Source organism: Ochotona princeps, chromosome 17 (genome assembly GCF_030435755.1).
Source record: "Ochotona princeps isolate mOchPri1 chromosome 17, mOchPri1.hap1, whole genome shotgun sequence".
Taxonomy (NCBI): Eukaryota; Metazoa; Chordata; class Mammalia; order Lagomorpha; family Ochotonidae; genus Ochotona; species Ochotona princeps.
Genome location: NC_080848.1, coordinates 48516330 through 48804687, shown reverse-complemented (window position 1 = coordinate 48804687; position 288358 = coordinate 48516330). Strand labels below are relative to the sequence as shown.

General features: G+C 47.9%; 2 protein-coding genes across 4 annotated transcripts; both read left to right on the top strand.

The window, feature by feature from the left end:
* The first annotated feature begins 85677 nt into the window (after positions 1 to 85677).
* On the top strand, positions 85678 to 216346 carry LOC101529893 (protoheme IX farnesyltransferase, mitochondrial). The gene is made up of 7 exons (XM_004594883.2): positions 85678 to 85833; positions 90716 to 90849; positions 92447 to 92765; positions 118563 to 118687; positions 182143 to 182213; positions 202614 to 202846; positions 215705 to 216346. The coding sequence occupies exons 1-7, from the start codon at positions 85791 to 85793 to the stop codon at positions 216139 to 216141; spliced, it is 1362 nt and encodes a 453-aa protein (XP_004594940.2). The 5' UTR covers positions 85678 to 85790; the 3' UTR covers positions 216142 to 216346.
* A 27567-nt stretch (positions 216347 to 243913) lies between these two features.
* On the top strand, positions 243914 to 284842 carry LOC101536534 (heparan sulfate glucosamine 3-O-sulfotransferase 3B1). Of its 3 annotated transcripts, none has more exons than XM_004594725.2 (2): positions 243914 to 244942; positions 283650 to 284842. In XM_004594725.2, exons 1-2 carry the CDS (start codon positions 244416 to 244418, stop codon positions 284266 to 284268), a joined length of 1146 nt encoding a protein of 381 aa, XP_004594782.2. In that variant the 5' UTR covers positions 243914 to 244415; the 3' UTR covers positions 284269 to 284842. The 3 variants fall into 3 exon arrangements, with proteins under 3 accessions (XP_004594782.2, XP_058532575.1, XP_058532576.1); XM_058676592.1 differs by lacking the exon at positions 243914 to 244942 and adding an exon at positions 251618 to 251843; XM_058676593.1 differs by lacking the exon at positions 243914 to 244942 and adding an exon at positions 283365 to 283379.
* Positions 284843 to 288358: the final 3516 nt, after the last annotated feature.

The following is a 288358-nucleotide window of genomic DNA, read 5'->3' as shown; positions in this document are numbered from 1 at the left end:
TCTCTTAACCTGGGTGCTCACTCGAATCTCCTGACCAGTGTTGTCCATTTTTCACATGCATAAATGCTCATGTCGCCACCAAGATCCTCAGACCCCTTCCATCCTGCGGGGGACGTGGGCTTGAGTGTTTCTGAAGAGGTGTTTTTTGATCTATAAGCTATGGTCAGAAACTTCTCACCTGCAGCTAGGTCAGGGATGATTTGCCCAAAGGAATCTAGCTCCCCCCGCCCCCCCAAAATTCAACTGTCATTTAAAAATCCGGTGGAGCTCAGGAGGACTGAGAGACGTGGCCGTAACTAATGATATCAATGCACTTCGGAGCCTGTGCCCTGGCCTTGGCAACCCAGTGCTCTTTCCAACTGGCCACGCTGATTTCTGTGGTCTGAAGGGCAATGGTGCTACAGATATTTGGCTCTTCTGGAACTTTCCTGTGGGACAGGGGATGGGGACTCAGCTACTCAGCCTTTTGCCCTTCAGTTCCATGAGGAAGTGGCTGACATTTATGTCAGAGGAAGACAAGAGGAATTTGCAATCCTTCTCTGCTCCCATCACCAGCAAGCTGTCTTTGAAACATCTTCTCATTTTCTCGAGCTGGCATGCTCACAAATACAGAAATTTTTTAAAAAGAGAGCGAGAGGAGTGATTCAATTTGCTTTTAAGTTACCCAATGCACCATGCAGGTCTGTAATTGACCATGAGAGTGTCGGGAAAATATGATCTATCCTCTGTAAATCAGGAAAGCTTAAGCAGGCACTCGCGTCGTAAATGCCGATCCTGGCAGTGTCCAGAAAGACTCATGTTTATAAATTGTTCCCTGATGTTTTAAGTAAGTGCACAAACACAAATCATACTAAGGACTTCAGAAAAGACTTCGCTGTGTGGCAATTTATTATAAGCAGTGTAATTTTCATCAGTCAGGCAGCGTAGACTGTAATTACCTCTCTACCAAAAGAGTTACAATTGCTTTCATTACATTTTCTTAGTCATGTGTTCCCCTGACTTGCCACCGAGACACTAGATGGAAAATGCATTTATTTATTGTGAGCCCTCCTAATGGCTCATTACTTGGATTCTAAAGATGTTATCAAGTCACTCGCACTCCCTGCTCCTCTCCCCACCCACCAGCCTCCCCCCCAACCCCACCCCATGTCCCTGCCGTGGCGTTTCTAGCAGAAACCCAGAGAGACACAGCTGTGGTACAGCATCCAAGCTCTCAACAAGTCACAGAGAACCCACTCTGCTCAAGGAATCCCCGCTCGGCTGGCTAAAGTTCAAGTGCTGAGGATTAATTAAAACCACACGACGCCAAGCACGACCATCAGCCTCCCCGCTCTTCACAACTGCAGAGAGACCGCATTTTGTTCCCTATAGTTAGAGCTTTGGAAGAACACTTTGAGGACTCGGAGAGTCAGCTGAAATCCTCTCCCCCACATGGGTGGGTGCGCTAATTAGAGGGCATAGTGGCACCTCAGCGCTGGCAGCACGGGAGACGCACCTCCATCCCTTTCGAGTCCCATCACCTCTTGAGGCTGCAACACAGGGTCGATGCATTGGCAGGGTGGGACTGGATGGGCTGAGCAACAGACTGGGTCTGTGTGCAGACAGATGCATTTTGTAAAGCCAAAGCAAGCTGTCAGTCACGGGAGAGGGCTTTGCTTGCCATCTAAGGGAGACACTGCTCTGGGTTGGGGTCTGCAGAAATCTTCCCATGCATTTGCTGTGTGCTTGCAGACCTGGGACTCAGTGACATTGATTTTTTTTAAGAGTTATTTATTTTTATCAGAAAGGCAGATTTACAGAGTGAAGGATAGACCCAGGGCTTTCCTCTGCCGATTCACTCCCCAAGTGGCTGCTGCTGCTCAGCGATTCAAAGTCAGGAGACTTGAGCTTCTTCTGTGTCTCTCAAGAGCTTTCAGGGTCCCAAGCCTTTGGTCTGTCTTCCACTACTTTCCCAGGCTATAAGCAGGGAGCTGGATGGGAAGTGGAGCAGCCAGGATGTAAGCCAGCAACCAAATGGGATCGCACGCGTGCAAGGTGAGGCCTTAAGCCACTAGGCTAGCACCCACTGGCACTGATTTTGAGCAAGACACTTAACCCCCATGAACCTCTGCTTCCTAAAGATCCAACCAAAGAGCTGACTATGGGACACCTAAGCTGAGGCTTTCTTATCGTCAGACGTGATCAAACGTGGATACACAAGAAAGACAATGCTGGGAGAACTCCTCATGTTTTTTTTTCCTTGCTGTCTTTGCTTATTAAAATCCATGTCCCCACAAGACAGAAATAGGAACTCAGCCTGGGAGCTCCTCCCTGATAGTTTTTAGATAAGGGAGGGATGCGCCTAATGGTCTAGAACTATGCACGTCCACAGTTAACATCTCAGAAGGAAGTGAGTGATGTTGTCCACCTAGGAACTAAATAAGAAAAAGTCCGAGGAAGTTCAACCAAGTGTCAGGGTAACAGAACTGTGTCATCACCAGTGCCCCAATGCCAAGTGCACTCCTTGCACCAACCAAATCATCCCTCCCGGATCACCTTGAAGGAGGGACAGGGCTGCCCTGTGGAACACCACGCATCTGACTTTGGCCCTGAGCATCATACTACATTCCTCCTGAGCATGTGTTGGACCTGGCTTAGAACAGGGGCCCTGGTGGATGTGAGCTGAATCTGAAGGACCTGTCTTTCTTCCACAGCCTTCCCTTGCAATTATCCTGAGATTGGGGTGGGGCAATTAAAATGACACACTTCTCACTGTGGGGACAACCTCAGGCATGACACCCGCGGAGCGTGAACAGTGGCTGGGCACGCACATCCACCTATCCATGAGCAGCTGCCTAGAAGCCCGAGGTGATGACTTCACTTCACCTTGAACTGCTTCCCATGAGAGAAGGAGACAGGTGCAATTTCATCCCTCCCACAAAAGAGCCCACAACGGTGGGTACCGCTATGCCACAACAGGTAAAAGCTAAATCCAAAATTCTCCCCCAAACACATTTGGATACAGGCTCATACTTTCTGCGGCTGGGCCACTGAGTATAGAAGTTTCTGCATGGTAGGATTCGCTGAACGGAGGAGCTCAGAGGAGCTCTTGCTGTTGGTGAGCCTGTCGCTTTGGCAGAAATCCTATACCCTCCGTTTCCTCGCATTTGCTTGTATTTCACAAACAGCCACATCATTTTGTCAAATTGTGGAGCCATTTGGAAATTGGGCATGGAGGCTTGCGTAATCACTCATGTCATGCCTGTGACACTCTGTGATTATGGAAAATGGTGTCTGGGGAACCCTTGATGCAAGGGAATGCTACCTGGTCGTCCTTGGAGCCAAGTCTCATTACAGTCTCAGAGAGCAGGACGTTGAGGAAAATTACTCAGAGCTACAGTTCTACAGGGTCCCTGTGTCAACAATCAGGGGAGCGGGAAGCCCAGCTTTGTGACTGCATTCAATTGACGCCTGTGCTTAGACACATAGATTGAATACCACTAGAAGGGGGTGGAAAGAGCTTTTGCTTCAGATCGATTTATCTCTGATGGTAAAGACTTAACCATTCTTGAGAACAGAACTACATCACAACAGAGAACGATCAAGTGGCAGCTACATAGAGGCCCGTCACCATTCTCTTTTCTGCATATTTGACATTTTTCATAAGGAAGACTTATTTCTTATTCCAATGTTTGACCATACATTAAATTTCAGACTCTAGGAAAATAGATGTTCCCTTACACACACACACCTGAAAATACAAAATCTCCAGAAAACTGGTAAGATAAAAGGATAAGGAGATTTTGTGCCTGCTTATCCAGGAAGAGTCCCTTGGAGGCAGTAAGTGCCCAGGGAACAGGAAGCAGCATAGCACATGTGGGGGAGGGGTAAGAATTTTATATGGTCTTGTGTGGTTCCCCAAAACTCAGCTTATAATGGAAATCCAGTTCACATACACCTCAGAGAGACATCAAAGTTGTAGACATGGCTGTGCCAGCTCGAGTCCTGGCTGCTCTGTTTCTGATCCAGCTCCCCGCTGGTGCTCCTGGGAAGGAAGCCGAAGAGGCACCAAGTACTTGGGTTCCTATCACCCAGGGGAGAGATGTAGACTGAGTGCTAGCTCTTGGCTTCAGACTGGCCCAGATAATTTCATTAAGAGGAAATGAAACACCAATAGCGATGCAATTGTGAAGAATTTTAACAATAAACTCAGTATGGCTGAAATAATAGTTTATGGTGGCACAGTATGCTAAGCCCCTACTCGCAATGCCATCATCCTATAATAAACACCAGCTCAATTCCAGGCTGTTCCACTTCTGATCCAGCTTCCTGCTGATGCAAATGGGAAAGCAGCTGAATATGCCCCAAGAGGCTGGGTCTCTGCCACCTACAAGGACGATCCAGAGAGAATCCCTGGTTCTGGCTTCAATCAGCCTCAGCCCTGGCTGTTGCAGCCATTTTTTGAGTGAGCTAGTGGTTGGAAGATCTTTCTGTGTCTCTCTTTCTCTCTCTCTCTCTCAGTAGTTCTGCCTTTCATATAACTACATAAGTAATCTTTTCAAAAATCTTTAAAATGGGTTACTAACTTACATTGAAGATGGACAAATGTTGACCAACTCTTGGAGCTGTAATTTTTGAAGATTTATTTTATTGGAAGTGCAGATCTACAGAAAGAAGGAGAGGCAGATAGATCTTCCAATTGCTAGTTCACTCCTGAAACAGCCACAATGACCGGAACTAAGTCAATCCAAAGCCAGAAGCCATGAGCCTTCTCTGGGTCTTCCACACAGATACAGGGTCCCAAGGCTTTGGGCCATCATCCATTGCTTTCCCAGGCCACAAGCAGGGAGCTGGAAGCGAAGTAGAGCAGCCAGAACACAAACCAGCATCGTATGGGATCCCAGCGCTTAAAGGGGGAGGATTAATCAATTGAGCTGGTCTCTGGAGCCAAAATTTCATGAGCAAAGCTCTGAATTTTTCAAATATGAAAATGAGGCAGGCTCTTCTCTAGTTATAGCATTGTAAAATTCCATATTATTAATTTTTAAAAAGTAGTTTTAAATTATCTGGTAGTTTGAGGGAAGAAAACATCTCCATGAAAAGACTTCTGTCAAGGACAAAAATGCAAGACAGAATTACAGATGCTAGAAAATATCTCAGGCATGAACACTGCATAGCACGCCTTTCTGCAAGTGCTGCTTCTGCTAGCAGAAAAATTCTTCCTGCACCGCCCCCAATAAAGCTACAAAATGCAAATGAAACATGCAGTCACCTGAGGCAATGAGGGAAAAGAAATAATAGAAAAACAAAGAGATGACATGAATCAAAAATAATGAAAGTAGAAACTGTGGAGTTAGAGAAGAGATAGAAAGTAAGCAAACTTATTCCTTAAATCCAGTTGCCGGTTCTCAGAAATGGTAGCCTATGGCAAGGCTGGACAAAGTTGACCTGCAAGGAGCCGGAGAATAAACACTGCAGGCCTAGTGAGCTTTAAGTCTCCACCACACACTCTTATTTGCTTGCAGTTGCTAAAGAATGTAAGGATCCCTATGCAGCCCATTGAAAAATAGTTCTCAACCCAGATTGGCTGTAGTCTGCCATGTCCTAATGTTTCTCAATCCAGACTGAGTACTAAAACTCTGAACACTTAAAAAAAAAAATACCTAGACCACGGGCCAGCCTTGTGGCACAGCACATTAGGCCACCACCTGCAATGCCAATCTCCCCACGTAAGCACTGGTTCTAACCTCAGCTGCTGTTCACAATCCAGCTCCCTGCTAATGTGCCTGGAAAGGCAGAAGACAATGTCTCAAGTCCTTTGGGCCCTGCTATCTCCGTGGGTGACCAGCATAGAGTTCCGAGCTTCTGGCGTCACCCTGACTCACTCTCAGCTGTTGGAGCTATCTGGGGAGTGAACCAGTGGATGGACGATCTGTCCATGTCACTGCCTTTCCAATAAATAAATCTTATTTAAAAGAAAAAAAATCTAGGCCTGAACTCCACATTTATATTGAATTTGAATCTGTGCTTTAAAAACAGATAGTAGTGGTTCTGGAAATCACCAGAGCTAGACAGCCATAGTAGAAAACCATTGCAATAGACCAGGGGTTTTCAATGTGGTCTGAGGCTTGCCGCTCAGCATCACCTGAGAACTTGTTAGAAAAATGAATTCTTGGGCCCCAACTCATGAGTCAGAAACTCTGGAGGCAAAATCCAACAACCTGCTTTAATATTTCCTCTGCACACAAAAGCCTGAAAAGCTATCTGAGTGACAAACCCGTAAGCAAATGTAACCAAGAAAAAGCTTTCCTGGCACAGTAGGTTAAGCCGTGGTTTGTAACAACAGCATCCCACTATCAGTTCTGGTGTCAGTTCCGGTCCTGGCTGCTCTATTTTCAATCCAGCTCCCTGCTGATGCACCTGAGGAGGGCAACAGAAGATGGCCCAAGTGCTTGGGCCTCTGCCACCCACATGGGAGACCTGGATGGAGTTCCTGGCCTCAGCCTAATGCAGTACCAGCTGTTGTGGCCATCAGGAGAAGAATGCCTGGCAAGGACCAAGAGAAAGAGATCAGGCAAGAAGCTACCATCTGATCACCTCCCCAGGCAGAGAAGAAAACATGATTACTTGGTGCTGCCACAGGTGCTAATGTTGACTCAGCAAAATGTATATGAACCAGCGTTCTTTAGCTGCAGTCAAAGCTAACTGTGGACAATTTATGCAAAAAAAAAAAAAAAAAAAAAAAGGAAGAAAAGAAAGAAGAGGAAGGGAGAGGGCAGGAGACCGGAGGGGAAGGGAGGAAAGAAGCGGAGGGAAGAGGAGGAGACGAGGGAAGGGAAGGGAGGGGAGGGAGGGGAGGGGAGGGAAGGAAATGGAAGGGAAGGGAAGGGGAAGGGAGAGTTTAGGATAGCTCATAGAATCAAAGGAAATCTACCTCCAAGAGAACCAAACCAAAGTCAGCCCCAGGCATACTGAGGAAGGACTTGGTTGGTAGGCTCTTCCCAGAGCTTCCAACAGAGTCTGCTGAAGTCACATTCTGTCTTGGGATCATCGGCTAAGCTTCCGACGCTTAGGGGAAAGCATCCAGCTGGCCGAGCTTGGATGCTGTACTAAGCTCGGGCAGGGTGCACAACTGGAACCATAGCCCCATTGAGACCATATGTTGTGGAAGTGTGCAAGTAACCCAAAGGGGAAGTAGGGCACCCTCAGGAGAAAGAATAATCATGGAAGATGGGGGGAAAGGTCCTCAAGCTCAATATGCATGGATAAGTGTACAAAAAGATACCACGTCGAGCAGCATGACACTGTACTAAGACTGAATCCCTGTCTCTCGTGTCTGGACACAAGAAGACTGTGACTCTTTCAGCTCATGTCTTTTTAAAAACATTTCTCGGTTTCCTTATCAAGCACAAAATCTGATTACAGCATTAGCAACAGTATCGTACAGTGATGAGTGCAATGAATTCCTGGAAAGTAAAGGCAGACATTTCCCTGTTAGTGTGCAAAGGCAGATGCGTGCTCTATCGAAGAAAAGCTCCACAGCACGTGCACATCTGGTTTCCTCCTCTTTCTACAATGGGACCTGATCCTAAACTGAGACGGCCCCCTGGGTAGCACTGTGGACCATAAAGGGATGGGTTGACCTTGAAAGGTTTACCACATCTCCAAACTGCAAAACCAGAACTGTGATAGATTCAGGAACAGGTGATTCAAGACTCACTCACCAGCAACATGGCTATTCCAGGATGCTAACACCAACATCCAAAGAGCTGCCGCATAGCCTTATCAGTTGTGCAAAGCTCTTTGTTCAACCATGTAAGATTTTATGGGGCAGGCATTTGTTCTAATAATTAAGATACCATGTAGGGTAGCCACATCCTCCCATAGGGGAGTACACAGGTTTGATACCCAGCTCTGGCTTCTGACTCATGTTTCCAGCTAACACAGATCCCAGGAGGCTCGCGTGATGGGGACCCTTTCACTCATGTTGCAAGTGGACTGCATTTCCTGCTCCAGGCTTCAGCCAGGTCCAGCCAGGGCCAGTGTGGATCTTCAAAAGAATTCGTCAGCACTTGAGAGCTCTCCATCTCTCAAATACATCCATTCAAAATTTGCAGAATAATTAAGAGCTGGAACGTAAGAGCAAAGATGTAGAAATGTTCCCGCTTGATGGGATATCGGTTAGTTTTTGCTATGTGACAAAGCAGCCCACCGAGAAACAAAGGGCTGCAGTGTGCATCTCTGCTTCCCACTAAAAGAAGGCCCCCAACATTTAAATATACTATTAAATATACCTTGACAACAAGATACTAGACTCTCCACCACTGCTTATACCTGCTGTGTCATGACACGGGTAAAGAGAAGAAAGCTGGAGTTGAGAATATCGCTGAAGGGCTATGTTATTGTAAAACACAGGGGACAATGGGGAGGGGAGAAGGGAGAGGGAGGGAAGAGAGGGAAGGATGAAAGCCCTATACCCACAGAACTGTATAATTGAAAACCATCAGGGTCGCTCAGGAGCCACAAAATTAGCTCAGATAGACAAAGAGACACTAATACAGAAAGTTTTGACTAGACAGGAAGAAGTCCGTTGGCCTATAATTGCTCAGCCTGTACCTTACTGGTCAGACTCCCAACTTGGCTTTTCCTAGACCTCACTAGGTAGGATGTAGAGTTCAGTTATTCCTCACTCACTAAGTTAATGGGGATTTCTCTGCACACCCACCTAAAACTGTTCTACTCTTCAATTGTTAATATATGGCTTGTTAGAGTTATAACACTGTTTTGATTGCTCTAGAATGCATGAAGTTCTGTAAAATCTTGCTTGAATACTATAAACCGCTAAGTTTAAATAAATAAAAAAAAAAGAATAAAAGCAAAAAACAGCCCAAACTAATGGCTGAAGACAAAAGCCGTTTGTGTAGCTTACAAGTCTTAAAGTCAGCAGTTGAGGCTGGATTCTGCTAGCCCATGCATGTGTATCCGTAGCTTACAGGGCTTGGTGTGCATACATGGTGGGGACACCAGGGCCGCTTACAGGGCTGAGTGTGCGGGCACTACGGGGACACCAGGGCCAGCTTACAGGGCTGGGTGTGCAGACACAATAGGGACAGTAGAGCTAGTGTTGTCCATCACCCAGTGGACAAGTCGGGGCATCTTTTTTTCTTAAGATTTATTTATTTTTATTGGAAAGTCAGATATACACAGAGGAGGAAAGATAGTGAAGAAGATCTTCTACCCGATGATTCACTAACCAAGTGGCCACAATGGCTGGAGTTGAGCTGATCTGAAGCCAGGAACCAGGAGCTTCTTCCAGGTCTCCCACGCGGGTGCAGGGTCCCAAGGCTTTGGGCCGTCCTTGACTATTTTCCCAGAACACAAGCAGGGAGCTGGATGGGAAGTGGAGCAGCCAGGATATCAACTGGCGTCCATATGGGATCCCGGTGCATGCAAGGTGAGGACTTTAGCCACTAGGTTACCACACTGGGCCCTACCCTATGCATCAATATTCCTTGCCAGAGACAGGGATTGCCCAGCATTGGAGGCACACGTTCCAAAACACAAACACTTTCTAACTCTTGTCTTGTGACTGCTAAAATCAAGTCCCACCAATCAAGGTGAGTCCCATGTCAAATACGGTTTCAGCGAGTACAGCCACGTCTCCAACTCTTGAGGCGGCAGAAGAGGCTACAATGGCACATTGTGAAAGTGTGAAAAACAGGTGCAGCGAGTTTAACTCAGTAGTTCAGAATTTGGACACCCCTGGGCTCAGCTACCCTGGTACACCCATCCATCCTCTGGACTTGCAGTCTACCGAAGTAATTCACAGGGAGTCAGTTCTGCCTAAATCTCTCATTTTCTGCAAGCTGCTAGGTGAATAGGTTAGCAAAACGGACTGTGTTGCCCAACTAAACAGACATTTATCTTGCCTCCCCAGCCTTGGCCATCTGCCCTAACACTGGCTGTTCCTTTAAAACGCAGCATTAGCAGATAGAAGAGCCCTGTGCCATGCACAGACCAGGGAGAGCATGGCTGCCTTTCAGTGCCGCACATCCTGCGGACGGTTGAGCAGTTCAAAGTGAGATCATTTAAAGCTCTTATTCGACTCAAAGAATTCATTTGTCTTTTGATCCACCTTCCATTCTGACAGATGCTCCCTTCCCTATCACATTGAAACACACACCCCCTTCAGAAGCCAGGAAACTCAACCCCTGCCAAGGAATGGATTTTCCCTACATGTCTCCATCTGAGCGATAAAAGGGTTTAATGTCCCCAGTCCGTTTTTCAGTAGCTAACTCAGATAGACCTGACACAGCAAAGCTCCTAAGCTCTTTCTACACTTATTAAACTTATCCCTAATTCCTTTGGAGGCTTGACCTAACAGTCATGATTCTGGGGACACTTCCTATTAAAATCTACATTTTGGACCACGAGATAAAGCAGGCCAGCTCAACACTGTTTCCAAGGACGACAGAGGTGTTCCCACAGGCTGCTGGTGCTGTCAGCAGCTTGGACCGCCCCCAGGAGGCCAGGCGTGATGGTGGCCCAGGCACGCCTGCCAACTTTCCCAACCTTTCCACAGCACAACCACTTCCAAGGCTTAGGAGCTCAGAGCTAACAGGAAGCTCAGCTGGGAAGCTTTGCTGCAGGCAGCAGGAGAGGCACCGCCAACCTGGGAAAGGCGGGGTGGAGGAGTGCGATTCCAAACCCCATGGGGAACCAGACTTGGTCTGGAAACACGTAAAGAGACCATCAAAGTGTGCACATATATCCCAAGGGGGGCACAAGATGGCACCCTGACTTACAGGAAACATCTACAGGCATGCACTGCTTTAAGACATGTGTCATCAGGGAATTCCCTGCGGTGGAAAACATCACATAGCTTGTACTTACACACATACGTAGATGGCACCGCCTACCGTACACCCTGGCTCAGTGATATAATCTATTAATCCTAGGCTATAAACCTGTACAGCTTGTTACCGTACTAAGTTCAGGAAGCAATGGTAACACAATGACAAGTATTCGCATATCTAGACATAACTGAACACAGGAAAAGTCAAGTGAAGTACCAGCTACAAGTGCATGTGGTCACTGCCCAACGTGAGACAGCCCTGTGTGGAAAGGTAGGGGCAGACTGAAGAGAAGTCCTCCTCTGTTTAAATTTTTCTTTAAAGATTTATTTATTTTATTGGAAAGGTGGATGTACAGAGAGGAGGAGAGACAGAGAGGAAGATCTTCTGTCCGATGATTCACGCCCCAAGTGGCTGCAATGGCTGGTGCTGCGCTGATTCAAAGCAGGCAGCCAGGAATTTCCTTCTGGGTCTCCCACATGGGTGCAGGATCCCAAGGCTTTGGGCTGTCCTCAACTGCTTTCCCAGACCACAAGCAGGGAGCTGGATGGGAAGTGGAGCTGCCAGGATTAGAACCGCCGTCCATATGGGATCCTGGCACATTCAAGGCGAGGGCCTTTACGGTATTGCACCCCCAATTTTTCAAATACTTATTTATTTATTTGACACAGAGAAAGATGGCCGCAATGGCCAGAGCTAGCCCAGACCAAAGCCAGGAGCCAGGATTTTCATCCAAATCTCCCATATTGGTGTTAGGAGCACAAGCACTTGGGCCATCATCTCCTGTTTTTTTCCAGGCACATCGGCAGGGAGCCGGATAGGAAGTGGAGCAGCCAGGACTTAGATGCCAACCAGTATCCATACAGGATGCCAGTGTTGCAAGGGGCAGCTTACCTGTTGCACCACAACACTACCCCCTTCCTAATTTTCAGCAGACTTAAGTAACACATTTTACATGCAACCAGCAAAATGAATCAATCTGTTCCAGAATGACACAATCTATTCCAGCTTAAACTGACCCTTACAAAATATAACTGTTACAGGGTGCGAGTGAGAACACACCAGACATGTCTAAGGTTTATTAAGGAGTCTTTATTAACCAAGCTTGGTGATAATAGAGCATACTAGAAATAGCAAATCACAAATCCATATGGCAATTCAACCAATCATAATCCAACCAAACATAAAGGGGAACAAATGGTCATTATCCTTTAGTCCATTCGTTAAGCTGAAGACCTATGCCCCAGTTTCCCCAACAATATAAGTTATCATAAGAGACATGCAATGAATAACCTGGACACACTTACAAAGCTGCAGACAGTCTCCTTTCCCTGGCTTCTCTGCCCACATTCCATCACTGCTAGGCCTCACCTCTCCTGGAACTCCCGATAGCACACAGACCAGAAACAACATTACTATGTCCATTGTCCCATCTAAGCAGTACACAGGGACCATGCTCAGGGGATTACCTGTCCTGGGTCAGCCAAGAGTCCAGGTGCTAGAGTAGTAGAAGCACCTGACCATAAAGAGAGTGAACACCTTCCCCCCTCCAGCTTCACGGGCTTTTTTAAAGGGACTTGTGAGGGGAGTGGTTACACAACAATGCAATACTGTCCCCTCTCAGTTGATAGGTGAGTCACAGGTGGGCAGGAGCAAATACCAAGGTGGTGGGGGGGTGTGGCTGAGGATGGAATTAACATTCCATTGCTGTTAGACCCCACCTTCAGGACAGGGGACGGGGGACCCAGCCACATTTCATTTGCCCACTCTCAGTGGGTGCTGGCTGTCACTGGCTGGACCCTATAACATAACCGTGGTTTAAAAGGATCCTTGAAAAGGTATTCTGGATTGAAGACCATATTATAAATGTAGACAGGAAGCACCAATAGCCAATTTGTCCAACCTTTCATCGCTTTTTAATCTCTCTGCCAGCCACAATATGAGAGTAGGGTGAGGGGGCGGGGACTAAGCTAATTTGAACTGAGAAAAAGTCCAATGCTTCAGATTTGAAATATGAATGCACAACCAGTGTTACTGGTGACAAATCTCATCCATCGTACCTTGAGAAATTAACAATCAGTGATGGCTTGAAAGTTCCAGGAAACCAAAAGGATTGGCATGGCGGAGCAGCATGCGAAAGTCTCCACCTTTGGTGCCAGCATCCCATGTGAGTGCTGGTTTGAGTCCTGGCCACTCCACTTTCCATCCAGCTCTCTGATTATTAGCTGAGAAAGCAGCAGAGGGTGGGCCAAGGGTTTAGGCCCCTGCACCCATGTGGGATACCTGGAAGAAGTTCCAGGTTCCTGGCTTTAGATCAGCTAAAATCTAGCCATTGCAGCCATCTCGGGAGTGAACCAACAGATGGAAGAACCATAGGTTTCTCTCTCTGTGTTTCCTTATCTTTATAATTCTGCCTTTTGGATAAAAATAATCCAAAAACTAAAATATTACTTGTTTCTTATTTGTTATTTCAATTCTATACATATTTTCCAACATAAAGATGGATTACTGGAGTACACTGTGAGGCCTTTTTAACCAATAAGGTGCACAATCACAATTGGTTTAGAGAGGTAAACCTTACGGTACAGCAGGTGAAACAAAAACACTGTGTTGTTCCTATCCCGTGTCAGAATTCCTGACATTGACTCTCGCCTTTGTGTCCCGTCTAACCTCCCAGTAGTGCACGCGGGAGGAAGCTGATGGCTGCCGGAGCGCTTGACTTCTTCCCAACCACCTGGGAGATGTGGCTCAAGTTCTTGGCCCCAGGAATTTAGGGAAAGACCAGAGACAAAAGAATCATATTCTCTTTCTCTCTCTCTCTCTCTGTGTCATATTTTAGTTTTCCAATAAATACATAATTCATATCTTTAAAAAAACAGTTTGGAAACTCCTTAAAAATATGATAGATTCCATCCTCGGGCATGGCATTCACCAAGAAGAGATAAAAAGGATTAGTACAACTATTTTGCCGTTGCACTGTATTTAACTACTGTAAGCATTTATGGACATCCAATCCTATCATCTTAGGTCCCCTAAAGACCATTCAAGAGCAAGTTCAAGTTCAGGTCACATTCTCCTGGCAGTGATGATAATACCATCTACCCTACAGCCAAGCACTACTGGGCTTCCTCAAATGAGGGCTCTCCTCCAAGGGCTTCATGGTTAGTAACCCCTTTTCACAACAGCCCCATGACACACTGGGGTGGACAGACAGACCTTAATGGTGACCCCCAATGCCTGTCTTGGTACAATTGTCCCCTCTCTCTTTCTGAATATGAGCAGGACCTGTGACCTGCTTCTAACCTGCAGGAAACAACAGAGGTGACGTAATTAGATGTGTCTCCACGACTGTATTGCCTGGGAGGGTGGTACAGGTTTGAGAGAGTCCCTTCTTTCCTGACTGAATTTGAGAAAGGAAATGGTTGCACTGGGGGCCTAAGAGGCAAGAAGCAGAGGGTGGCTTTCAGTCAACAGCCAACGAAACACAACCTGCGGTCGCTGCAGTCCCAAAGGAACCCAGCCTGCTGCCAACCCAAGGGAGCTTGCGAGTGGCGCGTACCTTCCCCAGCACAATCTCACATGTAATTCCAGTCCTGGCTGACACCTTGACCTTCACCTGCATGACCCCCTGACCTCAGCCTTCCAGAGGACCCAACTGAGCTTTGTGCCCAAGCTCTCTATCCACAGAAACTTCGAGATAACAAATAGAATCTGTTTCCAGTCTATGTTTATAGTGGTAGATTACTAATCTAAGCAAGTGTATTCCCCTATCTATATTGTAGATGGAAGGTTAAATAAATTGTTCATTTCACATACCGCTGACAAGAAACAGGGCTGGGATATAAACTCAAGTATGTTTCTGCAAGACTTAACCCGCTGTATTTCTCTCTGCTTCTGCACTTTGTTCATTAGCTCACCCTTCATTGCTGTGTCTCCCCCACTCCCTCTCTCTTGCTAGGTTTGCATTAGCTTTGTCCCCCAGGGGTTCACATGCCAGAAGCTTGGTCCACAGTGGTATAGTGCTGGGCAGTGGTAGAACCTGTAACAGGTGGGGTCGAGTACAAGGGCATAAGATCACTGGAGGCATCACCCTCAAAAGAAATTGATGCTATTCTAGCAGGGTGAGTCAATTTCCATGAAAATGGGTCGTCACAAAAAACAGTGAAATTGATCCCAGGATCTCTGGCTTCCAGTCTCGCCCCAGGATCTCGGCCCACTCCGAAGGGCACTCCCACCAAGATGATGCCATCTGCCAAAAAGCCCTCACCAGAGACAAGCACAGGCCGGCTGCGTGCTCTGAAATCTCCAAACCATCACACTAAATGGACTCCTTTGCTTTCTGAAGTGCCCACCCTGAAGAATTTCATTACAGCTATAGAGAATGGACCCATCCAGGATGCAAGCCGAGACCTCAGCGGTGTTGCGTTGCACCCAGGCCCTGGCATGGCATTCGTCCTAGCATACAAGATGGAATGTGGGCCGGGCGGGGCAGGTGGGGAGACCCGCCCTGGCATCTGGGATAGGGCACAGCTTGGGAGCAGACCAAAGGCTCCAGCTGTCTCCAGGGCTGAATAAACTCTGCCAATAACTCAAGCTCCCCACAAATAAAGGAGGAAAAGAAGTCTGTGGGTGTTGTGGAGAGAGTCTTGGCATGGACGTCAGGCGGCTCAGGCGGGGTGACCCCAGAGCTGCCAACTGGGAAGCCGTGGGAACCTGGGGAAGCCACCCGCTCTTCAGTGCCTCTGTTTTCCCATCTCTACAGGGAGGGCTCTGCCCTGGATGAATTTTAAAGCCTCCAAAACATTTACATGACTGAGATACCGTCTCGTCATAGTCGTGGTTGCAATTTACTCACATACCTTCCCCTTTCTGTGCTCCTCAAATATAAAAGGAGCTTCACACTTCAGCTTCCCAAGTTTGAAACCCAAGTGATGCCCAAAGATGCTGCACTCATGGAAAAATGAAAGCATCCAATTCTTTTGGGTGCAAACTATTTTTGGAAATCCCAAGCCAAGTTTTTCATAATCCACACTTTACACAAACATTTTGAGAAGACAATTTTTGCGATGCTGATGGAGAGTGAGCTAGAGAGAGAAAGGGAAGAACCCATGCGGGGGTCAAAGACACAAGGAAAGATGGAATTAGCAGCTGGGAGGAGAAGAAGCTCTCACCCAAAGCTATTTAAAACCAGGGTGCCCAGCCTGTCTACCCATTGCCTGGAACCCAGCCGCCAGGGCTGCTGGATCTCTGCTTCTCGCTGCAGATTGAGTCCCAGGCTGCCTGACAGTCTCATTTTTCACTGAATGCTCGCTGTGAAGGCTCAACCGTAATCTCTTTTTGCATGCTTCAGTTCCAAATTCATAACTGGCGGAGCAGATCCTATGCTATGCAAGCCATGACCATTAGCTGTTCTCCCGCGCAGAACCACGCAGCCCAGCGGCTGGGGGCTTTCTCCTTGCTTCACACTTTGTCAAAACGCATCACAAGGAACACAAAGACACAGACGCTGGGAACTCTCCGTTGTCCAATCCTTTTACGATCCGATTGTTCTTCGACAAGGCTTGGCCATCCTCAGAATGGCCCTGCCTGGGTTGTTTCCATATGGAAGCAGAGCATAGGACAAAAAGAGGGGCCCTTCCCACAGCTAGGAGTTCCACATTGGGATTCAGCTTGCTGTGCCCGGGGCTTGCTTTAAGATGTTACTTTCCTTCATTCCATGTGATTCCAGGGAGCCAGTCCCTTCCAGCACTGTTGAAATCTGAGCCAATGAAGATATAGGGGGAGAAAATCAAGGAAGATTTGCAAAATCTTGAGTTGGCTTCCCTTGGCATTCAAATGGATATGCGCTTCTTGCCATGGACCACACGCCCTGCCTGCCTCTCCCGTCACCCCCTACGCCTATCTTCAGGGTCCTTCAGCAACCCAGCCTTCAAATTCTTTCTCTACTGCCCCACAGGGCTCATGCACATGCTCTTTTCTTCTCCCTGTACCTCTCCCATGCCTGCGTCCTGCTCATTGTCACTCTCAGGTCTATGGAACAGTGTCCACTGTGGCTGCCCATGAGGGGATGAACACATCCTCAGGTGCTCTGAGCCAACTGGCTCAGCACTGCCCACACAGATGTCCCCATTCTGACTGCCCACACGTGGGATGCCAGCTGGCATCTCTCTCTGACCACCTGGGCCCACTCTGCCCAGATGCAGGTCAGGTTGAGCATGCCACAGGACCTTTGGCTCTGGCCCCCAGCCGGGGTCACTCTGAGGCACGCATCCTACATGGATCCCTGAAAAGACTATGCTCCAGCAGCCCAACATCATCTTTTGCAGCGCATCCACTAATGCCCATTTTCCAGTTTCAAATCTTCCTTCCTCAATGTACACTCAAAGCCTTGACTTGAGGGTGCTTCTGTTACTCTTCTTCATCTGGTTCAGAAACATTTATCCCCGTTGCCCTTCTCCGTGTTCTAATTTGTACTGAGTTGCTCATATGTTTTACTTTACTTGAGAGAGAGAGGAATGAGGGTGCAGTGATAGACATAGTTCCCATCTCACAAGTGCCCACTATGACCGGGACAAGGCTAGGCCAGAGTCAGGAGTTGGGCATTCAATCAACGGACCCCACTACCCACTGCTTCCCAGGATACACATTAACAAAGCTGGATTGGGAGCTGGGACTCGACTCAGGCACTGGGATAAGAGTTACAGACACGCCAGCTGGTATCTTAACCGAGGTGCCAGAGGCCTGTTTTCTCCTTAGCTCGTACCCTCTGAATGTGTTCCCCCATTTCTTGACTTACTTCTTTTTTACAAATTGGCTATCTCCTGTATGTAGATTATAAGCTTCATGAGAGAAAATTTCTGTCCCTGTCCCTCAAGTCCCATCTATGCCTTGCACATAGTAGGTGTCCAAAAAATGTTTGCTGAGAAATGAACTCCTCACTTAGCAAACTGCCTGTGATGTTGCCGTGTTCTGTCTTGCCAGGGCATTGCTGGTGTAAGATTCAATTAGACAATCCACAGTGTCCCTACAACTCCATCCCACACAAAGGGAGAAAGAAAAGTTGTTCCCAGTTACCAGGATTCGCATCCCATCACAGACGCACCTGAGGCCTCACAGCCCTGGTCACCCAGGTCGGCAAGGGAGACCTGACAGACGTACCATGAGACAGCTTGGTGGGGATGGAAGAAGTGTTGGGATTCCTAGGATGTGGGGATTGTTGATGCTCTAGAATCTTGCCCCAACTGAACTTTACTTTTGTCAGTTGAAAAGTATGTTTTCCCTAATGGCTGTCCTTTGTCTCTTCTCTAGGCTTAATCAAATCTTAGCTCATTCCTTGATTAAGGAGCAAGTGGGGCTGGTGCTGTGGCATGGCAAGTTAAGCTTCCTCCTCCAAAACTGGCATCCCACTTGAGTGCCAGTTGGAGTCTTGGCTGCTCTGCTTCCAATTCAGCTCTCTGCTAATGCTCCAAGGAGAATGGCAGAAGATGGCCCTTGCATTCATGCTGGAAGTCTGGAACAAGCACTTAGCGTCAGAGCAGTCCAGCTCTGGCCATTGTGGCCATTTGGATTGGTCAAACAGCAGGTGGAAGATATTTCTCTGTCTCCCTTACTTTGTGAACTCTGCCCTTCAAATAAATAAATAAATTCTTTTTTTAAAAAAAAGGGAGCAAGACCACTGTTTAGGTGACTGTCGGTAGGTATTTGAAGGGGTCCAAATGGGGGAATCACACTGTTCTTGCCCGTGTGTGTGTGTGTGTGTGTGTGTGAGAGAGAGAGAGAGAGAGAGAGAGACCTAAGGGGGTAAAATGCACCTGCTGTGAGCAACCCACACTCATTCTTCTCCTGCTGCTGCTATGCCTGATCCATTGGTATAACTTCCCTATACCCAGTGCACAGGACACCACTGCCATTTGCATGTCACACTGTTGTTAGGACTTTCAATACACAAGATGGGATAAATACAACGAGGAGAAAGGGCATAGCAAAAGCATGAGTCTCACTTCTTCCAGAAGAAAAGTCTTCAGAAAAGTCTGGAAGCTCAGGAGAGCCAAGCTGGATCTTCAGGAGCTGACAGTGAAGACAGATGCAATGAGGATGAGCAGCCCCCAGGAAGAAAAACACCATTGTGTCAAAGGGCAGGCCCAGATGACATCTAACGTGAACCAGGGCTTCCTCCTGTGTAATTTCTGCACGGACCATCCTGACAGAGCTGTAAACAGATGGGCTCATTTCAAAATGCCTCCAACAGCAGCATGGCGGTACCAGAGCCACGTTATCCACCCAAGAACTTCTAAGTCGCTTCACGAGCGGGAGAGGCAGCACAGGGGTCTAGAGGAAGTGCAGGATGGCCTGGAAGAGGTGCCTAGCCCCAGGGAGCCCAGAGGTGGCTGAAACTGCCCCAGGAACTGAGTGAGATGAGGTGGAAGGAGTCCTTTTAGAAGCTATAAATCTCTCCACCCCTACAACCATGTTTTCGTGACTATGATAAATACAGCTGCTGAGTGTGCTCAGTGGATAATGAGTCCCAGATAATGTCCCTGCAGGGGAGAAATGAGTAAATCGATGTGGTCAGAAAGTCAGAGTGAAAATCTCATGGAAGCAAAAGGTGCCATCTCACTCAGACTTCAAACCTCTTGCCACGACCTGCAAGACCAACGTGACCCAACTGGCCCCCTCTCTGGCTCTTGCACTGCCACTCTTGCGTATTTGTTTATTTTTGTATTTGAAAGGCAGATTTTGCCCACAGAGAAGGAGAGATACAGGGAGAAGCTCTTCCATCCACTGGTTCACCCCTCAAATGGCCATGAAGGCCAGAGCTGACCTGATTAGAAGCCAGGAGGTTCATCTGGGTTCTCCCATGTGAGTGCAGAGTTTCAGGGATTTGAGTCATCCTCCATTGCCTTCCCAGGCCATAAGCAGAGAGCTGGACTGGAAGTGAAGCAGCAAGGACACGATCTGGTGCTTATATGGGATGCCAGCTCCTTGGCATGAAGGATTAGTGAGCTATGCCACGTTGCTGGCCCCAACCCTGCCGCTCTAAATGCCCTTGACCGCTGTCATGCTGGCCTTCCTGATGAGCTTGGATGGTGTCAGTCTTCCAGCTCCCTCCCGCAGCATCATTCCATGTGGGCCACACAAGAAGAGATGCTTGACTTCACTCACTTTAAGGGAGAGGCAAACCCGGCTTGAGAGACACCCTGCCACAGCCCAACAGGACAGCTATCGTCAAGAAGAAAATAAAACAGAAAATAGAAAGCGTTGGTGAAGACGCAGAGGGACTGGAGGCCTCCTGCACGGTTAATGTGAATGTGTGGTGATGCAGCTGCTATGGGAAACAACAACATGACAGCTCCTAGAAAATTAAACGGGCAGGGACACTGCTGTGTATCAGGCAAAGCCTCTGCCTGCGGTGCCGGCATCCAACAAGTCTGCCGGTTTGAGTCCCAGCTGCTCTATTTCTGATCCAGCTCCCTGGTTATGGTCTGAGAAAGCAACAAAGGATGGCTCAAGTCCTTGGGCACCTGCATGCCACTTGGGAGAACCGGAAGAAATTCCTGGCTCCTGGCTATGGATCAGCACAGCCCTAGCCATTGCAGCCATTTTGGGGGTGAGCCAACGAATGGTTCTCTGTCTCTCTTCACAAAATCTGTCTCTCAGAGAAAAGAAATAAACCTTTAAAAGCAAAAAGAAAGAAAATTAAACATGGAATTAGTACATGAGGTAGCAGTTCCACTTGTGGACGCACGTCCAAACGAACTGAAAGTAGGCAATCCAACAGCTGCTCGAGTAACCACATTCATGACAGGGCATGGCGCACAGAGTCCAAGGTGGAAGTTACCCAGTCATCCACCGACGGATGGACAGACTGCAGCACGTGCACACATCCCATGGGTATCTCTCAGCCTTGAAAAGGAAGGAATATCACACACACCTTGAGGAGATGCTATAGGAAACAAGCCAGGCACAGAAAGGCACACTTTGCTTTTTGTTTTTATTCTTGTTTTTCGGGCATTTTCTTGTTTTCTTTTATTTTTTAAAGATCTTTTTTTTTTTAAATTGGAAAGACAGATCATATTTACAGAGAAAAGGAGACACAGAGAGAAAGATCTTCCATCCTCTAGTTCGGACCCTAAATGGCCACAGTGGCCTGAGCTGAGCCAATCTAAACCCAGGAGCTTCTTCCTCATCTCCCATGTGGGTTCAGGGGCCCATGACTTTGGGCCATCCTTTACTGCTTTCCCAGGCCACAAGCAGGGAGCTGGATGGGAAGTGGAGCAGCCAGGACATGAACCAGCATCCATATAGGATCTTGGCACTTAAAGGCAAGGATTTAGCCACTGAGCCATTGTGTTGGGTCCACAAAGACACACTTTGAATGACTCCACTTACAGCAGGTAATTTCCAAGATGAAGAGTAGAATGGTGCCTGCCAGAGGCCGTGAAACAGCGGGAATGGGAGGTTCATATTTCATGGATGTAAAGTTTCTGCTCTACAAGATGGAAGAGAGTTTCTGGGGCTGCATGTTGGTGACTTGTACAACAACGCGAGTGAATTCAGTCCCACCAGCCTACACACTCAGAAATGGTAAATGTTAAGTCTATCTGACCATAATTTTCCACAACTGCTACTGGGAAATCTCTGGCTTGTTGGCAGTGGAAGAGAGCAGCTTTTCAGAAGCTATGAGTCCCGTGGGGCTACTGTTGGGGTCATGTCAACCGGGTTATCCCCATGGGCTGGCTAACCAGAATACTCTCCAGGAATTGTCAGGGTGTGTGATGGAGTGAACTCTGCCCACAGGTTGTTTGCTGCTGTTTGGACAACAGCTAAGAACTACTAGAAATAACGAGAGTGGCCTGGTGGGGAGTATCAGATCATGAATCATGGTCATCAGCGATGCCTTCTGGCAACCTTGGAGCCTTCCAGTCAGATTAGCTGGAAGCAGCCACTGATTAGCAGCCCCCAAAAAAGAAGTACGAATCTGACAAGCATGTCACCTACAAGCAGTCAGGTCCCAGAGTCCTTGCTCGAGCATCCTTGGAGAAACATGAGAACAGAGGTTGCTGCCAAAGGGGACGAAGGATGTAGGTGAAAACCCAGGAAGGGGCACGAGGAAGCTTCCAGAGATCACAGAAATACTGTGAATAAAGAAATATTGTGAATGATATTCAAGTATGTATACATGAGGCACACACACACAAAGGTGCAGAGTTCCCATCTGGGAGTTCATTCTCCAGATGCCCATGATGACAGGCTGGGCTGGGTGAATGCTGAGACCCCAAGATTCAATCCAGGTTCCCCACATGGATGGATGTCAGGAATCCAGTTAGCTGGGTCCAGGATATGCATTTGCAGGAGGCTGGAGTCAGTAGCAGAAATGAATGCAGATACCTCAAGCTGGGATGCAGGTACAGCAGCCTGACTGATATCACACCTGTTAAGCTAAACAGCATCCCTGCCGTGTTTTGTATCTTGATGAGGATGTGAGCTACATGACTGTATTTTTTAATGTTCATCTGACTGGCTGTTAGATCTGCTCAGTTCACTGTATGTGAATTTCAGCCCTAAAAGAGACATTCAAGGGGCAAGCGCTGTGGCATAGCACACTCATCCTTAGCCTGTGGTTCTGGCAGCCTGTGTGGTGTCAGTTTGAGTTCTGGCTGCTCCATTTCCATTCTAGCTCTCTGCCAAGGACCTGAGAAAACAGTAGAGAATGGCTTAAACACTTGGGTCCCCGCCACCCATGCGAGGAACCCAGATGGAATTCCTGGCTTCTCATTTCAGACTGACTGACTCAGCATTGGCTGTTGTGGGCATTTACTTAGTGAACCAATACATGAAAGACATGTATCTTTCTGTTTCTGTCTCATTTTTAAAATGTACAGACCATGAAATTAAAAGGTAAGTTTACTTTCACGCAAAAATGTTCAGTTCCATGAACTGTTTCATTCATGATACACTTTTCCCACTAACTTTTTGAAGACCACTCAAACGCATGGAATTAAAAATCTGCACCAGGATAAACATATCTTTTTATCCCATCACCTCAAACTTTTTGATGTACCCTCCTCGTTAGTGTTTGGTAGGCATGCTGAAGCCTTAGAAGTGAAATGTTCTGATGTCTATAATTTACTTTGAAATAAATCTAAAATTAAGGTGGGGAGCAGGTGTGGGCAGTTTACCTAATAGCTAAGATGTTGATAGAGAAATCCTTAAAAAAAATCAAGAGTGACTGAGTTTGATATCCACCTCTATCTTCTGACTGCAGCTTCCTGCTAATGCAAGCCCCAGAAGCAGTGATGGTGGCACAAGCAATCGGTTACCTGCCAGCTACAGCCACATGGGAGACCTAAGCTGACTTCTCTCTCTGTGTGTGTCACTCTGCCTTATAAATAAATAAACAGAGTTCTAAATTTGAAACTAGCCAGTCTTTATAACATTGAAAGTTCACAGTATTAAAGTTGCGTGGCCACTTGCTAGCGCCTAGAACAACTGCTCTCCAACAGAGAGGTTTGTGTCCCTAGGTCAGGGACCAGCTCTGTTCCAGACAAAACAACTCTCCTTTAATATGTATTTAATATGTGTTGAGGTTCTGTGTAAGATTTTTGTTTAGGAAAGAGAAAATATTTCTACTACTTAAAAAAAAAAAAGGTGTGTCTCAATGCTGTGATGTACCATGGGGGCTAGCAGAGCTTTCTGAACACGACTGCCCTTCTGAAAGCTATACTATGGCATCTCTGGTCTCCGGCCACTGAAGTCAGCAGCACCTGACATCACTGTAACAGTTTTCAATGCCTCTGCCCCCAGTGACTTACCCATAGTCACCAAGGAATTAGCATCAACTGTAATAACGCAGGTCAACAGGTGCTCCCGCACCTAGAGATAGTTTCCCTGCAATGTTACACCACCTGCAATTCTTCTGATGGGTGAAAATGCTGAAGGGATGGGGCAGGTGTTTGATAAAGGAATTCAGATTCCACCTGGGATGCCCACACATTTTATTGGAGCAACTGGTTTGGTGTCAGAGATCCAGTTCTGACTCCAGCTCCTTGCTAATGTACACTGGCATGAGTAAGCAAATGATGCATCGAGTGGTTGGGTTCTTGTCTCCCATGCAGGAGACTTGGGTTGAATATTCAGTTCCTAACTTTGGCTTGACCAAGTCCTGGCTCTGTGGTGGGAATTTAAGGAGTAAGCCACCAGATTGGAGGTTGTGTGGGGTGTGTGTGTGTGTGTGTGTGTGTACTTTTCTGTCTCTGAGCCTTTCAAGTAAGTAAATGAAGTTGCAAACACTATGGGGAACATCTGGTATACACCATACAGTTCTCCTTAAAATAAATCATTCCTATTTGGGTTCCCCCTAATTTCCAGACCTGAGAGGGTGCTTTCTCCTTGTATATGAATAATTTCCAGATACTTTTTTTTTTTTGGATACCCAAAGATTTTAACCTTGGGGAGAAAAAAAGGATGGCCACTGTCATCATTCCAACTTTTGTACATCTGGCCCAAAGGAAAACTCTATCTACCATCATAAATGAGTAAATCGGCACTCTGGCCTCTTCAAAAGCCCTTTTTCTAAAACCTCAGAGTGTGTTTAAAATCCACGACGGAACCCAAGCATAAGACCAAATGCTAAGGGACATCACTGAGTGACACCCCTGACTCCCGTCCCGTGCGGGAGCGATCTCGCAGGAAGAGGGCAGGGGTCAGGCGGTACCCCCTAACTCTCCCCTGACAAGCTGTTGGCACGCCATTTTCTCCTAAGAATGTGCAAATGGAAAAGGAGCGGAAAGGCAAGCCGGAACAGATGTCTAATATCATTAAAGCTGGCTCCAAAAGAATCCAGATCTCAGTTCGGTATATTAATGCTCTATTTATCTTTAAACGCAGATGGATACTTTTATTGGTATCACTTTGTTTATCTGGTTTCAAGGAAGGTTAGTCCAGGGGGCAGATGCCTCTGTTATGAGAGCGCATTCCTGCGAGGGAGTCAGGAAGAGCGGGAGGCCTTTCGGAGGCTCTTTAATTAGGAAAGCCCACATTATAGATGTTGGCAGCGCCTGCTCATCTAATGAGGCCAGTTGCAACAACAAACAGAAAGACAAATAGGACATTGGCAAGCCTGGGCATCCCCCCCCCCCACCGGCTCTCCTCTTCACCCACCAAAAAGAACGAAACACACCAACACCTCATTCTCGGAAAAAAAGGCTCCACAACAGAGCCCAGAATCTCAACACAGGGACCCTGTGTAGGCAGCTGGTTGCCACCTACAGTCTGTTCCTGGTGTCCCAGTTAGGAACATGGGGACTTTCCAGAAGCTTCTGAGCAGGGCAATTTCCAGGCGGTTAATGGATTTGATGGCTTTTCTTATAGGGACAGACTCTGGCAGCTCGCCCAGTATCTTTACACCATCACTTTCTCCTAAAGTTTGTATTTCACTCCAATCGGCTCTCTAATGAAGGGTCTCGTTTTTGCGGGGAGAAGTTAAATAAGATTATGGAGCCACATGCGCAGGAAATGCCTTCCCGGACTGGATTAGGGGCGTTCATTTGCCTGATGGTTTCGAGAAGGCAGAATAATTGTTAACATGGACTTTCTGCGTGTGTGCGTGTGTGTGTGCTGTATTCATCAGATCTTCATTTCCCGTTACTCATCTTCTATTATCCTCTCTATATTTTCTATACATGCCACTAAATTAGATAAGGAAACTCGCAAAGGGTTGAAGTCCAAAAGATCTGTGTTTGAGAGTCAGTGCTAGCCTTGTGACTAAGAGGGCACCTGTGCCCGCTTCCATCATGGTTTTCCCGTCTGTAATGGGAAAGTCACTGTTGCATTGTGCTCCCCGCTTTGGAGCGTGTGACTCCATCAGGTCCCCTGCAATCACTCGGCCTCGAGGTCACTCTCCACTGCCCTCCTGGCTGCCCATGTTTAGGTCCTGGCTCCTTCCTGCCCTTGTTTCCGGTACCCATCCACTGTCACTTTCATACTCATCACCGTTTCTGTTCTGAACCCCTCCTCCACAGCATCCATGCCTGGACCTTCTGCTATTGTGGAGAGCTCCCCTGACCTTCCTGTTGGCTCCCATCTCCTGCACAGCTGAGCCAGATGCTTCCACCTGATTCAAAAATACACTCTTGCATTTCCGTGGCTTTCGAGGGCTCTGACCGAGTGGTAATCCAGGTGTGGGACAATCTGCTGTATTTATATCCACCTACTGGTCCGGGATGGCCTGCGTACCCATTCTGCCCTCCCCCGTCCAGCAGGACATCACCAAACTCTCTTTCCTACGCATTTGGACTAACAGTTAAGGCATCAGTTAGGATTCTGGAGCCCACATTAGAGCGCCTAGATGTGATCCCAGCCTCACTGACAGACTCCAGCTTTCTACTCATGCATACTGGGGGAGGCATCAGTTGTGGCTCACGTAGTTGGATCCCTGCAGCTCATGTGGGAGAGCTGGACTGAGATCCAGGCTCTTGACCCTGACCCTGAGTTAGTCCTAACTGTGGGGGGCATTTAGGGGAGGAATCAGTGAGTGAGAACTCTGTCTCTTTCTCTCTCTGTCTCCATCTCTCCTTCTACCTCTAATTCTGTCATCTTTCCTTACTTTTCAAATCAAAAAAAAAAAAAAATCATGCACACTTGAGCTGATTCAAAGCCTGGCCTTTCCTCTTTTCTCCTGCCATCCTCCTTCCTGGAATATGTGGTCAATTCATCTCTTCCCCTAGCTCGTTCCCTCTCAAGGCACAGCTTAAACAAGCCTCCGTCAAGCAGTTCCTGTTGAGCTTTGCAGGAAATGGCTCTTCTGTTGCCCCGCTATCTATATTTCATTAGCTCGCCACACAGCGTTTAGCTTTCACTATCGTTTATTTATTTGCTGCATGCTGGCTAGTATAATAAAGTCCTGGGGGGGGGCAAGTCATTATCCCCAAAATCCCTAGCACAGGGAAGCCCCTCGGTAACTAAACCTTTGTTATCGGGCTGGGTTCTTTTGAGGCCGATCAAGTGCCCACCACTGCGAGCCCAGCATGTCTGGACGTGTCCAGTTTGCAGAAGGAATTGAAGAGCTCTTTGGAAAATAACCCATCCTCAGGGAGAGAAGCTGAGGCAGAAAAGGTTGGCCTCGTAACACAGCCTCAGTCATGGTGGCAGGGGCTTGAGTTTGAGAGTAGAGAATAATGCTTGCCTTTCAGCTTTGTCTGCCTGCCCCCAGAGCTGTTTGCTAAAAAGGAAAAAAAAAAAATCCAAAAGGCCCTGGAATACAAACAGCACACAACTTTTTAAAAAATGCCTATGAAAACACTGGGAGCGGAGAGGAAGCCTTCTCCTAACTGCACAGAAAGCGAAGTGCCGTGGACTCTCTCCAAGGGCTCCAGAGGACCCCTCGCTGCTATGCCTTGAAGGACACAAGTTCTCTGCAGCCCTGGGAGGGCTGAGGAAATGAAAAAAAATAATAATAATAATAACGCAGGTGCCGGGAGAGTCCTCCGGAGACCCCCCAGGAGTAATTTTCGCTGCGAGCTCAGAACCTCTAGGTCCCCTCACCAGCAGGTGCAGATAAGAGCAGAGAAAAGGCAGATAACGCACTGTGGAGATAAGGGAATGAAGGGGTGTATACAAAAGAGTTTGTCAAAGCCCATACGGCTCCCAGGTCCAAGCTGTTATGATTAATTGGCTCTGTGGGTTTCTTGCGGTAATATAAACACAGTCTCACAATCTTTGAGTCTTGTCACTGCAGGATTAAACTGTCTCCCAGGACTTCCAGTCCTGCTTACATTAAATTCCCTCCCTCTCTTCTCTCTCATTTTCATCTTCTCCCTATTACATGTTGCATCTGTTTGCATCACCCCCTCCAAGGCTCCTCTAAATATTAGCCTACTGAGCCAGGGAAGGGGCTATTAGGGGCAAAGGGAGGGGAAATTAGGATGTATGCCTCTAGAGTTGGGAACTGGTGGAAATGGTGGTAAGAGAGCAGGAGAGGGGTTCCAAACGCAGCCTGACCAGCTTCACTGCTCCTCATTGATCATGCCTGATGATTATTAATTACCTTCATGCATTGATACAATTTGCTAGTTTTCTGAGTAGGCGAATTGTGCTTAGTCATCTTGGCGTTTTTAAATGTAAATGAAAAATCATCCAGCGCTCTGAGCCAGAAGCGAGAAAGATAAATATCTCCAGGAAGCCGGTGGTCGCCCGTCTGTCATGAAATTTCATTAGTTTTGACAGCCTGTACAACATCAGCAATGAATGAATGCTAACTCTACTTCCTCATCGGTCCGCCTCTCATAAGTCACCCAGGTTGCACAGGCCACTGGGTGTCAGGAGGAAGGGACCATCCAGCCACAGCACACCGTGGTACTTGGCGACGTGCAGATTCCCACAGGGGCTGGAAATGGGAGAGGCTGGGAGAAGGTGGAGGTGGCTTGCCAAAGCCCTGTCTGTCCCCACCCCACCCTGCCTCTCAGCCCTGCATGCCTTGGGGGCCCAGAGCCGCCCTGTCTGCAGGGCACGGCCTCCATCCACCCGTGCTGGCTCCTCTAGCACTCCGCCATGAAGCAAACACTTTGTGGTCTTTACAAAGTGCCAAGGACATCACAAAGCACTGCAGGGCTGGAAGTGTAAGAATCCGGGAAACTTCGTGTGAAGTGATCCCAGACCAGATTCTTGGATGTGTGCTTGCCAGTACGGAGCCCGACACAGACAGTCACCCCTATCAGCCTATGCATATGCTGCTGGTTGCAATTGCTGGGTTACTTCTGCGTCCAGCCCTGTCTTCTACACAAACCAATGGGTGTTGGAGCTCATCCCAATCCTGCCCACTTCATACTCGGCTCTCAGGCAAACCAGTGGGAGCTGAAGCTTAGTTGGGGGTGACTCCCAATAACCCTCACTAGGCGCACCCCCATGCTTGCCAGCATGTGCAGCAGACTGGTCAAGTTTGTCCCACATCTCATTCAGCTCTCCTACATGTCCATGGGCACTGAAGCCTAGTTCATCCCAACCAGCCCCACTATCCAGCCCACACACCTGCCAGTGGGTGCCACTCTCCGTCTAGCCATGCCTGCCCCAGTCTTGGTTCTCATGCTCACCAGACAGAGTGGCAACCCAAGTGGGAGGTGCCCACTATTTCGCTACTGGGCCCACTACTGGATCATGCACTCTCCAAGTGGTTCTGCAGTTTGGCTCAACAGAATCAGCCCCCCATGCCAGCATCTGCCAGCTGATGCTGCGGCAGAACACAACCAACCCACACCCACTCTGGCTTATGCTTGCACCAGTAGAAACAGTCAGCCCAGCCTGGCTTTTCCCTGGTCCAATTCACAAAAAGGAATCCGGGCAACAGACAATCCCCTGCTGGAGGAGTCCCTGGCTCTGCTGGGTACAAGGCAGCAGCAAGGTGACTCATTGTGGAGCCTCCGGGAGCATGGGTCAGCTTTGAAGTCTGGGATATCCTTATGGAGGACAGACCCAAGTGCTGTTTCCACTTCCTCGTCCTTTCCTGAGTGGTTCAGCCCTAAACTGATGGACTGGACCAGGAGGAAGGTAGAGATCATCCTCTCACAAGCAGCAATGTCTAAAATAGGAGGGTAATTGTGAATTCTACGAAAGAAAATCTAAAAAGAACAGCGACTTAAGACAAATACAAACCGGGCCCGGCGGCGTGGCCTAGCGGCTAAAGTCCTCACCTTGAACGCCCCAGGATCCCATATGGGCACCGGTTCTAATCCCGGCAGCTCCACTTCCCATCCAGCTCCCTGCTTGTGGCCTGGAAGTGCAGTCGAGGACGGCCTAAAGCCTTGGGACCCTGCATGCACATGGGAAAACCCAGAAGAGGTTCCTGGTTCCCGGCTTCAGATCGGCGCACAGCAGCCCTTGCGGCTCACTTGGGGAGTGAATCATCGGACGGAAGATCTTCCTCTCTGTCTCTCCTCCTCTCTGTATATCTGACTTCGTAATAAAATAAGTAAATCTTAAAAAAAAAAAAAAAGACAAATACAAACCAATATCTAAAGCCATAAGCAATTCTTCTGGCTAAACCTGTTGATATAGGAATACGCATTGGTGGTTCTTTTTAATTGCATTTGGGTATCTTCTTCTGCAAGTCTCTAGTTCGTGATGACCTTAGTAAGCCTCGATGACATGTGGAAAGGGACCCAGAGCCTCAGCTAATCATTAAAATGCGGTTCTCGTGTTCCGGGGAAGTAATAAAATGAGAGGCTGTTGATGTAAGCAAACACAAAGATGAATCTCCACACTGAAAGGTTTTCATTTGAGAATGAGCATAACTAGGAAGATAGCTCAGGGCACGCGTGCACGGTGTGCCGTAACAGCCTCTGCCTAGGTCCGAAGAACACCAAAATAGGCAGCAGCATGGGAGAGCAGAGAAAAACCAGGTAAGGTGTTCTCAAGGAAAGTGTGCTGGGACGCAAGTCTTCCTGAGAGTGCTGGCAAGCTCTGACTGATGAGTGGCTGGCACCACTAGGTACAAGCAGGTTGGAAGGCACAGCAGGTGGCTCTTTGGGGTCAGCCTTTCAGAGGCAGCATGATGAGCAGTCCTTGTGCTGCTGGGAACCCGTGTGTGACTTTGTGCAGCAAGCCATGGTTTAGGACATTTTCCTTTAGAAGTCTGTGTAGCAGACACATTGCACAGGAGATCCCCTCCCTGCCCGCCCCAGGCTTTGCCCAGCTCCGTTCTCTGGATTTCAACACTGATGTTAAAATTCCACTGCCTGTCAAAATTCATCAGGATGAAACACACACACACACACACCTTCTTGTTCTCAGTCATAAATCTTACAACATAGAGTCTATGTTTCAAGTACAGGGTATCTTAGGCTAAAAAAAAAAATCATCTTAATAGCATACAATGAAAACTCTTGCCATTTTTTAGTGAAATTACAAAAAATCAGAGGGGGGAAAAAGTCCAGGAAAAAGAAAATCCTTCGTGTGTAAGAGACAGACATACAAGGTGATATTAGAATCTGGTAAAAGTCACCATGTGCTACAAAATACAAGACAAGAGTAGGAATTCTGTCTCCAACTCGGCCTTGTGTAACGAGACCAACAAAAAGCTCAGATACAGTACAACCATAAATGCAGGCTTGGAAAAATAGGAAGCCATACCACGCTGCTTCAAAGAGACACAATGTATATCACAGTAGCACACAAAACAAGCCAAAATACAAAGCCCAAAAGAATGGGATTCAGAATCCAAACAATTCAATCCAAGCATTCTAGATTCGCTGGGCACTGCTTGCAGGGCTGCAAGTCAACCGTCTTTCAGATGTGACCTTAGCACTAAGCCTCAGAATATAGCCTTGGGTTTATTATTTTACACATGTTTCCTGTTTGCATGTTCAAAATTTTCCCACATTATTAGAAAAAAAAAGTGGGAAGATTTTTTTTTCCCCCTATGGGGATATTCAATATGGTGATCTAAAAAGATACCTGTTTGGGACCAATGCTGTGGCAGAACGGGCTAAGCTTCAGTCTGTGTCATCAGCATCCCATATAGGCACTGGTTCACTTCCTGGCTGCTCCACTTATGATCCTGCTCCTTGCTTGTGACCTGGGAAAGCAGCAGAGGGTGGCTCAGGGGTCCCCAGGCCCCTGCATCCACATGGGAAATCCAGAAAAATTCCTGGCTACTGGCTTGGGATCAGCTTAGCTCTGATCATTTGCAGGGTGAACCAGCAGGTGGAAGATTTCTCTCTTTCTCTCTTTCTCTCTACCTCTGACTTTTTCTCATTGACTTCAGATAAGATGATGATCTGGGCCTTCTACATTCATCCCAAATATTTCAAACACCCGTGTGGGTTCATCCATCCTCCCCATTCAGAATATTATAACACCACCAAGTAAGTACCAGACAGGTAAATCCCAGCCTGAGCATCCATTTGAACTTATTTTTTTTTCTGTACTTTTGTTTTATTATCATCATACTCTTTGCATCGAGATACATAGCAATGATAGGTTTCTTTTTAAAGCTTAGTATTAAATATTAAATATCTTTCCCCATTTTAATCTTACATTACTCTGCCAAGAAACAAAACATTAAAACTCAAGTTATCTGAAGCCTGGATGCAGCTCCTTGATTAGCCAGGTTGGGTAAAAGTTGGTGGCTTTATTCTTCCTGCTGTGTGAGCAGATCTGGGCCTTAGAAAGACGGACCCAGGTTCTACTTGTTTTTGAAAAGTGTGCTACAAAATGGTGGCCTGTTACAATCCAGATTACAAAGTAAGGACCAGGGGTACTGGACGTTTTCTTCCAGGAAAAAAAAAATATGAAAAGTCCCAGTTTTAAATTTTTTTCCCAAAGTGGTCAGAGGAGGGGATAAAATCTCAACATGAGCTTCAAAGTATGGTCTCTCTGAGGGGCCAGTAGTTGCCAGGCCGGGGAGGGTGGTGGGAAGCTGGGCCCATCCCCACCCTCCCCAGCGGGCAGGAAGGAAGCGGAAGTTTATCTCCAGTAGGTGTGAAGGTGAGGAGGAACTTCCCAAGTGCTTTTGAAAATAACTTCTTTGCTGAAATGAGAACAAGAATCTGAGTTGTCTGTTTCTAGAAGAAACCTCTTAGAGAATTCAGTATCAACCAAGCTTCAGCTCACCTTCACATCTACTGGAGATAAACTTCCATTTGAACTTATTAAAAAAAAAAAACTAACATGAAACAAAATACAAAGGATGGCCCAAAGCCTTGGGACTCTGCACCCATGTACGAAACCTGGAAGAGGCTCCTGGCTCCTGGCTTCAGACAATCTCACCTCCGGCTGTCGTGGCCATTTTGGAAGTGAACCAGTTGATGGAAGATCTTTCTCTCTGCCTCTCCTTCTCTCTAAAAATCTAATCTGCCTTTCCAATAAAAATAATTTAAAAAAAATTTACCAAAGTCCCAGTGACTGCATTTCCTTAACCAAACTAAGCAGGCACTATTGACAGAACTTCTAGTTTCTGCAAACACGATTCATTTCAAAGGCCAACAATTTGGGTCCAGCTAGGTTTATAAACACCGTGACTTTCCAATAAATGAGACCTTGCCGTGGCTTTACGCTAAGCACAGGAGTACTCTGTGTACAGGAAGCTGAGGGGGGAGGAGGGAATGAGAGGTGGGGGACAGATGAAGAGGGAAGACCTGCAGAACAGCCCTAAGGAACCCAACACAGGCTCTGCTCAGCTGCTCAAGACCTTACACACCAAACGGCCCATGCTCCCCCTCGAACTTCATCCATCCTTCCATGGACCGAAGAGATGTCTTTATTCATCTCTCCAGTACCTACGACACATGCCAGTGAAGGAAGCTACAGAAATTCATAAAAACGCAGTGGCCATCTTCACTGACCTTACATGTTCAGCATGGAGATGCCTATGGCAGCACTGGAGAAATGCGGTGTGGGAGGCAGCTGGACAGAGTCAGACTGCAGCCTGTGAGCAGTCAGTCTTGCTTTCCACCCCGCTTTATACATAAACCTTATGTCCGCATCTCACAGTGACAGTAGCGCACTCACTTCTTCACTAACTGCCCTCTGTCGAGTGCCTGGCTCAACTAGGTCCCTGACCTGAAACAGGCACAAAGCATTTTGGGTGTCCGAACACAATTTGTGATCCTCAGCATTTTATAGACACAATTATCTGTAAAGTGACCCTCTTCAGGCAAGAAAACAGAAGCATGGGAATGCTGAAGAAGTTGCTCTTGGGGCCCGGCACTGTAGCCTAGTGACCAAAGTCCTCATCTTGAACGTAATGGGATGGGCACCAGTTCTAATCCCGGCAGCCCAGTTTCCCATCCAGCTCCCTGCCTGTGGCCTGGCAAAGTAGTCAAGGACGGCCCAAAGCCTTGGGACCCTGCACCCACGTGGGAGATCCAAACATGGATCAGTTACACAAAAAAGCAGTGGGAAATAAAGTGAACAAAGGCTGTAATGGGCAGTTCACAAAATATCAGGCATATGACCTCATGAATCATTGAAGGAATGTTAACAAAAATAATTAGCACTTGGGACTGGTGCTGGGGCATAGCCTGTTAAGCAGCCAACTGCCACATTAGCATCCCATATGAATATTTGTTTCAGTGCTCATTGTCCCACTGTCCCACTTCCAATTCAGTTCTTTGATTTTTTATCTGTTCTTTTTTTTTCTTTATTTTTGACAATCAATTCATAGTTGATTAGGGCACAGAGGGTCAGGGGCTACAGGGAAGTGGGCAGTTCAGCTCTTTGTTGATGAGCCTGGAGAACAGCGAGAATGGCACAAGTCCTAGGGGTCCCTGCATCCATGTGGGAACCCTAAAAGTTCCTGGCCCTGCCTCCTGGCTTCAGCCTGACGCCTGGCCCTACCCTGGCCGCTGCAATCATTTAGGATCCGAACCAGCATATAAAAGGTATGTGTGTGTGTTGTGGGGTTCAGAGAGCGGTGTCCCTTTCTCTGTTACCCTTTCAAATAAATTAATCAATCCTTAAAATAAGTAGTACTGAATCTGAAATAAAACTTAACAGAAACAGTGTAAGAGTTTATCTTAAGGACTGGTAAATACCTCTCATATTCATCACTATTTCTAGAATATATGCATGAAGTTCTGGATAATCCATGTATCATTTGATCCAGGCATTCTACATTCAGAATACATCTTGGAAATAATTAGACAAAATTGGATGTCTGAGGCATGAGTCTCGGGGTTATTTATAAAAGTGAAAAATTTAAAACTGCATAAATGTGTCACAATGGGTAATTAGTTTAATGGATTATGGTATAGCCCTGCAACAGAGTACCATACATCCATTAAATAGGTTGTTTTAGGCATGAAAGATGTTTACAGCATATGGCACAGTAGAAAAGTCACTTACAAAACAGTTTAACAAGCCTAATTCAAGTCCAGTTTCACAAAAGCAAAATAATTCAAATTTGTGTCTCCAAAAACAAACTGGATCTCCAAGACCAAGACGGGTAATAGCAACTACCAGCTTATATCTGTTAAATACAGCTCAGTTGGGTTAGGGCTGAAGTAGTGACAGGTATAAGGCTAATTAGGCAAACCATATAAGATGCTTACAAACTCCAGGGAAAACAGAAATTAAGTGCTCTGAGAACAATTTCAAGTGGCCTTGAAAAACCAGCATCAACCCCACAGTGCTTCCAGACTAGGTAAGGCAACTCTACCCACCCGCAGCACCAACTTCAAGGTCAACGCTAGCTATCCAGTGTGGACGCAGTTGAAAACCCAGCCCTTCCCAGGCTACGGTGCAGCATCACCCAGACACACTCAAGGACATCTATCTGTGGTGGGGCTGTCATCGACACAAATCCCACGGTGCCCCTATTCCGCCCAAGCACAGGGCCCGATTTTAAAAGGTCCCCAGGGGCCACTAGAGACAACATAAAATCACTCATTTCGGCTGCTGCCAAGACCCCACCACAATTTCTATTCCACCTTGGAACCTGAAGGGTGTCCTCTAGTTCTGCTCCTGTTTCTTCCACCATACAGAGTAGGCAGAACTGTAACAACCTCCATACTTTTCACCCCTAAAGAGCACACTGAAAATCTAGGAAAAGAGAGAGGTAACCGCCTGGTGACTAACAGATACTCAGGAATGCTCTTAAGCAAGTTCTTCTCCTACTTGAAAATGGCTACCGTGTTGCAAAGGACAGAGGCTACTCCTTGCTCTAGAGGGCAGAGAGTGAAGGAAGGGCCTTGGTCTTTTCCTTTAGATAGGGTTCTAGAGGGAGCACAAAATCTGCCCCCACATAGTAATTTCCTTTAGCAGGGAAGATAGAGGCCTTGTTCAGATCGGGTACAGGGCTATGACCAGCAGAGCAGATATTGGGGTGTGGCACGTCCAGGGAGAAGAACTTGACTTATCCCCAAAGCCCATTTCTCCATTAGGCCAACATACCATGCACTCAGTGGGTGGAGCTTTTGCCTCCCGTGGATGACACAAGTATGAGGCCTTCAGAGGTCATAGAAATAAAAGTGTGCAAAAGTGACCACAATGAAGGGCATGACAGATGCCAACAGAGACTGGCAGTGTTAGAAACATTCCATCTGTCCAGAAACATGTTTCATCTGTCCGTCAGAGCTCAGGGGAGCCCTGGTGGGAGAGTTTGGCTAATGTGATACAGCCATTATGTGGCATAAAATTATATCTTCTTTGATCTCTAGAAGTTGAGGGAAAGAAAATGCTTCTTTAGCCTAACGTGATGGTCTTTCTCCCCACCACTTGCCCACCCTTTTCTGCAACCATGAGAGAAAACATAGAGATCTGGTAACGGTAAGTTCAGGGGGAAAAGTCTGGAGAGAAGATGCAACAAAAGGAGTCTGCATGCAGACAGAAGTCTAAGTTTTTAAAGCGTCAGGGAAGAGAACTGAAATGCCATTTTACCACCATCGTTAAATACCAGCCTCTATTAAACCCTGGCAATTTTTTTTTAATAAAAAAGTCTTAGCAAATTCATGGTTATGAAACACACTTGGAAGGGACATACGACTTAAGAGGAAGAAATACAAACCAGCGTTTTGTGATCAAATATTTTCTTACATGGTGAGAACCGAGCGCCCTTGGAGAGAAAAAGCAAACCATTCACAGCAGTGCTTTCCCTCCTGGATCTGTGTTCCCCAGACCCAGGAGAGAGGGGCACCCCGCTTCCCCCAGCCACACTTGCCACACCCCTCCTGTTGAACTCACAGAAACACAGGTAGGAGAGCAAAGATATACATATAAGTGCTGAAGCCGATTTTGCTGGGGGCGGGGGGCAGCTGTTCTAGAACAACTGCCCAATTCCATTAAGAGCTTGGAAAAGGAAAGGGGAACATGTATTTAAAAAAAAAAAAAAGTGCCCTTTCAACTGATGGAGGCAGCAGGGCTTCCAGTTTTGGAAGATAGCAGGCTCTGCTCCTAGACAGAGCTTCGCAGGAATCACGATAGCAATGCCCACTGTTCTTGTCAAAGCCTTTAACTCACCCATGGCTGTTCTCAAGGAAAGATACTGTGGCCCACAGCCATGTCTGCATCTAGAAACGAGCTCAGGACAACTGAGGACGTGTGAGCAGACAGGCTCTCAGCCACGGGGAGTGACGCCATCCCATCACCAGACATTTGGCCCCAACTGTGTGGCTAACTCAGTGGGAGCTGGCACCAGGAAACTGCCCACTAATGCAGAGAGGCAATAAGGAAGTTGTCTTAGCTGATGACTGTAGCTGGAAATTGAAAGACTAAATTCATAAATAATTCTCCCATAAGAACTCAACAGCCCAGGCCTGTGGGGTTGGAATTTACTTGACTCTAAACAGACCATGTGGGGAATGCCTTGACCTGAACAGCCATGTAAAATTGATCTTGGGCTGGTGATGGTGTCCTGGGTTTGGAGACAAAGCAAACACAAGTATACTGGAAGAGCAGACATTTGGCTTAAAAGCTAAGATGCCTGCACCTCGTATCAGAATGCCTGGGTTCCAGTCCTGGGTGGACTCCCAGTTTTGGCTTCCCGCTGAAGTAGACCCCGAGAGGCAGCAAGTAATAGCTGAAGTTATTCAATTCCTGCCACCCACACTGGAGACTCTAGATTGAATTCCTGGCTGACTGAAGGCTTCCTCCTGGCCCAATCATTGTATGCATCTGGGGAGGGAATGAGCAGGTCTGGCTCAGGAATGGCTCAGGGTCTGGCCATTTCTCTCTCTCTCTGCCTCCTCTTCAATACACACACACACACACACACATTATTTAACAACTTCAACTGTCCAAATTCTCAAAGAAAAATGGAATCTCTCTTACAAACACACATTATAAAATGCATGAGGAAATTATCTTTGTGAACGAAAGTCAACAGAAACAGCAAACATATAGACCAGAGCTCAAAGACATAAGATAGGAGTCCAGTGTGATGGCTTACTGGCTACATCCTCACAGGCCAGGATCCCATACGGGTGCCAGTTCATGTCCTGGCTGCTTCACCTCCCATCCAGTTCCCTGCTTGTGGCCTGGGAAAGCAGTAAAGGATGGCCCAAAGCCTTGGGACCCTGCACCCATATGGAAAATCCAGAAGAAACTCCTGGTTCCTGGCTTCAGCTAAGCTCCGGCCATCATGGCTGTTTGGAAAGTGAAGCAGATCTTTCAGTTTCTGCTTCTATCCACAGATCTGATATGCCTTTCTAATCAAAATAAATAAATCTTTTTTTAAAAAGTCATAAGCTAATTAAAAAATAATCTGCAAGGAACTACCACCTACATATTCAAGATGAGAGTTATTTAAGACACAATAAAGTCAAAAGAAAATTAATTAACTGGAAGCCAAAGTTTAGAACATTCCCCAGAACCACAGAGTGAAAGGTACTAAAATCAGGCGATTTAAAACAGAAGCCAAAAGTAGTTGAACACAAGTGTAGAAGACTCATAGGTACCTAATAGGAATTGCAAAAATAGAATAAAGATGATAGGAAAGAAACAATATTCAACATTATGACAGTTGAGAATTACCCAGACTGGACTGAAAAAAAAAAAAAAAAAAAAGGAATCTTCGGATTAAAGAAGCATGACAATGGGACAAGTGTTCGGACAGCAGTGAACTTGTCGCTTGAGAAACCTCCACCCCACGGCAGAATGTACTCCACTTTCAGTCCAGCTTCCTCCTAACGCGGCCCAAGGAGACAGTAGAGGGAGGCTCAGGTATTTATGTCCCTACTGCCCTTGTGAGAGACCCTGACTGAGTCTGGAACTCCTGGCTTCAGAGTGGCTCCACCCCGGACGATGAAGAACACTGGGAAGTGAACCAGCAGGAGGGGGATCCCATGCAGTGTCTGAATCAGTGTCTATCGTTTGTCTCTCTTTCCCCCTCTTCCTCTCTGTCTTTCAAACAACAACAACAACAAAATGAAGATAAATTCAGACTTCAACTAGGTTCATGGAATTATGTGAAACAAAAAATTAACATATCAAAGAAGAAAAAGCTAGATTATTTGTAATAGAACAGTAACCCAAGTAATGACAGAAAGCTTAGCAGTAGCATCACTTGCTGGCAGACACTTGGAAGTGTATCTTCAAAGTTTTGAGGGAAAATAAAGAGCAGCTTAGAACTCTGCCGTCAACTCAGCTGGAAGTGCAGAGTGAGGGTAAAGACATTTTCAGAGAGACACTGTTAGTTTGCCCTTAATAACAAGTAAAAATCAAATACTCACAATAGGGCTAACATTATAGTTTGCAAACCTAAGGCGAATCTGGGCAAATATTGACTCAAAATGTCAAAAGGAGAAACAATATGTTTGGAGAGTATTATTTAAAAATGAAATGCTAGAAAGTCATCCTGTGCAAAACGAATGGACGATAGAGATTGTAGGAAAGCATTTTAAGGTCCATGTTTAAGGTCAAGTCCACTGATGCATGTTACAAAGCTATTAGCTACCACTAAAATAGACAGGAAAAGAATACATAATTTCCAAAGAGAAATAAAAAATAATCCAATAAACTGTGTTCTGGGTACATGGAGAGCATTTTAATCATACTGTTTGTTCTAATCTGCATGAACAGAACATTTCCTATCAATAAGTGAACCATGAGCCTCATCTCCAAGCAAGTAGAAGGCAGGAAGTTAACGGCAGGAAAACCTGATCAAAAACACTAAGAGTTGGAGGTCATCTTATCAATGAGAAGATGGAAATGCTTATGATCAGAAAAAACTGTGGTCATATGCTGTTTATCAGAAACATTTCCGAAATATAATAGAAAATTAAATGATAAAATATGTACCTGGCGAACACTAAACAAGAAAAGTTACTGGGTTGACAAAAGACCAGGCAGAGGAATAATTAAGACAAAAGGTGTTATTAAGGATAAAGCAAACAGTGCATATTACTTACAGGAAAAACTTACCCTGAAGATGTCACAATCATATACATATCTAACAATTTAGCTTCAAGATACATAAGGCAAGACTTTACAAATCAGTAGAGACTTTACTATTCCTTTCCCAGCATTGATCCACCAGTAATGGATTAAACAGACAAAAAAGTTAGCAATGACATAGGTAATTTTCAAATTATGATGAACAAATTTGACACAGGGAACACATGCAGAACTCTAAGAAGTAAATAATACATATGTTTTCAGATACACATTCGATTTCTAAAATAAATTGGCCACATGCTATGCCACCAATCAATTTCTGATAGATGCCAAGTGATTGATGTTGTATAGATCACCACAGATTACGGGTACAGTGTGTCAGTGCTGTGGAACAGTAAGTTAAGCCCCCACCTGAAGTGGCAGCATCACATATTTAGGCCCGTATGATTCCCAGCTGCTCCACTTCCAATCTACTTCCCTGTTGATGTGCCTGGGAAAGCAGTAAAGATAACCTAAGTCCTCGGGCTCCTGCACCCACATGGCAGACCCAGAAGAAGCTGCTGGACCCGCCCAGCTTCTGGTGTTGCGGCCGTCTGGGGAGTGAACCAGCAGATAGAAGATCTCTCTCTCACACACACCAACACAGACAAATACAGACACTCTCACTCTGTCTTCTTCTCTCTATAAATCTGCCTTTCAGCTAAAATAAATTTCTAAAAAAAAAAAAATTTAATATATTTAGAATTAAAAAAAACTTCTAAGCAATTAATGAATATCAAAGAAAACGAAGACTTTTAGAACCGAACCACAGACACTGAATAACAAACTGAAAAACGGCAGTGAAATAGTAATAAAAGTTTTCTCAACAGGTTCCCAGCAAAATTATGGTGCAGCGCAAGAATGAGAGGTGGTCAAGCAGCTGACGGTAGCATCTGCCCAGACGCACAGGGTAAATACCACTCAGGCTCTTGCCAAAGCTATCAACAGAAAGTGTGACAGTAGGAAGAAGCACATGTCAGAAACTAGCACCAACTCTTATGAGCTACACAGCTATAAACCATAAAACATCTTCAGATGTAAAGATTAGAAAATGGGGCCCAGGACAGCCGCCTAGTGGCTAAAGTCCTCGCCTTCCATAAGCTGGGATCCCATATGGGCACCAGTTCTAATCCTGGCAGCCCCACTTCCCATCCAGCTCCCTGCCTGTGGCCTGGGAAAGCAGCTGAGGACAGCCCAAAGTTTTGGGATGCTGCACCCGCATGGAAGACCCGGAAGAGGTTCCTGGTTCCCGGCTTCGATTCAGGTCAATGCAGCTGTTGCAGCCATCAGGGGAGTAAACCAGTGAAGAGAAGACCTTCCTCTCTGTCTCTCCTTGTCTCTGGAAATTTGCCTTTCCAATGAAAATAAGAGATACATCTTTCCAGAAAAAATGAACAGCAGAATAAACAAAATTGAATTAAAAGGTAGAAAACTATAAACAGCAAAATCAGTAACAATTGAAATGATTCGTTTCTTGCTTTACATCTGTCTCTTTAAGACTAGCCATTCAAACTGAGATGATACGGTAGTGTGGTTTTGATTTGTATTCATTGAGGACTTTTTCGCAGATTTATTGGTCTTCTGTGTTTCTTCTTTTGAGGAATGTATGTGCAAATAGCTTTAAGTAATTGTGGGTTGTTTTGGTTTTTGTTTTGTTTTGTTTTTTTTTGTTTGGTTGGTTTGTTTTGTTTTTTTTTGTTTTGTTTTGTTTTTTTTTGCTCCTTATGTATTCTAGCTATCAATCATTTGCCCAATGAACGGTCTGCAAATATCTTCTTCCATCCCATCCATGCTATGTTGTTTTCCTTTGCCGTGCACGGATATCTCTGAGTTTATTTCTCTCTGCTTTTGTCACCTGGGCTTTGGAAGTCCTACCCTCACATCACTGAAAGCATCAATGCCTGGAAACATCCCCTCTGTTTTCCACTAGCAGGGTCACCATTTCAGAGCTGATATTTGGAGTCTCGGACCCACTGGGAGCTGGGACTTTCTCCGAAGTGCAGATTTCAAAAGGAGTTGAACTGGATGTGTAGCAGTAATGGCTTCAAGTTGAGAAAGTTGAGAATGATGGAGAGAGGCAGAGAGAAGCGGGGAATGAGGGCTAAAGCACAAATGGAACGCATGTTGTCCCTCTGCGCTTCCTCTTGGTCTTATCCGTCCCTGTCTTCTGTGAAGGTGGGTCCTGTTCTCCAAAAATGAAGACAAAAGAACTAGATATTTGAAGCCATGCTTGCCAAAGGCTAACAACTTTCATTTACATTGGAAGAACAAATTAAAGTGATCTATTTTACAAAAATTCCATGGCACGGTATTCTACTATGGAAAACTCACGGGGAGATTAGATATTAAGTGTGTGATACAATTCATATGGAAATTAGCTTGACTTTGTAATCCTATATTATATATGCATTTCCAAACTCCTTCTCTAATGGAAAACAATGTTCAAATTTGCTCATTTGAGATATACGAATATTTTAATACATTAATAATAATGTTAATAATAACAGTGTTATCAAGTCCTAGGGTTCTCTGCATTTTCAGTCGATTCTGACCTGCTACATGGCAGCACCCACGCTACACCCAGGCTCACACACTCACCATCGCCTGGCTTCCATGGAGCCTGAATGTCCTCCCTGCCAGGGTCAAGGGGAGGAAAGACCACAGAGAGCAGAGCTTGAGCCACTCACCACCTTTCTCCACCAGTCTGAGATGCCTGTCTGTAACCATGGCTTCTTCCAGAATGCTAAGGTGGCCAGACTCTGGGGTATTATGACCACACAGCTGCTGACTGGACAGTGTGGCCACGGAACCCTATGATGTCAAAAAGATGCAGCCAATCAGAATTCTCCCTGTCACAAGCCCAGCCCCACGAAGCAGGAGTGGGGCGAGAGGCAGGAGCTCGGGTCCTTGGCCATGGCCCTCCGCACTTGTGGCACTGTTACCTCGCTGTTGGTCCTACTCATCTACCCTTGAACTTGTTATCACATCGTGATCTGCAGCTTGACTGATCCTGTGGTAGCTGAGCTGCCATCCTCTGAGTGTTGATGGATTTCAACACCTTTCTTTTTTTTTTTTTAACTTCTTTTCATATTCTCCATTCATTTGTCACTTTGTCGTCTTAAAGAATGTTTACAGATACTACATACATTCGTCCTCTTTTATTTTGGCCTTTAGATGTTCACTTCCTAGTCTCCCTTTTCTAGTAGCACAGCATCCTGTGATGGTTTTTTGTTTTGGTTTTGGTGTTAATAATAATTCTGGAAATTATATTTATTGCTCTTGGATCTGGTATTTTGTCAATTGGTTGAATTGTGTTTGGATTATATTGGATATTCTTTGCATGGAATAATGTGATATATATAGTTGCTTCAGAGTAGATTCTTAGGCCTTGTGGATTTTTTCCATGAACACACTTCCATTATCAAGCTTCACAGACTGGTCATGAGAACATGAAACCTTGTCTGGCTCCAATCTCAGTGAAAACATTTTTAATAATCCTGTGTTACTTGATGTTGTATGTTACGGACTTATTTAAGACAATCTGTATCAGACTAATGAAGTTATAGTTTAAATTTTTTTTCTATATTCTTCGTTTTATAGCAAGAAGCTGGGATTTATTCAATATGGTTTTTTTTTTATTTTTCATGATACTTTTCTGTAAGCACAAGGATTTCCCCTTCCGCACTCTCAATGCCCCCATTTTTTTACCCCATATTATTGCAACAGTCTAGTTCTTCAACAACAGTCACAAGTCCGTCATTTTTCTGTTTAAGTATATCATTGTGTAGTAGGTACAAAATACGGTAGAAAAATCTAGTCTCTGATTGTCAAGACATATTGAACAGCCTTCTCGGGAGATCTCCTTTTATTTGGGAGTAAAGATATATACTGTAACATATCTTCACTTCTGTTATGCTAATTTCCATTAAGCAGCTCATCTGTAAGAATATATACATATATATATATATGCTTACCTATATATCTGTTTTGTATTTTGCATGAAGATTGCTTCATATTAGAAAGAATATATGATATTTGTCCTTTTAAGATCGGCTTATTTCACTGAGCATAATGACATTTTGTTGCATCTGGAAGAATCATGTTTTAATTGCTAAGTAATATTCCATGGAGTAAATGTACCAGCGTTTCCTTTCTCCTCCTCTTCCAATGGGCATCTGGGTTGTTTCCATGTCCTTATAACCGTAGATTGTGCTTCTGTAAATATAGGGTTGCAGGTCACTCTTTCATATACAGATTTCACTTCCTTTGGCTATATTCCCAGCAGTGGGACAGCTGGGTCATACAGTAGATCAATTTTTACTTGTCTTAGCACTCTCCATACTGACTTTTATAGTTGCTACCCTAGCCTACATTCCCACTAACCACGGAGTAGGGAGCCTTTCTTCCCACACCCATGGGGTCAGGAGTTGTCAGTAGCTTGTCAAAGTTAGTTGATCTTACTGGTGTTAGGTAGAACTTCAGTGCAGTTTTTATGTGTGCTTCCCCAGTAGCTAGGGAGCCTGAGCATTTTTTTTTCGTATGTGCATTTGTCATTTGAAGTTCTTCTTTTGAAAAATGTGTGCTCATTTCCTTGGCCCATTTCTTAACTGGGTGGCTTGTTTCATTGTTGATGAGTTTCTGAAGATTACTGCAAATTCTGGATCTCAGTCAACTATCTGTTGTGTAGTGTGCGAAGATGTTCTCCCATGCTGTCCGTTCTCGCATCACTTTCTTAGTCATTTCCTTGGCTGAGCTGACGCTTTTCATTCGACACAGTCCCACTGGCTCATCCTGGCTTTCATGGCCTGTGCTTCTGGTGGCTGTTCTAAGATGTCTTTAACCAAAGCCCATACGTTGTAGAGTGTTTTCTATGTCTTCCTCTAATAGTTTGCTGGTTTCGAGGTGCAGATTTAAGTTCTTGATTGATTTTGAGGTGGTTTCTTGATAAGGGGAAAGGTGGGGGTCTTGTTTCCTACTTCTGCAAGCTGATATTCAATTGTCCCTGCAGCATTTGCTGGAAAGCCTGAACTTTCACTGGGTTATTTTAAGTTCCCTCATTTAAGATTACTCGGCTGAACATGTGTAGGCTCACCTCTGGGGTTTCTACACTGTTTTACTGGAAACAGTGTCTTCCGGAACCGATATAGACTGCCTGGCCCTCCATCTCTTGTCCTGTCTTCTGTGTTGAAGGTGGAACCTGTTCTAATCAGTCCTCTCTCCAGTCTTATACACCTGCTCTTGTTGAGGCCAATATCTTGCTGTAGACTCTGCTGAGACTCTAGTCAAAAGCCCAAGACATATGAAATGTACATACATACCTGTGTCCGCCACAGTTTACTTTCACTTAACAAACCCTACCTAATAAATGGGGCACCACTGATTCTGTGCAAAAAAAAAAAAAAAAATTCTCTTCAATCCCCATTCCATTTAGGCTAACTTAATTCCATAGCTGGTCCAGTAAGGATCTGTGGCATTTAGCTACAATAATATTCTTCCTAAGATACCATAGAAAGAAACAAATGAAAGTCTAAACTAGTAGACAATACATCTATGGGTAAGATATTAATATCCATAACATAGAAAGGAATATAAGCATTATAAGAGAGATATCAAATTAAAAGCCGACGACTGACCCAATGCATGAAAACAAGGCCACATATTAACAACGCCTCCTAAAACACATGTGAAAATGAAGACAAAAAGACTAGAAGGCTTTGAAGCCACATTTGCCAAAGGCTAACAACTTTCACTTATAAAGGAAAATAAATTAAATGACCTGTTTTACAATTTGTTGACCCTATTTCATGACACTATGCAAAATTCACTGAGAGATTAGATATTAAGTATGCATATGGAATCATAAAAATTAGCTTGACTTTGCCATTCTACATTATATATGTATTTCCAAACTCCTTCTCTAACATAAAGAAATCAGGACATGTAAATGACCATGACTTGATAAATTCATTCTGTGTAAATGTCTTGAAATATCATGCTGTATCCACAAATGTGTACAATTACTACATGTCAGTTAAGAATGTATAAAACTTCTGTGAAATGAAGAAATAATTAAAACTGTTTTTTTAAAGAAAAACAGATTCAGTCAAGAAGATTATGGAAAAAGAAATCGATTCTTTCAGAAGACAAAAATAAACCAGCAGACATCTGGAAAACTTGATGGAGAAAAAAAGAAATGCATCGAAAATTAAACAAAATTTTTAATAGAAAGCACATAATAGAGATATAATGAAAAGACAAGCATTAGAAGCAACTTCATGGCAATAAATCTGAAGATTTAGATTAAAAGGCAATTTTCTGGAAGACCATAAAAATACTGACTCATGAAAATATAGACAATGTGGACAGGCATAACACTATCAAAGAAAATAAATCAGTTCACCTCTTCTTGGTTCGGTCTTCTTCAAATACACACACAAACATGAACTCCAAGCCTGGCTGGTTTTGCAGGTAGGTTCTGCCTTTTAAGAAACAGGCAATTTTAACATTGTAAAACTACTTCAGGGAAAACATAGAAAGTTGTGCAGATCATTTAATGAGGGTATTACATCTTAAAACAAAATGAGAAAGAAAAACCACAAGCCAGTGGTTTTTAAAACATATTTTAAAAATCTACTCATGCTAGTAAAACTTGTGCCACTGTCAATCACTACGATGGTACCCAAGAATCCAGAAAGAACTTTCGAAGCTTTTTTACTGCAGCTCATCATCAAATTAAAGGGGGGAAACAGTCATTTGCTTTTCTCTATAGACACAGAGCAGGTATTTAATGCAATTCAACAACTATTCCCATAAGTTTATTTATTTGAGGCAGTGTGACAGAGAGCAGGAGAGACAAAGAAAGGAGAGACAGAGAAAAGACAGCGCTTCCATCCTCTGGCTCATTCTCTGATCAAGCCAGACCGAAGCCAGGAGCCTAGAACTCCTCCCAGGTCTCCCACCTGGGTGCAGGGGCTAAGCACTCGGACCATCTTCTGTTGTCTTCCTGCATGCTTTACTAGGGAGTTGGACGAGAAACAGAGCAGCTGAGGTATGATCTGGTCCTCCTGTAGAACGCTAGCATTGCAAGTAGCTCAGCTTGCTGTGCCACAGCACCCGCCCTCAACAATCATGCTTGATGAAACGTTACACTTTTCCCGAATGAACACATTCTTTGAAGAAATCAAAAAAAGTATGTGAGAACTCCTTCAACTTAGTAAGGTAAATCTCTCAAAAGCCTATTTCAGAAGTGGTCATTTGGTGGTGCAATCAAGATGGTTGCATTCTGTAACCAAGGGACGGGTTTGCTACATGGCTCCTCACACCAGCCTCTTGCTAAGGCACACCTGGGAGGCAAAGGTGAAGGCTCAGGGGACTGAGTCCCTGCAACCAAATGGGAGATCCATGTGACGTCCTTGACTTCCAGCCCCAGAGCTGTGACATGTGGAGAATGAACCAGTCAAACAAACAAACACACAAAAAATGCTCACTCTCTAACAATTAAAAAAAATTTTTAAAGTCTATTGCAAAAATCAAGTCCCTAATGTCAAAACATGTAAAGGCATATTTTTATCTTATTTTCAATCCTGTAATATGGGTCCTAGCCAAAACAGCAAGAAATTTTTAAGGTTAAATACTATGTTTATAATAGCCTTATCCAGAATAGCCAGCAACTTCAAAACACCTCAAAGTCTGTCAACAAGAGAATGAATAACCCCACTGTGAAATATCCGCACAATGGAGTACTATTTGGTCATAAAAGGATGGATTATGAATATGAGCACCAACATGAGTGAATCTCAAAATGACATTCCAGGTCAAAGCAGTCTGTCCCCCCAAAACAGCAGGACTCTATGTAGATGAAGTTCAAGGACATATAAAACTGACAAGTACAGAAAGAAGACTGTTGGAGACCTGGGATTCGGGAGTGGAAATTAACTGCCAGGTGGGACAAGGTGATACGAACACTCTGTATCTTGACTGGCGTGCTGATTACATGAGTGTATGGAAGTTATCAAAGGTAACAGAATGGAATAATTAACCTATGTTCACTTTATGGTGATTCTATTAATTTTTTTTAAATGCGATAGACAGGTTAAAGGAGGGGATACATAAGTAATAGAATCACAGCTAAGTATTACTCCAAAAAGAAACTCCAGCAAGGTTTTTGGAAATCAATATACAAAAATCAATAGCTATTTTTTAAATGTAGTTTTTAAAGGACATTATCAACCATGGCAATAAAAATTTTAAGATGTCCACAATAAATTTAGCAAATGGTGTGCATGATTTTTATAGGTAAAGCCATAAAACAATTGAATGGAGGAATTTACCATATTCATGGATGGAAGAGCTCAATATTGTAAACGTGGCAATTTTCCCAAATTTACTCACAAACTCCACAATTTCTTTTTTTCTTTTTTAAAGGTTTTATTTATTTACTTGAAAGGCAGAGTTAAAGAGAGGGCAGCGGAGACACACAGAGACAGAAATCTTTCATTCGGTGCTTCCCTCTCCCAATGACTGCAACAGCCAGACCAAAGTCAGGAGCCTGGAACTTCATCCGGGTCTCCCGCATAGGTAACGGGGCTTAACTACCTGGGCCATCCTCTGTTGCTCTCCCGGGCACATCAGCAGGCAATTGGATCAGAAATGGAGTAGCAGGACTCAAACCTGTGCTCAAGTGGGATACCAGTAGACGCTGGCATAACTCACTGCTCCACAATTTCAGCAAAAAAAACTCAGTAGAGCTATTCAGAGAAATTGAATAGATAATTCTAAAATATGTGTATGAAAATCTAGTGTAGGCTGGACAACTGCAGGCAAGAGGGAGGGGGGAGGCAGAGGAAAAGAAAGAGGAGAAATGTGATTCTTCTTCTGAATGTTAATGTAATCCTATGAAGCCACGCTGATTTCACTAGCGCGAGGCTGTTACAGGGAACGGAGCACTTAAAACTAAAACTCCTTAGGTAAGTGAATTTGGAATGTGATTGAGATGACATAAAAACATCACAGGGAAAGAACGGAGGTACTCAACACATGATGCTAACACATTACTGTGTACACTGTGTGGATATTCCAGCTACTCGGATGAAATCTAACAGTAAATTTTAGAGTCAAATTTTAAGAGTCAATCTCAGAGTAAATTAGATACTTTACTTCACTGCAAACACTCCCTAAATGCATAAACAAAAATTTTAAAGACACAGAGGAGAATATATTGATGGCATTTGAGTATTGCCACGTCAGTGATGCCAAAAGCACAAAATATATTAAGAAAAGAAAATACTAAAAATACCATTGCCTTCACCTAAGAACTTCCGTGCGTCCAGACAACTATGGGATGGAGTTGACAACTTGTTGAACTGACTTTTTATCTTCAGAACATAATAGAATTTCTTAAAAAAAAAAAAAAGATCAAGATGGAAATCCAAAATGAAAACAAAAGATAACAAACACATGTAAAGACTCTCTCAGCACTGTGTAAGAAAACAAAAACGCAAATTACAACAATGAAACGTCACCCCTCTGTACTCATCACACAGGCTAAAATGAGGCATCCCATTACATGGGAAATCTGCAAGTATTGACACAACCGCAAACTGGTCCAACGCCTTGGAGGAGCAATTTTGGGAAAACTAAGAGAGCGACCAGTTGCTGATGTTCAGGACCTACACATCAGAGATTGGATTGTGATGTCTGCTTCAGAGAAACATACGCAAGGAGATTCCATCCAAGATTATTTAGCTAATATTTTTCCCAGTGGCAAAAAAAACTAGCAAAAAGCACATTTATTCTCAAATGATATACTTTTTAAAAATAAACCAATCCTATGGCTGTGTTGAGGATGCACACATATCTGATGCGTTGATTATGGGAAACCGTGCCCGGGCATGATTGCTTGGGCTGGATTCCCAACACCCACCAGGTATGCATATGTATATATTTTTTTAAGATTTATATATTTGTTCATTTGAAAGGCAGAGTAACAGAGAACAAGAGAGAGGCAGAGAGAGAGTTGTTGCACGGGCTGGTTCACAGCCCAGCTGCCACACCAGCCCTTTCTGCTCCAGGCCAAGCCAGCAACCAGGAACACGAGCCGAGTCGCTCATGTAAGTGACAGGGCAACAAGTAATTAGACCATCTTCTGTGTCTCCCAAAGCATGTTAACAATAAGCCGGATGGGAAGGAGCTAGGACTTGAAGCCACACGCCCATAAATAGCAGTTTATGCTGCTGTGCCACAGCACTGTCCAATCCCCCCACTTCCATGTGGTTTCTGTTTGCCTTTTAAACCCGAGGCCGACTTCAGTTATTGTTTAAACAGTGAGGTTTAAGTTGTCATCAGTCCTGATAAGCCTGACAGTTGGCACTACCAGGGTTGATTCAGAAGTTCAACAGCAATAACGCAGGACCTGTCTGTCTTTTTGATCTGCCTTCCCCTGAGCTGGGGATGTTTCGCCCAAGGTCAAGAGACAGCCACAGCAACTCTCAGTACCGTGTTTTCCCACTGCCGAGCTCAAAGGCAGAAAGCAAACACACAACACAACAGTCATCTCTCATCTTGTTCTTGTATCGCGGAAATCTTTCCTGGGGGAAGGGCGGCATTGTGGGGCAACAGATTCAGCTGGTTGGAGTCCCAGCTGTTCTGCTGGGGCACCTGGGAAGGTAGAGGAAGATGACTCAAGTATGCCCCCTCCCTTGCCACCCTTGCTGGAAATTGGCATGGAACTCCTAGCTCCTGGCTTCACACTGACCCAGAAGTGCTCTCACAGCCCTTGGGGGATTGAACCAAGGAACGGAAGAGCTCTGTGTCTCACCTCCTTGTCTGCTGCTCTGCGTTTCAATAAATAAATCTTTAAACTGATTGGTCCCATTATTTTAAAGGATGACTCTTAGTCACAAGTGACTCAAGTCACAAGCCCCTCAAGGAGACTTTCTAAGAGACAGTGGACACACGATGCAGGATGTGCATAAGCCTTCATTTCCAGAAGTCTATACCACAATTTGGGAGAAGTTTCAGTTGACAGTAAGAATTCAAAATTGTTACATCTGCTTTGGGGAACTGGCTGCCCCGTTATTTTCAAGGATGACTCCTATTATCAACCTCATTATTCCCCCAGACTACATCAAATATCACAACATCTTCACACACACGCAAATTGCCCAACCCTAACACCTATTAAACAAATCCAGTCGTTCTTGGGAAATGGGTACTGTGAAACAAAAATTAACTTTCCACTCCTGTTTAAGTTGGAAAAGACGTATGGGTGGTTTTGTTTGTTTTGTTTTTTGTTTTTTAGCCAATGCGTTTTCACCAGATCTAAACAATCATCGAGAGACTCAATGGAGTCTAAATTAATGAACCCGCATTGCCTTTGAGTTTGAAGATGGTGATTTCCAATGTGATGTGACCTTTAAATGTACTGAGAAAAATAAGGCGCACATAAGGATGGCAGAGAACATGCTGACCTACTCACAGCGGATGACTACGCGTTGGTATTTGTGGGGAAAGCGCCCGGGGCCAGGAGGATTCTGAGTGGTGCTAAGTGTGCATTTCGCCTTCCCAGGACCCTAGGGGAGAAGAAGAGTGCTAACACTTGGCAGGAAAGCAGCAACCCAGGGAGGAGAAACGGCTCTCCTCAATGTGTCTACCGGAGCATAAATTGATTAAAACTCCATTTCGAGCCATAAAGCAAAAACCTCCATAAAGCGATAACTTCCTCAAGCTAAGTTTTTGTTTTGTTACGTTTGTTCTGTTACAGCATTTTTTAAAATGTGACTTGCTTAGCGGCCTTAGTTTTATTTTTTTAACCATTGATTGATGTGATTCAGGGGACAAAGAGATAGATAGTCAGCAGACAGAACTTGTATATGCTGGTTCACTATCCCAAACGCCTGCAATGGCTGGAGTTGGAGCTGGGAGCCAGGACTTCACCCAGGTCTCCCACATGGATGGCTGGTACTTCACGGCAGTGGCCACTGGCACTCTCTCCCAAGGTCTCTCCAATGAGAAACAGAAGTCAGTAGCCAGAGATGGGTCTCAAATCCTGGTACCCCGGTACAGGCATCTTTAACCAAAGTCCTGATCACAGGACAAACACCTGCTCAATCTTGGCTTTTTTTTTTTACTGTTGTAGTGACAAAACCTATTCATGGTTTACTTCATAATGATTTTACGCTCATTACTCAACTAACACATCCATCCCCTCCCATAGTTATCATTTGTGGGGGGAGCAGTGGGATGGGGAGGGCTTTTAAAATCTGCTTCCTCAATCATATTTCATATACACAATTTCCTTTTAAATTTTAGTCACGGGCCCGGCGGCGTGGCCTAGCGGCTAAAGTCCTCGCCTTGAACGCACCGGAATCCCATTTGGGCGCCGGTTCTGATCCCGGCAGCTCCACTTCCCATCCAGCTCCCTGCTTGTGACCTGGGAAAGCAGCTGAGGACAGCCCAAAGCCTTGGGTTCCTGCACCTGCGTGGGAGACCTGGAGGAGGTTCCAGGTCCCTGGCTTCGGATCAGCGCAGCACTGGCCGTTGCTCTCACTTGGGGAGTGAATCATCGGATGGAAGATCTTCCTCTCTGTCTCTCCTCCTCTCTGTATATCCGCCTTTCCAATAAAAATAAATAAATCTTCAAAAAAAATTTTAGTCACCATGTGTACATTACATCCCCAAAACTCATTCCTAATTGAAAATTCATATCTGCAATCAACGTCATCTATTTCCCGATCTCTCTGGCCCCTGCTAACTAACTACTCTATAATTTCGGCATTTTTGGAGTCTTCGTATAAATGAATTCTTGCAACTTTAAAAAGCCAAAGAACACAACAAAAATGCTGTCACATGCCAGCATTTTCTATAAGTTCATACACAAGCCTTGTTCTGAGAAAGAAATAGAATCTAGGGACTCCAAGAAAGGGGATGATGGGTTTATGACAAAATCATTAGCTATAAGCCTTGAGTTCCCAGTCTTAGGGTCCTTCAGTTAATACTTTCTAGACTGAATCTGTAAAACTTCACTTGATTAAAAAAAAAAAAAAACTCCATTTGTGAGTTTGTCAATGATGGGGTGGGAAAGCGGCTCTCCTATAAATTTTTAAATTTACATCATAGAGAATTTGAAATTTTCACATGAGCAGCACAGAACAAAACAGTGACTTTCAGCATCATCACACATCCTGAACACGCACTGACTCATGGCTGCTCTCTGTTTATCTGCACTGTGATCGCCCTCACCCTCTGCTCCCACAAGATGCTTGTATTGAAAATCACAGACATTACATCATTTTATCTGTAAATATTTTCCTGTGTGTCTCTCAGAGATATTATTTTTTACGAAAAAAAAGGAAGAAAAAACCACAATATCCTTATCACACGTAAAAGGTAAACAACTGTACCCTATCCAGTTTCCAGGCAGTGATACGACGTCCCTGGTGCCTCCCAAGTTACTTTTACTGTACACTTTTTTAGACTTGGATTTGATTTCCATGCCTCTTTCATTGTCTCACCCGAGGAGCATCCCTGCATCCTGGGGCTCCATCCTGCAGCTCTGCACTTCCTGCATCGGGCTGATGATGTCCTGGTGCTGGCGTGTGACACATCAAGCGGGTCCTTTTCTCCACATGCTTTTCTTCTGCTGATTCGTCCTGAAACACTTCCCACCCCTGCTCTGGCCTCTGTCCTGGCCCTGGATGCGATGCTGTGCCTTCATCGGCCATCTGGGATCTGCACACCCCCACTGTCTAGTGGAAATCACCTTCCTCCAACCTCAACCATTCTCTCCATCCAAACGAGAGGACCGAGTGAAGATCATCTGCCTTCACCAGAGTGGACAGGTATCATCCAATCTGTTGAGATCCAGTATAGAACAAACGGCAACAAAAAATGCTGGGACCCCTGACTTGTCATATTCCAAACTCAGAGACCTTGGGATTCTAACATTAGGTCAGGTCCTTCCCTTTACCCATCCAACACACACACCTGTTCAGTCCTTGAGCCTGGGCTGGGAGTTCATCCTTGGCTTCCCCCAGTTCCCAGGCCTTCAGAATGACATGGAGTTAAAGCCTCTGGCTTTCTTGGTTCTCCATTTGCACGTGGTACATCATGGTTCTTCCTGGCTTCCACAATCACATGGGCTGATTTGCATACTAAATCCCTCTTTGACAGCTTTTGGCAACTGGTGGAGTGATGGCTGCTGTGTCTCCATAGAAGGAGTAATGTATGAATGAGCGATTCAGTTACGTGGTCGGATCAATTGATGAGTAACTAACACTCAAATACAACCTAAGTCTGGAGAGACTGAAAGCAAGTTAGGTCATTCTTTAAAAAAAAAAAAAATCTGTAGGGCCCGGCATGGTAGCCTAGTGGCTAAACTCCTTGCCTTGCACACACTGGGTTCCCATGTGAGTACCAGTTCGTATCCCAGCTGCCCCACTTCCCAGCCAGCTCCCTGCTATGGCCTGGGAAAGCAGCAGATCATGGCCCAAAACCTTGGAGCTTGCACCCGTATAGGAGACCTGAAAGAAGCTCCTGGCTTCTAGCTTCGGATCAGCTCAGCTCTAGCCATTGCAGTTACTTGCGGAGTGAACCAGTGGACAGATCTTCCTCTCTGTCTCTCCTTTTCTCTGTAGATCTGACTTTCCAATTGAAAAAAAAAAAAGAAGTCTTTCTTTAAAAAAAAAAAAACAAACCTGTATTCATTTGTTTTGCTATTTTAGAAGCAGAGAGGCAGACAGAATCTCATGTGCTGGCTCATTGCCCAGATGTCTGCAATGCGGCTGAGCCAAGATGAGCAGAGAGAACCCCCATTCAGGTTGCTCACAGGGGTGGCACGAGCCCGTGAACTTGAGCCGTTATCTGCTGCCTGAAAGGGCGTGCGTCACCAGAAAGATGGAGTTGGAAGCAGAGCCAGGACTTAAACTCTTAATGTTTTAACAGAAATATCTCAGATGGATGAAATAATCCAATATTCTGTCCATCTTGTTTGACTGAGCTTTCTTAAATGTAACAAAGGAAAATTATGTCCAAAGCATTTTCTCCAACAAGTGATAAAGTTATAAGTCAGCATGTACAATCTGATGATAAAGCTATCTCTGACATGCTTCTATATTTGATAACTCTTTTGTGGATATAAGACACTAACGATTTTTAGCACATTCTGAAAATAATTCAGGTTCAATTTTATATTATTTATTACCAAAAAAACAAAAGCATGTACTATTTTTTGGTAGACTATTACTACTAATATAAAGTTTCCATAGCTATTTCTAACCTGCTGTGCCTCTTCTTATAACTAGTAATAGAAATAAATATTACAATTAATAGGACATGGATCAGCTGCACTCAAAAACATGTCAGTTGCTTCGAGTACTGTGAGCATTCTGAGCTAGGATCCCAGCTCAGCTTCCGTCTTAGTATGTTCTACTACTTACTTGGCTATGATTTGTTAATGAGGACATGTTTATTCCACTGTCTCTCGTTTTCCCGTATCCCAGGGTGCTTGGTGGCTGTACTTCTTGTTGTTCAAGGAAAGAATCTTTTTTTTTTTTTTTTTTAGCATTTTCAGATTTCAGGGGAGAAAAAAGTAGATGAAAAGTACAGGGAGTTCCCGTACGCTCCATATGCCTCCCCACAATTTTCCTTAATTACCTGTATTCTAACGTGGTTCATCGGCTACAACCAAGCAACCAGTGTCTGTACGTTAGTATTAACTAAAGTTCATAGTTTACCTTAGGGTTCACTTTGATGTTACACTCCCTGTGGATCCTGACAAATGAATAATTACATCTATTCGCTGTTACGTGAGCTGCAGAATAATTCTCACTAACCAAAAAAATCCCTTGTGTTCTATTTGTTCACTCCTCCTTTCTACTCCAACATGTCAGCCACGCATCTTTTTATTGTCTCCATGGTTTTTTGTGTCTTATAATGTCATGCAGTTGTAATCATAGAGCTTCTTTCACTTAGTAATATGCACTTAGGACTCCTCTCCTTTTGCACGGTTGGACAGATCATTTCTTTTTATGGCTGAACAATACTCCATTTATGAGCAATACTGCAGTGTGTTTATCCATTCACCTATTCAAGGACATCTTAGCTGCTGCAAAATTCTAGCAAATTATGAACAAAACTGCTATAAACACTCATGTGCATGATTTTGTGTTGACTTAAGTTTTCAATTCAAGCAGTGTGATCGCGAGACCATAAGATAAGAATACGTTTATGTTTGTAGAAAACGACCAAACTTCCCTTCTAAAAAAGTAGCTGTGCCATAGGCTGCTTCCGCCAGCCGTGAGTAAGAGTTCCTGGGGTAGGTGACTGACCTAGAGTTAAGGCCCTGGTCAGCAGACGCATGTCCCATACCGCCGATGCACACCCTAAGAAGCAGGAAAATAAGAGCTCAAGCAAGAGAGCTCATGATTGCTGCGAGACCAGGACTGACTGCCGGCTCCCAGCTTCAACCATTGAAGGCATCTGGAAGTGGATCAGCAGATGGAAGCTCTTCTCTCTCTCTCAGGCGGCCAAATGAAACGTTTCTACAGGAAAAAAAAAAAAAAAGTTTCCCTGCTCCACATCGTCACCAGCGTTTGGTTCTGTCCGTGTTGTGGATTTGAGTATTCTGTAATAAGGGTGTCATGGCACCTTGCTGTCTCAGTTGGTGATCTCCTGGCGATATAATGGTGATGATTGCTCATGTGCTTAGTTGTTATCTCCATATCTTCTTTGATCAGCTGTCTGTTCAGATCTTTTGCCCATTTTTAAATTGGGTTGCTTTATTCTTGGGCTTTAACACTTGTTTATATATATCAGATGCCAGTCTTTTATCTGATAATGTGGTTAAGAGAGATTTTCTTTTTTCCCATTCTGTGGTTTATCTTTGCATTCTCTCCCTGGTGTTTTTTTCTATAGAATGGAAGTATTAAACTGTAGTGAAATGCAACTTAATTATTTTCTTTTTATGGGTTGTGCTTTTGACGTTGTATTTAGAAAATCATCACTAAATTTAAGGTCACCTGGATTTTTAATATGACCCTTTCATCACTCAAATGTATTTAAATTTAGTTTATCTTTCTTTAAAACGAGATATTGACATCACAAAGTGAGAGATTCATGACAATAACAGGTACATGGGAGAAGAAGGATATACTATTTTTTACATGATCTGAGTCAATGAAACAATATCTATGACCATATACCAAATGATATGACATGCACACAATTTTTACTATATTAACTTTTACAAGTAAAAGAAAACATGTGTTATTTGTATTCCTGAAACTATTTTTTTATCTCATTTATTTCAAAGGCAAAGAGGAAGAAACAGAAAGAGATCTTCTGATAGCAGTTTTTCTTTTATAAGATTTATTTATTTTTTTTATTGGATAGTCAGATTTACAGAGAAAGAGAGACAGAGATGATGATCTTCCATCCACTGGTTCACTCCCCAAGTGGCCATAACAGCAGGAGCTGAGCCGATCCGAAGCCAGGAGCTAGGAGCTTCCTCCAGGTCTCCCATGCAGGGTCCCAAGGCTTTGGGCTGTCCTCAACTGCTTTCCCAGGCCACAAGCATAGAGCTGGATGGGAAGTGGGGCAACTGGGATACAAAGCAGCACCCTTATGGGATTTTCCTGGCACATGCAAGGTGAGGACTTTAGCCACCAGGATACTGTGCTAAGTTCCAAAGAAAGATCTTCTATTGGCTGTTTCACTTAAAGGACCACAACAGCCAGGATTGGACTGGGCCAAAGCCAGGAGCCAGAAACACCACTCAGATTTCCCACATGCAGTACCAGCAACCCAACTGCTCCACTTCCGATCCAGCTCCCTAACATGCCTAGGAGAGCAGCAACAGATGACCCACATCCTTGGCAACTCCAGGTGGAGTTCCAGGCTCCTGGCTTTGACCTGTTCTAGCCCCTGGTCTTTGTGGCCATTGGAAGAATAAACCCAGCAGATGAAAGATCTCTCTGTCTCTCCTCTCCATGTAACTCTTTCCAATAAAATAACTGAATCTCTGAAATTATTTTCAGAGTTTGAAAATCTGCAAGAGGAGCCAAGTTCTGACCCTTCTTCTGCTTCTGTGGAATAGTCGAGGTGGTGACAGTATAATTTACAAGCGAGAGCAGTTGCAGAATCTTCCTTGTATGAGGCTGAAGATACTGGGTAGTCAGGTTGATCAGCCACTGGCCTAGCCAGCCCCACTACTAAGTACCCTCTGGGGCTGTAGCCCTGAGTTTGAGAGCTGCTGATGTGGCCTGTTCTGGGCCCACGACATAATGCTAAAAAAAAAATACAAAGGCCAAAACCTTGGCCAGTGTGGGCAGACCGACACACTGATGGCCTGGATGTGGTCAGCATTCAGACAAGTGTGAGGATGGACACGGTGACCACCCCAGATACACGGATCTAACCGGAGAGTTAAGATATGTGTTACACTCAGGGACAACCCAGATGACTGCTCCAGGAGGTGACCACCAACAAACGGAGTCTTGCAGACACACGAGGGGCCTGACGCTTGGCCCTCTTCATTCACTCAGAGCAGTTCTGACATCTGAGGTCCTCCAGCCACACTTCATGTCAACCGCTTAAAACCCTGAAGCTGCTTCTTGGCAATATTGGAGACCCTGCCCATTGGAAATAGGCTGAGGACCATGGGACAGGAGGCCAACCCAAGACAACCTTGCGCGCCCATCACAGCATCTCTTATCTCTTTCTAGCCACATAAAAATCCTACTCCTGGGGCCAGTGCTCTGGCACAGTAGCTTAAACCACTGCTTATGATTCCTGCCTCCCACAGCAGAATGCTGGTTTCAGTCCCAACTGCTTTGCTTCCAACCCAACTCTCTGATAATTCACCTTGGGGGACAGCAGATGGTGGTCCAAGTGCTTTGGCCCTCTCACTCACGTGAAAGATGGGAGTTCTGGGCCCCTGGCTTTGGTTTGGCTCAGAAGTTGCTATTGCAGCCATTTGGAGAATGAGCCAGCATATGGAAGATTCTATCTTGTCTCTCTCTTCCTGCCTTTCAAAAATATATATGAATGATTCAAAATATGATTAAACATATGTGTATATGAATATATTACATAATTGTATATATATATAATTTATATACATATATAATTAAGATATACGTATCTTTTAAAAAGAAAAATTTTCTGAGCATTTAAGTATGCCTCTAGAAGTCTGCGCTGGGCATTATAGTTTTACAGGGTTGCTCTAGCCAAAGGCCAGGCAAGCACCTCTCTTTCAAGTGAAGACTTGCCTGTTGCCTTGCTGGTGTTGCTGTGGACAGTCTTCATATGCTAACAGGGCGAGTGAGGAAGCCATGATCTACAGTTGCTGCGTATGTTCTCCGAAAGCTTTCCCTGCTTCATCTTTTAGAAAACAATCATGGGATCCCTACCTACTCCTAGGAACCTACTCCAGTGTCGAAACTGCTACAAATTTGGTAGAGTCTGTCCATTTGCCTTGAAACTCAATGTCATGGAAGTAGTTATTATTCCTGCGAAAGGCAAGAGTATTGAATATCTAGGAGCTGGCACAATGGCTCGGCTAGCTAATCCTCTGCCTGCCGGCATCAGCATCCCACATGGGCACTGGTTCATATCCCGGCTGCTTCACTTACCACCCATCCAGCTCCCTGCTTGTGGCCTAGGAAAGCAGCAAAGGATGGCCCAAGTCTTTGAGACCCTGAACCCACGTGGGAGACCCATGAGAAGCTCTGGGCTCCTGGGTTCAGATTGGCTCAGCTCTTTCTCATTTCCACTAAAAATAAATAGACCTAAAAAAAAAAAAAAGAGTAGTGAATGTTTATAACAAGTCCATGAAAAGTGTTGTGATTTGGTGTGCAGAGACTAGAAGCTGTCAGGATGACCTCAGCCTCTGGGTCTGCCTCATTGTTTCCTGGTTAGCCATTTCCATAAGGAAGGCTTTTGTGCTCACTGCTTAATCTTCCCCCTGCACCTCCCATCACAGGGAGACTATTGTACCTTCCATCACAGGGAGACTCTGTGCACTTACGGTGGAGACAGTTGCTGCTGGGCTTGCCTGCAGTCCAGGATGAAGGCCCAAGGGTCATGTCTGTGTCTGTTTCCTGTGGTTGTGGACGGGGATTCCCTTCTTACCCCATCCACTATACCCTGGGTAACATAGCCAGGTGACACTGGGTATTTGTGTGTGTGCGTGATGTGCCAAGAATCATCAGAAAGCTTGTGAGAAATGTGTATTATGATGGGAAAAAAAGTGCATAGATTCTTTGTCTCAGAATCAATGCATCTTTGGATTTCAATTTTTCCATGAACTTTCTGAAGTCCCCTCATATGAGCACAAAAGGAAAGAGAAAGGCATTGAGATTCAAATGCTCAAAATACCGATTTCTGAAGAACATTCTCTTCCCTATAATTAGAGAACAATAGGACCTTAAGGTGGGGGAGGCCCATTCACGGCCCAGCCCCCCACCCCCAGTTTCACAGCCATCAGGAATCTATCTCCCAAACAAAGCAAATGCCAGCCCCTCAACCTCAATGACTGCTTCCCTCCACAGGAGGCGCTGTTTTCCACTTGGCTCATGTCTAGTCGGTGGCCTTTATAAAATTTACCTCTCTTGGAGGTGGAGGGAATATATTTTTTAATTAATGTAACATTTTTAGTATATTCACTGCATATGCAAATGTTACAAACATACACATACTATTATCTTTCTTAGAAGCAGGGGTATTACCATTATATTAACATCACTTACTACATACATTTACATTTAATACTATATTACCATTGATTATTAACATTAATAAGTATTATATTAACACACGAGATTCATGACTATGATCCTAAGGCAGGGCCGATGGTCATGTATAAATAACTCAGTGACAACCAGATTCAGAGCTTCCGTATACCAAACGATATGACATTCAGACAATGTTTGGGCTCTCTGTGTATATTAACTTCCACGAAGAAAACAAAACACGCAATGCTTACATCTTTCTGTGTCCGGCTTTTTCAATGAACCATCTCCACCCATTTTGTGGCCAACGTGCGGATTCCATTTTTGCCTCGGCTGAGTAATGTTCTATCACATGTCTAGACCACCTTTTCTTTATCCCAATTGTCAGCTGACAGATGCACAGATCGATTTTGTATCTTTGCAATTGTACATTGAGCTGCTGTTTACCAGGAACCTTTTTTCCCCTAACGGGAAACCCAGCAGTCACGGGGTACACCTAGACAAACCAGGTCTTAGCCCCATGCAGTGCCCTGTGTAAAGCAAGGAGCCGGAGGAGCTGGGAGAGTAGTGCAGCTTGAAGGGCTCTTAGCAGCGGACACGGGACAACTCTGCCCCGCGATAGGGAGCAAAGAGCGGGCGTGAAGAGAAGAAAGTAGTTGGGAAGACAAAATCATTACCCAAACCCAAACTGTTAGCACTTACCTTGAAGACTTTGTTGGAAATGGAATTCAAGAAAAAGCTTGCATTGGCGTAAATGTAACCAGTGAATGAAAGGTTTTCTCTCACTCTCTCTCAAGTAAATACAAATTTTTAAAAAATCTTTTTGATAGTACATATTTTCATTAACTTATTGAAAACACAGAAATAAGCCTATCTTTTCTTCTATGAACTTTTTTCCCATGCTCTGCCCCCACCCCTCTTCTACTTTCCTGACAAAAGTACCATTCATAAAACAGCAGTTCACCAGGTCTCGAGACGGGCCGGACTGTGAGTAGGACAGTGGTCTTAGGAGGGACTAAACTTCATTTTCCTCAAATTCGGTAGAACAGAAGCTTAAACAGAATATAAGCTGCCCCAGGGGGATTACAAGCACACAAACAAAAACGAGATGTTCCTGGCTTTTTTGCATCTCTGGCCTGAAAGCAAGACCTATTACTATTAGCATCCACTCAAGTTGTCCCCCAATTCACCTCTGAGACAGACTGCCGACCTCATTCAACATCACTCTCTTCATCAGAGCTGAACTCGTTGTTTTCTTCAGCGGAGCAGGTGAAATGGCTTGCTAGAAAAAAGTAGAGATCTCTGTTGTTTCTTTCCTTTCTTCACGGCATATATATCAAAATCAACTTTTAAAGAATTCTTAAGCAAATTCAAACTTGCCTGATAATAAGGTCGTCACCTAAAGTCTACAGATAAATGTTGCTGATAAGGACAAATATTGTATCATTTCCTAGTTTAAAATTATCAGTAGCAAGTACTGGCTATCCAGCTGAGGTTGAAAACGTCTTAAGTTATCCAAATTCACTGTGCCTGCTTTCCCATTGTTAAGGGACAAATTAGTCTTGGAGTCAAATGCAAAGGTATATATATCTAAAACCTTTAAAACAAAACAGGACATTTTGATTCATTTTCAAAGCAACAGCTCAGTAAATAAATACAGCCTTGGCAAATAAAGGTCTCTAGTTATCTGCTCTGTGAAGCAACACTTGGAAGCAATGAGTGAAACTATTTTTTTTTTATAACGGTAATTTTCCTATTGGACTCCGTTTCAGGACATTTTTTTCGGCTCTCTTGTGTTTAAACCAAATTTGTCCCGGTGACTATTTGAAGGAGTTAACTTTGAAGATATGCTAAGCCATGATACAAAGGGTTGGTTTTTTTTTTCTTTTTTTCTTTTTTTTTGTCCTAATTTCTTAATCTTTAGCACAGATTTTTTTTTTTCAAATATTTCTTGTACTTAGACGCTTTGGGTATGCGTCTAACAAACAAAACAATAGACAATAGGCAGCATCTTCTATTTTTTACAGTTTAGAGCAAGGAAAACACAGGCCACTTAATTTTGTCTTTCACAAAAATCACACATCTCTTGTGTTCACAGATTCAGATACAAAAGCTGAAACCTTAACATACACAAGGCAAACAACAGTCATCAAGCAACATCATTAGTAGGGGTCGTTTCTAACTTTAAATCGTCTTAGAGCTTTACTTCTCAGTTCCCCTGCCACGCACCGTCTCACCACACTCTTAAGATTCTCTGCCTCTGCCTACAAACACCTCTTCTGAAGACCAGAGAACAAGGCCATCGCTTCCACAAAGGTCCCCGGGGAACTGCCTAGGCCTTGTGCTTTGCAGAATCTCCGTTGTCCTCAGCCAACCGGGGTCTGACCATATGAGGTGGAAAATTCCAGAAAGAAATGAGTCCCAGCTTGCAAACAGAGCGCTTGTCTCGGTGGCATACTGACATCTTAGGCTGCCCTGCTCTGCTGTGCTCTGCCTGGAACATGAGCATCCCTTTGTGCAGCGTGTCCAAGCTGTAAATGCTGCCTGTCAAACAGACATCCCAGCAGCCAGCAAGGTTATTGGCTTGACCCCGTGGTATCGCGGTGCTTGTGTTCAAGTTACCCTTATTTTAGCTAGCTCTGGCCCCCAAAGCAGAAGAGCAAGGACACGAAGGAGATACCAGAGCAGAAAACTGATTCTGGCGCTGTGTGGTGGCACTGCCCGACATAAGGGGACGTGCGTGGAACATGTAGGGTTCAGCTCTCTCTCTGGTTTAGGGGATTCATTGGGGGATCCTGGAGCATCTCTGGATATGGGAGAAAGAGATCGCTACATACCAACACCTCACAAAAATCTTACTATGATTGAGTTCCTGTTTTCCAATTTACCTTTAGACTTAATTTCATTTGCATGTGTGAAATTCACATTACACCTGCTGTTCTGCTATGTTCCATTATGTGTTCCTTAAAAGTAAAGATGCAACTAGGAATTCTGGACTTCATATTTTCCAGGCTAAGGTTAATGCCCTTCCCTTCTCTCATGGAGGTGGACACATAACCTCCCCAACATTCATCTCTCTCTCTCTCTCTCTCTCTCTCTCTCTCTTTCTCTCCTCAACAGAGCACTGGTGACCACTAAAATAATTATACCCTCAGCCTCTTCTGAAGTTTCAGAAGTACAGGATGGATGTATACAGAAGTAGTTACGAGGGGGTCCTGGAAAAGCTCTTTTTAAACTTTCTTCCCCTCCCCTTATTTTTGCCCTAAATATGAAACAGAAGTCGGGATATGTAGGCTACACCCTGTGATCTTAAGGGGCCAGCTCCTACAAGTAGAGGGATGAGACAGAGACAAGGGGCTGAGATGCAACCAAAACTCCAGAGCAAGACTGTGTCCTGGGTGTCCATGAAGGATCCATCAGAGAAGCAGCAGCACCAGGGCGTGGGTGTGTGTTCTGTTACAAAACTGGATCACAGTCCACCATAGAGCTCTGTCTTTGAGGCTGCTGCTGTGGGGGCTCCGGCAGTTGAGAGGGAAGCTGGAGATAAGACACGGAAGAGGAGAAGCCTGGAACCCACACGCACAGTTTGGAGTCCACAGCATGGATTGCGTCAGGGCAGGCCTGTGGCTGTGATCAGAGTGGTGTAGAAACTGGGAACATTCATCGCAGTTGTGAGCATGCGCATGCGCACACACGTGCACTCACCACGCACTTGCATGTGTGCCAAGAGTATTGTGTTGTGTTTTGCTTTTCAAAGGTTTGAAAGGCAGAGTTACAGAGAGAGAGAGAGAGAGAGAGAGAGAGAGAGAGAGAAATCTTCTATCCACTGATTGACTCTCCAAATGACCACAATAGCCAAGACTGGGCCAGAAAAAACCAGGAGCTTGGAACTTCATCTGGGTCTTCACTGTGGGTGTCAGGGCCCTAAGCAATTGGGTCATCTTTGCTGCTTTTCCCAGGTGTATTAGCAGGGAACTGGATCAGAAGTGGAGCAGCAGGGACTCCAACTGGTGTAAGGCCATTGTTGCAGATAGTGGTTTAAGCAACTGTGCCCCAACTCCACCCTCCTCCCCAGATTTTTTAAAATTTCTTTTGCTTAAAGTATCCCATTTGAGCCTCTTTCATCCACAACTAAATGTAATTCCTAACCGACACAGGGCCTCTATAAATAAATGTTGATCAACAGCCAAACTGGACTGTGAATTTGCTCTCTGAATCCAAGATAACTTCGACACAGAGACCTCTGTCTTGTTAACAGGTAAGATAGGACTTCTTAAAAGTTGTTTTGGAGAACTTCCAAGCAAAGCACATTTTAAAGGGAAAAAAAGTTAAAGGTCAAGGAATTGATACAAAAAAAAAAAAACCCTTCAGAATGAAGTTTTGTGTTCCACATTACAGAAAAGCCAGCGGTGGGAGGAAATCTGTGTATTGGGTCCTGAAAAGCATGGTTAAGGGAAATAGGTGCTTGTAAATAAAATTCCAAGATGTCGGTTCCAGGATGAAAGGACCATCCCGCAATGCCAAGTCTTGCTTTGGGGTATGGCATATGCATGTGAGATTTAAGCATCTGTGCTATAAGAGCTCTGTCATCCTCCTTCTGGCAGGAGTTCCTGGTAAGTCTGGAATTACTCCCACGGGCAGGTGTCAATGTCACCTGTCTGGAGGGTCCTCGGATACAGAGTTGAGATTTGCAAGCAGGTTACTGGAAAGAGGGTGTGATGCATGTGAACAATGAAAGAGGAAGGAAACAGAATGGGCAGAGCAAGCTGCAGATCTGCAGGGCTTAAATCAATCGAGTAGGGAACACAAGAGCAAGGATGTTATACACAAAGCCTTGCCCTGGCAAGCTGCAGATTGGCAGGGCTTAAATCAATCGAGCAGGGCTTAAGTCAATCAAGTAGGGAACACAGGAGCAAGGATGCCTATACACGAAGCCTCGCACTGGCAATGGCCGGGCCCCAGGATTCCACTCTTGCTTTGATCATTGGGGGCCTCTCCGGGAAGATCATGCTCTCAAGCTCAGAAATTCTGGAAGTTGATGCAACTGGGGGCTGACAAGTAACTCTACCCCTTGCCGGTGAACAAATGTCAGGTTCTCCGAGTGGCCTATGTCTGTGACAGCCACAAACCAAGGGTGCTAAGCTTTTACGACATGATTGACACATCCCGCACACTCGTTTCCCGCCAGCCAAGTTAATGAAAGGAATCCTAACCAGGGCAGAGTGACTTGCCCTAGGTCAGAAGTTAATTAGGAAGAGTTACTTAAAAATTCATCGAAAGAAGAGGTTGGAAAGATATATGCTAAAGGAGACAGGATTTCCACCAGAACAAAAGACTTATGTAGGATGTGGTGACGCTAGTTCATGACAAAGTAGAAGACCCTTGAACACTGTTGAGTGAGCAGATTTTACATGTTCCCACCAATCAAAAGTAAGTTTGGTGGCAGGTACCTGGAGCAGCAGATAAAAGGCAGCTTGAGACACCTGTGTCCCCTGTCAGAATGCCTTGATTGGAGTGCCAGCATGTTTCCTGTTCCACCTTCCAGCTAATGTAAACCCTGGATGGGAGCAGGTGTTTGCTTCAGTACTTGGGTTCCGGTCACCCAGGTGGGAGACCCAGAGTTGAGTTGGAGGCTTCTGGCTTGACAGGGTCTAGCCTTGGTTGTTGCTGATATTGGAAAGTGAAAAAAGCAGATGAAGGATCTCTCTCTTTCCATTTATTACAAATAAATAAGAACATTTTTTAAAAAAATATATATGTTGGTGCAAAACGCTGGAATCCAAGCCTAGTGTTTCCTCATAGACATGTTCTGGTTGCTGAGTTGGGATGGGCTGAGCCCACACAGACAGCCCAGTGGAGAGGAACACGTGTTGACATTTACTCCAGGGTTCCTCTTGCTTCCTTTCCATGCCCACCATCCGGGAGAATCGTGTTGTCATATTTTCCCATGGCTGCTCAATGCTTGTCTGCCCACAACTCCTACCCCACTTCCTTTCACCCGGTGGGTCAACCGCACGGAGAGGCAGCTCCTTAAGCTTCCCATGTTCCCTAACATTCCAGCTTCCCATCTGTTTCCTATTTCCTTGTAACATGTGACAACCTGGGCAGGAAAGCAAATTGCCTCTGATGGATGAGAGCAAAATGACCACCTGATTTGCATCTATAGCTGGAACACAAATAAATGGCTGGTTAACAGTGGCCAATCCGGATCAAAACACTATGTATGGGGCCCAGCGCCATGGCCTAGCAGCTTAAGTCCTCACCTTGAAAGCATCAGGATCCCATATGGGCACCGGTTCTAATCCCAGCGGCCCCAATTCCCATCCAGCTCCCTTTTTGTGGCCTGGGAAAGCAGTTGAGGATGGCCCAAAGCCTTGAGACCCTGAACCCGCATGAGAGGCCCAGAAGAAGCCCCTGGCTCCTGGCTTCAGATTGGCTCAGCTTGGGGAGTGAACTAGCTAGCGGATTGAAGATCTTTCTCTCTGTATTGCCTTTTTTCTGTAAATCTGCTTTTGAATAAAAACAAATGAATCTTTTTGTTAAAGGGCATATATTTACCCTTAATACTGGCAGATAGCATCTTGCACCTTCAGCATTGACCAGTTATAGAAGTTACTGTTACTCTCAAAAAAATAGTCATTCCTAATGACTTCAGCAAATGACCTTAGTTGTCAACTACAAAATTCTTGAGGCCTTTTTCTATCCTTTAGATTTACTACTGTGTACATAGGAGCAGTGACAGAACTAAAAGAGCGAAGATTAAGTACCTGATAGATACAAAGAATGGCAACTAGCACTTGAGTTCTGTGGGCTTAATTTTGCTTGAACTGCAAATTTCAGGATACAAGTCCATTTTTAACAGATGAGGCTCAAGACATTCAAGTGACCAAAAATACTCATCTAGATCCTGATTTGAGACAGGTCCATGTGACCCCTTGATATTTGTCCTCTATTTTCTCTCACTCCACAACTCACAACTATGTTAAGGAGGGGAGGTGTCTAAGACTTTGAACATGACTGCCCATCGGCTGATGTCAGTAGTGTCCAATTGCTGATGTCAGAGTGTGGTTGAGATTATAAAGAAAGTGAGATGGACCAGGGTGGATTACGGTTGAAATAATTAGACAATGTGTCACTAAATCAGCTCTTGGGTCGTTATTCTGCCCTCTCGTCCTTTTATGTATTAGAAGTTTCCCTAATGAAGAGGTTGGCAGGAAGTGCCATATTCCATGGAGGCATTTAGTCGTTATACAAATGGTTTAGCATGGAACCAAGATATGATGAAGGTCCTGTCCTGACTGAACTGGCCACACACACACACACACATACTGAGGCACACAGTTTAAAGCATCTTCTAATGTGGACAGTGCAGATACAGAATAGCCATGCAGGTGTTAACCCAGAAATCTGGACATCTTGCCGTTTCCAGCACGCAGCGGCACGGGCATGTTCCCTTTCCACGTGAATTGCTGCATTCAGCTCCGTTCACTGTCTTGTGTTCTTATTCATTTGCTCAAACCCAGCCAAGCCAAACCAGGGATCACCAGGGGGGAGAGAACTGCAAATGTTTGCAAACGGCGAGCAAATTAGGGAGAAAGTTGTCGATTTAGAGAGACTTGAATGATTGTGTGCAGATATAAATAAACATTGTTCTCAGCTCAGGTTCTGTCAACACCTCTGTTCTCCACACACATTCCCCAGGAGATGAACGAGCTAGTGTTACTCCGACCCGAGGAGCTCCCAAAACCACCTGAAGAGGCACAGGCTGTTCTTGGCACAGCCTGTTTGCAAAACTCAGCCCTTGGAATACAACGCCACCGCAAAGCAGGCAGCCAGCTCTGCAATAGGTGTGTGCCCGTCAGACAGCTGTGAAGGCAAAACAGCCATTCCCTTTTGTTGCTCTATACTCCCCACCTCAGCAGTGGGCCCTGCGGGAGTCCTCCCCTCCCCGCCCACACACACCCCGCCACTCTCTCCGATTTTAAATGCAGTGGGACATGCCTACTGCGTGACATCTATGCAAATATTCTCAAGAGGAAAACTTTAAACGACCTTCATTCTTCCAACCAAAGGCCTCCATCCTTGATGTGGAATATATGCTTCTAGAATTTTTAATGCCTATATTAGCTCTCCAAAATCCAAATAGGATCATGCTATACGTCATCTGCTTTGTTCACACACAGACAGCTGTGTACATTTGAGTGTTCAAAAAAAAAAAAAAAAGCACAGTGTTTTCTCTGATCTTTTTTTAAGCACTAAAAACAAAAACAAAAACAAAAAAATCACCAGGACCCAGAGCTGTGGCCTAGCAGCTGAAGCCCTCACCTTGCATGCACCGGGATCCCATATGGGCGCTGGTTCTAATCCCAGCAGCCCCACTTCCCATCCAGCTCCCTGCTTGTGGCCTGGGAAAGCAGTTGAGGATGGCCCAAAGCCTTGAGACCCTGCACTCATGTGGGAGGCCCAGAAGAAGCCCCTGGCTCCTGGCTTTGTTTGGCGCAGCAGCACCAGCCGTTGAGGTCACTTGGGGAGTGAATCATTGGATGGAAGATCTTCCTCTGTGTCTCTCCTGCTCTGTGTATATCTGACTTCGCAATAAAAATAAATAAATCTTTAAAAAACAAAAACAGCAGACCCAACACAATGGCTCAATGGCTAAATTCTCACCATACAAGCATTAGGATCCCACATAAGTACAGGTTTGACTTTGAGCTGATCCACTTCCCACGCAGCTCCCTGCTTGTGGCCTGGGAAAGCAGTGGAGGATGGTCCAAAGCCTTGGGACCCTGCACCCATGTGGGAGACCCGGAAGAAGCTCCTGGCTTCTGATCAGCTCAGCTTCGGTTGTTGCAGCCATTTGGGGAGTGAACCAGCAGATGGAAGATCTTTCTGTCTCTTCTCTCTGTAAATCTGATCTGCCTTTAAATAAAAATAAATAAATCTGAAAAAAAGAAAAAAGTTACTTTGACATCCCATCACAATGCTCTTGATAAAATGTTTCCACATATAATTACAAGACAATTTAGTCCATCAATACATGTTATTGGACATTTACCAAGAATTACTACTGAACATGTTTTCAAATTTTTGCCTCTACAATTGATTTTAATAAATATTTTAATAGACATGTATTTCTACAAACTTATTCTGTAAGCTAAACTAAAAAAAAAACCAGATTTATTTATTTTTATTGCAAAGTCAGATATACAGAGAGAAAGAGACAGACAGGAAGATCTTCCATCTGATAGCTCACTCCCCAAGCAGCTGCAATGCTAGAGCAGAGCCAACCCGAAGCCAGGGGCTTCTTCCCGGTCCCCTACACAGGTGCAGGGTCCCAAGGCTCTGGGTTGTCCTTGACTGCTTTCCCAGGCCACAAGCAGGAAGCTGGATGGGAAGCGAGGCCTCCAAGATTAGGACCAGCGCCCATATGGGATCCCAACGCATGCAAGGTGAGGATTTTACCCACTAAGCTACCGTACCAAGCCCTGCAGACTAAACTTGTAAGAGTAGAATGTACAGGTATATGTTTTGTTAAGAATTCATTTTACTTGTATTTGAAATGCAGAATTTCAGAAAGAAGGGGAGATGGGGAGAAAGAGATCTTCCATTTGCTGGTTCACTCCCCAAATGGCCACAATGGCTAGAACTTAACCAATCCAAAGCCAGAAACCACGAAAATCTCCAGTGTCTTCCCGTATGGGTGCAGGGGCCCAAGGACTTGAGCTATCTTCTGCTGCTTTTCCAGGCCATTAGCAATGAGCTGGATGGGAAGTAGAACAGCTGGCACCTGAACTGGTGACCATCTGTGACGCCGGTGCCATTGGCAGAAGCTGAGCCTACTAATACATCACACTTCCACAACCACTTCATGCTCTCTACTCCCCCAAGGTGGTGACCAGAGAGGCGACATGTTGAGGTCATGTTGAAGTTGATGGAACCACACAGTGAAATAGCCTGTATCCTCAAGCCACTGCTTGGGGAATGCAGCCTTCAATGGCTGAGTCATCCGGCCTGCAGCAGAAGACGGCAAGTGAGCCATTAATAAGCCTTCTCTTCATGTTAAGACACTGAGATTTGAGGCACAGTTATTTGCCATTATACAGGCTTTCAGTAAATCTGCAGTTTGATTGTTCGTTTTATTTTTAAACAGTGATATCTGATATTATTATAATAGTGACATTTTTGATAGTTTTGACTGTCACTGACACAGAGGAGAGGACTTCTGGGCATAGAAAGTATTGATATTTCTAGTTATTTACTTCTATTTAGGAATTCCAGGGCAAATAAGAATATTTATTCAGACTGGTCCTTATTTTTAAAAATTCCTGTTTGTTCACTTCTACTTGTTTTGGGATAAAGGGGGAAGATGTTTCCTAACTCAGTTGTGTTGGGAACATCTTTTTTTTCAAAGATTGAGCACCCACTCAAACCTCTCTGTCTCAGATGCAGATATAAAAAAAATTTATTTTTGTAATTAATTTACTGATGTGTTTGCAAGGAAACAAGTGATAGAAGAAAGGAGGTGATCTGTTTATATCACCTGCCTACCAGGGTGCATGTTAACAGGAACCTGGAGTTAGTGTTGCTGGGACCCAAACTCAGCCTTCCAATATGGGATGCAATCCACAAAAACTAGGGAGTATCCTAACTCTGGAACAAACACCTATCCAGAGATGAGGGAATTTAATACGACAGCATGGGCTTTCTGACAGGCAGCTCAAAGTTCCCTCAAGGATGTCTCTGTTTGCATCCCAGGAACCAGTGAATCTTTTCAATGAAATGACAAGAGGGAATTCAAGTAGCCAATGGAACTAAGGTTGTTCATCATCTGACTTCAAACTGGGGAGATTATGTAGGAAGACCCAACGTCAGCAGAAATGAAAGAGAAGGCAGACACGGCAGAGCCGGAGTTGTGCAGCAGAAGAACTTGACCCGCCCTTGCTGGCCTTGAAGTTGGAAGGGGCCACATGCCAAGGAATGTGTGTGGCCGCCTTAGCCACTGGAAAAAGACAGGAAAATGACTTCTAGCCAGCCTTCTGAAGGAACACAGTCCTGCCAAAACCCTGACTGGAACACAGTAAAACCTGCTTGGAACCACTGGCCTCCAGGACTGTAAGACAATAAATCCACGTTGTTTTAAACGCCAAGTGGGTGAGAGGTGGTTAAAGCAGACCTGGAGGCGAAATTCAAAATTCAAATCTGTCACTCATTAATTACTCTAAAACAGATGCCTCTTGAAGAACTAGCCTAAACCTTGATTTGATTTCTTATAAGAAGGATGTGGTATCTGATTCAGGGTAGACACTGGCAAAGGTAATAATAACACCAGCAATAATATCTGCAGTAAGAGCAACTTCATTTACTAAATAATAGAGATAAATAATCCACATACTGAAAATAGTATCGCTGGCTCACAACTTTGCTGTTAACCCACCAATACCTAAAACTAAATACTATCACGATCTCTATTGGAATGGCAACACAGAAGGAATGGATTGGCCAAAAATCACAGAGTTGGTGAAAGCAGAGCTTCGATTTTTGTCCAGGCAGAGTTTGGAGCTCGTTCTCTTAAATGGAAGCTTCTCACACCTGCTTGGAGGCCTGTTCTCCTTGGAGGTGAACAGGTATGCGTAGCGGATTCCATGCTCTGCTTTTCCTCTAGTGTGGACCCCTGGCACACAGCTAGGGCTGCAGGGCAGTACTCCCAATCCCCATCTACTCCTTTGTGTGTGTGTTTTTAAAGGTTTACTTATGTTTATTTTGAAAGCAGATTTATAGAGGACAGAGAGAGAGAAAGAGAAATCTTCTATCTGCTAGTTCACTCCCCCAAATGACCGCAATGGCCAGGGCTATGCTGATCTGAAGCCAGGATAGCCTCCTGAAGGTCTCTCACATGGACGCAGTGGTCAGAAGACTTGGGACATCCTTAGCTGCTCTCCCTGCCACAAGCAGGGAGCTGGATGGGAAGTGGAGCAGCTGGGACTAAAACCAGCGCCCATATGGGATTTCCAGCGCTGCAGGAGGAAGATTAGCACATAAAGCCACGGCCCTGCCCTCTACTTCAGTTGTAAGCCTGCTTTGCAAAAGCTGTGCTACGTTCAGTGCATTATGAACAGCAACCAGATGCTTTCATTGGCCTCCATGAGGGGGCCTCATTTACCCTCCCTCCTATTCTGGCCCTGGTCCTCAAGCTCCACCTGCTTTAAGCATGGAGAGGGAGGTAACCAGCTCAATTTTGCTTGGGGTGGGAGAGCTTCTTCTTTACCCATAGATAACTCTTATTCTTCATATGCAGTGTCTTGGGGGTTTCCTGCCAGCAGGCCCCTGAAGCCACTAAGGGGGTAAGGAGGTGAATGATGTTATTTAGCAAGAACTACCACAGAGAATCTTATTGAGATTCTCTGTTGTCCGTTTATTGTAATGCAAGCACAAACTTCTATAGACTAAGAAAGGGGGGGGCAGAAGGACGTCTTCTGACAGTCCTCCCACTCAACAATGACACTGTAATTGGCTAGACTCTCTCTGGACCCTCCAATCATGTAACAGGTCATGCACAACACACATGTCTGGCAGGTATACACCATAGGTCAAGTTCATCATGTGTGGCTGTATGTCATTTGAAGATCAAGCACAGCACATTGACAGGCAACATGGGACCACACCTACTTCTCAGAGTTGCTTATCAAGGAAGTCCCAGCACAGCTCATCCAAGGACAGAGGAGAGAGACTGGGGTACAGCCCACCACTCTCACCTGTATAGCCAGTGAACAAGCCAGGCAGAGGTCTTGGTTAGCCGAAACCATAGTCAGGGCTTCACCCAGGGACATGGTGTGCCATTTGCCTATTACCTTTCACACAGGCCAAGCAGGCAGAGATTCAGGGGTGATCTCCCAAAGCCATAAATCACAGCTGGATAGGCCCTTTTCTCAATCGGATCTATTCTAACATTCTAATATGCAGAAATGATGCCCCAATGGACTGGGGCTAGGGTGACTGTGCATACCAAAACATGTAGATATCTGGAGGGATCACAATTGCAGGCCTCAACACAATACTACAGAACAGTGGTCATTAGAACGGTCTGGTCGTGGTACAGAAACAGAGAAGATTAATGGAACAGAATAGAAACACCAGAAGGGAGCCCACACATGTACAGCCAACTAATCTTTGACAAGAAAACTGAAAGCAATCCAGGGAAAAAGCCTGGTCCCTTCAACAAATGCTGTTGGGACAATTGGATAGCACCTTGCAGAACTAAGAAGACCCACATCTGTCACATTATACAAAAATCAGCTATAAATGGATCAAAGACCTAAATCTACACCCAGAAACCATCAATTTATTGAAGGGAAACATAAGAAGCACCCTCCAAGCACTCTCCAAGGAATGGGGAAAGACTTCTTGGAAAAGACACCAAAAGCACAGGCAAAGACAAAATAAACAAATGGGACTACATCAAACTAAAAAGCTTCTGTACAGCAAAGGAAACATTTAACAAAGAAGCAACCAATGGAATGGGAGAACATTTTTGCGCACTACGCAAGTGATAGCGGACTAATATCCAGAAGTTACAAAGAGCTTCAGAAACCCATTGACACTAAAAAGGAAAAAAAAAATCCTGTGAAGAAATGGGAAAAGGAAATGAAAGCAGTTTTCAAAAGAACAGATTCAGATGACAATAGACAAATGAAAAGATGCTTAGGCTCCTCAGCTGTCAGGGAGATACAAATGAAAACCACTTTGAGGTTCCTCCTAACTCCAGTGAGGCTGGCTTACATTCAGAACTCTACTAACAACTGCTGGTGGGAGTCTAAGCTAGTACAGCCACTATGGAAATCAGTATGGAGTGCTTAGAGAATTGCAAATAAACCTGTCATACAACCCAGCTATCCAACTCCTAAGAATATACCCAAAGGAAATGAAAACTGCATATGAGAAGGGGAATCTGTGATCATATATTTACAGTAGCACAATCAAGAACAGCAAAGACATGGAAACAGCCCAGATGTCTGTCCAAAAAGGAGTGGTTAAACAAACTGTAGTACATCTACTTCATGGAATTCTATTCAGCCATTAAAAAGAATGAAATTATACCATTTGCAACCTGATGGTCCCAACTAGAGACCATTATGCTCAGTGAAATAAGTCAATCCCAAAAGGACAAATACCATATGTTCTCTCTGATATAAGACAGCCTTCATGCAAATTGTAAGATGAATAACCCTCTCCATACTGTTTTTGGTGCATCCCTTGTGTTTTAATGCTTTTTTTAATTTCATTTTGACTTCTTCCAAATGGTTTCTCTTCTCTTGTCGAATTCATTGCTGGCCCCTGGATTGCATAATGGCATCATTTTACCCAAGAGGCTTTTGTGTTTTCTTTTCTTCACCCATGCATTGATTATTCGGTGGCACATTTTTTGACTCCATGGTGCTATAAATTTTTTGTTTTAGCCTCATACCTGTTGTTGACTTTGTTTCGTGGCTTCTCATTTAAGTGAATGTATACTGATGGAGTAATAGAGACTGTCATATTCAGTTGTGAAGATGCAATGCAGTATGCATCCCTACTTCCAAAGCAAAGATGGACTCCCAATGAAACTGTTGGACATATCTAGACAATGGAATGCTAGATTGTCTGACATTGAACCAGCAATGTTGGGGCACATTTAAATAACAGACTGATGGACTTATGTCTTAATGAAGGATTATACTATTGTAATAATAAGAGGAAAATCAGTCAGAGAATGGGAATTTGTGGGGGATGGGAAATCTCAGACCCCATGGAATTGTATCATAAAAATCAAAATAAAAAAATAATAATTTTTAAAATGTGGATGTTCAAGTCTCTTCTATAAAATGCCAAAGGGTTTGCATAAAACTTAGGCACATCCTCTCCTATGCTTTAAATCATCTACGTATGACTTATAATGCCTCATAAAATATCAATGTTATGTAAACAGTCATTATGCTATATCATTTGGGGAATAATGGCAAGGAAATAATATATGCACATTCAGTATAATTGCTACATATATTTTTTTTCATCTACGGTTGGTTGAATTTGAGAACGTGGCATTCTTGAACAGGAAGAGCTAACTGCGTGGCCAGACACTTCTGGTTTTGAAATGCAGATGTATTTTAGAATCTGGTAAGAGAAAAATCAGCTAGATGTGCAAGTTCAAGTTAGCATTTGAAACGGGCTATCCTTTCACAGATAGGTTCAGTGGAAACCAAGATGTTGGTGGAGGGAACCAGCTTTTCCCTCCTCTCTACCCTCCACCACCCAGGAGATGCGGGAGGGAGTGGCACTGCAAAGATTCATTTTTCCTCCACTCAGTCTCTCCTTTGAAACTGGAAACGACTGCAGTGGCTTTCAAGTGTTCCTCCCTCGGTGGCCTAAGTCACAGCATGCGAGCCAGCGTCTCCTATGCAGCTGATGTCTTTTGTGTTCCCACTGATTTCTGGCTCTTCAATCCCTGCTCACGGGTGAGATCTTATCAGTGGAAAGAATTCTTCACTACTTTGGGGCAAAACTATATTAAATAAGGGTGGCTGTTTTTGGTTTGATTCTATAAAGCTAAATTATCCCATTGAAACCACTACAAGATTATATCCTTTTAATATTTTTGGCTTTAAAATGAAGTCTTTTATGAACGGATCACAACACTAGGTGGTAGTTTGAGTTAAACACCCTCACAGTGTTAAAGGTTGGCAACCCCTCTGTGGGTTCTGAAATTATTTTTGAAATCTTTTTCTGGTCTACGTAACCCCAAACCCTATGAACCACTGGAATGCATCTTCAAATAATTTTTCAACAAGTGGAATATTTTCTGAGCCCCTGGGTTTCTGAGAATGCCTGCATGCCCCCACTGAAATACAAATTGCTGCTTGTGACTTTCTTAGCTCATCACTCCCCCTGCCTTCACGGGCACTTGGCATCCAACTGTTGCAGAGCAAATGTCTGAGACCAACATTAACTTGCGTTCTTTCAGAAACAAGCTTTTGCTGAATAGTGGGTTTTTTTTTTCTTCACTTTCTTTCTGAAGACATTTTGGGCCTCTCCTGTAAATGTATGTCACAATGAATTTGTGGTGACTGATGACCAAGGTACCACTCTCCACTTATGTCCTAAATTAGGATGTTATGGACATAAATGTGTTAACTTTTATTCCAACTTCTTGGCCCTAGACAGGTAACAATTTGAAGGTGTAAATGCAGCATACAAATGACAGCAGGACTAATTTGAGAGGGACTGGCACTATCATGCAGTTGATAAAATCACCACCTGTGACGCCCACATCCTGTATCAATGTCAGTTCGAATCCCTGCTGCTCCACTTTCAATCCAGCTGGGTACATTCTGGGGGAAAGAGTAGTAGTTGGCCCAAGTTCTGGGACTTCTGCATCTACGTGGGAGATGCAGATGGAGCTCCAGGCTCTTGACTTTGGCTTCATCCAGCCCTTGTCATTGTGGCCATTTAGGGAGTGAACCAAAGGCTGGCCATCGTGACGCCTGCTCCTTCCTCATGCTGGATTCAAGACACAATTGTCTCATGGGAACGTGAGCACATGAGATTGACAGGGTGGCATCTCAGCACAGTGCTACACAGAACTCACATATTGTTTTAAAACTATATGACCTTCTGATACAGTTCCCCATTATCACAAATCTAGTTTCTATACCCAACTAACCACTGTATCCCTGAACAGTTAGGGTTCAATGGTGTCTCCCAAAAGATACATTGAAATTCTAACCCGTTCCTGAGGAAGCGTTCGTAACTGGATGCCGTCAATTTAAGGTGTGCCTATTCGGTAGAGCCTCATTCAATGACTAACATCCTTAGAAGTAATTTATAATTAGATACATACAGGGAGAGTTTCATACTAAGAAACACAGAATGATGGTTTTGCCTGAAGATGGAAGCAGAGATTGGAGCTTTGTTAACACAAGCCAATGGATCCCACCCTGGGGGTGCTGGTAACTGGCTAAGTTCAGAGGGCTCTGAGTAAGCATGGCCCTATTGACTAAGAGAGTACATATCTGCTGCTCCAAGTCATTCAGTTTCTGGCACTTGGCCGTAGCAATACCAGGAAACTAAGAAAGAGGTCTCAAATGCCTGGGATTTCAAGTGCTTTATCTGTGAAATGTGTATAAGAATACGTTCAGGGTTTACAGATGGTTGAGAAGATTAAATGTGACCTAAGGAGACAAGGTACGTAAATTCTGGCACATTCTATCTACTTAAGAGGAATGGGCTATTCCTGTTACTATCATTAGTGTCTGCACCACCGCCACCCGCATCTTCCATTTTTATATACTCATAAGTTTTATACAAACTGCATGTTTTATAAAATAATAAAGTCACTTAACAATGCACACACACAAATGCCAGACCCACCACAAAAGATTTCTGATTTATTGGGTCTTAGGTCCCTGAAATGAGTGACTGTTTGAAGGTGTCCAGACATACACTCATTAAATACTGGAGGTACGATGTAGTGCTGTACTCTGTAGTGCTGTCCCTGTTCCATAAATATGGAAATCAAGGTCAAAGGAAATTGCACCCAAGTCAGAAAAATCTAAGATCAAGTAGCTTGTAGGAGTCTGAACTTTAATAACTTCACTGGTTTAATGAAACGTGAAACTCCAGACTTAGTATGAAAGAAAAAAAAAAAGTCCCAGATAATGAGAACTCCGTAATACATACAATATGGGAGACAGTCCAGCAGGAGGATTAGGAACACATGCTTTGGGAGCAGACAGGTTTGAAATGCCAGCCAAGGCACTGACTCTCTGTGTGAACCTGGGAAAATGATTGAACCTTTGGAGATCTCAGGTTCATCTGCAAATGAGCACAGCATCCAACAGGTTTCTTGCGCAGGCTGAATGGGGCACCGTGGTAGACCTCCATTATTCTCGCAGGGAGTGTAAAGCGAATGTTAGCCATGCAGTGATATTTATTTCTGAAGCTCCACGTCACCTTCTGCCACCGACTTGCTTTAAAGGTATCCATGTATGGCAAGAGGGCCAAAGATGAAGACGAACGGCTCCTTCTGGAAAAGAGGTGACATTCATGGGAGACTGTTGTTCTCAGAGCGGCTTATCTGAGAGTCTTATTAATCTGCCCCTAGCAAGACTCCTTGTATTTTGAAATTCTCCAGTTGTATAATATTGAAAGGTCATTTGCCAGAGCGTATGAAAACTGATTTTAATAGGACCTCACAATTAACAAAAACAACTGTGTCTTTGTGACTGCGCTCAAGGACGATTTTCTTAATCAGTTGGTATCCAGTAGCATTTGTTTCTGGCTATGTTGGAACATTTCACTACATTCTTCACCAGGTAGGCTCCAAGATGCTGAGGAGGACACAAAGAAATATCCTGGCGGAAAACCGGACATCACCAAGAGTAGGCCAGCAGGTATCAGTAAGAAACAAGATATGAAATGACTGTACAAACTTGCTTATTTTATATCCTCTAAACTGCTGTGTTTATCATACATCAAACAAGTCACCACAGCCAGGCTTCTTTTTCATTAACAATGATATGCCTTTTGGAGAAGTGACATGGTTCCAGTTGCTTCTCTGTGTCATTTGTCCTCGTAAATTTTTGAAGAAGACTTAATTTATTTTGAAAATGAGTTGCAGAGAAAGATCTTTCACCTACTGGCTCACTCTCCAGATGGCCACAGGTACCAGTGCTTAGGTCAGGTAGAAGCCAGGAGGTATAGCTTCACCCGGGTCTCATATTTGGGTGGTAGGGTCACAAAGCTTGGGCCATCTTCTGTGCTCTCCCACATCCACGAACAGGGAACTGGATCAGTGAGCAGCTGGGACATAAACTGGTGCCCACTTGGGAAGCTACTCTCGCAGGCAGCAATTTCACCCACTATACCACAATGCTGCCTCTCATGTCCTCACAAAGCATTCATGGCAGGTTGCTTAACCCCTGTGCCACTCACTCAATGTCTCATCCAGAATTCAATGAGCAGAAATCCACAATGTAGTCTGGGCATCACAATGGACTTGTAAGCATGAAGTCTGCAAATGGATATTCCTGACCAGGGTGCAAGTGCCTTAACACTGTCTTTAAGAAACATGGTTTTATTTGTGGTTGTTGGATTTTTGTTTTGTTTTGTTTTTTGGGGTTTTTTTGCACTATGCCTTTGTCAGTATGCATTCATGTCCACATGCTTGAAACCTCGTAGTTGCAAGACAGGTGCCTGACTCAAGAAATGACACTTTTTAAAAAGATTTATTTATTCGAAAATCTGATATACAGAGAGGAAGATTTTCCGTCTGATGATTCACTCCTCAAGTGGCCACAATGGCCGGAGCTGAGCCAATCCAAAGCCAGGAGCCAGGAGCCAGGAACTTCTTCCGGGTCTCCCATGTGGGTGCAGGGTTCCAAGGCTTTGGGCCGTCCTCCACTGCTCTCCCAGGTCACAAGCAGAGAGCTGGATGGGAAGTGGGGCCACCAGAACAAGAACCGGCACCCATATGGGATCCCGGCACATGCAAGGCGAGGACTTTAACAGCTAGGCTACCATGCCAGGCCCCCAGAAATGACATTCTTATCTCTGCTTCTTGAAATAAAAGAAGAGGAAAAGTGATGAGACCAGCTTTCTTCACATATGCAACTCTTTCAATGGTAAACCAAACCAGCCCCCCAATCTCAGCAGCAGGCTTCTTCTATCTCTTAAGCCAGAACTGGGTAACCTGGCCACCTTGAGGTGTATACAACTCTAAGAATATGGAGTACTAGGCAAATACGACTGAGATCTCCATGCTTGGATGCAACACTATGGAGCAGCAGTGCAGCGGATTAAGTCACTGTCTACAGTGCCGACATTGCCTAGTGCATTGGTTTGAGTTCTGCCTGTCCAGTTCCCATCCAGCTCTCTGGGAAAATTAGCAAATGACGGCTCAGTTACTCGGGTTATGCGCCCATGTCAGTGACCCTGGGGAAGTTCCTGGCCCCAGCTCTGGCCTTTGTGTTCATTCAGGGAGATTATGATCTCTGGCTCTTCTTCTAATTCTGCTTTTCAACTGAATTAATTAGAAAAAAAAAAGATTCCTCTGCTTGACTAAAAGCAAGCATGATTAATCTCCGGGGGCTTGGCATTTTGTTTCCCTTTTCAAAGTTGGGGTCTGTTTAGTACAAGCACAGAAGGCCACAACACTGGAGGCAGCTGTTACAATAGATTAGCTTGGCTGGTTAGTGCTGCATATCAACGGCTATGATTTCATAAGCTGAGTCCAGCCACGTTAGTTTACTTAGCTTTGCTGTTATCTCTAATTAGCCCTAGCGGTGTTATGGTTTGAACTGAAGAAGTGTACTTGACAGAAACGTCAAGTTAACACTGCGTTAAACAAGCATGCACTTAATTCCTTCATCTGTTTCGGGTCTGACACGGCCGCGCCACTGACAGCCGGGCTCCATATTCCACCCAGCCTGTTCCTTTTCTGCTTTCTACACATGGCTTTACCTCTTGTTCTAAGATGTTGTTCGAGTTCTAGCCATCTTATCTACAGCCCGGCTGGCATGCAAGGCAATGCTTGCTACTGCTCATGTCACTTATGCTTGCATCCCACTGTCCAGAATCAGTGTCAGTGTCATTCTAGGGTCCCAGGGGAGCTGTGAAACAATGTCTTTATTCTAGATGGCTATGTCTACTCATCTACATAACGAAAGCTTAGCTATGGCTAGATGACCTGGCACCAAACATGGTGATTTGTGATTTCTGGTCTTTCTGTGTAGTAAGAGTCATACTGAAAGCTAAAATTACATCCCATACAACTTACTTAACATGGACAATTCAGTAGTTTTTAGTATACTCAGCTGTACAACCTTTACCATCATCAATTTTGGAAAAGTTTCATCCTCCCGCCACAAAAGCTAACTGTGTATTCATTGGCAATCACTCCTTTTATCCCCTCTATTCCCATCCCAAACTACTACTCTATCTTCATGAATTTGACTATTCTGAATATTTTATGTAAATGAATCCATGGATTTGACTATTCTGAATATTATACCTGAATGGAACCATCCAAAATGCGGCCTTCTGTAACTAGTTCCTTTCACTGGGTGTAGTGTTTTATGCTTCATTCCTGCTGTAGCTCGTACTAGTATCTCATTTCCATTTTACAGCCAAACATTCCACTGGGTGGATATACCACATTTTACTTCTAATCAGTTGATGGACACTTGGTTTGTGTCCACTTTTTGGCTATTATGAATAACGCTTCTCTAAGTACATTTCTGGGGAGACATATGTTTTTACTTCTCCCCATTATGTCTCTGGAAAAGGGATTTTATGGCTGGGTCACACAGTAGCTCTATGTTTGATTTACTGAGAAATAACCGAATTGTGCTTTTTTTTTTTTTGAAAGTGGATATATGATTTTACATTCCCACCAGCAATATAAGAGGGTTGGAATTCCTCCAGATCCTTATTATATTTGGGACTATTGGACTTTTTGATGATAGCCATTTTTGTGAGTGTGAAGTGGTATGCCACTGTGATTTTGATTTGTTTGCCTTTTTCCAAATGACTAATGATGCTAGGCCCCTTTCCCACCCCCGGACCCATCCCTTGCCCTGTAATTGTTGGGACTCGGAGATCTTCTGGGGGAAAAAAAAATGTACTGAATCCTTTACCAATGTCCAGGTTTTGAAGTCTACATTTTGAAAGCGTCAGTTAGTTCTGTGTTACCTGGTGACGCTCTCCTATATTTTTGGGCCAGACTCTGCTCAACTTTTAAGAAAAAGCTAGACTTCTATCTATTGTGAGAAATTCAGCAATGCTTTGAAGCATTATCTACTCAGAAATCACAGACTGTGATACAAACTGCAGGTGTTATTCAGAATCCCTGAGGAGAAATTTCATCTGAAAGAAAATTGGCAGCGCTGCGGTCTACAGGGCCAAGATGAAGCCTGTGACATCGGCATTTCACACAGGCACCACCAGTTTGAGTCCTGGCTACTCCACTCCTGATCCGGGTCCCTGTTAATGGCCTGGGAAAGCAATGGAAGATGGCTTGGGCCCCTGCCACTCACATGGGAGACCTGAAAGAAGCTCCTGGCTCCAGCATGGCCCAGCCCTGGCTGCTGCAGCCATCTGGGGAGTGAATCGGCAGACAGTCCATTGCTCCTTCTCTCTAGCCCATTCTTCACCCTCTCCCCACAACCCTTTCAAATAAATAAACAAATAAAACCTTAAAACAAACAAACAAACTAGGGCAGCTGATATATAAGATACAGACAGTTCACAATATCACTTAGTATTGAGCTGAGTGTTAGAACAGCAAGGAAAATAAGAAGTCATCATGCAGGCTCTACAGCAGGGGTGGGAAACATTTTTTTTTTCGTGCCAAGAGCCAATGAATATTTATAACATCCTTCATGGGCTATTTGCAATCATCAACTGAAAAAAGAAGCTTTTATAGTTTCATTGCATTTTGAGTCCAGCCTACAAGCACCGTGGCAGGGCCGGGCCAAATGATTTCATAGGCCCTATATGCATCCTTAAGGCCAGACATTCCTGTTCTAGAGGCATTTTACATCATTATTTGTGTAAGGCTAGCATTTCCCACGTTTTCACAAAATGGGTTGTGTCGCAAATATCTGGGAAATAATAGCCTGAGTAAAGCTGCTCCTTCCTTAGTGTGGCATTAATGTGAACTGAGACAGCAATATGCCCAGGGCCACAAGGATAAACTGTAACTGCCCCAAAGCATCACTGTGATGCTGTTCTCAGCTTTTCTGACTGCCATGCAACTGCTGGTGGCCACGAAACGTTATTTTTTCCTAAAGCACTTACAAGAATGACTTGTCAGGAGCATGGTAATCACAAATGTTAGCTTTATGCACTTTCTGACTAGTAAAGTCAGAATCCTTCAGTCCCTGCTCTTATAAATCACTTATTCCAGTTTTCTCAAATAAATAAAAACCTATGCATCCATTGTGATAGTTGGTCATAACTTGTCCCCATTTTTGGAAAGTTATTAAAACAACAGAAAAAGAAATCCGTTGGCCAAAAAGGTACACGTTATTAAACTCCTTCATACACCTAGAGTTTGGAAATGTATGAGTATTCAAAACATTCATGTTCATCAAACATTGACACAGCAATGTTGTGGAATCCAGTATTCTCAGTTCTATGTATCCAAATTGCCTGTGTTATTTAAAAATATTACAGCGCCTTCTCTATCTGCCCCACACCTCTTCTGATTCAACCGCGAAGCTGGCTGGGGAATCTCATATGTTAAGCTTTACAGGTGATTCTGAAGGGGAAGCCAAGATTGAAATACTGTGCTTCATATATCCCAGAGGCTGAGCCCCTGCGTCAGGAGACTTGGTCGAAGAGGGCCTTATGGCATGATGGAAACTAACTTCACAACAGGTATGGGGGTACCAGCCTTGGTGTTGGCACTCAGCAGTTCGTCGACTGTGGCCAAGTAACTTGAAACTCTTCGAGTCTTAATGAGTCACTGGTAAAAAAGGGACAACTTGCGCGCTCTAGACGTAAACATCAACTGTTTACAAAAGCATATGGAAAGTTATAAAGCATCTGGAAATTTCTAACAGTGCCTAAGGGTGTTTCCCTGTTCACATGGAGTGGGCTTTCCCGTCCTTGTGTGGTGGGGAAATCCTACTGGGTCTGGCACTGAGTCCTTGTGAAATCTTTGAAGTCCTCTCTAACACAACTAACTACACAGAAATGTGACTGCATTTCCAGGTCACCCAGCACCACACTGTGATGCCAGCCCCGTTGTCTCTCAGAAGGTCCAGGGCAAGCTCCACATGAGCTGGGCTTCTCTTCACAGTGCCCCTCGCTGAGGTGGACCAAAGCGGCCACCACCTCCTCCGTGAAAACAGCAACCACTCTACTAGAGCTCTGCTTCTCTCTCTCTAATATTTATTTTAAAGGTTTATTTATTTTTATAAGAAAGGCAGATTCACAGAGAGAAGAGGCAGAAACATCTATCCACTGGTTCACTCTCTGCAACAGCCAGGGCTAAGTCAATCTGAAGCCAGGAGCGAGGAGCTTCTGGGTCTCACGTGGGTGCAGGGTCCCAAGGCTTTAGGCTGGCTTTGACTGCTTTCCCAGGCCACAAGCAGGGAGCAAGATAGGAAGTGTAGCAGCCAGGATACGAACCAGTGCCTCTATGGGATTCTGGCACATGCAAGGCAAGGACTTCAACTACTAGGTTACTGTCCCAGGCCCTCTCTCTTTTTTTCAAACACTTATTTATTTTTATTGGAAAGTCGGATTTACAGAGAGAAGGAGAAACAGAAAGATCTTTCATTCGCTGGTTCACTCCCCACGTGGCCACCACTGAAGCTGAGCTAATCTGAAGCCAGGAGCTTCTTCTTCCAGGTCTCCCACACGGGTGCAGGGTCCCAAAGCCTTGGGCCGTCCTTGACTGCTTTCCCAGGCCACAAGCAGGGAGCTGGATGGGAAGTGGAGCTGTCGGGATTAGAACCGGCGCCCATATGGGATTCCCCTGCAGCACCCAAGATGAGAATTTAGCCACTGTGTCATTGTGCCAGGCCCTGTTTATCTTTTTAATCAAAAGCTGAATCTTGTATATATTTTTACTTGTTAAACAGACATTGGGGGGGTCCTTCAAAAGTTCATGGAAAAACAGAATTAAAATAAGTTTATTTGGGTGCAAGAACATGTTTCACATTTATGCAGGTTTTTTCCCTTAAAATAATGCGTTTTCCCTGGATTTCAAAGCATGTTTGCACCCAAACCATCTTTCAATTCCATTTCCCATGGGCTTTACGAAATCCCCCTCAATAAGGGAAGTCTATTGAGCTCTGCTTTAGCCAACACATCTGGCGATTCTAATGTATAAAGACGTCCATTCCTGGTAGGACCCGAGACATTTCACTTCTCTCCATCTTTAAAATACCCGTAGGCTGTGGATTTGAGTTCAGGTGACAGACTCTGAAACTTGTTCATTCCGAAGCCCCAAAGGGGAGATGTTCCCGGGCGAGCCTCAGGGAACGAGATGCCTCGGGACGCTCGCGACACCTCTCAGTCGCCCTCAGGAGCCGCTTCAGCCCACAGCACCCAGGTCCGGCCGGGGAAGGTCCGTCCAGCCCCCGGCACGCCTTGTCCTGCCCGAGAACTGCGCCCCACACCGCGCTTCCCGCGTCCTGCACAGTACCTCAGCCCCGCGTCGCCGGCCATTCCCCTAACAGCACACACTCGGCCCGCGCCGCCCGCCCGTCGGAAGTGACGCGTCGGAAGCGCCCCTCCCCGCTCAGGGGGCGGGGAAGGAAGATGGCGGCGCCCAGCAGCCGGTGAGGGGCGAGGACACCGGGAAGCCCCGGGGCGGCCTAGCGTGTGCGTTATGGCCGCATCCCCGCACGCTCTCTCCTCACGCCTCCTGACAGGTACCGACACTCGTCTCGGGAACATTCTGGCCTCTGTGCCCCGTGGAAGGCCGTCAGTCAGTTCCGGCTGGCTGCAACCTTGGGAGCCCTTGGAGAGGTCGGCCGGTCACCGGCAGTGAGGAAGTGCCTTTCGGGGAGGCGGGAGGGAGGGAGGCGCGGAGTGAGGGTCCTGGCTTGCGTGTTAGTCCCCTGGGGGGGTCCACACCGCGACCTCCATCGCGGAGAGGCAGTGTCACGTGCTTTCAGGTCGTGTTGCTGGAGGAGAGGGCAGGACTGGTTGGCTTGGCAGAGCCTCACGTGTTGGCGTGCCAGGACGAGGGAAGCTCATGGCATGTGTTCCTGAAATCCTCGTTGGGGTCTGAAGAGCCATAGTGATGGGGCCAGGTGCAGACAGCAGGGCATACCTGCTCCCACCCCATTCCCCGCCCACACTCTGGACCATCTTCCCTTTGAAGGCCGGGCGACAGGTGCAGCTTGCAGCTGGGATGCCCTTCATCCATGGTCTCAGCTCAGAGACTGTGCCAGAGAGGTCCATTCTGACCGCTAAAGTCAGGCTCCGAATCCCTTCTTTCCTTCATTGTGGTTAGCACAATCTATAATTACATATCCTGGTGTGTTCTCAGTGCCTCCCAGCTAGAATAGGAACTGGGCGGCGGGAACAGCACAGTCTGTCTGGGTCACCTGAGTGTGCCCAGTGCCTCCGACACACTGCTGTTGCACTTACTTGTGAATGGATGGAATTTATCCTGTTGGAACTATTGAAGAGGCAGGGGGGATTGTTTTGCCCTCAGTATTTTAGGGTGATAGCTGATGGCTGTGAGAGGAATGTGTTTCAGCAGATCTCCACTGACACGGGCTCCTTCAGGTTTGCAAAGGGCAAGGGAGCGTGGCTCAAACAAGACTGGCCAGGGTTTGGTCATTGTTGAACGCTTCTACTTTGTTCATAGAAGTACAATTTTCCGGGCCCGGTGGCATGGCCTAGCGGCAAAAGTCCTCACCCTGGACACGCCAGGATCCCATATGGGCGCCAGTTCTAATCCCGGCAGCTCCACTTCCCATCCAGCTCCCTGCCTGTGGCCTGGGAAAGCAGTCGAGGACAGCCCAAAGCCTTGGGACTCTGCACCTGCATGGGAGACCCGGAAGAAGTTCCTGGCTCCTGGCTTCGGATCGACATAGCATCGGCCGTTGCGCTCACTTGGGGAGTGAATCATCGGACGGAAGATCTTCCTCTCTGTCTCTGCTCCTCTCTGTATATCTGACTTTCCAATAAAAATAAATAAATCTTTAAAAAAAAAATTCAGGAGCTGGGCGACACAGTCCAGCTCTCATTCAGTAGGGACAGGACCACTGCCCCTACAGTGCCATTACCCTGGAATTAACAGCCATGTGGAGAACCTGGGTGCTCTAAAATGGGGTGGGTGTCTTCAACACTAGGTCCAGTGCCCACCCCTGAAAGCCTGAAGGTTTTTTCTTGTTTTTTTTCTCTTAAAGGTCCTTACTTCTTGTTTCAAATCACTTCTTGGTTACTTTACCATTCCTGACTGCTCTTTGATCGTGACCTCACACGCTCATTCTCAGAGGTCTCCTCCTCCCACAGTGTATAATTATCACTTCCCTGTGGTTTCTCCAACTGTCTCCCTCTGGCTAGCTGGCTTGCTTTCTGCCCAGGCATGCTGTATTTTCGGCTTCCCCAGGGGATGATCCCCGAGGGTCCCAGTTCCAGTAGACAGGCAGTTCCATATCGTGTGATGCTGAAGCCGCGTTTGCGAGGGTGGGGTAGAGGAATTCATGGATAGCTTGCGTTCTCAAGCTGTGAACAGTCTCCAGAACGTCTGCCAGGAAGTGGTCTGTGTGACTCAGTGTGAGCCACTGGGAAGATCCTTCCTGACCGCGTGCCGAGAAGGGCTGGCCAGAAAGGTGCTGAGGCGTCTCGTTAACTTGGCCTTCCAAGCATTTTATAGCTGTGATGAATTTCTGAGAACATTCTGCTCCTTGTCTCCTTACTCAGTGGTCAAACCCTGAAAGCATGGTAAAGGGTTGCTGATGGACAGTAGGTATTATGCATTTCCAGATTTTTCTCTTTTATTTTTATTTGAAAAGCAAATTTACAGACATTGAAGGAGAGACAGAGGTCATCTATCCATTGGTTGACTCCCCATGTGGCTACAGTGGCTAGAGCTGGCCTGGTCTGAAGCCAGGAGCCTGGAGTTTCCTCCAAGTCTCCATGTGTATGCAGGGACCCAAGAACTCGGGCCATCCTCAGCTGTTTTCCTGGGCACATTATAGAGCTGGATTGGAAGAGGAGCAGCTGAGATTTGAACTGGTGTCCATATGGGGATTTTGGCACTGCAGGTGGAGGCATAACTTGCTATGCCACATTACCAACCCCAAGATTTTAATATATGTGTTAAAAAGCCTGTGTGTCTCCAATGTAAACGTAATTACATATTGCTGAAATATTTTTCTACATACTAATTCACAGAAATGTGACCTGCTTTAATTAAATGAAGCCTTTTCATCTGGAAGTACAGTTTTCTTTTCTAGCTGTTCTTCTTTCCTACCATTCTGGGACATCTCAGTCTGACCCTCTTGATCTTGAGAGCTCTTTTCCCACGTGCTTCCAAGACAAACTCATATTCATTCACACGAAAAATAAGTATATCATCCTTCACTGAGGTTTGAGAACGTCACTTTGGCCAGTGTGACTTGTCTTCAGTCTCAGACCATTGCTGTGTATGTTGAGGGGCTCTGAAAGTTCTCCACTGTCTAGGCAAGCTCAGCGGGCTCCGCAGTGATCAAGCGACATTTCATAACTCTTGGAACAATGGCGAGGAAAGGAGAGTCCCTGCCCCTGAGAACTAAAAAACAAACAAACAAACAAACAACTGTGCTGATGAACACAAATGGAACCTGTTTGCATCAAGAAATGCCAAACAGTATGATATAGCAATAGGGCAGTTGATGAAAGAGACCTTGAGAAATCAACAGGCAGAATGGTGCAGTGTCCTAGTGGCTGGAGTCATCGCCTTGCGCGCACCAGGGTCCCAAATGGGTGCTGGTTCTAATCCCAGCAGCCCCACTTCTCATCCAGCTCCCTGCTTGTGGCCTGGAAAAGCAGTAGAAGATGACCCAAAGCCTTGGCACCCTATGCCAACATGGGAGACCTGGAAGAAGCTCCTGGCTCGTGGCTTAAGGTTGACTCAACTCTAGCCGTTGCAGCCACTTGGGGGGTGAATCATCAGACAGAGGAGCTTCCTCCCTGTATCTCCTCCTCTCTGTCTGACTTTCCAATAAAAAAAAAATAATAAATCTTAAAAAAAATGGTGTATGAGGTAATTAGGTAAACAGATGGCTCCACCTGAGAAATACGTCATGTGTCTAGTGGAGGCTCAGGAGACAGAATTGCTTCAGGGAGGTGTACGGGCCACAGGTGGGCAAGCAGCATCTATTCTGGGTTGCAAGATGAGAAGCAATTACTTTAGGGAGCATGAACTGGGAAGAAAGAAAGTTGCTGATGGCTGGATGACCACTTGCCTCATACTACTGCCACCCTAGTGAAGGGCAGACAGTACGGCGTATTGGGAGCAATGGGAAGACATGGAGAGATTTGACTTACGTGTGAGTATTGACTGGACATGGTGGCTGTTCGATGATGAAAAGAGTGCAAGATGTTCCTGAACTCTCAGCAGGGAGTGGCTTTATCTGCAACAGGGAACAGAGCAGACGGACGGGTGGGATCAAGTGTTGTTAAAAACATCGGGACCCATCTCTTGGTGGTACCAAGAGAGCCAGCACTAAGAAGTAGGGATCATGTTTTGAAGAAAGGGGTTGGAGAAATTACCTGGGGGACAGTGCTGTGGCATTGTGGGTTAATCTGCCACCAGCATGCTGTATGAGCACAGGGTTGGCGTCCCAACTGCCCCACTTCTGGTCTGAGTCTCTGGGAAAGCAGTGGAAGATGGTCCAAGTGCTCGGGCCTCTACTGCCACGTGGAAGACCCAGAAGAAGCCCTGGGCCTCCAGCCCTGGCCGTTGCCGTTGCCGCCATGTGGGGAATGAGCAGAACCGATTGGAAGCCCTTCTTCTCCCTGTCGCTTGATAGAAAGGGAGAATCCACAGATTGTCAAAGGTTTGAATTGAGATGATGCCCGGGCTGGCGGTGTGGCACCGCAGGTTCACTGGGTGCCGGCAGTGCCACTGACATTGCATATGCTGTCTGGTTCAAGGCCTAATGAAAGACCTCTTCCTTCCCCTCCCCTCCTCGCCGCTCTCCCGTCACTCTCCATGCTCTGCTTCCCCTCTCCGTCTTTCTCTGTAACTCTGCCTTTCAGGTAGACTGATGTTTTTGTCAACAGGTTGAGGCCTGAGAAAGGAGCACTGGACGGTCAGTGTTTGCGCGAAGTTGGAGCGGAGCGATTCCGAGCCGGGGTTGCATGCGACACAAACTGCTTACTGCTGCCTGAACTAACAGGCTGCCGCATTGACACCTGTCTTCTCTTCATTCCTCTTACTTGCCACGGCCAAAATATTAACCGGAAACATAGACATAGTTCAATTTACTGCTACGTATTGAAAAGGGGAAAAAAATTGTATTTTTCGCTTTGCACTCTGTAAACAGTGACGGAGCTCATTTGAAAGACTCTTCTGAAGAACAGTGTATACAGTGCGTGATCATTTTAGCACTTAATACGGTAAGAGCAAAATGACCCCCGAATGACAAATTTCCTCTGTCTTTGTGAAGAATTACACTTCAACTGCACACTTGCTGTTAGATTGCCTTTATATGCAAATCCACATGAGGTCATTCTTGCAAAACTCTGAGCGGCAATGCATGGGTCAGGACAGTCATGGTCACACCCGTTGCTCTTCTCTCCCTGTTGCAGGTTGGGTGGGAGGATGCCTGCTGTCTCTAGAAGGAAGAGTTCTCCGAGACTCCCCTGACAGGTTCCTGCATCTGTTCAGAAGTGTCAACAAGCACTGGGTTTCATTCGAGCACTTCGCCTTCCTCAAGCGCACGGTATGTCCCGAAGGCTGGCTCTGCTCCGCTGCTTTCTGCCGGGTCTCCGTGGGAGGGAATTGCAGAACTTTCTAGTATAAGAAGAGTTTGAAGAAGGAGTTTTACCTAGTGTCCTTTTGAGTTTATCCAAAACTCTTTTGTCTCTTGTTTTTGATTATTCTTAACTGAAAGCAGACTAATTGTGCTGTTTGAGCTGAAAAGCATGATCCTGAACCTATTGATTAAGTTTGGAGAAAGATTGAAAACGTCTGGCATACTTTGACTCGGCGAAAATTAGGAAAAGCTGAACTGTTATGATGTATCTTTTGTAAATTCTTTGAAGTTCTAGGAATATCTGAGTTAATATAGAAATAATTGCTTTAACGTTGTGGCGCTCTTATTTTTTCAGTAGTGCAATAGAAGAATAGAAGGCCTTTTTAGCATATTACACTTACAAATAGACTTAAAGAAAGTGAGGGTTTTTGTAATTTGCTAGTCATCTTGCAGTGGACATGGATAAGGTATCAGGCCTTTATCTGGGCTGGTTTTATGCCATCATAGGAATCATGGTGACTTAGCGGGGCATTTGTCATTGTCTCCACTGGCAGAGCTCCCCAGAAGACCGACACGGGGAAGGGGAGAGTTGCAGTACCGGCATAAAATAGCAGCAGATACATCAGGTTCCATGTGACGTCTCTCTCAGCTTTCTTAGAATGCCCATTTTACATTCAAAATTCAATCTAAAATCTTCAACTCATTATGTTGATACAAGGTTTAAATCTCTACAAATGTTTGGGCCTTTCTAACTTAGGGGTCAACAATGAATAGAAGAGAAAGTCAAATGTATACGTAATAGGTTTATTACATAAATAGAATTCTGAACTCTTTCTTGAGTTTTTGAAGTCTTACCTGACTGGTATTTGTAAGGCTAAGACTTTGAGGTAATGAATGGAAAAGGCACTCCTAGGATAGGTGGTCCCATGGTCCGGGACTCCCTGTAACTAGTAATTGAGGAGCACTATTAATAATGGTACCATTAAAGCTGTTGAGAAAATGAAATACAATAGATACCACATAAACTAGCAAATGTCAGTAGTGCTTATTAATTTTGGCTTGTAAGTAATAAAACCTATCTGACTCCAACTCCTCTGCTTTTTCCCACCACGTGGGTACAACATCCCTTTACTCTGGGTTGTGTCCCCAGACTAAGCCCCTCTTGGTCCTGTCTGCTTAAGTATGTGGAAAGGATGCTAGTTCGCTTGGACTTTTGATTACAGAAAACTGATTGTCCTGAGCCTGTTAAGGCTCCATGGAAAATTCTAGAAGAAATAAATTGCAAAATAAACTGAGCTTTCTTTCCAAGCACCTACACTCCTTTGGTTTTCTACAGCACAGATTTGAAAACCTTGATTGAGACAGTCACTATATCCTTCCTATCCTTGAGTATGATGAATTCCACATAACGAATGTTCTGTAGATACATGCAGAAGTAATTAGTATCAAAGTTGAAGTACCACAAATAAAAGTATTTTCAAGTCAGCCCAATCCGGGCTGTTGTTCCCAGGCAACATGTGGGGCCTCGCTTTCACAGTAACGTATGCTTGCTCTCTTTGCTTAGTACATCACACAACTGAACAGGAGCCTTAACCAGCGAGTAAAACCAAAGCCAGAGCCAGAGGCCTCCCCCTGCCTCGAAAAAGCGTCTCCAGGCCAGCCCAATGCAGACATCTGTGAGATGAGACCCCTCTCGGCGCCACGTCTGTCTGTGTCCAGAAGGCCAAAGGGGAAGGAGGTGACCGAGCTAGAGCCTGACTTGCCACACGGAAGCACCGCGCGCACGGAAGACACAGGAGAAGAAAAGCAATGGAAAGAGATGAAGCTGCGTGTGGAGGACCTGCCGGGAGTCTTGGCCCGACTCTCCAAGATCAAACTCACAGGTACCGCTTTTTGTCAATCTCGTCCATGTAATCGAGGTTCGAGGTCAAGCTGTCTGAATCCCATTTACACGGAATTGTAAATCGCATCCCAACCCAGGGATCGTGCCGGGAGTAACCTGGCTCTCCCTTGGGATTAAGTGGAGCGTTGATCGCAGTACCTCCCTGTTGTCACTGTTTTTGCACCTACTGTGGTTTCACATGCGGTGTATAGAGAGTTCTAGAACCGGAAGGATTGTACTGCCAGGCCTGCTGGGAACCCGTGGTGGCCCCCGGGACTTGGAGCTGCCTTCTGAGTTTCACTTCTTCTGGGGGTCTCTTAATTGTCCCCAGTGTGGTTTTCTGAAAAGAGCCTTGCAATCTTTTTTTTTTTCTCCCTCCCCTTGGCTGAGTCATAGCACACTATACCTAATTTTATTGCATGTATTTGGGTATTATAATTATGTCATTCCGTTTTCACAGTCATCATTTGAGTCAGGTACCACATTGTTATTATCCTAGCTCCTAACTAAGTTGGCCACATCTGATTCTGGGCTGGCCCCGTGTAGTACAAATGGGTTCTGAAGATCTGTGCAACCGAGGAGACCCAATCTCTTCCTCTCTTCTTGGATGAAGAGTGAGACCAAATCTTCAGGGTGGGTAATAAGCTTAAACCAGGTGCTTATGGAGCAGATCTGAAGTTAAAGGAACAGAGGAGGACCAGCGGGAGTCCAGCCTCCAGGGTGAAAAGAGGCAGACCTGTTTCCTCCGGATCAGCCTGAGGGGATGATGGACAGTGGCAGGGTGGGAGTGAACGAAGAAGCCAAGAGTCTGAGTAAGACTTCTGCAGTGGAGCTATGAAGGTGGCCGCAGGGCTGTGTGCCAGGAGCCACTGCGTCTCTCAAGAACCTACCTTGTCATTTACACCAACGCTCTGTGTGTCATGTTGGTGACATGTTCAAGGATGACTATAGAGAAATTCCAGTCATGAGAGTGTCACCTTTAAAAGGGGGCCTCTAGGACCCTTCCTACCCTAATCAGTGAGCCACACGGGCATGCATCCTACTCAACTGTGTAAACATTATCAAAAAAGGAAAAAGAGGGCTGATATGGTAGCCTAATGGCTAAAATCCTTGCCTTGCATGCGCTGGGATCCCAGATGTGCACCAGTTCATACCATGTCTGCTCCACTTCCCATCCAGTTCCCTGCTTGTGACCTTGGAAAGCAGTAGAGAACAGCGCAAGGCCTTAGGACCCTGCACCCACGTGGCAGACCCAGAAGAGGCTCCTGGCTTTGAATCGGCTCAGTTCCAGCCATTGTGGCCACTTGGGGAGTGAATCAGCAGACGGAAGATGTTTCTGTCTCCTCTCTGTAAATCTGCTTTTCCAATAAAAATAAGTAAATCTTTAACAACAACAACAAAAAAGAGGCCATCTGTTCTCAGAAGTGGTTTCTGTGCCCGTCAGGAGCCCCTTTCTTTGTGTGCCATGTCATGTAGCATGGCTGTCTGCCGGGCACACCAGCCCTGTGTTCCTGCTCTGTGCCTGGCACCTGGCAGCAGACTGCGCCTTAGCTCTGGGCTCCCCATCTCTGCATCTCTAGGTTAACATCCCACTCTTTTCTGTACCCGTACGGGTTGCTCTGCTCCCTCTTGCTGAAACCGGCCTCCTAGTTCCAGTCCAGAGTGCGTGAGGCCTCTGGCTCTGCCGCAGCTCCTCCCCGCTCTCGGTCCTCATTCTTACCACCGCCACCACCACTCCCTCTGCCACCCCCTGCAGTTCTTGCTGTGCACAGTCGCCAGACTGACTTGGCTGAAGCATGCGTGGCCTTCAGTTTTTCCAAGTTCACCCTACACAAGCATCTGTAGTCTCTCCATTGCCTCCTGCCTCCACTCCACCTGTTTCTAACTAAACGTCATGTAGAATGATCCACCTTTTGCCAGAAGCATGCAGTTTTTCCCCTCGCCCTGGTCCCCACTCTGGCCTTCCATCCTGCATGCCTGTTCCCCTGCCTTCCTGGGATGCGGGTCAGCCTGTCATTCAGCCAGCCAGATCCTTCCAGGGCCTGTCTGTGCAGCCCGCCCTTGGCCCCAGTTCCCCTTCTGAAAACCCTGAAGATGGCTTTGCAGTCCAGCAGACTTTAAGTTGAGATGCTGGCCATGACATTTACTAACCAGAGAGTCTGGGCAATTCCTGAACCTCACTGTGACAATTTCCACATCTGTAAAATAGAAATACTAATGAATCATTTCACAATGAGATTACATAATGCCTTGAAAAGCGCCCAGCCACATGCATGCCTCACGCACATGGAAGGCGTTGAGAGGTTCGCTTCCTAACAGTTATGGTTAGTTACTGGCTTGGGTTGCACTTGCCCTTCAGCTGGTTTCTGCTTGTGGAGTCATTGAACAAGTTTTTACTTACCAGGCAGGGAAGATGAGGAGGGGAATCAGTGATCCATGGCAGAAGCCTCCACAAGAACGACCCAGGCATGTCCAGACACCTGCCGAGCGATGGGGAGCAACCCCGCGTGTCCTCAGTGTCACCTAGGAGAGGCAGTTACCAGGATGACAGAGTTAGGCAGGGGTCACGTGGTCATGCTGGCACAGTAGAAAGGCCTGGAAGGTTCTTTGGAAGGACATCGTGTTGTTTTGTTTGTCTTTTAGTATTTATTACAAAGGTTGAGGGGGTTGCAGACTCATGTGGACCCCCGTTAGGATGGAGAGTGTAGGAGTTGGTGGGAAGGGAATGTTTCATTGTTCCCTGTTATGTCCGGGGGCAGCAGGGTAGGGGACCATATTAGTGTTTTTTTGTTATAAGTGCATGAAAGGAGCTTCTTGGGATAGGAATGACTTTTTTGTTGTTATTGTTTGGTGGATTTTTTTTTAAAGATTTATTTTACTTCAAGGAGTTAGAGAGAGAAAGGAAGAGAAAGACAGAGAGAGATCTTCCATCTGCTGGTTCACTCTTCACATGGCTGTAATAGTTGTCTGGGAGCCAGGAGCTTCTTCTGCGTCTCCCACATTGAGTGTAGGGGCCCAAACACTTGGGTCATCCTCTGCTACTTTCTACACCATTAGCAGAGAAGTAGAGCAGTCAGGATTAGAACCAGCGGCCTTATGGGATGCCACACCACAGGCAGAGGATCAGCTTACTACGCCATGGCAGCAGCCCCTGGAAAAGGTTTATTTGTTTGTTTCCAGTTTGGAGGTGCACAGTTCAAAACTGAGCATTGCCGTTAACCTGGCATCTGGTGGAGACAGGCTGTGGTGGAGTATGCGGGGGTATGATCACCAGGTGAGCCCAGAAGTTGAGAAGAAACTGACGGTCTCCCGAAGCCCTCCATCCAACACTGCCTCCTGGGGTCACACCCTGCCCCAAGGACTTCCCGCCCAGCCCAGCTCTCAGACAAATCTCCACCCGGAGCCGGGCAGCCTGGAGTGTGAGGAGCCAAGCCCTTAAAGAGACTTTTCACTTACTGTTCAAGCAACACAGGTTTATGGTGAGAAAGGAAAAAACAAAAAGCCAGATAACACCCCAGCGTGCGTCCTCACAGAAGTGCTGTTCCCTCCCCAGCCGGGTGCCCAGCCTCCCGTGCGTAAAAACATGCGCAGATGCAGCTGTGGGCAGACGCTCTGCTTCCGCCGGAGGACCACACTGCTAACCTGCCGTTTCCTCCTAACAGTCTGCCTTTAATTGTCAGTATTTACTGCGTACTATTCCACGTTATCCGTGTCTGCCGTTGTTTACTGAACTAATCCCCCACAGGTTAACATTTTGGATGCTGCCAGTCCTTTGCCTCTTAAAAGCGATCCCGTGACTAACTTTTATGTATGGAAGTCGCATATTCACGCGAGTCTGTACGTAGGGTGAGTGTTTAGAAATGTAATGGCTGGCTTGAAATATTTTAATGTTTGGTAGATCCACCAGTCTGTCCCTAAAAAAGACAAAAAAAAAAAAAAAAAAAAAAAAACCAAAACTAAGAAACTTGGCTACTTAGAAAAAAATGACAAAAAAAGCAGGGCACCTGGGACTTTGACACTCTAGTGCCGCCTGAGGAGTCTTCACCAGTTTTTCCATGTTGATGGTTGAAAACCATAGGAGGTACATGACTGCCATGGCCAGGAGCCTGGACTCACTCTGGGTCAGCTTTTGCTGCTGTCCCAGGTGTGTTAGCAGGCAGTTGGAACACAAGTGGAGCAGCGGGGACTCGAAACAGCACCCTTACAGGATGCTGGCATTGTGGGCAGCTGTTCAACCGCTTGGACCACACATCTGGCCCCACTGCTGAGGCGTTTAACTTTCACTTATTCGAATTTATTTATCTATTCATGCTGAGCAAGGGTATAAAATTACTATTTTTTTCTTCTAAGTTCTCTCCAGTTGCGAGATGTGGTAGAATGTTTCACTGGAGGGAGTGGGGGTTAGGAACATGGTTGTGGTTGTTCTGTTAAGCGATGAAACGTGCTTTTAGTAAGTGCAGGTGCGTTTTGGAGCACAAATATACTCACATATTCCATGGTGCTGCTGTGCTGCGGTGACACAGTTGAGTAATTACAGGAGAACATTGACCTGGGAGAACTGAAATATTTACTGTCTATCCCTTTGCAAGGAAAAGAATTGGCGACCTGTTCTTTTGTTTGTTAATGTTCATTTATTTTCACTTATTTGCAAGGCAAACAGAGGCCTTCCCTGGACTGACTCACTTACTGCCTGATTTCCCTCAGTCGTTAGGCCCAGGCCAGGCTGAAGTCTTCCGCCTGCAACCCAGTCAGCCCTGGTCTTCTGTGAGCGTGTCAGGGAATCAGGTGTGGCCATCAGGTGCTGCCTCCCAGACACGTTAGCAGCAGGTCGGATCAGAAGTAGAGGAGCTCCAACTGAACCCTGGGCTGGAGGTCGCAGAATCTTCCAGAATGGAGCTAGCCGAGTGACCTCCCAGACACGTTAGCAGCAGGTCGGATCAGAAGTAGAGGAGCTCCGACTGAACCCTGGGCTGGAGGTCGCAGAATCTTCCAGAATGGAGCCAGCCGAGTGACCTCCGGCATGAACAAGGTTCCTGAGGGGCAGCGTGCCGAGAACCGAGAACAGGGCTTGGAATGAAGATCGTTTGTCCTGGAACCTGCTAGAACATCACACTCAGAGGAAGGACAGCAAGTCGGGGATTCTTTCACGGAAGCCGGAAGGTTGAAAACTGGTTATTTAAAAAAAAAAAAGATTTGTTTACTTTTATTGGAAAGTCAGATACACAGAGACGAGGGACAGGAAGATCCTCCGTCTGCCGATCCACTCCCCAAGGGGCCGCAACGGCCAGAGCTGAGCCAACCAGGAGCCAGGATCTTCCTCTAGGTCTCCCACGTAGGTCCCCAAGGCATTGGGCTGCCCTCTACTGCTTTCCCAGGCCACAAGCAGGGAGCTGGATGGGAAGTGGAGCAGCCAGGATTAGAACGGGTGCCCACATGGGATCCCGGCACATGTGAGGCAAGAACTCTAGCCACTAGACTGCTGTGTTGGACCCTTAAAACTGGTTCTTAAGGGACTTAAAATGAAGATGCTGAGAGACCTGCTAGAAGCCTGGTTAGAAAGAGGCATTTCATTTGAAAATCACAGAGTCGGTGTTGGACTGATTCTCCATCAGGCAATAGTTAGCTATAGCTCCTCTTCTTACATGCTTGAACGAGCTGCAGTAGGTAATTTGTTGAAATTCATTGACTCTCATTCTGCTTACTACATCAAAAACAGGAGAGTAGGGTAACTAATTTGGAATTAGCCCTCCTGCCACACACACATTTTGTTTGATTATGCCTTCTCTATATTATTTTTTTTATGTCATTTACATGGTTGTACATCTGAATTGACATTCCAAGTGCAGGTAGCTGAACTCCTAACCAGTTGTTAATCTCATCATTCGATAGTGCCGGTCATGTTGTGTGTCCACTCATTGGCTCCCTCACAGCGGGCCTGTGAACGCGGCAGTTGTTAGCCACGGCCTCCAGGGAGTTCCATCTGCTGGGGTTGGGGACAGGATCCAGAGCACTGTGTGATGCTGGTGCTTGGATCATACTTTGAGAAAAGCCAAGTTGGCATTCCTCGGACCAGCGAGCTTGGGTCCCAGACCAAGAGGTCTGGCTGGAGGTGGAAAGAGCCGCACCTCCTGAGAGCCAGTGCAGCTGGTGGCGGCCTCTGGCAGCAGGAGAAGCCAGCTGGGCAGAGTCTGGACCACACAGGAGACGTATGCAAAAGCGAGATGCCGCCACAGAGGGAAGGAGGGAGGGAGCGAGCCAGCCGCAGCCTCACCTACAGCCAAGGATGGAGAAGTCCCAGGGCAGTCAATTTCCCCTCGTATCATTTTATGTATTCCATGCCCCAGGTTTCTGGATGAACTAAATGAATTAAAGCCATTTCCTTCTGCTTATTCCGTTTAAACGAGCGGCACCCCTTGGGTGACCCCCTACCCTTTTATCTGACCTTTTACTTGGCCTATTTAGTTTATTACTTGAATTCACACATCTTAGAGTCAGCAGGATTTTTTTTTTCCTGTAAGAAAATCCCTGGTATCTATCAATTGATTTCTTTTGGACTCTTCACATCTTGGGCAATTCATTTATAGCTTGCTAATGATAGGTCAGGCAGAAAAAAAATCTGAGAGCCAGCGATCACGTTTCTAGAATTCTGCTTCCTTTCCCTCCTTTTTGTTTATAGCTGTAATATACCAGGGGTAATTAACTGGAGTAAGTGCAAGGCCAGGCCGTGGGCATCCTTCTGTTTCTTCAGTGGGGGAACAGAGTAGCAGCAGCCTGATGCCTCGGCACTGATGTCAAACGTTTGCTGGTGCTAATGCCGTTTAAAGGTTTTTCTGCCCGTCGCCCCTGTGAGCGGAAATAATACCGAGTTTATAAAGAAGGAATAATGTGTCCCCCTTGAGTTTCTCTCTTGCCAGCTGAGCTATTTACAATATGTGTTTAGAGTTTGTTGCATGGACCACACTGGGGGTGAAGAAATTTTATTTGGGTTAGGATCATAAGAGGCGTTGGTGACTGAACTGAGTTTATGCGTAATATAGGTCAATAAAAAGCAGGACTTTTTTTTTTCCTTTCCTGGATAACATCTGTGTTGAAACGCTCCAGCACATTTTCTGAGACCAGAAGCCTGAAACAGATTGTTTACTGGAACCAACACATTATGCTGTTGATGGCACCGATGTTAACTGCTGTCTGTCAATGTATGGATTTTTGTAGACGGCGAGAAGCGAGCAGGCTGCTTTTTATTAACAGGCAGAGGGGGAGAAGCAGTAGCAGAGGCTGCAGGTTCATCTCAGATGCTCGCGTGAAAATCAGTTTGCTCTCATCGGCACCTGTCAGATCTCTGTATCAAGGAGTTTCCTACATTTGCCTGGAAACACTGCATCTTCATGGCCCTTGAATTGTGCATTATATTTTGAAATATACTACTTTGACAGGAATATACCTCCTAGGTGTTGGAGTAGTATTTTTAATTATTTGACAAAAAAAAAAGCACCATAGGTAGACAAAACAGAAAACAGATTGAAATACCACCGACCCACTGAGGTAACTCCCTGGAAGATTTTGGTTTTTAGTGTAGCATCCTCTAGACTTCTTTCCTGTGTATATTTCAGTTCATCTGCTCTTGGTTTTTTTTTGTTTTTGTTTTTGTTTTTAAATTCAAGCATAAATTATACACATGATTTCTGTGATTTCCACCTATCTGTCTTTGGTGACTTTTAAAAAATTTTGCAAGTAGCATTTTCTTTATACAAAAGCAGCGAATAGCCTGCCCACAGCCCGCTCCAGGCTTTCAGTGCAGTGTTCCCGTCTTAGCCCTGCTCGGTCCCCATGGTGGGGTTAATAGCCCAAGCTCTGGAGTCAGACGCATGCTGGCCATGCTGGAATCCCCAGACGGCACCATCCTGGCCTTCTGGATCACAGTCACTTTTTTTTTTTAATATGTCAAGCCTAGGCGCCTTTCTCAGCAAATGGGCCCCATCCTGTCTATAAGGCTTGTTGTGAAGATTGTCAAAAAAGAACACAAGCGAGCAATATAGTGCGGTTCCTCGTAGTTGGTGAAGAGACGTTCGGATTGACTGAACTCTGGCTGTTGCGGCCACTTGGGGAGTGAATCAGCAGACACAAGATCTTCCTCTCTGTCTTTCCTCCTCTCTGTGTGTCTGACTTTGCAATACAAAGAAATGAATCTTTTTTTTAAAAAAAGATTTTATTATTATTGGAAAGCCGGATATACAGAGAGGAGGAGAGACAGAGAGGAAGATCTTCCATCCGATTTTTCACTCCCCAAGTGAGCCGCAACGGGCTGGTACGCGCCAATCCGATGCCGGGAGCCAAGAACCTCTTCCAGGTCTCCCACGCGGGTGCAGGGTCCCAAAGCTTTGGGCCGTCCTCGACTGCTTTCCCAGGCCACAAGCAGGGAGCTGGATGGGAAGTGGAGGTGCCGGGATTAGAACCGGCGCCCATGTGGGATCCCGGGGTGTTCAAGGCGAGGACTTTAGCCGCTAGGTCACACCGCCGGGCCCATGAATCTTTTTTTTTTTAAAGTTCATTATTTATGCTTTCTCCTGTGCATGCATAGTTTCTCTTATGTCTATTTTCCAAAACATAGGAGTTTATTCAAACATTTCCTCATCAGTGGATATTTCAGTAGTCTGTGATATTTTGCTAATGTTGAAAATAGTATTTGATGTCCCTGTACATGTGTCGCTGTGCATATTTCTCTCTGAAAGTTAGCTCTGTGGAAACCTCCCCTTGCTCTTCATGGATAGATAGCATACCAGGGTAGTTTGTTTGTGTCCCTTCCATTTATGTAGTTTTCTTTTATTATTATTATTATTATTATTATTAGCAGTGGTAAAAACAGTATTTTCACAGCCAAATCCATAAAGGTTTTCTTAGGATAAGTGCAAAGCTTCAAAGGATATGCACGCTTCTAAAACTTTGGATTCTAATTGATAGCTTTTTTCCTAAAGACACTGCCCGTGTATGCTGTTACCAGAGCCACCCATGATGGTACCGTCCCCACCAATGCTGGACACGACTGTGTCTTTCTAAATAACTGCCAAGTTGATGGGTGGAGGTTGTCAATATTTAATCTTATCTTCATGGTCACTGTGTTTATGGGTGATGTGTGTGTTTCCATTGTGAAACGCCTGCATGCCTTCCGGACTGTTCTTTATTGTTGGAAAGGATTTATTGAGAAATATGTGAACTCTTTGATCCCATCGTATGTGTCTGTTGTAAATGTCCGATACAGTGTTGTCCTTATCACTTCAGTTATCACATGCACAGGTTCATTTTACATAGCTGGGGCTGTTGGTCTCTTTCTTCCATGGGTTTCTGATTTCTGTAAAAATGCTGAGGCTTTCCACATACGGAGTTTGTAAATAGTTCCGTACTTTGTTCTTCTTGCAATGACATCTTTTTAAGGACAGGAAATGTGTCCTGGCCAGTGGTATAAGGTGGAGGAGACACAGTCAGTGTTTGATCAGTCTTCACCCTCTGAGACTCCATCCCTTGAATCAGTTCCGCTGCTCCTTCTTCCAAACATTCGAATTCGTATTTTGAGTTTCAGTGTGCTTAGGGACTAGGCTGGGGATGAACTGAGATTTTACCATGTGATAGCATCTTCCTTTGTTCATGTCTGTTCTCATCATGTGTCATAAGTTTTTCAGAAATCTAATGAAATATTGATCCAGACAGCTCCGTTTCTGTATTTTCCTGACTGTATCATTTTCTGCTCTTTGCCGCCCTGTGCTACCCTCTCCACTTGCTTTCCTCAGCATCCTTTGCCACTTGGTTCGGAAAAGTCCTCTGCAGTGGGACAGCCACGGCCATGGTTTGGCTTTGTGTCTATTTTTTTTTTCTAAGATTTATTTATTTTTATTACAAAGTCAGATATACAGAGAGGAGGAGAGACAGAGAGGAAGATCTTCCATCCGATGATTCACTCCCCAAGTGACCACAACAGCCGGTGCTGCACCGATCCGAAGCCAGGAGCCAGGAACCTCTTCTAGGTCTCCCACGCGGGTGCAGGGTCCCAAGGGTTTGGGCCGTCCTCGACTGCTTTCCCAGGCCACAAGCAGGGAGCTGGATGGGAAGTGGAGCTGCCGGGATTAGAACCGGCGCCCATATGGGATCCCGGGGTGTTCAAGGCGAGGACTTTAGCCGCTAGGCCATGGCGCCAGGTCCTTTGTGTCTACTTCTTACCACGTCTCATGACTTTTATGGTTCCTGTCGTGACAAGGTTGTGTTTGTGTTTACTCTCTTAGCTCACTTCATCTGTTCCACAGGGTTTGTTTTTCAACCCCCTCCCCCAAGGGTTGTACAAAGCTGCTATTTCTTCTCTGTTCCTATTCCTTGAGTGCCTGTGATGTTCCAGCGTAGCATCAGCTAAGGATGATGCCCGAAGAAGGCGCATGTGGCTGGCAGACCCCGGCCTCACAGGTCCCTTAGAGCCTGTCTAGTTATTCTGTGGTACCTCGTTTGCAGAAATTCAGTCAAGCTCCTTTTGTTCCGTCTGACTTGGGTGCTGTTGGGCTTCCACCTGTTGCTGTTTATTGATTTATTTGTTTGTTTTTAAGATTAGTATTATTTGAAAGTCATAATGACAGAAAGAGTGAGAGAATATTCCACCTGTTGACTCCCTCCCCAAATGGCTGCAGCTACCAAGGTGGGGCCAGGCCAACCTCAGGACCCAGCAGCTGCATCAGGATCCCCCATACGGGCGCCGGGGGCCCAAGCCTGTGGGCCGACACCTGTTGCATTCCCGGCACCTTGGCATGGAGCTGGACTGGAAGTGCAGACTGGCCAGGACTTAAGCCACATATTCCAGTACGGAATGTGAACATCCTCTGTGTTAGCGTCAACACCGTGTGTGTTGCGAACCGGAAGCGTGAAGGAGGTCAGCGTTTGCTCTTGTCGGTGTAGCCGTCCTGTGGCCTGCAGGGGATGGGGGACGTGACCGACGGGGGGACTTTGCTCTAACAGGTGTTCCTCACCGTGTTCCTGAAACCACCACGCTGGTGTCCTGCCCCCAGGTCTGATGCTGCCTGTCATCTGCCTCTGCCCTTGGCATGTGCTTGGGTGTCTCTGTCCAGTGTCTGCTCCGAGGCCGAGTCGCGGGGAATACTGCCGTGTGCAGGCGGTGCTGGGTGGCCTGCTGCTTCCTGTGAAGGCACTCAGCATAAGCTCCCAGCTGGTTTCCATGAGAGGCTAGCCAAGGCCAAGCCCTGCCTTCTCCGGTGCGGCTACCCCAGCCCTGCCTCTCCAGGCTGCCAAGCGGCCGCCTCCAGGCATCCCTGCACTGGGATGGGAAGCGGTCTTTGCAGGGAGGGGACCCGCCACACACATCCGCTCCGGCCTCTGGCCTTGCTCCTCATGGGGAGAAAATAATGAGTACTCTCAGCATAGAGAGAACAGCATGTGTATTTCCCAGTTTTTCTCTGATTTCCTTATCAATGGCTGCTTAGTCTTTACTTTTTTTCTTTAGAAATAATGAAAGCAATGCATCGGTTCTTGGTAACTGTCTTCAATTTAGTCTGATCTGTGCTATATTTAACAGATATTTCTTGAGGTTTTCAGTACCCTTCTTTACCTAATTTATTGCCGGAGTAAGCTCTTCACCGATTTTCATAAATTCCATGATTTTATTTGGTTTCTGGTGGGTGTGGGGCTGCGTAGATAACTTGCTTTAGCCAGGGTTCTGATTGAATCCCACTGTGTATTTAGGCTACTCTGTTTTTCTGTTGACCTAATTGGTAAGATGGGACTTAAAGATCTTAGATTCGATTTGCTGTTACATTGTTAAGTGGTTAAGTGGTAACTGTTAGAGCAAGGTAGGAATAAAGTTTTGTGAGGATGCCAGCCACCTCCAGAAAGTACTGCCGACTTTAAGAAAGAAGAAGAAACCCCCCCCTGTGTTAGATTGGATCAGGCTGCATGTAAGTCAAAGCCCTGGAAGCAGCCATTCAACAGACACCCAGGGTTCTGAAGCCAGGGAGCTAGAACCGCTACCTCAAGGCTGCAGCCCACCTGCCTGGAACTTTACTTTTTCTCCATCAGCGTTAGCTGCTGACTTCCTGTCCACAAGGTGGCTTCCTTAGCCCCGTCGTCATGTCGTGTGCCAGGCAGAAAGACGGAGAGAGGGGCATGTGGCAAGTCAGAAACCTGCTTCCAAGTCTTGGCCTTTTATTTGGGAAGGAAAGCTATAGGGGGGAGCTTCCGTCAGCTACCAGAGGAGTGCAGCATGGCAGCCTCCACCTGCAGGGGTTTGTGAGGCACCATGTCGTTCTAGTTGACTGTTGGTTTCAGAGTCCAGATGTCTCCAGTCCATCCCAGTCAGTTGACAGTAGCCAACTTCCCCGCCTCCTCGGAGCCCCCACTGGGCTGTCTTATTATGCAGTATGTCCCTCCTCTGGAAGAAGACATGTCTCCCGCTCCATGATCCCCCCACACATGTGCACCTCACATGGAGTGTATTTAAATGAAGACTGATGTGCCAGCTTGACGCTGAGTTTTCCAACACTGGTGGTGGATGTGCACCCATCTGTCAGCAGTTCTTTATATCATCCCGATAACCAAACGCACATTTTGAGGCTCCTCGTTGGAATGTTGGTTAGGGTGTAGTCACTCCGCATGGACCCCGCAAGGGAGCAAGGCCAAGGGCTAGGAGGGAGCTCTCACACATTCATGGAAAATGAAAGGAAAAGATAATGTTAACCTTGATACCCCACATTTTAGAAATCCTTGCATACCATTTCGTTAAAGTTTCCACAGACCCTGAAGTGCATGGATTTCATTTGGATGTTTTTGTTTTGGGGGATTTTTTGGGGGCACCAAAATAAGCTTATCCTTCAATTCCATTTTCCACAGACTTTTGGAAGTACACTCACACGTCTTCATTGAACTTGAGCTGAGCCAGGAAACCAGCCAGGTGGCAAGAAGGCCCTCAGTGACTGCTCAAGAACACCGTGACACTGTCCCCTCTTTCTCTCTCTCTCTCTCTCTCTCACTTGTTTGTTGTACTCCAACTGTCACCGAGGGTTTTGGCATCTTGCTCAGTTTTCTGCACCACCCCAAAAATCCCTCCGCCAGCCCAGCCTGTGCCTCGAGGTTCTCAGATATGAGGAGTGCTTGTTAGCATCGAGATTCCTAGCTATCACCTGATCATACGAGTCATTCTAGGTGGCATGGATCCTAAGAATCAGCGTTTTAACCCACGATCCTGCTTTCGGTGGTTCCCAGGCCCACCTTGGAGAGTCCCTGCAGCACCCTCTGGCCCAGCCCTTTCACACTCCTGGAAAGTTACCTTGCCTCTCTTTCCTCGCAGGAATAGCAGGTGGAGCTCGCCAGCAAGCCGACACCTCAGCCCAGAAGGCGCGCGCCCTCCCACCCCAGTCTTTGGGCGCTGGGAGCAGGGTGGGTTATCTGAAGCACTCCAGGGATGCGAGGCAGTGCTTCCCAGGCCACAGTCCTGAGAGGTCCTGGCCAGGTGCTTAATTACCATTTAGGAGAAGAACCAAGGGCTCGATTCCCAGTTCAAAGCAAAGCTTGATAGCATCTCATTTATTGAGATTAAGAAATGAGCCACTTCTACAGCAATGAATTACAGAAGAATGTTAAGAGGGAGTCTTTAAATACCAAGAAACCCTTTCTGCTCAACTGTTTGTTTTGGGAAACCTTAAATATAAAGCTTTAACTTTGCTAATAGCTTTTAGAAAAAAGTAGCAAGTAAGAAGAAATGATGTATGCGGAGTGTACTAAAGGGAAGTATAGTGAATTTGAAGGTTAAATAGTGAGCTTTCGGCAGAGGCGTAGGCGTTTAACCTAGTGGTACAGCTGCCTGTGCCTCACTGGAGTGCCCGGGTTCCAGGACCAACTCAGCTCTCAGTAACAGCTTCCTCCTCGTGTGTCCCTTGGTCCTTGCCACCCACCCGGGCCACCTGCACTGACTGCGTCCCTGGCTCCCAGCTCTGGCCTGACCGAGCTTCAGCCCTGGTGGGCGTTTCGGGAGTGGGCTGACAGGAGCGCTCTCCTTAGAAGATACAGAGAGCTAGGTTCCTGGTTCCCGGCATCAGATCGGCGCGCACCGGCCGTTGCGGCTCACTTGGGGAGTGACTCACAGAGAGCTATTCTTGTCCTCACTGTCCTTTGAGAGGTAAGCAAGGTGGAGATAGGTCGTGTCTCTGAAACAGTCTCACCTGACGGATGGCTGTGTGCTCACCCTTCCCTCCGTCCCAGACACATGTCTCCCCTTCTCCTCCTTCAGTCCTTGACCTTGGCCTGGGACACGGGGACACTGTCCTGGCTGGGAGAGCTTCTGTACTCTTCCCAGGTATTGTGCCTACACCTGCTGGGTCAGTGTCACCTTGCACTGCACTGAAGGCGTTGCTGGCTTCTTGGGCTCTCCGGCTGACAGGAAGCCCCAGGAAGGCAAGGGACCACAGCTCTCCTGGTTACATCTCCTCTGCCCAGCTCAGGCCCGCCCTTGGGCATAAAAGATGTTTAAAAATTAGCAGCTCAGTTGAGGGTGGGGAAGGGTATAATTGACCCCACACACACTTCCATCATTTGCAGAATTGTGAACAAGGCAGCTTTTCAGTTACAAAGTTATCTTACTCTACCAATGCCTAGTGATGTAAGTGGCCTGGTGCCGCTGCACCTGCTCATTCTTGGTCTGCCTAGCCTAGTATCCCTATCAACGGCTGTCGGTGTGGTTTGCAATCTGCTTTTGTTTTATTCTCATCATGATGGTGGAGGATGTTGAAATATTTTGCTTAAGCTCACTGAATTTGTATAAACTTTATCCTCTGAAGCCGAGGAAGACCCTCCAAGACATTGTTCTACATGATGTAGTCTCCAATTAAGAAAATTTGTTTTCAGATAAGTAGAGAGCATAAATGTTATCAATGGATCACTATTAAGCTTGGCAAATGACTATTGATTTTTCAGTTTCACTTAAAAGGAGAGCAGAAAAAAAAAGAGGACTACCAGTCAAGGAGTCCTTCCGGTTGTGTTCTAAAAGAGTATCTCCAGAAGATTCTTCCTGCCAGAAAATCCTCTTGACATCTTAGAATGATACAGTCAAACACTGTTGCCTGACTGCTCAGTAGCAGTGGGTGAAAATTCCTGGTGAAAATCAAAACTGATAACGTCTTTACAAACACGCACTTAGGTTTGAACACAGAAGAACAAGTTGACTAGCTGTGTTTTGCTGATCTGTTGTACAAAGTAATAGAATATAAAATAATTCATGAAACTTGCAGGAATGTTAGGTTTTTTTAAAGTTATTTTATTTTTATTGGAAAGGCAGATATAAAGAGAGGAGGAGAGACAGAGAGGAAGATTTTCCATCCCATGGTTCACTCTCCAAGTGACCATAACAGCTGGAGCTGAGCCAATCCAAAGCCAGGAGCCAGGAGCCTCTTCCAGGTCTCCCACGTGGGTGCAGGGTCCCAAGGCTTTGGGCCGTCCTCGTCTGCTTTCCCAGGCCACAGGCAGGGAGCTGGATGGGAAGCGGGGCAGCGCGGATTAAAGCCAGTGCCCATATGGTTTCCCGGCACATTCAAGGCGAGGACCTTAGCCACCAGGCTATGCTATCGCGCCGGGCCCAGGAATCATAGTTCGTATTTCAAATATTTGTCTTAAAAATTATTTGCTCTCCAGGCAGTCAATTGTACTGTTTTGATAAGAAACGGAGGTAAAGCTTTCACTTTTTTGAGTAGTGTGAAAGCTACTCACAAGTGTGTCTTGCACACCAGTGTTGGTACACATGGCATCAGTTGTATGGAGAACATTTATAGTTCATTGCAAAAGCTGTAGGCCTTTCCATCACATATATTGAGAAGGAAGTATTTCATTGAAAGGGATAAGAAGCTAAAAATAGTTCTTAACAAAGTACACGTAGCTCTTGACTCAAGGAAAAACCAGTTGCAAAACAGTCTTGGGCTCTCACTCAGTGTTGCGTAATTAGCCTAGTAGACACAGCTTTAACCTATGTATTTACCCTGACCTGACGGACACTCCATCCTTGTTTCTGAATGGACCTGTCAATGCAAATCAGATGCTTTCTGGAGACTTTGCAGTCCCCACACTTCAGTGCTTCATTTTGCTAACACTGCTGCTGAATACATTTAAAGTTAGGAGAAGCCAACCTTGGCAATTAGCTGGATGAGTAAAAGAAAAACAGGAAGGCTAGCTAATAAGTTCTTAGTTCTGCAGCTGTGTTTTCCCCCCCCCCAAAAAAACTCCATTAAAAAGTCTTGTCTTTTAACCAAAAAGTGATTATAGCTTGTAATCATTTACTCCTGACTGATATCCTTTAATGTGGCAGAGAAGAAAATGTATATACTCTCTCTCATCATTGAACTTTTCATCTGAACTTAACAATAAGCATAAAAATTACCACTCTGTTTGATATTTGTGTTGCTAAAATGACTGTATCAGGAAGTTCACAGAACACTGCCGGATGTGGAGCCTTAAAAAAACCACACTTCACTCAGATGCACAGTCATTTGAAGCTTAAGGTGTTGCTAGAGATGCAGCTAGTGATGGAAAGCATCATTTCATTAAGAACTATGCCCTCGTTGGAGAGCCATCAAAGTCCTCATTTCTGCTCCTGAAATATCATTTTGAGCTTTGAGATCTGTCAACAAATCACCACATCTGTTGCACACACACATAACCAAACCTGCCATCGGTGTCAGGGTCACTTCTGTGGACCTCAAGAATTAAGGCAAAAAATTCTACATTTTTAAAAAGTCCTTTGCCTCACGTCTTCAGATAAAAATCCTCCCTTCGCCTGCTGACTCCTGCCTGGCGTGTGATGGGTGAGGCATGCTGGAGAGACAGCTGAGCAGCGGGAGTGACTTGATTAGAATCCTTTTTGTTTTTCAAGATTTGTTATATGTATTTATTAAGTCAGATTTACAGAGAGAAGGGGAGACAGAGAAAAGATCTTCCATCCATCGGTTCACTCCCCACATGGCCGCAACAGAGCTGAGCTGACCCTGGCCAGGAGCCAGGAGCTTTTTCAGGGTCTCCCACGCAGGCGCAGAGTTCCAAGGCTTTGGGCCGTCCTCGACTGCTTTCCCAGGCCACAAGCAGGGAGCTGGATGGGAAGTGGAGCTGCCGGGATACAAACCAGCGCCCATGTGGGATCCCAGTGCATGCAAGGTGAGGACTTTAGCCTTTAGGCTACTACTCCAGGCCCAACTTGATTACAGTATTAGGTCAAGCACAGTGGGATGGATTTAGTCATTCGGATCATTGCAAACTAATAGAGAATCTCAAAATCTCATCTAGACAGTAGTTTCAGGTTCTACCAGATCTTTGATCTCAATTGATAATTATCTAAATCGACTTGTTGATGTTTTGCTTTTCAGCTAGTTATTATGAGGCAATTTGGTTACCGTTAGTGGCAAAAAAAAAAAAAAAAAAACAGTGGGAAAACATCGCAAGATGGATGCGAAGCCGCGTTGTAGATGACTCACTTTTGAATCTGTTTTTTTTTTTCTTTTTTTTTTAATTGAATATTTCATAAGTTATTTTTAAATGGATGATCTTAGAAAAAATGAAGAGTGTCCATTGTACTCACATTTATATTCAGAGGCCAGTAGTTCTCAAAGTAATGAGCTTAAAAAAGAAAAAAGGGGCCAGGCATGATAACCTAGCGGCTAAAGTCCTCGCCTTACACATGTAGGGAACCCATATGGACGCTGGTTCTAATCCCAGCGGCCCGCTTTCCAACCAGTTCCCTGCCTGTGGCCTGAGAAGGCAGTCAAGACAGCCCAAAGCCTTGGGACCCTGCACCCATGTGGGAGACCCAGAAGAGGCTCCTGGCTTCTGGCTTCAGGTCAACTCAGCTCTGGCCATTGCGGCTACTTGGGGAGTCAATTGGAGGATGCGAAATCTTCTTTGCTGTCTCTCCTCTCTGTATATCTGACTTCTCAATAAAAAGAAAAATAAATCTTAAAAAAAAAAAGAAATAAAAACTCCTGAACTAGGCTGTGAACCAGCTGGTTAAGATGCTTGCATCCCACACAGGAGTGCCTGGGTTAGTTTCCGGGTCCTGGCTTCCAGCTCCAGCCCATTGCCAGTGCATGCCCTACAAAGCCATGGTGATCACTGAAGTAGCTGGGCTCCTGCCCACATGAGAGCTCCAGAGGGCATCCTTGTCAACCACCCTCACCCCGGCCCACAGAAGCCACCAGGAGAGTGTCCCAGTGGCTGAGAGATCTCACTGTATATCCGTCTCTGCACATCTCAAGTATGGAAATATTTTAATGGAATAATAATGATGTATCAGTAAAGCTGCTTCTCCAAGAAAGACTCATGCCAAGCCATGCAGGTGGGCCTTGGCTGCTCTGGGAAGCACCTGGAAGGTTAGAATGAGAGGGACGGAAGCCTGGGCCTGGGTCATGGGTGGCAGATCCTTCTCTGTCACAGAGGAAATGCTATATGCGCACTGGAGTGCCTTCTGCCCGCCCTTCGCCGGGCTCCCCCTTCTCTGACCTGCTACAGTTCATCTGCCAGCCTGCTGGGCCGGAAGTGCAGTCATGGCTGCCGTGCGGGGGGCAAGTCATCCGGCCTGACTTGGCTGGTTTGGTATTACGTAATCTGCTCTGTGTGTGTGTGTGTGTGTGTGTGTGTGGAGTATCTTCATTTAGTGGAAGTTTTCTTCTGGAAAGGAGTTGTTGCACTGCTTATTAAAGAATATTCCGCAAAGCAGAGAGCCGGGTGTAACCGAAAAGTTCTCGTACCTTCTTACCATTGCTCTGGGCTGACCACGCGACACGTTCGAAGTGTAGTGTTGGGGGCAGGTGGGGATATCCCTGACCCTATGGAGTTGTACCATAAAATTCAAAAATTGGTGTTTTTTTTTACAAAAGTGCAGTGTTTTCCGGACCTAGGCAGCTGTGGAGGCACGGAGGCTGTGTAGAACGTTGCAGCCGTGTGAGGTTTGTGCTTACGTTGGTTGTTGGAAGGACTGCTGCCTGGCCCATCCCCTGGCGGAGGCGCCCAGGTCACCCACATCATAATCCCGGCAAGCAGACCTCCTCAGAGGGTGTCTCTACATGCTGCTTTGAAACGTGACGTCCCAGCCTCGTGGCCAGAAAGATATTTCATCTAGAACTGGAGAGACCACATTTTAATAGTTACTGAAATTTTCCCATATTGTTGCTTGCCAGGCAGTGCACTGTGTGTTTCTGATGCGGTTAAAAGCTGCCATGTGTCCAGAAGGAGGCCCCCGGCGCATGCACAGGGTCAGGGAGGCTGGCTCCCAGGCATCCTGAGCCTCCCGGGAAGAGGCTGTGTGGATAGCCGTGTGAGTGGTGGGCTGCGTCAAGGAGGTTCACTCAGGGCTCAGGAAGGCAACACAGTGCTCCCGTAAGTCTTGACGGGAGCAAGAAGTGTTGAACACACACCGAGAGCCCACGCAGCAGAGGGACTGCCGGGGAGACACGACTGTCTTGTCACCAGGTCTGGCGATTGTGCATGCTGAAATGTTGCAGAAGCCGTCACTTAACATCATTGAACATTTAACATCAGGCACGAGATTACAGTGCTGACCCACATTCTCTTCAGCCCTGTGTGATTGTCACTCTCTTTGAGTCGCTGAGTTACATTTAGCTTCTTTGCCGGAGCTGCCTGTGTGTATTCATTACTGGAATACCTGCGGAGAGCTCTGGATGGTCCTTGCCACCTCGCTCTGCCCTCATCACTTCTCACCTGCACTCCGGTGACCTTGAAGTGGGTCCCTGACTCTGTTCCTGGACCGTTGTTGCTTAGAGAGTGGTCTCTCCTAATTGCCACGCCCGTTGCCGCACACATTGGTTTTCAAAGGCTGTAGATGCGTTCTCATCAGGACTCTGAGGCCTCTTGTGGGTTCAGGGTTAGCTTTTTTTTTTTTTGGCAACCCTAGAACTAAGGTCCCTGTTTTCCTTCTGGCTGCTGCTCTTAGCTGCTAGTAGACACTCTTGCTTGATTCCGTGGGACTGGTCAGTGGCAGCTTTCAACAGGGCTGTCTTCCAGGCTAAGTCGGGGCGTGTACGATTGTGATTGTTTCAAAACTGCAAAAAGAAAAAAAAACAGTAACGATAATCCTAGAGGATGTAGGTAGGGACTTCTTGCTGGAGAAGGCAGGCAGATAAGAGGCCACATGTGGTGGATCCTGTTCGCGACGGGTCCTGGAAGAAGAAGGCGACCCTCCTGAGCCTTAGGCCAGGCCGATGGTTCATAAGAGGGTGCTGGACAGAGCTGTCCAGGTCCAGAATTCTACCTGGGAGTCAGGACTGCCTTCAGCAGAGGCTGCTGCTGGTGAGCGTCTGCTCTGTGGCTGCCGCCTGCGTGGGAGCAGAACGGGGTCGGCCACGGGCTGAGAGCAGTTCTCCTTGGGCCCGCACAGTCCTCCCTGGACCCGCCGAGCTGTGCCTCCAGGCCTCCGTCGGGTGGGTCACGCCTCGCTGGCAACATTGATTTTATGTTTATTAGCGAAAGGACAGAATATGAGATTACCAAATAAAATATAATTTCAAGTGTTATTAATGAAAGAGTGTATTACATTCACTTGTAATGAGATCCTGGTGTTGCAAAATGGTTCCTTGTAATGAATCCCAGGAAATCAATGAAAAGTTTAATTACAGTTGTGGCAGTGTTGTATGAGAATATTGCTTTGGTCAATTTTAGTTGTACAATTTATCAACCCGCCGTGCCTTTCTCTTTTAAATTAATTGCTTTGATGAAGTAAGTATAAATAGGGTCTTTGTTAGCTTTTGATCTTTTTTAGAAATGGATGAGAGAATTCAGATTTCCTCCTCAACAATAGTAATAGTTGCTATCATTTTTACCTGCATTACCATTTATAATTTTTACATTTTAAAACTACATAGCGTTTCCGTTTTGTACATTTAGTCATTGTTGAGGCTTCCTAAAAGATTGGTCGTTCTCCTTTGTCAGTTTTTTTGCCAACCACTTTCTGCCTATTCTCAACTCATCCATAGACCCCATAATTTAAAAAAAAAGAAGTATATGCTGTTCTATATTGTTTACCACCCATTCAATCTCTGGCATGAATAAAAAGAACACTGGGACGCCTGCACTGCTGAACAGTTTGGCTTCCACGCAACCACAAAGCTCTTTCAGCTTTTCACTGAGAAGGTTTTTATTAGCAGCTTTTTAAATTTTGACAGTGCAGTAATTACAGATCTCTCTTGTTCGTTATGATGTTCACGGACATTTTAAAAACTTCTGCATAAGTGCCAGGGTTGTGGTCCCACAGGTTACTACCTCCTGCAAGTGAGAACATCCCACGTGAGCGCCAGTTGGAGCCTTGGCTGCTCTGCTGCCCCTCAGTGGCCTGCTAGTGTGCCTGGGAAAGCAGCACCTGCACCCAGCCCTGGCCATCTCAGTCATCTGGAGAGGGAACCAGAAGATGAAAGATCTCTCTCCGTCTCTAACTCTACCTTTCAAATTGATAAAATGAATCTTAACAATAAAAATTTGTTGGGGCCCAGCGCGGTGGCCTAGCAGCTAAAGTCCTCACCTTGAAAGCATCAGGATCCCATATGGGTGCCGGTTCTAATCCCAGAGGCCCCACTTCCCATCCAGCTCCCTGCTTGTGGCCTGGGAAAGCAGTCGAGGATGGCCCAAAGCTTTGGGATCCTGTACCCATGTGGAAGACCCAGAGGAAGTTCCTGGCTCCTGGCTTAGTTTGGTGCAGCACTGGTCGTTGCCGTCACTTGGGGAGTGAATCATTGGACGGAAGATATTTCTCTGTCTCCCCTCCTCTGTATATACATCTGACTTTGCAATAAAAATAAGTAAATCTTTAAAAACATAAAAATAAAATAAAAATTCTGTGTAAAACGTAATAGAAAATGTTGGACTAAGCCTTTAGCAGTATCTGAAGGAGCTCTTTATTTGTGACGCAAGGTTCACTGACTCCACACCAAACAAGTCACTGCAGGTGTTCTTTTCATTCCTGCAGTTGTTTAAGAGTTGCCTTCTTTTTCTGCTTAATGTTCAAGGCCTTCAAACACAGTCGAGAAATCACTTTGATTTTCTCCATAGATAGAAGCCATTTGCTTAGTTTGATTTTAAGAGGCGGAACCCCACAGTCTGTTTTTTCTTAAGTTCTCCCATCCATACAACTACCAGTCTTCTCACAAAATGGAAATCAGATACAACAGAGAGGTGGCCTAGGTACTGGCTTGTCTCTGACCCACTGTGAGGTGGCAGAGCGCTTGCCTAACCTGCCTGCGGAGCCGCTGCTGACCACACTTCCCTAGCACCAGCCTGTCCCCACAGGTCAGCAGTTTATGCCTTCACATCCATAAAGAAAGAGAAAAGAAAGAAAAAAACTTGCTCAAAGAAATGTGCTGTTGGAGTACCCTGAAGGGAGCTTGGTTATTCGGCACCTTTCGTGATGGTCGTCGAACACGTGCAGGTGACGTCAGAAGGACTGGCTCCCTGTTTGCGCACATGGGCAGACTGCCTGCAGCTACTGTGTGCAAAGCCCCGAAATGTCCGCAGTGCTGGGTGGGTGGGGCATGAGTCATTACAGAGTTGGAGCATTCACAGTTTTCTCCCGGGACAACTTCTCTCTTCTGTTGCCGTTCCCAGCTCCATGTGGTCCGTTGATATGCCTTTGTACCTTACATGCGCTGCTGTGCTTTGACTTGGAGCCCCACCTCTGGACCAGGCAGGCCATCCATCCTGCCAAGCAGAGGGTCCAAGGGAGCAGACAGCCTGCTTTCTGGTGGCAGAGAATCGCCTGCTTCTGTCTGCCTTCCTGCTGTCCCCGCCGATCACGGAGGCCTCCTGGACTTCTTACTAGCTTCCTGCTTGCCGGCAGTTCCCCATCTTCTGGTAGTATTTGTCCCAACTGATATCTCCCTTTCTGAACCTCGCTCTTCTGTCTGCTGTGATCTGTGCGCATCTCCTGTTTCCTGGAGATCAATCTTGCCCTGGGAGATCTGAATGCACACCCCATTTGGGGAAGTACTGAGTGCAGCACCTGCCCAAGACATATTCTTTCTGGAGACTTCTAATTTGAATCCCAGTATGTATATATTGAAGTCATTTTGCAAACTACCATTGAACCTAGCCACCCCCCCCCCAGAAAAATACAGAAAATATCAAATAACCTGAGTGTGATGTCAATCTTAGGATAGTACAGTGTATGTGGTGCAAGTACCAAGGATTTGTTTAGGTTACCAATAAGACTCAGTTGGAATATAGCACTACCATTTCTTTCTAAGGTATAGTTGTTGGTGTTAGTGGGCCGTCTTGCCCCGTGTGGTACAGCCACTTTATGTCGTGGAACACAGATGCATGCTGGCTCGCCCTCAGGATTCTCGCCCTGTTCTCTCCTTCCCCTGTGTTTGAAAGAACGGTGGGGCTCACGCACTGGCTACTGCCCATGCTCCCCATGAATGATCTCACTCATCCGCCGAGGGTCAGCCATGGTCTCCTTGGCAGGTGACCCGAGAAATCTCTGTCTCACTGCTGTCTGCTGAGCCCTGCTCTTCAAGTCTCATCTACTTCCTGTGTGTTTCTGCCTAGATGCACGAAGGTCCTTGAGAAACAGCATGCGGTCCCAGACTGGCTGCCTCCGTCTTCTCTCCCCCCACCCTTCTTTCCTGATTTCTGTCCATGGCACCGTGTTTTCTAACCACGTCACCGGAGTGCAGTACTTGACATGTTCTTCTCCGCTGTTTTGTCTTCTGGCCTCTCAGTTATTAGGTCCTAACCATCCTCGCACCCAAAATCACCCCTCGTAAATCCTCGCCTCTCCCCTGGACGGTACTTCTTCCCAGTGGATTAATGATGTAGCCTCTTAACTGGTTCCTCTTCAAAGTGCAGCCCTCGTAAGTGGCTGTGCACGTTGCTGCAGGCTGAACTTGCACTTGTAGATTGCTGCCTTGATTTAGATTGTCAGTGATACGCTACTACCTGCCAGCAAACTATTGAGAGCTCTTCTTAAAGTTCATGGAAAATGCATATTGTGGATAACCATACAGATGTTTTTACACCAGAAAGAAACATACTGTTCAGTTCCGTTTTTCCATAAACTTTTTGATGTCTCTTTCTGTAACCTCCTCGGCTGGATGTGGGAAACCACCGTCCTCCTTCTTCCAGTGTCACTGCTCTCGACCTGGCCCAGAGGTGCTCATCAAAATACAGTCAAGAATCTCCCCGACAGGGCTCCCCTCTTCACGGCTTAACATCCCAGTGAGGAGGCTGGATGTAGTAAGTACCAGGAAAGAAATAAAGGAAGGACAGGCACGTGTTTCACTTAGTAGTTGGGATGCCCGTGAAGGTACCCACATTCGGGACTGGCATCGTGCCATAGCAGCACAAGCTACCACCTGTGATGCCGCCATCCCATACAGGTGCCAGTTCATGTCCTGCACACTTCACTTCCTGTCTAGCTCCTTGCCAGTGGCCTGCGAAAATCAGTGGAAGATGACCCAATTATACCCACATGGAAGACCCGGAACAAGTCCCTGGCTCCTAGCTTTGGACCAGCCCACATTGAATCTCTCTGTAACTCTGATTTTATTTAAAAATCAGTAGAAGGAGGAAGGAGGCTCTTGCAGTAATGGCTTGGGTTCTATCGGGTTTCTCAGCCTCAGCACTATTGACGTCACAGGCCAGAAAGTTCTTTGTTGGATATGCCATCCTGCACAGCACAAGCGAGATAGTAAGCAGCATCCCCAGCTTCTTCCAGCCAGAAGATCAGTGACAGGCTCCCCAGCTGTGGTGTCCCAGAATGTCTCCAGACATTGCCATGTGTCCCCAGGAACACCACCACTCTGTGGGAGAACCACTGAACCAGCTGGTGGCTGTCGTGATGGGCTAAAATGCAGTGAATGATAGAACTGACCGCGCTGTGGTCGAGCGGGAAGGAGGCGCTGCCCAGTGCCTGCCAGTTTCTGCTTTGAGAATCTAGGTAGACAGCGTCACACACTTCAGCTTCTTGACCTTGGTCTTCCTTGTCTTTGTACCTATCCTTGGCATTGTCTACCTGAAGTTCCAACTTCAACACCATCTTCTTGATGTTTTCCCAGACTGGCTCACCAGTGGTGACATTTTTGCCCTAGACAATTTCTACCAACACCGTGTCGGTTCCACTCTTGGATGCTTTCTGGTCCTACCAACTTCTGTCAACTCCAGGAACAAAAAGCTCTGGGGCTACCAAACAGGAGCAGCTTATTAAGCGGCTGCTTGAATTGCCCAACTTCTCTTCTGCCCCTTGCCTCTGTGGCCCTAAGATGACCATCACATACTCGGGCTCTGGCTCCAGGGCCATCTACGGTAGTCCTTCACCAGGCTTGTTTGGAGTTTGTCGCAGACGGGGGATGAGGGAGGGGGTCCTTATTATTTCTTACCTCATGTCCTGGTTATTAGTTTGTCTATCATCACCTTGTCTACCCAACAACAGAAGGGAGATTGTATAAATCTGTCCATTAGACTGCCCACTGCTTAGCACAGTACTGCCTGAATTTGCTGCTCAGTAGAGTGTGGTTGCATGGTAAGTAAATGACAGGATGTGAAAGACAGGTCTTATTATTTATTTACTCACAGTATAATATAAATAACACATTTCTGTAATTACCACATGAGCTTTCTAAAATCAGAAAAAAAAAATTAATGTTTGAAGATGGAGCTTACGTGTAGTTTCTAGGTGAATGTCACCGTTTGGTTTCATGTGGAAGTGCCCTTGTTCTTCAGCTCTGTGGTTCGCACAGCAGGGATCTTGCTGGTAACAACTCTGCCTGTTTCCCTGCCGCAGCTCTGGTTGTGAGCACCACTTCAGCCGGCTACGCCTTGGCCCCGGGACCCTTCGACTGGCCCTGCTTCCTGCTCACGTCGCTGGGAACAGGCCTTGCATCCTGCGCCGCCAACTCCATCAACCAGGTCAGTGTCACAGTGCCGTCACTCGTGCCCAGGTGCCACTGACAGACCCGGACAACTTTCCAAAGTCATGACTGCTGGTGGAGAATCACTGTGAACTTGAAAGGCTGTGGATCCTGTAGAGGCTGGTGTGTTGAACATCTATTCCTCTTGTCTTTGTATGCCAGTGGTTTCTAAATATGATCAGGTGAGGCTGCAGTCAACCTCAACAAGGGGACTTTAGAAAGTCTGTGGAATAGAGCTGAAGGATTCGTTTGTCTTAGTGCAACAGAATTTTGAAATCCATCCTTAGTGGGTTTTTTCCATAATATTAATTTTTCCAAAAAGTATGAAGACCCTTCATTTACAGGAATTCAGAGAAAAATTTTGTACCTAATAAACATCTTTTAATTCCATTTTCCATGAACCTTTTGACATACCCTCATAGGCTTCCAGTGACTGTGGAAACATGCATTAAAAGTAATGTGTCAGAGCTGTCACAACCTTGTATTGTTGGTAGTGTCTAGACTTACCTATATCAGGGACATTCCCTTAATCCAACCATAGTATGGGCTGTGCTTCCTTCTTTTCTGTTTCCTTTCTTTCTTTCTTTTTTTTTTTTTAAGTTTATTTTTAGAGGAAAGACTAATCTGACTTGCAGAGAGAAGGAGAGACAGATCTCCCATCCTTCTGGTTCACTCCCAAATGGTCTCAATGGCCAAAGCTGTGCCGATCTGACCAGGAGCCAGGAGCCAGGATCTCCCATCCGGGTACGGGGTCCCAAGGCTGTGGGCCATCCTCATCTGCTTTCCCAGGCCACAAGCAGGGAGCTGGATGGGAAGTGGAGCTGCCGGGATTAGAACCGTCATGCGTAAGGGATCCTGGCACTTGCAAGAAGAGGATTTAGCCATTGAGCCATTGTGTTGGACCCCTTGCTGTACTTTCTTGAATTTCTTTGCATTTTTAAGCCACCGTGAGCCAAAGCAGAATTTATTACAAATAAGCATACTCAGCTCTAAAAAGCAATCAATAACATAGTTAACTTAGTATATATATAGAATCATATTTAAGAAGCGATTAGCGGGTCCGGCGGCGTGGCCTAGCGGCTAAAGTCCTCACCTTGAACGCCTCGGGATCCCATATGGGCGCTGGTTCTAGTCCCGGCAGCTCCACTTCCCATCCAGCTCCCTGCTTGTGGCCTGGGAAAGCAGTTGAGGACGGCCCAATGCATTGGAACCCCGCACCTGTGTGGGAGACCTGGAAGAGGTTCCTGGCTCCTGGCTTCAGATCGGCGCATTGGTCCGTTGTGGCTCACTTGGGGAGTGAATCATCGGGTGGAAGATCTTCCTCTCTGTCTCTCCTCCTCTGTGTATATCTGACTGTAATAAAATGAATAAAATCTTTAAACAACAATAAAAAAGAAGCGATTAGCATATTTTAATGTCTTTTTTCTTCTGTTATTTTAAACATCGAATAATTTCCCCAAGTATGTTTCCCCTCGCCCCCGTTCCTTGTCACTGTGGTCTGCCATAGCCTTGTGACTTTTTCATAAGATGCGATAATGAAAAAAATCTTGGCAAACACTTAAGGAAAACCATTGACATCACCAGAACACCCAAGAGGAGCTGGCACAGTCTTCAACAGGACTTCACGTTTCCAGCAGGAAAATAGCTTGGCTGGTCAACACAAGTGGCCAGCCTGCAGGATGCAGACATTTAATTTGATAATGACTAAAAATCATTGTGTTCCTATAATGTAATATCGGCTCTTTGGGGAAAGATCAATCTATTTCACATAAGTTTCTGTTGTCATTTTTTTTTTAATGGCAAAAACAGTCTTTCCGTGAGATAAAAATAGTTCTAGTGTTTTACCAGAAACACTGTCCAATTCTGTAAATCAAGTCTCATTTTCCCAGTGGTTACTTTGTCATCGTCCCCTGTTTCTTCATAAACAGAACCCTCGTGGTCTCATCATGCATATGATTTCATTGAAAACTTGCTATGAGTTAAATTGATTTATCTGGAGTTTTTGAGTCTTTTTTTTTTTAAAGGCTTATTTATTTTTTTTGGAAAGCTAGATATAAAGAGAGAAGGAGAGACAGAGAGGAAAGTCTTCCATCCATTGATTCACTCCCCAAGTGGCTGCAATGGCCAGAGCTGAGCTGATCTGAAGCCAGAAGCCAGGAGCCTCTTCCAGGTCTCCCATTCAGGTACAGGGTCCCAAGGCTTTGGGCTGTCCTAGACTGCTTTCCCAGGAAACAGTCAGGGAGATGGAAGGTAAGTGGGGCCATCGGGATTAGAACCGGCGCCCATATGGGATCCTGACACTTGCAAGGCAAGGACTTAAGCCGCTAGGCTACCGTGCCAGGCTCTGAGTCTTTTTTCTTTTTTAAAATCACATTGGGCCCGGCGGCGTGGCCTAGCGGCTAAAGTCCTCACCTTGAAAGCCCCGGGATCCCATATGGGCGCCGGTTCTAATCCCGGCTGCTCCATTTCCCATCCAGCTCCCTGCTTGTGGCCTGGGAAAGCAGTCGAGGACGGCCCAAAGCTTTGGGACCCTGCACCCCTGTGGGAGACCACAAAGAGGTTCCTGGTCCCAGCATCGGATTGGCGCGTACCGGCCCATTGCGGCTCACTTGGGGAGTGAAACATCGGGTGGAAGATCTTCCAATCTGTCTCTCCTCCTCTCTGTATATCCGGCTTTCCAATAATAATAAAATCTTTTAAAAAAAAATCACATTAATTTGGTTGTAGATCTATGTTAAGAATTTAGAACAGGGCCATTGTGGCTTTCAGCTTGATTCTAAATCAGAAAACTTCATTTCTTTATGAGAACCTGTATCAATATAAACTCCAGCAAAATGTTTAAAATCGCCGTACAGGGATTTGGTGGGTGGGGTTGAGAGAACTAAGAAAGCATTTAATAGTGAGAAATCCGCAACTTTTACTACAGATAAAAGTTGCCATGAGTTGGAGATACTCCCTTCCACTCCAAAGAAAATGTATTTCAAGAATTTAGCATGAAAATAATCTGTCAGTTACGGCAAGGAAATATCTGGAGGGGGAAATGGAATGATTTTGATTTAGGTAAGAATGACCAGACATGGAACAAACGCCAAGGTTTTAGACATTTTCAAAGGATTTGTGGGTTTAGCTGGCTCCTTGGCTTTGTTAATCTGTCGTTGTATTTGCTATAGAGGGCGAGCTGGCTTCTATAACATTTAGAACCACTGAGGAAAGCCACAGAAGCTATGACGGGGTCCCCTCCAGCACCAGCGACAGGCAGGATCCGCCTCTTCTGTGAGCGTCTGCCTCTTGGGGGGGCGGTTCCCAGCGCCCAGCAGCATGTTCCATGTCCCCACGCCGCTTTGCTTCCCAGGGGGGCCCTCGCTGTATTTCTCCATCTTTGGTCCCTCAGCCCCAGGCCCACTTCAGCCACCTTGGTTCCTCATCAGTGCCTGTCACTCCAGTGGTTTTGTCCTCTGTCCTGATGGCTGTTGTCTACTACTTGTATGGAATTCTGATATTGTTTGAAAAGCACCACAGCACTTAAAAAAAAAAATCTTAATGCTTCCCAGCATAGTAAAGTTCTAAAATAGGGGCCCAGCACGGTGACCTAGCGGCTAAAGTCCTCGCCTTGAACACACCCGGGATCCCATGTGGGTTCTGGTTCTAATCCTGGCTGCTCCACTTCCCATCCAGCTCCCTGCTTGTGGCCTGGGAAAGCAGTTGAGAACGGACCAAAGCCTTGGGACCCTGCACCCGTGTGGGAAACCCGGAAACAAGTTCCTGGCTCCTGGCTTTGCAGCACTGGCTGTGGCGGTCGCTTGGGGAGTGAATCATCGGACGGAAGATATTTCTCACTGTCTCTCCTCCTCTCTGTATATATCTGAGTTTGCAATAAAAAAAGAAATCTTTTTTTAAAAAAAGTTCTAACATAGTAAAGTTCAAGCTTCCCAAATTACAATATGTCTTCCATGATATGTTGGAATTATGTCTGGTCTAGGGCTGTTATGCAGTCTCATAAGTGTCAAGATTTATTTCCTTGAGTGATGGAGTAACAGAATAGATATCAGAGAGCCTCCGGTTAGTTTCCCAAATGCCAGCCATCACCAGGGCAGGGCCAGGCCAGAACAAAGAAGCAGGAAGTCCACCTGGGTCTCCCATGTGGACGGCAGGAAGGACCATCATCTGCCACCTTCCAGGCACAGGAGCCGGAAGCGAGGTTGGAACTAGGAAGTAGCTGGGACTCCAACCAGGGAGTCCAGTATGGGATATGTGCATCCCAGGAGGAAGCTTAGCAGCTGTGGGTCTCATTTAAACACAAGGAGAGTGAAGCCTTTTTCATTAGTGCTTTTAAGTAGTGTAAGCAGAACGAAGAACGGGCAGGCAGCGAGGTTTGCCCTGGCGTGTTTAGACAGCAGAGTTGAAGGAAGCCAGAGTGGGCAGCTCTTTGCTTTCTTCTCGAAAGCGTGTGCGCCCCAGCCGGCCTGAACAAACGTTCCTCAGCTTCCATTAGGGTTCTAGAGGAGGCAGAATTACTCTGTGTTTATTAAAAGCCTCAAGTAAGAAAGATTTTATATATGAAGTTATTAAAAAAAAAACCCTCTTTGAACTGTTACTCTTTTAGTTCTGAGTGTTTCTTCTTTGTACTCTTTCTGGGAGCCTTCTGTGGAAGTGGGAAAAAATAAAGCTTCAGAAAGCAGTGCCCGCATTGGTTTTAAGAAGAGCAAAATGAGACTCAGCTTCTGATTTATGGAGCAGAGACTGTTGAGTGCATGAAGAGATACGTGCAACAAACCGCTAGCATTAAAATGTTAAAGAGAAAAGACACGCGTGTTTTCTAATATCCGAACTTGCTGCATCCGACACCGTGGGGCAGCTTGCAAGTGAGTGCTTCCAGCAGAGGACGAAAGCTGTGCGTTCGTACAATGTTTCTGATTTAACAAATGAAAGATAGAATGGTCTTCGCCATCCGAATCTTAAGGAACAAGTGAAAACCTGCACACCACGGACTACATTTAAACAGAATGACTTAAAAATCAGAAAAAGATGAGCGTTATTTGGCAGTCACGGCAACTGTGTGTGAAAACTGTGTTACAGTAACAAGCTGCCGTTGGGATCATTTTGCTCAGATTACCCCCAACCTGAGGTTTATACTCTCCCCTGCTCGGGTGAGCCAGGACCAGCTGGATGCTGAAAACACTGAAGATTTGTCAGTTTTCAATAACCTTTATAACTATTCCACTTATTGCTAAGCATTCTTATTAATCTTTTTTTAAAAGATTTATTTTATTTTTATTACAAAGTCAGATATACAGAGAGGAGGAGAGACAGAGAGGAAGATCTTCCATCCGATGATTCACTCCCCAAGTGAGCTGCAACGGCCGGTGCTGTGCTGATCTGAAGCCGGGAACCAGAAACCTCTTCCAGGTCTCCCACACAGGTGCAGTGTCCCAAAGCCTTGGGCCGTCCTCGACTGCACTCCCAGGCCACAAGCAGGGAGTTGGATGGGAAGTGGAGCTGCCGGGATTAGAACTGGCGCCCATATGGGATCCCGGGGCGTTCAAGGCGAGGACTTTAGCCACTAGGTCACCGTGCTGGGTCCAGTTCTTATTAATTTCTTACTCTGATTTCAGAATTAAACTTTATGATAGGTATGTATGTATGCATAGGAAAAACACATAATATGTGGCTACGTATTCTCCTGAGTTTTAGGCTGCCGCTGGATATTAGGTGGTAGAATGCCCACTGTCTTATTTGTGTAGTACAGGTTACTTTAGCAACCTATTTTTTTTTTTAAGATTTATTTATTTATTTATTTATCTATTTATTTATTTATTTATTTGAAAGTCAGTTATACAGAGAAGAAAACCTTTTGTCCACTAATCTAAAGCTAGGAGCCAGGATCCTCCTCCGGGTCTCCCATGTGGGTGCAGGGTCCCAAGGCTTTGGGCCGTCCTCAGCTGCTTTCCCAGGCCACAAGCAGGGAGCTGGAAGGGAAGTAGAGCAGCTGGAACATGAATCAGTGCCCATATGGGATCCTGGTGCACGCAAGGCGAGGGCTAGCCCCTAGGCCACCATGCCGGGCCCAGCAATCTATTTTTATTTTACTTTTTCCTCTTGGTGTATTGATGTTGCAGCAGAGAATAAAGAAAAATCCTTGCGCTTATGGTAGTTGGATCTTGCCACCCAAATGCAAGCATATTTCAGAAAGTATGGGAAACTTAAATGAAAATATGCTTATTTTTGGTGTAAAATTAAAAATGTAATATTTTCATAATATGCATTTCTACAGACTAAAATTCGTAATATGCATGGATTTCAAAGTTTTATTGGGTTTTAAAAATCTTTACATCCAAATTTTTAAATTTCATTTTTCTTGAAGTATTTTGTGTGGCTTTGTAGATCTTTTTGTTAACATTTTAGTTAGGTTAATACACTCTTCACACACTGATCCTTACAGGTAGGTGTATGTACATTATTACATAGATATATTTGAATCATATATATAGTAATTAAAATTTAAGCACATACATGTAAATATATGTAAATTACCTATACATCATGAATACCCTGCAGTGTCAATTCGAGGGGATGTCTTATGAAAAAGTTTTATGCCATAGTAAACCTCTTTTCATTCCATTTCTTCCCAAACTTTCTGAAGTACCTTCGTATTTCCTATGTAGTGATTTTAAAACTTATATGTGGGGGACCGGCGCAGTGGCCCAACTGGCTAATCCTCCACCTGCAAACATCTGCACCCCATATGAGTGTCTCAACAAGACTGCTCCAGTTCCCAGCCAGTTCTCTGCTGTGGCATCTCCCTGCCGCAGAGAGTAAGACAAAGCCTTGGGACCCAGCACCTATGTGGGAGACCCAGAAGAGGCTCCTGGCTCCTGGCTCCTGGCTTCTGGCTTTAGGTCAGATCAGCTCTGGCTGTTGTGACCCTGTGAGAGTGAACCAGCAGGTAGGAAAATCCTTCTCTCCGTCTCTCCTCTGTAAATTGGCCTTTCCACTAAAATGAAATGAATCTTTTAAAAAAAGAGAAAAACTTTTTACCAGGAACTCAATGTGACTGTGCCTCGATTTGTTGAATTGGCCCATCTTTATTTGACCTTTTAGGGATTTGCAGCTCTTTTGCTGGGTTGAAATTCTTGTAGTGGAGTCATGCCAGACATTCTCACTTACTTCTTTTGATAGATTTCTAAAGATATGTGGTATGTCCAAAACTGTGCGCCTTTCCCTTTCAAGGTTTATTTATTCATTTAATTGAAAAGCAGAATTCTGGGGAGAGATAGAAATATAGAAATAGATCGATTTTCCATTCACTAGTTCGCTTTCCCAGTTGAGCCTAATGCCTGGGACTGCACCTGGCTGAAGCCAAGAACCTGGGATTCCATCCACGTCTCCCATGCGGGTGGCAGGGGCCGCAGCACCTGAGCCATCTCTGCTGCTTTCCCAGACACATCAGCAGGGAGCCAGAACAGACACGGAGGAGCCAGGACTCAAACCAGCACTTAAACACGGGATGCTGGCAACGCAAGGGCTGCTTCATTAACTGAACCACAGAGCCAGCCCCTGTGTTGTTTCCAGAATAAAAGGTTTAAAGTAGAAAAAAAAAAAGAGCTCATTTGAAGTAACTAAATGTTTTCTTTTGCTGGTCAAATCAACATACAGTTCTGGTTGGCAGTGCAGGAAAGTGCTCATCGCCAACGCTGTGACATAGCCTTGGCCGTGTTTATAGGTAACATTTAAAGTCTATCCTTTTAATCCATGTCATTTTATTTAATTTTTAAAAATTATTTATTTAAGAGCTGGAGGGTGGGAAAGAGAGAAAGGAAACACGAGCTGGGCTGAGCCAAAGCCTGAAACTCAATCTGAGGCTCACGTGGGTGGAGCTCTGGCCAGCGCCTCCCACCCGTAGGAAGACGGGAGAAGGAATCCGAGCTAGCCATCCAATCCAGGTCGTTGGTGTGGGATGTGGGCGTCCTGAGCCTGAATTGTAACTGGTAGGCTAAACGTCCACTTCAGGTTGTTTTGATTGTTTGTGAGATGGCGTTTGCTGATTCATGAATGTCTTACTGCTTCTTGGCCGTTGTGTTGTGTTCTGCCTGCTGGAGTTGTTGGGATGTCTTTGGTGAGTCTTCCTGCTGCCCACAGATTGGACAGATATGTTCTGTAGTGTCTTGTCAGTTTGGGTTGAACTGCACATATTTTGTGTTATGTTTATGCTGTCGGGTCTTTCCATTTTTAGTGGTGGGCTTTTCAACCTCAGCATGGTTTTTTGTTTGTTTGTTTGTTTGCAGTTTGCACTGGATTGCTCTTTGTTGCACCGGGGCTGGGCTATGCATTGTAAGATATTTCCAAGAAGTTCCAGCCTGGACCCACTGGACACCAGTGATCTCCCCCCACCATGCAGTTGGGACATTGCTAAATGTGCCCTGTAAACTAAAGCCACCCCACAGTTCAGAACCCCTGCTGCACTATGTATTTCGGCTTTTTGCTTTAGCTCTGAGGTCTTTCCTGAAAATCCTGGCTGCAGTTTCTACCTTGGGCAATCCTTGGCTTACAGTTCTTATCCCGTCGAGAGCTGTCGTTGAATGCCCTGCTTTATGCCTGTGTTCTTAGTGTATTTATGAAGTATGCCCCGTTACTGTGGGCGCCCTACTTTGGATAAGAAATCCTGTGGTCTTGCTGTTTGTCTTGCATCTCTGCCTCCTATTAGTCTGTAAGCAAGGCCTTGTAAGAGTGTCTGTATCAGAGGCCTTTTGGATGCTTAAGTGGGTCCGTGGGACAAGTGGACTTGTCCAGAACGTGCACACCCAAGGTCACCTGGCATGCCTCAGTGTCACTCTCTTTGAGAGTAGAGTTTTGTAGCTCTACTGCCATTGGCTCATTGTGCTGCGTGCATACATACACACACACACACACACACACACACGGCCTGAATAATCTTTTGCGTCATTATTACGCTGCTGTCAGTAAACTGTTCCAGAATCTTCGTTACTTTTGTTGGTGTGTGTGTGTGTCCTGGATCTATATATGTATGGAAGGATGGATGGATGGATTGCTTGCTTGCTTGCTTGATTGATTGATTGATTGATTGATTGCTGTGATCCTGGCAGAGCTCTGCTGATAGCTGTGATTACCATGGCTTCCCAGGTCAAATGGTGTATAAAGGGGAGCGGCCCTGATGATCAGAACTCCCTTTCCCGTGTTGAGCCGAAGTCAGCTTCCTTCGAAGTGTGGTCTTCTTCCATGGGACGGTATTTGCCGTGTATCACTTGCTAACTGTGGTTGATGTGTTATTGCATTTAACTGTTCGTTTGTATCTGTTCCACAGAGAATTTTAAACTCTTCAGTAATGATGAGCTCTGCAGCCTATACTTCCATCACTGCCCACATGCATGCGTTCTGAAGGAGTAGATGTGAAAGGGGGGACAGAGGAGAAAGTGGCCAGAAGTGTCCGTTATGGCAGTAATTGCAGCTAACACTTTATTCAGCACTTGCTATATAACAGGTGATGTCCGCAGTGGTGTTTTTTTTTTTTTTTTAGACGTTAGATGTTTTGAGGGAGTCTAGGTTCGTGAGATTTTAAAAGCTACCTCTTTGTGAAAGATCAAAAAGCTGATGAGTGGGTACATGAAGTCAGCTCTTAGAAGAACCATTGATGTTCTCGGTAACTTTTAGCGAAACATACAAGAAAGGCACAAAACATCAGTAGAGTTTTAGATCTGAGAGGTGGGTTATAATTAGAAAGGTAAATCTGATAAGAGCATGTTATCTTAAGGAATCTATGTGTCCCTGAATGTTTATGAAGCATTTTTATGAAAGAAGGAAGTTGGAGAGATCAAGAGGTGTGAATAAGGCAGGGTCAAGAAGAGATGTGTTTTTGTTTGATGCTGACAGAACTTGACTTTGCACAGCTGAAATAAAGTAGGAAGGAAAGGCTTTGGATAAAGAGCTCAGGATTCCAGGGTGGGGAGGCAGGGCCCGAGGGAATTGCCAGCCCTTTAAATACTAAAGGGAGAAACGGGTAGAGATGTTGTTCCCATTTTCCCACCAAATATGGAATTAATATCTAATGCATCTTTCTCCATTTTCCATTTCTCTCATGTCTCTTCTGTTTTGACTATGCAGTCTGCCCGGAGCAATAGGAATTGGCTTTCATCTTCCATGTTGAACAAAAGTGGTTATTAAATTGCATGTTGTCTTCTAGGAGAGTAAGATTTACGTTAGTAAATACCAGTGATGTGATGTATTGAACATCATCCATGTAAGAGAAAAAAAATCATTGTGTGAAATACAGTGTTTTCTTCCTAGTGCTGTGACTTGTCTGACTTTGATGTTGTAACTGGTGGGCAGCTTGCGTTCATTCCGCGGCCTCTGGCGTTCCGACTCGTGGTGCATTCAGATGATTCGGATTAGCTACTGAGCTTGGGTAGGTTTGCATAGAGCTTCCCTGAATGCATTGTGGGGAAAAGACGCCAATGAAATATGGTTTTCATATATGAGAAAGATAATGAGCATTACTGAGTGTTGTTGAAAAGAAAACGCATTCTAAAGGCAGAGTCTCTCTTCCTGAATCTATATAACCCTGATAGTTCCTAAATTACTTTTGATTCCCCTCCCCAGAATGATCCAAGTGGGGTGAGTTTGACATTGGTTATTTATAACCGGAATAACTCCAGGCGAAATTTTGCCAGCAAACGCAGAGATGGTCATTTGAACATGTATTAGTTTAATGGGTTTTGTTTGTTTGTTTGTTGCAATGTATACGCCCTGGGAATGGTCATTTCTTCCTTTGCTCCTCGCGATTGCTGCAAGGAGGCGTTATCCCAGACTTGCTGCGAAGTGAAGTGAAGCCCCATGACACCACAGCTGGAAATGCTGAACCTGGGAACAGGACCCGGAGACGCAGTTGGCTGAGATGTCCTGGTCCAGTCACTGCCTTGGAGTGGGGCTGTTCCCATTCATACCTCCCTTCCTGATGCTGGAGGTGAACTATTGAGACGAAATTAGCCATGGAAGGGCAAGACCAGGTGTTGTCTGTGATGACGTCAGGAGGAGTTAGCCGCACCTAGGCCTGCAGCAAAATAAATGCTCCGTTGCTGTTAGCTATTAGCAGCTTTGCTAACAGAAAATGTTGGTCTCTCTTTGGCCCTCCTCCTCCCTGCCTTGAGCCATGGAGTATCTCCTAGCTCTCAGTTGGGGTCTTCATAGAGAGTGGGAACAAGTTCACGATCGTGCTACTCTGAACGCACCCACTCTTTGACCGCGAAAGCTAAGCAGGGCCGGGCCTGGTTAGTACGTGGATGGCAGAAAGGGAAGGGAAAAGGTGTCTGTTTTCCTTAGTAAACCGAGAGGTGTAGGTTGCACAAGTTGAGTAGTCCCTATCCGAAATGTATGGGACCGGATGTGGTTTGGATTATTTGCTTCTTTGTGGAAACAGGAGGAGGCTGGAGTATTCGAATGTACCGAATAGGATGTTGGCGATAGCTGAGTGTAAACACGGACTCCTGTGTTTCCTACGTGTGTTACACACAGGCCTTGCGTGTGCTTTGATACAGTATTTTTTCGCGTTTTGCCTGCGTCATGTCATGTGAGGTCAGGTAGAATTTTCTGCTTGTGGCATCATGTCAGGGCTGAGAAGGTTCGGGATTTTCAAGCATTTCGTATTTCAGACGTAGGATTAGGGATGCTCTGCCCATACTTGCAAACCGCGTGTGACTATGCTTGTTTCTGTGTCACTCAACGTCCATTGGTTTTCTGCTGTCGGATAATACTGAAGTTACATGTGCAGTTCTGATTAGTCAAAGAAATGTTGGAGGGAAGGGATGATGTATCAAAAACTGTTCGGTGGAGGCACAGTGGAAATGATGGAAATGGCGCCGGTACGCATTTGCAGAGCTACTGAAAGCAGGATGACACACAGAGGGCGAGAGACAGAGACAAACAGGCCTTTCCTCCTCCGGTTTACCCCGCAGCTAGCTACAACACTAGGGCTTGGCCATGAACTTAAGGCGTCCCCCACGTGGGTGGCGACTGCTCAGCCGCTTGGGACATTCCTCCGCTTTTCCTAGCGCGTCAGGGAGCTCGAGGGACAGCTGGGGTTTGAACCGGTGCTCTGATAGGAAATGCCCACATCACAGACCTCGGCTTAACCCACTGTGCCACAACAGCGCTGATCCGGAGATCTGAGAGGCTTCTGTCTCTGGGTGGCGTGTGATTACACCTGGGTGGAGTGGCTTCGAGACTGCTTTCTTCCTAGCCATCCGTCTCCCTGTCACTTCCAGCCAGCAAAGGCGAGCTATCCTCTTGTTTAATCTGTGTGCTTTTCTTGGCAAACTGTGCCCTGGGACGCCTTGGTCCCTGCGTGTTCACCCTCTCCTCGTCTGACGATGCTTTGCCTAGATCTACATGGGGTGGTGGGGAGCACTGGAAGGAGTAGGAATTGGGGTGAGGGGTCGGACAGTATAGCAGGTGTTACTGGTTAGGACTGTGTGCTGCTTCAGCCTAGACTGGCTTTGGAGAATTCTTTGTTGCCGTTCCTATGCGGTCATTGAAGTCCCGCCTGCTGTAGGTAGCCATTAGACCTTTAAAAATCTGTGTGTAAGTGATTAAGTAAATCCTAAAATTCACATTTCCATGACCACCCAGTCTTGTCTTATCGATTTTTCTAAGAAGTTTTAGAAAATATTGTTTGGCAAGAAAGGGAAATTACTTACCTGTGTGATTAATCTTAAGGAAAATTTCACCGTGGCATTTCCTTTAGATCCCATGCCAGATTTCTCCCGGAAGCAATGATCACAGGGGGAACAGAGACATTGTAAAGGATTTGAATGATGGAATGTAGAGATAGGATGAAACAAAAGAGAAAGTTCGGTAGTTAATAAGGTTTTTGTGCACTTGTAGCGTATCCCATGCGCTCAGATACAAGGCAGCCTTAGAATGCTGAGAGGCAGTTACGGCTTTGAATGCAACTGATGTTTTCTTTAGTGCTTAAAAGGTATTTAACTGCACAAGTTCAGGGAGAAAGAACATGACCAGTGAAGTAAAAGCCCGCTGTAATATCCGGACTCTTCATTCGTTATCCCAATAAAGTAATGGTTGGTTTTCTTGGTGTTGCGCTGAGCAGCAGTACGCTAACAATCCAGACAGTGCTGTCGCCAGGTGTGTTGAGTAAGGAGGATTAAGTAAGTGTGTGACATTTTGGGAACAGCTGGCAGATAAAGGTCCTCTCCCCCACCAGTGTTACTGATGTCCTAGACTAATTTAAGATTTTGGGAGATTGGATATAACGTCTAACTCCAAGAATATAAGCATATCAAGGCTACATGCTCAGTTCTTACCTTAAATGTGTCAGGGATTTGTGAATGAAAATATCAGCAAAAGCCAGAATGGACTGAACCCAGCTTCTCTCCTCTGTATGTCCCTCTCGTGAGTGAGTTATGGCCGAATGGCCAAAGAGCTTATTTAAATGAGCCTGTGGTTGATCTCGCTTGCCCAGTTGCGGAGAATCTGTCTTCTAATACGTGTCCTAATCTGTTTTCCCGGAAGAAGAAAAGTCGTCGTTTGTAAGTCTTCCAGCAGGTAGATATTCAGCCATCCCAAAATGATGTCAGGTTGTGTGAGAAATGACCATTTCCTAAGTACCCGAGACCATTTAGGCATTCAGACTTCATTTAACTGCCTTTGAAGGGTAACTGAATGTGACTCAACCAGTTCCCACTTGCACAGAGTTTTATTCATTCTGTCTCGTTCTTGTTAAAGTTATTGCAGTGGGGGAAGACTGTGGAAATCTTCTTGATTTCCCCCCACCCCCCACTGGAAGATCATTTGCACTCGGCGAGGCCCAGAAAGCAGACCCTGCAGTACGGCAGTAGGGAGAGGCAGTGTTCTCTGCTGCTGCTGCTGTCTTAAAAGTTGTTTTCTCGGTGGATCTTTACCCATTTATTGTTTACTTCTGCTGGAAGTAGAGCTGTCAACTTGAGGCTGGTCCGGGAAGACATATCGGTAAGGCAGGACAATAAGGTACGTCGAGGCTGTAGCGGAAAGTCAACAGCGCGTCAGGTGTCCAAAGGAAGGTGTGGGGAATGGTCATGTCTACCAGTGGAGGTCTGGGAAGCTGCTCGGAGAAGTGACCAGAGGAGGTTAGATGTATGTTCAGGTGCCCATGAGAGGAGTACTCAGAGGGCAAAAGGAACATCGTGAGGAAAGGCCCTGACAGGTGGAATTTTATGGATGGGAGCCATTCAGGGAGTTGAGCCACTAAGACCTGAGGTGGGAATGATTTTGCGGGACAGGTTGCTAAGAAGTAGCAGGAGCAGTTACGAAAGGCCTCCCAGGCCTCCGTACAGCAGCCAGACCTGCCCTGTCATGTTGGGCGACCAGCAGTAGGTTTTAGGCAAGACCCCAAGAGAATCAATAGCTTTCTGCAAGTCTTAGGATTGGACGGAAGTGCCTGCCTTTCACCCACAGCCCCCCTGTGGTCCGGTCCTCCTCAGGCCTCTTGTTCCTGTCGCCTGGCATGTCTTAACCAGATGGTCTCTTTAGAGCTCGGAGAGCATGTCATCTCTTGAGCTGACATCTCCCAAGCACCCAGTGAGTGCCAGACACCACGCTGGCTGTGTGGATACAGACGGCCTCAACTTTCTTGTGGTTAGCAGCGGGGTAGTAGGAGACGGGCAGTAAATGTCTGGACAGGCAGGAACTGGTGGGATGATGCAAATGAAAGCAGAGGCCCCCGGAAGAGGCTTGCTTGGCTCTCCCGCTGGCGTGCCTGGTCAGCCCTTCCCCTTACACCGCACCAAAGGGCCTTCCTGCGTAGTGCCTTTTCCTAGTCCGTGTGTGCCTTTCACCCACAGTGGTTTGTTTGTTGCCAGTTATTCCCTGTCTTCTCAGCACCCAATTGGAAGGTCAGCAGCACGGGAGACCAAGTCTGTGTGTTCCTCACCTCAGGACTGGCACCCAGGAGATGCCCAGAGAAACACGCAGGAGGGAGTGCAGGCTCAGGAGCCAGGCGGCCCTCCCGTTAATGCTGTGTCTACCCCTTAGCTCTGAGCCTCGGGCCTGCTGACTTGACCTCCAGGAATGCAAGCTTTCTCCTTCGGACACAGGTGTGGTTATGGAGTGTGTTAGGTGATGCAGTGCTCAAAGGATTCAAATGTCCCACGCCAAACTGGGTGGTTCTGGTGTACGAAGAGAGCTCTCGGCATTTGAGCCCTGCCGTGGGCTGTGTGCCTGAACAGAGCCTCCCAGAGGACTCGGTTGGCATCCACCTGTCCCCTGGAGGGCTCCAATCTTCTCTGAGAGGACAACTTGGCACCGCACCCAGACCTTGGCACAGGTGATCATCGGGCCCATCTCCTCTCCAGGGTCCCATTTGCTGTTGCTGAACCTCATTTCCCATCCCGTAAGAGCTTCCCTCTGCTCCTGTTCGCCCGTTAAATGGCATGTGGTGTGATTCACACATCCTACCAGTCCTCTGAGTGTACTGTCACCTGTGCCCCTACGCATGTGAAGTTAACAAGGACTAAATCATAGAACCTTTTTCTCCTGTTTATCTGTTGTTAGTTACTTCACTCCGACCCGAGCATGTAGAGGAGAAAGGAACTCTGCAATGCTGACCTGTACGTTAGCGCAGAGTTGATGTGAGTTACTGTGACTGCTTATCAATTTTAAGAAATTATTAACTGCAGATAGAAAGTGGAAAGGTTTGTTTTCTTGGTTTTGTTTTGGTTTGTTTTGTGTAACATTTGTTTTGATTTTTCTTTGAAAGGCAGAGTTCTGTCAGCCCTTTCACTTCTCAAATGGCTGCAGTGGCTGGAACTGGTCTAGTCCCAAAGCCAGGAGCCAGGAGCTTCTCCCGGGTCTTCCACCTGAGTACAGGGGCCTGAGAACTTGAGCGATCCTGAGCTGCTTTCCCAAGCTGTAAGCAGGGAGCTGGATTGGAAGTGGAGTCACTGGACACAAACTGGTGCCCATAAAGGATGCCAGTGCCAAAGACAGAGGATTAGGCCGCTATGCTAACTCACCAGCCTTGAGGTTTGCTTTCTATAAACAATGAAGTGGTTTAGATCCTGAGAGCCTAAAGAAGAACTATTAGGAGCTGAGTTGAAAGGACTTGGTCAGGGCCCAGTGCGATGGCCCAGTAGCTAAACCCTCGCCTAGCAAGCACTGGGATTCCACGTGAGCGAAAGTTCGTGTCCCGGCTGCTCCACTTCCCATCCAGCTCCCTGCTTCTGGCCTGGGAAAGCAGTAGAGGACGACCCAAAGCCTTGGAACCCTGCACTCATGTGGGAGACCCGGAAGAAGCTCCTGGCGTCTGGCTTCAGATCGGCTTGGCTCCAGCTGTTGCAGCCACGTGGAGAGTGAATCAGCAGATGGAAGATCTTTCTGTCTCTCCTTCTCTTTGTAAATTTGGTTTTCTAATAAACAAAAGCAAGAAATCTTTGTTCTGAAAATGGATTTCTTCACACTAAACAGTGGAATAAGGTTTTTGTTCCTGATTTTTCCGTGTGGAGAAAAGTGAAGCAGGACTTGTCTCGTGGCTTAGAAGTCGAGCTCCGAGTGCTGAGGCCTGGCTTTGCAGGCTGCGAGCCATCCCGGGCACATCTGTCTCCTCAGGCCACACCACGCTAGGCCTTCTTTGAAATTTAAAGAAAGGACAACGGACAGGGATGTTACTGCTCTGCTTGACATGCAAAGGCAGAGAGAGAGTCCGCTCCAAATTGCTTCAAGAAACACCTGGAAATTGCCAATGTGTTCACAATTATTTCTCTACTGATGGCATTACATTTCAGAGAATGCCTTTAACTATGATAGAGGAGCCCACAGTTCTTTGTGAAATTTAAGTCCCTTGCATATCAGCACCTTCAAAGACAATAAAAATTCCAGCCCGCATGTATCTATTCCCTTGTGTGGGCTAACTACGACATATATGCTATCATCCCCCGTGAACTTCTCTGGTCTAATCATCTCTCGTTTAGAGGCAGTTGTCTGAGGTCAGTTTTCCATCCAGCAGTTGTCAAACAGCTGTCAAATTAAAACACCAGTTCCTAAAATTAATTTCTATCTCACGCCATTCCCTATTAGCGTAGCTCTTGACTAGCGTGTTCTGAAAACGTATCCACTTTTCTTTCATCCTTTTCCTCAAGTATTCCATTTCATCCCACCAGACCCATTAGATATTATACTCTTGATGTCACTACTGTTTTCCAAGCATACGTTTTAAGAAATTACTGGGCCCCACCCTCAGCCCCCTCCCCCCAAAAAGAAAGAAATAGATATTAAGCCACTTGATTCACTGTTGTTTCCAGAAGAAGCCAAATCACTTTAACCATGTCTTCGTTCTTTTCGCTGTCATACGTATTTTCATCCCTATGCTTTTTTTTCTTTGCATCATTTCTATCAAGTTGAAATCTCCATAGTAATTGAACGTAGAATTCCTAATTGCTTTCGAAATGTCAGTATGAGTTAGTATAATAGTGAAAAAAAATGCAGCTTTCATTTTTTAATAATTCATCGATCAAAGGCCTATTTCAGCTTATGCCGTTGATGTTGTACTACAAAGTATCTCCAGGTGCCAACGGGTGACACTAACGCTGTGAAAGCCATCCAGCCCTGGCTGTCAGATGAATACTCAGAGTTCAGCCATTGGCTGAAAGAACCACGGTCATCTACATATAGCATCCTTGGCCATTCCCGAGCTATGGTCATTAGGAATTACTACGTGTCAGCACACAAAAACAGGCCTTCCCATATTAGTTTATTTAACCTTTTCCACTAAGGTCATTGTAGTCAATATTTGGTTAGTTCTTGCTTGCCTTAAACTCGTAAGTTAGTGGGGCTTGACTTAACCCTCTCAACATTTTAACACATTTCTCTTCTGAGACCTTATGACTCCATATATATTTCTGTTAAGCCAGTTATTAATTTACCGTTTGATTGCCTTTTTTACATATCTGGTTGTTTTGCTAGCCCATGTGCCCCTCTTTGGCTCCACGAGTGAATTTTATGTTTCTCTCTGAACCCCTGATACCTGACAAGTAGGCGCTGAGTGAGTGGATACTGAATAAATGAATGTGAAATGGAGTCACCCAATGAGAACAGAAACCCAACAGTTGAAAGAACCCAGATGCACAGCCTCACTGTGGTCCTTTGTTGTTCTGACGTCTTCAGGGCTGTCATTTAGAAACGAAATGGCGTGTTATGGTGTGCGGAAGGTGCTCCTATTGTTTGTGCAGATTTCTTGCAAATTTATCAGTCCGCTGACAGGATTAGCATGAGGTTGTAGTAAAGCAGGTTGAGTTAAAACTGGCTAATACTAAGGGAGAAGATAAAATCAAACAAAAGTTAATGGCAGTGTAAAAATTATTTATAGCAGTGAAGCAGGGTTTTTTTTTTTTCCCTAATGCTTAAATGAAACCACCTTGGTTTCATCTTCCATGCCATTGGAAGGTTTTTAAAGATTATTCTTCATTAGTTGATATTCCAAAATGATTTAGTGGTAACAGTATGAGTTACGTGTTCTCTGAGCTTACATTAAATGTGTCTCAGTGATGTGTTCCCTCATCGGAAAGTTCATTACCAGAGGGAAGGATGATGTAGGAGATACGGAAAGCCAGGCGCTCTGTATATTACCACCCACCCCACGACTCCTCCTGGATTTCTGCAAGCTAGCACAGAGTGCCGGTCCCCAGGCCCAGCTGCTCGCTCCTCCCCGCCTCCTCATACTTCCTTGGTTGTCATCAGCCCAGTCCACTGAAACTGTGGGGTCACTGATTGGGCCCAAGCTTGGTGTTCAGAATAAGAAGAAATTATACCGGTTGCATGCACTCACGCGTGCGCGCGCACACACACACACCCCTCCGTGCTGGCTCGGAGAGTGTTGAGACATAGCCAGAGGGAGATTGGAGTCCCCAGTGAGCTCCCAGAGCCTCCCCCTGCTTCCCACCATTCTCTGCTGCCTGGTTTCTGGTGGGACTGCTCCTCCCTCCTCGCCCTTCTGTGACACTCTCCACGTCTTCCAGACCGACCTTGTCCAGTCGGAGCCTCCCAGGGACTCCCAGGCCCCACGCACATGGCGTGCCACCAGCCCCAGCTCAGCATTTTCACACTTGAAGACAAAAGTGTTCTTTAACTCCTATTGAGCTTAAATTTTGAGTAAAGTAAATTGGAGTTTATAATTCTTGAATTGCAGAGTGGTCATTTGTACATTATTATTTATCCTCTTGTTCATTTTAGCACACTTTTCCTTTTAAATAATCTGCTGCCAGTGTCTTCATTGCTCTGCCTCTTAGGCCATGAGCAGCCTCGTGCGCTGTGTGAGATCAGACGTGTCCTGAGCTCCAGCAGCTGCAGCCTCCTGATGGAGCGGCCCTCGGAGGCCGAGGACACACTTCTGAGTTCTGGCTGTCACCAGTCAAGCGACAGGCGGGCACGTTACTTGAGCTGAGTATGTTTTGATTTCTTTATCTGTCAACTGGAGACAACAGTAATAGTCTCTCCCTGTGACACGTGCTGTCCCTGAAGCCAAGTCCATAAAGCAGTCACGTCTTCTGCAAGAGCCCAGAGGGAAGTGGAAGATGCGTCTACGTCGGTAACTGCAGTTCAGGACAGAAACTGAGAAAGAGAAGGAAAGCACCAGAGGGTGGCCCCAGAAGGTGACATCTGGCTTCTGCAGCTGCCTTGCAGCCAGAGGCCAGTCAGAAGAAACAGCCTGAGTGCAGTCAAGGAAGCTGGAGAGAGAGAGAAGGCACACACGTGCCTGCATGTGTATATGGTGCAGAGCGGCCTGTGAGATGCTCTGCCGAAGAACACTGTTGGCGGTGAAGCCAGGTCCATGATTGCTGAGCCAGAGAGATGGCCTTTGAGTTCCTAAGGAAATAGCCTTGGAAGGAGGAAACGCCTAGAGGCGTGCTGACCAGGTAAGATGTCATTACACAGCCCCTGCAGCTGCAGGAAGCATGAACCTGCGTGGAGATAACATGGAAGAGGAAATGAATTTGAGAAAAGGAGAACAAGGGCCTTTGTGCTCAAGGTGAACTGAATTAGAGCTAGAGCTTTCTCAGTGTGTACATGCTGGCCTGAGCGATGCCACCGTGGGCCTTCTCCGTGCGAAGTGCAGGGAATGACTACGGTGCTCGGTGACCACTGTCAGCCAGCCAGAGTCGGTACCACCACCTGTGATCTACCGGATGCCTTGCTTCCCTATTTGTCACGGTCTAACATCATTTGGTTAAGTCTGTTTAGGAAAATCAGTGGCCTAACATAGATGAAATTATAAATCACATTCTGGTAACAGAAAAGATTTTTTTTCTGCGTGTTTAATTGTGTATAAATGATTGGCAATGCTTTTTCACAAACTTAGTTTTTTAACTTAATTATTTGTTTGCTTGCTTATTTCTTTTAATAATGATTACAAGATTGATCAGGGTGAGAAGGATCAATGATTAGGGGAAATTGGGTGAACTCGCTGCTTCCAAATTTGCTATTTCTCCTGTTGTTCCTGGAGGAAGGGGAGAGACAAAGGGGGAACCACTCATGACTTTCCACACGTCCCAGTACCCAGGGATGAGGAACCGCCACCTCATATCCACCCAGAGTCTCAATGTGTACATATTCCGAGGGTTCTGTCCAAGTGGTTTGGATAGTTCTGGAATGCTGTCGATTTCACCAATCCAAGGATGATGTCACCCTCCCAATGTCCGTTGCCTCCATTCACTGAGGTTTTTTGCTGTCATCGTCTATTTGGGGTAGTTGTCCAGTTCTGTTCTTCTTCTGATACAGCACCAAATGTACTGCCCTGTTCTCCTTTTACAACGGAGCCTGTGTCCACTGCTCCACCTTTTTTATTAAATGGCGCATGTTCTTGCAGGCGAGTCCAAGTAGCTGGGCCAGGTATCCCAAGCATAGCCAGGTCCCCCACGCCTGGGACTCATAAACCTGCATCCACCTCGCAGTTAGGACCCAGGCCCCATGCAGGTGACCTGAGCCCCAACAAATCCCCACTCCTGGGGCTCACAAACCCAACACACCTAGCAGGTGGGCCCTGGGACCTGGACCAGGAGACCCAAGCTCCGCCAAATTCCCCTACCCTGGGGGCTCATGAACCTGACGCCCACCTCTTAGGTGGGCCCAGGGACCCAGGCCAGGAGACCCAAGCCCCACCATATCCCCCATCCCCGGGGCTCATGAAACCAACACCCACCTAGAAAGCAGGCCCCAGGATCTGGGCCTAGCGACACAAACCCCACTGATTCCCCCGTCCCCGGGACTCAGGAACCCTTCCCCCTTACTTTTTTTAATGTTAAAAAAGCTTAACTTTTCTATTTTTATTTAAATGTTTAGTTCTTGGTTATTCCTTTAGTTAGTTAACTTTACTACTTGTAAGAATGTTATAATTTGGTAGTGTTACAGGTGGCCAGAGATAGTACCTTATCAATTTTTATTCTTGATTGAAGCTATGGTTATTGTGAAACCATGGATTTCTCTTACTGTTTCAAGGAAAGTATAACCTGCTGCTGTTAATTTGGGGTGTGTTCATTTCTGTACACACTTTAATTTTAATTTAATACACACTTACATTTTAATGCCATTTTTTCAAATTTGGTCATAGATGAATGGAGTGTTGGTAAGAGATCTGTGTGGATGTCTTTGAACTCTTTAGGAAAACTGATGTAGACATCTCACCTTTATAGAATCATTAGTGTATGGGGGTGGTGCAGCAGGTTAAGCCCCAGCATACTCTAGCAGTCCTGGCTGCTCCGTTTCCTATCTAATTCCCCACCCTGTGCCCTGGGAAAGCAGTGGAAGATAGCCCAAGTCCTTGAACCCCTGGCACTCACATCATATGCCAGGAGAAAGATCCCCCAGGCTCCTGGTTTTGGTCTGGCCCTGCCATTTGGGTATAAACCTTGGGTTTGCATGCGAGTCCCCTCAGTAAGAGAAGTTCCTCCTAATCTGCCTGTTGGGACAGTTGCCTGCATCTGCTGGAACTCCACTGTTGCTCAGGCCAGGAGACAGAGCAATGCTACATCCACCAGTGGCCTCGTGTCCCGTCACCTCCAATTTCCTGTGTCTCCTGGTACTTGGCCGAGGGGATTATTATACCATGAACTTCCCGTTTTGCTCCACTTGGCAAGCCGCCCCATGTGACCTTTAGCTTGGTGACTCACTGCTTCCTGTGTCCCTAGCATGTCTGTTCTGCACGTCTTCGTAATTATGGAGACAGTGATGCTCTTGAGGACAGCAACAACAGGGTCACCTTTAGATGGACAGGAATTCTCCAGCCGCATCTGGTGTGATCCTAGCAAACCGTGAGCTCGGAATGGTTAGCACCGTCTGATGCTCAGAGAAGGACTCTGTCATTTCGAGAGAGTCCCTGCCCTCTCTCTATGATCTGACTGACTTACTGACCTGATTCCTAAGCTCGTGACGTGGTCAGACGTCAATACTTCGTGCACATCTTCCCAGACTGCTGCCTGCATTTGCCAGCAGTATCTCACCTGTTTCTGTGTTTGTCTAAACCTTGCCACACCTCTGACAGCCCAGTCTGTGGTCAGTGGCAGTGACTGTTTGAACCTTAGGCTGCTCATGGCCACAGAACATTCCGGATAGTTTCGGTCAGCGCACTGGCCAGAGTACGGCTGCTTCAGCCAACTGCAGTCAATATCACCCAGAAACTGACTAGGTCCTCCCTCATCCCTGAGAAAACAAGACAGTGTCTTCCCAGTGCCTACTATTGGGATAGTTGCCTGTCCAAGTAGTCTGCCTGGGTTAAGAAGTGCCTGAGAGCTGGCGCCACACCCAGCCAGCACCAACTGACAATAGCTCCTGAGTAGGGACAGGCAGCAGGGTGTGGGGCCAGGGCCAGGGCCAGGAGCCGGTGATCTCAAAGTGCCCCCCCATGTTCCGAGCTCCTGCCAGCGTGCAGAACTGCTTGTCGGTCTTTGATCATCCCACGTGGAGCAGGGCTTGTCACCATACCCAGTACCGATTAGGAAACACTGGCCCGGAGTCCCAATCCCTCCCCTCCCATGCCAACATCTCATGACGGATTCCAGTCTCTTCTGTCATAAACCCCTGGAGTTTCTGCCATCTACAGGGAGATACAGTCATCTTGATTTGGGGGAGTGATCGCTCCAGGATTGTTCTGGAACTGCATGTCACTAGTCATTCATAGTGAAGCCGGATCCCAGAATTGTGGGTGTCTGTGTGGCAGCATTAGCTCAGCGGTTTGTTGAAGAGCACGCGGGCGGAGTGGACTCTTACAGGCAGTGTTGCTGATGCATGAACTGTGAAAATTAAAAACTTTTAAGACTTCAGACTTTACCCCTTCTCCACCCAGGGTGGATAAAGTAGCCTGGAGCACAAGGAAAACACATGAAACTCATTTGTTTGATTAAAAAGAAAAAAATTTACACAAATCATAAAATTAGGAAGGCAGTTTATAATGAAAGGCATTAAATCGAGAATGTAAATGTTATTTCTGTGGTCGAGTTGGTATTACATTTTAATATAAATATCGTATCCCAAGGAAACTGTGAAATTGATTAATAAATCCACTTGCCTCCAACGTGAGGCAACGTGAGATGGAGTCAGCCAGGGCTTTTTGTGTCCGAGACAAAGCGTTCTCAGGCTCACAGGGGCATGGAAGGGCTACCAGTATGAGAACAACAGGTGCATGCAATTTATGTTCAAGAGTAGTTCAAGTATCTTTAATCAGTCCGCTTTAAGTCAAACCATATGATGTTCAGACATGGACATTTTTCCTCTCGGTATCAAGTATTTTTCCCTTTTCTCAGTTGTTCATGTTAGTAGTACCCAGCTGTGAAACGGGGCGTGCCTTGTGTTACTTAAAAGCAGATAAAATGTTTACAAGCAGTTACAGTTGATTGCATGGTGGTTAGTTTCACATTTCACACTTCTGTCAAGGTGTCAGTGGGTCTCTGAAGAATAAATCAGGTTCCCCGACTCTTATGCTCAGCTCAGCTCTAAATAGGTTAGCTGTTGCATCAGAAGTTGCTGGGTGACCACTCCCATAGCCGTGGCCACTCTCCCTTCGAGACAGGGAGATAACCCTTGTCTTGGTACACACAGCATCCACCATGCACAAGCTCTCTGGAACGATTTGCACTCCGGGCTTTGCCACACTCTTTTCACTAAAGATCAACTGAGACATCTTGATGGAGGCCAAGCCATACCCTAAGAATATTCCACATTCAACTCTTGTTTTAGGTTTTCCCTAATCTCCACTGAAGTAAAATTAAGAGGTTAAGACCAGATCCCCTCAGACAACTCCGAGTAGATCTTGTTCTTTATTCTGCTTAGAAATCCCTCTGGCCTTTGTTGTGTGTCTGCCTTCAACAGTTCATGTTGCACGTGTAATTTGTTAATGGGCCTCTTGATAATTAAGGTGGTGTATTCATTTCATCACACCTGGTGGTCAGGTGCTGCCCTGTGGGAGTTGCGTAAGTTGGGGGAAGGTGGTCTGCCGTTCCCGTGCGCTTGGCCCTCGATGGCCAGATGTGATCACAGCAGCAGAGAATTCTCCAGGCCTGGGCAGGGGCACTCAGCTCAACCTTCACCGCCCCCCCTACCCCGTCTACCCCACCAGCGGTTTCTTCGCAGAAAATGGAATGTCTCCCTTCGCACTGCTGCAAGGGGCTTGTAAGGGTTGGGTGTTGTAATGCTGTGTGAAGGTGGCAAATGTTGAGTCTTAACTTGTTCCTGTGGAGTCACAACCAGTTTGTAAGCTGTACTCAGAACAAATGTCCTGTGGTGTGAGAACTGTGCACACACATCCCCCCCCCCCGCCGTTGGGGAAAATTAGTTCTATCTCATTCTTTTTCCTCTTTGCCAGTTTTTTTTCCCCCTTTGGTTTCAAATCCAATAGAAAATGGCCAGTAAAAGCAGGTGACAAATTGATTTATGAGCTGCAGGTTGGGTTCCCACCGCCGAAAAGTGAACAATGAAACGTGAACTTCGTTTTTACATGCATTTACGCAGGTTGTCACTGATGAATACTCGCGTTGGGGAAACAGCGGCAGGAATGCCTCTATCCCGCCACCTCCAGCGCAGGCGTGGAAGGCACAAGACCTCAGGTCTACAGCCCACAGAAAGCCGCAGCCTGTCTGCCTTGCTTGGCGTTGTCAGCTTATTCATAAAAAAACGTAACAAAGTCCTCCAACTGCCTGGAGTGGGAATCTAGGTGTTATTCATCATGTTTGCCATGTTAGATTCGTTCTTGGCTGAATGAGCCTGATATAGCAAAGGACCTCATTGCAATTGAGAGGGGGAGGAGAAAAAAAAAAACGCAACTCTGGGTATTGATAGCTCAAGTTTTGCTTGAATGCTGAAAACCACATTGTAAAATGTAAAACATATTCAGAGCCCAGTGTTCAAAGCCGGACAAAATGCAGCTCTTGGGGTGGGGGGAAAGCACGTGACATTCGGGTGAGGGTGACAAAGGAAAATGCCCGTGTGTTCACCGAGGTGAGCCAGGCCTCCTCCGGGTGTGTGTGTGTGTGTGTGTGAGTGTGTGTCTGTCCGTCTTCGCTGTACACACTCTGGGAAGACTTCACAGCCAATGTTGTGGGTGCCAGAAGGTTTTTCAGATACATGTCAGTGCTTCAGTGGGGTAGGCAGCAGCACTAATCATGTTAAGCACAGTGTCTGAACTCACAGTGAATGCATAATTAATGTATTGTTTCAGAGGACCTAATACATTAGTCGAGAGCAAGAGTGTCCCGCCCAGCTTGCTCCGTGGCTGTAGAGGCCAGCGATTCCACCGTACCGTTTGCAGCCAGCACCGCGAGCTCCGCTCACTCAATCTGTTGTTACACCTCTAATACACGCCAAAGCCATCAGACAACCTCCATTAAGGCGTTTGCCACGGAGAACTCTCTCTGGGATAGTAAATGCTAATTCAGTGTCAATTAGAAAAATGCATCTAACAAAACACTGCGATTAATAAGGGGTACTTGTGTTGATTCATTGCTGGGATCTTTTTTTTTTTGTAATTCCTTATAGGGATGCATCTTTCATTGCTTTCTATTTATTATTTTAAATATGTTTAGTTTGAAGGCACTTTACCATTTCATCTTTATTTTAAAACGTACCCGAATGTTTACTTCTCCATCAATATCCATTTAAACTTAAGCCATTTGGGTCTCACTAATTTAAATTCCTTCAGTCAAACCATTGAATAAAAGGTTCAGTATAAACTCTTGAATTACTGCATTCAAACACACTTTTGAAAGTTTCTGATTTCTGTAATCCTTTTTCTTCGTTTGCAAGATGTAGACTGTGTATTTTTTGAAATAAATCCAGTTTTAATAAACATCCTGTTACCGCAGCTAATTAACAACTAAAGCCAAAATTCTTTTTCTCTTTGTAACTTTCAGAGCTTATGGAGTAAATGTGTTCCCTTTGGTATGATATTTTGCGCCTGCATACAGTATATACTTTTTGAACTGTCTCATTGGGCTGTGTGTTTTTAACAGTGACCCAGGACATAATTCTGTGTGTTGGGGAGATTTAAATTATTATTTTGATAAAAATCATCCTTTGTTAAATTCATTGATGCGGATGTGCCTTGTGGGTAAGTGTGGGTTGTCGGCTGGGTGAGGCTCACTGTAACTGTGCTGTAAGGCCGGGTGGCGGGGACACTCAGTAATGTTCCTTGGCTAGCAGGGTACTTGAGTCGGTTCTCTTATGCTCCTGACAGTAAATGTTTTATTAGTGTTGGAAGGTTATGGGGAAGTATTTTTCTTTAACTGTGAATCAGTGCGAGCAGCGCTGAAATATGCCAAGTCACATTGATTTTAGTCTCCGACTTGTTTTTAGCTCCGGGGGGTGGGGGGAGCGGGAAAAGTGTTCCTAATTCTCTTTTCTTCTTCGTGGCATAAGAGTCATAACTTGGGGTGGAAAAAAGGACCAAGTGTCCTCGGCTTCATCCTGTGTACCCAAGGGCCTTAACTGTCACCTTGAAAGAGAATAGTTTGACAAAACCTGTACTATCATCTTCGAATTAGCTTTTTGAAGAGAGAATTCATCTTATAGCAGATTATACAGCAATTTACATATTTAAGCGGTTTGCCCTCTTGACTAAACCCTCTGCTGTCAGTGTTTGGCCTGTCTCGCTGCCATTACCACTAGCAGCTCCATTGAGACACTGATGAGCTAGGCCATGAGAGCCCTGCCACAGGGCTGAGCTTTCATGCTAACCTGTTTGTGTTTTTTTTAGGTATTTCCGTACTACAGCAGGGAAAGAGAAGTAGTTGTAGTCTGAGATGAAGGGATCTTAATGTTTACAAATAAAATTAAGCGGCCATCAGCTTAATTTTCCGTAAAGGAATTAAGATCATTTACAAGAAGTCAAACATAATAAAGGCTTTTTCGCTTATAATGCACATGTGGATCAAAGCTACAAAGTAATAATGCATTGGTGATTTCTGTTCAATAGAAACTCTGTGTGTGTGTGTGTGTGTGTGTGTGTGTGTGTGTGTGTGTGAATGTGGTACACTAATTTATGTGTCCAGCCTGTGTTTAAGTTAAAACATGAAAGCTGTGATTTCTGTCTTCCTGTATTTAAAAATAGAAACTAATATTCCCTGTATACTTGGATGTCCTTCTATGAATTGCGTGCTGCTGAGAAGTTAGGATTTTGCCCTGAAGTTCCAAAGCAGTCTGTTAACCCAGCCACATCAAAGTTCACACCACCTTTAGAAATGTTTTTGATTTTTTTTTCAGAAGTTGCATTTTGTAATAGTAATTTGAATCTCTAGGAGCGTGTGTGTGTATGTTTGGGGGGTGTTTTTTTTTAAATTACACCATGGAACCTTGAAGGCTTAGCCAGTACCTCAAATGTGTTACAGATGCTGTGTATAAATCTGATTTATTTTGTTTTTTGGGGGGGAGGTAGCATAGACTTTTGCGTTGAATTTGCTCGTCTTAGTACCTCCAAGGGTTTAATAAGCAAATAGCACTGAACTGAATTCTTAATAAAAGGCAAAGGTATGAAAAGAAACTTGCTTTGTGTTTGCAAATTTAGAAAAAAATAAAGAACTGTAGAATTGTGTCATTTTTACATACATTTTAATAATGCAGGTCTGAGCATTGGCATCTTCAAAAGCTGTAATCTGTTGTTTGTTTTAGTCTGTCGTTTGTTTATAAGATTAAAACATGAGCTTTGAACATTAGATAACAATGCGTAGTTGACAAAAACTTCTCCCCACAGTCATAAATAAAAAATAGGATCCAGGTGTATTGTATTCCATTGTGACTTGCTTAGATGCCTACATTTTTTTTTTTTCTGTTTCGTTTCTCTAGGAAGAAAAGAACTTCACAGATATTTAGTTAGGCGTGGAAAGTCACTAAAATTTAGTAGTTGGAGACGCAAAAGATTTGGAATTCTCCTAGTAAGGCTGTGCATTGAAAATAAGGATCCTATAGTTTGTTTTTTTTTTTTTTCACACATGGATCCTTATAAAAAGGCTTTCACCTCAAGTATTTAGATAATTACATTAAAAGGGTAGTGGAGGAAGAGCCCTGGGTGCTTTGAGAGAGGGAAGTTAAGTAGATTATGGGTGGATTTATGCTCATGCTGCTGGCCTGAGTTACAGCAGAGATGCTGGGACCTAAACAAAAGCCTCTAATTCTAAAAAGAGCGAGTGCACTTCAAGGGACATTCCTGCAATCTGTGTGCCTGCATGTCTTTGCTAAACACCCATTTACTTGAGCAAGAATGATCTTCCTCTTTAGAGTTCAGATGCTGCCATGGCCCTTGCCTTTAAATTCCAGTTGGTAAAAATGGGACTGTATATTTCATCCTAAGTAGGTGTATGATGGGGGTGTATTCTTCAGAGGGTTCATGAAATGTGTCCATTACAAGAAAACTGCCTCTGGATCTGGAAACTCTTATGCTCCAAACTAAGCTCCCGTTTTGATTTTTAACTTTCCGAGTTGCCTTTGGATACATGTCAGCATATTGCCTAGAATAATGTTTCTTCAACCGAGCAGTGTGATTTGCAGCTAGCCACGTACCCGACATGCTGCCTGAATCGGCCTCCAGCTTCCTGGGGCGTCCGCATCTTCTGTGATCTTCCCCAGGACCTGATGCCCAGCAGCCGAGCTGGCCTTGTTTGCCCTGTAAGCCTGGCGGGCTGTGTGGGCCTGGAGCACAAGGGAGGAGGTTGCAGGCTAGTTGTGCTCACCTGGAGCAGACCCCTTTCCCCTGCAGAGCCAGCCTCAGTGGAGATGTGATAGCAGAAGGATGGGAGGGCTCTCTAACTCGCCTCCCATCCTGTGGGGTCGTCGGTTTTGTTTTTATTGATTCAGGGAGTCAGGTTCCAATCCCATTTTTTTCAGCCTGTGCATCAGCCTGCATAGGGGACAACCAAATCGCATGTTATTCCAAAATCCACATCAGTTAACATAGGATGCTCCTTTAGCCCAGGAGCGTCATAAAGCAGTAAGCCCTCTGTAGGAGAGCACAGGGAATGAATGTGTCGGAGCAGCCGGGGACTGCCGTGGGCTTCAACACAAGCCCGGGAGATATAATCCTCTTCACAGCTCCACAGAGGTGTAAGGTGTCTGGGGAGCAGAAACAGTGTTCTCTGGGAGACTGTGTTCTGCCTCAGAATAGACCCCCTTCTAGAACAACCAGAGGCCTGGGCACATTGCCGTTGTGGGCAGTTTTGCCTCTGAAAGATAAAAATCTGAGTGCCTCCTACCAGGGACCGGAGAGTTTGCAACTCATCAGACCCTCTGCAGTACAACCTCTTAAAATGGTGAGGCGAGAGATTTTTTTTCTCTTTTCTTTAAAACAGAGTTATTTATTTTTATTGGAACGGCAGATATACAGAGAGGAGGAGAGACAAAGAGGAAGATCTTTTGTCCTCTGGTTCACTCCCCAAATGGCCACAGCTGAGCTAATCCAAAGCCAGGAGCCAGGAGTCTGCTGTGGGTCTCCCATGTGGGTGCAGGGTCCCAAAGCTTTGGGTAGTACTCCCTGACACACTAGCGGGGAGCTGGAAGGGAAGTGAAGCAGCCCAGGACACAAACCAGCGTCCACAGGGGAGCCTGGCGCTTGCGAGGTGAGGATTTAGCCACTGAGCCATCACGCCATGCCCAAGAAAGAGATTTCTACTGGGTAGAAACCCATTCCCTTACTGGGCAAGAGCATGGGTGTGTGGGTGGTTCTAGCGCTGAACACTTACGTCATTTTAGCATGTTCACCTATCAACTGAGGCCGTAACTGACCTCTGCCTGATGGGAACTCTTGGCCTGAAAATAAAACTTAGACTCCCTCAGTTTCTGAATTTGCCCCTCTTCATCATCGTCTGTGCTCCCGTCTGGCCATGTCGTCGTCTCTGCTGTGCACATCCCGTGGCCGTCTTCCTCGCTGCGACCTGCCTCTTTGTTCTTTCCTCCGCTGGCTCTCTTCCCCCTCACCTTCCTGTCCCCACTTCCCAGTTTTCCTTTGCTCTCCTTCTCCCCTACTAGACATCTCTGATCAAGACCATCCAGTAAGCTGCTGGTACCTTGAGACCTCTCAGATACTGGAGTTGGTGTTAGTCTGTGTGTGAACTAGTCTGTGTATTAAAAAGAAAAAAAAAAACAGTCCTTACATAGTGAGTAATTGGTGTTTGTCCCTGATAGAGTAACTCCTCAGGACCAGGGAAGTGTGTTCCTGCAGCGTGTTATAAATGCTTAGTAACAATTCAGATAGGGGGAGACCTTCGCTTGGAACACCTGCATCCCTTATCAGAATTTGAGTCCTGGCTCCATTCAAGAGTCCAGCTCTGTGCTAGTGCACACCCTGGAAGCCAGCAGGCGACCACTCCAGAACCCGGGTGCCAGGTTAAGTGCCAGATTGCCGGCTTTAACCTAGCCCAGTCCTGGCTATTATTGCAAGCATTTGGGGAGTGAATCAGCAGATGAAAAGATATTTCTCTTATCACTTTCTTAAGTTGGCTCTCTTTCAAATAATTAAAGCTTAATTTTAAAATTATTTTCAAATGAATGGTTGAATCATTGTGAACTATGATTTGCGTGTATGAGAGAAACCAGGAGACTGCTTAAATGAATTTGATGCACCCATTGGGGAACTCGGTAGCCATTAGAAGTAATGAGGTGGAACTGTGTACATAGACTTGCATATTTACATAGTTTTACACAATGTTGTTCACTATATACAGTTAAGTGAAAGAGTGTTGCAGTGCTAAAATACTGGCTGTTGTGTTTGTGTGTCAATGCCATGAGTTCCCTTTGATTTTTTTTTTCTGTGTTCTTGATTTTGACATTAGGCTTTTTTGTTTGTTTGTTTGTTTAATCAGAAAATGGCGGGACATTTGGCCTAACAGTTAAGACACCCACATCCTACAGTGGGAAGCCCAGACTCAGTTGCCAAGTCCAGCTCCTGCTCTCCGGCGACTTGGGTTGGGTTTTCGGCCTCTGTCTTGTCGGGGGTATGCGCTGGGGCACTGCAGACATTTGGAAAGGGAACCAGCTCTGTGATTCTTTCCCACTCTTCCTCCTTTTTGTTAATAATCTTTTAAAAATAGTAGTACAGTAATGATTTTGAAAAAGGCACTGTTTGCAGAAATGAAAAGGCTTTTGTGTATTAAGTAATATGTAAACATATTAGCTTACGGCCTGTCCGAGGTAGCACTGTCATCAAAGCCTTACAATCCCTGATGAAATTAATCTTCGGCCGAGTATTTAGGGCGTTTTCTCAGTGCTGTCTTGTGACTGTTTTCTGTCTGCCAGCTTAGTAAGTTGAAGTTTGAAGCACGCAGGCTCTTGGCACACATTTTCTGTTCAGTGTTTCAGACCATTGGTACCTTATACTTTCCTCTTTGTCATTTGATAATTCAATTGTCAACAAGAGAACAAAGTAGCTATATAATTTCGCTGACCCACATGGAATATTTTTTAGCTGAAATGCTTGACCCCGGAAGTGTTTCAGATTTTTGAAATATTGGCATATACAGAATAAGATTTCCTGGGAATGGGAACCCTGTGTCAGTACAGAACTGATTTTTGTTTCAGACTTAACCTTATACACATGGCCTGGAAAGTAACTTTATGCAATATTTTCAGCGCACCTATGTCCTGACTGTGACCTGCCACGTGAGATTTGGAGTTTTCCACTTGTGCCATCATGTCAGAGTGGATATCTATTATATTCATGGACCCAAATGCAAACAACATGGGAACACTTCCTGGTGGTGGCTCGCAATTTATTTTTAATCTGCCAGTTGAGATATAAAGTTGGAACTTTGATCACAGGAAGCCAATGAGGGGTCATTAGCATGTATAATACATGGGAAGTATTACTGGCCGTGGGATGAGAAGAATGAGTTCTTGGGTGCCCATTCTCGTGTGGTCTCTCAGCGGTCTAGTTTAAACGCAAGCATGGAAAGCTGTGTGCAAGGCTGAGAGGCAGTGGTCACTGGCTGTAAAACAAACCTCAGTGAGCAGCTGCTGGCCTGAGGCACTCGCCGAACCAGGGCTCCCCAGATCTCCTGAATGAGGGTGACAGCTTGTCCCTAGGCTGCCATGATTGTCCAATACTCACCATCATCCCCTCCACCCATTACATGTTACCTTTGAAAACGTTGCAGCACCCACCATTTCAGGGAAACAAGATAGTGAGGGCTTTTTTAATTATTTTTTAATAATCTTACTTAGTTGATTAGGGAACAAAGTGTCAAGGGCTACAGGGTGAAAGTGGGTAATACCATTGTTTCCACATCAATATCATTTTACCCTGTATCTGGGGTCAGTGAAAAAAACAAAGGGAAAAGCCCCACCCAACCTCCCACCCATCCCAGATCCCCAACAGGAGGCGTGCTCTGAGGGTCCTGCTCATACAGTTTTGATAGTTCATCAGTTCTGGATTGCTGCCAATCTCTCAGTTCCAATCGCAATGAACCCTATTCAGAACCCACTGGCTGACAGTCTCTTCATGGTTGGGGTTCTAAGATCAGCAGTTCAGTTGGCTGGATCTCCATAGAAACTTCATCTGAGATGATCCCAGGCCTGATTCTTGCGTGAGTTTGCTAGTACAGAGTCCGACACCGTCCGTCACACCAATCAGCTTATGCTCATGCTGGTCGTTGGGATTGCTGGGTTCGTTCTGTTTCCAGCCCTGTCTTCCTCGTGAACCAACGGGTGTTGTAGTCCAGTTCGATCCTGCCCACTTCATACTCGGTCCTCACGCAAACCGGTTGGGGCTGCAGCCTAGTTGGGGCGACTTCCCGTAACCCCCACCAGTTCTGCCCCCTACCCTGGTTCCCATGCTTGCCAGTATGCACCGCAGGCTTGTCAAGTCTGTCCCACATCCTGTTTAGCTCTCGCACGTGTCGATGGGCATTGAAGCCCAGCTCAACCCAACCAACCTATATCCAGCCCACACACCTACTGGCAGGTGCCCTCTGTACAGCCACCCCTGCCCCTGTCCTGGTGTTCGTGCTGTCCAGTGAGAGTGGTAGCCCCGAAGGAGGTGCCCACTATTTCCCTTCTAGGCCACACTCAATCCCAGATTATGCACTCTCCAGGTAGTTCTGGCATTTGACTTGACAGAACTAGCTCAAAGTGCCAGCCTCTGCCAGCTAGTACTGTGGCTAGCCCTACCAACCCTCACCCACTCTAGTTTTTGCTTGCACCAGTCGAAACAGTCAGCCTACCATGGCCCTTCCCATTTCTAGCCCACATGAGGCCCACAGGTGTTATAGCCCTGCCTATTCTGATCTGCCCCCATCCTGACTCATGCTTTCCAATGGAAGTAGTTGTCCAGCAGGGGAGCCCACATTCCCCAGTCAGCTTTGCCTCCTCCCCCTGGGGCTCTACCAAGTTGAATCAGAGCAACCACTGGCCTTCACGAGATCTAAGGCTGGGAATAGGCCCGGTTGGGCAGCTAAGGGGATACTCTAGCTGGGTTGTAATTGGGGCTGCGTTCCGATCAGGATACGAGTGTAATTCCACTTGGCACAAGTGTGGACTGGGAATGGACTGTATGGGGGTATGGAAGAGCCATGGCTGGGTTGAAACATCCAACAATAAGAACCAGATTGGGTTGAAGAACAGTCAGGAAACACCACTGTTCCTGCTAGGACAGGAGGTGAACTGAACAAGGCTGGCTCATGGACCCACCGGTATGCGCGAAACCTGGCACTGGGAGAGTTTCTGATGGAGGAGCCTGGGCAACTCCTCTGGCAGGACACAGTCCCTGCAGGTAAGCACAAGAAGCACAATAGGAAACAGCCCAGAACAGGCCATAGAAATTATCCCACTGGTATACACATGGCATGGATTGGGGGCAGACCAGGCTGAACCTGTTCACATCACGCGCTGGTGAGTCCGAGCGCCAGAACAGAGTGTGGGGTCGAGCCAGGTTTGGTTGCGACACATACTAGTACACAATAAGGAATGCCAAGGTGAGATGAGCCGTACCAGATGTGGTTGCAGCGCCCAAACAGCACATAAGATAGTGAGTTTTATGCGGTTAAAATCTTAGCCCAAGAGCTAAAAGTAGTAAAACGAGATATCAAAGTGGCCCAGGCTCACCTATCTCGGTTTACCCAAGGTTGCACAGAAATCATATGCCTATAGAAAAAAAGAAAGAAATCACTTCCAAGTGAATTAATTACTGTGAAACTATCCTGTAAGCTAGGAAGGGGTATGTAAGGGCGACTTGTTCATGTCTGTGAAGCCAGAATGTCCCAGAAGAACGGTTGATGACTAAGGGAGCTAGTAGATGCCGACGGGAAAGAACAGCAGTCATCCGGCGTGTGTTTGGCTGCAGGCGGCCACTTGGCCCACAGCTGTGGGAGACGGGCATTAGTATCCCTTCATGGAGCCACGGTGCTGCCTCTCTAGCCCCAGACACAGTCCTCACACACCACAGGCTCTGCCTCTTGGGCTGCCCTTCTCTCTGTTCCAACCGTCCACAGTCCCTGAGCAGGCAGATCAGGGCTCCCATGAAACGGCAGGTCCTAATCCTCTGAGAGCTTCACCAAGCAGGGGGAGTGTCCCATGAGGGCTTGTGTGCCAGTCTGGGATTCAGACTATTACTGATCCCATTGTCCCATCAACGAAGCCGAGTAGAGCAAATAAAATAGGTGGAAAAGCTGACAAAACAGATGCATTCCCCATGCTCTGATGGCACTGATTGCAGAAGCAATATTAGAAAATATTAGAAAACAGCCTTTCTCCTTAAAGCAAGCTAGTGTGACTCCAAGCCAATACTGTTGCCATATATTAATAACAAATACATTGGAAGACCCACCAAGTCGCTGTAAGAAAGAATGATGAAATATGTGTGTTCCAGTCCTGACAAATATCCTGCATGGCAAGTATTTCTGTAGGAGACTCTGAAACTTAAGGCAACTTAGTGCTTTTCATTTAGAGAATCTTCTGACCAAAAAAAAAAAGGGGGGCAGGGGGTGAGGGCTTGGATATTAAATTATAAAGTGTAGTCTGTCTGTCTAAGGAAAAGGATGGTTTATGGGGTGGTAACCTCCTAAGTAGATGTTGACCTAAATAATAAGTATAATTTGTTATCTATGTTAAAAACTACTTAAACTCGCTTTTGTTTGGGTTTTGTTTTCCCCCCATCCCATGTTGGAGTTTAATCATGACCCAAATGCCAGATCATTGTTCCCTCCAGAGATGGTGAAATCGTTGCAGATGAGGTGAGGAGATAAAGTAATTGGATTAGAAATGGCTGGTTTAAGCTTACACCATTTTATTATATCAGGAATTTGTGATATTTGAGATGCAGCCTCCCGCAGCTGTGCGATCACTTGTGCCCCCGAGATTGGGGACACGAAGCCAGGTTCTCTGGTTTTGTTATTTTGGATTCTGAAGGGAGATAAGTGTAGCCTCTCTTAGTGACGCCTGTGAAGGGAAACAGCTGATAGCTCCCTTCATTCAGCATGGAGGTGCGCGCCTTCTCATTTCCTAAACGTCTCTGCCAGGCTCTGCTTTGTATCACTTCGAGTTTATAAGCGATTTCGTGAACGGCCTCGGCAGTGTAAGTTGTTATTCTTAAGCCTTTTCTATCTGTACTGTTGCTCTCATTTTTTTAAAAATGTATTTTCTGTAAGAGATTCATTACTCTATTCTAGAATATTTTTTACAAAGTAGTGAACTTTCCATTGGATGTGCTTATGCTTTAACTTCTAACCGCCTTTGAGGTGGCGGACAAGGAACATTTCGGTCGCATTAAGGAATAACCGGAACAAAGACTGTGGGTTTTGTTTCTTTCACTTTTGCTGTTCACTGTGATGCTGAGTCGTAACTTAACGTTTTTAAAGCAACATAAACCTTAAAGGAAAATGTTGCTACGATAGGAATTTAATAGTCATGTTGAAAGAATTGTTATTAGAACTTTAAAGTTAGTTCATTTTAGGTTTATCCATTTCTAGAAGAGTTTGAATCAGTTTGGAAGTTTTGTGGAGAAAACCGTTGACACTTTTCGCATGTTTTCAAGTTGGAGTTTGTTTCTAGAGGATAGCTGTAGCTGGTGAAACATGACTGAGGAACCAGATGAATCGTAGGAAATGTTGATTCATCAAATTCCTTACCATTTCCCTTCCACCTGTGAGAAGCAAGCCAGGTTAATTAAAACAAGCGGGTCATTTTTATTATAAATGATATATTAAAGCTTTAAACCTTCTACTTAGTAAATTGACATCATACACATCTAATTAGATTGGACTCAAGCTTAGTTTTATACTTTGAAAACAAAGTTAAAATATAATCATTGTGATTGTATTTTGCTTCATAATTGGAAATATTTAAAAAGTGCATATCATTTAAAACGTTAGGAAAATGTTTTCTTTAATCACATGTTAAAAGAAGCAGCTTTGGTTATCCATAATCTGTATTAACTGTAGCTACAGTTAAATTGCCCTGATTTGGGCTAGCGATTTGTGAAAAGTTCAAATTATAAAATACTTCTGAAGAAATCTAATGTTGTTATTTTTAAATTAAAGTAGAATAATAAAATCCTCCAAGAGTTTCCTCTTAAAGATATTCTGTTAGCATGAATAGTTTTTTTTCTATGCCCCATAGTACCTGTAGTGTAACTGATTAACATATGATTTGCAATTATATTCAGTATCGCATCTAAAGTACTTGGTAGAATATACTTGAATACCGTGTTTGAACAGTGAGTGGTAACAGCATTGTAAATGCCTGCCATAGTGCCAACACCAAATACTGTTACAACTGTGGCCCCGTGTAGAATGGAAGACAGTACCAAACAGAGGTAACTTTCTTTATTTTATTTGGAATTCCCACTCCCCGACAGATTTTCCCCAGTAGAATAGTCCTTCATGAGGAGTCATAATTCCATCAGTAACAGAAGTAATTTTCAACCTGTGTTCAAGGAAAGTGATGGAGAAAGATGACTGACAAGGTCGGTCTAAATTCATGAGACTTTTGTCATAAGTGAAATTAAGAAAATACTACTTTTTGAAAAGTTTCCTTTAGTTCAGATTTTTCATTAGGTCCAGTGTACACTTCTTCCTTCATAAGGTATAGACCGTAAGCTACCATGTAGAAATCTTTTGTTTTGCAAAATGTGTTTAATATTATATATGATGAATGAGCAGACTTGGGGAACTCCCATGTTCATAACAATTCCTCAAGTGTGTGTTTCCCAGCTCCTTTCATTCCTCTTTGCTTGTTCCTAAAGAATTCCTTTGCACACCAAGGACATTGATAGCACTTTTTCAGTTACTTATAAAGCAAAGTTTCATTTTGTAGATACCACAATATCTTCAAATTCAACAAATGTTCATTTCTGAAAGAAGAAGGGAAGATTCTTCATCATCCATTATGTGGATATCTTGACAGAATATAGGTTTTCAAATGTTATCCAGTTGTCTCACACTTGGGACTTTTGGGGATATTGTTAATTATCTGCTCCTGTGTTGGTTCAAACATTCTTAGAAGAGGGAAGGGAAAAATTCAAAGTGACCTTCTCTGTTGCCTTATTTCTTTTTCTTTTTTTTTTTTTTAAGTAAACGTCAAAAAATTTGGTAGACGACTTAACACGTTGGAAAATTGCCTTTTGGAAAAAAATGAGCTGGTTCTTACAAGGCATTGTCATGGCTGTTGGCAGTGGAAGACGAAACGCATCCGCCTGGGACAGATAGTATTTCAGAGCACGGAGCAATTGTCTAAGATGCCTCCCTCGGCTTTGTGCGTGGGACACAGATGTTTTCACCTCCCCAAATAAAAAGGGGGTGGGAGAAACCGAAAAACACGTAAAAGGGAGTGAAACCTGTTCCCAAAGAATCTGTGTGGCACAGTACACAACTGGGGAGGATTTGTGAAATCTGCAAGCTGGAAAACTACGTGCCGTTTCACTTAAGATTCCAAGTGGTAGTTGTTTCACAGGACAGACTTACATGAAATGTCATCAGTGGATTTTTTCTTTTAAGTGAGACTTTTTGTGTAGAGCTCATCATAGCTTCAAGGGAGCTGTAAGACATCATCCGGAGAGAGCGTGCTGGTGGTTGTGTGCCCTGTGCGTGTTTCCCGCAGAGGTAACCTCGCGCGGGGCTGTGAGCTGCGAAGTGCCTGGGGATCTCTCCAGACAGCCCAAGCAGACAGTTTCCCCCCATTGTTCTGAATAAAGACAGTTGATTCCTGCACATAGAAAAAAATTTGCTTTGAAATTAACTTAGTCCATGCACGGTGAGCTTTCAAATCCTGCTGTTAAACTCCTTGCATTTGATAAGTAAAGTCTCACACATTTTTAACCACGTGCTCACTGCTCTCCTATGCAAGTTTAGTTCATTGGTTGTAATGGTAGTTTTTTTATCTCTCTCTCTTTCTTTCCAAAGTAGCATACAGACTTTCAATTGAGATTTTTGAATCGTTTGAATAATTAGCTATTTTAATAATAACATGTCTTTGGCATGGTTGTGGTGGTCTCCTGGGGAAACATTTTCGCTTTGGTGAGCACTGCGTTGATTTTAAACTCTAGGTGAGTAGCTCTCAAGTTTTAGCCAAGAATTCAACCAGGTGAGGCCTGTCTCCCAGACAAGGTCTGTCCGGGTCGGAAGCTCAGCAGCAACAGCCCCAGGCTGGGTGGGTGTAGTTCACACACTGCAGGAGGAGTCTGGCGTGCGTTGCGCCCACGCTGCACTCTGAGACGCACTTTGGAGGCCATCTGTGTCCGCACGGTCCTCATCACGCATGAAGAAACTGCATTGTTGCTTTCCAGGTTTTTCTTCCAATGCAGGGATCACCCTTTCTCACGGTTTCTATTGGAATTTTTAGGTTCAGACATTGCAATGCAGTTCAGTACAGCACCTGTGCCCTGCAGCTGGAATGTTTTAAACCCCATGACCAGGAACTCAGGAGACTGGAGACAGAGGTGGAAAGCCACCGACTAGGGCTTCTGTTGGAAACTGGATTGAGTCAAATGAGCGATTTTTAAGGCAGTTTCCCCCACACCATTCAACGCTTCTTTGTTTTTACTAACAGAAGAAATTAAAGCACTAAGTTAGGACTAAAGATAAAGATAGCGAGAAAGAAAAACGGTTGTCATAGAATGAGACAAAGGAAATATAAAGATGATTTAAAAAAAAAACAACAGCCGTTCAGCAAGCCAGTGTCAGAATCCTGGGTGGGAAATGAGGTGAAGTGAGCTTCCCCGGATTGTCAGCAGGTTGGTTTGTGTGCAGAGATGCTGGTGAAGTGAGTTGAGAATAGCTGATTTGACTTTTGAGCAATAGACTTCCTGCTGAGGAAGAGCTAGGTAATTATTATACGGATGTGGCCCCTTGAAAGCTTTTTTGGTTGCTGTCAACAAAAAAGAAAGTTTAGAATTGCTTTCATTCATTTCCAGTGTGCTTAATAACCCTTCACTTCTGGCTTCACTGTAAAGTAACTGATGTTTTAGGAAATTCTCCACTCTAACACCCAGTTGACATATCGGTCATTTGGATTGTGTACTTACTGCTTTGCTCGGCGTGTACATTTCAGAACTTGCAGTGAGAACTTGCTTAGCTGAAATACCTTCTTGTGCCAGATTTTAAAGACATATTTATTTTGTTTATCTTAACGTTAATTTTGGAGGAGGGAGAGTATGGACCCTGAGAAGTCTCCGACGTGCTGGCTTGCTCCCCCAGTGCCCATACCAGCCAAGGCCAGGCCACGATACAGCCAGGGTTGGGGTTTTTTGTTGGTGATGGTATTGTTTTTAACTTTGTTCATGTTCGCCTGTGCAGATCGCTTCATTCAAAAAATTAACACCTAAAGATTTTTGTTTTAATAAACTTGTAGGATTTTTTTGGGGAAAAAAAAAAAAAAACACTTAGCTACTCCTCTCTCTGTATTTTTTTTTTTTTCGCTTAAAAAATGTTTGACCTTCAAGTTTAACCGGGCTGTCTTAAGGCAGTCTCATGCAGACGTAAGGAGAATGCGAGAGGATGGGCCTTCTCACCTGCAGCGTGACTGGCCATTAGAGCTGTCTTTCTGGAGGGGAATTTTGGAAACATAATTTTAAATTTTCCCAAATTGTTGATTGCTTTTAACCTAGAAATCCATTTTTAGAAATTTTTGCCGAGTAATCAGATATATGCAAATGTTTCCATATTGTATAAATAGACCAGACATAATTCCAATTTACAAGTATATATATATATGTGTGTATATATATATATATCTCAACACATTGTTCTTTTTTAAAGATTTATATTTACACTTAAAAATCAGAATTGTGGAAAGAGAAAGAGGAAGAAACAGAGAGAAGTCTTCCATCTGCTGGTTTACTTCTGAAATGGTTAATGCGAGGGAGCTGAGGCTTGCTTCTGGGTGTCCCACATGCGTGCTGGGGACCAGCCCTTGGGCCAGCCTCTGCTGCTTTCTCAGAGACAGGAGGAAGACTCAGAAGTGAAGCAGCTGCCACTCAGAACAGCCCCGATCTGGGGTACAGGCACCACAGGCAGAGGAGTAGCCCGCATGCCACCGCACTGGCTCCAGTAAATTATTGTTCTTCTATATAGTACAATCCTGTACAGTGTCATAAAAAAAAATCTGACTTCCAAATAATATTTAGTAATAGGATAAGGTCTTGAGTGGTACATGAAAAAAATAACATAATATTATGTACAAAATGTATATGAGTATTTCTGAGTTGTGGGATCCAAAAATATTTATAGTTCTAAAACCAGGAATTCTTCTTTGGAGAATTAACGTATCCTAACTAAAGATAAATAAATGTTTACATTTCTTTTTAGGACACTGATCAGAGGGAAAATAAGTAATTCTCCCTGGGGGGTGCTCCAGGGGGGCACTGCCAAGCAGTGGGAACCAAGTACCTTCCCCTTTGAAGTGAAGATGATGACTCCTGCCCAGCAGCGGGTGGCACGAGGTCCCCCAGAAGCAGAAGTTGGCCGGGTTCTGGAGGTGGCCTCGGGGTTGGGTGCCCGTCCAGCAGGAGACCTCCATGCCATTCTTTCCTTGCGACTTCGGCCCTAGTCCAGCCCCGGCGGCTGCCAGCAGACGGAGAGTTAAGCAGCAAATGAGCAAGAGCCCTCTTTGTGTCTGTCTCTGCGACATACATTCTTCCTTTGTCTCTCAGATAAATGGATTAAAACTTCAGGAAATGAAGACTAATCAGTAGATGATACCTTTTTTTAAGATTTATTTATTTTTATTGGAAAGGCAGATACACAGAGAGGAGGAGAGACAGAGAGGAAGATCTTCCATCCGATGATATGTGTGTGTCTGTTTAGAGGCAACCAACAGACATTGTGTTCACTTTGCATCAAGTTGCATTACTTTATTTATTATTTAAAATTTTGATTTAATATTTTTTTTAATTTTAAAGATTCATTTATTTGTATTGGAAAGGCAGATTTACACAGAGAAGGAGAGACAGAAAGATCTTCCATCCATTGGTTCACTCCCCAAGCAGCAGTAATGGCTGGAGCTGAGCCAATCCAAAGCCAGGAGCCAGGAGCTTCTCCTGGGTCTCCCACGTGGATGCAGGGTCCCAAGGCTTTGGGCCATCCTGGACTACTTTCCCAGGCCACAAGCAGGGAGCTGGATGGGAAATGGAGCTGCCCGGATTAGAACCAGCGTCCATATGGGATCCTGGCACGTTCAAGGCGAGGACTTTAGCAGCTAGGCTACAGCGCCGGGCCCTAGATGATATCTTTTAATTACCAGATAATCAACTATGTTCACGGTATACTGAGTTTGATGTCTGTCTGCCAGGCAAATGACATATCTGTCACCCGCCTGGCTGTGATTGGCCAGTGTTGAACATTGACATCCCGCTGCCTTGGCCGTGTTGTTCACCATGGTTACCTTGATGTGCCGCGCATCATGTGCTGGTCCTCTTCTTTCAGAAATCTCTTTTTAGCAGAATTAATGTGATCACATCATGATACATGAAGAAGGAAGTGATCTCGAATATATTTTGCAGTTAAGGCTCTCATTTTGAAATTGATATAATACCAATTAAATTTTACATTGTTCTCATCCATATTCTTTTTGAGAAAATCACACAAAAAAATTTCATCTAGGAATTTTTAAGGTAAATATAAACTAGGTATTACTATTGTATCTGTTTCAATTATACTGTTTTATCTGAAACACTTTCAAAATAATTACCCTTAAATGTCAGTAGACAAGATCCCAACTACCTTCTTGCACGTGTAATTTGTCTCATTTAAATTAAACCTTATAAAGACTAAGTTTTATAAGAACAGGGAATATTTTTATCTGCTCTTATTATGGGATGAAAGTCACGGTACACCAGATAGTCCAAAATGCAATTAATTGTTGGATAATTCAGCACTGCTCTTATAAAGACATGTGTTATCTTACATCATTTTATATCATTATAAATGTAATTATGTTGAAGGAGTCTCCTTGCCTTCTCTCGCTCCCTGAGTCTTGTGGTTGTGATAATAGATGTCTTATGTAACGTCCTGTCCCGGGCACTTCAAAGTTCAGAATTCTGTTGCATCCGTTAAGTAGTTACAGGACCTGGAAGATTGTTTAACATACGATTATTGCACTAAGTGAAAAATGATTGTCCGTACAGTAAGATCTCTGATGAGAAATACGCTCATGTAAGTTTTAAAATGTTTCACGTGTAAATGTAAGCTTTGCATTGATTGTGATTTTTTTTTGTATATGATTACTGCTAGAGTGCCTTTCCTCTGCTCTCTTCGCTGTCTGCTTAGTACAGACACATACGGGGAGTGGGAATGTCCCTGTAAGAAAAGCTCTGTTCCTGGGCCCAGCGGTGTGGTCTGGCGGTTAAAGTCCTCACCTTGAACGCACCAGGATCCCATATGGGTGCTGGTTCTAATCCCGGCAGCTCCACTTCCTATCCAGCTCCCTGCTTGTGGCCTGGGAAAGCAGTCGAGGACGGCCCAATGCCTTGGGACCCTGCACCCATGTGGGAGACCTGGAAGACGTTTCTGGTTCCCGGCTTCAGATCAGCACAGCACCGGCCGTTGTGCTCACTTGGGGAGTGAATCATTGGACAGAAGATCTTCCTCTCTGTCTCTCCTCCTCTCTGTATATCTGACTTTGTAATAAAATAAATAAATCTTTAAAAAAAAAAAAAAAGAAAAGAAAAGCTCTGTTCCCACAGGCCAAAGCCCTGGACCGCGGTCCCGCTGTGTGCGTGATTCCCAGTGCCTGCTGTCCCCTGCCACCCAGGACATTCACTTAGCCAGGAAACAAGCAGACGCCACACTCATGTATCTCTAATTAGAATATGTTGTTGTTGTAACTGTCTGCTTTTATCATCAGTTATTGCTGCTCATTCATACCGTGTTCAGCATGCCGGTTCTCCTAGCCACTCTACTTCTGACCTCTTCCCTGTGCACCTGGAGGGCAGCAGGTCATGACCCAGGGCTTGGTTCCCTGCCACCCACGGAGGACCCGGATGGAGCTCCTAGCCCCTGGCTTTAGCCTGACCCGGTCCTGACTGTTACAGCCTTCTTCACTTCTCTCTCTCTCTCTTCCCTCTCTTCTTCTGCCACTCTGCCTTCCAAACAAAGGTTAAGCAAAATAAACTTTAGCAGTGTGTGTTTAGTGGGTTGAAGTCCTGGCTACTCCTCTTCCCATCAAGCTTCCTTCTGAAGTGCTCCCTCGGGAAAAGCAGGTGCTGCCTGAGTCCCTGCCCGCCACCCCCAACGGGAGACTGCTTGAGATCATGTCTCCTGGCCTTGACCTGTCGGGGTGGAAGTTCTCCACCCCCCTGTATGCTGCTGTCCGTCTTTCTGTCTCTGGGCAATTTCAAATAAAATGAACATTTCAGTCATTTAAAAATACAGGTTAATTTCTAGAACTAATTAACCGACTGAACTGTATCATGGACATATGTACGTAGGACAATTCGGCGTATATGTAGTTCAGTAACTGCCATGTGTATTTCCAGGTGCCCACTGGGGGTCTTGCCATGTAGTCATATGGATGAGGGAGGCTGCTGTATATAACTCAAAAAGAAATCCACTATTAATAAACCCTTTCTCTTCGGAAGTATTTCATTAAGACATTCGTACTTCTTTTACTGTATGTCAGAAAGCATAGGTAGGCTTGCAGTTACAGAAAGTTCTGTCTGCGTCCTGCCTGCTGGGAAACACATGACAGAACACTGTGATACAAACAGGTAACGTGTGAACATGAGATCTTTCCTTTCTCCTAACGTTGGCAGTTGGTCACCAGACACCATTTCTCTAAACTGCATAATCTCAATAATACGGGCACAGCTACACATCAATTACTGTCATTTACGGGCATTTGAAAACGTTTGCCTGACTTCTGAGGTTAAAATTTTTACTCGGTGGGGGGGAGGGGCGTGGGGGGGATTCCCAGAGCCTATGAAACTGTAACATAATGCAAAATAATTAATAAAAAAAAATTTTTACTCGATGAAAGAGTTAAAAACATCTGGTTATACCATTTTTTTAAAAAAAAAACTGGGCTCTTTTTAAAAAATAACAAAATAATAAGGTGCCACTGGAAAAGACCCAGAGTGAACCTGTTGCATCTTTTCTTGCCTAGAAACTCTGAAGCAGTTTGGAATTTCTAGCTGCAACCTGCTAGAAAAGCAAATTCCTTTCTCTCGTTGCTCTCCACAAGAGAACTGAAAGCATTTTCCGTGCCGAGCTCGAGCCCAGGGTGGAACGCTTGTAATTGGGGTGGTCCTGGGAGCTGGGGAAGGTGCCTGCTGCTCTCTGGGATGCAGTGGTGTGCTCCAACCTTGCAGCGTGCTGCACGGTGACCCGGGACCCCGTCCGTGGTGCATGACCAAGATCTCGCTATGAAACGTTGAGTTGTTTTACATCCTTCGGCAAAGGCATCGTACATTCCAAACTGTCACATGAGTGGTCCAGCCCTGCACTTAGATTTGTGTGTTCTGAACGCAACAGGCACGGAATTAAGTCGTTGACAATAATCAAGCTGAAAGGGTAGCATTGGGAATCTAGAAACAGAAACAGTTTTTAAAAGCCGTCAGAAGTATTGCCGTTTTCATCCCTTAAATTCATAAAGAAATACATTTTGTTAATATGCTTGCTTGAAAATATATACTCTTTAGACATGAGGAGTCGTGAAATTATTTAAAAAGATGCTCAGGGCATCTGTAACAAAATAGTGTAGGCTTATGGGGAACTGGGCAACATAGTCATTTTACTACTGTTGCAGTGTGTTAGAATCACTTATGGTTCCTCCAGGCCAGCCTCCCCGTCCTCCTCACAGCATCTCTGCTCTCAGAGGAAAGAGGGGAACAGGGCTGCCAGGACAGGTCACTTTGCTTAGGTAGAGTGCTGTTAGAAAGCCAGTGTCTCCTAAGGAAGCCCCCATCCTTCCCCACTGTAGTTGTACGGGATCTGAAATGCCAGCAGGGATCTTCTCAGCAGAATTGTATTCATCATTCCAGCTGCTATTGAAAATCTGCAGACAGTAGCCTTGGCTGTCTTTCAGCCGTGCGCGTGATCATCGCTCCTCGGCCACTTGGCTGAGATCAAGTGCAAAGGTGTACGTCGTAGGCTCCAACAGGCAGAGCGAAGGTGTGTGTTTCCCAACCCTCACGGCCTTCTCCTGCCGCATCCTGCCCACCCACCCCCGCTCGCCTCGCTTTCTGCCTGTTGTGGAGGGGCGCGCTTCTGCCAGTGATTAAACCAACAGGTGTCAGGAGTGCCGCAGCAAGCTGGCTTTGTGCCCACATGTGTACACTGGAGATATTGTGTCACTGCAGGTTTTGGTGTATCGCCGTGCCCTTCTGAGGGAAGGGAGAACGCGACTGAAATGCATACTGCAGCTCCCGAGGGATTAGATGTGTTTCCTTGGCTTTATAGTTCGGCGTTTTACAGTTTCTTTGTTTGGGAGTTCTCGGATTGCTTAATGATTTCTGTAGCCTCCACCCCCACCCCATCGGGCCAGATGTATAACAGCAACTGAACCTTTGTAGATTTGCCAGCTTTATTGCTGGGCATGTGGTCTAACTTTTTTTTTTCTTCCAGTGTTGCTATCAGTCTTCTACTGTGTCCAAAAGATGACTTGACTTAATCATCACCTTTTAAAAAATGGTCATTTTGTTTCAGTGATCACATTTAAACTTTAAAGAGGATTTTGAAGGAACTGAATCAGAAGTGTTGTCACATTGTCATTGTTAATGTTGTCAGTAGGCACGCTTATTTTGCGTTACAGCTTTGAAGGGTGTCTGCAAGGATCTTTAATTATGAGATTCTGGTGTCCATGTTAAATTATGAAGTAGCACTAGTTGAAGCAAAGTTGTGTTACTTTTTTTTTTAAGATTTATTTTATTTTTTTTAATTGGAAAGTCAGATAAACAGAGAGGAGGAGAGACAGAGAGGAAGATCTTACATCCACTGATTCACTCCCCAAGTGACCGCAACAGCCGCTGCTGAGCTCATCCAAAGCCAGGAGCCAAGAGACTCTTTCAGGTCTCCCACACGGGTGCAGGGTCCCAAGGCTTTGGACCATCCTCAACTGCTTTCCCAGGCCACAAGCAAGGAGCTGGATGGGAAGCGGGGCCTCTGAGATTAGAACGGCTGCCATATGGGATCCCAGTGCGTGCAAGGCGAGGACTTTAGCCGCTAGGTTACCATGCTGGGCCCAAATTGTGTGTTATCTTGAATGCTCTGCTTTGAAAGATGCTTTTTTTTTTCTTTTCATTTTTTATCTAAACGGTCTATTCATAAGCGTTAGTGGGCTTTTCACACATAAATTTCTTGCTCTCCAAACCTGGCCTTCAGAATTAACTGGTTTTTTTTTTTAAGATTTATTTATTTTTATTGGAAAGGCAGATATACAGATGCATGCTAAATATGCCAAAGAGATCATTGATAGGATACATTTCCTAGAAGGTGAAAAGGGACAGGATTACCCGCCCCAGTGGAGGCCACTCTCCTTCGGTCAGTCAGATTAAGTGAGAAAAGGGTTGGGGGAGTAAGAAGAAGAAAGGCAGGGGGGTTGTGCAGGAGCCGGGGTTGTGTTATAGGACTCCAGTGCCGGGCAAGTAGAAAGCCTTGCTGTGTGTTGAGAGTGGACCAAACGTGAGATCCGCCTCATGAGGGGGAGCTGCCGTGCGGACCTCAGGGCTAAGATCTCCGAACGAATGAGAAGAGCCCCTTTGGACTTGGTTGTACTTGTCCTGGTGGGTGTCCTTCCCAGCATAGCTCTGCTGCTCAGGCACAGGCTCAGTGAAGAACGGGACCTCATGGCAGAGCAGGGAGCAGGGGCAGCAACAGGTACCTGGAGGACTGAACCATGCTGTCCCTGAGGAACTGAAGGGTGGTCGGGAGTGCTTCCAGCAGAGCACGGAAGGAAAGATGCAAGGTCGAGAAGGTGGCTTGCTGATCGTTCCCAAGAGGTGAGCGCACTCTCGGAAAAGCTGGGCAGATGGAGCCACCCCGTGCGTTTCTTGGATGGAGTACTGTCCTGTAGAAGTTTTCTGCTGAAAGCTTAGCTGATCAGATTTGCATGTGGAAAGATAACATGAACTCTCGCGTGAATAATCGCCAGTTAAGAGGATCGGTACTGGCTGTAGATGTCACTGGGAGCCTCAGTGGGGCGAGCGGGGCGCGTGGGGGAGATGCCTGTGTTTGTGAAGGGCCCAGGACCAATGGCCATAACGCCTTCCGGGGTGGGGAGAATGGAGGTTCTAATTAGCTGTAAGCCTCCAATAGTGTCAATTTGGCACTAGATTAGATCAGCATAACTAACTTAAAAAGGAGCTTGTCCACTTTTGTTTCAAGTAGAGTTTTTTTATTACCCTTTTTCTGTTTTAATCTAACAGGTAACTAAGGAACACAAAAAAAGTAACATAATAGGTCAGACCAAATCTTCTACCAACAAGTACAGCAGATACTCTGTTTACAAATTGAGACTGTTTGGCAAGAGAAGAGGATCAGCTCATTAGTCAGTGACTCCTTTCTTTTTTTTGTTTTTTTTTTTAAGCAACCAAGCCAATTCCCTCCCTCCCTTATAGGATTTACCTGTTTACCTCTAAAAAGCCCTGGGTGGCATTTTAAGCCTTTTTGGTTTTTTCCCCTCCAGGAAGAAGCCTTAACATCCAGGTTAATGGGAGAGGGTTTGAATGACCTGAGAACCTTGCCCCAGCCACCACCACCTTGGGTGAAAAGTCACTTCTGATGAATGCCAGAGCGCGCGCGCGCACACACACACATTCTTTGTTTCAAATACCACCTTTGGGGTTGAGAATCGGGACAAAGGAGTCTTAATTTGCTTGTTCTGAGTGTAAGGCAATAGCTGGTGGGTAACAAGGAAAGAGTAATGACTGGGTGGGTACCTTAACTGATTTGTAAACCGAAAGTAATGGTATGCAGACCCCTGCTGGAGGAGGTGCCTCCTCCCCTTGCCTTCCTTAACCCTACTTTTCCAACTTGGCCTTTTAACTTGGCCCAAGATTGATCGAGATATTATCTCGAGCCTTGGAAGCTGGGAGCCACACTGGAATGACAAACACTTGTTGACAGCCTGGAGAAGATGGATGGAAAAACAAACTCCCAGGAGGCTCACCTATTTGTTTTTCTATTGAGTCTGCTAAAGAATGTTGCTCTCCTTGCTGAAAATAGAAAGCTGTAGCTTGTTATCGAATCCGATATTTTCTGAGCCTGCCTACAGACCTCTGTAGAATATGTTGGCTTTTTGCATAGGATAGAATTAATCACAGTAGGAATAGGAGATTTCTCTCTTTAACTGAGTTGCTTAGGGTACCCGGGTCATTTTAGTTCACAAAGTCCAATAGTATCATTAAGTATTTATTGTCTGGTAGAAGGATCAATATGTTTTGTACCTGAGCGTTAACGGTTTGGATTAGCAACAATTATGTGTTAATGTAAAACACAGTATGATAGAAGAGCTCATATGATCTATAGGTGTCTAATAGATTTTGTTTCCCATTAACAGAACAGTGCCCTGTGTCTTCATGTGCCTATGGGTAGAAATAAGTATCTATTTACTGCCTTATCAGACTGAACTGCTAAAGATAATTCCAACCTGATTATGAGATGAAAATTGACGTAAATACTTAGTTTGTATTAATATCCTTCAGACACATGTATTCCGAAATAACTGTTTCTATTCTAAAATAACTAAGCTTCTAAATATACTGTGGTTTATGCCTTGGAAGTGTGGTATAACTATCCAAAGCAAAGTAGCAAACCTGTCTGAAAGGCATTCTAGAAAATGCAGAAAAGCAGAATCGAGTAACATAACGAGCTTCGATCCTTCAGTGCTGGGAAGAAGCTTTGAGCTCTCCCTGAAGTAAACCGAAAGTCTTGGCTAGCACGGCAGTTCTGCCCAGATGTTGCTTGTCCTAATACATTTAGGCATTCGTGGGAAGCAGTGCTGCTGCCGAGACCAGGCAGCCTGGAGTTCAGCTGCTAGGTTCTAGACCTCAGTTCCCATCTTTGAATGGCTGACATGCCAGATACACGAACGAGATCTTTGTTTCAGCCAGATGAAGTGACTCATTGGAAGTCCTGAACTGAGTGCCCGCAGGTGTGCGTACACACACACACACACACACACACACACACCTGACTGTGCACAAAGCGGTCTGGGGACAAATTTCTGCATTCTGTGAGATAACACATTACAAATATCTAAAGCATATGATTTTGTGAGAATCCTTTTCATTGTCATGAAGGCAAATTAATAGTACATATTCTGGGTCAGGAGGGAAAGATGATTTCAAATACTTGCAGAATACATTTGAGTATCAAGAAGAAGGAATGTGGGGACCTGTGTTGTTGCAATATGTAAAACCTTCACTTGGGATGCTAACATCTGATTTAAGCATCCTGGAACTCATGGCTGTTCCGCTTCCTATCCAGCTCCCTGCTAATGTGCCTGAGAAAGCAGCGGAAGACGGCCTGAGTGCCTGGGCCCCTGCCACCCACATGGGTAACTCAGAGAAGCTCCTGGCTCCCGGCTTTGGACCAGCACTGCTCTGGCCATTGAAGCCATTAGAGGAGTGATCCAGTGGATGAAAAGAGAGAGAGAGAGAGTGTGTGTGTGTGTGTGTGTGTGTGTGTGTGTGTGTGTGTGACTCTCTGTGTCATTCTGCTTTTCAAATAAATAAACTATCTAAAATAAAAAGAGGAAGAAATGTGAACATTTCAGCTAGAACCTTTAAATATAATGTGTAACTCCACCTAATTCTGCAAAGTATAGACATTGGAAACAAGGAATTTTTAACACATAAATTATATATCATTTTCAAATGAGTATAATGCAGTCTGTGCACATAAGCATGTTTATTTGCACTGATGGTTCATTTAATAAATTATTTATTGAGTGTCTGCTTGCACTTCATGGATACCATGTCTCTGAAACATGAAATGAATTATAAATCCACTTACCTCAGGAAGCCTGCCATTTAGATAGTTAGATAAGAGGAATATGTTAAAAAGGTAAATACTTTTAAGTGGTGGTTCCTGTTGAAAGGAAAAGAGGCAACCTCTGTCAATCAGAGTTTGATGAAAATTCTGGGACCACTGAGAGCAATTTCAGGGATGTATTGTAGAGATGTAGACCCCACACTGTCTAGGGAATGAAGCAGCTTGTACAGGCCTGCTAATTCAAGGCCAGCTGTCTTTCAGGAAAGCAGAGGAGAGCGAGAAACACCAGGAACCCATAAGGGCTCACCAAAGCCCGTGAAAACACACCGAACCTCATCCCTGTCTCTTGGTGCAGCCTGGTCCCCGACTCCGAATGCTGCTCGTGGCTGCGGAAGAGCCAGAGCATTGCACTAAGGAGCAGCACACACACACGGCCCAAGCTGCAGAGGAGGTGGAAGATCCCGAGGAGGCCTGCCAGGAGCTGGAGAAGCTCCTGGTCGATCCCCCACTTTCTCCAGGCCAACAACAGATCCGTAACTGTGGGAGCTGCCATCCTGGAGTTCCGCACCAGCATCCCAGTCGTGCCCAGAGCTGCTGCTTCATTTCCCCCTTCCATGGCTCATGCACGCTTCAGTCTCAGCTCTCCCTAATGTAGAACTCAGCCGGAAGGGGGATCTTGGGCACCGTAGTTGTAGATTAGCTGGGTAACACAGCTCACCTGGGACAGCCTGGCCCTCGTCTCTAGATGAAGTTTAATAAGGGAATCACATTCATACCAAACACAATGACACAAGCCACTAGTACTCCCCAGAAAAGATTTAAAATCTCCTTTATTCATCTCTCTCTGTGTTCCTTTTTATCGTGTAACTGAAACCCTGAAATGTGTGACGAAATGCTCTTAACATATCTTACTAGATGGTAGGAATAAAAGAACAGAAAATTTAGTTTAAAGATGTGTGTGTATCTACATACACATTCAGATATATGCAAATATACACTCCTAACTACTTTCTTCCTCACTTCTGCAGTTATTCACAGAGTTGTAGTTGGTATTTATAGCTACCTCCCTCTAAGGGCCATTCCATATTCTCTGTGTCCTTGGCAGACCCTGACCCAAAGTATGGTTCCTGACAGGTATGCAACTGGAACTCAGGTTGATGTCTAAGGGGCCAAGCACTTTGTGAAGTGGTGTGACAGTTCCATAAGTAGTCGAAATGTGTATGTACGGTTCGGTTCACCTCTGAGAATGAAAAGCACATGTCCTCCTTGACTGAGACTCAGACACAGACATTCATAGCATCTTTGCTTGCTTCTGTTTCTGGTAATGGTGATAACTGGAGACAGGGCCTAAGCTGTGATTGCCACACTGGCATCCTGTATCAGAGCTCCAGCTTGAGTCCCAGCTGCTCCATTAGTGGTCCAGCTCCCTGCTGATGCACCCGGGGGCAGGATGCAGACGATGGCCCAAAGCCAGCCATTGCAGCCATCTAGGGAGTAAGCCAGTGGAGGGAAGTTACCTTTCTTTCTCTCCATCTTTCTCTGTCACTCTGCCTTTCAAACAAATAAATGTCGTTGTGGTTTTAATCCAACCATAACTATTAAAAAAAAATAAAAGAGCTTAGAGGCCAGCATTGAGGCATGGCTGGTTAAACTGGCTACTCCACTTCTGATCTGGCTCCCTGCTAATGGCATAGGAGGGAAGCAAAAGGTGATCCAAGTGTTTGGTCACCTGCACCCACAGGCTGCACGTTCAGCCTGGCACAGCCCCAGCCATTGTAACCATTCAGGGAGTAGACCAAGGGATAGAAAACGCTCTGTAGCTCTGCCTTTCAAATAAATAACAAATAAATACGTCTTTTTAAAAAGCTGGGATACTCATCACCAAGTAGATAGATACACAAATTATGATGCTACTTAACTTAAAGGAACAGACTGATGATACATCAAGCAGTAGGATGAAAAAAATCCAGACAATGACAGTACCTGCTGTATGATTCCATTTACATAAAGCTACAGGAAATGCAAATACTGCGGAAACAAAGAATGGCTCAGTGACAGCCTGAGGACAGGAGGGATGGGTGGAGTGGAAGAAAACAGTGTGGCAAAGCAAAGCTTGCAGCGTGCAAGGTGCGTTTGTTGATTGTGATGCTGCGTTCATGCTCGTCCAAATCAGCGTTAGAAGATTCGGGAAATGTCAGTCTCATCCCCAGGTGCAGACACAGGTGAAAACTGAGCAGAAACTCTCCTGGATGTGTTATAATGCATCAGCGTGTGTTGGGTTGTTTGTGAATCTCCCTAGTAACTCCTACAGATAAGAGAATTATTATTTGCTGCGGAGAAAATTAAGCCTCCATACCCAAAATATGTCTTCCAGTCTCTGAATCAGCAACTGGCTAAGCCTCCAACTCCTTGGGCAGCTGACTGTGTTCAGAAGGCAGTGAGTGACAGGGTGAAAAGGTTGGACGTTCTGGGGCTACAGTAAGGATGGCTTCTCAACAGTGCGATTTAGTCTGAACTTTCAGCCCTCTTTGGGCCGTTAGGAGCAACACGTTCACTCCGTTTTTTGGAGCAGATAGTTTTATTATGAATCCATCATTGTGGCTACTGCAGAAAGAACCAGGAAGGATAAATTTAAGACGGCGTATCAATCCCAAAGAGCCCAAGTCATCAGAACTTGGTGATGAGTTGAATGGAGTTAGCCAGTCAGTGGAAGGAATCAGAGCGAAGTGGTGTGAAGGTTTGTTTTGTTTTTTTTTTTAAACTTGGGCCAAGAACTTGGAAGAGGTACCTGATATTTGGACAAATTTTGTTGAGTTCCATTTGAAACACATGAAGTTTTATTATTATTATTATTATTATTATTATTATTATTATGTTAAAACATACAGATGAAGAGAAACAGCGATCAGGTAAAATTGCAAAATGAATGTTGGTTGCACACATAATGGTTTCATGGAAAAGCAGGAGAGCGGAGACAGGGTGGGGTCTACACCTGGCCAAGGCCCTTTGTGTTATGGGGTGGTGGGAGATGCTGGTTCCCCTCCCTGTCCCCAGCAGGGGTCACAGCACGGGCTCCCCGTGACTGACTCCCTCTGGGCCTCTGGAGCTTCCTCCCAGCTCCCAGTCATGTACCAACACTGATAGGAAACAGGTCCTTGTTAAGCACTTTCTGCATGTCACGCCCGTGCTTTGGGGGCATCATCTTAATTGGGCCTTACGCCATCTTTACAAGTTGGTATATTGCTATCCTCCTCCGACACCTCAGAAAAGTGATTTTTTTTTAAGAGTTTTATTTATTTATTTTTTTTTTTTTTTTTTTTTTATATAATCCATTTTATTGTATTGTTGTTGACAATCTTTACATAGTTAACTATAGTTGAAGGAAAATCAAGAAAGAGAAGGAAAAAAAAAGGAAAAAAAAAAAAAAAAAAAAAAAAAGGTTCAGGGGGATAGGGAGGTGGGCAATGCTATTATGTCCATATTGTTTCCATCATGTATCTGAGGTAAAAGGGGGTATTGAGGGAGAAGCCCCACCCGGTTTCCCGCCCACCCCAAGTCCCATATGTGGGGCATGCTCTGAGATATGTGCTCAAGTGGAGTTAATAGTTCTCCAGTTATGAGTCACTGCCAGTTTCGCTCGATGAGGTGGTCCACTGATTGATATGGTTCATCATGAAGTCTCCATTTGTCCCATATTTCGCTGCCAACATGTAGCTGAGATGAATGATTGTCCTATTCTGTCTTCTGTCTTTTCTTGGTTAGAATTCTGAGTCCAGCAGTTCAAGTGGGGAGATCTCCAAAGATACTTTGAGGTATTCCCAGACCAGATTCTTGTATGTTCTAGCAAGCACAGGGCCCGGCACAGTCCATCACCCTGATCAGCTGGTGGTTGCAATTGCTGTGTTGGTTCTGTTTTCAGTCCCGAGTTGCAGTGGAACCAATGGGTGTTGCAGTCCAGTCTGGTTCGGCCCTTACATCAACCAGTGGGAGCTGCAGCCTAGTCGGGGCGACCCACAATAACCCCCACCAAGCCTGCCCCCTACCCTGGTTTGCCAATTTGTGTAGCAGAAGACCAGTCTGTCCCCCATCCCATTTGGCTCTGGTACTTGTCAATGGGTATTAAAGCTTAGTTCTATCTAATCGACTCAACCATCCAGCCCTCACAGATGTTGTTGAGTGCCTCTGTCTAGCCATCCCAGCCCCCGTCCTAGTTTTCATGCCCTCCCACGGGAATAGTGACCCAAGAAGGGGGAACCCACTTTTTCCCTCCCAGGTCTCTCTGTCCCGGTTTATGCACTCTTTAGGTGGTCCTGTGATTTGACTCGATAGAATTAGTCCCCAGTGCCAGCTTCTGCCAGCTGATGCTGTGGCCCTGATCTTGTCCACATGCAGCGCACAGGTGTTGTAGCCTTGCTTAGTCGTGTCTGTCTCTATCCCAGCCAACACTCTCCAGTGGGAGTGGTTGTCCAGCGAGGGGACCAGCCCCTTAACCCCCCCACCAGCTCTGCCCCTCCCTTCCTGGATCTCACGTGTGCTGGATGGGTGTTGCATTCATATCCAGTACAGGCAACCACGCCCTGGCGTTCCAGAATGTGTACTGGTTTTGTCGCAACCAAACCTGGCCCATTCCACACTCTGTTCTGGTGATCGGATTTGCCAGAGGATGACATGAACTGATTCAGCCTGGCCTGCTCCTGACCCATGCCGAATGCATGCCAGTGGGAAACTTTCCATGGCCTATTCTGGGCTGTTTCCAATCATGCTTCTCGCGCTTACCTGCAGGGAACTGTGTCCTGCCAGAGGAGTTGCCCAGGCTCCTCCATCAGAACCCCTCCCAATGCCAGATTTTGCGCTTGCCAGGGGGTTCTTGAGCCAACCCTACTCAGTTCACCTCCTGTCCTAGCAGGAACAGTGGCTTTTCCTGGCTGGCTTTCACCCCATTCTGACTCTTGTTGTTGGATGTTTCAGCCCAGCCATGGCTCGTCCATACCCACATACAGCTCACACATGGCTCAGAAGGGGATTGAGACCCAGCCTAGTCAGTCCCACATCTACCCTGTTTCTCCATAACACCAGATGGTGCTGGGATCTGAACCGGCCTGGTGCATCCAATCCCAGCCCACACTAGTGCCTCGGGTGACTGCAACTGTTTCCTAGATAGAACGCAGCCCCCATTCCAGCACATACACCCCTTGGTGGGAACCTCATCCCAGCTGTGGCTTCCCAGATTGGGACCGTTCCTAGCTGTAAATCACGCACCTGCACGTGGTTGCTCCGAGGACCATTAGGTGCCAGCCTGCTACATAAGCCGGAGCTTATCTTTTACTTGATAGGTGTTCAAAGCTCAGCATTATTGAGGGATTGGAAGTTCTTCAAAGGAAGAGTTACTGGCATTGGGAATCTTTAGGATTGACTCAGATCCCAGAAACAATGGGGTCACTCTAGAGCTATCTCAGCAGCGATTCAGATGTCCAATACCCCAGAGCTCCCCGGCCGGGCGGCCAGTAGGCACAGCCTGGCGCCAAATGGCGCACTGGCCGCCCGGGCCCAGCCCGCCATGAGCCATGGGCACATGGCGGACTGGGTTCGGGATCCGAGCTAGACGTCCTCTCCCGCAGCCCTCGGCTCGCCTCTGGCAGCCGGAAGTTAAATCCTGCAGGCCCGAGGTTGCGCCCCTCCCCAATCCCGTTCACCCACCACCCAATGAGGGTGTTGGGTGGGTCCCGGACATGCCCAGTCACGGAGGCCTCCCCCCTCGGCGTACTCACCCCAGAAGGAAGCAGGCCGCACCCAGGCATGTCCGGGCCCAGCCCGCCATGAGCCATGGGCACATGGCGGACTGGGTTCGGGATCCGAGCTAGACGTCCTCTCCCGCAGCCCTCGGCTCGCCTCTGGCAGCCGGAAGTTAAATCCTGCAGGCCCGAGGTTGCGCCCCTCCCCAATCCCGTTCACCCACCACCCAATGAGGGTGTTGGGTGGGTCCCGGACATGCCCAGTCACGGAGGCCTCCCCCCTCGGCGTACTCACCCCAGAAGGAAGCAGGCCGCACCCAGGCATGTCCGGGCCCAGCCCGCCATGAGCCATGGGCACATGGCGGACTGGGTTCGGGATCCGAGCTAGACGTCCTCTCCCGCAGCCCTCGGCTCGCCTCTGGCAGCCGGAAGTTAAATCCTGCAGGCCCGAGGTTGCGCCCCTCCCCAATCCCGTTCACCCACCACCCAATGAGGGTGTTGGGTGGGTCCCGGACATGCCCAGTCACGGAGGCCTCCCCCCTCGGCGTACTCACCCCAGAAGGAAGCAGGCCGCACCCAGGCATGTCCGGGCCCAGCCCGCCATGAGCCATGGGCACATGGCGGACTGGGTTCGGGATCCGAGCTAGACGTCCTCTCCCGCAGCCCTCGGCTCGCCTCTGGCAGCCGGAAGTTAAATCCTGCAGGCCCGAGGTTGCGCCCCTCCCCAATCCCGTTCACCCACCACCCAATGAGGGTGTTGGGTGGGTCCCGGACATGCCCAGTCACGGAGGCCTCCCCCCTCGGCGTACTCACCCCAGAAGGAAGCAGGCCGCACCCAGGCATGTCCGGGCCCAGCCCGCCATGAGCCATGGGCACATGGCGGACTGGGTTCGGGATCCGAGCTAGACGTCCTCTCCCGCAGCCCTCGGCTCGCCTCTGGCAGCCGGAAGTTAAATCCTGCAGGCCCGAGGTTGCGCCCCTCCCCAATCCCGTTCACCCACCACCCAATGAGGGTGTTGGGTGGGTCCCGGACATGCCCAGTCACGGAGGCCTCCCCCCTCGGCGTACTCACCCCAGAAGGAAGCAGGCCGCACCCAGGCATGTCCGGGCCCAGCCCGCCATGAGCCATGGGCACATGGCGGACTGGGTTCGGGATCCGAGCTAGACGTCCTCTCCCGCAGCCCTCGGCTCGCCTCTGGCAGCCGGAAGTTAAATCCTGCAGGCCCGAGGTTGCGCCCCTCCCCAATCCCGTTCACCCACCACCCAATGAGGGTGTTGGGTGGGTCCCGGACATGCCCAGTCACGGAGGCCTCCCCCCTCGGCGTACTCACCCCAGAAGGAAGCAGGCCGCACCCAGGCATGTCCGGGCCCAGCCCGCCATGAGCCATGGGCACATGGCGGACTGGGTTCGGGATCCGAGCTAGACGTCCTCTCCCGCAGCCCTCGGCTCGCCTCTGGCAGCCGGAAGTTAAATCCTGCAGGCCCGAGGTTGCGCCCCTCCCCAATCCCGTTCACCCACCACCCAATGAGGGTGTTGGGTGGGTCCCGGACATGCCCAGTCACGGAGGCCTCCCCCCTCGGCGTACTCACCCCAGAAGGAAGCAGGCCGCACCCAGGCATGTCCGGGCCCAGCCCGCCATGAGCCATGGGCACATGGCGGACTGGGTTCGGGATCCGAGCTAGACGTCCTCTCCCGCAGCCCTCGGCTCGCCTCTGGCAGCCGGAAGTTAAATCCTGCAGGCCCGAGGTTGCGCCCCTCCCCAATCCCGTTCACCCACCACCCAATGAGGGTGTTGGGTGGGTCCCGGACATGCCCAGTCACGGAGGCCTCCCCCCTCGGCGTACTCACCCCAGAAGGAAGCAGGCCGCACCCAGGCATGTCCGGGCCCAGCCCGCCATGAGCCATGGGCACATGGCGGACTGGGTTCGGGATCCGAGCTAGACGTCCTCTCCCGCAGCCCTCGGCTCGCCTCTGGCAGCCGGAAGTTAAATCCTGCAGGCCCGAGGTTGCGCCCCTCCCCAATCCCGTTCACCCACCACCCAATGAGGGTGTTGGGTGGGTCCCGGACATGCCCAGTCACGGAGGCCTCCCCCCTCGGCGTACTCACCCCAGAAGGAAGCAGGCCGCACCCAGGCATGTCCGGGCCCAGCCCGCCATGAGCCATGGGCACATGGCGGACTGGGTTCGGGATCCGAGCTAGACGTCCTCTCCCGCAGCCCTCGGCTCGCCTCTGGCAGCCGGAAGTTAAATCCTGCAGGCCCGAGGTTGCGCCCCTCCCCAATCCCGTTCACCCACCACCCAATGAGGGTGTTGGGTGGGTCCCGGACATGCCCAGTCACGGAGGCCTCCCCCCTCGGCGTACTCACCCCAGAAGGAAGCAGGCCGCACCCAGGCATGTCCGGGCCCAGCCCGCCATGAGCCATGGGCACATGGCGGACTGGGTTCGGGATCCGAGCTAGACGTCCTCTCCCGCAGCCCTCGGCTCGCCTCTGGCAGCCGGAAGTTAAATCCTGCAGGCCCGAGGTTGCGCCCCTCCCCAATCCCGTTCACCCACCACCCAATGAGGGTGTTGGGTGGGTCCCGGACATGCCCAGTCACGGAGGCCTCCCCCCTCGGCGTACTCACCCCAGAAGGAAGCAGGCCGCACCCAGGCATGTCCGGGCCCAGCCCGCCATGAGCCATGGGCACATGGCGGACTGGGTTCGGGATCCGAGCTAGACGTCCTCTCCCGCAGCCCTCGGCTCGCCTCTGGCAGCCGGAAGTTAAATCCTGCAGGCCCGAGGTTGCGCCCCTCCCCAATCCCGTTCACCCACCACCCAATGAGGGTGTTGGGTGGGTCCCGGACATGCCCAGTCACGGAGGCCTCCCCCCTCGGCGTACTCACCCCAGAAGGAAGCAGGCCGCACCCAGGCATGTCCGGGCCCAGCCCGCCATGAGCCATGGGCACATGGCGGACTGGGTTCGGGATCCGAGCTAGACGTCCTCTCCCGCAGCCCTCGGCTCGCCTCTGGCCTATTTATTTTTTTATTGGAAAGGAAGATCATCCACCCGCTGATTCATTCCCCAAGTGGCCGCAACAGCTGAGCTGACCCAAAGCCAGGAGTCAGAAGCTTCTCCTGTTCTCCCACACGGTTGCAGGGTCCCAAGGCATTGGACCATCCTTGACTGCCCTCCCTGGCCACAGGCAGAGAGCTGGATGGGAAGTGGGACAGCCAGGATTAGGAATGGCACCCATATGGGATTCTAACATGGGTAAGATGAAGACTTTAACTACTAAGCTACTGCGCCAGGTCCTTTTTTAAAAATACAAATTACCTAGTTACTAAAATGGGAAATCTAGCACTTAACCTTGACTTCTCAAACCATAAAGTCTGCCCTCCTGACGTTAATAGTATGCTGTATCTCCAGCTACTCAAACATGTGTTCAAGTTTCTCTGCTTCCCGTTTCTGCCTTTGGGCTTCTTTTTGTTTCTTAATAGGTTTTATTGATTTGAAAGGCACGCTCCCAAAACAGAAGAGGGGGAAGCTCTTCCATCCACTCAGTGGCTGTGATTGCTAGGGCTGGGTCAGTTGGTAGCAGGGAGCTGCATCCGAAGTGGAGCAGCCAGGACTTGAACTGGTGGCCAGATGGGATGCCAGCATTGCAAGCAGTGGCCTTTCCTTGGGATGTCACAGCACCAACCCCCATGTTTCCCTTTAGTGTCTGGAACGCTCCTCCCTCTGCTGTTTTCTTAGGCATTTAGCTCTTGCTGAGTCACTAATCCCCAGTGGGGGAATGCTTGCTGGAAGGTTCTCCTGCCCTTTCTTGCCTGCTCACCTGGGCTCAGAGCCTGTTCCCTGGGCTCCCATAATCCTCTGCATGTCTCTCGCTTACTGTCATGTACTTGTTCTTGTAATTAACCAGGTTCTCATAGCTCAGTCTTTCTGATGGATTAGAGGTTGGCAGACTTCTTCTGCGGAAAGCCACCCAGTAAACACTTAAGGCCTTGGGGGCACACGGTGCCTGTTGCAACAGCCCTGGCGATACGCAAACAAGCAGACCTCACCGAGTCCAATAACACCCTTGTATGGGCACCAGATTTGACCTCCCCATAGCTAATATCACGGAATACCAGAACTAGTATCACAGACTATCAGTGTTCTGTTTTTCCAACCTTTTAACAAAAAGAAATCCAAACAAAATTACAAAAAAACAAAAAGCCTGTGCAGATTGGGTGGGCCCACGCACTGTGATTTGTGTCCCCTTGCTGTAAAGTAAGCATTTCTTGAAGGTGCTGAGTGTATCTGACTTGGTGGCGCTGCTGCGTGACACACAGTAGATACCGAGGTCCTTGTATCGACTTGGGTGGATAATGAGCCTGAAGAGACGCGTTGGGAGAACAGTGTAGGGTTAGAAGAAGGCTGCTAAGCCAAAGGAGGCTGGTCCTCGGGATTGGTCCTGGAGAAACACGTGCACATATACACAGCTAAGTGCTCAAGAATGGAATACAGAATGGTAGAAGCCCCCTGACCTCCGGCTGCATGGGGTTGATTTGATGACATACCAGACCGATGGAATGCTCTGCAATGGGTGAAAAGCAGAAGCGACAACTGCCGCTGTCGCTTGTGACACACGCAAGTCCAGGGAATGATCCCTGCCCCAGGACTCCAGTTAGGAGCAAGTGAGGCGAGGCGGTCACCCCCTTATAGGAAGAGGAGTGAAGCCCCTTACAGGAAGTGAAGTGAGGCGATTAGCCCCTTACAGAAGAATTTCTACAATGCTTAGATACAACAGGTACCCTCTTAACGTCATCACAGTGGCTGTTATCGCTGTGCGGTATGATTGTAAAGGTCTGAGAATTCCAGCTATCCTGCCCACTGGCTAAATGAGCTGTAACTGGCTCAACAAAAAGGTGCGAGGGACCAGGGCTTGTGAGTACTTCCTGTAAGTGATGGGGAATCTTCACCATAAACAACCACGCGGAGAACTGAAAGGGAATTCAAGAGCCCAAAAGCAAGGAGAAAAAAATACATGTAGTCATATTGGAAGGTTGGGACTAGTAAAAACATTTTTTCTGAAGAGCTATTTATTCATTTTTATTGTAAAGTCAGATGTACAGAGAGGAGGAGAGACAGAGAGAAAGGTCTTCCATCTGATGATTCACTACCCAAGTGGCCACCATGGCTGGAGCTGCACCAATCCAAAGCCAGGAGCCTGGAGGCTCTTCCAGGTCTCCCAAGTGGATACAGGGTCCCAAGGCTTTGGGCCGTCCTCGACTGCTTTCCCTGGACACAAGCAGGGAACTGGATGGGAAGCGGGGCCACCAGGATCAGAACTGGCAGCCATATGGGATCCCGGTGCGTGCAAGGAGAGGACTTTAGCTGCTAGGCTACCGCACTGGGCCCTATTAAAAACATTTTTTAAAAATTGAAACCAAAAGCAGTCTGGTAGCATAACATTTCTCAAATAGTTCAGAAAAGTTTTTTGTTCATTTGTGATATTGAGTAAGGTGAGTGTCCAGTAGAGCAGTTCAGCTGCACTTTGGGACACTTGTATCCCCTATCAGGATCCCTGGTTCCAAGTCTGGACTCGGGTCTCCCTTCAAGCTCCCCGCCCTTGTGCACCCCGAGACGGGCAGTGGGTAAGAGCTAGTGTACTGGGGGCTCTGCTGCACATGTTGGAGATGTGAGTAGAATTCCCATGTCCTGGCTGTGACTTGACCGAACCCCAGCTTTTGCAGGCATTCAGGGAGTAACCCTGAGTTTGGGACATTCTCTCTCTCTCTCAAATAAGTAAACATTGATTAACACTTCCTAGTAGATACTTCTAGGTCACTTATAAAGTATGAGATACAATGTCACTTATTTCTAGATTGTCTTCTTAGCACTGGTGAACTTACTAAGTACATGGAATTACACAGTGAGCCATGATTTATGCAGACCTGTGCAGGAAATGAGCCCTGTCCCTGGAATATAATCAGATCAGATATTTCTGCAATCTCTTAAACATGTTTTTCATAAGAAAAGGTTCCATGGTCAAGCCTTTGGGAAACTGTGCCTGAGTAATGTTGGATTTCTTCACTTTGGAATTTCCAGAAACTTTGTCATCACTAACACAATGTGACCATCGGGTTGGATTGCTGGGAACATAGCCGGGGAAATACCAGCTTAGCACTTCTCCTGAATTCTCCCTCCCTCTCCTAATGTAGCGAGAGGTGCTTTCCAATAAACGACCCGATCTGAGTTTGGGCCACTGTGACATGACAAGAGCAATTGCTAGCCAGTTTAAGAACATACAGTTGAAGATTTGGAAAATGAATTCTTCATAATGCCCCTGGCTTTGTCCTTTAGTAGCTAACCAGTGAAAGCTGTACTTTACGAGCAAGGTGACCAGGCCAGGCCGTTGTCCAAGCTGGGGCGCTTTGAGTGTGACGGAGGTCAACTCCGAGTGTCCCAGGGAGAACAAGGTGGCCACCCTCAGCAGGACTCCCCAGGAGGCCGCAATCACAGAGCCTGGCCTCAGGAGCCCGTTCCCAGGGCTGCCTGGCTTGTGGGTGAGTCACGGGCTTTGGGATCCTATGTGTAGGATTCTGGGACTTTAAACCCTGAAACTGTGGCCCCAAGGAATGTAACTATTTAGCAAGGGGTTTTCAAGGTGGATAGGGATTCCTGACAATGCATAGTGGTTTTGGGTTTTGTTTGTTTGTTTGTTTTTTGGGTTTTTTCTCCAAAAAGGGCCAAAGTATTAATTTATCCCATCCAAAGTGAAATGAAGTTCACTGTGGAAAACTTTTCAGCCCTGCAGCCAGAGAGTTGCTTCACACTATCTACCTAATTTTTTTTTTTTGTCTCCTTTCACTCTTGACAGTTTTTTGAGGTGCCGTTTGACTCCAACATGAATCGAACGAAGAACAGGCCTCTGGTCCGTGGGCAGATCAGGTAAAGTCACGTCTGTGAATTCCCTCTGCTTTAGAGAGCCTGCGTCTGCTTGTCCCTCCTCGTCAGGTCCCAGAACTTTGCCTTCGCACCTGCCAAGGACCCCACTGGTGGCCGTTCGCTGCGTGTCTCCCTTCTAACCAACATGCGCTACCGAGCACTTCAGATACACCCAAGACTTGGGGCTTCGATAGTGAGAATCACTTGGATGTTAGGTCTGTGTGATCTGGGGGGAGCCATGGTCTCTATTTCACTTGCGGTGCTTGATGGTGGCACCCCATGCACCTAGGGTTTGAAGACCCATACATAAGGGCCTCAGAAGAAAGCTACGTCCAAAATCCCATTTTTTCAGATTAACCAGTTAAGCTGTTGTATGCTCAGAAAAGCCCTGCCTCCATTACCGTCCTTTCCACCAAATTCAATTAAGCAGAACTAAAAGGCATATAAATATTTTAATGTCACTAATGGTTAATAATTAACTTCCTGGAGACCCCTAAACTGGCATTTTAGAATTTTTTTTTTAATCTAGTTATGAGCCTAGAAGAATAAAAAGGGCCAATTGGCTTATCCTGAGTGTTCACAGTCAGAGCTTAGCATGTATGAGGGAACCACTTAGAGATCAAATAATCACACCCACCACATAAGATACCAAGGAAACAAGGGCAGCTCCGGGTAGATTCAAGCTCCATACAAGCAAGTGGAAACATTAGATTGTTTTGACACTTTCAATTTCTTTTTTTTTTTTTTGATGGGAGATCTCTTTTTTTTTTTAAGATTTATTTATTTTTATTGCAAAATCAGATATACAGAGAGACAGAGAGAAACATCTTCCATCCAATGATTCACTCCCCAAGTGACCTCAACGGCCGGAGCTAAGCCGATCCAAAGCGGGGAGCCAGGAGCTCTCCTGGGTCTCCCAAGGGGGTGCAGGGTCTCAAGGCTTTGGGCCATCCTTGACTGCTTTCCCAGGCCACAAGCAGGGAGCTGGATGGGAAGCAGGGCTGCCAGGATTAGAACCAGCGCCCATAAGGGATCCAGCGCATTCAAGGTGAGGACTGTTAGCCACTAGGCCACCACGCCGGGCCCAACACATTCAATTTCTAATGCATGTAAAATACTGCTGCTGCATTTGTTGTAAAGGCCATTAGAATCGGACAACAGCTTCTTCTCTGATACTTTTTTCTTAAGTTTCTCAAGTGTATGCAAAGCCGTGTATCGTCTTTAAGTGGATGAAGGGACAGGTGTACCCACATTTATTTTAGAAAAAGGAGTCCAATGGATAGGGCCCCCTACTTTCAAAACTGCGAACTTTGACCGTGTCCCGTTAGTCTCTGTCATGATTTTAATGTCGTATTTATCTGCTACAAAGATAGTTTTTAAATGTGACGTCATAGGAGTGTAGTTTAAAGTTTTCACCGAGTAGCCATTTAAACTTATTTCTCAGTTTTGACTGGTTTTGTGCTCCTAGCAGCTGTGGGTCTTTTAAATCCAAATGTTATTTCAAAAAGGCGTTCTTGGTCCTCCCTGCTCCATTTGACTGGGGCTGGAATGCCTCCGCGATCGGCACAGCTCCACGGGCTTACTTTAGGGGCCCATGTGAAGTGGGCCCCGTCATCGTTTGTGGGCACATGACTCATAAGCCTGGGAAAGTCTTGGGCTGCTAAATTCTGTTTAGCCCTTACACCCCGACTGGGACCTCTCCAATCTATACAGACACACATTTGGGAGAAGTGATTGACCGAAGGATTGCATTTTTTTTTTTTTGGACATTTTTGTTTACATGAACAAAATTTGCTTCTGAGGAGTAGGAGTAACATCCTCCTTTTAAGGAAAGGGGCAGGTCTGCAGACCAAGCATTCTGTGGGTGTTTAAGGCCCCAGGGAAACGCCCTAAGGATATTGTCCTGTCTTCCAGAAAAACCTGGTGGCCAAGTAGCTGCTGCCACGGAACACAGTGGTTTTATTTTGCTTGTTTACTTTTATTCCAGAAAAGATTTAGAGGTATCCTTAAGACTAGATAGTGATAGAGGGATATGGATGTCAGGGTTATGGGAAATGGAATATGGGATTAAAGGTGAAATGCTAAGAAAAAAGCCTTCAGATTCACAGTTACGATGTTCAGAGTGTAAGTTTCACCTGCGTCTCTGGCTGGGGTCACAGCTGTGTCGCAGTGAGGATCCTTACACGTCCCTGGGGGGATCCCAGCTACACACTCGCGCCAAGCCTTCCGTGCAGATTCTGTTCTCACAGTCTCCCCCCGAGGCAGGTCCTCTTTAGTCGCCCCCGACGTTCAGGGGAGCAAACGTAGAATTTGTCACGGACAAGTGGCGCAACTCAGGTTCACTCACGGGTCTGTCAACAACACGTAACGAAAAGGAAACGCCACTTCAGGAGGACCGACCGGGTGCTGATGGTCACGGAATGTCCTCAGTGACTTCCGTAGAGGGAAGCAAACAGCAGGTCGCCAAGGCTTCCCTGGACAGAACTGCCAACAGTTCCCAGGGAGACCATTTAGAATGCATAGCCTTGAAGTAGTTAGCAGCCTGTTCTGGGGCCAACATTATAGGCCAGAGGCGCAGAGAGAGAACCTAGGTCCACACTGAGTTGAGCTGTCATTTTGGGCAGTGACGTCCGTATCAGAGTGGCTGATACATGCTACGCTTCCAGTCCAGCTTCCTGCTAACGAGCCTGGGAAGGTAGCAGGTGGTGGCCTGAGTACCAGCCACCGACATGGAAAATGTGCATGGATTCCACGCCCCCATCCTCAGCCTCACCTAGCCCTGGTTGTCGTGGCCATTCAGGAGATGAACCAGCAGATGGAAGAACTTGTTCTCTCTCTCTCTCTCTCTCTTTCTCTCTCTGTCACTCTGCCTCTCAAATAAATACATGCACACATGGAACTGGGTGCCAGGCAGTGAAAGGAGGGCAGGAGGTGTCAGTGTTGTGTACACCTCAGGTGGTGACTAGGATCAGGGATGTGAGGGATGCTCAGCCACACGGTGTGATGCCGAGGAGCAGGTGGCTTGGACCAGCACAGGCTGCATTCCCACTCTCAGCCCAGGAGCACTGCCAGCGACGCCCTCCCTCACATCTCCAGTACCACCTGACGCCGAGGTCATGACAGGGACGCCCACAGCATCTCATCATTGTTAAGGCTGTTTAAAACAAAATAAATGGGATGCAAAATATATTTAAGCCAGCTGCGGTTATACAATCTAGTACGGACCCCTTTAAATGCCTTTGCTGTAAATATCACTCAGTATCTTTACATTTTCTTTATCTTGTTGGACATTTCAGCCAAAAATGTCATAACTGTGAGTGTTTTCCATGAGGAGTGATTTGGGCTTGGAGCTGCTTCGGGGTGATATGTCAGGAACTCACACTCGGGCACGAATCAGCCCGCTCTGCAGATTGCTTTTGTAAATGCAGAGTCTTACAGTGAAGGTAAGCAAGAGAAGTTTATCTTCTCATTAAAAATCCAGGTTCAGTGTAATCCCTTGTAACTAGGTAACTGGAAATTTAAAAAAAAAAAAAGTTGGAAAGTAGAAAACAATACCTATCTTGAGATTTTTTTTAAGATTTATTTATTTTTATTACAAAGTCAGATATACAGAGAGGAAGAGAGAGAGAGAGAGAGAGAGAGAGAGGAAGAGCTTCCGTCTGATGATTCACTCCCCAGTGAGCGATCCGAAGCCGGGAACCAGGAACCTCTTCCCGGTCTCCCACATGGGTGCAGGGTACCAGAGCTTTGGGCCATCCTCAGCTGCTTTCCCAGGCCACAAGTAGGGAGCTGGATGGGAAGTGGAGCTGCCGGGATTAGGACCGGTGCCCATATGGGATCCCGGCGCGTTCAAGGCAAGGACTTTAGCCACTAGACCACGGTGCCGGGCCTGAGATGCTTTTCATACGGTAACCATGGTCTAGTGTAAAATGTCTGTGGTCAAGCATTTAACCTAGCAGTTCCTGCCTGCATCTTCTAGCAGAGTACCTGAGTGTGGTACCCAGCTCTGACTCCAGCTTCTTGCTCCCTGCTAATGCAGACCCTGGGAGACAGCTAGTGATGGGTCAGAGAGTTACATCCTTGACACCCTGGTGGAAGAGACAGAATTCCTGCTCCCGGCCCAGCCAACCATTGAGGGCACTGAGGGAGTGAACCAGCAGCTTTAAACATATTTGTTTGTTCTCTCCCCTCACTTCCCTCTCCCCCCCCAACACTGCCCCGAAATAGATTAATTTTTAAAGGGTTATGTAATTGATTATAAGCTTGGCAAGTCATTTAATTACTCTCTCCATACTACCCCTTCTCCACATAGAAAATTCCTAACATGTTCATTTCATAACAGGGTTGTGGAGATAATAGCATCAATAAAATTGCATAGAACTCTGAAAGAATACAGAATTATTTATGGAAATTTCATCCGTCTTCAAACTGTGCTTCAAAATGTAAATATTTTAATACTTACCAGGTAATAACTTAAGTTTGGGTTACTTACATAGGATAGGAGGGAAGAAAGCAAAACCATGTTGCAGTGCAAAGCAGCTCAGGGAGCAGACATTGGGTTTCCGTTGTCCTGACTGAGTTGGGAGAGGGACAGTACTCAGTGAACTGTGGCACGTGATTGGACCCTGCATTCATGCCATCATCACCAGGACAATGTTAGAGAGAACAGCGTATGGAGACATGGGCTTAGGAGCTAGGGTGACAAGGAGATAAATGACAGCATCTGAAAAATCACACTGAGGAGATAGCAGCACATTTCACTCCAAAGCGTGTTGACTGAATGCACCTGCTGGCCAGGTACCGAGCTGGTCAGTAAACATCTTCAGTGTGGTGTGCTGAGTACTGCTGTAGCAAAGGACCCTGGGAGACGTGGGGGTGCAAAGAGGAGGCTGAGGCGTGCCTGACAGTGAAGAGCTGAAGGGTAAGGAATAAACCACTCAGGCTGTCCTTGCTCGACTGGGTTTGCTCTCTGCTCCTCACCTGCTGGTCTGGAGCCTCCGTCTCATCTCCCTGTCCACCCGCTCAGCATGGTCTGTACCTCCTGGCCCCGGATTTGCTCTGCTTCTGAGCCTTGACCCTTTGGAACGTTCTATTGGGAATACCCCCAGAGGCATCTCACTTGCGTTTCTTTTTTTTAAAAAAAGATTTTATTTATTTTTATTGCAAAGTCAGATATACAGAGAGGAGGAGAGACAGAGAGGAAGATCTTCTGTCCGATGATTCACTCCCCAAGTGACCTCAGTGGCCGGTGCTGCGCCAATCCAAAACTGGGAGCCAGGAGCCAAGAGCCTCCTCCGGGTCTCCCACGTGGGTGCAGGGTCCCAAGGCTTTGGGCCGACCTCCACTGCTTTCCCAGGCCACAAGCAGGAAGCTGGATGGGAAGTGGAGCATCTGGGACATGAACCAGTGCCCACATGGGATCCCAGCACTTACAAGATGTTGAAAGACTACTCCCCCCCAAAAAAAGACCACCAAATGCCCAAGGGACCCCAGATCTCGGACGAACATTCTCAGCAGACTGAGAGTTGTGCAGGCAGCAAACTTCCCGCTGAGACTGTGGGCCGTCTTGCTGGCTAAGCATGTCCGGAAAGGTGTGAGGCGGCTTCATCAGCTTCCTTTTTTTTTTTTTTTGCCTGTGGCCTAAACGTATCTGAGTACAAAGTTCTGGTAGACTCCTTTTCTAGTTAGATCTGTTTGTTTAACGGTATTGTTTGCTGTCACTCTTCCAAGTCCCTTGTGATCTATTGTTAGAGTAGCTTGTATGCTACCGTTTAGTGTAACTACTAACTTTCATCTGCCTGCCTGTCCTGCAAAAATTATGGTATAAGCTGCCCGGTAAGACTCAATAAAGTGTGCATTGGCTCGTCTTGCCTCCGCATCCCCTGCGTCCTGGTTCTTCCCAGCGTGGTCATCACACCCCGAGTCCCGGGCCCCACTAGAGGGACCCACAAGAACAAGGCGAGGGTTTAGCCACTGAGCCATTACACCAGGCCCAAATAAATCTTTCTTTAAAAAAAAAAAAGATTTTATTGTTTATTGGGAAAACAGAAGGAGAGAAAGAGACTATCCTTGTAACTCTTGCTTCACTTTGCCAGTAGCTGCAGTACCCGGGGCAGGGCCTGGCTGAAGCCGCGAGCCCACAACTGCATTCAGGTCTCCCACATGGGTGGCAGGGTGGCGGGGGCCATAGACTTGGACCATGATCTGCTACCTTCCAGGTGCATTAGCAGGAAGCTGGATCAGAAGAACAGCCAGGAGTCAAATAAGTGCTCCAGCATGGCAGGCTAGCATCCCGAGCAGCAGCTTAACGTGCCACGCCACACAATGCTCGCCCCAGATAGGCACCGTTTTTAATGCTATGGTTCAGCAGTGAGCAACATGTGTAGAAAGTCCTGCCTCTGAGGACCCTGCAAGCTGACCTGTCATAGCTGACAAAGAATTTCTTAATCCACATGAACCGATGCTTCATGACGGCTGGATAGATGGACAGGCAGGCAGCGGGTCAGCAGGTAAAAGAGAAGTGGAAATGACCTCCCAGGAGATTCAAGGCAGGAACACAGGACGCATAGTACCAAGGCAGTGACAAGCCGTTCCAGCAGGCATGGAAACTGAATGAGGAAAGCTAAAGGAATCCTCCAGGGGCTGGTGTCGCAGTGCCCCGAATGCGTCCATGTGAGTGCCACTTTGATTTCCAACTGTTCCACTTCCGATCCAGCTCCCGGTTCATGTGCCTCGGAAAGTAACAGGGGACAGCCCCAGTGCTCAGGCCCCTGCACCCACCTCGGAGACCCAGGGGGAGCTCCTGTCCCCCCGGCCCTGGGGTCACTGTGTCCCCCAGGTGAGCTGCCCTCCCTCCCAGCCTCTGCTTCTCTTCCTTCCCACCTACCTTCTCTCTGCTTCTCTTTTGTAACTTCTGCTTGCTTTGTAGGAAAGCTCACTCTCTCTCACCCCTGAAATGATCTCATCTCCTCTGGCTCTGTGTGCTCCATGTGGTTCAGGGCGACCTCAGAACGAATCCCAGGAGGCTGTAGCTCCACCGTGGAGGCGAGGCCTCACAGCCAGCACCACTCTGTGGGTGCAGAGCTTGGACGCATTCTCGTTATCTTCTGGGTGTCTTGCCCCAGGAGACATGTATGCGCAACCGTCTTAGGCCCTTCTTTTGCTGACTGTCTTATTTAACTCAGTGATTCTCCCATCGAGTGAACACCCGTCATTTTCCAGCCCTCTGCAGAGACTTGTGCGCACTGCACGTGTGCCCTTCGGGGGTTCTCACCGATAATTCCAAGTCTACCATGTTTTCATCCCCAGGCTGACCTAGGTAAATGCAGCCTCGTGGGGGGGGGTGGTTTCAAGAACAGAGAAATGCATCCAGTCCCCTTCCGTGCAGCCCGTGTGCTGCTCGCCTGTGTTTTCCTGGGCCACCCTTGTGCGCGTTGTCTCAGGCAGTAGACTCACGAGGGACGTGTTTAATCAGGAACGTAAGGTAACTGACCTCAAACAGTCAAAAACGTATTTTAAGCAATAGAAAACTTTTGCCAATTTTGGAAGAGGGATCAAAGAGAAAGGACTTTGAAGCTGACATACCCTTTAGCAAGATCTATGAAATTATATTAGTATTCGTTTTAAAAATTTTTATTTATTTGAAAGGCAGACAGGGAGGTTTTCCATCTGCTGGTTCACTCTTCAGGTGGCGCCGACAGTTGTCGCCAAGTGGCCCACAGCTAGGAACTCCACCACAGTCGCTCATACGGATGCCGGAACTGATCTCAGACACTGCAGTGTAAGAGGCTGGCATCTTCAGTGTGCCACGACACCTGGCCTGTTGTTTGTTTTGATTTCCCCGTGTGGAGAAGATGAAAGAGAGTGCCCTATGAAATGCCGGTCCCGTACGTCTGAGGCACCCCTTCTAGTTAAAACAAGGGAAGTGAGTGAGTGTTTGCACGAGTCCCGTTTGAGAAAATTCTCCTCTCCTGGTTTTGCCCACTAAGTAGGAAGAAAAGGCAAGACTGCCATTTAAATCCATAGTCGGTTGCAGAGAGCACACTGCCTTCCTGTACCTGCAGGGGCAAAGGAGGTCCAGCCTGTTGCAGCCTCTGATGGCCCGACGCGCCCACCGCCCTTGGAAACACTTGACCCCGTGGCTTTCTGCTTTCCCTGCGGCGCTGCGGAGAATTATTCATCAGAGCCTCTAATGGCCTGGGGGCCACTCAGTGAGACTGAGTGCCCCAGACAGCACATCACTCAGCAAGTATCCCAGATGCGCAGGGCTCATCGCCAGTTGCACTGCGTTGGGCCAAGAGCCTGTGCATCTTAGGACTCCAGAGGGCTTGTAATGGAGCCACTCTGCCCTCCGCCGTCAGCTCCTTCCCGCCAGAGTATGCCCCTATTAGCTTGGTGCCAGACCTCTGCCTCTGTTCCCCGTGGGCCCAACAGATCCGCGGCTCCTGGCGTCCAGACACGTGTTGTTGAGGCAGAACAGCATGTCACAGGCACCAGCATGAACTCGTCTTTGCTGCTCCCTGCGAGACTGGCATTTCCCTGGCATCGCTGCATCCTCACTTGTAATTCCTTCCTTCTGCCCCCACCCGTCTCACAGATTCTGCACCCAAGACTCCACCTGTTTAGCGGAACTCCATGTCTGCTTGGGCCTAATTCAATAAAGTGTGTTTGATTTTATCCATTTTTCCATCCACTTGAAAGAGAGACAGAGAACTGTCATCTGGTGGTTCATTCATGCCCACCATGACCCCAGCTCTAGGCCACAACGAGGAGCTGGGAATCCCATTAGGGTCGTCCGTGTCGATGACAGGGACCCAGCTTGAGCCATCACTGCTGCTTCTCAGGGCTCAGGTGTTGCACCCTGGGATACACATGGCTTAACTACCAGGCCACATGCCTGCCCCTGGAGAACATGCATTTAGTGGGTTTTTTTTTCTTTTTTTTTAATTGGTGGTCAGGGGAAGGGTCAAGGTCAGAAGATGGACCTCTGTTCTCCCAGGGAGGATACGTATTTTCCACAGCTGGGATCTTTATTGGGAATTCTGGGGGCCCCTCTTCTTCCTCGTGGTCTTCCAAGGCCTAAACCCTGGAGCTGGTGCTCAGCTCAGCACAACTCCCTTCCCATCCCAGCTCGGTGTCCTTGTCTGCTGCAAGACTGGTCAGGTGGTCGTGGTGGTCCTTTCCCAGATGGGCTGTTCCATCAGCTGCGTGTCTCCACTCTATGGGAGCGTCCATCCTCACCGTTCATCTCATCTTCTCCCTGCGCTTGCTCTTCACATTCCGCTCTCTGTGAATGTCAACCCTGATCCCTCATCCACTCAGTGACTCTCAGCCCCATTCCCAGAGCCCGGTGAGGAGAGCAACCGGCCCATCCAGACAAGGGCCCACCCTCTCGTTCCTGGGGTTGGGGGAAACAGAAGGTCAGGGGTACCCACAGCTGCTCTGCTGCATCCAGGGTGGCCGCCGCCAAAGCTTAGCTTGCCCTGGGCCAAGCATGCGTGTCTGCCGGGATCCTGCTCTGTAATTCGCTTTTCTGTAACATCCCTCCCCCATGGGCAACACAAGCACACGTGATGTCCGATTCTTTGTATGGTAAGGAAGAGAATCTTAAAACCAGTAACACCCCCGAGCCAAGCTCAGAGGCCCATCTGCCCACCCTGGGTTCCCCCTCTGTGTGGAGTTCCTCAGGGGAGTGGTCACAAACTTGTAGGTGTCCATTTCCTGTCCCCTTTGTGGTTTTGCCAGAAGATGGAGGGCCGGTGTTACCTTTAGTCTGCCACCTCTGTCAGACTTGAAGTCCTTCAGACTCAAAACTACATGAATCTTACACATGGCCTTGTTCTCATTGATATTCTTCATCCTGGTCTTCTCCTGATTAAACAGAATGTTCACACTCTCACGGCCTAACATCTCTTAGAAGTAAATGATTCTGTTCTTCCTCCAGTTCTTCAGGCATTTGTTCGCCACCAGCAATTGTGCCCTTTGTTTTTACAATGCTGGAGAGTGTATCATCTGGGTGGGAAAATTAGCTGGACACGCACTTAGCAGATAGGGCAAGGCAGCCCGTAATTGTGCGGTGAATGAAATGAGGAAATTGTCGTAAACACGTTCTCCTGGGGGACCAGGCAGAGCAGCTAGGGACGCCGGCAGCTTGCTGCAGGAGGGGGCCCAGGCTGGCCCTTTGTCCCTGCTCTTTTGAAAGACGTGTGTATTTTGCTTACGCCTCCTTTGCCTTCTCCATTTCCCCCTCACGCAGGCGTTGACAGGGAAGTAATACATGTCAACATTCGTTTCTGCAGCTTAATGCATCCGATCAGAGTGAGCCCCACTGGTAGGCTGCAGGCCTGGGCCCGGGCGGGAGAGAGTGGCCGCTAAGAGCAGAGCGAGAGGTTATTTAGAGAGGATAAATTAAAACACTTGGAGTCGGGGGTCAGCCCATACCTGGTCGTGAAATGAATGATGAAGATGAGTTTTCGAACTGAAATGAATGGATTGTTTAGCTGGCATTATTAACTTAAAGAACAGGGTTTAGCTTAAGTATTATAGGGATTTACAGGAGACATTTTTCACATCTACTGAAGGTTTTACCAGTAAGCACTTAAGCAAATGTAAACATTTTGCGGGCTGCAGGGGAGCCGCGGATCTTACTCAGCAGCCTGCCCGCCTCGCCGCGTGCACGTGCGCCCTGGCCGGGCCGCGGCCCTGCACGGTTTCCCAAGATTGTTATCATTAGTCTCTTGGTGTGTATATATTGCTAATGTAATAAGAACATAAACATTTTATAAGTATAGAAATTTCTTCTTCTTTTTTTTTTTTAATGTTAGCCAGTGATTTGAAGTGGCAGGAAGAACAAATTTGGTTTCAACTTCACACTAGCACGGAGAACTTTAGTTCTTCAGACTCACTCTCCGCGCTGCGGGACCCAGGGGATGAAGCGCGGGCGATGAGCGTGTAGACGCGGTCCTGCGTCATCATTCCTGGGGTAGATTCAGGGGGCACGCTGACTGCTCCACTGCTACATTCCCTTACTCTCTGTAAAGAGGAAAGAAAGAAGAAGTAAAAGGAAAAAAAGGAAGCATTGATGACTGTTTTTGAAGCATTGTAAGAGGCGAAGGTGGGGGCAGTCGTCAACTCCCACGACTCCAGAACCGGAAAATACCCAGCTACTCCAAGAGATAGGAACAATTAGACTGTTGTTTGGAGCCACTCGAAAAATCAGGCGTATGGGGCAGGCAGCACAGATCACCTCAGGTTGTTTAGCCTAACTGCCCCTTCACCTCGTTTGGTGTCTTTTCAAGTAAGACGATGTGAGAAGATTGGACCTCGTGCCATCGCTGAGTGCCGTCTTGGGTTAATGTGCTCCTCCCTTTGGCATGGCTTGTCAAGGGTCATTTGGGCAGAATTCCTAGGCATAAAGAATGTGAAGATGAAATGCCCAGAACACTGCACTAACACACATACCCTATGTGTAATTTTTTTTAAAAAAAAAAAGTAGAAATTTACAGTGCCGTGGGCGGGCAGGCCAGCAGCAGTGCCTTTGGCATGAGTGAATGAGCGCCGTGAGAACCCCAGGCCGACAGGCACACCTGGACACCAGCCATTTGGGGAGTCACAGAGAGCAAGACTCGGACACCGGCGAGGTGGGGGTTGGGACTGGCAGGAAGAGAGTGGGATTCCAGGCCACGGGATCGACACCCATAGCAAGTTAGGCAAACCCTTCTTGCCAGAGACACCCTCTCACACACACACCAGAGCCAGTGCGCCTGCAGCCCCCCAGACCAGATCCTTGTCGAGGCGTTTTGTCTGGGCTATGGTTTGTGTCGGTTGCCAACATTTAAAGATAGAAAACCTTCCTGTCAGACCCCAGGTTCCGGAGCTGTGTCTGCGCATCCCCACCTGGTACCTGCCAGGCACGCACAGCCTCCACCACACCTTGGCTTGCCACACCCGTCCTTTGTGTTGCCAGCTTGGGTGCCCATGGGCACCTGCTGACCTGCCAGGGGGCTGAGCTACCTCCGGTCCCCAGGTAGCCTCCAAAGCTGCAGGGGGGGATGAAGAGTTTTATTCCCTCTGTTGTCTTACGTGTTGTGTTTTCTTAAAGCTCTTAGACTCTTTAAAAATCGCTGACCCTATTTTGTGTAGGTGAACAACACTGCTCGGAAAATTTAAAATAAAAAAAGCCTGTGGACTTCTGTAAATTACAACTCAGAAGGAGGGTCAGTGAGGCCATCTGGCTGCACCAGGAGAAATGTCAGGCGCTGGGTGCTGCAGGCCCTGGAGGCTTGCCCTCAGGGTGTCAGGGAACAGAGGGCAGACCCCCCCCCCCCGCACCAGCGGAGCGGCCATGCTGAAAGAAGAGAGGCCACTGCTCTTGGCAGATCCCAGAGTGGCATCCTGTGCTGTGGCATATCAGGTGAAGCTGCCTTCTGTGACGCTCCCTCCCCATAGGGGAGCCCGGCTCTGGATCCGCTTCTGATCCAGCTCCATGCTGTACACCTGGGAAAGCAGTGGAACTTGGCCCAAGTACTTGAGTCCCTGCCACTCTCGTGGGAGACCCAGATGAAGCTCCTGGCTCCTGGCTCCTGAAGCCACTTGGAGAATGAACCAGTGGATGGAAGATCTCTCTGTCTCTGCATTTCTTTCTGCAACCCTGCTTCCAAACAAGTAAATATTTTAAAAAGAAAGAAAATCCTAGAGTCGTTGTCCACATATTTTACCTTAATCTTAAGCTGAATTGATGTAGCATAGTGCCAGATCACTATTTGCTGCTTCTTGAGTTTGAGAATTACTCTCATGGCCTCAAAAAAGGGAGAACGCTCACTATGGTTTTGTTTGGTTTTCGTTTTTTTTTTTTTAATAGCCAGTCAATCTTATCATTTTTCTTGATTCCTAAAGCCCTTTCCGTACAGACCTGTTTTGTTTTCTTGTGTGGAAAATAAGTAAATAAATAGAGTTTTTCTTACTGTACTCCCAAAGTCCTCAAGTTCTGAACATAACTGTCAGAAATATTTACTTATTCGTATATATCTCCTAAACGTGCTTTAAAATGGGCTTTTGGCATCGCCGTCCTCATAGCATCCTTAGGTTCTGAACATTTTTGTCACTGCCCTCCTGCCTTGCAGTGTCTGTACCTTGAAACATGCTGAGGAATACAGAGCCCCAAAGAAGAAGCCGGGGAGACGGTTTGAAAGCAATTATCTGTAGAGACTTTCCCCCAAAACTCATTTCAAAGCCCAAATGTGGGATTTATGCAGGAAATTAAAGTTAAATTGGCTTGGTTTTGATGAAGGCTCTGGGATTTCTTTTGTTTTTGAAGAAAGGAAATTTTATTTTGTAATTTAAAAATCATTTATTCTGGAAGAGTGACCAAGAAGTATGAGATGTAATTTTTGTGTAAACCAATTACCTGCAGAACTGCTCAAAACGTAAAGCCTTCCTGATTCGATAGAACGTTTCATAGACCTCCCCGACACATTCCTTAAACAGAAGGGCCATGTTTCTGCAGGAAGTTATTTAAAAGTCAAGTCATTTAAGTCACATTTATTAAGTGCAATAAATAGGCATCAAATGAAAGCTTGTGTTTCTCGTCTTTGTTTCTACTTTCCATTAGAAAATTCCACTGGGCTCAGGCCCACCCCGGTAAGGACTGGCGTTTGATAAACATAGCAGTGTTAAGGGAGCATTTTAAGGAGGCAAAAATAATTCACAGAAACGTGTTGACAAACCTTCCCCTCCCCCGACCCTTGAGTCTATTCTATTGTTTCTTTTCTCCCATAGCCTTGGGCAGGAACGGTGAAAGTAGAAATATCCCATGCAGTGGTGCTCAGTAGAAAACATATCTCAATTTAAAATGTAATTGAGTTTTGTATATGAATTCTGAAATAAACCGTCATTCATCCCGCAGCGTGAGCCATGAATCTGTTTGCATGCGTGAGTGAATGAATAGAAAGGAATATTTTTTTATAGAAAGGATGAGCACTGGGTCTTTATTGCGCCCACCCCCTATGAAATAGCATCGATTTTCCCTATTCATACATTTCTACTGGGCTAGTAAAAGTTGGAAATTTTTGACAGTACCATCATACCCCCATCAGCTTGTGTTCTTCTTCCAGCTGGTCTAAATTTACTCCAAGAGCCATGTAAGAAAATGTTAATTCATCTCTTCTTTTTCAAAAAGATTATATATAAAAATATGTGTGTGTGTGTGTATGTGTATTTCTTTAAAAGGCAGAATGACAAAGAAAAATCAAGATCTTGTGCTGGTTCAATCCTCAGATGACCTCCACAGCCACCACTGAGCCAAGCTGGAACCAGGAGTCGGGAACTCCATCCAGATGTCCTGTGTGGGTGGCAGGGACCCAAGCAGTTGGACAGCCCTCTGCTGGCTTCCCAGGTGCATGAGCAGGAACCTGGACTGGAAGCAGAGCAGCCAGGCACAATTGTCCAGTGTGGATGCCAGCAGGGCCAGGAGCCTCCCGCACAGTGCTACAACTCTGGGCACTGTTTCTTCTGTTTTTAGTAACAGTACTCTGCAAGCGTATTGCTAAGGAACTGAATGAGCAAAGGAACAAAGGGACTGATGAAAAAGAAAATCCCAAGCAACAAGTTTAGAAAAATGAATGAAATGATAAAAGGATGCAAAAAGGAGAAATAACTTTGTGTGTCTGCATGCTTGTGTGTGTGTGTGTGTGTGTGTCCGGCTTTGTAGAACCCTCCAGAACCCATGCAGGAATGGGGAAAGCAGGTGTGTGTTTTGATCAGGAGCTGTGATTAGAAGAAAGAGGATATAAAGCAGTTGGCCTACAGTACCAGGACTTGGGTCGACAGCGGCCCTCAACAGGCCTGCTCTGTGGGTCTTTGAGACCGCACTCCAGCTGCACTGGATAAGCACTTGGGCCGGAAGCCACCGTGGTGTTTAACCCAGAGGAGAACGGAACGCTCTTCGCTGAACTTGTTTCTGTTCCCAAAACAGACCTCTTTATTAAAACAGCTGAACTTCAGCAGTGTTAATATTTTCACAGTATTGAAAGGCTTTATGGTAAATCAAACTTTTAAAAAAGAGAGAGAGAGCAAAAACAGCTACCAGCTGATGTATTTTCTCTGAATCCATCTCTGTCACTGTCCCTCCTCCTGCTTAGTTTCAAAGGGCCCTCCCTCTGCTCGTCAGCTGCTTCCAGAACTCTAGCAAAACCCCTGTTTCTGCCGCTTCTACCTGATGCATTTTCACCGCGTGCCAGACTCTCACCAGCATCCTGTCACTGCCTGTCCTCCACCCGCCCCACAGTTGATTTCGCTTTTTTTACTCTGCCTCCTTTCCCACAAGATTTCAGGCATCTTGGAAGGTGTGGAAAATGCGACTGAGCCGTTTTCCTGGAAAGCAGAGACACCTTCGGTGATTTCATTTCCCCAGAGGGAAGGGAGTCCTGCTCTCCTAACACCATCCCTTACTCCCGCACTCATCTGCCCAAGTGCTTCTCCGTCAGCCCCCTGAAACCATCACGCTGCTCCTTGCCCCTGCCCCCACCCCCGCCTGCCACCACGCCCTTGCAGACCTTGTGTCCAGCTCCCAGTCACCTATCAGGGCTCAGGGGAAGCATCACTTCTTCCTAGAAGCATTCCCTGTCCCTGCATGCGCACACACACGCCTTGCTTCACACCTGCCCTGCTCTGCTCCATCGCTGCTGCTTGTGAACTGTCCTGTTCACCGATTTTCATGTTAGGTCCTCTCCAGCAATGGAGCAGAACGTTAAACTATGTCTATGGAGTCAACTACAGGAGCTTCCCAGTCCACAGGAAGTCAGTCCCAGCAAAATGCAAGAAAGAAGAAGCAACATGTCCTATTACACCAGGGTGCCCTGCAGGGCAGTTTTAAAATTCTGGGCTACATTACCAAACCACCAAATAAGTGTGAACACAGCTCCTGTTTTCAAGTAGTTTTATCGGTGTTGAGATTCAGGTTTCTTCCATAAAATGGGGATAACTTATTCAAAACTTACTTTTTGAGCTTTTAAGGGTTTAAAAGACCCATAATACTTTGCACATCTGTCATACTGGCAGATTCTGGTTGGGTTTTGTTTTGTTTTGTTTTTTGGTGATATCATGTCCTTGTTTATACAGGTTCTAGAACATTGGTAGTGATATAAACTCATGTATACTCCCTGGAGGAAAACCCAAAAATCCCTTTAATCCTAGGTGGCTCAGCATTTAGGAATTTGCCTCCAAAATTATCCCCGACTGATCTGCAGGCAGAGGCAGCCTATGTATAAGATAATTGTCCCAACATTATTTCTACTTGGGAGAAAAAAAAAAGGCTGAGTACTAAATGTTCTAAAATGATGTCTTGATGGACTTAATTGTGGTACATCCACAGCGTAGGTCACTGTGCTACCGGTGATGACAATGTAAAAGAGAAATTAATGGAGAGGAAGTGATCAGGATGTATTGAATAAAGCACATCACCGAAAATGCTTGAGTGGCCGACGTTGTGTTGCAGTGGGTTCATCTCTGTGAGTTCGGGTTCCAACCCCAGCTGCTCTGCTTCTGATCCAGCTCCCTGCTAACGTGCCTGGGAAAGGAGAAGAAGAGATGGTCCGAGTGTTTGGGCTCCTGCAGCTACATGGAAGACCTGGATGGAGTCCCAGAATCCCGACTTAGGCCTGGCCCATTGAGGCAGTGAACCAGGTGGATGGAGGTTCTCTGTCTCTCTCATTCTGCCTTTCAGATAAATAAATCTTAACCATACAGTCATGCTTTAGTGTTTCTCGGTTAATTTTTTCTGTTATTTGAGAGACACGCAAGCAGAGTATACTTTTGAACCCGTTGAGATATTCCCCACAAGGCTGCAGTAGCATCCAGGGTTAGGCTAGACCTGGCCAAAACTGAGAGCCCAGAACTCATTCCAGCTCCATGTGAGTGACAGAGACCCAAGCACTTGGGCCACTGCTACCTCCCAGGGTGTGCGTCAGCAGGAAGCTGGAATCCAAAGCGGCGTGGTTGTTTTTTCAAAGAGGCATATTGTTGGGAAAAGGCTAGAAAGAAATAAACCACCGTGTTTCTCTGAGTTTCACCTAACTTTTATCTGTGTGTTGTTTTATTTACCATAAGTCAAACATGGCGGGTCATCAATTTCCCGGGGTTTGCAGTTCCCATCACCTGGGGAAGCTGTGACAGTGTCCGCCCAGGGCTCTGCGGACTAGCAGGGGCCGGGCTCCCTCGCAGGTGCGGGCAGGGCTGCTGTGTCCAGGTGAAAAGGCATCCCATCGCATTTGCACTCACGCCCTTGAGCACACGAACTCAGACACCAGCATGGAAACTCCTGGCTTTCCACAGTTCCGACAAGGGTCAGGAACTGAACCAAACTTCCACATGAAATGGCCTATCGAAATAAATTAAATTCATGCGTGCTTTTCTGAATGGGCTTTTCATAACACCGAGACCTTTGAATCCAGCTGGCTTCCACAGACCTTGGAGAAAGTGAGCAACCTTTTTTTAAAAAAAAAAAAAAAAAAAAAAAAAGGGCTAATTCAGGAAAAATAAAAATGTTTATGAGCCACATTTTTCTCCTACCCAAAATAAAACTAGCTTTTAGAGGCCTACAGGGGAGGAAAATATCTGTTCTTATAAGCTGTAAACTTGAAAAAACAACAGTTATAATATTTGTATTGCCTTTTAGCCACAGCAGTTCTCTTCCATCCTTGGTGTGTGGGAGCTAGAACACGAGGCACCTTCCTGGTCTTTCATCCTGGAAGATTACCAGGGGAGCTGATGGTTCCAGCGCATGTGATACTGCTGGAAGGGGGAGGGGAAAAGGATGTTATCTCCCAAAGTCCATGAGAAACAACATGAAAAGATAAACTCATTTTGGTGCCCCCCCCCCAAAAAAAAAGTCCTTTTGAAATTCTTGCACACCTTTTCTGTACAAAAAATTCAAAACATTTGCATGCAGGGAATCCTATCTTTTCATTCCATTTTCCATGACGTTAAGGAAGGACCCTCCTGGCCCACCAGTGCAGACAGTAGAGTTGAGGAGCAAATGGGAGCCAAGAGATGGAGAATATGGGTGTGGGTGTGTACCTGCGCATGCTCTGTCGGATTGCCTCTGAGAGGGTTTGGCGCAAGAAAACATACATAAATGAAGTCATTTTTTTAAGACTTTTATTTTCATCGGAAAGACAGATTTACAGAAAGATCTTTCTTCCACTGGTTCACTCCCCAAATGACCACATGGCCAGAGCTGAGCCAATCCGAAGCCAGGAGCTTCTTCCAGGTCTCCCATGCAGGTGCAGGGTCCCAAGGCTTTGGGCCGTCCTCTACTTCTTTCCCAGGCCACAGGCAGGGAGCGGGATGGGAAACAGACAAGCCAGGACATGAACCAGTGCTCATATGGGATGCTGGCGCTTAGAGGTGCAAGGTTAGCCGGTTCAGCCATTGCACGAGCCCCTGCACGAAGTGATTTATTGGTGGATGCAAGACATTGATGGACAGTGATGGGAGAAGATAAGAGGACACATGGGTAGGAGACTGAACAAGTGGAGGGTTGATGTTTATAAATTCTAAAAACAGCCTCTTCTGAACGAGAAGGAAGTCATGACGATGTTCGTCACTGTCGCTGTGAGAGGGAAGACAGCTGAGAGAGGGTGCGGGCTGCAGTGAAGACAGAGCCTGGCGGAGACGGTGGGCAGACGGCAAGGGGGAGGGCCTCGTTGACCACTGAGCACAGGAGCAGGTGAGGGGGAATTCACCCTTTGGCCGTCACACTAGCTCATGCTTGCTGCATCCCAGGCATCCCGCCCACAAGCCCCCATGTAGTATCTTCTCCCAGTAAAACTGCCATCCTCTGGGGTTCCACCTTGGAGGCAGAGTGGTCACAGGCCTGAGAGGACAGAGTCCATACTGACCTCCATAGGAGAGCAGGAGCCCGAACTCTCCAAGTCCCTTCCAGCTTGGACCTTTTGTCTTTTTTAAGACTTTTGGTTTGTTTGTTTGAAACGCAGAGTTACAGAGGAAAGGAAAGAGATCATCCAACCACTGGTTCACTTCCCAAATGGCCGAAGTGGCCAGAGCTGAGCTGTTCTGAAGACAGAAGCTTCTTACAGGTCTCACATGTGGGGGCAGGGGCCCAAGGACTTGAGCCATCCTCTGTTGCAAGGCCCTAAGCAGGGAGCTGGATCAGAAGTGGAGCAACTGGGACGCGAACCAGCGCCCATATGGGATGCTGGCACTACACGCGGATGCTTAGCCTACTGCGCAACAGCTTGGACGTTTATATGCCGTCAGCTGCTACACTCCCCTGCTCCCCGACCCCTACCTTCCTTAGTCCTCACTTGTTGTCATTCTACAAGCTGGTCTTTGTCCTAGAGGGGCTTCCTTAGAAATGGAGGGCTTTTCTCCTGCCAACAGAACCCTGCAGCCCTGTGCATAGAGAAGGGCGTTACCACGTCACACATATGTCCAGCGGGTGAAGATGACCACCCCAACCCTCAGACCTGGCTGCCAGCGAAGCCAGAGAACGCCAGTGCCTCGTGGTGTCGGGAGCACCTTGCTTGGGGGCCCTGGGCTCCCCTAGGAGCTGCCATCATTGCTTCTGCAAGGAGAAAGCCACCTCCAGAAAGCCCCATGGGTTTCTTAAGAGAGCATAAACAAACATGTATTTAAGTGGGAACTAGCGGATCTAATTCATCTTGACTCTTAGTTTTCCCTTAGATTCCATGACCAGTCTGCTCTGTGAAAGAAACAAGCTGGTCACGGTCACGGCCACGGGAGAGTTCTAGTCGGTAGTTTTCTGTCAGATGTCCAGCCTTGTGCCAGCTCCTCTGAGAACCCAGGACCCCAGACCTCACGGTGGCACCTGCCCTCCACAGTAGCCGCTTGCTTTTTACACTTGTTGCCAAGGCTGTAGCTTACCACAGACACTGAATTGTGGCCAGTCGCCAAGGCACACGCTTGTGACTCATCAGCACTAATTAGGTGATGTTTCAAAATAAAATACAAATCAACGGGTAGAAACGGCTTGTTAGAATTAAGATGCCATTCTTTGCCCCAATCCGACAGTCTTGTGGTCTAAGCAGTTTGTTCTTGGGACCGTCCCTCACTTAGCGCTAACCGCGAGAGGAAAATCATGCCAAGGAGGCATCACCTTCTGCCTTGGGAGGAAGAGATGCTCATGTCGGCTTTAGAGATGAGTCAGGTGGAGGGCACAGCCTGTTTCGCAATGCTGAAGTCTCTTAGCTCCTGAAACTCTCACAGCTGGCACAAGCAGGATGAGCGACCGGATGCCCCCCATTCTGTGAAGTCCCATGTTCAGGATTCTCCCACAGCCGGGATGAAGCTGGGGTGGGGTGGCAGGTGAGATGATGGAACTGAATTGAGAATAATCCTTCGGCGTCGTTGTCTGCTCTTTTCCAGCCCTCTGCTCGCCGTGTCCTTTGCCGCTTGCTGTGCCGTCCCGGGAGTTGCCCTTCTGACCTGGGGGGTGAATCCCCTCACAGGAGCCCTGGGCGTCTTCAACATCTTCCTGTACACCTGCTGTTACACGCCCCTGAAGAGAATCAGCATTGCCAACACGTGGGTCGGGGCCGTGGTCGGGGCCATCCCCCCTGTCATGGGCTGGACCGCAGCCACTGGCAGCCTCGACGCTGGTGAGTTCTCCCTGCGTGAAGTCTCGGCTTCTCGCTGCAGACCCCCTGGGCATGCCTGCCGGACACAAGAGCTTGGTGGCCCTCCCATGCCAGCCTGGGCACACTAGACAGGCCTCTCCTTCCGTGAACTGCAGCACCTGGTTAGATCTCGTCCCACTCAGTAGCGACTGCCTCAGCACCCGTGAATGCAGAGCCAAAGGGAGACCCCATCTTCCTTGGCTACAGGTGTATGTGGCATCCACTTGGCCATGGATGTGACCAAAACAAGGGACACAGCACTGCCCCCAGCCTCTGGCTGCAGGTGGTTTGTACGAAGTACCTGGGGAGCATGGGTTTAGCATAGCTGGTTAAGACAGCAGTCAGGTTACCTGGATTCAGTGCCCAGCTGTCTCCTGACTCCAGCTTCCTGCTGGTGCAAAGCTTGGGCAACAGCAAGTGCTGGCTTAGGCACGCTGATCCATCCTTGCCACCTGCACCGCAGACCTGGGTTGAGTTCCCAGCTCCTAGCTTCAACCCTGGCCAGCACTCTGCCTCTCTAGTAACATAAACAAACTATTGATGAGGTGGACTATGTTTTTCTGCCTTTTCCTACAAGAAGAAAAAAGGGAGAGGTGGAGTACATGGAAGTCACAAATCAGGTGAAATGAGGGCTGGCTGGTTCACTCGGGATGTCCCCCATCTGTGGAGAAGGAGCTAGAAGCAGCCCATCACCCACCAGGAGAGGGGTGATGCTTATCAGCCCACCTGCTCAGCAAGCTCTTGACTTTCACAGAACCAGGGCTGGTTTTTTTGCCCCCTCATAGGAAAGAGCAGGTTATTTTCATTAGTTTCTAATTTATTTGTATACGATTTGCTTAAATTGTTCATGCTGTCTACAATAAAACCATTGAAAATGTTTCTACATTTTTTTGGTAGTATGTCACAGCTCAATTTGTGGGGTGAAAATAGCCCATTTTTACCATCTGTAAGGGAAGTTTCACAGTCTAATTAGTCAAGTAATTAGTGTTTTTGACCAACACTTAGGAAGGAAGTGGTGAGGTTTCCTGCAATATATGTAAGTACATATTTTTCAGATGAGAGATCAAAAGGCATTTGACCATAAACCATTACCCTGGAAGCCCCATTTCTGAAACTTTTCATAAAAGCTCCGGCACTCCGAATTGGCAAGCTTACAAACGCGATTACACCTCCACCATGACTGTCTCTTAGAACAGTTTTAATATCCTGTAAATGGTGGCTTTTAATGGAGTTACAAATGTAACATTCTGAAGTGTGTGTGCTCTTTGGTTTGCTGGGTGTCTCCTCCACGTGGGAGGCAACATGAGCACCGCGGTGTGGTTGAAAACGGGGTGCGCCGTGTGGTTGAAAACGGGGACCCCGCTGGGCAAGCGACCTTGGGACCCCGCTGAGCCTCTGCTTACTGCAGCCTCCCTCTTCTGTCTTCCCCACAGGACGCATTGCGAGTGAGCTCTCCTCAGAGAGCTGCTGTGAGCATGAAATGCCTCGGTTCTGTGTGTGTTGTGGGAACAGAAGCCCACAGACAGGGCCATTCATAGAGAAAAGGCGTTTTCTATTTCTTGCGGTTCTGGAGGCTGGGAGGTCCCAGGGCAATGGCCTCACACATGATGGGGCCTCTTGGTGTGGGGGGGATGGACACAGTTGAAGTCCTTTGTGATCAGTTTTGTTTTATTTTGTTTTAATAATATACCTCCGAAGGCTTTAGGACTTCCCCTCCTCCCACACTGATTTCCTCTGTTTAATTACAATAATACAGCCCTTCAGAAAACAGTCGTAAGTCCATCATTCTCCTATTTAAGTGTATGTTAACATCATAAGTATGGAGAATGGCAGAGTCCAGCATCCTATTGTCAAGATACGTGTAACAGTTCACTTATGATCAGTGTTAAGATAGAGCCCTCCTGAGCAGACACCTCCAGTTCAGCCTCAGCCGAACTCGGGTTAAGTTTCTAAAACAGGTTTCTCTAGGGCGGAGGTACATTGAGAACCCAAGTACTTGTGATGTGCGAAGTGCTGGACACTGGGCACCAAGGACTCCACTCAGCATCCCTGGTGCTGTTGCCTCTATTGGGTTGTCCAGTGGCTCACCCATCTGCGCAGAGGAGGGAAGGGCACGAGATTGGGTTTGCCTTGCAAACTCAACTTGGATTCCTCGCCATGGCCTGGCTGTCCTGAAGCGCTGTAAGGCGCCTCCAGGCGTAGTGGGAAGAACGCTGGGTCTTAGGGAAAAGACGTGCTGGGGACGTCTAAAGTTAGCATCCCCAGGCCCCATGGTGTCTGCTCACCCTGGTTTCAGGGTCTGTACAGGAGCCAGTCACCTTCCTCCTCCTGCATCCCAACTGGGAACTCCACCCCAACTTGACCTGTCCCGTCCCTCCTCCCTCCCACCCTACCCCATGAGGCTTTGTAGCAAGTGCCCTGACCTTGGGAGGGAGCCGTGACCTTGGGAGGGAGCACGTGACTCCTGAGGCTCTGCACCTTGCACACCCATCCTTCCTCAAGCACATCGCTCAGATTCCGTGCTCTGAGCCACCTGCCTGTCTGATGAGGAGTGCCGGTTCTCAGTGAGGGCCACAGGACCCTGTTGTACTCAGGGATGGTTTAGATTTGGCTCAACTGCTCAGAATCTCATGTAAAGTATTCTTGTCGTGTTGCATACAGAACTTATTAGTAATGGACAGTCGAGGAGAGGCCATGACTCATTCAGTTTGGAAAGTAAAAGATCTGGGGCAAAAAAAAAAGAGAGAGAGAGAGAGACGCATTATCTACCTGAACAAAACTGATAGAACAAAACGAAGGAAGGTGAGAGGTCTCCACAGCCAGAAAGAACACCTCCCAGGCACTTTTTGAGATTGTCTTCTCTTACGTCCTTTGTTCTTAAAACCTGAGAATATGCAATGCTACACACACTCAGTTTACTGCACCCCAAAATCAAACTTTATATAACCCTTCAAACCACTTCAGAGAAATTTCAAAAGGTGAATTGGATAGTGCAAATGAGAGAAGCAGTAAATCTTTGAACAAGCTGAATGAAGGGATTGGTAGCTATGTACCTTCCTGCTTCCAGGTGACAGTCACAGAGCCACAGAATCCTAGGATTCTAGGAACTGGGTTGACTACACTTTGTTGTAGTTTTGCCAGCTTCCAGAACTGCGCTGACTAGTAAGGTGGCCATACTAGCCATACATGACTATTTAAATAAGCTTAAAAATCCAATTTCTCAGTCCCAGCTCAATGCCTCGAGTCACGTGTTGCTGGGAGCTGCCGTATGGGCAGGCAGGTGGAAGAGCCACTCAATCTCAGTCCTGGCTCAGTGTCTCAGGCTGTACGGGCAGGGCAGGTGGAAGAGCCACTCGTCACTGCAGACAGATCACATTCACATTGATGCCTGCCATACTGACTGCCTTTTTAGGCAGCATCCTTTGGTCCTTACATGAACGGGTCCTTTAAACAACAGGTCAGCTTATGAGACTGTATTTGTGGTCTTCATGAAACTAAAGCACATTCCTGGGCTGGGCCCTGGAAAGTTGCCGATGCGCTCACCCTCCCGTCGCATCCGAGAACTATATCTCTCATAAACTCCTGGGTAAAGTTTAGGAACAACACTTTCAGAACCACTAAGCAACTGAGACAGAAGCAGAAAGAGCTCCCCCGCACTGGGGTTCCTTGGGCATACCCAAGTGGGGGCAGAGAGCGTGAGCAGGACCACCAGGCGTGTCACATGTCTCGTCCAGGAGAGTCTGATCTTGTAGGTTCTCATCTTGGTGGGATACCTGTGGATGCTGGCCGCGAGGAATCCTTCCTTCTATAGTAAGCCTACCGAGGCTGATCAACTTGGAGAAGCCTAGGATCAGAGAAGTTTCTGAAATGCCATCTTTTATTCATTTGTTTTTATTGGAAAGTCAGATCTTACAGAGAGAAAGATCTTCCATCCTCTGGCTCACTCCCCAAGTGGCTGCAACAGCCAGAGCTGAGCTGACCCGAAACATCCAAATTGTGCTTCAAAAGAGCAGCTTGTTCACACACCAGTGCACCTGCGCATGGGAGACTCCATGAAGGATATGTGTTTAATGGGAGGCAGATCTTCTGAACATTACTCCACCCTCGGACTGCACCCTGACCCGGTCCCTGAATCAGACCACATCCCATCTTGGTTGCTGGATCAGGCCATACCCCTTCATGCTCCCCAGATCAGGGTGCACCCCATCTTGGTCCAGGATCAGGCCGTACCCTGTCCTAGTCCCCAGATCATAGTGCACCCCATCATGCTTCCCAGATCAAGCTGCACCCTGTCTTGGTCCAGGATCAGGCCGTACCCCATCATGCTTCCCAGATCAAGCTGCACCCTGTCTTGGTCTCCAGATCAGGCTGCACCCCATCTTGGTCCAGGATCAGGCCATACCCCATCATGCTCCCCGGATCAGGCTGCACCTTGTCTTGGTCCCCGGATCAGGCTGCACCCTGTCTTGGTCTCCGGATCAGGCTGCACCCCATCTTGGTCCCGGGATCAGACCACACCCCATCCTGATCCCCAGATCAGGCTGCATGCCCCTTAGCAGAAGGCTTTTGGAGTGGCAGGGGCAGTCAGTAGGTGATGGTCAGGACTGGGAGGCAGGAACTCACGGCACGAGCTGATGGAGACATGGAGACCTCACAGCCCCGTGTGGAAGGAGCGAACCCTGTGGTGGGGAGGATAGCTGGACAGAGAAGCAGCTGGGTGACTGTGGAGAGCCAGGTGCCAGGTACTTCCTAAGCAGCATGAGCCTAAATCCCAGTCCCCTCTGTGTGACATGTGGGCATTTCTGTGGTCAGAAAAGACCATCAGGGGAGGCCTGGAGCACTGGAGAGATTATGTTGCCTTCCTGCCCTCCTGTAAAAAAACCCTAAAACGTAAATAAGGATTAAGACATCCCCTGGCATTCTGGTGTGGGTGGTGGTGTTTACCTACAGCAACTCTGTGAGGTTTTCTTGGGAGGGGGAGGGAGGAGCATTTTATCAGTGTCCCCTCTGGTAGCCCAGCCCAGCCCAGCCCAGCCCAGGAGTGAGGTAGAAAATCAAGTGGATAGGCCTGGTGTGGTGTGGTGGCCTAGCGGCTAAAGTCCTCACCTTGCACTCACCGGGATCCCATATGGACACCGGTTCATGCACCTGCAGCCCCGCTTCCCATCCAGCTCCCTGCTTGTGGCCTGGGAAAGCAGTTGAGGACAGCCCAAAGCCTTGGGACCCTGCACCTGTGTGGGAGACCTGGCAGAGGCTCCTAGCTCCTGGCTTCGGATCAGCTCAGCTCCAGCCATTGCAGCTGCTTGGGGAGTGAATGAACAGATGGAAGATCTTTCTCTCTGTCTCTCCTCCTCTCTGTTATCTGACTTTCCAATAAAATAAATCTTTAAAATAGAATCAAGGGGATGAGCCGGTAGAGAGCACTCGTGATAAAGCCTCATGCGCCTGTTGTTCTGTGGCAGCCCCAGCCACTTGAAGGGCAGGTCCAGCTTGCTTTCCCAGAAGTCGTGGCTGTAATGGGATTGCACCTGGGTGAACTGCTTCCCTGCTCACCTTCCTGATTCCCTTCCCTTTCACGGGTGGCAGGTGGCGGGGAGAACTGCACTGCTCTCAGAGAAGACACCAGATGCTCCTCCAAGCGGAACCGGGAAGGCCGAGCAAGGAGGACTGTTTCGCGGCCCCTGATCTGGCCAGCTTGTTGGCCAGTGACAGCAATGACAGAAGTGACCTACCAGGCCCTGGCGGAGGAGTCCACCGGGGTGAGGGCAGGGGCGTGACCCTGCAGCTAAGTGCCTGCCAGCTGCCTCCCAGCTCCCAGCAGCCTGGAGCCCGGAACATTAAGCGTCTTGGTGCTGTTTATCTCTGGGGGCTGTTTATCTCAGGGACTTGGTGGGGGTAGATTCCCTTCCCTCCGCCCTGCCTGCCAGGTCAGCGCTCTTCCCAAGCTCCCATTTCTCTTTTAGAAGAACTCAATTCTCCTTTTTTCGGCAGGGGGGAGGGAGGGGAAGGTCATTTTCTTAAATAGAAATAGATCCCAAGTCGTGGAGGCTTATGGAAGGCACACCAGGCTTGAGCTGATTGGCTGGTTGCCCTCAGTGGGTGATGCTGACATCGGGCGCGAAGCATTAATTTTGTGTCAGCCAACCTTCAGTTACAGATGCGACCTCAGAAATGGGCTCTTAGCATAAGTGGCGTTTGGCGGATGGATGGAGTCAGTAGCAGAAAGAGAATGAGGTGTTTTTGTTGGTTTTTTTTTTCTCCTTTAGGCTGATAAACTGCAAAAAAAAAATAATCAGTGTTCCTCAGGCTTGTTTCAGCTCCTTTCTTCCCAGATGGGGAAGTAGGAGTGACAGAAAGAACCCGACTCATGTCTTCCATTCTACAATATTTATGGGGGACTTACTAAGTGCCAGGCACCGTTCAAACCCAAGCCCTTTTGAAAGATTGCCTTGACAAGATTACTTCGATGTGAAAATCCTTCACTCCAGAAACCGGTTGTCTGTGTTCATGTGACCAGCCGCCGGTGTCATTAAGACACAATAAACAAGGAACATTTTCCCGGTGAGATTAGCAAACAAACAATATTGACTCCGGTATTCTCACTGACAATGGAAACAAGGAAGTCTGGGAAAGAACGTAGCAGAAGGGGCGCTGCCAAGACCCGGGGTCGGCACGGCAGTGTGACAGGAGGCAAACACAGGTCCCTTCAGCCGAAGCCCAGTGAGGGTAATTGATCGCAGGCTCTTAGGGAGCTGGGTCAATGACGGCACCAGGGCCGTCCAGGCGCATCCACACAGCAACATCCAGGGGGAGCTCGGGGAGCAGGCAGCACTGATTTTTGTTTTGTTTGGAGTTTCCAAGAGAAGCCACAGGTGCTTGAAGCATCCTTCTAGGGAGGTGGTTAGAAGAGAGGCTTGGGGGCGGGTTGGGGAAGACCTTTGTCAGCGGCTGAGCCATGTCCCTCCCAGGGGCGTCTTCCAAGGCAAGGGAGCATGGAGCTGTGTCCCCGGGCCCCTGTCTTCATTATTCCTAAGTCCCCGGCAGAGAATGAAAATTCTGGCAGGGCCAGCGCCTGCTGCCCCCTCTATGGCCTGTGCTCAGAGGACTTTTCACCTCCTCCTTTGTGGCCTGCGCAGTTGATAAACTGGCCCCGCGTCCTCTTCCCTTTATCTGCAGGCCCATAGAAGTCCATTTGCTCCACGGCAGCTGAATCCGTTCCACAAGCTCCTTTGTGTCAGTCCTCAAAAGCGAGCCTTTGAAATCCCTGACCATGAAGCTCTGGGGCTGGCTTGGCGCCCCCGCCTCTCCTCCCACCCCTGTGGCTCCCCATCCCCCACAGCTCACCCCCAGTTTACATAACCATGGATCCCTGAAAACACAAGTAGAACCTGCCCTAGTCCAGACAAGCCACGGAAGGCCACACTGAGAGGACAGCCCATTGTCCTGGGCAGGGGAGGCGCCCTCGGCCCGGCTCCAAGGCTCGCTGCAGCCAGACATGTTTGTCCCGTGCAAGGCCATGCATGGACGGTGCATTGACAAGAAATGGGTTTGGGTGGGGGCGGGAGGGAGCCCACTGGGCATCCGGCAGAAAGCCAGCCGACACCACCCACTGAACTTGCTCCTGGGGGCAGTTTCCTTGCCAGAGCCTTTATGGGGAAATCCCAGCCTGGATTTAGGGGTTCCTATCTCCATTCTGCTAGGGAGCCACAAGCCTGGGATGGCCTTGCTTTTGTCTGTCAGCAAAAAGATGCCAAGGTGTTTCTGGCTGGGGGCAAAGGTGGGGACCTGTGAGATTCTCTTCCCCACCCCGGCTCCAGCCTGCCCGTGGAGGAATGACTGACCAGATGTTTCCAGAGATGCTTTTCAAAATGGGCTTTGGAGTGACCAGGAACGTGCTGGGTAGCCCCACCCCCACCCAGAAAGGCTTTTGCCAGTCAGGGCAGGGGACCACCACCAGGGTCTTCTGCAACTGTGGGCACCCAGCTCAGTAGGTGAGCCCCTCTCCACGCCTGTGGATAGAGGGCAGTCAGTGGAGCCACGCACAACCCCTGGGTGCTCTCCCCGGAAGTGCCTCAGAGCCAGGAAGCACCAGACCCCCCAGAGAGGACACACCTTTCATAGTCACCAGTGGGTGACAAGTAGTGACCACAAGGGAGAAAGTAGAGGGGCACATTGTTGTGGCTTCTAGAGTCAAACTGCTCCCGGGGACACCAGCAGCCCTTGTGAGAGCTGGTTCGAGTCCCTGCTGCTCCAAGATCCCTTCCTCTTATTTCTCTGTCTTTGGAATAAATGGAAGGAAGCATAAAATAGGAAGTGGTTTTTTATATACATATATATATTTCTTCCACATCTCATTAAGCCAGATGTGTGCAAGGATTCTGAAGGATTAGATAGGAAAATGAGAGGATTCATTGAACAGAAGCAGACACGGTTCGTGTGGATGGATTAAATGCAGCAGCCACAGCCACACTCGGTTGCAGTCGCCTTCTTCCAGGAAGCCTTCCCTTCTTTCCTGGAAGTGGACGAGGTGCCACCCCCACCAGCCCTGCCCCTGAGGGCACCCTGGGCTGTGATGCCTGTCTTTCTCCTGGCAGAGGCCGTGGAGAATGGAGAACAGGGTCTGCGCACTCGCCCAGTGGCTCAGCGCCCCGCGCTGTCTGCTGCCACAGCTGGCTGGCCGACTGGGGGCGTGAGGCCAAGTCCAGGAGCACAGATCCAGGTGGCTGGCAGCTGAGGCCTCTGAAGGAAGCGGCACTGGGCTGTGTTTGCCTGCCCGGGTGAATTCTAGCCTTCTCCTTTCTCCCTCACCTCGTCTTGATGAAGACGGGCTTGCTCTCCATCTCTTAGGTGAGGAGGAGAGGTAGCTGGAGCAGGGCTGCGTGGGGGAGGTAGGGGGTGGTTTTCTATGCACCAGCTGTCAAGCCCAAGCTTTGATGTGGCCCCAAGTCTGCTGGCTCTCCCCTGCCAGAGAGGCATCCTGTCTTTCTTAGGAATGGACCAAGCTCCCTCCCCTTCACCAGGGAAAGCCAGAGGGTATCTTATCTTTCCATATCAAGACAGAGAGAAGCCCACCTCCCACAGAGCCTGGATGGTCCTACTGCCCTTTGTCCTAGTTCCCCAGGAATGCGCCTTGTCAGGAAAAATGTTATCTGTAGTAGAACCATAGTTCATACATATGTAACTATGTGTATAAATAGCATATGTACAGTACCAGGGCTCTTAATGAACTAGAAAATGCTTCTGGAACAGGCACAGTAGCTCAGCTGCCTAATCCTCCACCTGCAAGTTTCTACATCCCTATATGGGTTCCTGTTCAAGTCCCAGCTGCTCCATTTCCCATCCAGATCCCTGCTTGTGGTCTGGGAAAGCAACAAAAGATGGCCCAAAGCCTTGGGACCCTGTGCCTGCGTGGGAGGCCCAGGGAAGGCTCCTGGCTTCAGATCAGCTCTCTGTAAGTCTGCCTTTCCAATAAAAATAACTAAATCTTAAAAAAAAAAAAAAAAAAAAAAAAAAGGAAAAGGTAGGGGAGGGAAGAGGAGAAGAAGAAAGTGCTTCTGCCCTCTTCCCTGCTGACCCACCTGCTCGTGCCCGCTCCCACAGCACTTGAACTCCCACGCAGCAGGTTGTTGGGGTGGGCGTGCTCCCAGCTTGGCAGCAACTGTGCTGAGTCTCCTCAAAGAGTTAATGACGTCGTCACCGGTGAGGTGGTGCTGACCACAGCTGTAGACAGGGTTGCTGCGAGCATTAGGGAGCATCCACCTACCCTAAGAGGGAACCTCATAAAAATTCCTGTGCCCAGAGTGGGCATTGGGCACGGTGACCAAGGTGCCATTGGGGATGCCCGCATCCCATGTCAGAGCGCATGGGTGCGCAGCCCAGCCCTCCTGCCAGGAGCATCTGCCTTGGGTTAGAGAAGTAATGGGTCAGCTGGCTGAGTCTCCTCAGCTCACCTAAGCTCTTGGTTCCTGCCTTTCGTGGGACCCAGTCCCAGCTCCTGCGGGCATTTGGGGAGTAAGCCAGCAGGTGGGAGCTCTCTGCCTTTCAGAGAAAGAGAAAAAATTCATTTTTTAAGTTCATGTAACAATCCATTAGAAGATAATATTTTTATTTGAAAAGTAAAGTGGTGGCAGGGGAGAGGGGAAAGAAAGATATTTCATCTTCTGACTCACTCTCTGAATAGCCACAAAAGTTCAGGCTGGACCAGACAAAAGCAAGGAGCCTGGAACTCTCTCTGGGTCATCCCCCAGGTGTCAGGGGGCCTGAGGACTTGGCCCACTGCCCACTGCCTACTGCTTCAGGGAGCTGGGTCGGAAGCAGACACTGGAACTCCAACCACTGTTGCCATAGAAGATGCTGACTTCACAGCAGCGGCTTAACCCAACCTCCCCCCACCCCCAGGAATGAGTTTATTTTACTGCAAGAACATTTTGGTTCCGTAATACGCCCTTTTCCATAAACTTTGTGCAGTCCCTCGCCATTCCCCTGCCACAGGGTGTTTTACTCGGCATGTTGCAAAGCCCTCAGACCTCACAAGGCCGGAACCGAAGCTCTATTTGTCTCCATTGTGTGCGCCACCCTCCCCAGGGACTGGCACCGTGTCCCTTGCGGCCCCCCGCCCATCAGCGCCATCTTGCTGTCTACTGCTTTCCAGATGCCACTCCCTGGCTCCAGCCCGTGCTGCTGTTCCCCTTGAAGTGTGCTCGGCCTGCTGGCCAGCTATGGGAGGCCTTCCCCAAGTGTTCTCAGCTCCCACCCCATCCTGATTCCCTGGCTGGCGCCACCACTAGCAATGATCCTGGGAGGTCTCTCCCACCATCCTTTGAGCAGGACCTGGTGTTGTGTGCCTTGGTCTGCGGCCTGCAGCACCATGCCTGGCACACGAGACACTGTCATGAGTTTCCCTGGTAACGGATCCAGCACGTTCACGGCAACTCCTGTGGCTGGCACTGCCACTGGGCCGAGTTGGGACTCTGTGCCCTGGGCATGGTTTCCCAGAAGTCAGCACTTGCTGAGTTTGAGGCCCTGCTGGCCGTACTGTTCCTGTGCGCTTCGTAGATCCTGGTTGCCGTGATGCACAAGGACCTCCCACCAGCAGCATCAGCATCACTATTCAGGATTTTCTCAGGAGCCAGTGTGTCCCCAGCCCCGGGCACACCCACGCCCTGGGTGTTAGACCCCTCTTACATCTGGGGCCCTTGGGCTTTCAGCCCTGTCTTCTTTATTCTGTGCTGGAACCTTTTACCTCCTGAGTCCTGGTCACGTTCCTGCTCTCTCCATCTCCATCCTCATTGGTCCCTCTCGTCAACCTCCTGGGTCTCCTTCTCTCACAGTGCATCCTCCCTGACCCCAAAATGCGCTAGCACGGGCCCCAGGCGCACACACACACACAGGAGCACACTCTCCATACAAAGTCTTTTCTGTTGCTATTCGCAGAGAACTCAACCTTGGCTTCCTTCCCTCTCCAGCCTTGTCCCAGAGTGCCTCGCTCCCCCGCGGTTCCCAGCCCTTTGGCCACACTAGCCTTCCTGTCTTCTTTTTAATTACCAGAGTGAAAGTGACATGGATACCTTGAGTACAACTTGAGTACAGCTTGCACCTTCCTGACCCTGGTTTCTCTCTACCAACATTCTCCTGTCCCTCAGGCTGGGGCCAGACATCCCACGCACCCATAGAGGAGGCCCCTGTGCCCACTGGGCAAACCTCACCCTCTCACTGTCTGCCCTGGTTGCCCCCTCTGTTCCCAGCCAGGGCTCTGGTTTCCAGCTCACCTCCTTGCCCTGACACCCACATAGGAGACCCGGATGCAATTCCAGGTTCTGACTTCTTCTGCCTGCCTGGCTCAGCCCTGGCTGTTGCGGCCACTTGGGGAGCAGACCAGCAGTTGGCTGATCTGTCTGTCTCTAACTCTCTGATTTCCAAATAAATAAGTCAATCTTACACAAAAGGGAAGAAAGACTGTCCCATAGCAGATGTTCAGTAATGGCAGCCTGCGTTCGCATGGTGTGACAGGTGGGGCAAGGGTTCCCTTAGCGAAAGGAACCGAATCATGTTCTTGGCTTCATGTCCTTGTTGGGAATAAATTGCAGGGCTACGCACAGGCATCTTTGCTCTCAAGTTCAGAGTTTCCTTATGCCAAAGCCTGGCTGCCTGTGGTTCACTCTGTGTATTGAGCTCTTTTCTGTTGTCTCACCCCTGCCTCTGTCACTCAGGGGATCCTGCGAAAAGGTGCCAGGCACCTGCCCTGGAGCCCCTGGTGGTGGAGCAGGAAAACAGAACAATGGAGAATGCCAGGGATACCAGCAGGACCCTGGAGGTGTGCTCAGGCCTGGGTCAGGGCTGCCAGGGAGCCACTGACTGCGCTGGGAAGGGAATGGAAACTCACAGAATATTCCCTGAGGATTGGGGGAGGGGAGTGGCAACTGAGCCAAAAGTTCCAGCAGGGAGGCCCCGCCCAGCGGCAGCCCTATACTGCTGTGCTCAATTTCCAACAAGCCTTCCCAAGTGGGTGGGACCTGTTGTGCTCTGGCACAGGTGCACAGCCCTCCCCCACGAGGCAGGCTCTTCCCCAGAGGTCCCCCTGACATGTACACCTTTTCCCAAGTGCGAAGGTAGGTGGAGTTTTAGCACAGCCAGCTCTCTCCACCGAACCCTGCCCGTCACTGACATTCCAGGCCCATCTGGATGAGCAGAGACTGCCACCAGTCAGTGGCAGATGCCCTGAGAGGTGGGCACGAGCGTGCAGCCCCTCCCAGAGCCAGGCAGATGCTAGACAAGAGGAAACTTGCTGTGGACACCCGCACTGACCCCGCTTTCTGCCCTCTTCTCCCCTACACCACACAGGAGCCTTTCTCCTGGGAGGGATCCTCTACTCCTGGCAGTTCCCACATTTCAACGCCCTGAGCTGGGGCCTCCGCGAAGACTACTCGCGGGGCGGCTACTGCATGATGTCCGTCACCCACCCGGGGCTGTGCCGGCGCGTGGCACTGCGCCACTGCCTCGCCCTCATCGCACTCTCCACCGCGGCCCCGGTGCTGGACGTCACCACGTGGACCTTCCCCGTCATCTCCCTGCCCATCAACCTCTACATCTCCTACCTCGGCTTCCGCTTCTACGCGGACGCGGACCGGAAGAGCTCACGGAAACTCTTCTTCTGCAGCCTGTGGCACCTGCCGCTGCTCCTGCTGCTCCTGCTCACGTGCAAGCGGCGGCAGCCCACAGGATCGGAGGGGACAGCAGGGACAGCAGGGACCGCAGGCACGGGCGAGCTCCCGAGCTGAGGGCGCATGGGCGGGTGGAGTGGGAGGCCCAGACAGAGCAGCGCCGCCAAGACGCACAATCCTTTTCCTCTTTTGCTGTGAGGCGGGAGTAGTTTGATGTCCTTGGAGCCACAGGACAAGAAAAACGGCTGGTAAAATTGGTGCTGGGCAATCACTTGACAGGCTTTTTTTCCCCCCATGGCAATGCCGGAAATGCCCAAATACAAGCTGGTCCCATCCATAGAAAGCTGGCCGTGTGCATACATCTGTTAACATCAACCCACGCCCAGTTTTTTGCTTACTCTTCTTCACAAGAATGTACACGCGTGCCTCTTCCTTTCCTGTCTCCTGCATACACACGCGTGCATGTAGACAGACATGCATATCCACAGATTTTCACACACACCCCCAACCTGCCAGTGGGGTGACAGGGTGCAGACAAGATAAGCACCCCTGCATCTCCAGCACCCCCCTCCCGCCCAGGTCCTCCCAAGAAGAGCATCCCCCCACCCACCGTGACTGAATGAGCTTTCTCTGCACACATATCCCACCCCAATGACGGGACACACCCCTGGGAAGGAATGTTCCAAACGGTTGCCCAGTGCCTCGTCAGTGCAAGTGCCAGCCCCTGGCCCCACTCCTGCCTCATGTATCAGCATTTCAGACACTGCAGGCAATGGACGGCAGTTTCTGGCTCTGATTGCCCACGATGGTTCCTGTAATCCTTGCCCACCGCGGGTACCAGCCCCCTGCTGCTAATCGGCCCAGTGCAGAAGTCCGGCTGGAAGAGCTGGAAGTCCGGCTGGAAGAGCCCAGGAGCAGGAGGAACTGGGCTCCCCCTCAGGAATGCTTCAGTACTGAGGGACCAAGTGCAACTTAGGGTTTCCAGACCCGGTCAGTGTCACCTGGAGGCCCTCCAACCTCCCCCTCCTCTCCCAGAGCCCCCTGAGCCTGGGGGACTTAAGTGACTCTCAGGGAGTCCCTGCGGCCCACGGGGGCTTTTGCCCAGGGATGGAAGCATCCTTTGTATTACGAGTGGACAGACTACAGCGGCACAGATTCAAGGGATACACAGTGATGTTAGGATTTTTTTTTTTTTCTTTTTTCCTCCACCTTGGAATTTAAAGTCACTGCACTGCACACAGGTCCAGACCACCTCCAGGGGCTTCTAATCCCTGCTTCGACTTCTCCCAGATACTCCCTCTGGGCTGCGTCCAGGCGGCTCTTTGCCCTGAGGGAACCCAACGCTGGAATGTTCAACACGAACATTCAGATCTGTAAGATAATGTCGGTTCAAGTTTTCCGATAAAACTGGGTCATAACAGCAGTTCCCTGCGGCAGCCCTGTTCATTCTGTGCTGAATCCACACACTTCCTGGACTCTTAGCACCTGACCTGGCCAGGGGACACACAGCCTGTGGGTAGTTTTTTTGTTTTTCTCAATTTTTATTTTTTTAATTAAAAGATAGTTTGTGAAGCAGAAAATGACAGTTGTATCTATTTAAGGGTTCCTAAGCAATGCTGTGATACACGAATATAATTCGTAACTGAATAAAGCCAGTTGATATAGCCATTACTTCAAACACTCGTCTTTATGTTGTGGCTGGAGCGTCTGATAGTCACCGTCAGTGGCCTTCAGTGTGGTATGCGCTGTACATACAGACTGTCTAAATGAAGCTTTGACCACACACCCCCATCATTAGCCTCCACATCTAACTTAGCCTTCTTGTTCTAGCTGCATCTCTGGTTTTTCAATACTGGGTAGTATACCATGATGGTATTCAAACCGTGTCTTCTCTCTTGGGTCACCACTGAGTGAGCTGGTTCCATACCTTAGCGATCCTGAGTACTGTGGCAATGAACGCACAAGAGCAGGTGCCTCTTTGATAAACTGACGGTGAAGTCTTTGGAATAAATTACCCAGAGGAGTGGTCATCACGTCACAAGATCTGTCTTCAGGGGTATCGCTGCACTGGTTGGCATTCACAGCCTGATAATAAATGACGTGGAGCCATTTTGCATACATCTGTTAGCTATTTGCTCTGGAAATGCATCTGCTCAGACACATGGATATTTCATGCTTCAAGGTCATGTCACTGAACACCTTGGGTTTTTGACACTTGCTTATAGAGAAGAGTAAGCAAAGGACCATGAACTTCTCTCCCTTGCACCTGCTTATTCTGCTGAGAATCAGCCAGCATGTGCCTCGCTCCTTCTGGTGGTCTCCAAGGACTGTTCCTGGGGACTCGCTCCCCTCCTGCTCAGAAGACCCCAGGGTATGCCACACAGAGACCAGGTCAAGTCGGGTTCTCAGTGCTCCAGCCCCACCTTGCGCTCCTCCTTGACCCCACCTCCCAGACTCCCCAGCCGCTCCTCACACCTTGCTGAGGGCTCAGCTTTGCTCGGGTACATCCCAGTTAGCCTAGCCCAAACAAGCCCCGAATGGTGTCTGCCCTCACCAGGACTCTGTGCTGCCCTGCATTTATTTTCCTGTTGGGAACGCTTGGTGGCAGGAGGAGCCTCCCTCCACCAAGGTTGCCTCCATCAAACCTCTCTGCAATCTTAGGAAGAGTGCCTAAGTATGTGCACGGAGGAAGGCCGAGGAGCCGAAGGAAAATCAGACGGGCTGAGTTTGTGGAGCCTTCTAAGCCCTGAACCCTGCCTGAGTGGCATCAGTGACTGGGGCGTGCACACCATGTCGAGGTTTTTACTGCAGTCCCTAGAACAGCTCGTGGGGGGCTGGAGACCAGGACTCAAGGTCTGAAGCAGAATGTCACTTGGCGCCCCAGTTCATCCTCATCCTCAAGAAAGGCCAGGTCTCCCTACAGGCGCAACTGGAGATCAGCCTGTCCCTGGCCCAAGGACATTAACACCGTGAGGACCCATGATGCCAAGTCAACACCTTACCTACCTGGGGATCTTCCAAGCCAGCAGAGTCCAGATCAGGTGGAGACAAAACCACAGACAAGGCATCCACGGCGCCTCAATCAGCAGCACCCTTACACTTCAACTTCAGTTCTGAAACGTCAGGTTTACTCTTCTCAGCAACAGCTGAGGGAGGACTCTTCTATATCAAAGAGGCAGAAATGAGCCACAAAGTTCATGTCCAAGGGAAAAGCGAAGGCCACGGCAGCTCGATGCTGCCCTAGCCACACACCTGCCAAAGAACAGCTTGTGCCTAGAACTCCAGGAAGAAGAGAGGAGAATGTGTGGACTGAGGCATCCACAGCCCACAAAGAGGTCCTTGCCCATGAAACTGTCCCTCATGTAGGAAGGGACACTTGGCCTTCAGGCTGCACAAGGGATTTTTGTGCTAATGTGGCAGCATCAAAAAGAGGAGCCCAAACAGATCCATTCTGAGGAGGAGGAGGAGTGTAGTTCATTTGTTGGCAAGTGTGAAACATTCATGGATGGATTTTTATGTGTGACCTTGGCATTCACAAACCCTCCTATTTCAAGAAAGGCAGAGAGGCAAGGGCTGTGTCCCATAAACCAGAGGAAGCAGAAAGAGGCAAGCAAGCCCTGAGGAATTTGTGTCTTTGTCCTTGGACACCAAAGGTACTACCGTGTATTTGTGTCACTGGCATTCCAGCACACACCGGCGAACAACCAGAGAAAGAAGTTTTCAGCCAGTTCTGTGGTTAAGCTGGTGGGTGTCTGTGACCAAATCCCCAGGCTGGTTAAAACCTGAAGGACAGAGGACTGGACAACAAATGACCAGGCAGGAAGAAATGCCTCCCAGGCCCTGTATTTGTGACCACCTTGTCCCCTGAACTTGCTTCTAGAAGGCCACTTGCAGACAATGCCAGTGAACCACAGTCCCAAGTCCCCACAGTGCAATATGCACTGGCTGTTGAGTGCAGCTAGAGGCTAGGGCAGCCAGCCCCGTTTGCAGCGTCCCTGGGCTCACCCCCCACCCTGGCCAGGGCTCTATGGGTCACATGCCTCACCACCACAGGCTTCGTTTTCTCTTCCCTTTTCTCACTCAGTCCCACAACCCTATTCCTTCCCTTACACTTGCTTCAGTTTCGTCTTCTCCCCCAGCCCACGTTGCAGGTGCATCAGGGGCCCTGATGAGTGTCACTGGAAAGTCCCACAGAGAGCCCTGTCTCCTAGCCATGCTGTCACAGTTCCCCAAGTGTCCACTCGTGGTACTTTGGGACTTCAGCACCCGGGTGTCCTCTGTTGAAGGCCATGGCATCATTAGGTGCATCCATAGGATGGTGCGGTAGGGATGTGTGGAAGATCAGGTGGTCCACGAAGCCAGAAGTTGGGAAAGATGCCAACCCCAAGCAGACCCCATTCAGGGAGAGATGCTGGGGTTGCACCCAGCTTTGCCATTGTGTTCCATTGTCAAAAACGAGTCCCCAGTCCCAGCCACTTTTTGGTTATCCAGGCTGTGAGGCTCCACACCATCACTTTCAGTCCTCCTACTTGCTTTCTCACACCAATACTTCCTTTTTCTAACACACAGAGAGTTCTGGAAGCTGTCAACCAGGATGAGCTAAATGACACTGCAGTAACAAATAGCACCCAAAGCCATTGGTGTGCTTGAGTTAAGAAAAGAAAAGAAAAGAAAAGAAAAGAAAAGAAAAGAAAAGAAAAGAAAAGAAAAGAAAAGAAAAGAAAAGAAAAGAAAAGAAAAGGCAGAGTGACAGAGGGGGAGAGAAACATCGCTGGTTCATTCCCCAAATGGTCACAACAGCCACAGTTGGTCCCGGATGAAGCTTAGGGCCTGCGTCTCCAACACGTGGGTGCCAGCAACCCAAGCACTTGGACCATCAGCCCCTGCCTTTCCAGGCCCATTAACAGGGAGTTAGATCAGAAACAGGGCAGCCACAGTCCCAAACTAGCAATCCCACTGGGGATGACAGTGTTGCAGGCAATGGCTGCTAACCCCCTGCACCACAGTGCCAGCCCCTGTTTGTTCTCATCCAATAGGCTTTACAAATTGCTCAAATCAGATGCCCGGCAGAGTTGAAGTGAGAGTTCAACCACAGGCTCCCAGACTGTGCCAACCACAGTGGCCGTGACATTGGCTTCTATGGCAGAGGGGCCTAAAGACCTGAAGAGCAACATCCTGACATTCATGTCACATCCACTCGAGGCGTCCCACGCAGCCACCCTGGACGCAGAGCTGCGAGATGAGGAATAGCACCATGACAAGCCAGTTCTCTGGGATGTGGCCAACAGCCAATGTGACAATCAACTGAATCCAAAGAGGAGGAGACATTGTGTCAAGTGGGTAAGTGTTACAAATCTCCGGCCCAATTCCAAGGTGAAATGTTCAAACTCAGGGAGAATGGACTAACTGATTAATAATTAACATTAAATTCATGACTTTGGCTAATGGCACTGAATGTGCTCACTTCCTCTTGCAGTATATTGTTTTTCATTTGTGGTTGCAATATTTTTTTGTCTTTTCTAGTGTAGTACAAGCTTCAAAGCTTTAACTTCCAAACATTTTGCCACCGTTGTTTCAATCATGAACTCTCAATGTCATAAAAAAATAGTTTGTCTCCCAGAATGGAATTTTACAAATGACAGTGTGTGTGTGTGTGTGTGTGTGTGTGTGTGTATGATCCAGAGCCTGAAGTTTCTTTCAACTCTGTTATTCCTGAATGATCTAGTCATTTGAACTCTTTCAGATAATACCACCAAGAGAAACGGCCAAGTACCCACTCTTGTAATTTCAGTGAGTGCTTCATCCCCAGACAGTGCTCCACTCAATATTACGAGTCAGACTTGCAGATGGTCTTGGACACAGGCACCAGCAGCAGAGGCAGGCAGGCGACACTGCCCCCACAGGTGCCATTCCAGCAAGACAACATGGGAATGCCAAGGATCTTCCTTCTACTCTCTGGGTATGGTGATTGTCCCCTACACATCCTGTATCCGTTCTGTTCCCTAACCCACCCGCTGTCATCCCACTTCCCTGGCCAGGAATTGGTTTAGGCTGGACCAATGGGATTCATGCTGGGTGAGGATGCTGGGTGATGGCTTAGGAAGGCACTCTTTGTAAGAAATGAGGTTTCTCCTACCATGGGCTGGGATGCCCAGAACTGTTGCAACACAGAGCAGAGTCGGCCGACCTGGAGGAAAGCGAAGCCGGAAGCTCTGGGCTCCCCACTGGAGATGATGCCCAGCCCTGCGGCTGAAGACCCTTGGAGTGGGGCTCTCAACCATGGTGACCAGTTGCATCCCAGTGGTCTCCCTTGAAGGCAAGTCCTCCCTGTGACGTATATCCTGTCCACAGGGAAGCCCCAAGGGGTATGCTCCAGAAAGCCTGCTCTTACTGCCACTCTGACCAGCCAATAAAGACAGAAGGACAGTAAGTGCACCTGGCACCGAGGCCTGCAGGCTAGATGCTGCTAAGCCATTTGGCTGATCGTTCCCGGGCAGAGCACTGGCCAGTGCTCACCACCTAGCGTCCTAACCACTGCCCACCTTCTTGATGTTCCCACCTCAGAGCTTCTTTGACTCTGAAAGGGGTGGGTGGCTTTAAGGACTACAGTTTGAAAGGATCTCATCCTGAGTAACCACCATGTTCTATTTCTATTTAGAGATTTGCTCTTTCAGGAAATGATGTGAGTTTTAGGAGCTGTGTTCCAGGAACAGGGATGAAGAACAAACACGTGGTTCTCTCTCTCAGTCACACATCCACCTTTCTCTGGACCATGCCTGCTGACTCCCTGAATTTCTGGCTTGACCAAAGATTCAGCTGAGTTGCCCAGCGTTTTTTGGCCTCCCATAGATACAACCAGAAACTGTGACGTGAATAAAACAAGATTTTTTTTCTTTATTGTTTCTTGATTTAGAGATGTGTTTATTTTATTGGCTAAGCAAATTTACAGAGAGAAGAAGACAAGACTGAGAAAAAGAATCCCCACCCACTGTTTCACTCTCCAAATGGACACAACGGCTGGAGCCAGGCCGCTCTGGAACCAGGAGCCTCCTCCGGGTATCCAATGTGGTGCCAGGAACCCAAGACTTTGGACCGTCCTCTGCTGCTTTCCCAGGTCACAAGCAGGGAGTTGGATGGGAAGTGGAGCAGCCAGGACATGAACTGGCACCCTTAACGGATCCCTGCACCCGACGAGGGAGGGTCAGCCAACTGAGCTATCATGCCAGGCACTTTTTTGTTTTGTTTTGTTTTTAAGGATGTACTTACTTATTTCAAAAGCAGAGAGATAAAGAGAGATCTTCCATCTGCAGATTCACTCCCTAAGTGGCCACACAAACAGCTGTGTCTGGACCGGATTGAAGCCAGGAGCCTGGCACTCCACCCAGTCTCCCATGTAGCTAGCAGCGGCCCCAAGCTCTGTATCAGTCTGCCTTTCAGATCGATAAAAATTCATTTTATTTCGAAATCACTTGTCTGAAATCAAGCTGACTGCAGTAGGGGTGAGCTCGCCCTGGAGGACCTGGGACAGACTCCTACCTTGCTTCTCCCCTGAACCAGCTTCTAGGGACCCCAACGTTGCTTAGCATGTGTGGGTCTCTCTCATCTCTTCTACTTGGCCACGTGGCTCTCGTGTGTATGTGTGCATGTGTGTGAAAAGTCTCTAACTCTCTTGCATAAATAACCCACCTAAATAATCCAGGACAATCCACTCAGCTCCCTGTCCTTAACTGAATCCCACCATTTGTCATATAAGGCCACAGCCACTGCTTCCTGGGTTGAAGGTCTTCCGTCTTTTTCAGTCTGTCCCACCGTACACACAGTCCTATGAACAGAACATGCCCAGGTGACTGTGTCTGTCCTGCATAGCCTTGTTTACCTTGCTCCAGCCAGTAAGATCAAGATCCAGTCCTGCCACAGCGGCCAGGTGCAGCTGGTCAAACAGTGGCATCAGAAGGCCAGATCCAAGTTCCACGGCAGAGTCCATCAGCAGTCAGGAGCCTTGAGCTGAACTGTGTATCCTGAAACCACATCAGGAGGTGGCACGCTAACCATGCCCACATAGTCCCACATCAGTGGCAGGGGCAGCCTCGGAGCTGGCGGGGGGGTGGGGTAGATCTGCAGGGGGAGAAAGAGGCTGGCACAGGGGCTACCCCTCAGCACCCAAGAGCTGGGGAGCCTCTCCAGAGTTGAGTGTCTGGCTCATACTTCGCTGTGGGGTCCCTCCATTCCGAACATCAGAACATTAGCTCCTATGCAAGACCCTCTGCATTTAAAGCCTAGCAGCTTTCCTCCCTCCTTCTCATGGCCTTGCTGGAGCCCCACATTCTGAGGACAGTTGCTTCTTCCCTCAACGGAGGTGCTCTCCCGGGGTCTCACAGCCCACTCTGAGGCGGGAAAAGGAGGGAGCGGGCATGGGCCGGGCGCAAAAGCCTACAGCACCCGGTATTCCCAGGCGGTCTCCCATCCTGCTCCTCACCTGCATCCGCCCCTCTCCCAGCTTGTTCTTCGTGCCACCTGAAATCCCAGTGCAAATAAACCTGCCGTCATCACCCCCTTCCCACCAGAAGGCATCTCTCCACCTCTCGGATGATCCCAACCGCCCATTTAGCCTGCCTTTTCTCCTGACATCCCCTGCACTAATCCCCATGGACCACAGCATCCATTTGTAATGAGCCGGTGACTGCCTTTGATCTGCCAACTCTGGGCCTCCCAGCCTGATTAGATTTCTGGCTCCCCTTCCTGTTGACGCCCACCCACCCACGAGCTGTTTCCTAGGATTGGGTTCACCCCTTTGCCTAGGGCTGGAGAGGAAGCTGCACTGGGCACAAGTATTGCCTACTCCAAACTCTCTCTGCTACTCCTTGTCTCTTTCTCTCTCTCTCTCTTCCTCACTTTTCAGGGCTGCTGGACAAGCAACCCATGAACTCAACAGTTGCAAATGATGAAGCTTTTTCTCCCACTGTTGTTATTGTCTAAAACTTATTTATTTTTACTCAAAAGGTAAATGTTCAGAGAGAAGGAGAGACAGAAAGAGAAAGCTCTTCCATCGCTGCTTGACTCCCCAAATGGGCCATCCTCTACTGCTTTCCCAGGCAGGGAGCTAGATAAGAAGTGAGCAGCTGGGACATGAACCAGCGCGCATATGGGATTCCAGTGCTTGGAGGTGGAGAATTTGCCAGTTAAGCCATTGCACCAGGCCCAAAATAAGACTTTTTTTTTTTTTAAGTGAAATACAATCTTTGTCTAGGGGTCAGAGTTGGGTGTAACAGTGAACTACACACCATGGAGGGTACCTGCATTCCATATCTAGCCTGCTGATGAGTCTTGTGGGAGGCAGCAGGTGCTGCTGGTTCAAGTATTTGGATTCCTTCTGCCCATGTGGGACACGTGGACTGAGTTCTAGACTCCTGCGTTGGGCCTGACCCAGCCCCAGCCCCAGCACCAGCCCCAGCTATTGCAGGCTTTGGGACAGTGAAGCCACAGATGAGAGCGCTCTCTGTGTCTGTCTGTCTGACAAATAAAGAAAATAAATCAATCAAAATTAAAAACATGAGAGCAGCCTACTCACCTTGCATGTGTCGGGATCCCATTGGGTGGCGATTCATATCCCAGTTGCTTCACTTCCCTTCCAGCTCCCTGCTGGTGGCCAGGTAAGGCAGTAGAGAATGGTCCAAGGTCTTGGGACCCTGCACCTACATGGGAAACCCAGAGGAGGCTCCTGGCTTCGGATTGGCTCAGCTCTGGCCGTTGCGGCCACTTGGGGAGTGAACCAGCGGACAGAAGATCTTCCTCTCTGTCTCTCCTTCTCTCTGTAAATCTGCTTTTCCAATAAAAATAAATAAATCTTTAAAAAAATGAAATAAAATCTTTGTGTAATAATTCTGATATCTGTGACGCCTCAGGGACAGCATCTCTCAGTTTATTTAGTTCCTTTGAGTGGGCCATGGTTTCCAGTTCCTTTGTGTGTATTAAGATTTTTGTTTACTTGTTTTGGTTGAAAACTAGACTCAGGTTGTGAAGCAAGATCAGAGTCTCTCTCTTCCCCTCCCCCATCCCTGTGGACTTTGTTTGGTTTGGTTTGCTTTTTGTTTGTTTGTTTGTTTGGGCTGTTGAAGGCGGCAAGTCTCTGTTGTGTTGGACACTGCTCCAAACCTTTTTGCAAGGGCCCTCTTTGCTTGTTATGTGTTGTCACTCAAGTCTCTATTCTTTTGGTTTGAGAGTGGGCAATGTCTTCATGGTAGTTCCTTATTTACAAGGAGTTAAAAATACATGCAAAACAAACAAAAACTTTTAAAAGCAAGCAAAAATCAAACACACACACAAAACACCCCCCCCCCACACACACACACACGAGAAGGGGAGAAAACAATTCTAGACTTGGCAGATTGGATTTGTGCTGGAACATTCCGCATCAGCACTCAGCTAGGCTTGCGCTAACCCTAGGGAGCAGCCCCAGGCCAAATAGTAAAGTCTTAAAGTCTACTGAGACTTCTTCCCTGCCAAGCATGCATCTTGCCCTGGGCAAGCACACAGCTCCCTGAGTTCCTTCATACAGATGGCTGTTTTTGAAATGCTGGGGCTCCCCAAAGAATCTGAGCTAGGTCTAAAGTGGTCTGTTGTAGTCCTGATGTATAATCTCTGGCTCCAGGGCCCTGGGGTGGGGCGATATAGTACGCCTTGCAGCTTTGCGTATAGCCCCTACTGTTTCCCATCTGAGTTCCAAGTTAAGCGAGTTCTCTAGGTTTCTCTTAAAATAACCTGTAAGACTTCCAAGTGCGGGCCCAGCGGGGTGACCTGGCAACTAAACTCCTCGCCCTGAACGCCCCAGCATCCCATATGGGCGCCGGTTCTGATCCCGGCCGCTCCATTTCCAATCCAGCTCCCTGCTTGTGGCCTGGGAAAGCAGTCGAGAAGGGCCCAAAGCCTTGGGAGAACTGGAGGAGGTTCCAGGTTCCCGGCTTCAGATCGGCGCAGCACCGGCAGTTGCAGTCACTTGGGGAGTGAATCATCGGACGGAAGATCTTCCTCTCTGTCTCTCCTCCTCTCTGTATATCTGACTTTGCAATAAAAATAAATAAGTCTTAAGAAAAAAAAAAGACTTCCAAGTGCGTGGGTGGGCAAGGGAACAGAACATTTGAGGCTGTGGTTCAGAGATGGGAAGGCCAGATTGGAGACACAGATTCGAAAGCCATTGAAACAGGTACAGTGGGACAGCAGCTAAATCTGCATCTAAATATGGGCCAGTGCCAGTCCAAGCTCCCTGCTAATGCTTGCAAAAGAAGCAGAGAGATGGCCTAAGTGCTTGGGTCCCTCCCACCTACATGGAGTTTTAGGATCCTGGGTTTGTCCTGGCCCCGTCTTGACTTCTGTGGTCATTGGGGAGTGAGTCAACAGATGGACAATCTCCCTCGATCTCCGTGTGTGTGCCTCTCTGTGTTTCTGTTATTTATTTGAAAGGCAGAGTTAGAGATGCTGATCTTCCATCTGCTGGTTCACTCCTCAAAAGCTGCAATGGCCAAGACTGACCAGGTGGAAGCCAGGAGCCTCATCTGGGTGTCTCACATGGTGCAGGGGCCCAAGCACTTGGGCCATCCTCCACCGCTTTCACAGGCTGTTAGCAGGGGGCTAGATTAGAAGTGGAGCAGATAGGACACCAACCAGCACCCATGTGGAATACCAGTGTAACTGGAGGCAGTTTAATCCACTATACCACAATGCAGCCCCTATGGAAGAATTTTTTATTATTATTTTTTGATAGATTTACAGAGAAGGAGAGAGAGAGAGAATCTTCCATAAACTGGTTCACTCCCCAAATGGCCACAATGGCTGGAGGTAATTTGAAGCCAGGAGCATCTTCTGAGCTCCCTAATGGGTGCAGGGGCCCAAGGACTTGAGCCATCCTCTGCTACAGGAGGTTGGATCAGAAGTAGAGCAGCCAGGACACAAATGATATGGGATCCCGGCACTGCAGGCAAAGGATTATCTTGCTGCACCAGCACACCAGTCCTGAAATATTTGTTTCAAAAAAAAAAAAAAAAAGTAGTGCTTGGGCCTGGTGCAGTAACCTAGTGGCTAAAGTCCTCGCCTTGCACGCGCCAGGATCCTATATGGGCGTCGGATCTGGTCCCGGCAGCTCCACTTCCCATCCAGCTCCCTACCTGTGGCCTGGGAAAGCAGTCGAGGACAGCCCAAAGCCTTGGGACCCTGCACACACCTGAGAGATCTGCAAGAAGCTCATGACTCCTGGCTTCAGTTTGGCTCATCTCCAGCTTGCGGCTGCTTGGGGAATGAATCAGCAGATGGAAGATCTTCCTCTGTGTCCCTCCTCCTCTCTGTACATCTGACTTTCCAATACAAATAAATAAATCTCATATATATTATGAAAAGGAAGAAGGGAAGCTTGAGCCTAGCTTTGAGAAACCGGCTGATGAGGAAGATGAGGAGGCGTAGAACTAGGACCGCTCTATGTTCAGGCACCTGGATCAGATCCCCTGAGGCTGCAGCCACCAACACACACCTTCCCCCCAAGTTGCCAAATGGAGTCTAATTGCTGGAGTCATTACCGAGATAGGATCTGTGTGTATGCTCCGGAGTCACCCTAGCGCCCAAGGCAGATGGCAGGTCACCAATCGCTACATTGAGAGGTCACTGAACCCTCTCTGGAAGGACCCATGGGTCCTGCAGACCACTCCCAGGTCTGTGTTGTGGTGTGCCGCTAACTCACCATGCAGCACTCCATCTGGCTTCCCCACTGCCTCAGGAAATACCTGCTTGTTTCTGGGCCAGCAGAATGCGATGGGAGGATAAGTGGAAGGAGGGGTGGAGAACTCTGGGGCCCAGGGGCCTCGGCAGCCAACTGCGTCCCACTGCTTTGGTCTCCGTGCTACTACAGGAGTTGGCTGCTCGGTAGGGTCCTACCGGGACGACTCTGTTTGTTGGCACCTGTACTTCATAAGGCCAGAGGAAGACCTGCGCTGTAGCGTTTCTCCTGCCCTCGGTGCGAGGCCCAGGGTCAAGGCAGTCGACCCCAAGATGAATGAACGAGTGGAAGAACCTGCGCTCTGAACCTAGTGAGAGATCCAGAAATCCATCTGCCTTAGAGTCTCGGGGACCGGAAGCAGCCTAACTAGAGATCATGGACATTATGTAAATTACTACTCTAATGCAATAATCCAAGCTCTTAATTACTCTAATGACTTTAAGTAGCAACAATTTTTGTTGCTGTATGAGAGGTCTAGGATTATAGGCCAGGCAGTAGGTAGAGGAAAGATGGGAAGAGTGTAGCTGGTGTTGTGGTAATGTTGGTTAAGGCCACCACTCATGACACCCACATCCCGTATCAGGAGGCTGGTGAGAACTCCAGCTCTCCCATATGGGTGACACGGACCCAGCTCCTTGGGCCATCACCCGCTGCTTCTCTGGCACGTTAGCAAGGAACTGGATCATTAAGCAGAGCAGATGGGGCTCCAACTGCCGCTCAGATGTGGGATACGGGTGCTGCAAGCAGAAGCTTGGCTCGCTGGACCGCCATGCCAGCCTCTACACTTGCCTCCCCCACTCATCAAATTTCAAAATCAACTCACTTCCAACTTCAGAAATCCTGTAAAGATGCCGTTGTCCTGAAAAGGCAGGTTGTCTGAGAAGAGCAGGCAGCAGCAACCTGAAGCCTGTAGGCCCCGGGGCTCGCTGCTGTTTCTTCCCTGCAGCGTGAGGCTGCAGACCATGTCCTGAAAGAGGACCAGGAGGAAGACTGGTGAATGGATCCTGCAGGAGAGTGGTTCCGGTTGGGGGGAGGCATGTCCCTGAGGGTCGGACTGGCAGAGTGCCCCTGGAGGAGCAGACAGCTGCTGGGGGTGTTTTAGCCCAAGGTCCTGGCAGTGCCTGCTTCCCACCTGCTTACCACACCAGGCACCATGGCCCAGGGTCCCTGCGCCATCTTCAGTCACCTTCAGTGATGTAACAGGGAGAGCAGTGTGCATAGAACACCCGCGTGGGAACTGGCACTGCTCAAAACTCCTGCCGGTAACCTCGCTCCCATTTCACAGATGGACACTGAGACACAGATGGATGACTTTCCTTGGGACTTGATGGGACCCATGGGTCCCCCAGACCACTCCCATGTCTATGCTGTGGTGGCGCCAACTTCCCAGCAAGGCCAGCATCCCAGAGCGGGGGGCACACTGGTTTGAGTTCTGTCAATTCTTCTTCCACAATCCAGCTCCCTTGCTACACACCTGGAAAGGCAGCTGGGCTCCCTGCATTCACGTGGCAGGCATGCTCAGAGTTGTGTGTTCCTGCCTTTGGCCTGGCCCAGCCTCACCAACTGTGGCCATTTGGGAAGTGAACCAGCAGATGGAAGATCTCTTTCTGTGCCAGCCTGCCTTGCAAACAAATCAATGAATCATTTAGAAAATCACTTTCCAAGGAAACCCATAGATGATAAGGACAGAGCTTGGTGGTCTCACTGCATGTGAAGTCAAGGTCAAGAGCCATGGACCAGAGGCACCAAAGGCCTCTCCCAGGTGGACAGCAGTCCAAGCTGGTGAAGGGCAGAGCAGGGCCTGGGGCCACACTCGAGCAGCAGTGAATGACCGCGGCTGCAGAAACAAGCTTCAAGCGAAGCACTTCCACTGTTGAACCTTGGAGATGAATTCTTAGCCAGGAAACTCCGGTAGGAGGCAGCTGTGGCTTTGCTGTGTTACCAACCTGGGTTTTCAGGTGTGCTTCAGTATGGACTAGGTAAGGATCCCATAAAAAAAAAAACCTGACCCTGGCTTCTAGATGTTGCAAGACTCAGCAGGGCATCCCAGGGTCAGAGCTATCCATTCAGCACAGAGTCTCTCTCTCTCTCTCTCTCTCTCTCTCTCTCTTTCACACACACACACACACACACACACACACACACACACACACACGCTCCCTGCCATCACTATCCCCACCCCTGGAGTGCAGGGCCTTCCTATCTCAAATGGATCTCTCCAAAAGCTCAAGGTGAGGGCATTCATAACGTGCTAATGGAAGTCCACAGGAAAGTTGTATTCCTTGACCTGCCAAATTTTCCAGCAGGCCACTTAGCCGAGTGAGGGAGACGGCTCTAGCATTTACGACGCCAGGAAACCCACTTATCTCCTATGCGGGCAGCCTGCTTCGTGTCTCCTGGGAATCAGCCATGCAGCCTAGGTTCCAAACATGATTTCCAGGCAGCAGGGGGAAGAGTGGAAATGGTGGGAAAGAATGGTCAGAAATGAAAGAGCAGAAAGTGCGACCACAGGAGGGGGAGTGGGGAGCTACATTGGTGGGGGAAAGTACAGACAGTCATGGAAAGTTCTGGAAGTGGCAACCTTCTGGATGGGTAGGCACAAGGGAGGTGTGGGCATTTGCACCTGTGAGCCTGAGGTTGGAGGACACAGTGACACAAACAGGAGGCTGCAGGAAAAACCTGGGCGAGGCAGGTCTCAGGATTCAGACGGAATTCCACGTCCTCTGTCAGTGGGTTTGGCTGGGGGTGAGCAATGGGGCAGGAATCCAGTCCAGCTTGAGCAAGTCTGTGGCTCCCAGTGGGCAATCTACAACGGCCAATAACGGCTTGCCAGGGGAAGTGGGTTTGGGTTGAGCTTTCTGGCCCTAGGAAGTAGACACTGGGGAGATGAACGCATCTGAGCTGCAGACACCCTGCCACAACCACCCAGAGGATTCTCTCTTCGATTAAAGCACCAGGATTCCTTTTTAGCCAACAAGTAAATAGGACCTGGTTCAAAGGCTCCCCACATGCCACCTGCTACTTCAAAAAGCTCTTTCAATTCCAGGATCAATTTACCTTAGGGCATTCGAGCTCCTGGGTGTGGCCGCCATCTCCCAACCACCTCTCTGTGCAAAGAGTCAGCTCTTCAGGACTGCACTTTCCATGCAAGTGGAAACAGAGGTGGGGGGGAACTCCCAGTTTTGGTGGCTGAAAACTGTAAGGAGATCAAAGAGTTAAGAGCATCAATAAGAAATGTGGATTTCTTTTTTAAATGTTTATTTACTATTTATTTGAAAAGCATCATTACAAAGAGAGTGAGATAAAATAATCTTTCACTCACTGGTTCCCTCCCCAAAGGGCTACAGCAGCTAGGGCTGGGCCAGGCTGAAGCCAGGAGCCTGTAACCCTCCTAGCTGGGGGCAGGGCTCCAGGCACTCGGGTCATCTTCTGCTGTTGACTCACGTTCATTAGCAGAGAGCTGGATTGGAAGTGGAACAGCTGAGGTTCAAATCAATGCCCAGATGGGGATGCCAGTGTTGCAAGTGGTGGCTTAGCCAGCTGAACCACAACATCAGCCCCAGAAATGTGGGTTTGAGTTCTCTGCTTACGAGTGACTGTTGAAGTAGCTGAAAGTTCTTCATCAAGATTTTCCCCAGTGGGAACAAGGAAGAGCAAACCATCCTCTGCCGGACACTGATGATTAGGAAAATGCAAATCAAAGCTGCAGCAAGATCAAGTCCCTCCCTGTACAGACACAGACGCAGCTATTGTGTGAGGAGGATGCGCTGGCCCTGGAACGCGTGCCTGCAGAGGAAGTGAGAATGCACTCGAGGAGGCAGTGGTGACAGGTTGCCACGCAGCCCAGCATGTCTACTTAATTTTCTTTTAATAATAATAAAAAAAGAGTTGTTTATTATTTACTTGAAAGACAGAAATGGGGGAGAGAAAGAGATCTTCTATTTTCTGGTTCACTCCCTGGATGGCCGCAGCAGCCAGCACTGAGCCAGGCTGAAGCCAGGAACCAGGAGCTTCTTCTGGGTCTCCCATGTGAGGGTAGGAGCTCAAATACTTGGGCCTCTTCTGCTGCTACTCCGGGTTCATTAACAGGCAGCTGGATCAGAAACAGAGCAGTGGGTTTTGAGTCAGGTGGCCTGTGTTGTGGGGAGGGTTTAACCCGCTATGCCACAATGCCAGCCCCGCAAGGCTACTTCGGAACAGAATTCTCCGTTCTCCACCCCACCCACAGTTAAATGCCTCCATGAGACATTGGTACACTTATCCTCATAGCCAAGATTATTCACAGTAGCTAAAATTGAGGCGAGCTAAGTTCTTATCCGCAAATGGATGAATGAGTGCATAAATGGGAAATACACATCCAACAGAATACTACGCAGACTTAAACAGGAAGGGAATTCTGACACCTGCTACAAAATGGACATCCCCCAAGGATGTTACACTCAGTGAAATCAGCCAGTCACAAAAAGACTTAAGTGCTATATGATTTCACTTATCTAAAATGTTCAGAGTAGTGAAGTTCGTAGAGACAGAAAGTAGCAAGGGATTGCCAAAAGCTGGGAGAGGGGTTCATGGGGAATGCTTGTCGAAAGAACAGTTCGTCACCAATACCCCGTAACAGCCCCAGTTCAAGTCCTGGATATTCCACTTCTGATCCAGCTCCCTGCTGACGTGCCTGGGCAAGCATCAGAAGATGGAGCAAGTGCTTTAGTCCCTGCATCCACCTGGGAGACCTGGATGGAGCTCCAGGCTCCAAGCTGGGCCAGCCCCAGCCATTGTAGCCATCTGAGATGGAGGGAGCCAGTGGATGGAAGATGTCTCTCTTTTACTATCTCTTCTTCCCTTTCTGTAACTCTGTCTTTCAGATGAATAAATACATGATTTTTAGAGAGAGCAGTGTTTCAGGTTTTGCAAGATGCCGAGTTCTAGAGACCGTACAACAGTGTGAACAGGCACAATTCTATTTTTAAAAAAGTGAAGACAGCACATTTCATGCGGTGTGTGTTGCGCAATTAAAACACACACCCCCTAAGGCTGTGGTTCTCAATTTGAACACACATCAGAAGGCATCTGGAAGTCTTGTTACAACATGGGATGCTGGGCTCCATCCAGAGTTTCTGTTTGCTTTCCCAAGAAGTTTCCAGCAGCAGCCAAAGATACTGCTTCATTAAAGATACCTGGAGAGCCGCTGCTGCAGCAGGCGAGGACTCCCAAACCAGGGGAGCGCTCCTAAAGCAGGTCAGGGCCCCCGAAGCAGGTGGAGGGTCCCCGAAGCAGCAGAGGGCCCCTGAAGATCTCGTTTCTTTCTCTAACACTGGGCATTGGCTGGAGTTTGTGTGAATGAACTCATAGCCCTTGGGAGAAACATCCACATTCAGTGAAGTGGAATTCAGCTGTTGCTAAAGTTGTACGATGGGTTGCCCTTTATTTATTTGAAAGGCAGAGTTATAGAAGCAGACGGAGTGAGGTCTTCCACCAGCTAGTTCACTCCCCAAATGGCCTCACCAGCTGAGACCAGGCCAAAGCAAAGGCAGGAGCCAAGGGTTGCTTCTGGGTCTCCCACATGGGTGCAGGGGCACAAACATTTGGGCCATTTTCTGCTACTTTCCCAGGCATTGGCAGGCAGTTGGAGAGACTCAGAAGCCCAAAGAGAGGGGCATCAGGGGAGATGGGGTGCTCCACTGCAGATAAGTCCGTCTCAAGTTCATGTGAAGCCAGTGCAGAGAAGTGTTCCCTGGCTGCTCCTGCAGGGATCAGGGCATGGCAGGAAGACAGTGGTGGCATCTTGCCAGATGTGTTCTGCTGTTTCTCCGTCTCCAGCTTCCACTCCAAACTCTTCCTCGAGACAGGGGAGCAGCCAAAGGCAAGAATCAAGTTGGCAGGTGGAGAAAAAAGCATTTTCTGGGTGCATGCGGGCTACTGGTCATCTTGGCTCCAAACAGATGGCCCAAGGCCCCTGAGTTTGTGTTGATGGAGGTCTGGGGCCCAAGAGTTCTCCTTTTGTGCTTCCCTAGATAGGGTGGCAACCTGCCTCACAACCGCCAGGGACTCAGGAACGCCACCAATCACCAAGCAAAGCAGCCAGACCCACTGGGCCTGGAGAAAAACAAGCAGGGCCTAACGAAAGATTCATTAGAGACCCTTCCCAAAAAGCACAGTCCCCCTGGGAGGGCAGGCAGGTGTCTAACAAGGAGTGTTGTTGAGGATGCGCAAGTTCAAGTACACTGTGGATTTTCTAAAACTCATGACTTGGAATGAAACATTCAGTAAAGGAAGTTGAACATTGGTGCCTTCCAACTTGCAGGAAGGTTCGTTGGGAAAAAAAAAAAAAAAAAAAAAATCTCAAAGACCAGAACACAAAGCCAAGGGAAGAGAAAATGAGAAAGAAAAGATAGGCTCTTTGGAGTCACATCAAGGAGATACAAGGAGAAATATAGGAATTCCAATGGGAATCGAATAGATGGAAGGCGAGGCAATGACTCACCCAATAAAAGCTTAAGGACAAGACTTGAATGTCCCGATTGAAGACTTTTACTATTTGAGAACTTTACCTTTATTGAGAACAATCTGGGGCTCTCAGAAGAAAGAGAAATAGGAGCCTCTTGGTAATGCACTTCAATAAAAGGAAAAAAAAATCAGAGTGACTTACAAGCCAAAAGATTGTGAAAACACATGCACACAGCTGACATTTTGGAAAAAAAATACTTTCTATAAAAACTTGTCCATAAAAATATGAAGATATTCGTTGTTTTTGTTATCAATTGCTGCATTAAAATAACACAGTAAGGACCCGGCACGATAGCCCAGTGGCTAAAGTCGTTGCCTTGAATGCACCAGGATCCCATATGGGCGCTGGTTCTAATCCCAGCAGCTCCACTTCCCATCCAGCTCCCTTCTTGTGGCCTGGGAAAGCAGTGGAGGACGGCGCAAAGCCCTTGGGCCCTTGCAGACACATGGAAGACCTGGAAGAGGCGCCTGGCTCCTGGCTTCGGATTGGCTCAGCTCCGGCTGTTGCGACCACTTGGGGGAGTGATTCAGTGGATGAAAGATTAAAAACTATATGTATTAGTTTTTAACAGTTTCAAAATCAGTCTTGGGTACAGTTAGAATAGATTGATACTCCCGTCCTCCCATCCCTCCCTCTGCCAGGTGCAGACGTCTGAACTAGGGTTGTAACCACTATGCCACATGCCCAACCTGGACTTCTGCTTTTCTTGAGAGTCTATCACAATCTTTGCCTTGGTTGGTTTGTTTATCGTTCTCTGCCTTCTGCCACCCACATGAGAGCATGAGGGACCTCGATTCAGTTGCCAGTTTCAGCCCCAGTGTGGTGGGTATTGGCAGCATGAGCAGTGGATGGGATCTCTCTCTTTCTCTATGTCTCTGTCTCTCCCTTTCTCCATCTCCCTGCCACTCAAACAAAATTTTTTTTTTTTAGTTTTTTATTTATTTGAAAGGTATGGTAATAGGAAGTTTCCATCTGCTGCTTCACTCCTCAAATGGCTTCACTGGGACTAAACCAGGTGGAAGCCAGGAACTAACAACTTCCTCTAGGTCTTCCACGTGGGTGCAGGGGCCCACATGCTTGGACCGGCTTCACTGCTTCTCGGGCACATGAGCTGGCAGCTGGATTGGAAGCAGAGCTGCTGGCATCCTACCGTGGGATGCCTACACTGGTGGCCTAATCTGCCATGCAGATTCTCTGTACTAGTCCCTAAAATAAAGTTGTATAGAGAAATGTACAAATGCTAAAAAGTAAAGGGGCCGGGCCCAGCACGGTAGCCTAGTGGCTAAAGTTCTTGCCTTGCACGTGCCAGGATCCCATATGGGTGCCAGTCCCAGTCCCGGCAGCCCTGCTTCCCATCCAGCTCCCTGCTTGTGGCCTGGGAAAGCAGTCGAGGATGGCCCAAAGCCTTGGGACCCTGCACCTGCGTGGGAGACCCGGAAGAAGCTCCTGGCTTCGGATCAGCTCAGCTCTGGCCGTTGCAGCTGCTTGGGGAGTGAATGAACGGACAGAAGATCTTCCTCTCTGTCTCTCTTCTCTCTATATATATCTAACTTTCCAATAAAAATAAAATAAAATTTTCAAAAAGAGTAAAGGAGCCATAGGCATCTAGTTAATATTCTTAAAAATAGAGCAAAACATAAAATAGGGAAAAAGAATCTATTCATATATGTGTGTGTGTATATGTGTATGTGTGAGTATTCCTGTATATCTATCTTTATCTCTCTCTCTGAATGAAATGGTGAAATAAATATACAGCTGAAAAGGCATATTCAGTTTCAATTAAAATTGGTACCAAAAATCCAACATCAAGTGGTGGCCCAGCAAAGTTACTTAGCTTTAGAAACAGCAACCAATTTGCGTCAAAGTCATAGATGGACAAGTATCTCAGACGTCCTCACTCGAATTCAGAGAACCCTGCGGATATCCCGGCAGCGGCAACTCCAAGGCTTTAAGCAGATGACGGGGAAGCCCTAGGACAAGTGTCTTAGCTCTGCTAGGAGAGAACCTGAGATCGGATATTTCACTGGGGGGAAAAATAAATTAAAACAGAAACAGAGATTTACTTCTTATGGTCTAAAGGCTGGGAAGGTCAAGGTCCAGCTGTGTCGGAAAAGTTAGTGCGTGAGCGCCAGCAAAGGCAGGGGTCCAGCCTCACTCTGTTGGCAGGAACCCCCTTTCCCCATTCAAATCAGAAATGGCAGCCTAGAGTCAGAAGAAAGCAAGTCGGGACAATAAGGCAAAGATCCAGGTGTGTGTGTGGGGGGTCTTTTCCTTATGTCTGGGCCCCCACTTTCTCCCTAGGTCTAATTATATTGCAGGCAGGTGGCACTTAGAAATAGTAGGAACCCAGAACTTACAGTCTCCCTAGGGGGCAGCACTGAGTGCAGTTTACTCCACACGTGGTTTTTCCAGCCTCAACAGTCACACTTTGGGGGCGGTGTGAGCTGGCGGGGTCGGGGGGTGGATTTTGTCCTTTCCTGGCTGTATGTTTTCTATTAGCCAAGAAGCTGAGGGACTTTAGGAATGTGACTCAAGGGGGTGGGGGACAGACAACTGAGGTATGCTAATGAGCAATTTATAAAATTAGAGATGAAGGTTGCAATATATGTAGCATGGTTCCATGCCATGGTACAGTCAACAACAGATCTGCCGAGCGACAGGATGGACACCAACATAGAAAGAACTAGCAACATTCCACACCTTAGGGCGATGGAAATGACCCAGAGAGTGGTTGTATACCAGACAACAGCACTCAACTCAGAGCGGATATGAGGCATGAACTAGCCACATTCCAGGGCAAGAAAGAGTCGAATAAGTTTTGCAGAATTCTAAATGGAAAAGGAGAGGATAGTCCAGAAATTTGGGGGATCAAATCTCTCAGAAGGGCAACAACCAAGCCACTTTCAAGCACACAGGACTTCAAGAAGGACACTTCTCACGACAGTCCCAGCCATAACTTCCACGAATCTCGGCCAGAAAAAGCTCCTGGCTCCTGGCTCTGGATGGACTCAGCTCTGGCTTTGGTGGCCATCTGGGGAGTGAGCCAATGCATGGAAGATCTAGTATGCTGTTTTTCCTCTCCTTCTCTCTTGTAACTCTGCCATTCTAGTAAAAATAAGTTGAAACTGGAAAAAAAAAACATACATTTAAAAAGCGCTGCAGGCATATACATTTCATGTTCATCCTTGGAGATACGGATAAAGAGCCATTCCTTCCTTTTGACAATTGAAGTTAGTGGACAGGCATTGTGGCACAGCAAGTTAAGCCGCTGTCTGCAACCGGCACCCAACATGTGTGCAGTTTGAGTCCTAGCTACTTGGTTCTGATCCAGCTCCCTGATAATGTGCCTGGCAAAGATTAGCCCCTGCAACCCAAGTGGGAGACTCTGGGTGGAGTTCCTGTTGGCTTCAGCCAGGTTCAGGGGGTAGATCTCTCTCTCTCGTCTTTTAGCTAACACTTTCTAAAAGCACACACTGAGTGACAGAAATGTTCAGTTGTCCCATAATAAGACATTACTGTTTAACGTTCTCATTGGGGGAGCAGGGGTGATGTAGGCTGCTTTGCTCAGATTTACATGCAATAGTTGGCAAACTGTAGTTACCTTGGGAGGGGCAGACGCAGAAAGAGAAACATCCAGGATTTGGGGTCAGAGAGTCAGATTCTGTGTCTCTTACAAATTTGATGTTTACAGGGCATGTGTAGTTCTTTTGTTGTTGTTGATGGTGCTAAAAAAGGGGGGGGGGGGGAGAAAAAAGCCAGATGAAAGACCAGGTGACAGGGTAGAAAGTGTATACAAGGTTTGGGTATCATCTGGATCTTGAGCTCAGAAGATGGTCAAATTCCAGACGGGCTTTGTGGGAGGTCCCTGGGGGATGTCCCCCAGAGGCCTCTGTGCAAGACAGCTGGGTATAAAAGCTGAGAGGGCCTGGCCACTCCTGTCTGCTCCCGGCTGGCCAAGCAACTGTGCCTCCTGCCTGCTCCATATTGGCCATCCTCCAGGATCATGTGCAAGCCTGAACCAAAGGCACCCCACAGATCTTGCACTGTGAGCCTCCACAACCCCTTTGTGTGAAGGAGCTGGTGTATTCAGGAGTTTGGCTATTGTACTGAAAAGCTGCCTAATACACTGGAGCTCTACAAAAAATTTAAGGGAGGTGCCTGTTTTGGAACAACTTATGCTTAGATTTGAATTTTTTGTTTTTGCTGGCAAAAAATTTTTTTTCTCTTTCAATTGCATTTTCCCATGATCATTTTGATGTACCCTAGTATGTTTTGTTATTACAAGGAGGAAAAAAATAGGAGTACTTGGATGCTGGTGGGAACCACATGCTCAAAAGGGAAGGAGTTCTTGGGATACATGGTAAGAAGTCACCCACCAGAGGCCGGTGGAGGGCAAGCAGGTGTGGGCAGAGGGCAATGGCAGCTGTGAGGTAGGCCCCCAACACCCTCTGTCCACCCCACAGCAGATTCTGGAGTTTGGGCAACCTTTCAGAGACACACAGATGCTGGGCTGGCTTTCCTCGGCCTCTGCAATCCAGCCGACCTCTCCCTGAAGTCGGAGAGGGGGCAGCCATCGGAGATGAGGTCGTGCTGGCTGGCAACACACCAGCAGCTGGGCCAGCAAGTCCTCCGATCACAGGATGTAGGTGGCACATCAGTGTCACCACAAACAGAGTGCTGGCACAGGGGCCACTTGGAGGACGGAAAGGTTGAGGTCCCAAGCCGGGGCTAGCCTGGGCTGGCCTGCAGCTTTCCCTGTTGTGACAAGACAGAAAGAGCAGATGCCAGGACAGGTGCCAGCCGGTGCTCAGGTGTGGTGGCAGAAGGTGTAGACCCATCAGCCTGCACGTGTCACACAGGAGACGGGCTTGTTTCAGAGAAAGAGGGAAAGCCCTGGGCTCTCCTTGGAGGAGACACCCAGGCAGCTGGTAAGGGCCCACAGTGGCGAGAAACAGAACAGGAGCAACCAGTTCTATGCCATTTCGCTTCAGCAACGCTGGGACCAAAACGACTGAAGGCAGAATAGGCCTGGAGGATCTCCACTGGGGAAGGGAAGAGCAAGGCTGCCCTGAGTGCGCATGTAACGTTGCTGGCGGTAGAGACGGCTGCAGGAGGACCAGGAGGCTCAGAAGGGTTACCTCACTTCTCCAACTTCACCTAGCCCTTTAAGCGCCCGGAATGGGACTCAGGTGTGTAAGATGCCAGGCTGCCTGGCAGGAAGAACCCAGGTATTGGGCACTGGGGGTCAGAGGAGGGAGGAGCAGAGAAGCGGTGCCTACAAAGATGCCAGAGAGGCGAAGGCTCACGGGGACCAGCACCGGGCCCTCACGGCGCCAGCGAACGGGAGTGGCCCCACTTGCCTGCCTCCCTCACTCTCGCTTCATTCTTTCCCTGGCGGTATCCGGGAGCAAGGTACTCGGTGCAGGAAATGCAGAAAATGGGCGCACAGCCCGAGGCCTAGCAGCACGAGGTTTGCCTCAAGCTTCTTCTATTCGTGAAGACAAGGGTTTTCGTTTCCCTGGTGGGATTCGCACAAGGCTCCCCGGAAACTGAAAAAGTGGCCAAGACTCCGCCGAGGCGCCCTGGGAGCTTGTCCTGGGTGCCGCTCCCTGCTGCGGCCCTGGCAGGGAAGGAAGCGGGTGGCACAGCGCAGGAGCGGTCCGTGCTGCGAGAGTCTAACCAACGCCCCCCGCCCCAAGGCCAGCACGCAGCAGATGCAGCCACAGCAGTCCCCAGCCAGCAGCTGCGCTCCTGGTGACTCTGCAGCTGCGAGGCCCGACTCCGGGCGCTCTCTTGCGGGCGGGCACTGGAGCAGCCGCCTCGCCGACCTCTCTTTCCGCCCGCCCGCAAGGCGCGGGGGAGGAGGGCGGGGCGCGCCCGCAGCTGCTGGTGCCCGAGGGACTGCGGCGCTAGCTGGCGGGTGCAGGTTCCGGCGGCAGGAACTGGGTTCATGGAGCTTCCCCAGCCCCAGGAAATGCCTGCTCGGCGGTCCGACAGGGGTTGGCCGAGGCGGCTTGCGAGGCGAAGCTGGAGAGGGTGCGCCTTGCATCCGCAGGCTTAGAATCCGGGAAATGTCCAGGCGGGATTGCTTGTGGCGGTTCAAGTCCTTTATTTTACAGATATGAAAGTATAGGGTTGGAGAGTGGCGGGATTTGGGGTCACGCATGTGGTTAGGGGCCCGCTCCGGGATTAGACCCCCGGTAATCCCAAATTACCCCAAATAAAACGTAAGCCTTACAGGTGTGCCGGAGTTGAAGTCTATTCGTTTTCCATCTGGAAAGGCTTTTGCCCAGCTACAACTTTCCCTGGGATTTGGCGGAGGCGTTCAGCTGAGCGAACGTGGGAAACCCCGCGCAATGACTGACCAAGCGTCAGAGGCAGAGCGGCGGTCCCGGTGCGTTCCCCCAGTCGCGCCCGGCCACCAGCTCTGTCCAGGGTACCGCAGCGCGGCTCGGGGCGCCGGGGAAGGGTCAGGACGCCGTGGGCCAACAGCCAACCACACCCTGGCACCGTTTTGGGAGATGTAGGGATGCAGCTTCAGTGGGGTGTCAGAGAGCAGGGTAGGAGGCTGGGGTGGCAGGGGAGGGGGTGTCCCCTTTAGCGGCGGAGACCCCACTGCCCACCGCTCCCGGCACTGCGCGCTCCTCGCATTCCCCCATTGCCGTTGGCCGCTCCGCTCCGCGCTTCACTCAGGAAGGATTTCCGACGCCCACGGTTTTCCTTCTCCTTCCTTCCTCCCCACTACCCCTAGAAAAAGCAAGCACCCCAAACACATCCGGAGGCAAGAATCGAATCTCTCATCAGACTTGACTAACCACCCACCTCCTCCCCAGAAACGGGGACTTCTTAAAAACCAGGATGATCAAAATCTTGCAAACCGCATCTAGAGTAGTCGCACCGGCTCAGGTCGGCGCGAACTGCGAAGGGCCGAACGCGCAAGAACCAGTAACTTTCCATTCCCCACCCAAACACACCCATTCTCCTCATATTTTCAAAACTTAAAAGTCGGGCGCGTGCACAGAAACATTTGTCTTCGCGTTCCAGGAATGAATGAAGAATCAATGAATGGGATTAAAAAGGGCGAAAGAAAAAAAATCCAGGGCACCTAAGCCACTTGGGAAGAACACACAACACAAAAAATCCCCAGCCCGGCCAGGAAAGGAAAACCAGAAAGTTGTGGGCTGCGAGTGTGAAACGGCGTAGGGAGCCTCAAATGGTCGCGCGCTGGACAGTCGGGTTATACCCCAAGTTTTCCTAGCCTCTCCCCAGAGTGGGGTTGCTGGGTCTCTGGAGGATCTTACACTTGCTCAGGTAGGGAGAATGTGCGCGCGGATGACCGCCGGCGGCTGTTCCCGGCGGCGCGACACACAGATTAGCGCGGTCAGGCCGTTCCGGATGAGTCCCCCCACAGCTCCCAGGGCGCCTGAATGCGTGGGCGACACTCAGTCCCCCGGGCGCGAACCGGGGTCGGGGTGGGAAGGAGGAACGCTCGGCTCCGGAAGCGCGCGCCGCCAGGTGTGCGTGGGGAGGCCCGCCGCCCTTCCCGCTGCAGGGTGGCTGGCACCGGGGATCCGTCCGTACTCGGGCCGGGAGGAGTCGGAGGGTCCCGCGCTGCCGGCCCGCACGCCGGGGTCAGGAACGCAGGAGCGCGCGGCGCCCCTCCTGCCCATCGCCCGTGAGTGAGGGCTTGGCACCGTATTAACTACTAGAGTAGTGCAACTCGGTGATGGATGTGCCCAAAGTGTACTTTAAATACCGGTGAAAAAAACAAATTCATATTCCGAGACAACTTTGCACCGACCCAAGGGACGCGCGCGCACACACACGCCCAACAGGAAACTTTAAAACAAGTTGTTTTTGTGTTTGCTTTTTTTTTTTTTGGAAGGACTCTTACTTTTCATTTAATTTCTTCCTTCCCCCATCCTCAAACTTGCAAACTTTTCCCTGGAGTTTGGGCGGCAGAGCTTTTTCCCCCCCTTTTTTCTAAAGAAGGCATGCCGAGAGTGGAGGTTCACCTCCTGGCCAAAGTACAGTAAGACAGAAAACTGAAAGTTGCCAGCAGTTTCCAAGCCTGTCCCGGAAGGGCGCTTGTCCTGAACAGCCACCCTGGCGCGGCACCGGCGCGTTCCGGAGGCTGAACGCATCTCCGGGCGCCTCCGCCTCCTCCAGTCCCTTCCCGATTTGCCAACACACACACACACACACACACACATTAGGAACGCGCCCAAGTCACATCTGCCTTGGGGCTGGAGGCCCGGCATCCGGGAGGCGGCCGCAGAGGCTCGCTTCCCGAGGCAGCGAGCGCGGAAATACCCGCGACTGCATGGGCGAGCGTGCCCCTCGCCGGGGCCGGACCTCTAGGAGTGCTCGGGCATCTGTTCCAGTCTCCAGTCCCGGATTCCGCCTCTCCGAACCGGCTAGTCTCCCCGATGGCGCAACCAGTAACAACTCTCACTCTGTCCCGCCCCTAGATCCTTCCACACCCCCACGTCCCTGGAACGGATTGGCTGCCGAGTTCTGGTTGAAGCGCCCGCCTCGGCGAGATGATCTAGGCTTCTGGTAGGGGCAGCGAGCCGTCACTCGGGAAGGCCGGGCCCGCCCACTCCCACCTCGGGCTGCTGCCGTTTCCCTGCGCAGTTCTCCGCAGCCTCCCGCGGGGAAGCGCCGGGGTTGCTCTCCAGGCTCCGGCGCTCCAGAACTGCGAGCAAGCAGCCCCGCCAGGCAGCCGGTGCGCACGGTCCAGAGCGCACAGGGCGAGAGCGTGCAAGCCTGGGAGAGGGTCCTCTTGCCCACGATCGAGCCATCGCGCCGCGGGTCCAGCCCGAGGGCCAGCAGGGACCACCGCCCCCGACTTTGCGTTCCAGTTGCGGCTCCTCCCGGGACAACATGTCAAGAGCTGCTGCCGCTACAGCTACAGCTACAGCTGCCGCCGCCACCTGGGAAAAAGCAGCAGCAGCAGTGGCTGCGGCGACCGCGGGCACGCGGGGGCAATAAGCTGAACCACTCGGGCGTCCAGCAGGCTGGGGCAGCACCCCAAGTGCCTGGGGGACTCTCTTTGCGCTAACTGCTCGGGCGGGACCAAGCCATGTGCTGAGCCATGCCCCTGGCCGTGCCCGCGGGCCGCGCATGGGGCAGCGCCTGAGCGGCGGCCGATCCTGCCTCGATGTCCCCGGCCGGCTCCTGCCGCAGCCGCAGCCGCCCCCGCCGCCGGTGAGGAGGAAGCTGGCGCTCCTCTTCGCCATGCTCTGCGTCTGGCTTTACATGTTCCTGTACTCGTGCGCCGGCTCCTGCGCCGCCGCGCCGGGGCTGCTGCTGCTGGGCTCGGGCTCCCGCTCCCCTCACGCCCCGCCGGCCCCGGCCACCGCTGCGGACGGGACGTCTCTCCGACTGCCGCCGTTCCGGGCGCCGCCGGCCACTCCGGTGGCCGAGGAGGAGGAGCAGAGTCCCGAGGCGCCGGACTCCCCCAGCCCCATCTCCAGCTTTTTGGGTGGGTCTGGGAGTAAGCAGTTGCCGCAGGCCATCATCATCGGCGTGAAGAAGGGCGGCACGCGGGCGCTGCTGGAGTTCCTGCGCGTGCACCCCGACGTGCGCGCCGTGGGCGCCGAACCCCACTTCTTCGACCGCAGCTATGACAAGGGCCTCGCCTGGTACAGGTAAGTTTTTCTCAGCTTAGGAACAAGAAGGAGGGGAGGGAAGGCGGGACACGGACCGTGAAGAGGAAGGGAACCGTGGCGTTAAGGCTGGGCGAGGTAGCAAGGGCTACAGTTTCGGACCACCCGGGGCACAGGAGGGCAGCAGAGGGGCTAGCAGACGGAACACCTGGGACCCGCAGCCCAGCTCCTGCGCTGTTCTGGGTGCGCCCAGCCTGCTTTCCTGTATCCAGCGCCTCAGGGGTCTGCGGGGTGCCGTCAAAATCTGGCGACCTCGCCGCAAAGCCGCGGGCAGTCACTTGAGTGTGCGCTCCAGGGGGAAGCAGAGTTCCCTCTAGCCGTGGATGTCGCCCGAGACACATCCATTGGTGCTGCTTGTCCGGGACGCTGGGAGCGGCGTTGTGCGCCCCTTAGGTCGCACTCTGCTCCCTGCACCAACTCTCCGGAACAGTTTCTGGCCCTCTGGATGGGGACAAGGGGGATGGCTGCCAGGGCGTGTTGCCGAAGCCACGGAGAGGCCTGGGCTTTCTGGGTTACTCTCTCCTTGCTCCCGAGGCCCTGAAGCTAAGGACGGGGAAGGGGATTCTCTGACCCGCTCGGCGATGGAGTGTCGAGCAGCGGAGGGTGACCCGGCCGGGCGGGTGGTTAGACGCCTCCGGCTAGTGCGCAGAGCGTGGAGCGGTGCTGGTCCCTGTCGGGCAAAAGCGCGTACTGCAGCCGGCAAAGCCTAGCACAGTTCGATGGAAGGCTTCTCTGGAAGCCCCGCTCGGGGCAGAGCTCACCCATTACCGACTCCCCTGCCGCCTCAGTGCTCCGCAAAGTGAGAACGAGTGTCCGCGGATGCTTTACTGCGTCGGGGCTCCAAAAACTCTTACGGGATTCATGCATGGACTGAGACTTCGAGGTCGCAGGGTTGCCCCAACTTTCTGGTTCTCCCTCCTTAAGGAGAACAGACTTGGCTCATCCTCGCGACCTCTGCCCACTGACTCCCGCAACTCCTGGCCTTTTGCGCCGAGGTGGGTTAGGCCGAGCCCGCGCGAGGCGCACCAGAGACGGGTTGTTGCAGACTCACCAGTCCTCAACCCGGAGAGCACGGGTCCCAATAGCCCCTTCAGGCCCAACAAGAGCCTTGTGAAAACAAAACTGGGAGATGCTAACTGCCCTTCCCCCCATCCCCGCTCCCTGTCACACTGGGGGACCCGGTGACTATAAAAGTGGGGTGGAGACTGGAACCTTAAGCATCAAAACCTGGCCTCGCGTATCCGCCTCCCCTTCTTCGTCCTTCATGTTTTTGCTGTTCAGACGAGTTGCCCACGTCTGCAAGCTTAGCCAGCCAGGACAGTCTTCCTTCCGTCCGGCCTGAGGGATAAAGGAGGGGCTCTGGATTCGCGACCCTCAGTGTCCCCATCTGCACAGTGGGGGCAGTGCCGGTGCGCACACGCAGTGGGACAGGGAAGGTGGGTCTCTCCAAAGGTTCGCTGTGGTCCTTGGTTTCGTACTGTTTCTTACCGCCCCACCATCCCCATCCCCATCCCCCACCCCCGGACCTGGGAGCAAGCAGCGCGTCAGGGGGCCGGTGGCTGGAAAATTACTGAACCCAAGTCGGCTGCGGAAATTCCGTACTGGGAGCTGCCGGCAGCCGGGTCTTAGGCAGCCGCCCTCCACCTGCCGCGGGCCTGCTGATGGCCTCCGGGACATAGAATGAAGAGGACCCGGGGCGCACTGCCGGCCCTCCAGCCTCGCGCACCAGCTCCCGAGCTTCGCGCCGACACCCCGGCAGCGAGGGACTCGGCGAGGGACTGGGGCGAGGGACTCGGCCTCCTCCCAAGCCACCTCCCCAGACTGGCAGCCGGGACCCCTAAGGAACCAGGTGGCTGGAGGCGCAAACTGCAGACGCCGAATCCCACTGCAAATGCAGTGTCCCCAGAGTGTGGGGTTGGTGGATTTTTTTTTTTTTTAGGAAATTAAGAAGCACTTTAGTGTTCTTTAATTAAAATAAAAAATAAATGAATAGTCTAGTATCCTGGGCAAAAGTGGGTTGGCTTCACAGTGACGGGAAAGGCGGCAATTTTCATTGAGACAGACGCCTGACCCAGCGCGCGTCGCCGCTTATCGGGAGCCCACGCTGTGCTTTCGGGTCTCGTGTCATCTGTGCCCGGGCTCGACCAGGCCACTATAGCTCGTCAGATGTTGGCCCCGGATTCTTTTCCAAGCGGGAGGCTGATGGGAGAGGAGCCGCAAATCATCGCGTACCCGGGGAGAGTGGCCATTGGCCAGCGTGGGCTGGGACTCAGATCCCGGACAGCGAGGGGGAGACCCAAAACCACGGACGCGCACCGGCTTGGATCCCAGGACCAGTATGGAGTTGATTGGTGGCACGGAGCGGGAGTGAGTCGTTACTGGCTTGGGTGGGTCGGTGCATGGCGCAGGGCCCTGGGGCGGATTTGCGTGGCGTTTCGGAATTGGATGCTGGAGAAGAGGAGACGCCAGCAGTCCGAGGACAGGGGAGGAAGGGACTGTGATGGCCCCGGAACTCCGGCTAGCCGTCAGCAGCCCAGAGCCTGATTTGACGTCCTGACCGAGTTTGTCTGCGATTGAACCTCTCCTCAATTTGCCTTCTCGCTTCCATTATTTTGGCGGTGGAATCAATTTCCCCAAGCCTAGCAGTAGCAGGTGCTGATAGGGACCCCATGGGCTGACTTGCTGGCCCTGGGGAGAGGGAGGCGTCTGAGAACTGGGGGGCGTCGGGGGGGGGGTCTGTACAACTTGTCATTGGCTAGGAGGGAGACAGCCCCTCTCTAGACATTTGGGCTTGGACTATTGGTTGAAACTTGGACTAGTCAAAAATTTCGTATCTAACTTTTAAAGGTGTTTTCTTCTTAAATTTGGTTTAGCTTTGAATGGATTTTCAGACCTTGTTGGTTCGGCAATTCAGTACTCCACATGTTGGGTGTACTGTCCCCACCCTAATCTCCACCCTATTCTCCACCCTACTCTCCACCCTGAGTTTTGCACATGATGCTGCACTTGAATGTATTAGCCCACAGGGTAGTGTGTGTGTGTGTGTGTGTGAGAGAGAGAGAATAATGTTGCTAGCTAATAACATCTAAGGTGCCAGCCACTGTTGCAAGTTTTACAGGATTAGGGAGTTTAATCCTCATTACAGTTCTGGGAAGTGGGTACCTTGGCAGAGGTGGAAATGGGCACAGAGAGGTTAAGCAACCTGCCCAAGGACTCACAGCTGGAGCATGGCAAAGCCCGTGTCACACTCCCCTCTCCATCCACCCAGGCCAGTTCTAAGGAGTTCAAAGGTTGCTTTGCTTCTTGGTCGCAGCTGGGATGGCCCTGTCGCTCATTTTAAAAGAGCACCAAGTCCCAAACGGGTTAGTTAAGTCACATCCAGAGTGGGTTGATGAGAGGAGCGAAGGGTACCCACATCACTGGGGCAGTTTTTTTTTCTCTCTCTCTCTCTCTGTCCCCAACAGCGGCAATCAAAGGAGTCATTAAAATGACACAAATTTCCCTCCAGTACAAGAGGCCGAGAAAACGCAGCCAGGTTCCCTGCCGGAGGGGGAGATTTATTCTACTGCTGCCGCCGTTTGCTCTTTTCAAGGCTGGGAGGGACTGGAGGACACAGGGTTAAATGACACGGTCCAAAATTTCTTGGGGATTAATGTATGCATTAAAAATACTGCCTCCAGTGAAGGCTGAATAATTAATTTGTACATATGAAGCAGGATATACACATCCAGCCGACACTCGTATTTCTTAGAATGCAGTTCGAAAACCGAGTTAACTTCAGCTCGCTTCTCCAAGAGAGAAGCAGTCTTGTCTGTGCTTTGCAAATTTTAACAAAGGCTAAAAGTTGACATTCCGACCCCCCCCCCCTCGTGTGGCCTCCCCCTCTTAATCTACTTCTAAAAACCTGATGACAAAGACAAGTTTCTGGCTTCACTGAGGGAAACTTCAGATAAGATCTGATTGGGGTTGATCTGGTTTGAAATAATTGCTCTATCTCCATGCTGGAGCTGAAACAGAGCGTACCACTCACTTCCAGGCTGCTGGGTGAAGATCAAAAATCTCCATTTGTATGCAACAATTTGAAATACAAACCGTCGTGTTACAAAGCTGTCAGTATTTATTAGCAAGACAGTGTAGCATGTGTTGAACTCTGTTTTTAATTAGGCACCTAAATTAGACCATAAAACGGTTGATTAATCTTTTACAAGTTGAGGGGAAAATATAACACAAATTAACCTAATCATAAGTGTTTTCCCAGATGCTCGAGTTAATAAAATTGTCAATATTTAATAGTTACCTATTTGTTTTAGATAAGTAAAATGTCCAAGCGTGTGAGTTAACTTTCACTTACTATCTCCCACACGTTAGGCTGCAGCCTGTCTTACAAAATATTTCTCAAAACAGAATACCCCCCATTACAACGTAGATTCTGCCTTTTCAAACGGAATCTAATCATTGAGAAAACGTAGTTCAGTGTCGACTACTATTTATGAAGATATTTGCCCAGCTCAAGTTGTACATGTTTCAAATTTAGTTTTTCTTATTTGGTATTTTATTTTTGCTGGAGGCAAAACTTTTCTGATATTTGGTAAAGGCAGGATGTGACAAAGCCCCATTCCATCTATGCATGCTAACCTGCCTTTTTGTTTAGGACATGTTGTAGGAGGTAAGAGTTTTTTGGTGATAAAGCAATGACTCTTCGAATCAGAGAAAGTTTGTATCACTGAAAGTGCATCAGGAATTAAACAAACAAAAAAAGAAACCCACCTTTAGCCCTCAGTGGGAGAGAGGCATTTATTTACAGCATCAGCCCTGAAGGACAGGGCTGCGTTTGCTTGCCGGGTGCTTTCTGCTTTTTGAAATACTTAATGTTCTCACTCAGTGAACGTGGAAATTCAGCTGACTGACAGCAACGCAAAATGTCCACCCTGAAGAAAGACCCTGATGGGCACTTCTTTTGCTGTGAGTGGACTTAGCTTCCAGATAGGGCGCTACCGCTCGCATTTATAACTCGACGATTTCAGACAGGACGAGAAATTTCAGTCCCAGGCCGGCTGTTGGCAGAGTCGGGAATCCCAGCAAAAAATGAATCCCCCCACCCCACGTCTGTCACAGATTTTCCAAGGTAATGAAAACAATATGCTGCCTACCTCCGATAAAAACATTTACCATGACCGGAGAGAAAGGAGATACTGAGACCTTTGAAAGTAATTCTAAGTGGACCATGGCAGTATTTTTGTATCTTTAAAATGTTACCTTGGTAGAATTCTAACCAGTCCTCTCAAACGATGTCAAAATAAAACTCTACATCAAATAAAACTGATTTTACATTGTGTCGATTTTTAGTTCTGAATTTTTTTTGGGGGGGGGAAGTGGTCAAGAAATTTGGGGAAAATGTGGAATGTGAGGTGAACTTGCCATCATGGTCATTAATAAATCTACATTGGAACCCAGAGGTTATGTCAATAAAACCCACTTCAATGTTAAAAACATTGTGTCTTAAAGACAGAGATACGGAACAAATAGTTGTCTATTTGTACCTCAAGCTCTTTTTTTTAAAATACATATTGCCTACCCATTTCTGTAGCTTGAAAAAAGAAAAAAAAAATAGCTTAAAACTCCTGGACGATTTCAAAGTGACCTTGACCATTTTGAAACACGTTTAATAAGCATCTCAGGGCACGGTACTGTTCTGGAGTGTTCATCAGTAGATACGGGGCTCAAAGTGTCTGGCCAAAGTTTCTCATGTTCTCCACATTATTAAGAAAACAAACAAAAACCAAAAACCACACACAGGCCAGATACGTCGCTGGGTGGGTAAAACAAATTTTGCTGTAAATATGGCAGATGTGAAAAATGACTTAAGACTGGTTTCACACAGAGCTGACTGTGCTTCGGCCCAGGCTGGACTGGTCTCTTGCCCAGGGGGTCAGTTCTTGCGGACACGCTGGCCGAGGACCCCCCACATCCCCCAGTCTGTGACCCACAAAACTGAGCATTCCAAAGGCACAGAATGCTGAAAGGTGGGTTACCCTGGTTACGGGTGGAGGAGGAACACATGGTGAGGAGGCGAAACATGGGCAGGAAAGTGTGAAGAAACTCGGGACTGAAGGTGTGCCGGGAAGTAGGAGACGTTCCCCACCCCAACGCACAAAGGGGCCACGCCTGGTCACCCCCAAGGCCTCCAACATGGCCCCAGGCGTCCCGACGCGGCCACGTGTCTCTGCCTGCCCCGCGGCCGGCCGGGTCCCGGAAGAAGATGGCCGAGGGCCCCCACCCCGCCCAGCGGCCTCGGGGCCCCGTCAGCGCCGGCCCGGGGTCGGTGAGACGCGGTTCAGGCCCGAAAGGCCGCAGATGGCGTCCTCGTGCTGAGGGCGGGGCCTCCGCCATTCAGGGGCGCGAGCGCAGCCCACGTGACCCGGCCGCCCCGCCCCGCCCGGGCCTCACCTGTCGGGCTAAGCGGGCCGGATGGGAGGGTAGGCGGGACCCAGCCCTCGCGCACGCTGATTGGCCGGACTGTCGCGGGCAGCCAATAGCGTTGCGGCTGCTCGGGGAGCCCCGCCTCGTGGGGGCGGGCCGAGCGGACGCGCCCCGCCCTCCCCGGGAGGGACTTGGGTCGCAGCCGCATGCGTTTTGCGGAGCGCGCCGAGGGAGGAGATTCGCGTCCTGAAGGCGCTGTCTACCTGTATCTCCTTTCCCTTTGGGGGGCTAGCGGTGTATCATTCCTTCATGACTGCCTGTGAGGTGGCTCAGCGTTGGTGAGCAGGTGCCTGGAAGTCGCTCGTCCCTGCAGGATGACCTGCCACAAAGTGAGAGGGGAAGTGGGAGAGGAGCTGGACGGTGCTGCCCGTGGTGGGATCCGTGTGGCGCCTTGGTGCTGCAGGTGAATGAACAACCTTTGACTGTAGGGTTCTTGAAGAGGGGCGTCAGGAGGTGACCCCCCCAGGAGGAGGGCAGCAGGTGCCCCCCAGGGGGGTCCCTGCTCCTGGCTGGCAGGAGATGGCCCTGAAATGCAAGCTGTGCCTGCTTCCATTACGCAGGACTAGGCCCCTTCCGATCAGCCTCTGTGGGCTGAGCACCCTTGCTCCCTGTTTCACCCAGACCAGACCCTTCCCCTGAAGTGCCTTGGCTTGGTCACGAGGGTGACGCCACGAAGAACGCCTTCTTAATAAAATCAGCTTTACCTGCCTTTGCTACATTGATCTAACACGGAGCACTGAACTTTTATTAAAAACCAGAAACAGTGCTGAATGCTTATGGATACTGGGATTCAGAGAATAGTTCATGAAGGGACTCACTTCTGAGGGATAAAATGGGGAGGTCGACCAAGCCAGACTAGAACCAGAAGGGACAATTTTCAACCACAAAACAGAACGTAATATCCCACAGTCAGAAGGCGCCGTGCACTGGAGTTCGGTGCTGATGTTAACCCTGTAAGAAAATTCGCTTTTGAAACGATGCTGGGAGAAGCCAGTTAGATTCCAAGTGACTGCTTCAGTATGGAAATGTATACGCTGATGGAACTCAATCCTTAAGCTTCTCTGACACCTTTGGAGGCAAGTTCACGTGTCTTAGACACAATGAACCTGACACCAATGGCTAAGCTATTTGACCAACCATCACCCAGGCTTAGTGGTCCGTGCAGACAGGTGTGATGGAAGTACGGCCATTGACGATGAAGAGTCCAAGCGAGTGCAGGGAATGCCTGTCTACACTGCACCCCTTGGCGGACACCGCGTTCTCCTTTACCTATCAGAGTAGCACTGTAGCTCACTGCTGACGGATGGATGCTGCTCTGTCCTCAGCACTCAAGTCCTTATTCAACATTGGTCCACGTGGGTGTCCTCTCTGGGGTTTGGCCAAGTGCTTGATGACGTTTCCCGCTTGGTCGTGTCAGGCACGCTGGCTTTCCGCCGTGCAGCACGTGCCTCGAGCACTCTCTGTCCTACAGAATGGAGGAAGTCCTTGCCCTTGAGGAGCTTGTTGGTCGTGGATGGGTGAAAGCTGGCTAGGCTGCAGGAAGTCTCAAAGCCATTGAAACACTGATGTGGAAACTGCAGACGCATGAGTCCTTGCCAATTGTTTGAGAAGCATCAGCAGCCGTCAATGATGGCATAAAAAATGCTTTTATGAGATTGAGTAGAGACAGTGACAGAGAGCGAGCGAGCAGCTGGGTTAGAAGCTGGTACCTATATGGGATGCCAGTACCATAGGCGGCAACTTAACCCACTGCACCATAGCACCAGCCTCAGTTTAGAAAAAACACATGTATACATGCACACACACACGTATATGATTTCCCTCCATGGAGATGTGAGGCGGAAAGACAGGCGGCAGGAATGTCTGTGACAGGAAATACAGTATGGAGATGGAAAACGGTACAGGCTGAGCGAGCCCGGGCTTGCTGGGTGCAGGCCAGTGGCCCAGCACACACTTCATCTCTGCTGTGTTCCTTCCTGCGTGACCTCGTTTCAGAGGACACAAGGGAAGCTGGCCGAGGAGGCTGCCCAAGGCTGTGCAGCTGATTTGTAGGTGGCTCTGCCTCTTGAACCCACACAGAAGGGGGTAATTCTTCCCCCAGGGCCCCCTGGGCTGCAGTGCAACCATGTTTCTGCTGTACCTGCTGAGGCTTGCTCTGCTTTTTCATTGGCTTTTTCTCTTCTTTTTTGTCGGATGCTTGAGAGAAGACGTTTTCTTGCTGTATGTCCTTAGATGCTGTCAGACTCCTGCTCACTTCTTAGCCTCTTGTGTTGCTCCGGCTGGTGCGTCCTCATGCCCTCCCTAACCGACCCATCAGGCTCGGGCGCATCCCTGCAAAGCCGAGCACCAACTCCCGGCCTCTGCCTGCTTTCCCCAGCCCAACCTCGCTCTCCACCTGTCCCTTTACACTGCAGCCGCACTGCTCAGGTGCTTATTTTTTTTTGGGGGGGGGTGGCACTGCCATGCTCCCCACTTAACTTACTGAGCCCACTGCTTCCCTGACACCTTCATCCCCATGAGGGATGGTACCTTGTTTTGTACTGGTCCCCCCCCACCCCAGCAGCTGGGTGTGCATGAGAGGTCTGTGGGTGAAGGCCCAGCCTAACTGAGTTCATGCCCTTGACCAAGAACTCGGGCCTTCCTCACACAGTTTGCTAGTCCACTTCCTCATTCCCCCGTTTTCCTACTAAAGGCGCTTGGGTGTGACGTCGACAGACCGCAGCGTTGGTGTGGGTTCTAGTCTCTTAACCACCTCTCAGCGCAGGTGCTTGCGTGCCTGTCACACACATGGGAGACCCCGAGGGAGTTCTGGCTCCTGACTTCAGCCTGGGCCAGCCCTGACTCTTCCAGGGTCCCAGCCAGCAGGTGGAAGATACATCCCTGTCCTTCTGCTTTCAAATAAAAAAAAAAAAAAAAAAAAAAGAAGAAAGGAAGAAAAAGAAATAGTAATAATAAAAGAAGAAAATAAAGAGCAGTTTAAGAAATGCCAGCGTGCCCTCCTGTGTCCTTCTGATGACTGTCAGTGTCCCAAGGAGCTGTTGTGGACACAAATCGCAATGAATGATAGGGCTTTAAAAAACCTGCAACTCCATTGTCAATACTGAGTGATTGGGAGATGGCAGGATCCAAGTCCATAGTTCCTGCCTCTTTTTGGAAAGGAACGGCCAGTTCTGAGCCTGTCTGTAGGACAACAACAGCTGGCCGTTCCGGGGAGCAGCTGCCCTGGTACGTGGGCCACGTTCTCTGCTGGCCGCATTCCTTCCCTCACTGTCCCTTTTTGTCGCACACCTGGCCCAAAGCATCACTCATTCGTTACCAGAGCGGGGAACTGTACTGTTCTCTTGCCTTTTTCAGGATCAAATTTCCTCCATGTAGTTCATTGTGGGCATTCTTATTGGGCTTTGGGCTTTAACTTTCATTTCTCTCATTCTTTTTTAGCCAATGTGTTGTCTTATTGTGTGTGAGCGACACGTAACTCACACCTCAGTGAGTGTAATGATGATGGGCCTTGGAAAATTGTAGCCAGGTCTTTAAAAAAATTGTGAAATTTATATTTGCTTATTTGGAAGGCAGAGAGAAACATCTCCCATCTGCTGGTTCTCTTCTCAAATGCCTGCCACAGCTCACGCTTGTGCCAGAGCTGAGCCAGGAGCCAGGAAATCCATCAACAGATCTCACGTGGGTGTAACCACTACCTGCGCCCTCCCGGCGTGCACAGAAGCAGGAAGCTGGCATGGAGAGCACAGCCAGGCACTTGGAAGCAGGATGGAAGGCTCCCAGGTCAGCACCCTAACTGTGCCTGGAGGCTCAACGGGCTAATCTTTTGCCTGCCGGCGCTGGCATCCCATGTGGCCGCTGGTTCTAGTCCCAGCTACTCCATTTCCCATCCAGCCCTGAGATGCTTAGGGAGTGGGAAAGCAGTGGAGGATGGCTCCAGTTCTTGGGCCTCTGCAACCATGTGGGAGACCCCGAGGAAGCTCCTGGTTCCTGGCTTTGGATCAGCTCAGTTGTGGCCATTGTGGCCATTTGAGGCATGAACCAGAAAAAGCAGGTTCTTCTGTTTCTATCTCTCTTTTCCGTAAATCTGCCTTTCAAATAAAAAAAAAATATATATATATATAATAATAAGCTTTTTAAAAAAAAGGAAAAGAGAGTTTTCCAGGAGAACTGCTTGCTGGGCTCCACGTGATTTTAATTTTGAATTTAGCACGGTACTTAACTCCTCTGGGTCTATTTTAATAATGCCAACACTGAAGTTCTTCATCCACACAGCACCCATTAGTCTTTCCATAATTTTCTGCTCACTGACAATCCATTTCTGGGATGCCTGCGCCACAGGCGCTATGCCACTGGGCTGGCCTCGTCTGTTCCTTACAGCTGCCGGCATCCTGAGGAGGGCTGTTGGGAACAGGTGTCAATTTGAGGCTTAGCAGTGGGGAGCAGGTCTCAGGGGTTTCCTAAGCCAAGACTGGGAGCTGGCTTGCTCTCTGCCCCTCCCATATTTGCATGCTCTCCTGCGTCCTCTCTCTTCCTTTCTTCCACTCCTGCACTAGGCTCCTCCTCTCCATGTCTTGCTGGAGATGTCTGTGAGACCTGCTGTGTCTGTGTGAGTCCCACCTCCTTGCCCAGAACAGGCCATAGGGGCATCCTTGGACGAGAGCGGCTGAGGTCAGGGTGGGAACCCAGACTGGCGGATGAGACTTTCAAGTCAGCTCTTGCAGGAGGAGCCTCTTAAGTAAGCCTGCCCTTGCTGCTGCTTCTTAAGCAGGCTAATTACAGGTTCAGCTTTCTTCCAAGCAGCTTAGGTCTGTTTCGGGGGGGGGGGCGTGTGTGTGTGTGTTTCCAGGGGACCCCAGTGTGTGTGTGTATGTGTGTGTGTGCGCGCGCGCTGTTTATAGTGAAGCTTTTCCCAGTCAGTCTTGTGCAAGGCAGCTCCTGTGTTCACTCTCTCTCTGGGCACTAAGATGACTGCTCACCCTGCACAGAAAGTTGAGGTCTTCCTTACACGAGTACGATGTACTGTGGGTAAACATTGCCAGCCTATAGCTGAAAAGACTTTTTTTTTTTTAATGCGTGCTCCTTTTTTAGGTCTGGAGCCAAGGGGAACACTTTTAAGTGTTTTGCAGTCACCTGGAACCTGAGACAAAGGCAACTTTGGGATTTGAGGTCTCTGGAAAGGAGCTGAGGGCAAGGAGATGGAGATCGATTGACTTGTTTGTATCAAACTTAAGTTACAGGGTTTCCCCTCAGTGCCTGTGAGCTTGCTCAGCCGAGCATCTGATCTGCCCACCCACTCGGCCCTCCACCTCTCCTGTCTGGCGGGGGAGAGCAGTAGGCTGATTCTGACACCTCCTAGAGTCTCCCCTGCTGAACCCCTGGCTCCGGGAGAGGCATTTGCCAAGGGTCTACAGGAGCGATCTCATACCGGACGGGGATCGTGTGCTGAGTACACTGGGCTAGCTTTTCATTCTTATCACACTTCCCTTCCTATAAAGTTACGACTCTTCTAGAAGGATATTTAACACCTGCCTTCTCTGTTTGTGGGGGCCTTGTGTGACAGTCAGGAAGCAACGAGGCAGGATTATTGTCAGCGCAAAAAGTGAATGGGCAAATGGAATGCAAAGATACATTTAGGAGCAACAGTGTGGCCCGGCTTGCCAGCTGCGATGCTGGCATCCCATGTGCCTGCTGCTTCGAGTGCCACCTGCTCCACTTTCTGACCTGCTAATGTGTTTGGGAAAGCTTCAGAGGATAGCCCAAGTGTTTGGGTCCCTGTACCCACCTGGGAGACCTTGATGGGGTTCCAGGCTTCTAGGGTCAGCTTGGCTCAGCCTCAACTGTTAAGATGAAAGAAATCTCTCGCTCTCTAACTCTACCGTGCAAGGCAATAACTTTTTTTTTTTTAAAAAGTTTATTTTGCAAAAATACTTGAAATCCATGCTGTTCCTCATATGCATTCCCCACAAGCTTTTAGAGAATCCCATTGTAGAAAAAAAAAGAGAAATACTGTGAGAGAGGAGACTCCAGGAAGCAGCTGCCACTGAGTTGGGCTCTGCAGGATGCATAGGAGTTTGCTGGCTGCTTGTCCAGAAAGCTGATGGAGGTATTCAGTGCAGGAAAGCTCTGAGGGAAAGCAGCCCGAGGGGTGGGGCATGGTGGAGCACGAGAGGGGGCGGAGAAGATGGGGTGTCATCCTGGGGGAAGGGGAGCCAGGACTGGTGTTCAGCGGGAGGGGCTGGGGTGTGTTCACCTAGCTGCCCCAGGAGTCAAGGAGTGAGAGCGTCCCACCAAAGCCGTTCTCAGACTTCATGTTGTGCGTTTGCATTATTTCCAAGTCTGTCTTCTTCTTTTTTAAAGGTTTATTTTTATTGAAAAGGCAGATTTACAGAAAGGAGAGACAGTGAAAGATCTTCTTGCTGCTGGTTCATTCCCCAAATGGCCACAATGGCTGAAGCTGAGCCAATCCAAAGCCAGGAATCAGGAGCTTCTTCTAGGTCTACCACACGGGTGCAAGGTCCCAAACCCTTGGGCCATCCTCCTCTGCTTTCCCTGGCTGTAAGCAGGGAGCTGAATGGGAAGTGGAGCAGCCAGAACATGAGCTGGCTCCCGTATGAATGGCAGCACTTGCAGGTGGAGGATTAGCCTGTTGAGCCATCGTACCTTTCCCTGTTTTCAAGTCTTTTCTGGGAGAGTGAAATAGTGTGATATTTCGAGGCAGAGAAGGTCAGAGAGTGCACAGATGGTTTTCTAGGGTTGATTCGAGTGAGGCTGGAAGAGTGTTCCGATGGTGCTCATGACGGCGGAGCGGACATTAGCTCAACCAACGCCTTCCTCTCCTTCTCCCGCTGGTGCAGATGGGGCAACTCAGCCTGCAGCACGAGCTCCTGTGTGGCTGCAGCTGCTCCACGCAGCCCGCCAGGGCCAGGATGAACCTCAGCCCTGGTGCCTCAGGACGCCGAGCCCATCTGGAGCAGCCGTATTTGGTTGCCAGCTGCCGGCATTCCCAAAGCGATTCATTCGGGGCCCGGTTCTGTCACTCACCGCTGAGTAGCCGTGCTCCAGCTGGAGAAATTCCTAGCTACAGGTGATGGCAATTCTTGATGAGATCTGGCTCAGAACTGCATTTCCCCAAGCCAGATTCTATTTCTGTTCAGAGGACGGATGGGGAGAGGCCAGGAGCTGAGCGCACAGCATACTCATCCTGGGCAGTGGCTACAGATGTGGGGGGAGGGCCTTTGTGCCGGCCCCACCTCCCTCCTGCCTGTCTCATCCAAAGGGATGCTGAGCTTTGCAGTGTGCGTGTGTGTGTGTGTGTTAGGGTTCTCTGTTCTTCCCATCCCAGCTGCAAACAGAACAGCAGCCCATGCTCTACACACGTCTGTGCTCCGTGGAAGCATTTGCCATGGGAGCAGATGCACCGGCTTCCTGGAGACCAGGGCTGAGCCTCCATTAGTCTTCGAGCACAGGCCCTGTCTTCCCCGTGGTGTCCTTGGGAGGGGGGGAACGGAAATGGAAAGAACCTGTCACCTGGGTGTTGTGCATCTGTTTGTGTTGGATCAGATTCCAATGTGACCGGGCCTGGGGAGCTGGGCGTCTGGCCTTTTGGATTGTCCACAGTGTAGCTGCATCATACAAGTGCAGTAGTGGGCTGCGGTTCCACCCGCTGAGCTTCACCCGGCTGCTGCTGCTGCTGTTACTTCTGTAGAAGATCGTCCAGCTGCTGGCTGCGTGTCAGTCGCCCTCTCATTCGGATTTAGTGCAGTTTTGTGTCAGAAAAAAATTCATTGCCTTCTCTTGATTCCAGAGAGGGTCCTGAGGGGACAGTTGTCACGTTGCTTCATTCCAGAGGACACTGGCATGAAAGGAGTCCCCCCTCCCCCGAGCCCCCCACCAAGGATTGCTTCACCCAGTGGAAAAGTGGGAATTGGCCCAGGGAGGAATCCAGTTGGCTGCAGTTAGCTCTCGGTTGCTCTGCGCTTGAATGCCCACTGATTTTGATGTCCTTCTTTACAGTTGCATTTTGATTTTATTAACTTACTGAGCATGTACTCGGTGCCAGGGAATAACATAGCAAATATTGTTGAGTGATTACCTTTTTTAAAAGTTTATTTTTTGAGCCCGGCGTGGTGGCCTAGCGGCTAAAAGTCCTCGCCTTGAACATGCCAGGATCCCATATGGGCTCCAGTTGGTATTCCAGCAGCTCCACTTCCCATCCAGCTCCCTGTTTGTGGACTGGGAAAGCAGTCGAGCATGGCCCAAAGCCTGGGGACCCTGCACCCGCATAGGTGGCTCAGGACAGTGTGGGAATACAAACGGAAAATCCAGTGTGCGTACGGGGCAGGGAAAGGCATATTGGGTAAGGGACCTGCCCGGGGTGGGTGTTGATGCTGAATGGGGTTTAATGGACAAGTGGGAATTCATGTGCAGCCGAAGTAGGAAAGTGCTGTTTTTCTTTATTTTTTTCCCAAGATTTATTTATTTTTATTGGGAAGGCAGATTTACAGAGAGAAGGAGAGACACAGAGAGATCTTCCATCTGCTGATTCACTCCCCCAAATGGCCGCAACAGCCAGAGCTGAGCTGGCTGGGAGCCAGGAGCTTCTTCCACGTCTCCTGTATGGATGCAGGGGCCCACCAACTTGAGCCACAAGCAGAGAGCTGGATCAGAAGTGGAGCAGCCAGGACTCGAACTGCTGCTCATATGGGATGCTGGTGTTATAGGCGGAGGCTTAGCCTGAAAGGCTGTAACACCAGGCCCAAGAGAGTTTAATTGGCAGAAAAGATACATGTACAAAGGCGAGAGGTTTCCATGTAGGAGTGTGGCCAATGCAGGGTGGAACCCACAGGGTGAAAACCAACTAGCACACCAAGAGGGAGCTGAGTGTGTCCGGAATGCCTTGACTGCAAAGGGTGACTAGGCCAGGGCACCTCGGCACTTCCTGTCTTCCTCTTCTCCTCTTCGGGATGAGAGCCACAAGCCACCGAGAACGGCAGTAGCGTTCTACAGGGATTCAGCAAGGCTGCTGGTGCTGCCGCTGGTCTTGAGCTGCATTCCTGGATTGGACCCTCCCAGCAGCTCTTTTTTCTGTGATGCGGAAGGCTACTCGGGTGCTCAGCCCTGCAAGGGGCACAGGCCCCTGGAAGCTCACTCCCGGCAGTCCTTGGAGCTGAGCAGCAACTGGCTGCCTCAACCCAAGCTGGTAATTAAGAGGTGGCTGAGTAGGCGCACACCTGTTCCACAGGTGCTGTTAGAGCCGAGGCCCTCCTTACACACACACACCCCTGGGTTGGCTGTGCTCTTGAAATCTGAACACCCTGAAGTTTCGCCTCTTTTGTTGCTTCTCCGACTGTGAAGGAGGAGCCGGCTCAGGTCTCAGGCGGATGGGGCTTAGGAGGCATTTGGGGGTATCAGAGCTTCTAACCCCAGAAGACTGGCTCATCAGACGCTTGGCCTGCCACATTGCTGCTTTTATAGCTGCGCTAATTTCATTTCCAGCCGAGAGGCTACTCCCCATATGACGGTATCTCCAACAGTTAATGAGCTAGAAGGGAGGCCACCTGTTGGGTTGATTTCTTCCCGGTCCCAGCCTCGGCTCACAGCTTCCAGGCCTAATTTATGAACCTGTTTGTCTCCCGGTTTGCCAGGAGGCTTGCTCAGCCTGGCACAGTTTCCTGGGCCTTACTCTCCTGCCTTTTGGTCTCTTAGCTGACAGAATTGCTTCTCTCTCTCTCTCTCTGCCTCTCTCTGTCTCTCCACTTTGTACCTTTGGCTGATGTAAAGGGACGGAGAAGAGCACACGGGGTCACCCCAGGTCAGCTCATTTGCCTACAAATACCATATGCACATTGTGAAATTCAGCCACTTCCCCTATTTCCAGCTGAGGCTTTTGGGCAATTCCAGCCTGTGAAATTCTGGTGCTGGGATTTAAGGCAAGCACTGTTTTTATTCCCCCCCAAAAGGTTTATTTTTATTAGAAAGTCAGATATACAGAGAGAAGGGGATACAGAGAAGATCTTCCATCCAATGATTCACTCCCCAAGCAGCCACAATGGTCCGAGCTGTGCCGATCCAAGGCCAGGAGCCAAGAGCTTCTTCTGGGTCTCCCACACGGGTGCAGGGTACCAAGGCTTTGGGCCATCCTCGACTGCTTTCCCAGGCCACAAGCAGGGAGCTGGACAGGAAGTGGAGTAGCCGGGACAAGAACCGGTGCCGATATGGGATCCCCGGTGTGCAAGACCAGGACTTTAGCTGCTAGGCCACCGTGCCGGACCCCAAGCACTACTTTCTTTCAGGGTAAACCTCAGCAGGCAGGAGGAAGGAGGCTGTGACAGAGGTGCATGGATTCTGCCTTGGGAAGGCTGATGCGGTAGTTTTCTGATTGGTGACTGTTGGTTCAGTAAAAGGTGAACTACAATGAAAGTGTAAGTGCAGAAATGGATTGAGTCTGTTAGGGATGGACCTTCCAGTCTCTAAGTGTGTTTCATAGCTCTATAGGATCTCGTGTAGTTTCCCTTTCAATAGCGTGGGGCACTGGCTCCAGCACACACCCAAGTCCCTAAGTGCTCACCTCACTTAGACAAAATGACATCCTACTTGCCTAGCACCTACGCACATCTTTAAATGTTAAATCATTTCCAGATGACTTCTAATTCCTAACACCATATACATGCTGTGTAAATAGCTGTTAGGCTGCATTGTTTAGGAAATAATGACAGGGGCTGGGCTGGGGAGACTCTTTTACACATATTTGGGACAGATGCATTTTTTTTCCCCTTGGATATGTTTTTTCCACAATTGATTCAGTCAGTGCAGAACCAACAGCCCTGGAAAGTTGACTGCATGTGTGCACGCATGTGTGTGTTTGTGTGTGCAAAGAGCTGCTTATTGCATTATCTTTTTATAACCTGTGTCATCCCAACAAAATCAATTGAAAAGGCACACTTGTTGTCTTTGCGCTGTCGGAGAGGTGGGAGGGCGAGCACCTGTTGCGGAACGGGGAGCAGAGGCAGGAGGGTGGCTGCAGCCGAGTGTTTCCATCTTGGGGATTCTCAGAAATGTGGGCTTTGGAGCTTTTCCATCTGGAGTCTGGAATTCCTGTTTTGCTTTTGCCCAGCAAATTTTGTTTGGGAATGCAGAGTCTAAAACTCTATTAGCCTTACTTCCCACCCACCCCCATTCTGTTTTTAAAGATTTATTTATTTTTATTGGAAAGGCAGAGTTACAGAAAGAAGGAGATACAGAGAGAAAGATCTTCTGTCTACTGATTCAGTCCCCAAGTGGCCACAATGGCCAGAGCTGAGTTGCTCCGAGGACAGGGGCCAGAAGCTTCTTTGGGGTCACCTACACAGGTGCAGGGTCCCAAGGTTTTGAATCATCCTTGACTGCTTTCTCAGGCCACATGTAGGGAGCTGGATGGAAAGTAGGGCAGCTGGGACATGAACTGGCACCCATATGGGATCCTGGTGCTTACAAAGTAAGAACTTCCACCATTAGGCTGTCACACTGGTCTCCACTTTTTAAAGGAAAAAGCACCTTGACAATGTTGTTACTGAGCCTGAGGGATCCTGGATATGCAACCCTTGGCTTGTGCATGGATGAGGGTTTTTTTTTTTAGGCAGGTGTTTGAGCTGACATCATCATGGCCACGACAGAGAGAGGACCATCTCCTGACAGGGAAGTTGGCTGTCCTGTGGTGAGGAGCAGGGCTGACCCATTTCTCTGGGGCCTACCCTTGGAGGCTGACACTGGACAGTCTTTGCAACTTTGCAAAACCGAGAGAACTTGTTGATGTGCCAGTTCATTGTTCTGAACAGCAGAGAGATACAAAGAGAGAGAAAGAGAGAGAGGCTGACACAGAGAGCTCTTCTGTTTGTCGCTTCACTCCCCAGACACTTGCCACAGCCAGTTGCTGGGAGCCAGGAACTCCATCTGGCTTCTTCATGTGGTGGGAGGAGTCCAGGGCCTTGAGCCATCACTGATGCCTCCCAGGGTCTGCTGTAAGCTGGAAGTTGGAGTTGGAAGTGGAGTCAGGGCTGTGATACGGGAACAGTGAGCCCCTCCCACCTAACAAGGGATGCATGCGGCTGGAGCGCTGTCTCTGGATGGCAAGGCTTGCTGTGGTGCCAGCCTCCCATTGGGATACAGTCTAGGAAGCCAGAAAGAAACCATGTTTTTCCTATCCCTCCTGGGGAACTGTAGGCCCTGAAGTGGAGAATCAAGCTCCACCCAAGTGCAGTGGGTGTCAGCCTCTAGGCTTTTTGTTTGCTTGTTTTGTTTTGTTTTCTTGGTCACCAAGGGTAGCATTCTATGGGTCAATACACAAGCTACCTTTCTGTTCAGAACAAGCAGTGGACATCTGTCTTCAGAGGCAGGAGGGTCCTGGGAAAGGGGGCCTACCCTTCCCTCAGACACAAGGCATCATCTGTACTCTACACGGGAAGCTCCGTGATCCCTAGATGCGTGTTGGGTGTGACAAGGCTGAGAGCCGCCCCTGCTTCACGGCAGCCCTGTGAATTAGGTGCATTCCACCCCATGGGGTTGTGACGGGGCAGCACTGACTGCCTCCAAGGGTCATCTGAATCTGTGTGCAGAAACCAAACCTGGGGAAACACTGATCTTGGAGAGCATTGAACTTAATCCATCGCTACCACATTCATCAGCTCTAACCTGGTGCTGGCTTTTATGAGCTATTATTATTGTTCTTTTAATTATTTTTAACTGAAAAATTTCCCTTTTTTTCCCCCCAGAGCTTTTTATTTTCATTTTATTTGAAAGGCAGAGAGAGAGAGATGAAGGTAAGAGAGAAGAGATGTGTCTAGCTCCTGGTTCACTCCTTCCATGCATGGCAGGGTCAGGCCAGAAGCAGATGCTGGCACTCTCTCTGGGTCTTCCACATGGGTGGCAGGGGCCAAGTACTTGAGTCGTTACCTGCTGGCCTCTAGAGTATGTATGAGCTGGGAACTGGATGAGAGGCAGAGGCAGGACACGAACCCTGGGACTCTTGGGGGTGCCAGTTGGTGTCCTAACCATTGTGTCAAACACCCTCTCTTGCTGTTTCTTTTTCTCTGCCACTCTCTCCTCCCTCACCAAGCACACACAATTTCATTTATTTTTATCTGCTGGCAAGGGGAGGGGAGGGAAGTCCTGAAGGTGTGTTTTAATGATAACGTGAAGAACAACAAACACATCTAGTAGGAGAGTAAAAGAAGAAAACCAACAGTGAGGTTATACATGGAGCGCGGAATTGGCCTAAGAAATAATCTTTCACATGCTGTGGACAGCTTCCTTGCTGTTAACAAAAAAGTTAACACCAGGTCACACAACTCCCCAAAACAAGCTGCTCCAAAGATAGGGTGCCTGTGTTTGGTGTGCGCACGGGAGCTTTGCCCTAGTGAAATGGCCAGTGTCACTCGGAGTTTTACAAGGAGCCCGTGGTGATGTAGCCTGTTGAGCGAACTGCTGCGTTTTCTGTAAAGAGAATCAAAGAATCCGGACTCATCTACTCACACCATGACCCGGATAATGATTTGATTTTCTTCTTTACTGATGAGGGAATCAAACAGATATGTTACCTTTGGGTCAGAGAAGAAGCCAAAAGCATACCAGTTTACATCAAGTTCAAGCACATATAGACTTAAATTTACAAATAGCTTGGGAAATGGGCCGTTCCTATGGGCTGGGAAGTCTGTGCACCTCCCTCAGAAAGAATCTGTTTTGTAAATCTGTGGTCGAGAACTACCTTAACTTTGCTTTATTGCTATCTCTCATTGCCAGAGTTGGAAATGATCACCAAGGCAGTAAAAGGCTAGAATCAGATAACCAGGGGGTATTGTCTGAACTATGCATAATTTTCCACTCAGAACACCCAGTTATGCTTTCTGCTTATTCCAAATATTTTTCTAGTTTCTTATATTGATGTGCAACAGGTTCATGGAGCTTAATAAATTTATATATATTTTTAGTTGAGAAAGCAAAAGATAGAGAGACAGAGGGAGAGGGAGAGAGCTATGTCACCTGCTGGTTCAGTTCCCAATAACCAGGGCTGAGCACATGAGAACACAATCGGGTTGTCCTACATCGGTGGCAGGGACCTGGCTCTTTGAGCCATCACCTGGGTGTGCCTTAGCTGGAAGGTGGCATTGGGAGTTGGAGCCACAAATCAAATCCAGACACAACAAATGCAACATGGGCAGGGTTAGATTTGCTGACCACCTGTGAAAAGGAAACATCAGCCCGGTTGTAAAAAAAAAAAAAAAATGTACAGTGGCTTTTATTTGGGATCCACCCTCGGGCCTTTATCCCACACCGTGGGAACGGGAACGAGGGGAAGGGAGAGAGAGAAAGAATTGGAGAGCTGCAAGGCAACAGAGGCTGGCAAGGATGTTCAGGATAGTTTTATACCTCCAACACGGAAGCTGGCACAAGCTCTGTTTAAGTCCTAATGAGGTAGGAAATGTCAGGCTAGGCTCATCATTGGCCGGCTGGAGCTGTGCTAGTTCCATGGCGTGTCTGGCTCCTGCGACCCTTTCCGGTTCCGGCCTGAGGCTGGGGTGATATGTTGAGTCTGAAGCAAGCCCAGCCCCGCTCCTGCACCGGCAGTAGCCATCAGGCAGCTCAACTGCTAGGCTCAATGCCTCATTCTTCCTTAGGAAATGAGCCCAAAATGGTGTGAGAAGTGTAGCTGGTAGAAAACCATCATTTCCACTCCCAAGACACGTTTTTATGCCACTTACTGCCTTTTATTTTATATGGCTTGTGTATGAGGTCAGATCTGCATTCTACTTAGCATTTTTTCCTGTAGTCATTCCTTTAAAAAAGATGTATTTATTTGCATTGGAAAGGAAGATTTACAGAGAAGGAGCGACAAAGATCTTCCATCCCCAAGTGCCTGCAACGACCAGAGCTAGGCTGATCTGAAGCCAGGAGGTTCTTGCAGGTCGCCCACATGGGTGCAGGGTCCCAAGGCTTTGGTCCGTCTTCCACTGCTTTCCCAGGCCACAGGCAGGGAGCTGGAAGGGAAGTGGAGCAGCCGAGACACAAACCCATATGGGATCTTGGTGCTTGCAAAGTAAGAATTTAGCCATTTTGCCATCACTCTGGGCTACTTTCTGACATTTTCCACCCTACCCCCCTTTTTTTTTGTAACAACAACAAAAGAAGCTTCAGTCTGGGCTAAGTGGCCCAATCACTGTCTCCTTGGGTAGTTTTATTCATTTTCCTGAACTCCGATGGCTGATTCCTGACCTCTTTGTTCTCTCGCACCCCTGGGACTGTCTCAAGGAAGCTCTGAATCTCTCAGTGGAAGCAACTCTGGGTGCTGCTTTTATACCTCTCCCATTTTGAGCCAGGTTTACCATATCCATTAGACTCTGTGCCTGTGGACTTTCTTCCAAATCAAAGCCAAGTTTCCAATATGGCATCCTGGCTGTTCTCTGAGCCCTCTGTCATCATCCATGATCAACAGCACAGTTCAGGTCCAGTCTGCCCGTAAGATGTCTGGGATCCTTCCACCTGGATGCCTAGGAATGCAAACTCATTATAGTAATAGAGCAAGATAATAATGAGTGGGAATAGGCTGATGAGAACCGATCCTCCCTTGTGATCCACTGTCTTTAGTAGTTTGAACTCTGAACTTGTGACAGTCCCTAGACTGAAGCAAACCAGAGTTCAGTGGTGAGATATGCCCACATTCTGCCTGTGTCCCACGGGTGAAATAAGGAACCACACGTGATTTTAGAATTCAAGTTCAAGACCTTCTTTATGTCTCTGGCCTCTCAGTGTAATTGTGTCCCTTTTTTTTTTTTTTTCATTCTTTTTTTTTTTAATTTTTATACCCAGTTAGTAATTTATTTTTTTATAATTCTTTTTTTTTCTTTTTTTAAAAATTAATTACATTGCATTATGTGATACATTTTTTTTTGCACTGGGATTCCCCCCGCCCCTCCCAAAACCCTCCCCCCACGGTGGATTGCTCCACCTTGTTGCATTTCCATAGTTCAAATTCAGTTGACATTCTTTCATTGGAGGTATTTACCAAGCATAAAGTCCAGCATCTTGTTGTCCTGGTAAGTTCAATGGTTTCTTGGTGAGACCATCTCTGGTCTGAAGGTAGAGCCGGCAGAGTATCATCCCAATCAATTAAAAGCCCCAACATAATATTTCCAACCATTTACAACATTGTGGCATTAATTGACATGGTATTGATTAACCAATATGTTAATAGGAAAATGCAGGTTCTCAGCCACAACCTGTGACTTCTTAATGGAATGAGTATGTTGAGATGGACATGTACCATCTTGGGGGGAGTTGGGATATTAAGTTTGTCATGATAATCAGATCTGTCCCAGAAGATAATTTATACTATTCCAAGGTTGCCCTCAATTCTCTTTACATATCTGCACTGCGACCCCCCCATCATTTTCATCATTAGCTGCAGACATGGCTTGTTCCTGCATGCATCCATTCAGTGGCTTTTTTCAAATGTTTCCTGTGCCTGAGGTTTGAGTGTTTTCTTGTGCTTCTTATTTTAAGATAAGATCTTCAAAAACCACAGCACAATTTCAAAACAAAACACAGACGGGGGGTTAAGACTCAGCCAAACATTTTGATTTTTACAAGTGGTCGTTAACCTAACTCCGGGACTCTTTGAAAGGTTTTCATTGGGTCTCCTGCTGGATGAAGGCTCATCTGGCTTGTAATTCCTAGCAGCACTCTCACGAACCTTTGCTTATTTGGGTCTTACTGGTGTTTCCAGTTTTGTTCTGTTGGCAGGGGAGTGGAAATGCTTTGTTAAGCATTGAAAAGTTTCTGGAGACTTTGTCCTAAAACTCGTTATGAATCAGGTGGTGCCAACCTACCAGCAAAGAATGGAACTCGCTCACATCATACAGAGTGTTTGCCGGTGGCATGAACCTCTGGCGACTTCCGTCTCTGTCTTTGGAAGTGAACTACACAGGTAGAGCATTTGTGGCTGATGTCCTGGGACTTTCAGAAAACATGGCTGGGTCCTGTGTTGTGGCACAGCCTGCAACACCGACATCCCACGTGAGCACTGGTTCAGGTGCTGGCTGTTCCATTTCTGATCCAGCTCTCTCCTCACGTGCCTGAGGAAACAGGAGAAGGTGGCCCAAAGGGGGGGGGACCTGGATGGAGTTCCTAACCCAGCCCAGGATGGTCCCAGCTGTTGTGGCCCTTTGGAGAGTGAACCAACAGATGGAAGATTTTAGTTCTCTGTAACTCTTCCTTTCAAATGAGTAGCTAACATATACGTATATTTTTAAAAAAGATTGAACTTGCTGTAGATAAGCTCTGAGAAGCTTCCAAAGGTTCTCACAGATGGAATTCTAAAGAGAATGGCAGTGTTTCAGGGATGAACATCCAGTGAGGGTTTGCATGGGCGTTGCATGGTGCTTGCTTCCTTGACATGCCTCTGGAACCATCTCCAGGTGCAGCCACAGGAGCCAGGCGACAGGAAGTTTAGGAAGGTGGCCTAGAGGGAGTGCAAGATAAGGAATAGCAGCTGCCTCTTGGTCGGCAGTGTCTGTAAGCTTTGCGACCGTCTTGGATGGAACCCTTTGCTGGAAGGAAAGGTTTTCTTCCCCTCTCTGGAATGTTCCTGAACTATTTAAAGCCTGCGATAAGGGCGGTTTATGTGCACTCATTTCCCCCTCGTTTTAGCTCAATTCCAGCTCATGTCTGCAGGTTTTCATGGGGCTAATTGGCTTTATACTGTCTTCAGTTGATAACCGTAATACAGGATTCTGCTTGTCGGACAGAAAGGAAGCGGAGAGCAGGATGGAGCGCTTATCTCAGACTCAGGGTTGACTGGAATTTTCTCTTTCCTCAGACTCCCTCTGGTCTCACAGGGAGGAGGTGGGGGAGCAGTGGTTCCATCAGATCCTCCCCATGGGTCTGGTCACAGCGCCCACACTGGTATTCTGCTCACGGTCAAGCTCATTCTCTGCCCTACTGAAATACCAGAAACAAAAGAACCCTGTTAAGGAGGTTGCGTTTGCATGCCTCAGTTTCCATTTGCTCTTTGGTTGGGAAAATACTGTCATGTTCAGGAGCTGAAGAAGTGGAGTTCAGTTTTCCTGGGTCGCCAGCATCCTACACAGAAACTAAAAAGGAGGGTGTCAAAATAGCATCCCCGGGAGCCCCCGGGAAGCTGCCAACCCTGCCCCTCGTACAGGATGGTTTCTGTGTGAAGTTCAGAGCCAACATGGGGGCTCTTGGTGCAGTAGCAGTTCCCTTCCTGAGGTTCCTGGGCCAGAGGAGATGCCAGGAGCCATTACTGAGTGGGACTCTCCTTACCTTGTGCTGTAAGTAGGGGTGGTTGTTTCTTGAGCTTCTTCATCTACAGAAAGCATTAGATTCTTACAAGAAAAATTGCACAAGTGGTCTCCCACGAGGGTACAGGGTCCCAAGGCTTTGGGTCGTCCTCGACTGCTTTCCCAGGCCACAAGCAGGGAGCTGGATGGAAAGCAGGGCTGCTGGGACTAGGACTGGCACCCATACGGGATTCCGGCACGTGCAAGGCAAGGACTTTAGCCACTAGATTACCATGTAGGACTTGAATGGTTGGTTCCATTTTAAACATAAGGAAAAACAGCACCAAGACAAAGTGTAATTTACCTGGAGCCACATGACATGACATTGAGTCCCACTTTTTCTTTCTACTCACCAAGCTGCCCAACAAGTGGGTGTCTGGTTTCAGGGCGTTGACATTGATGCTGACTTGTGAATTCTACCTGCTGGGTAGAACTCAGTTCCTACTGACATCTGTGGAGTACACTACATCCAAGTCCCAGTCATTACTCTCTGTTGAGTTCCCACTCAAGTTGTTCCAACGTGCTAGCTAACTACTGGCTGTAGGAAGAGGTGGGGTGGGTATGGCCGTGGCAGACACAGTAACTGTCTTGGTCATTTTTAGTACATAGGACCTGGTAAGCCCTGAAACACCAACCCACTAATTTTTGTAAAAAATTTATTTATTTATTTATTTATTTATTTATTTATTACTTGAAAGAGAGGGAGGGAGAGAATATTCCATTCCCTGGTTCATTCCCCAAATGGCTACACTAGCCAGAGCAGAGCTGGTGTAAAGCTGGGAGCTTCTTTCAGCTCTCCCACGCGGGGTGCAGGAACCCCCAGCCTTTGGCTACTCTCTGCTGCTTTCTCAGGCCATAAGCAGGGAGCTGGATAGGAAGTGGAGCAATTGGAACTAGAATTGGTAGCCATATGGGATGCCAGGATTGCTGGTAGGGGATTAACCTGTAAACCATTACGCAGGTGCCCACCATCCATTTGAACATGCAAGGAAACAGACCAGTACTCTTGAGTATGTGATCCAGGGCAGGGCAGCCACTAGAACTCAGGGCTTCCTGTGACCCAGTGTCCACTTTGCCTTGGTGCTGAGCCCCCCATTCCTTGGCCCTTTGTTTCCTCCTTGCTTCCGTGTGTGTGTGTGTGTGTGTGTGTGTGTGTGTGTGTGTGTGTGTGCTGTGTCTCCTAGGGTTTGGGGAAGGCAGAGAGAGATCAGAAGGCACAGACAAAGCACCTGCCCCAGACATGCCTCCTGAGGCTTGGGAAGCAACTCCCTGTGGGGCTGGGGCTTGCCCGAAGCAGTGTGTTGCAGAGCAGGAAGCCAGCCAGAACGTGACCCCCGTGGTGCAGATCTGTGGATCTGTGCCAACAGAGAGGGGACTCTGTTGCCCTGCTCCCTTCTCTCCGCCCTGCCCCTGTTCATTTACTTTCTAAAAAGTCTGCTTTCCTACTTCTTCCTAATGATTTTTTTTTCTCTCCAGGAAACAGATCGCTCTGATTCACATGATTTGTGTCCCAGTACATAGTGAGGCCCCAGTGAACAGGCGCAACCCCCCGGAGAGATGGGACACAAAAGGCTATTAGCTTTTAATTGAAACCCTCTTGCCGCCCCCTCTCCTCCCCTGCACCCACAGCCCCTTCCAAGAACTGGGACTTGTTGGCCTTTGTGAAGCACTCCCCTCCTTCCCCACCCCATACCTCAAGGATTTGGCCCCAAAATGAAAGGGGTCCTGAGTTGACCCGGAGCGGGGGAGATGCTCTTTTGTGTCCCCCCCTCCTCCTCTTGTGTGTTCAGCGGCTTTTCATTTGCTGAGCTGTATTGAAATTCTAGGACAATGCCCAGTCAAATCCTTGTGGTGGGGTTTGGAGCAGGGGGTGGAGAAAAAAAAGGAAAGGGGTTGGAGGAGAAGGAGGAGGGCAGAGGAGTCTTTCTTCTTTCTTCTTTCCTATGTTTAGAGAAAGAAGGGGGCGGAGCCTAGTAAACTTTTTAATGTATTATGACATCACTTCCGGCAACCAGGCCGACTTGACCTGGAGAAGTGGGGACTGTTTATGGTATCACTTGAAATGATTTTAAGCCCTCCTCATGGGAAACTTTGATGTGTCTCCCCCAAAGGGAGGTAGTTATTTACAGAGAAGTGGCGCTTGGAGGGGACTGGGGGAGCTTAGAGGCTTCCCCTGGAAGAGGGAAGGGAGCTGGGAGATAAGGAAGCTGAGCTGATAACCTCTTCCTCCCCTCCCCTCAAGGGCACCTCGCTGAAACCTCTTGGGAGAAAGCTGCTTTTAAGATGAAACTGCCCTGGAGCTAAAACTTGGGATTCGGTTTCGGACTCTGTTCTGGCCTTCTCCCCCTCTGGCTCTTAGGGCTCCTGGGAAACTTTTACTGGTAGGAAGGGAAAGGAAAAGGCGAAAGGAGGGGCTGATCTGGCCCTTGTTCTGCAGCTTCCTTGAGAAAGCAGGACGCCTCGAGGCAGGAAGGGAGCAAGGAGTTTTGCTGGGAGCAGGACAGGCCTTCAGACAAGATCATAGCTTGACCCCTAGCGGTTATTACACAAAGTCCTGTGGTCATCTTTGGAACTTCTTGAATAGGTTGATCTGTCAGGCGGGAGGAATGTCTGGCCCCACAAAAAAATCATTTGGTCTGGCCCTGCTAAAGCAACCACAGGCGGGACTTGAAATTCAATAAATCCATATAGCACGTTAAATTTCTTTTCAAGATTTATTTATTTATTTTTAAAGACAGAGCTCTACACACACACACACACACACGTCTTCCATCACTGGTTCACTCCCCAAATGGCTACAACCACCAGGGCCAGGACAGGTCCAAGCTGGGGACCTGGAATTCCGACGGGGTCTCCCACGAGAGTGGCAAGCAGGTCAAACCCTTGAGGTCATTTTCCATTGCTTTCCTTGGGAACTGGGGTGGGTTGGGCGGAGGAAGTGGAGCAGCTGGGACTCCAAGAAACCAATGCTACTATGGGATGCGGGGCTTAATTGGTTTCATCCCCATGCCAGCCCCTAGAGCAGGCTAATTTATAAGTTGATAATTGTGTTTGGCCAGTGAAGATGGTTTAGAGATCCAAAAGGCCCCTGGCAGATAAAAGGTCCCTACCCCCTGGGAGCATCAAGAGCCAGGGCAGTTCCTGGCATTTCCTCTCTGCCACCAGCATTGCACCTAATTCCTTATTGGCTAATCAGAGTCTAAGGTAAAGCCCTTGGGTCAGCTCTTGGGGGTCCCTTCCTTTGTTCCCCAGGGGGGCATTAACCTGGCCAGGATCCTAATTCAAGCTTCCCATCTTAGGTTTGTGTTTCTGTTTTTCCTCAGTAGTTGGAGAATGAAACCCCGGGGGAGGGGAGGGGAGAATCCCCCCCCACCCACGACAAGACTGCGCATGCTCCCTGCACCTCCTTTTAGTTCAAGACCCCTAAAGCAAAGAAACTAGCATGCAGGGGACTTCTGGCCAGGGACTGGAAGTGCAGGCAGCAGGTGGAGAAGGACCACGAGGATGCTTCAGGGGTCATGGGGATTCGGCCAGTGTGACCAGATACCACGTGGGGCTGATGGAGGCTGTGGAACATGATCAGCCATTGAGGGACAGCAGCTGGGGGGAGGGAGCTTTCTGAGCAAAAGTTTGGTGAAAATCCCCTGCCTGTAATACCAGCCACCCATATATGAGTGTCGGGTTCAAGTCCTGGCTGCTCCAGTACCGATCCAGCCTGCTGCTAATGTGCCTGGGAAAGCAGCAGCAGATGGCCCGAGTAGTTGGACTGCTGAACCCACCACACAGGAGACCCGGATGTGGTCCCTGCCTCCAGATGTAGGCCTGGCCTAGTCCCAGCTCTTGCAGCCACGTAGTATATAAACCAGCAAATGGAGAATGTTTTATCTCTATCATTCTGACTTTGAAATAAGTATCCACAGATCTTTAAAACATTTTTAAAAAGAAAGACGTATTTTACTTATTTGATTGGTCTGTTTCCCTGATACCTACAGAGGCGAGGTCTGGACCTGGCCAAAGCCAGGAGCCAGGAGCCTTATCCTGGTCTCCCACGTGGGTGGCAGGGGTCCATGTCCTCAGGCTGTCTTCCACAACCTACCCAGCTGTGTGAGCAGAGAGCTGAATCAGAAATGGAGCACTTACATACAGGATACTGGCATTAAAAATGACTGCTTCCCCTACTGTGCCACACAGCCTACCCCAGCAACTGAATGTAGTTTTAGAAGCAGGTTTACAGGCCCAGTGCAGTTGTGTAGTGGTTAAGGTCCTGGCCTTGGACGCACCAGCATCCCATATGGGCGCCGGTTCTAATCCCGGCAGCTCCACTTCCCATCCAGCTCCCTGCTTGTGGCCTGGGAAAGCAGTCGAGGATGGCCCAGAGCCTTGGGACCCTGTACTCGTGTGGGAGACCTGGAAGAGGTTCTTGGCTCCTGGCTTGGGATCGGCACGGCTCTGGCCGTTGTCACTTGGGGAGTGAATCATCGGACGGCAGATCTTCCTCTCTGTCCTCCTCTCTGTATATCTGACTTTGCAATAAAAATAAATAAATCTTTTTTTAAAAAAGCAGGTTTAGGTTCCCAGTAGGAACGAGCAGCAAGTAGGTGCCCAACACGTCCTTCCCTGTACCCTGCCTCATCTTGGTGAGCACCTCCAAAGCCAAGGGCTCTTGTGCAAGAATCCGTGTGGACACACCCTTGTCACTCACAGTCGGCAGCTTACGCCAGCGTTCATTTGTGCTGTTACACAGTCAGTAACATGCACCCATCCCCTGTTTCTTACAGAGTGGCTTCAGCATCCACCCCTGTGACCCTAAGATCCCGGGGTTGCTTGTTTGTCTTTTAATTCAGCTGCAGGTTTCCGTGGTGTATCAGGAACTCCGACAAACAGCCCTGTCTTCCTGCTCCCTGTTCTTGAGATTCTTACCAGAGCAGCTCATCAGGGAGCTGGGCTGATGGGACAGGGGAGGCGATGCCGCCCAAGGGCCGATGCCAAGTAGGAGTGGAGACCTTAATCAGAGCATCTTTTAGAAAACAACAGTTGGGGGCCAACGTGGCGGGGTCACAGGCTAAGCCTCTGCCTGCGATGCTGGTGTCTTATGTGGGCATTGGTTCAAGTCCCAGCTGCTTCACTTCTGATCCATCTCTTTGCCGGTGGCCTGGGAAAGCAGCTTGGGCGCCTGTGGGAGAAACATGTGGGGGAAGCAGAGGAACCTCTTGTTCCCGATTTCAGACCAGCCCAACTCTGGCCGTTGCTGCCCTCTGGGGAGTGAACCAGTGGTTGGAAGCTTCTCTCTGTCTGTAACTCTGCCTTTTCAAGAAAAATAAATAACATAAATCCTTTTTTTTTTTAATCAAGACTATATCTGCTAACTAAAATAGCTAAGGCTTATTGATCATCTTCCCATTTCAATCAGTAGTGTCAAAAACCATGTCAAAATCAGGATCTGGGCGGCCTCTGCCCCTCTGCTGCCTCTTTCTAAGATCTATTTATTTACTTATCTATGTCTCTGTCTATTTATTTGAAAGGCACAGTGACCGGGGGCCAGGCAGGAGAGAGAGAGAGAGAGAGAGAGAGAGAGAGAGAGAGCTAACTTACATAACTGATTTACTCCCCAGATGGCTGCAAGAGCTGCCAAAGCCAGGATCCTGGAACTGCATCTGACTTTCCGCTATGTGCATTGGGAGCCATGTACTTGGGCCATCTTCTGCTGCCTTCCCAGGTGTGTGAGCAGGAAGCTGCAACAGTGCGAGCAGCTCATACTGGAACCTGCGCTGCAGGATGGGAACCTGCTGTGCCCCGGTGTCAGTCCTTGCCTCGGGGACGTGGGACATCTTCTTGGAAAGAAGCAGCGTAGGGATTTAAGTCTTCTTTCCTTCCCCCCCTCACCCTTGAGTATCCCTTGTTGAGAGTTTTATTCACCATGTAACAAGGAAACTTGGGGAGCAGGTCAACTACTCTGTGGCTGTACACAGCTCTAGCCTTTTGTCAGAATTCCTAGAACTGGACACCAAGAATGAGTTTTACTATGTGTGAATTCAAGAATAAATGAAAAGAAAAAAGGAGAAGAAACCCTTTGTTGGAGTTGAAACACGGTTTTGCTGCAACTAAGCCAAGGAATTGTTCTGCCAGCGGAAGCCAAGAAGGGGATGGGCAAAAGGGTACCCTTGCTGTGTTCAGTATCCCTCAGCTGGGAGCAACAGTGGCCTGGCCCTCACTCACTGTGGGCCTCTTCTCAAGGTCATTAACTTCCATCATCTGTTTTGTGTCAGTGTCTGGGCATTGGTTGCATTGTAGTCAGTTAGGTCTCCCATCCATTTCCATAATCCTCTTTTGTATTGTTGGGTAATTGGTGAGTTCAAACAACAAAGTCCAGTGGCTGGACCGTGGGGAGGTTGGGGCTGTCACTCTAGGGAAAGAAGAAACAAAAGAAGCCAAGTGAATGCAACAACAGATCCTGGATAACATCCGTCTGGGGCTGCTTTCCCTTGGGTTCCCTGTCACGTCCTGCCTCTTGAGGCTTGAAGGTTTGTTTGGCATAGTCTGCCTCCAGTAGCAGCTTGTAGAACAAACCATGGGAAGTTCCCTGGAGAACGCTGAACGTCTCCAAAGCCCCAGAGAGAGGTCACAGCCTGGTGGGAGACCTGCCCAGCAGCCAGTGAGGGGCAGACTGCTGCAGGCTTGGCAGGGAGAGGGTGGGGAGAAGGCCCTGGCAGGGGTTGTCTCAGACCTAAGGTTGGAGATCCTGAGTTCTCAGATGAAATTCCACCCTCCTGATCTACCGTGCATTATGATGACAAAGGAGGATTCCAAGTAGCTGTGAAGGCATGAACCTGGAGCTCATCCTGGAACCTACAGTTGCATCTAGAGCTACATCTGGGTGGCAGTGTCCCAAGCACTTGGGCTTTCCCAGCTGCGTTAGCAGGTTGCTCAACAAAACAGGAAGCACCAGGGACTTGAGGAGGTATAGGTATGGGATGCTGTATTGTAGGTGGTGGCCTAACCCCATGGTGCCACAATGCCGGCCCCAGACTTTCTTCGGAGCCCAATATGCCCATGGGTCGTTCAGATAGCTTGTGAAGGGACCAGCCTTGTGGCACAGCAGGTTAACCTGCCACTTACAATATTGGCATCCAGGCAGGCTGTTCCACATCAAGTTGTTTTGCTTCTGATCCAGCTCCCTGCTAGTGCACCTGTGAAGCAGCAGATGATGGTGGAGTTCTAGGGTCTCTGCAGCCAACCTGGGAGACGCAAATGAAGCTCATGGGTCCTGGCTCCTGGCTCCTGGCTCCTGGCTCCTGGCTCCCACCTTCTGGCTTCAGCCTATCCCAGCTGCAGCCATTACATCCATTACATCCATTACATCCATCTGGGGAGTGAACCAATGGAAGGAAGATCTCTCCTGCTCACCATCTCTGTCTTTCCGCCTCCCAAATGAATGTTCCCCAAAGTATGAAATACTTCACAGATCCCTGAAACACATAGATTCCAAAGAGATATGGAAAATGAATATTGTGAAAAACTGCATGAATTTCATTGTGTTTGGTTCCAGTGTTATCTTAATTCCATTTTCCACACACTTTCTGCAGTGTCTTTGTGTTTAACAGTTGTTAAACGGTTAGGAGAGTGTGAGTGATGTGTGTGTGTCTGTTTAGAGCCAACCAATAGACATTCTGTTATTCGCTTTGCATCAAGTTGCATCACTTTATTTGTTATTTAAAATTTTTGATTATTTTTTTTAATTTTAAAGATTCATTAATTTTTATTGGAAAGGCAGATGTACATAGAGAAGGAGAGACAGAAAGATCTTCCATCCATTGGTTCACTCCCTAAGAAGCAGTAATGGCTGGAGCTGAGCCAATCAAAAGCCAGGAGCCAGGAGCTTCTTCCAGGTCTCCCACGTGGATACAGGGTCCCAAGGCTTTGGGCCGTGCTCAACTGCTTTCCCAGGCCACAAGCAGGGAGCTGGAAGGGAAATGGAGCAGCTGGGACATGAACTGTCACCCATATGCGATCCTTGCACATATAAGACGAGAATTTAGCCACTGAGCCATCGTGCCAGGCCCTTTTTAAAAAAAAATTTATTTATTTTTACCTGAGAGGCAGATTTAGAGAGAGAGAGAGAGAGAGAAAGAGAGATCTGAGAGACCTTCCATCTGCTGGTTCATTCCCCAAATGGTTGCAAAGGCAAGAGCTACGCCAATCTGAAGCCAGGGGCTTCTTCCAGGTCTCCCAAAGTAGAGGATTATTGTGATATGCCACTACATTTTATTTGTTCTTTACAAGACTAGGAGGGCACAGTTCTCGCTTACTTTGGGGAGAGGTACCATCAGCCGAGAGCCTGACCCTTTGGGCTGTGGCCTTGGCTGTAGGAGAGAGGCCTTCAGTTTGACAGATAGGTCTTGGTTTAGCCAACAACTTCTAGGTGCAGTCCTAACATGTTTCTGTTTCCCTCTCCCTATAGCCTCCTTGCCATACACATACACACACAACCATACACACACACACACAACCATACCCACACTTACACACACACACACAGTGTCTTCACTTAGCTACACAGGAATATCTGTGAAATGAATGACTAAAATGTGTGCTAGGTTCCAGGGTTACAGATATCACAGGATATAATGGCTTCCAATCCTGTCTGCATGGCAGAATCATCTGGAAGATTCTCTGTTGGGACCCTACCATCCAAAAGCCCTATTCAGTCTACCAGGGATGGAGCCCAAGCATTTAGTTCTTGTTAGAAAGGTGCTAAGTGGGGGCTGGTGTTGTGTCACAGTGGGTTAAGCTACTGCTTGTGATATATCAGAGTCCCCCCTGTGTTTCCACTTTAGCTCTTAGGTAATACACTCTGCTAAAGTGTCTGGGAAAGCAGTTAAAGATGGCCCAACTCCCTGGGTCCCTGTGCCCCATGTGGGTGACCTGGATGAAACTCCAGATTCAAGTTTTCTGGCTTCTGCTTGGCCTAGCCCAGCCTAGCCCAGCCCAGCCCAGCCCTGGCTGTTGTATGGAAAATATCTTTGCTCTCCAATGCTGCCTTCTCAATAAAGTAAATAAAGTACCTGGGTGGATTCTAATATGTAACCAGAGGTGACACCATAGCTTTATTGCAAATATCCTCAAAGCAGTTGAAAGCCTGAAATACCTGTTGAGACCCACCTGGTTCGGGATTCAGTTCCCTGAGGTGACAGGTGTTTCCAGGATTTATTGCACTTGTCATTCCCCAGGCACTCTTGGCAGGCTAAGCTTGCTTACCCTAACTCGGGTCTGCATGAAGAAGTGGGATCATCTTGCCCTCTGTCAGCCTCCATCCGCTGGCAGGTACCTCTGCTTGGTCAGCACCTCCTTGGCTGGTTTGTCGGAATCTCTGCTTCTGGGTTGTTCTATATTATTCTTTTCTATGGCCTTGAACTTCACAAGCATCTTTTGGTCGTAACTCAGGGAAGCATCCGTTCCTGGCCCTGTTATGAAGGGAAGAGAAAGGGGTCACGCTAGGGCACTGCATGAAGGGAGATGTTGCAATGCTTGGTAATTTTCCAGCCTGCATAGAAGGCAGCTGGTCGTGGGAGTATGTGAACCCTAGAGGTTTATTGTTTCGAAATCAGACTCGTATTTGAACAATTAGGATCAGTGGCCTTGTGATGAGGAGTGAAACGTTTGCTATGAAGATTCTGATCTATAAGAGAAGGGAAAATGCAGGTATCTCTTTACAAGAGATGGACAGCTCTGTCCACTTTCTTTTTTTAATCATATGGGGAAGAAGCAAAGGAAGTTGAGAGGGACACGATCTTGAGGAGTGGAGGTGATGTACCAGGGAAGCTGTTTCCAAGCCCCACGTGGGTTTCTCTCACCGCTTTAACCTCAGTCTCTTCTTTAGTCCAGGGAGTGTTTACAGCACCCACCTCCAAGACCCGTTCGCAAGGATCAAATCAGATAGTGCCTGTGAAAGTTTCTTTGCAAGCTCCTAAGCACTATATAATTATTAGCTGGGACTGAGAAACTGGCTTTCGTAATGAGAAGCTCAATTAACCTGCTTACTTGGAGGTTGGCCTGGGGCTGGATCTGCCAGTGCAGGGGTGGTTGGGATGGGCCCAGGTTGGGAGTTTGGGGTGGGAGGGTCTCATCCAAGAGCTCACCCTCATGTTTGCTTCTCTGAGCTTCTGTTGAGCTCGGAGTGGGATTCTGAGGATGAAGCTGGCAAGTGTGACCCAAAAAGGGGATGAAGCCAAAGGGGAGCCTGAATTCACAGGAAGTGGATTCAGAGCATCACTTTTGCTCCAGGGTGAGGATGGTACGAGAAAAACCGTGCAAGTGGGGAGAGAAGAGCTTGCGTGTTTTAAGGTGAGAGTTGGGCACACACATCCAAGACCATGATGTGTTCCACAGCTGGATGACAAAGATTATCTGCTTGACCACCGTTTAGTTGGGCTCCAGAACCTTCTCCCAGGTCCATATGTGTGCCTCGAAAAACTTAGTTTCGTTTCTATTCTATTCTATTCTATTCTATTCTATTCTATTCTATTCTATTCTATTCTATTATTTTCTGTTCTATTCTATTCTATTCTATTCTATTCTATTCTATTCTATTCTATTCTATTCTATTCCACTGAGAGAGACAGAAAGAGAGAAACACTCTCCAAGAGTTGTTCTCTAAATGCTGCAGCAGTCAGGGGCCCCATACCAGGAGCCACTAACCCACAGAGGCCGACCCTCAGGGCTGGCAGGGACCTGCTTACATGAGCCATCTCCTGCTGCCCCCAGCAGGAGGCTGGAGTTGGGACTCAGTGCCAGGAGTGAATCGTGGAGTCTCTCATGTGAGACCTGAACATCTTAACTTCTAGACCAAATGTCTGCCCCCTAAAATCCAGGTTTAACAAAGATTTGCCAAGTCAGTTTAGCAAGAAACCTTCCTTCCTCACCCTTCCCATTCAACTGTTGCTATCTGAACACCTTTGTCATCCTCCATGTTTTCCCAGGTCATGTCCGGTCACCCGGGCCTGAATTCAGCAAGAGTCCTGTTTGGTCGGTTTGGCCAGAATCCCCCTGATGGTTTCAATCCACTGACAAAATCCCTCATTTCACCCCCACTCCTTGGTTATAAAATACCAGTGGTTCAAACTGTTTCGGTTACCTCCCTAAAGCCAAACCCTCCCCATTGCTCTCCTGTGCGGTGGGACCCAATTTCTCCAGGCAGACCTCCAGGCAGAAACCACGTTTTCCTACAAACACCCTTGTTGATCAAGATGGTGTCAAAGGAAGATAACTGATAACCCCTTCCTAGTGCTGGCAAGGTGCCAGGCAGGGTACCAAGGCCAGCTCCTGAGTTCTCTTAAAAGCCCTGGGGAGAGAGCAAAGGCATTTAGCCCAGCAGTTAATATGCCCACCTCCCACACTTGAGTACCTGGTTTCAATCCCAGACTCCAGCTCCTGACTCGTTTCCTGCTAATGTGTACCCTCAGAGGCAGCAGTGATGGGGGCTCAAGTCGTTGGGTGCCTGCCACCCAGTGGAGGAGACCTAGGATTGTGTGCTCTGAGCTCCTCCTGACTTTGACCCTGCCCCACTCAAGCCATCAAAGGCATTTGGAGAATGAACTAATGGGCAGGAGCTCAAGCTCTGTTTCAAATAATAATGTTTAAAACCACCTAAAGGCCCTAGAAGGTGTTCTCATCATTCAGGAGGAGAAGCTGTGATGTGATCTTCACAGGTTAAGTGTCCTGTCCAGGTTGATGTTGTTGCCGAGAGCTGTAGCCTGATGGCCTGACTTCCACCCCTATGCTGGGTCATAGGCTTTCAAAGGACATACCCTATACTCACCCCTGCGCAACAAGCACTGAAGAACTTTGGGGATTGCAACTTGAAGGATGGTGATAACTCCCGGCCTCCTTACACTGACCTTTGTCTAGTTGCAGATAGCTTCACCTTGGGGAGTGGGGGAGGAAACTGGCTTTCTCTGACTTGCCCTGCCTTTTTTTTTTTTTTTAAGAGAAATGCCAAAGAAGTTGAGAGCTGAGACTCTTTAATCCCTGATCACATTAGCCTGACGCCCTGTCGCATGAGTCTAAGTGGTTAATGGGCACAAAGTGGGTCAATCCGGCTTTAATGTTAGCCGGCCTGGCTGCAGAAGGGAGAAGGAAGGCTTCTGGGTTGCCCAATGCCAGTGTCCCATTGAGCAAGGAAGCGAGCAGGCAAGCCAACTCTGGGTACTTGTGCTTGGTTTGTGTGATACGCACTTGATATCATTGTTTGCATAAATGTGATCTGCCCAGGAGCTGTGGGCTCAGTAGATGAAGATGGCTTGACATTTACAGAAGTAAACATTGATCAAGAATCCTATGGAAAAAAAAAAGCGTGTAAGTGATGATTCCTGTACCTAGGTGTGACCCAGTGAGAAATCACTGTCCTGGAGCAATGGCAGACATTGGAGCAAAGCTTAGCGTCCAGCGAAGGAAGGAGTGTCCTTTTGATGTGTGTACGTGAGGGCATACACATATTAGGAGGGTGCTTCAAAAAGTCTGTGGAAATTATTATTAAGAAAAAATGTGCTCGGATTTTAAAAAAAAGTTGCACCAAAGTAAGCTTGTCTTTTAATCCCATTTCAAAGTACCCTCCTCTACGTACTTTTGACCCTACTCCATTTCAACTGTATTAAGCTGCCATAATAATTATCATAGTGGGGGGAGTTGGTACTTGTTAAGTACGTACCATCTGTCTTAAGCTATTCTTTGTGGCTTTAATCTTCAGTAAGCTTCCACGAGGTAGGCATTGTCAGATCCATTTCTTACAGATGTGGAAAAGAAAGCCGGGAAAGAATAATAAGTAATTCACGTGGGCACAGCTCCTAAATGGCCGAGCTAGGATTTGAACCTGGGAAGTCTAAGCTCAGATTGTTACTAGGCTGATCTGCTTCTGGTTTACACATCAAATTTAAGTTGCACAATAACCACTGAGGAGCAGAGATGTTAAGAGGCCTACCCCCCGCTACTAGCAGAGCTAAAGAGTGACGGTTGAGTGCCAAACTCCCCCTGCCCACTGACACCCATCCTCTTAAGGGCTTCCTTCTGGACCCCTAGTCAGCCAGACCATCTCCCCAGTCGTACTTTTCAACAGTAACTTTCCTGGACATCTGCCGATGTCCCTGGTACCACGCTGGTGCTAGGAGTGTCGCAGCCAAGGCACCACTGTTGTCCCTGCCTTTGTACAGTTGTTTTTTTTTTTTTAGATCTGGTAGCTTCCTGTGATGGTAGCACGTCTGACCCTAGGTCATCCTGTCCCTCAGTCCCTCACTGTCTTATGCCCCTGAGGTATCTGTCACATCTCCTTGAACTTGAACATGTCCTTTGCTGTTCCTAGTGTGTGCCGTTCGTTCCAGCTGGGACTTCCTGGATTGCCTGCTCGATTCCTCCCACCTTGCTTGGCCGTGGTGGACTTTCTTTCTAATTCCCCCAGCCCCGGCCTGTGGATTTGCTTGAAAGTGTTCTATGCAAGAGACCTCGGCATCCACAGACGCTGAAATACTAGCACTGTCCAGCATATTTGTACAGCGATCGCAGCATAGTCGTGTCAAAATTTGTGGGATTATGTATCATAGTGCTGATTTACACAAAACTAGGTAGGCCATAGCGCTTCAACCTCCCGTGGACACAGAGAAGGATAGTTAAGCCAAAAACCGGTTTACAAGTGGCAAATGACCACCGCATTTGTATCAGCAATGAAAGATCTCTGTCTCAGAGAGGTGGTTATCTTGGAGTTATCTTGTAGTTCTAGGATTCTACTTGCATTCTACCATGTTCCTGGCGGTCAGAGGTGTAGACATTGGGAAGGGAGGACAAAGACACAACGCTTTCTGACTCCACGATGGTTTTGCTTGCTTTTTGCTCAGGGACCTGATGCCCAGGACTCTGGAGGGACAGATCACCATGGAGAAGACGCCTAGCTACTTTGTGACGCGCGAGGCGCCGGCGCGCATCTCGGCCATGTCCAGGGACACCAAGCTCATCGTGGTGGTGCGCGACCCGGTGACCAGGGCCATCTCGGACTACACGCAGACGCTGTCCAAGCGGCCCGACATCCCCAGCTTCGAGAGCCTGACGTTCAAGAACAGGAGCGCCGGCCTCATCGACACGTCGTGGAGCGCCATCCAGATTGGCATCTATGCCAAGCACCTGGAGCACTGGCTGCGCCACTTCCCGCTGCGCCAGCTGCTCTTCGTGAGCGGCGAGCGGCTCATCAGCGACCCGGCCGGCGAGCTGGGCCGCGTGCAGGACTTCCTGGGCCTCAAGCGCATCATCACGGACAAGCACTTCTACTTCAACAAGACCAAGGGCTTCCCCTGCCTCAAGAAGCCCGAGGGCAGCAGCAAGCCCCACTGCCTGGGCAAGACCAAGGGCCGGCCGCACCCCGAGATCGCGGCCGAGGCGCTGCGCAGGCTGCGCGACTTCTACCGGCCCTTCAACCTCAAGTTCTACCAGATGACTGGCCATGACTTTGGCTGGGATTGAAGGCCGACAAGGGGGAAGAGGGATCTGTGACTTAACCACGTGGCTTATGTATTGGAGAGAGATTATATATGTATGTAAAATGTACAGAAATCTATTTTATAATAATTTATTTTTAATTCATAAGCAATTAATTCACTAAGCTGCCTAGCCACACTCTTGAAGAGAGTCCACTTCCTAGTCTGTTAACATTCCAAAGCGTGTAACTCCGAGAAAGTCTGTCGTTCTATTCCTCGCGACAATGGATGGTGCTTCCGGTTCCCCTCCCCGACTCCCCCCTTGTCTAGCATATTTAAAAAGAAGAAGAAAAGCACAGCTTGAGATTTTCGTTGTTACGGGTATTCTGCCTTTGATCGCTGTTGCAGTTCTCCAGTGGCTGTCTGCTTGTCGGTGTCTGCTTCCTCTGCCTGGGTACCATGTGTGAGCCCTAAGATGCTGCTGTATCCTGAGGGTCCTCCCTCGCCACTCAGCTTCTTTGGGGAAGTGATGCTAGCAAGCCACAGGGCTGGGGACCCCACGTCTACCCAGCGCATGCTGGAAGACACTCGCTTTCCCACAGGTGTCCACATGCTGGCAGCTTCTGACAGCTGGAGGATCCTGTACCACCCTGCCTGCTGCTGCCCCCTCTCCTGGGCCTACTCATCAGGTGACCGTGTCTGCAGATGTCAGCCCCCACCCCCACCCCCTTTCTCCCGTCGTGTGTGTGTGTGTATGTGTGTGTGTGTGTGTGAGAGAGAGAGAGAGAGAGAGAGAGATGCTTGGATGCTGCTTTAGCAATAAAGACATTCTCTGCTCATTCGCATGAAACCACGCTGCCCTCCTTCCTGTTCCTTTTTCAGGGCAGCCTGTTCTGCTTTGAAACACCAAAGAATCGCCCATGGGCCCGCAGAAGCCATCAGCATAAACCCAGGGCCCTGGGTGTGTCCAGACCCTGGGGTGGTCAGCTGCATCTCACCGCCATCAGTGTCTCCTAGACAGGTGGCTGCTAAGTCCAGGGTGAGCCAGTGTGGAGCAATGATCCCCCAGGAAATGAGAAGGCGGGCCCAAGTGTGACAGGTGACCTGGCAAGGGAAGGGTCACCCTGGCAGTGCCTCCCGCCTCCCCAGAACACCCAGCTCATCTCAGAATGACAACACGGTCCGCAGCTGATAGCCAGACAGCCAGAGCCAAGGGCTGACTCTTCAAAGACTTGCTGGACAGCTGGCTCTGTGTTGCCTGTGGTGCTGTGGAAGGCTGTCCGCTGTTGTAGCCAGGCCTTTGCAGAAAGGAGGGTTGCTGGCATTGCTACTGCTACGCACAAGGTCCACCCCACGCCATCTCTGCTGAGAGCAGTTTGGGATTTCACTGGCTACCAGTTGGCAGTCGGGTTATATTGCAGTTCATCCTTCATGCTCTAAGAACGAACGTTTCTACCACAAAGACACTGTGTAACCTTTTCTTTCAACAGGAAATATATGTGGAGACCCATGAACATGTATTATAAAAACCATCAGGATTTCGGTGTCTACGAAGGATGCTTGCATGTTGTGTATGTCCCTGGCATGGTAGCAAGTAGGGAAAGAGGAAATGCAATCTATCTTTGGAAGCTGATGAGCGATGTCACTGGCCTTAAATGCTACTCTCTGTCATCTGTCCTTTTAGCTGCTGGAAGTTGGAGCCCAGCTTGAGCTCGCTTAGGCTGTGTTAGCAGAGCTCTTGTAGATTCTCTTTGGGAGGAAGGCCACTGGAAGCCCTGTGCATTCCTCAGATGTTAGGTCCATTTTATAGCATTTTTTAAACATTATTACCATTATTATTTTGCTGTCTCAAGTTCTTTCATCTGCACTTAGGGGAGCACTGTCCACATAGCTTGGGTCTGCCCTCTTGCTAGTTGGGTGTGAAAAGCACCTGCCCCAAGATGTTTAGGGGGTTAGGATTGTTTTTCCCCCTGTCATGTGGGAGGCTCATTAGAAATCAAACTGAAAACTCATCTCAGTGACGGCACAGCTTTGCCTGAAGGCAAAGGCAGTATGTAGTTCCACCTGCCTGCTTTCTGGCCACTACCCTGGTCAGACACAGCTTGAGATTCTGAACAGCGGCTCGGAGAAGACTCACCAAGTGATAGGAAGCTATAGGAAAGCTTTGCTTCACTCCTGTCGGCTCATGCCTGCCTCCTAAGCTCAACAAAGTTTGATGAAGCAGTGTATCCCTTGGCCTTAAAACCAAAATAAGAAGTTTTCCCCTAGAATGAGGGTCCTCTAGTGCTGAACACTGAGGTAGGTCAGGATGCTAGACAGGTCAAGTTCTCAGATGCAAACATGCTGAGCGTTAGAACTGCTGACACACAGCCAGTTTGTCCTCTGGAAGACAAAACAGCTAGCAGTTCTAAGCGGGCTGGGGGTTTTGTAGCTCCTGACTGATTCAGGTGGGTGCGGCTTCTGGAAGACGCTGACCCACTCTGCCACCACTCCTCCAAGTCATGTGATTGTTAGTCCAGAACCCTCGTGTCTCCCCCTGAGAAGTTAGGCAAGGTGGAGAACTAAGCCTGGGGTTGCTTCCTGTTCTAGAAGTCTGGTCGGTGCCTGAACTTCTCTTTTCAGCTGCTAGAAGAGAAGCATTATTTTGTGTTTTGGCAATTGGTGCTAGTAGCCTGTGTTTCAGGTCCTCTCCCCACACAGTTTATAGGAAATGCTCCGGCATTCTGTGGAGAGCTGATTCTGCCTCGTATTGTCCCTCATTCTGTTTCTTTTATTTTAAAAAGATTAACAAACAAGTGTTCCATCAACTTCCTTTGACGTGTCTGTACAGAAGTCCGCTAACTTCGTAGGGGAGACCCAGAAAGGTATGCTAGATAAAGCGATTGGAATAAATCCTAGATTGGACGGTGGAGGAGAACAAATCTTAGAGGTTTTTCTCTTGGGGAGTCATTTGGGGAGATCAACAGTGCAGAACTTTGGATCCTGCCAGGGATTTTTTTTTCCAATAAGAAAAGCTAATGGAAGGTTCCAGTCATGTAGAAGCACTTGGTATGGATGTATCTCAGATGCTGACCCACGAGGCCATGCCATGGTTTTTCCAGCTAATTGGGAAGAATGATCATCACAGCATAGAAGGTGTGGTTAGACGCCCCCCACTTTTGTAACATTAATTTATAACTGAGTTTCGTTCAGCCCCATAATGTAAAGTACTGTGCAAATTCTAGCAGTATGTCTTCTATAACCCGGATGTTAGAATAGCCAGTATGTACAAAAAAATTTCAAATATTTTGTCCTATGTATAACAAATTAATTTTACACAGAGAAAGATGTTTCCTACAAAATGGAATTATGGTAATTCATACTATTTCTTTGTATGAACAAATAAAATATATTTTACCAACTGGTGGGCCCTACTGTGTTTTCCTTTTGCTTGCTGATGAACTGGTTACATACATGTGTCATACATGTCCCGGTCATTATGAGGCATGTGGGATCTTTTCTATTTTAGACAGTCCAACTAGTATTTAGGCTGGATTAAAAAAAACATGCATTGATTTGAAAGGCAGGCAGGCAGACAGGCAGATGTAGAGAATTCTGGGTACATCACGGCCGTTGTGGGCTGGAGCCTTTATTCCAAGTTCAGACAGACACATGCAGACAACGAGTGGTCGCATGGCAGGTGCAGTGTGGGTACAGCAGTGCTGGCTGGGTGGATTTGGACAACAGTGGTGTCCCTGTCTGCCACTGGCAATGTCCAGCTAGGTGGAGATCCTGGTCTGACCCACAGGCAGCCAGGGCTGCAGAACTTTACTTAGACCTGTCCCTTCTGACCCAGCGCTCCACCTGGACCATGATGATCTGTGACTGCAACCATGTGCTCCACCCTCTTATGTTACTTGATTTTAAAAGGGAACCTACTGAGGACAGTGCCATGCTGTAACAGGCCAAGCTTCTGCCTTTGGCACCGGCATTGCTTATGGGCAACTCGTTTGAGTCCTGGCTACTTCATTTTTGACCCAGATCCCTGCTTGTGGCCTGGGAAAGCAATTGAGGATGGCCTAAGTCCTTGGGCCCTTGCACCCATGTGGGAGACCCAGAAGAAACTCCTGGTTCCTGATTTTGGGCCAACTCAGTTC

What these genes read in the sequence shown, in the direction of transcription:
- LOC101536534 (XM_004594725.2), top strand. Translation starts at nt 244,416, where the DNA reads ATGGGGCAGCGCCTGAGCGGCGGCCGATCCTGCCTCGATGTCCCCGGC. An exon ending in AAGGGCCTCGCCTGGTACAG is followed by an intron (nt 244,943 to 283,649) that starts GTAAGTTTTTCT and finishes CTTTTTGCTCAG; the next exon opens with GGACCTGATGCCCAGGACTC.
- LOC101529893 (XM_004594883.2), top strand. Translation starts at nt 85,791, where the DNA reads ATGGCCGCATCCCCGCACGCTCTCTCCTCACGCCTCCTGACAG. An exon ending in CTCCAAGATCAAACTCACAG is followed by an intron (nt 92,766 to 118,562) that starts GTACCGCTTTTT and finishes TCCCTGCCGCAG; the next exon opens with CTCTGGTTGTGAGCACCACT. An exon ending in CCGCCAACTCCATCAACCAG is followed by an intron (nt 118,688 to 182,142) that starts GTCAGTGTCACA and finishes CACTCTTGACAG; the next exon opens with TTTTTTGAGGTGCCGTTTGA.